Consider the following 288,358-nt stretch of genomic DNA (forward strand, 5'->3'; position numbering starts at 1 on the left):
TCGACTGCTAGTCCTCCTTTCATGCACAATGTTAAGGTCCTAGCTCATGTCCAAGTCACCAAAGCCAGCTAAAAAGTCAATAATCGATACCTAAAACTTGAATTGTACTATTTCTTACTGGCTATTACATCATCTTAGAAGCTTCATCTGTGATCTACTATGGTGCTTTTAGTTTCTCCGCATACCGCAGCACGCGACATAGTTTTGCAGACGATAAGCACAACCGTTTCAGAGAGAAGAGCGGCCAATGTGACGATCTGGCTTTAAGTCGATTCGATAACAAATGAAGAAAACGGACGGATTTCTCAGGTTTTTACTGCATATGAACACTTTTCACATTCTGCCGTGCAACTCGGCTGCTAGTCCTCCTTTCATGCACAATGTTAAGGTCCTAGCTCATGTCCAAGGCACCAAAGCCAGCTAAAAAGTCAATAATCGATACCTAAAACTTGAATTGTACTATTTCTTACTGGCTATTACATCATCTTAGAAGCTTCATCTGTGATCTACTATGGTGCTTTTAGTTTCTCCGCATACCGCAGTACGCGACATAGCTTTGCAGACGATACGTACAACCGTTTCAGAGAGAAGAGCGGCCAATGTGACGATCTGGCTTTAAGTCGATTCGATAGCAAATGACGAAAACGGACGGATTTCTCAGGTTTTTACTACATATGAACACTTTTCACATTCTCTCGTGCAACTCGGCTGCTAGTCCTCCTTTCATGCAGAATCTTAAGGTCCTAGCTCATGTCCAAGGCACCAAAGCCAGCTAAAAGGTCAATATTCATTACCTAAAACTTGAATTGTACTACTTCTTACTGGCTATTACATCATCTTAGGAGCTTCATCTGTGTTCTACTATGGTGATTTTAGTGTCTCCGAATACCGCAGTACGCGACATAGCTTTGCAGACGATACGTACAACCGTTTCAGAGAGAAGAGCGGCCAATGTGACGATCTGGCTTTAAGTCGATTCGATAACAAATGACGAAAACGGACGGATTTCTCAGGTTTTTACTACATATGAACACTTTTCACATTCTCCCGTGCAACTCGGCTGCTAGTCCTCCTTTCATGCAGAATCTTAAGGTCCTAGCTCATGTCCAAGGCACCAAAGCCAGCTAAAAGGTCAATATTCATTACCTAAAACTTGAATTGTACTACTTCTTACTGGCTATTACATCATCTTAGGAGCTTCATCTGTGTTCTACTATGGTGCTTTTAGTGTCTCCGAATACCGCAGTACGCGACATAGCTTTGCAGACGATAAGTACAACCGTTTCAGAGAGCAGAGCGGCGAATGTGATGATCTTGCTTTAAGTCGATTCGATAACAAATGACGAAAACGGACGGATTTCTCAGGTTTTTACTACATATGTACACTTTTCACATTCTCCCGTGCAACTCGGCTGCTAGTCCACCTTTCATGCAGAATCTTAAGGTCCTTGCTCATGTCCAAGGCACCAAAGCCAGCTAAAAGGTCAATATTCAATACCTAAATCTTGAATTGGACTACTTCTTACTGGCTATTGCATCAACTTAGTAGCTTCATCTGTGTTCTACTATGGTGATTTTAGTGTCTCCGCATACCGCAGCACGCGACATAGCTTTGTAGACGATAAGTACAACCGTTTCAGAGAGACGAGCGGCCAATGTGACGATCTGGCTTTAAGTCGATTCGATAACAAATGACGAAAACGGACGGATTTCTCAGGTTTTTATTACATATGAACACTTTTCACATTCTCCCGTGCAACTCGGCTGCTAGTCCTCCTTTCATGCAGAATATTAAGGTCCTAGCTCATGTCCAAGGCACCAAAGCCAGCTAAATATTCAATATTCAGTTCCTAAAACTTGAATTGTACTACTTCTTACTGGCTATTACATCAACTTACAAGCTTCATCTCTGTTCTACTATGGTGCTTTTAGTGTCTCCACATACCGCAGCACGCGACATAGCTTTGCAGAAGATAAGTACAACCGTTTCAGAGAGAAGAGCGGCCAATGTGACGATCTGGCTTTAAGTTGATTCGATAACAAATGAAGAAAATGGACGGATTTCTCAGGTTTTTACAACATGCGAACACTTTTCACATTCTCCCGTGCAACTCTGCTGCCAGTCCTCCATTCACGCAGAATCTCAAGGTCGTAGCTCATGTCCAAGGCACCAAAGCCAGCTAAAAAGTCAATAACCGATACCTAAAACTTGAATTGTACTACTTCTTACTGGCTATTACATCAACTTAGAAGTTTCATCTGTGTTCTACTATGATGATTTTCGTGTCTCCGCATACCACTGCACGTGACATAGCATTGCAGACGATAAGTACAACCGTTTCACGGAGAAGAGTGGCCAATGTGACGATCTGGCATTAAGTTGATTCGATAACAAATGACGAAAACGGACGGATTTCTCAGGTTTTTACTACATATGAACACTTTTCACATTCTCCCGTGCAACTCGGCTGCTAGTCCTCCTCTCATGCAGAATCTTAAGGTCCTAGCTCATGTCCAAGGCACCAAAGCCAGCTAAAAAGTCAGTAACCGATACCTAAAACTTGAATTGTACTACTTCTTACTGGCTATTACATCAACTTAGAAGCTTCATCTGTGTTCTACTATGGTGCTTTTAGTGTCTCCGCATTCCGCAGCACGCGACATAGCTTTGTAGACGATAAGTACAACGGTTTCAGAGAGAAGAGCGGCCAATGTGACGATCTGGCTTTAAGTCGATTCGATAACAAATGAAAAAAACGGACGGATTTCTCAGGTTTTTACTGCATATGAACACTTTTCACATTCTGCCGTGCAACTCGGCTGCTAGTCCTCCTTTCATGCACAATGTTAAGGTCCTAGCTCATGTCCAAGGCATCAAAGAAAGCTAAAAAGTCAATAATCGATACCTAAAACTTGAATTGTACTACTTCTTACTGGCTAATACATCATATTAGAAGCTTCATCTGTGATCTACTATGGGGCTTTTAGTTTCTCCATATACCGCAGCACGCGACATAGTTTTGCAGACGATAAGTACAACCGTTTCAGAGAGAAGAGCGGCCAATGTGACGATCTGGCTTTAAGTCGATTCGATAACAAATGACGAAGACGGACGGATTTCTCAGGTTTTTACTGCATATGAACACTTTTCACATTCTCCCGTGCAACTGGGCTGCTAGTCCTCCTTTTATGCAGAATCTTAAGGTCCTAGCTCATGTCCAAGGTACCGAAGCCAGCTAAAAAGTCAATAATCGATACCTAAATCTTGAATTGGACTACTTCTTACTGGCTATTGCATCAATTTAGTAGCTTCAACTGTGTTCTACTATGGTGATTTTAGTGTCTCCGCATACCGCAGCACGTGACATAGCTTTGCAGACGATAAGTACAAGCACTTCAGAGAGAAGAGCGGCCAATGTGACTATCTGGCTTTCAGTCGATTCGATAACAAATGACGAAAACGGACGAATTTCTCCGGTTTTTACTACATATAAACACTTTTCACATTCTCCCGTGCAACTCGGCTGATACTCCTCCTTTCATGCAGAATCTTAAGGTCCTAGCTCATGTCCAAGGCACTAAAGCCGGCTAAGAAGTCAATAATCGATACCTAAAACTTGAATTGTACTACTTCTTACTGGCTATTACATCAACTTAGAAGTTTCATCTGTGTTCTACTATGGTGCTTTTAGTGTCTCCGCATAGCGCAGCACGCGACATAGCTTTGCAGACGATAAATACAACCGTTTCAGAGAGAAGAGCGGCCAATGTGACGATCTGGCTTTAAGTCGATTCGATAACAAATGACGAAAACGGACGGATTTCTCAGGTTTTTACTACATATGAACACTTTTCACATTCTCCCGTGCAACTCGGCTGCTAGTCCTCCTTTCATGCAGAATCTTAAGGTCCTAGCTCATGTCCAAGGCACCAAAGCCAGCTAAAAGGTCAATATTCATTACCTAAAACTTGAATTGTACTACTTCTTACTGGCTATTACATCATCTTAGGAGCTTCATCTGTGTTCTACTATGGTGCTTTTAGTGTCTCCGAATACCGCAGTACGCGACATACCTTTGCAGACGATAAGTACAACCGTTTCAGAGAGCAGAGCGGCGAATGTGATGATCTTGCTTTAAGTCGATTCGATAACAAATGACGAAAACGGACGGATTTCTCAGGTTTTTACTACATATGTACACTTTTCACATTCTCCCGTGCAACTCGGCTGCTAGTCCACCTTTCATGCAGAATCTTAAGGTCCTTGCTCATGTCCAAGGCACCAAAGCCAGCTAAAAGGTCAATATTCAATACCTAAATCTTGAATTGGACTACTTCTTACTGGCTATTGCATCAACTTAGTAGCTTCATCTGTGTTCTACTATGGTGATTTTAGTGTCTCCGCATACCGCAGCACGCGACATAGCTTTGTAGACGATAAGTACAACCGTTTCAGAGAGACGAGCGGCCAATGTGACGATCTGGCTTTAAGTCGATTCGATAACAAATGACGAAAACGGACGGATTTCTCAGGTTTTTATTACATATGAACACTTTTCACATTCTCCCGTGCAACTCGGCTGCTAGTCCTCCTTTCATGCAGAATATTAAGGTCCTAGCTCATGTCCAAGGCACCAAAGCCAGCTAAATATTCAATATTCAGTTCCTAAAACTTGAATTGTACTACTTCTTACTGGCTATTACATCAACTTACAAGCTTCATCTCTGTTCTACTATGGTGCTTTTAGTGTCTCCACATACCGCAGCACGCGACATAGCTTTGCAGACGATAAGTACAACCGTTTCAGAGAGAAGAGCGGCCAATGTGACGATCTGGCTTTAAGTCGATTCGATAACAAATGAAGAAAATGGACGGATTTCTCAGGTTTTTACTACATGCGAACACTTTTCACATTCTCCCGTGCAACTCTGCTGCCAGTCCTCCATTCACGCAGAATCTCAAGGTCGTAGCTCATGTCCAAGGCACCAAAGCCAGCTAAAAAGTCAATAACCGATACCTAAAACTTGAATTTTACTACTTCTTACTGGCTATTACATCACCTTAGGAGCTTCATCTGTGTTCTACTATGGTGATTTTAGTGTCTCCGAATACCGCAGTACGCGACATAGCTTTGCAGACGATACGTACAACCGTTTCAGAGAGAAGAGCGGCCAATGTGACGATCTGGCTTTAAGTCGATTCGATAGCAAATGACGAAAACGGACGGATTTCTCAGGTTTTTACTACATATGAACACTTTTCAAATTCTCCCGTGCAACTCGACTGCTAGTCCTCCTTTCATGCACAATGTTAAGGTCCTAGCTCATGTCCAAGGCACCAAAGCCAGCTAAAAAGTCAATAATCGATACCTAAAACTTGAATTGTACTATTTCTTACTGGCTATTACATCATCTTAGAAGCTTCATCTGTGATCTACTATGGTGCTTTTAGTTTCTCCGCATACCGCAGCACGCGACATAGTTTTGCAGACGATAAGCACAACCGTTTCAGAGAGAAGAGCGGCCAATGTGACGATCTGGCTTTATGTCGATTCGATAACAAATGAAGAAAACGGACGGATTTCTCAGGTTTTTACTGCATATGAACACTTTTCACATTCTGCCGTGCAACTCGGCTGCTAGTCCTCCTTTCATGCACAATGTTAAGGTCCTAGCTCATGTCCAAGGCACCAAAGCCAGCTAAAAAGTCAATAATCGATACCTAAAACTTGAATTGCACTACTTCTTACTGGCTAATACATCATATTAGAAGCTTCATCTGTGATCTACTATGGTGCTTTTAGTTTCTCCGCATACCGCAGCACGCGACATAGTTTTGCAGACGATAAATACAACCGTTTCAGAGAGAAGAGCGGCCAATGTGACGATCTGGCTTTAAGTCGATTCGATAACAAATGACGAAAACGGACGGATTTCTCAGGTTTTTACTACATATGAACACTTTTCACATTCTCCCGTGCAACTCGGCTGCTAGTCCTCCTTTCATGCAGAATCTTAAGGTCCTAGCTCATGTCCAAGGCACCAAAGCCAGCTAAAAGGTCAATATTCATTACCTAAAACTTGAATTGTACTACTTCTTACTGGCTATTACATCATCTTAGGAGCTTCATCTGTGTTCTACTATGGTGCTTTTAGTGTCTCCGAATACCGCAGTACGCGACATAGCTTTGCAGACGATAAGTACAACCGTTTCAGAGAGCAGAGCGGCGAATGTGATGATCTTGCTTTAAGTCGATTCGATAACAAATGACGAAAACGGACGGATTTCTCAGGTTTTTACTACATGCGAACACTTTTCACATTCTCCCGTGCAACTCTGCTGCCAGTCCTCCATTCACGCAGAATCGCAAGGTCGTAGCTCATGTCCAAGGCACCAAAGCCAGCTAAAAAGTCAATAACCGATACCTAAAACTTGAATTGTACTACTTCTTACTGGCTATTACATCAACTTAGAAGTTTCATCTGTGTTCTACTATGATGATTTTCGTGTCTCCGCATACCACTGCACGTGACATAGCATTGCAGACGATAAGTACAACCGTTTCACGGAGAAGAGTGGCCAATGTGACGATCTGGCATTAAGTTGATTCGATAACAAATGACGAAAACGGACGGATTTCTCAGGTTTTTACTACATATGAACACTTTTCACATTCTCCCGTGCAACTCGGCTGCTAGTCCTCCTCTCATGCAGAATCTTAAGGTCCTAGCTCATGTCCAAGGCACCAAAGCCAGCTAAAAAGTCAGTAACCGATACCTAAAACTTGAATTGTACTACTTCTTACTGGCTATTACATCAACTTAGAAGCTTCATCTGTGTTCTACTATGGTGCTTTTAGTGTCTCCGCATTCCGCAGCACGCGACATATCTTTGTAGACGATAAGTACAACGGTTTCAGAGAGAAGAGCGGCCAATGTGACGATCTGGCTTTAAGTCGATTCGATAACAAATGAAAAAAACGGACGGATTTCTCAGGTTTTTACTGCATATGAACACTTTTCACATTCTGCCGTGCAACTCGGCTGCTAGTCCTCCTTTCATGCACAATGTTAAGGACCTAGCTCATGTCCAAGGCACCAAAGAAAGCTAAAAAGTCAATAATCGATACCTAAAACTTGAATTGTACTACTTCTTACTGGCTAATACATCATATTAGAAGCTTCATCTGTGATCTACTATGGTGCTTTTAGTTTCTCCATATACCGCAGCACGCGACATAGTTTTGCAGACGATAAGTACAACCGTTTCAGAGAGAAGAGCGGCCAATGTGACGATCTGGCTTTAAGTCGATTCGATAACAAATGACGAAGACGGACGGATTTCTCAGGTTTTTACTGCATATGAACACTTTTCACATTCTCCCGTGCAACTGGGCTGCTAGTCCTCCTTTTATGCAGAATCTTAAGGTCATAGCTCATGTCCAAGGTACCGAAGCCAGCTAAAAAGTCAATAATCGATACCTAAATCTTGAATTGGACTACTTCTTACTGGCTATTGCATCAATTTAGTAGCTTCAACTGTGTTCTACTATGGTGATTTTAGTGTCTCCGCATACCGCAGCACGTGACATAGCTTTGCAGACGATAAGTACAAGCAGTTCAGAGAGAAGAGCGGCCAATGTGACTATCTGGCTTTCAGTCGATTCGATAACAAATGACGAAAACGGACGAATTTCTCCGGTTTTTACTACATATAAACACTTTTCACATTCTCCCGTGCAACTCGGCTGATACTCCTCCTTTCATGCAGAATCTTAAGGTCCTAGCTCATGTCCAAGGCACTAAAGCCGGCTAAGAAGTCAATAATCGATACCTAAAACTTGAATTGTACTACTTCTTACTGGCTATTACATCAACTTAGAAGTTTCATCTGTGTTCTACTATGGTGCTTTTAGTTTCTCCGCATAGCGCAGCACGCGACATAGCTTTGCAGACGATAAATACAACCGTTTCAGAGAGAAGAGCGGCCAATGTGACGATCTGGCTTTAAGTCGATTCGATAACAAATGACGAAAACGGACGGATTTCTCAGGTTTTTACTACATATGAACACTTTTCACATTCTCCCGTGCAACTCGGCTGCTAGTCCTCCTTTCATGCAGAATCTTAAGGTCCTAGCTCATGTCCAAGGCACCAAAGCCAGCTAAAAGGTCAATATTCATTACCTAAAACTTGAATTGTACTACTTCTTACTGGCTATTACATCATCTTAGGAGCTTCATCTGTGTTCTACTATGGTGATTTTAGTGTCTCCGAATACCGCAGTACGCGACATAGCTTTGCAGACGATACGTACAACCGTTTCAGAAAGAAGAGCGGCCAATGTGACGATCTGGCTTTAAGTCGATTCGATAGCAAATGACGAAAACGGACGGATTTCTCAGGTTTTCACTACATATGAACACTTTTCAAATTCTCCCGTGCAACTCGACTGCTAGTCCTCCTTTCATGCACAATGTTAAGGTCCTAGCTCATGTCCAAGGCACCAAAGCCAGCTAAAAAGTCAATAATCGATACCTAAAACTTGAATTGTACTATTTCTTACTGGCTATTACATCATCTTAGAAGCTTCATCTGTGATCTACTATGGTGCTTTTAGTTTCTCCGCATACCGCAGCACGCGACATAGTTTTGCAGACGATAAGCACAACCGTTTCAGAGAGAAGAGCGGCCAATGTGACGATCTGGCTTTAAGTCGATTCGATAACAAATGAAGAAAACGGACGGATTTCTCAGGTTTTTACTGCATATGAACACTTTTCACATTCTGCCGTGCAACTCGGCTGCTAGTCCTCCTTTCATGCACAATGTTAAGGTCCTAGCTCATGTCCAAGGCACCAAAGATAGCTAAAAAGTCAATAATCGATACCTAAAACTTGAATTGTACTATTTCTTACTGGCTATTACATCATCTTAGAAGCTTCATCTGTGATCTACTATGGTGCTTTTAGTTTCTCCGCATACCGCAGTACGCGACATAGCTTTGCAGACGATACGTACAACCGTTTCAGAGAGAAGAGCGGCCAATGTGACGATCTGGCTTTAAGTCGATTCGATAGCAAATGACGAAAACGGACGGATTTCTCAGGTTTTTACTACATATGAACACTTTTCACATTCTCTCGTGCAACTCGGCTGCTAGTCCTCCTTTCATGCAGAATCTTAAGGTCCTAGCTCATGTCCAAGGCACCAAAGCCAGCTAAAAGGTCAATATTCATTACCTAAAACTTGAATTGTACTACTTCTTACTGGCTATTACATCATCTTAGGAGCTTCATCTGTGTTCTACTATGGTGATTTTAGTGTCTCCGAATACCGCAGTACGCGACATAGCTTTGCAGACGATACGTACAACCGTTTCAGAGAGAAGAGCGGCCAATGTGACGATCTGGCTTTAAGTCGATTCGATAACAAATGACGAAAACGGACGGATTTCTCAGGTTTTTACTACATATGAACACTTTTCACATTCTCCCGTGCAACTCGGCTGCTAGTCCTCCTTTCATGCAGAATCTTAAGGTCCTAGCTCATGTCCAAGGCACCAAAGCCAGCTAAAAAGTCAGTAACCGATACCTAAAACTTGAATTGTACTACTTCTTACTGGCTATTACATCAACTTAGAAGCTTCATCTGTGTTCTACTATGGTGCTTTTAGTGTCTCCGCATTCCGCAGCACGCGACATAGCTTTGTAGACGATAAGTACAACGGTTTCAGAGAGAAGAGCGGCCAATGTGACGATCTGGCTTTAAGTCGATTCGATAACAAATGAAAAAAACGGACGGATTTCTCAGGTTTTTACTGCATATGAACACTTTTCACATTCTGCCGTGCAACTCGGCTGCTAGTCCTCCTTTCATGCACAATGTTAAGGTCCTAGCTCATGTCCAAGGCATCAAAGAAAGCTAAAAAGTCAATAATCGATACCTAAAACTTGAATTGTACTACTTCTTACTGGCTAATACATCATATTAGAAGCTTCATCTGTGATCTACTATGGTGCTTTTAGTTTCTCCATATACCGCAGCACGCGACATAGTTTTGCAGACGATAAGTACAACCGTTTCAGAGAGAAGAGCGGCCAATGTGACGATCTGGCTTTAAGTCGATTCGATAACAAATGACGAAGACGGACGGATTTCTCAGGTTTTTACTGCATATGAACACTTTTCACATTCTCCCGTGCAACTGGGCTGCTAGTCCTCCTTTTATGCAGAATCTTAAGGTCCTAGCTCATGTCCAAGGTACCGAAGCCAGCTAAAAAGTCAATAATCGATACCTAAATCTTGAATTGGACTACTTCTTACTGGCTATTGCATCAATTTAGTAGCTTCAACTGTGTTCTACTATGGTGATTTTAGTGTCTCCGCATACCGCAGCACGTGACATAGCTTTGCAGACGATAAGTACAAGCAGTTCAGAGAGAAGAGCGGCCAATGTGACTATCTGGCTTTCAGTCGATTCGATAACAAATGACGAAAACGGACGAATTTCTCCGGTTTTTACTACATATAAACACTTTTCACATTCTCCCGTGCAACTCGGCTGATACTCCTCCTTTCATGCAGAATCTTAAGGTCCTAGCTCATGTCCAAGGCACTAAAGCCGGCTAAGAAGTCAATAATCGATACCTAAAACTTGAATTGTACTACTTCTTACTGGCTATTGCATCAACTTAGTAGCTTCATCTGTGTTCTACTATGGTGATTTTAGTGTCTCCGAATACCGCAGTACGCGACATACCTTTGCAGACGATAAGTACAACCGTTTCAGAGAGCAGAGCGGCGAATGTGATGATCTTGCTTTAAGTCGATTCGATAACAAATGACGAAAACGGACGGATTTCTCAGGTTTTTACTACATATGTACACTTTTCACATTCTCCCGTGCAACTCGGCTGCTAGTCCACCTTTCATGCAGAATCTTAAGGTCCTTGCTCATGTCCAAGGCACCAAAGCCAGCTAAAAGGTCAATATTCAATACCTAAATCTTGAATTGGACTACTTCTTACTGGCTATTGCATCAACTTAGTAGCTTCATCTGTGTTCTACTATGGTGATTTTAGTGTCTCCGCATACCGCAGCATGCGACATAGCTTTGTAGACGATAAGTACAACCGTTTCAGAGAGACGAGCGGCCAATGTGACGATCTGGCTTTAAGTCGATTCGATAACAAATGACGAAAACGGACGGATTTCTCAGGTTTTTATTACATATGAACACTTTTCACATTCTCCCGTGCAACTCGGCTGCTAGTCCTCCTTTCATGCAGAATATTAAGGTCCTAGCTCATGTCCAAGGCACCAAAGCCAGCTAAATATTCAATATTCAGTTCCTAAAACTTGAATTGTACTACTTCTTACTGGCTATTACATCAACTTACAAGCTTCATCTCTGTTCTACTATGGTGCTTTTAGTGTCTCCACATACCGCAGCACGCGACATAGCTTTGCAGACGATAAGTACAACCGTTTCAGAGAGAAGAGCGGCCAATGTGACGATCTGGCTTTAAGTCGATTCGATAACAAATGAAGAAAATGGACGGATTTCTCAGGTTTTTACTACATGCGAACACTTTTCACATTCTCCGGTGCAACTCTGCTGCCAGTCCTCCATTCACGCAGAATCTCAAGGTCGTAGCTCATGTCCAAGGCACCAAAGCCAGCTAAAAAGTCAATAACCGATACCTAAAACTTGAATTTTACTACTTCTTACTGGCTATTACATCACCTTAGGAGCTTCATCTGTGTTCTACTATGGTGATTTTAGTGTCTCCGAATACCGCAGTACGCGACATAGCTTTGCAGACGATACGTACAACCGTTTCAGAGAGAAGAGCGGCGAATGTGATGATCTTGCTTTAAGTCGATTCGATAACAAATGACGAAAACGGACGGATTTCTCAGGTTTTTACTACATATGAACACTTTTCACATTCTCCCGTGCAACTCGGCTGCTAGTCCTCCTTTCATGCAGAATCTTAAGGTCCTAGCTCATGTCCAAGGCACCAAAGCCAGCTAAAAGGTCAATATTCATTACCTAAAACTTGAATTGTACTACTTCTTACTGGCTATTACATCATCTTAGGAGCTTCATCTGTGTTCTACTATGGTGCTTTTAGTGTCTCCGAATACCGCAGTACGCGACATAGCTTTGCAGACGATAAGTACAACCGTTTCAGAGAGCAGAGCGGCGAATGTGATGATCTTGCTTTAAGTCGATTCGATAACAAATGACGAAAACGGACGGATTTCTCAGGTTTTTACTACATGCGAACACTTTTCACATTCTCCCGTGCAACTCTGCTGCCAGTCCTCCATTCACGCAGAATCTCAAGGTCGTAGCTCATGTCCAAGGCACCAAAGCCAGCTAAAAAGTCAATAACCGATACCTAAAACTTGAATTGTACTACTTCTTACTGGCTATTACATCAACTTAGAAGTTTCATCTGTGTTCTACTATGATGATTTTCGTGTCTCCGCATACCACTGCACGTGACATAGCATTGCAGACGATAAGTACAACCGTTTCACGGAGAAGAGTGGCCAATGTGACGATCTGGCATTAAGTTGATTCGATAACAAATGACGAAAACGGACGGATTTCTCAGGTTTTTACTACATATGAACACTTTTCACATTCTCCCGTGCAACTCGGCTGCTAGTCCTCCTCTCATGCAGAATCTTAAGGTCCTAGCTCATGTCCAAGGCACCAAAGCCAGCTAAAAAGTCAGTAACCGATACCTAAAACTTGAATTGTACTACTTCTTACTGGCTATTACATCAACTTAGAAGCTTCATCTGTGTTCTACTATGGTGCTTTTAGTGTCTCCGCATTCCGCAGCACGCGACATATCTTTGTAGACGATAAGTACAACGGTTTCAGAGAGAAGAGCGGCCAATGTGACGATCTGGCTTTAAGTCGATTCGATAACAAATGAAAAAAACGGACGGATTTCTCAGGTTTTTACTGCATATGAACACTTTTCACATTCTGCCGTGCAACTCGGCTGCTAGTCCTCCTTTCATGCACAATGTTAAGGACCTAGCTCATGTCCAAGGTACCAAAGAAAGCTAAAAAGTCAATAATCGATACCTAAAACTTGAATTGTACTACTTCTTACTGGCTAATACATCATATTAGAAGCTTCATCTGTGATCTACTATGGTGCTTTTAGTTTCTCCATATACCGCAGCACGCGACATAGTTTTGCAGACGATAAGTACAACCGTTTCAGAGAGAAGAGCGGCCAATGTGACGATCTGGCTTTAAGTCGATTCGATAACAAATGACGAAGACGGACGGATTTCTCAGGTTTTTACTGCATATGAACACTTTTCACATTCTCCCGTGCAACTGGGCTGCTAGTCCTCCTTTTATGCAGAATCTTAAGGTCCTAGCTCATGTCCAAGGTACCGAAGCCAGCTAAAAAGTCAATAATCGATACCTAAATCTTGAATTGGACTACTTCTTACTGGCTATTGCATCAATTTAGTAGCTTCAACTGTGTTCTACTATGGTGATTTTAGTGTCTCCGCATACCGCAGCACGTGACATAGCTTTGCAGACGATAAGTACAAGCAGTTCAGAGAGAAGAGCGGCCAATGTGACTATCTGGCTTTCAGTCGATTCGATAACAAATGACGAAAACGGACGAATTTCTCCGGTTTTTACTACATATAAACACTTTTCACATTCTCCCGTGCAACTCGGCTGATACTCCTCCTTTCATGCAGAATCTTAAGGTTTTAGCTCATGTCCAAGGCACTAAAGCCGGCTAAGAAGTCAATAATCAATACCTAAAACTTGAATTGTACTACTTCTTACTGGCTATTACATCAACTTAGAAGTTTCATCTGTGTTCTACTATGGTGCTTTTAGTTTCTCCGCATAGCGCAGCACGCGACATAGCTTTGCAGACGATAAATACAACCGTTTCAGAGAGAAGAGCGGCCAATGTGACGATCTGGCTTTAAGTCGATTCGATAACAAATGACGAAAACGGACGGATTTCTCAGGTTTTTACTACATATGAACACTTTTCACATTCTCCCGTGCAACTCGGCTGCTAGTCCTCCTTTCATGCAGAATCTTAAGGTCCTAGCTCATGTCCAAGGCACCAAAGCCAGCTAAAAGGTCAATATTCATTACCTAAAACTTGAATTGTACTACTTCTTACTGGCTATTACATCATCTTAGGAGCTTCATCTGTGTTCTACTATGGTGCTTTTAGTGTCTCCGAATACCGCAGTACGCGACATAGCTTTGCAGACGATAAGTACAACCGTTTCAGAGAGCAGAGCGGCGAATGTGATGATCTTGCTTTAAGTCGATTCGATAACAAATGACGAAAACGGACGGATTTCTCAGGTTTTTACTACATATGTACACTTTTCACATTCTCCCGTGCAACTCGGCTGCTAGTCCACCTTTCATGCAGAATCTTAAGGTCCTTGCTCATGTCCAAGGCACCAAAGCCAGCTAAAAGGTCAATATTCAATACCTAAATCTTGATTTGGACTACTTCTTACTGGCTATTGCATCAACTTAGTAGCTTCATCTGTGTTCTACTATGGTGATTTTAGTGTCTCCGCATACCGCAGCACGCGACATAGCTTTGTAGACGATAAGTACAACCGTTTCAGAGAGACGAGCGGCCAATGTGACGATCTGGCTTTAAGTCGATTCGATAACAAATGACGAAAACGGACGGATTTCTCAGGTTTTTATTACATATGAACACTTTTCACATTCTCCCGTGCAACTCGGCTGCTAGTCCTCCTTTCATGCAGAATATTAAGGTCCTAGCTCATGTCCAAGGCACCAAAGCCAGCTAAATATTCAATATTCAGTTCCTAAAACTTGAATTGTACTACTTCTTACTGGCTATTACATCAACTTACAAGCTTCATCTCTGTTCTACTATGGTGCTTTTAGTGTCTCCACATACCGCAGCACGCGACATAGCTTTGCAGACGATAAGTACAACCGTTTCAGAGAGAAGAGCGGCCAATGTGACGATCTGGCTTTAAGTCGATTCGATAACAAATGAAGAAAATGGACGGATTTCTCAGGTTTTTACTACATGCGAACACTTTTCACATTCTCCCGTGCAACTCTGCTGCCAGTCCTCCATTCACGCAGAATCTCAAGGTCGTAGCTCATGTCCAAGGCACCAAAGCCAGCTAAAAAGTCAGTAACCGATACCTAAAACTTGAATTTTACTACTTCTTACTGGCTATTACATCACCTTAGGAGCTTCATCTGTGTTCTACTATGGTGATTTTAGTGTCTCCGAATACCGCAGTACGCGACATAGCTTTGCAGACGATACGTACAACCGTTTCAGAAAGAAGAGCGGCCAATGTGACGATCTGGCTTTAAGTCGATTCGATAGCAAATGACGAAAACGGACGTATTTCTCAGGTTTTTACTACATATGAACACTTTTCAAATTCTCCCGTGCAACTCGACTGCTAGTCCTCCTTTCATGCACAATGTTAAGGTCCTAGCTCATGTCCAAGGCACCAAAGCCAGCTAAAAAGTCAATAATCGATACCTAAAACTTGAATTGTACTATTTCTTACTGGCTATTACTTCATCTTAGAAGCTTCATCTGTGATCTACTATGGTGCTTTTAGTTTCTCCGCATACCGCAGCACGCGACATAGTTTTGCAGACGATAATCACAACCGTTTCAGAGAGAAGAGCGGCCAATGTGACGATCTGGCTTTAAGTCCATTCGATAACAAATGAAGAAAACGGACGGATTTCTCAGGTTTTTACTGCATATGAACACTTTTCACATTCTGCCGTGCAACTCGGCTGCTAGTCCTCCTTTCATGCACAATGTTAAGGTCCTAGCTCATGTCCAAGGCACCAAAGCCAGCTAAAAAGTCAATAATCGATACCTAAAACTTGAATTGTACTACTTCTTACTGGCTAATACATCATATTAGAAGCTTCATCTGTGATCTACTATGGTGCTTTTAGTTTCTCCGCATACCGCAGCACGCGACATAGTTTTGCAGACGATAAGTACAACCGTTTCAGAGAGAAGAGCGGCCAATGTGACGATCTGGCTTTAAGTCGATTCGATAACAAATGACGAAGACGGACGGATTTCTCAGGTTTTTACTGCATATGAACACTTTTCACATTCTCCCGTGCAACTGGGCTGCTAGTCCTCCTTTTATGCAGAATCTTAAGGTCCTAGCTCATGTCCAAGGTACCGAAGCCAGCTAAAAAGTCAATAATCGATACCTAAATCTTGAATTGGACTACTTCTTACTGGCTATTGCATCAATTTAGTAGCTTCACCTGTGTTCTACTATGGTGATTTTAGTGTCTCCGCATACCGCAGCACGTGACATAGCTTTGCAGACGATAAGTACAAGCGTTTCAGAGAGAAGAGCGGCCAACGTGACTATCTGGCTTTCAGTCGATTCGATAACAAATGACGAAAACGGACGAATTTCTCCGGTTTTTACTACATATAAACACTTTTCACATTCTCCCGTGCAACTCGGCTGATACTCCTCCTTTCATGCAGAATCTTAAGGTCCTAGCTCATGTCCAAGGCACTAAAGCCGGCTAAGAAGTCAATAATCGATACCTAAAACTTGAATTGTACTACTTCTTACTGGCTATTACATCAACTTAGAAGTTTCATCTGTGTTCTACTATGGTGCTTTTAGTGTCTCCGCATAGCGCAGCACGCGACATAGCTTTGCAGACGATAAATACAACCGTTTCAGAGAGAAGAGCGGCCAATGTGACGATCTGGCTTTAAGTCGATTCGATAACAAATGACGAAAACGGACGGATTTCTCAGGTTTTTACTACATATGAACACTTTTCACATTCTCCCGTGCAACTCGGCTGCTAGTCCTCCTTTCATGCAGAAACTTAAGGTCCTAGCTCATGTCCAAGGCACCAATGCCAGCTAAAAGGTCAATATTCATTACCTAAAACTTGAATTGTACTACTTCTTACTGGCTATTACATCATCTTAGGAGCTTCATCTGTGTTCTACTATGGTGCTTTTAGTGTCTCCGAATACCGCAGTACGCGACATAGCTTTGCAGACGATAAGTACAACCGTTTCAGAGAGCAGAGCGGCGAATGTGATGATCTTGTTTTAAGTCGATTCGATAACAAATGACGAAAACGGACGGATTTCTCAGGTTTTTACTACATATGTACACTTTTCACATTCTCCCGTGCAACTCGGCTGCTAGTCCACCTTTCATGCAGAATCTTAAGGTCCTTGCTCATGTCCAGGGCACCAAAGCCAGCTAAAAGGTCAATATTCAATACCTAAATCTTGAATTGGACTACTTCTTACTGGCTATTGCATCAACTTAGTAGCTTCATCTGTGTTCTACTATGGTGATTTTAGTGTCTCCGCATACCGCAGCACGCGACATAGCTTTGTAGACGATAAGTACAACCGTTTCAGAGAGACGAGCGGCCAATGTGACGATCTGGCTTTAAGTCGATTCGATAACAAATGACGAAAACGGACGGATTTCTCAGGTTTTTATTACATATGAACACTTTTCACATTCTCCCGTGCAACTCGGCTGCTAGTCCTCCTTTCATGCAGAATATTAAGGTCCTAGCTCATGTCCAAGACACCAAAGCCAGCTAAATATTCAATATTCAGTTCCTAAAACTTGAATTGTACTACTTCTTACTGGCTATTACATCAACTTACAAGCTTCATCTCTGTTCTACTATGGTGCTTTTAGTGTCTCCACATACCGCAGCACGCGACATAGCTTTGCAGAAGATAAGTACAACCGTTTCAGAGAGAAGAGCGGCCAATGTGAAGATCTGGCTTTAAGTCGATTCGATAACAAATGATGAAAACGGACGGATTTCTAAGGTTTTTACTACATATGAACACTTTTCACATTCTCCCGTGCAACTCGGCTGCTAGTCCTCCTTTCATGCAGAATCTTAAGGTCCTAGCTCATGTCCAAGGCACCAAAGACAGCTAAAAAGTCAATAATTGATACCTAAAACTTGAACTGTACTAATTCTTACTGGCTATTGCATCAACTTAGAAGCTTCATCTGTGTTCTACTACGGTGCTTTTAGTTTCTCCGCATACCGCAGCACGCGACATAGTTTTGCAGACGATAAGCACAACCGTTTCAGAGAAAAGAGCGGCCAATGTGACGATCTGGCTTTAAGTCGATTCGATAACAAATGACGAAACCGGACGGATTTCTAAGGTTTTTACTACGTATGAACACTTTTCACATTCTCCCATGCAACTCGGCTGCTAGTCCTCCTTTCATGCAGAATCTTAAGGTCCTAGCTCATGTCCAAGGCACCAAAGCCAGCTAAAAAGTCAATAATCGATACCTAAAACTTGAATTGTACTACTTCTTACTGGCTATTACATCAACTTAGAAGCTTCATCTGTGTTCTACTATGGTGCTTTTAGTGTCTCAGCATACCGCAGCACGCGACATAGCTTTGCAGACGATAAGTATAACCGTTTCAGAGAGAAGAGCGGCCAATGTGACGATCTGGCTTTAAGTCGATTCGATAACAAATGACGAAAACGGACGGATTTCTCAGGTTTTTACTACATATGAGCACTTTTCACATTCTCCCGTGCAACTATGCTGCTAGTCCTCCTTTTATGCAGAATCTTAAAGTACTAGCTCATGTCCAAGACACCAAAGCCAGCTAAAAAGTCAATAATCGATACGTAAAACTTGAATTGGACTACTTCTTACTGGCTATTACATCAACTTAGAAGCTTGATCTGTGTTCTACTATGGTGCTTTTAGTGTCTCAGCATACCGCAGCACGCGACATAGCTTTGCAGACGATAAGTACAACCGTTTCAGAGAGAAGAGCGGCCAATGTGACGATCTGGCTTTAACTCGATTCGATAACAAATGACGAAACCGGACGGATTTCTCAGGTTTTTACTACATATGAACACTTTTCACATTCTCCCGAGCAACGCGGCTGCTAGTCCTCCTTTCATGCAGAATGTTAAGGTCCTAGCTCATGTCCAAGGCACCAAAGCCAGCTAAAAAGTCAATAATCGATACCTATCTTCTTACTGGCTATTACATCAACTTAGAAGCTTCATCTGTGTTCTACTACGGTGCTTTTAGTTTCTCCGCATACCGCAGCACGCGACACAGCTTTGCAGACGATAAGTACAACCGTTTCAGAGAGAAGAGTGGCCAATGTGACGATCTGGCTTTAAGTCAATTCGATAACAAATGACGAAAACGGACGGATTTCTCAGGTTTTTATTACATATGAACACTTTTCACATTCTCCCGTGCAATTCGGCTGCTAGTCCTCCTTTCATGCAGAATGTTAAGCTCCTAGCTCATGTCCAAGGCACTAATGCCAGCTAAAAAGTCAATAATCGATACCTAAAACTTGAATTGTACTACTTCTTACTGGCTATTACATCAAGTTAGAAGCTTCATCTGTGTTCTACTATGGTGCTTTTAGTGTCTCCACATACCGCAGCACGCGACATAGCTTTGTAGACGATAAGTACAACCGTTTCACAGAGAAGAGCGGCCAATGTGACGAACTGGCTTTAAGTCGATTCGATAACAAATGACGAAAACGGACGGATTTCTCAGGTTTTTACTACATAGGAACACTTTTCACATTCTCCCGTGCAACTGGGCTGCTAGTCCTCCTTTTATGCAGAATCTTAAAGTCTTAGCTCATGTCCAAGGCACCAAAGCCAGCTAAAAAGTCAATAAACGATACCTAAATCTTGAATTGGACTACTTCTTACTGACTATTACATCAACTTAGAAGCTTCATCTGTGTTCTACTACGGTGCTTTTAGTTTCTCCGCATATCGCAGCACGCGACATAGTTTTGCAGTCGATAAGCACAACCGTTTCAGAGAGAAGAGCGGCCAATGTGACGATGTGGCTTTAGGTCGATTCGATAACAAATGATGAAAACGGACGGATTTCTCAGGTTTTTACTACATATGAACACTTTTCACATTCTCCCGTGCAACTCGGCTGATAGTCCTCCTTTCATGCAGAATCTTAAGGTCCTTGCTCATGTCTAAGGCACAAAAGCCAGCTAAAAAGTCAATAATCGATACCTAAAACTTGAATTCTACTACTTCTTACTGGCTATTACATCAACTTAGAAGCTTCATCTGTGTTCTACTATGGTGCTTTTAGTGTCTCCACATACCGCAGCACGCGACATAGCTTTGCAGACGATAAGTACAACCGTTTCAGAGAGAAGAGTAGCCAATGTGACGATTTGGCTTTAAGTCGATTCGATAACAAATGACGAAAATGGACGGATTTCTCAGGTTTTTACTACTTATGAAAACTTTTCACAGTCTCCCGTGCAACTCGGCTGCTAGTCCTTTTTTCATGCAGAATGTCAGGGTCCTAGCTCATGTCCAAGGCACCAAAGCCAGCTAAAAAGTAAATAATCGATACCTAAAACTTGAATTGTACTACTTCTTACTGGCTATTACATCAACTTAGAAACTTCATCTGTGTTCTACTATGGTGCTTTTAGTGTCTCAGCATACCGCAGCACGCGACATAGCTTTGCAGACGATAAGTACAACCGTTTCAGAGAGAAGAGCGGCCAATGTGACGATCTGGCTTTAAGTCGATTCGATAACAAATGACGAAAACGGACGGATTTCTCAGGTTTTTACTACATATGAACACTTTTTACATTCTCTCGTGCAACTCGGCTGCTAGTCTTCCTTTCATGCAGAATCTTAAGGTCCTAGCTCATGTCCAAGGTACCGAAGCCAGCTAAAAAGTCAATAATCGATACCTAAAACTTGAATTGTTCTACTTCTTACTGGCTATTGCATCAACTTAGAAGCTTCATCTGTGTTCTACTATGGTGATTTTAGTGTCTCCGCATACCGCAGCACGCGACATAGCTTTGCAGACGATAAGTACAACCGTTTCAGAGAGAAGAGCGGCCAATGTGACGATCTGGCTTTAAGTCGATTCGATAACAAATGACGAAAACGGACGGATTTCTCAGGTTTTTACTACATATGAACACTTTTTACATTTTCTCGTGCAACTCGGCTGCTAGTCCTCCTTTCATGCAGAATCTTAACGTCCTAGCTCATGTCCAAGGTACCGAAGGCAGCTAAAAAGTCAATAATCGACACCTAAAACTTGAATTGTTCTACTTCTTACTGGCTATTGCATCAACTTAGAAGCTTCATCTGTGTTCTACTATGGTGATTTTAGTGTCTCCGCATACCGCAGCACGCGACATAGCTTTGCAGACGATAAGTACAACCGTTTCAGAGAGAAGAGCGGCCAATGTGACGATCTGGCTTTAAGTCGATTCGATAACAAATAACGAAAACGGACGGATTTCTCAGGTTTTTACTACATATGAACACTTTTCACATTCTCCCGTGCAACTCGGCTGCTAGTCCTCCTTTCATGCAGAATCTTAAGGTCCTAGCTCATGTCCAAGGCACCAAAGCCAGCTAAAAATCAATAACCGATACCTAAAACTTGAAATGTACTATTTCTTACTGGCTATTACGTCATCTTAGGAGCTTCATCTGTGTTCTACTATTGTGCTTTTAGTGTCTCCGAATAAAGCAGTACGCGACATAGCTTTGCAGACGATAAGTACAACCGTTTCAGAGAGCAGAGCGGCCAATGTGACGAACTGGCTTTAAGTCGATTCGATAACAAATAACGAAGACGGACGGATTTCTCAGGTTTTTACTACATGTGAACACTTTTCACATTCTCCCGTGCAACTGGGCTGCTAGTCATCCTTTTATGCAGAATCTTTATGTCCTAGCTCATGTCCAAGGCAAAAGCCAGCTAAAAAGTCAGTAATCGATTCCAAAAACTTGAATTGTACAACTTCTTACCGGCTATTACATCAACTTAGATGCTTCATCTGTGTTCTGCTATGGTGATTTTAGTGTCTCCACATACCGCTGCACGCGACATAGCTTTGCAGACGATATGTACAACCGTTTCAGAGAGAAGAGCGGCCAATGTGACGATCGGGCTTTATGTCGATTCAATAACAAATGACGAAAACGGACGGATTTCTCTGGATTTTTCTACATATGAACACTTTTCACATTCTCCCGTGCAACTCGGCTGCTAGTCCTCCTTTCATGCAGAATCTTAAGGTCCTAGCTCATGTCCAAGGCACCAAAGCCAGCTAAAAGGTCAATATTCAATACCTAAAACTTGAATTGTACTACTTCTTACTGGCTATTACATCAACTTAGAAGCTTGTTCTGTGTTCTACTATGGTGCTTTTAGTGTCTCAGCATACCGCAGTACGCGACATAGCTTTGCAGACGATAAGTACAACCGTTTCAGAGAGAAGAGCTGCCAATGTGACGATCTGGCTTGAAGTCGATTCGATAACAAATGACGAAAACGGACGGATTTCTCAGGTTTTTACTACATATGAACACTTTTCACATTCTCCCGTGCAACTCGGCTGCTAGTCCTCCTTTCATGCAGAATCTTAAGGTCCTAGCTCATGTCCAAGGCACCAAAGCCAGCTAAAAAGTCAATAACCGATACCTAAAACTTGAAATGTACTATTTCTTACTGGCTATTACGTCATCTTAGGAGCTTCATCTGTGTTCTACTGTGGTGCATTTAGTGTCTCCGAATACAGCAGTACGCGACATAGCTTTGCAGACGATAAGTACAACCGTTTCAGAGAGAAGAGCGGCCAATGTGACGATCTGACTTTAAGTCGATTCAATAACAAATGACGAAAACGGACGGATGTCTCAGGTTTTTACTACATATGAACACTTTTCACATTCTCCCGTGCAACTCGGCTGCTAGTTCTCCTTTCATGCAGAATCTTAAGGTCCTAGCTCATGTCCAAGGCACCAAAGCCAGCTAAAAAGTCAATAACCGATACCTAAAACTTGAAATGTACTACTTCTTACTGGCTATCACGTCATCTTAGGAGCTTCATCTGTGTTCTACTATGGTGCTTTTAGTGTCTCCGAATAAAGCAGTACGCGACATAGCTTTGCAGACGATAAGTACAACCGTTTCAGAGAGCAGAGCGGCCAATGTGACGAACTGGCTTTAAGTCGATTCGATAACAAATGACGAAGACGGACGGATTTCTCAGGTTTTTACTACATATGAACACTTTTCACATTCTCCCGTGCAACTCGGCTGCTAGTCCTCCTTTCATGCGGAATCTTAAGGTCCTAGCTCATGTCCAAGGCACCAAAGCCAGCTAAAAGGTCAATAATCGATTCCTAAAACTTGAATTGTACTACTTCTTACTGGCTATTACATCAATTTAGATGCTTCATCTGTGTTCTACTATGGTTCTTTTAGTGTCTCAGCATACCGCAGTACGCGACATAGATTTGCAGACGATAAGTACAACCGTTTCAGAGAGAAGAGCGGCCAATGTGACGATCTGGCTTTAAGCCGATTCAATAACAAATGACGAAAACGGACGGATTTCTCAGGTTTTTACTACATATGAACACTTTTTACATCTCTCGTGCAACTCGGATGCTAGTCCTCCTTTCATGCAGAATCTTAAGGTCCTAGCTCATGTCCAAGGTACCGAAGCCAGCTAAAAAGTCAATAATCGATACCTGAAACTTGAATTGTTCTACTTCTTACTGGCCTATTGCATCAACTTAGAAGCTTCATCTGTGTTCTACTATGGTGATTTTAGTGTCTCCGCATACCGCAGCACGCGACATAGCTTTGCAGACGATAAGTACAACCGTTTCAGAGAGAAGAGCGGCCAATGTGACGATCTGGCTTTAAGTCGATTCGATAACAAATGATGAAAACGGACGGATTTCTCAGGTTTTTACTACATATAAACACTTTTTACATTTTCTCGTGCAACTCGGCTGCTAGTCCTCCTTTCATGCAGAATCTTAAGGTCCTAGCTCATGTCCAAGGTACCGAAGCCAGCTAAAAGGTCAATAATCGATACCTAAAACTTGAATTGTTCTACTTCTTACTGGCTATTGCATCAACTTAGAAGCTTCATCTGTGTTCTACTATGGTGATTTTAGTGTCTCCGCATACCGCAGCACGCGACATAGCTTTGCAGACGATAAGTACAACCGTTTCAGAGAGAAGAGCGGCCAATGTGACGATCTGGCTTTAAGTCGATTCGATAACAAATGACGAAAACGGACGGATTTCTCAGGTTTTTACTACATATGAACACTTTTCACATTCTCCCGTGCAACTCGGCTGCTAGTCCTCCTTTCATGCAGAATCTTAACGTCCTAGCTCATGTCCAAGGTACCGAAGGCAGCTAAAAAGTCAATAATCGACACCTAAAACTTGAATTGTTCTACTTCTTACTGGCTATTGCATCAACTTAGAAGCTTCATCTGTGTTCTACTATGGTGATTTTAGTGTCTCCGCATACCGCAGCACGCGACATAGCTTTGCAGACGATAAGTACAACCGTTTCAGAGAGAAGAGCGGCCAATGTGACGATCTGGCTTTCAGTCGATTCGATAACAAATAACGAAAACGGACGGATTTCTCAGGTTTTTACTACATATGAACACTTTTCACATTCTCCCGTGCAACTCGGCTGCTAGTCCTCCTTTCATGCAGAATCTTAAGGTCCTAGCTCATGTCCAAGGCACCAAAGCCAGCTAAAAAGTCAATAACCGATACCTAAAACTTGAAATGTACTATTTCTTACTGGCTATTACGTCATCTTAGGAGCTTCATCTGTGTTCTACTATGGTGCTTTTAGTGTCTCCGAATAAAGCAGTACGCGACATAGCTTTGCAGACGATAAGTACAACCGTTTCAGAGAGCAGAGCGGCCAATGTGACGAACTGGCTTTAAGTCGATTCGATAACAAATAACGAAGACGGACGGATTTCTCAGGTTTTTACTACATGTGAACACTTTTCACATTCTCCCGTGCAACTGGGCTGCTAGTCATCCTTTTATGCAGAATCTTTAAGTCCTAGCTCATGTCCAAGGCAAAAGCCAGCTAAAAAGTCAATAATCGATTCCAAAAACTTGAATTGTACAACTTCTTACCGGCTATTACATCAACTTAGATGCTTCATCTGTGTTCTGCTATGGTGATTTTAGTGTCTCCACATACCGCTGCACGCGACATAGCTTTGCAGACGATATGTACAACCGTTTCAGAGAGAAGAGCGGCCAATGTGACGATCGGGCTTTATGTCGATTCAATAACAAATGACGAAAACGGACGGATTTCTCTGGATTTTTCTACATATGAACACTTTTCACATTCTCCCGTGCAACTCGGCTGCTAGTCCTCCTTTCATGCAGAATCTTAAGGTCCTAGCTCATGTCCAAGGCACCAAAGCCAGCTAAAAGGTCAATATTCAATACCTAAAACTTGAATTGTACTACTTCTTACTGGCTATTACATCAACTTAGAAGCTTGTTCTGTGTTCTACTATGGTGCTTTTAGTGTCTCAGCATACCGCAGTACGCGACATAGCTTTGCAGACGATAAGTACAACCGTTTCAGAGAGAAGAGCTGCCAATGTGACGATCTGGCTTGAAGTCGATTCGATAACAAATGACGAAAACGGACGGATTTCTCAGGTTTTTACTACATATGAACACTTTTCACATTCTCCCGTGCAACTCGGCTGCTAGTCCTCCTTTCATGCAGAATCTTAAGGTCCTAGCTCATGTCCAAGGCACCAAAGCCAGCTAAAAAGTCAATAACCGATACCTAAAACTTGAAATGTACTATTTCTTACTGGCTATTACGTCATCTTAGGAGCTTCATCTGTGTTCTACTGTGGTGCATTTAGTGTCTCCGAATACAGCAGTACGCGACATAGCTTTGCAGACGATAAGTACAACCGTTTCAGAGAGAAGAGCGGCCAATGTGACGATCTGACTTTAAGTCGATTCAATAACAAATGACGAAAACGGACGGATGTCTCAGGTTTTTACTACATATGAACACTTTTCACATTCTCCCGTGCAACTCGGCTGCTAGTTCTCCTTTCATGCAGAATCTTAAGGTCCTAGCTCATGTCCAAGGCACCAAAGCCAGCTAAAAAGTCAATAACCGATACCTAAAACTTGAAATGTACTACTTCTTACTGGCTATTACGTCATCTTAGGAGCTTCATCTGTGTTCTACTATGGTGCTTTTAGTGTCTCCGAATAAAGCAGTACGCGACATAGCTTTGCAGACGATAAGTACAACCGTTTCAGTGAGCAGAGCGGCCAATGTGACGAACTGGCTTTAAGTCGATTCGATAACAAATGACGAAGACGGACGGATTTCTCAGGTTTTTACTACATATGAACACTTTTCACATTCTCCCGTGCAACTCGGCTGCTAGTCCTCCTTTCATGCGGAATCTTAAGGTCCTAGCTCATGTCCAAGGCACCAAAGCCAGCTAAAAGGTCAATAATCGATTCCTAAAACTTGAATTGTACTACTTCTTACTGGCTATTACATCAATTTAGATGCTTCATCTGTGTTCTACTATGGTTCTTTTAGTGTCTCAGCATACCGCAGTACGCGACATAGATTTGCAGACGATAAGTACAACCGTTTCAGAGAGAAGAGCGGCCAATGTGACGATCTGGCTTTAAGCCGATTCAATAACAAATGACGAAAACGGACGGATTTCTCAGGTTTTTACTACATATGAACACTTTTTACATCTCTCGTGCAACTCGGATGCTAGTCCTCCTTTCATGCAGAATCTTAAGGTCCTAGCTCATGTCCAAGGTACCGAAGCCAGCTAAAAAGTCAATAATCGATACCTGAAACTTGAATTGTTCTACTTCTTACTGGCCTATTGCATCAACTTAGAAGCTTCATCTGTGTTCTACTATGGTGATTTTAGTGTCTCCGCATACCGCAGCACGCGACATAGCTTTGCAGACGATAAGTACAACCGTTTCAGAGAGAAGAGCGGCCAATGTGACGATCTGGCTTTAAGTCGATTCGATAACAAATGATGAAAACGGACGGATTTCTCAGGTTTTTACTACATATAAACACTTTTTACATTTTCTCGTGCAACTCGGCTGCTAGTCCTCCTTTCATGCAGAATCTTAAGGTCCTAGCTCATGTCCAAGGTACCGAAGCCAGCTAAAAGGTCAATAATCGATACCTAAAACTTGAATTGTTCTACTTCTTACTGGCTATTGCATCAACTTAGAAGCTTCATCTGTGTTCTACTATGGTGATTTTAGTGTCTCCGCATACCGCAGCACGCGACATAGCTTTGCAGACGATAAGTACAACCGTTTCAGAGAGAAGAGCGGCCAATGTGACGATCTGGCTTTAAGTCGATTCGATAACAAATGACGAAAACGGACGGATTTCTCAGGTTTTTACTACATATGAACACTTTTCACATTCTCCCGTGCAACTCGGCTGCTAGTCCTCCTTTCATGCAGAATCTTAAGGTCCTAGCTCATGTCCAAGGCACCAAAGCCAGCTAAAAAGTCAATAACCGATACCTAAAACTTGAAATGTACTACTTCTTACTGGCTATTACGTCATCTTAGGAGCTTCATCTGTGTTCTACCATGGTTCTTTTAGTGTCTCAGCATACCGCAGTACGCGACATAGAGTTGCAGACGATAAGTACAACGGTTTCAGAGAGCAGAGCGGCCAATGTGACGATCTGACTTTAAGTCGATTCAATAACAAATGACGAAAACGGACGGATGTCTCAGGTGTTTACTACATGTGAACACTTTTCACATTCTCCCGTGCAACTGGGCTGCTAGTCCTCCTTTTACGCAGAATCTTAAAGTGCTAGCTCATGTCCAAGGCACCAAAGCCAGCTAAAAAGTCAATAATCGATACCTAAAACTTGAATTGTTCTACTTCTTACTGGCTATTGCATCAACTTAGAAGCTTCATCTGTGTTCTACTATGGTGATTTTAGTGTCTCCGCATACCGCAGCACGCGACATAGCTTTGCAGACGATAAGTACAACCGTTTCAGAAAGAAGAGCTGCCAATGTGACGATCTGGCTTGAAGTCGATTCGATAACAAATGACGAAAACGGACGGATTTCTCAGGTTTTTACTACATATGAACACTTTTCACATTCTCCCGTGCAACTCGGCTGCTAGTCCTCCTTTCATGCAGAATCTTAAGGTCCTAGCTCATGTCCAAGGCACCAAAGCCAGCTAAAAAGTCAATAACCGATACCTAAAACTTGAAATGTACTACTTCTTACTGGCTATTACGTCATCTTAGGAGCTTCATCTGTGTTCTACTATGGTGCTTTTAGTGTCTCCGAATAAAGCAGTACGCGACATAGCTTTGCAGACGATAAGTACAACCGTTTCAGAGAGCAGAGCGGCCAATGTGACGAACTGGCTTTAAGTCGATTCGATAACAAATGACGAAGACGGACGGATTTCTCAGGTTTTTACTACATATGAACACTTTTCACATTCTCCCGTGCAACTCGGCTGCTAGTCCTCCTTTCATGCGGAATCTTAAGGTCCTAGCTCATGTCCAAGGCACCAAAGCCAGCTAAAAGGTCAATAATCGATTCTTAAAACTTGAATTGTACTACTTCTTACTGGCTATTACATCAATTTAGATGCTTCATCTGTGTTCTACTATGGTTCTTTTAGTGTCTCAGCATACCGCAGTACGCGACATAGATTTGCAGACGATAAGTACAACCGTTTCAGAGAGAAGAGCGGCCAATGTGACGATCTGGCTTTAAGCCGATTCAATAACAAATGACGAAAACGGACGGATTTCTCAGGTTTTTACTACATATGAACACTTTTTACATCTCTCGTGCAACTCGGCTGCTAGTCCTCCTTTCATGCAGAATCTTAAGGTCCTAGCTCATGTCCAAGGTACCGAAGCCAGCTAAAAAGTCAATAATCGATACCTAAAACTTGAATTGTTCTACTTCTTACTGGCTATTGCATCAACTTAGAAGCTTCATCTGTGTTCTACTATGGTGATTTTACTGTCTCCGCATACCGCAGCACGCGACATAGCTTTGCAGACGATAAGTACAACCGTTTCAGAGAGAAGAGCGGCCAATGTGACGATCTGGCTTTAAGACGATTCGATAACAAATGATGAAAACGGACGGATTTCTCAGGTTTTTACTACATATAAACACTTTTTACATTTTCTCGTGCAACTCGGCTGCTAGTCCTCCTTTCATGCAGAAACTTAAGGTCCTAGCTCATGTCCAAGGTACCGAAGCCAGCTAAAAAGTCAATAATCGATACCTAAAACTTGAATTGTTCTACTTCTTACTGGCTATTGCATCAACTTAGAAGCTTCATCTGTGTTCTACTATGGTGATTTTAGTGTCTCCGCATACCGCAGCACGCGACATAGCTTTGCAGACGATAAGTACAACCGTTTCAGAGAGAAGAGCGGCCAATGTGACGATCTGGCTTTAAGTCGATTCGATAACAAATGACGAAAACGGACGGATTTCTCAGGTTTTTACTACATATGAACACTTTTCACATTCTCCCGTGCAACTCGGCTGCTAGTTCTCCATTCATGCAGAATCTTAAGGTCCTAGCCCATGTCCAAGGCACCAAAGCCAGCTAAAAAGTCAATAACCGATACCTAAAACTTGAAATGTACTACTTCTTACTGGCTATTACGTCATCTTAGGAGCTTCATCTGTGTTCTACTATGGTGCTTTTAGTGTCTCCGAATAAAGCAGTACGCGACATAGCATTGCAGACGATAAGTACAACCGTTTCAGAGAGAAGAGCGGCCAATGTGACGAACTGGCTTTAAGTCGATTCGATAACAAATGACGAAGACGGACGGATTTCTCAGGTTTTTACTACATGTGAACACTTTTCACATTCTACCGTGCAACTGGGCTGCTAGTCCTCCTTTTATGCAGAATCTTAAAGTCCTAGCTCATGTCCAAGGCAAAAGCCAGCTAAAAAGTCAATAATCGATTCCTAAAACTTGAATTGTACTACTTCTTACTGGCTATTGCATCAACTTAGAAGCTTCATCTGTGTTCTACTATGGTGATTTTAGTGTCTCCGCATACCGCAGCACGCGACATAGCTTTGCAGACGATAAGTACAACCGTTTCAGAGAGAAGAGCGGCCAATGTGACGATCTGGCTTTAAGTCGATTCGATAACAAATGACGAAAACGGACGGATTTCTCAGGTTTTTACTACATATGAACACTTTTTACATTTTCTCGTGCAACTCGGCTGCTAGTCCTCCTTTCATGCAGAATCTTAACGTCCTAGCTCATGTCCAAGGTACCGAAGGCAGCTAAAAAGTCAATAATCGACACCTTAAACTTGAATTGTTCTACTTCTTACTGGCTATTGCATCAACTTAGAAGCTTCATCTGTGTTCTACTATGGTGATTTTAGTGTCTCCGCATACCGCAGCACGCGACATAGCTTTGCAGACGATAAGTACAACCGTTTCAGAGAGAAGAGCGGCCAATGTGACGATCTGGCTTTAAGTCGATTCGATAACAAATAACGAAAACGGACGGATTTCTCAGGTTTTTACTACATATGAACACTTTTCACATTCTCCCGTGCAACTCGGCTGCTAGTCCTCCTTTCATGCAGAATCTTAAGGTCCTAGCTCATGTCCAAGGCACCAAAGCCAGCTAAAAAGTCAATAACCGATACCTAAAACTTGAAATGTACTATTTCTTACTGGCTATTACGTCATCTTAGGAGCTTTATCTGTGTTCTACTATGGTGCTTTTAGTGTCTCCGAATAAAGCAGTACGCGACATAGCTTTGCAGACGATAAGTACAACCGTTTCAGAGAGCAGAGCGGCCAATGTGACGAACTGGCTTTAAGTCGATTCGATAACAAATAACGAAGACGGACGGATTTCTCAGGTTTTTACTACATGTGAACACTTTTCACATTCTCCCGTGCAACTGGGCTGCTAGTCATCCTTTAATGCAGAATCTTTAAGTCCTAGCTCATGTCCAAGGCAAAAGCCAGCTAAAAAGTCAATAATCGATTCCAAAAACTTGAATTGTACAACTTCTTACCGGCTATTACATCAACTTAGATGCTTCATCTGTGTTCTGCTATGGTGATTTTAGTGTCTCCACATACCGCTGCACGCGACATAGCTTTGCAGACGATATGTACAACCGTTTCAGAGAGAAGAGCGGCCAATGTGACGATCGGGCTTTATGTCGTTTCAATAACAAATGACGAAAACGGACGGATTTCTCTGGATTTTTCTACATATGAACACTTTTCACATTCTCCCGTGCAACTCGGCTGCTAGTCCTCCTTTCATGCAGAATCTTAAGGTCCTAGCTCATGTCCAAGGCACCAAAGCCAGCTAAAAGGTCAATATTCAATACCTAAAACTTGAATTGTACTACTTCTTACTGGCTATTACATCAACTTAGAAGCTTGTTCTGTGTTCTACTATGGTGCTTTTAGTGTCTCAGCATACCGCAGTACGCGACATAGCTTTGCAGACGATAAGTACAACCGTTTCAGAGAGAAGAGCTGCCAATGTGACGATCTGGCTTGAAGTCGATTCGATAACAAATGACGAAAACGGACGGATTTCTCAGGTTTTTACTACATATGAACACTTTTCACATTCTCCCGTGCAACTCGGCTGCTAGTCCTCCTTTCATGCAGAATCTTAAGGTCCTAGCTCATGTCCAAGGCACCAAAGCCAGCTAAAAAGTCAATAACCGATACCTAAAACTTGAAATGTACTATTTCTTACTGGCTATTACGTCATCTTAGGAGCTTCATCTGTGTTCTACTGTGGTGCATTTAGTGTCTCCGAATACAGCAGTACGCGACATAGCTTTGCAGACGATAAGTACAACCGTTTCAGAGAGAAGAGCGGCCAATGTGACGATCTGACTTTAAGTCGATTCAATAACAAATGACGAAAACGGACGGATGTCTCAGGTTTTTACTACATATGAACACTTTTCACATTCTCCCGTGCAACTCGGCTGCTAGTTCTCCTTTCATGCAGAATCTTAAGGTCCTAGCTCATGTCCAAGGCACCAAAGCCAGCTAAAAAGTCAATAACCGATACCTAAAACTTGAAATGTACTACTTCTTACTGGCTATTACGTCATCTTAGGAGCTTCATCTGTGTTCTACTATGGTGCTTTTAGTGTCTCCGAATAAAGCAGTACGCGACATAGCTTTGCAGACGATAAGTACAACCGTTTCAGAGAGCAGAGCGGCCAATGTGACGAACTGGCTTTAAGTCGATTCGATAACAAATGACGAAGACGGACGGATTTCTCAGGTTTTTACTACATATGAACACTTTTCACATTCTCCCGTGCAACTCGGCTGCTAGTCCTCCTTTCATGCGGAATCTTAAGGTCCTAGCTCATGTCCAAGGCACCAAAGCCAGCTAAAAGGTCAATAATCGATTCCTAAAACTTGAATTGTACTACTTCTTACTGGCTATTACATCAATTTAGATGCTTCATCTGTGTTCTACTATGGTTCTTTTAGTGTCTCAGCATACCGCAGTACGCGACATAGATTTGCAGACGATAAGTACAACCGTTTCAGAGAGAAGAGCGGCCAATGTGACGATCTGGCTTTAAGCCGATTCAATAACAAATGACGAAAACGGACGGATTTCTCAGGTTTTTACTACATATGAACACTTTTTACATCTCTCGTGCAACTCGGATGCTAGTCCTCCTTTCATGCAGAATCTTAAGGTCCTAGCTCATGTCCAAGGTACCGAAGCCAGCTAAAAAGTCAATAATCGATACCTGAAACTTGAATTGTTCTACTTCTTACTGGCCTATTGCATCAACTTAGAAGCTTCATCTGTGTTCTACTATGGTGATTTTAGTGTCTCCGCATACCGCAGCACGCGACATAGCTTTGCAGACGATAAGTACAACCGTTTCAGAGAGAAGAGCGGCCAATGTGACGATCTGGCTTTAAGTCGATTGGATAACAAATGATGAAAACGGACGGATTTCTCAGGTTTTTACTACATATAAACACTTTTTACATTTTCTCGTGCAACTCGGCTGCTAGTCCTCCTTTCATGCAGAATCTTAAGGTCCTAGCTCATGTCCAAGGTACCGAAGCCAGCTAAAAGGTCAATAATCGATACCTAAAACTTGAATTGTTCTACTTCTTACTGGCTATTGCATCAACTTAGAAGCTTCATCTGTGTTCTACTATGGTGATTTTAGTGTCTCCGCATACCGCAGCACGCGACATAGCTTTGCAGACGATAAGTACAACCGTTTCAGAGAGAAGAGCGGCCAATGTGACGATCTGGCTTTAAGTCGATTCGATAACAAATGACGAAAACGGACGGATTTCTCAGGTTTTTACTACATATGAACACTTTTCACATTCTCCCGTGCAACTCGGCTGCTAGTCCTCCTTTCATGCAGAATCTTAAGGTCCTAGCTCATGTCCAAGGCACCAAAGCCAGCTAAAAAGTCAATAACCGATACCTAAAACTTGAAATGTACTACTTCTTACTGGCTATTACGTCATCTTAGGAGCTTCATCTGTGTTCTACTATGGTTCTTTTAGTGTCTCAGCATACCGCAGTACGCGACATAGATTTGCAGACGATAAGTACAACCGTTTCAGAGAGCAGAGCGGCCAATGTGACGATCTGACTTTAAGTCGATTCAATAACAAATGACGAAAACGGACGGATGTCTCAGGTGTTTACTACATGTGAACACTTTTCACATTCTCCCGTGCAACTGGGCTGCTAGTCCTCCTTTTACGCAGAATCTTAAAGTGCTAGCTCATGTCCAAGGCACCAAAGCCAGCTAAAAAGTCAATAATCGATACCTAAAACTTGAATTGTTCTACTTCTTACTGGCTATTGCATCAACTTAGAAGCTTCATCTGTGTTCTACTATGGTGATTTTAGTGTCTCCGCATACCGCAGCACGCGACATAGCTTTGCAGACGATAAGTACAACCGTTTCAGAAAGAAGAGCTGCCAATGTGACGATCTGGCTTGAAGTCGATTCGATAACAAATGACGAAAACGGACGGATTTCTCAGGTTTTTACTACATATGAACACTTTTCACATTCTCCCGTGCAACTCGGCTGCTAGTCCTCCTTTCATGCAGAATCTTAAGGTCCTAGCTCATGTCCAAGGCACCAAAGCCAGCTAAAAAGTCAATAACCGATACCTAAAACTTGAAATGTACTACTTCTTACTGGCTATTACGTCATCTTAGGAGCTTCATCTGTGTTCTACTATGGTGCTTTTAGTGTCTCCGAATAAAGCAGTACGCGACATAGCTTTGCAGACGATAAGTACAACCGTTTCAGAGAGCAGAGCGGCCAATGTGACGAACTGGCTTTAAGTCGATTCGATAACAAATGACGAAGACGGACGGATTTCTCAGGTTTTTACTACATATGAACACTTTTCACATTCTCCCGTGCAACTCGGCTGCTAGTCCTCCTTTCATGCGGAATCTTAAGGTCCTAGCTCATGTCCAAGGCACCAAAGCCAGCTAAAAGGTCAATAATCGATTCCTAAAACTTGAATTGTACTACTTCTTACTGGCTATTACATCAATTTAGATGCTTCATCTGTGTTCTACTATGGTTCTTTTAGTGTCTCAGCATACCGCAGTACGCGACATAGATTTGCAGACGATAAGTACAACCGTTTCAGAGAGAAGAGCGGCCAATGTGACGATCTGGCTTTAAGCCGATTCAATAACAAATGACGAAAACGGACGGATTTCTCAGGTTTTTACTACATATGAACACTTTTTACATCTCTCGTGCAACTCGGCTGCTAGTCCTCCTTTCATGCAGAATCTTAAGGTCCTAGCTCATGTCCAAGGTACCGAATCCAGCTAGAAAGTCAATAATCGATAAATAAAACTTGAATTGTTCTACTTCTTACTGGCTATTGCATCAACTTAGAAGCTTCATCTGTGTTCTACTATGGTGATTTTAGTGTCTCCGCATACCGCAGCACGCGACATAGCTTTGCAGACGATAAGTACAACCGTTTCAGAGAGAAGAGCGGCCAATGTGACGATCTGGCTTTAAGACGATTCGATAACAAATGATGAAAACGGACGGATTTCTCAGGTTTTTACTACATATAAACACTTTTTACATTTTCTCGTGCAACGCGGCTGCTAGTCCTCCTTTCATGCAGAAACTTAAGGTCCTAGCTCATGTCCAAGGTACCGAAGCCAGCTAAAAAGTCAATAATCGATACCTAAAACTTGAATTGTTCTACTTCTTACTGGCTATTGCATCAACTTAGAAGCTTCATCTGTGTTCTACTATGGTGATTTTAGTGTCTCCGCATACCGCAGCACGCGACATAGCTTTGCAGACGATAAGTACAACCGTTTCAGAGAGAAGAGCGGCCAATGTGACGATCTGGCTTTAAGTCGATTCGATAACAAATGACGAAAACGGACGGATTTCTCAGGTTTTTACTACATATGAACACTTTTCACATTCTCCCGTGCAACTCGGCTGCTAGTCCTCCTTTCATGCAGAATCTTAAGGTCCTAGCTCATGTCCAAGGCACCAAAGCCAGCTAAAAGGTCAATAATCGATTCCTAAAACTAGATTTTGTACTACTTCTTACTGGCTATTACATCAACTTAGATGCTTCATCTGTGTTCTACTATGGTTCTTTTAGTGTCTCAGCATACCGCAGTACGCGACATAGATTTGCAGACGATAAGTACAACCGTTTCAGAGAGAAGAGCGGCCAATGTGACGATCTGGCTTTAAGTCGATTCGATAACAAATGACGAAAACGGACGGATTTCTCAGGTTTTTACTACATATGAACACTTTTTACATTTTCTCGTGCAACTCGGCTGCTAGTCCTCCTTTCATGCAGAATCTTAAGGTCCTAGCTCATGTCCAAGGTACCGAAGCCAGCTAAAAGGTCAATAATCGATACCTAAAACTTGAATTGTTCTACTTCTTACTGGCTATTGCATCAACTTAGAAGCTTCATCTGTGTTCTACTATGGTGATTTTAGTGTCTCCGCATACCGCAGCACGCGACATAGCTTTGCAGACGATAAGTACAACCGTTTCAGAGAGAAGAGCGGCCAATGTGACGATCTGGCTTTAAGTCGATTCGATAACAAATGACGAAAACGGACGGATTTCTCAGGTTTTTACTACATATGAACACTTTTCACATTCTCCCGTGCAACTCGGCTGCTAGTCCTCCTTTCATGCAGAATCTTAAGGTCCTAGCTCATGTCCAAGGCACCAAAGCCAGCTAAAAAGTCAATAACCGATACCTAAAACTTGAAATGTACTACTTCTTACTGGCTATTACGTCATCTTAGGAGCTTCATCTGTGTTCTACTATGGTTCTTTTAGTGTCTCAGCATACCGCAGTACGCGACATAGATTTGCAGACGATAAGTACAACCGTTTCAGAGAGCAGAGCGGCCAATGTGACGATCTGACTTTAAGTCGATTCAATAACAAATGACGAAAACGGACGGATGTCTCAGGTGTTTACTACATGTGAACACTTTTCACATTCTCCCGTGCAACTGGGCTGCTAGTCCTCCTTTTACGCAGAATCTTAAAGTGCTAGCTCATGTCCAAGGCACCAAAGCCAGCTAAAAAGTCAATAATCGATACCTAAAACTTGAATTGTTCTACTTCTTACTGGCTATTGCATCAACTTAGAAGCTTCATCTGTGTTCTACTATGGTGATTTTAGTGTCTCCGCATACCGCAGCACGCGACATAGCTTTGCAGACGATAAGTACAACCGTTTCAGAAAGAAGAGCTGCCAATGTGACGATCTGGCTTGAAATCGATTCGATAACAAATGACGAAAACGGACGGATTTCTCAGGTTTTTACTACATAAGAACACTTTTCACATTCTCCCGTGCAACTCGGCTGCTAGTCCTCCTTTCATGCAGAATCTTAAGGTCCTAGCTCATGTCCAAGGCACCAAAGCCAGCTAAAAAGTCAATAACCGATACCTAAAACTTGAAATGTACTACTTCTTACTGGCTATTACGTCATCTTAGGAGCTTCATCTGTGTTCTACTATGGTGCTTTTAGTGTCTCCGAATAAAGCAGTACGCGACATAGCTTTGCAGACGATAAGTACAACCGTTTCAGAGAGCAGAGCGGCCAATGTGACGAACTGGCTTTAAGTCGATTCGATAACAAATGACGAAGACGGACGGATTTCTCAGGTTTTTACTACATATGAACACTTTTCACATTCTCCCGTGCAACTCGGCTGCTAGTCCTCCTTTCATGCGGAATCTTAAGGTCCTAGCTCATGTCCAAGGCACCAAAGCCAGCTAAAAGGTCAATAATCGATTCCTAAAACTTGAATTGTACTACTTCTTACTGGCTATTACATCAATTTAGATGCTTCATCTGTGTTCTACTATGGTTCTTTTAGTGTCTCAGCATACCGCAGTACGCGACATAGATTTGCAGACGATAAGTACAACCGTTTCAGAGAGAAGAGCGGCCAATGTGACGATCTGGCTTTAAGCCGATTCAATAACAAATGACGAAAACGGACGGATTTCTCAGGTTTTTACTACATATGAACACTTTTTACATCTCTCGTGCAACTCGGCTGCTAGTCCTCCTTTCATGCAGAATCTTAAGGTCCTAGCTCATGTCCAAGGTACCGAATCCAGCTAGAAAGTCAATAATCGATAAATAAAACTTGAATTGTTCTACTTCTTACTGGCTATTGCATCAACTTAGAAGCTTCATCTGTGTTCTACTATGGTGATTTTAGTGTCTCCGCATACCGCAGCACGCGACATAGCTTTGCAGACGATAAGTACAACCGTTTCAGAGAGAAGAGCGGCCAATGTGACGATCTGGCTTTAAGACGATTCGATAACAAATGATGAAAACGGACGGATTTCTCAGGTTTTTACTACATATAAACACTTTTTACATTTTCTCGTGCAACTCGGCTGCTAGTCCTCCTTTCATGCAGAAACTTAAGGTCCTAGCTCATGTCCAAGGTACCGAAGCCAGCTAAAAAGTCAATAATCGATACCTAAAACTTGAATTGTTCTACTTCTTACTGGCTATTGCATCAACTTAGAAGCTTCATCTGTGTTCTACTATGGTGATTTTAGTGTCTCCGCATACCGCAGCACGCGACATAGCTTTGCAGACGATAAGTACAACCGTTTCAGAGAGAAGAGCGGCCAATGTGACGATCTGGCTTTAAGTCGATTCGATAACAAATGACGAAAACGGACGGATTTCTCAGGTTTTTACTACATATGAACACTTTTCACATTCTCCCGTGCAACTCGGCTGCTAGTTCTCCATTCATGCAGAATCTTAAGGTCCTAGCCCATGTCCAAGGCACCAAAGCCAGCTAAAAAGTCAATAACCGATACCTAAAACTTGAAATGTACTACTTCTTACTGGCTATTACGTCATCTTAGGAGCTTCATCTGTGTTCTACTATGGTGCTTTTAGTGTCTCCGAATAAAGCAGTACGCGACATAGCATTGCAGACGATAAGTACAACCGTTTCAGAGAGAAGAGCGGCCAATGTGACGAACTGGCTTTAAGTCGATTCGATAACAAATGACGAAGACGGACGGATTTCTCAGGTTTTTACTACATGTGAACACTTTTCACATTCTACCGTGCAACTGGGCTGCTAGTCCTCCTTTTATGCAGAATCTTAAAGTCCTAGCTCATGTCCAAGGCAAAAGCCAGCTAAAAAGTCAATAATCGATTCCTAAAACTTGAATTGTACTACTTCTTACTGGCTATTACATCAACTTAGATGCTTCATCTGTTTTCTACTATGGTGATTTTAGTGTCTCCGCATACCGCAGCACGCGACATAGCTTTGCAGACGATAAGTACAACCGTTTCAGAGAGAAGAGCGGCCAATGTGACGATCTGGCTTTAAGTCGATTCGATAACAAATGACGAAAACGGACCGATTTCTCAGGTTTTTACTACATATGAACACTTTTCACATTCTCCCGTGCAACTCGGCTGCTAGTCCTCCTTTCATGCAGAATCTTAAGGTCCTAGCTCATGTCCAAGGCACCAAAGCCAGCTAAAAGGTCAATAATCGATTCCTAAAACTAGATTTTGTACTACTTCTTACTGGCTATTACATCAACTTAGATGCTTCATCTGTGTTCTACTATGGTTCTTTTAGTGTCTCAGCATACCGCAGTACGCGACATAGATTTGCAGACGATAAGTACAACCGTTTCAGAGAGAAGAGCGGCCAATGTGACGATCTGGCTTTAAGTCGATTCGATAACAAATGACGAAAACGGACGGATTTCTCAGGTTTTTACTACATATGAACACTTTTTACATTTTCTCGTGCAACTCGGCTGCTAGTCCTCCTTTCATGCAGAATCTTAAGGTCCTAGCTCATGTCCAAGGTACCGAAGCCAGCTAAAAAGTCAATAATCGATACCTAAAACTTGAATTGTTCTACTTCTTACTGGCTATTGCATCAACTTAGAAGCTTCATCTGTGTTCTACTGTGGTGATTATAGTGTCTCCGCATACCGCAGCACGCGACATAGCTTTGCAGACGATAAGTACAACCGTTTCAGAGAGAAGAGCGGCCAATGTGACGATCTGGCTTTAAGTCGATTCGATAACAAATAACGAAAACGGAAGGATTTCTCAGGTTTTTACTACATATGAACACTTTTCACATTCTCCCGTGCAACTCGGCTGCTAGTCCTCCTTTCATGCAGAATCTTATGGTCCTAGCTCATGTCCAAGGCACCAAAGCCAGCTAAAAAGTCAATAACCGATACCTAAAACTTGAAATGTACTACTTCTTACTGGCTATTACGTCATCTTAGGAGTTTCATCTGTGTTCTACTATGGTGCTTTTAGTGTCTCCGAATAAAGCAGTACGCGACATAGCTTTGCAGACGATAAGTACAACCGTTTCAGAGAGCAGAGCGGCCAATGTGACGAACTGGCTTTAAATCGATTCGATAACAAATGACGAAGACGGACGGATTTCTCAGGTTTTTACTACATGTGAACACTTTTCACATTCTCCCGTGCAACTGGGCTGCTAGTCCTCCTTTTATGCAGAATCTTTAAGTCCTAGCTCATGTCCAAGGCAAAAGCCAGCTAAAAAGTCAATAATCGATTCCAAAAACTTGAATTGTACAACTTCTTACTGGCTATTACATCAACTTAGATGCTTCATCTGTGTTCTGCTATGGTGATTTTAGTGTCTCCACATACCGCTGCACGCGACATAGCTTTGCAGACGATATGTACAACCGTTTCAGAGAGAAGAGCGGCCAATGTGACGATCGGGCTTTATGTCGATTCAATAACAAATGACGAAAACGGACGGATTTCTCTGGATTTTACTACATATGAACACTTTTCACATTCTCCCGTGCAACTCGGCTGCTAGTCCTCCTTTCATGCAGAATCTTATGGTCCTAGCTCATGTCCAAGGCACCAAAGCCAGCTAAAAAGTCAATAACCGATACCTAAAACTTGAAATGTACTACTTCTTACTGGCTATTACGTCATCTTAGGAGTTTCATCTGTGTTCTACTATGGTGCTTTTAGTGTCTCCGAATAAAGCAGTACGCGACATAGCTTTGCAGACGATAAGTACAACCGTTTCAGAGAGCAGAGCGGCCAATGTGACGAACTGGCTTTAAATCGATTCGATAACAAATGACGAAGACGGACGGATTTCTCAGGTTTTTACTACATGTGAACACTTTTCACATTCTCCCGTGCAACTGGGCTGCTAGTCCTCCTTTTATGCAGAATCTTTAAGTCCTAGCTCATGTCCAAGGCAAAAGCCAGCTAAAAAGTCAATAATCGATTCCAAAAACTTGAATTGTACAACTTCTTACTGGCTATTACATCAACTTAGATGCTTCATCTGTGTTCTGCTATGGTGATTTTAGTGTCTCCACATACCGCTGCACGCGACATAGCTTTGCAGACGATATGTACAACCGTTTCAGAGAGAAGAGCGGCCAATGTGACGATCGGGCTTTATGTCGATTCAATAACAAATGACGAAAACGGACGGATTTCTCTGGATTTTACTACATATGAACACTTTTCACATTCTCCCGTGCAACTCGGCTGCTAGTCCTCCTTTTATGCAGAATCTTAAAGTCCTAGCTCATGTCCAAGCCAAAAGCCAGCTAAAAAGTCAATAATCGATTCCTAAAACTTGAATTGTACTACTTCTTACTGGCTATTACTTCAACTTAGATGCTTCATCTGTGTTCTACTGTGGTGATTTTAGTGTCTCCGCATACCGCAGCACGCGACATAGCTTTGCAGACGATAAGTACAACCGTTTCAGAGAGAAAAGCGGCCAATGTGACGATCTGGCTTTAAGTCGATTCGATAACAAATGACGAAAACGGACCGATTTCTCAGGTTTTTACTACATATGAACACTTCTCACATTCTCCCGTGCAACTCGGCTGCTAGTCCTCCTTTCATGCAGAATCTTAAGGTCCTAGCTCATGTCCAAGGCACCAAAGCCAGCTAAAAGGTCAATAATCGATTCCTAAAACTTGAATTGTACTACTTCTTACTGGCTATTACATCAACTTATATGCTTCATCTGTGTTCTACTATGGTTCTTTTAGTGTCTCAGCATACCGCAGTACGCGACATAGATTTGCAGACGATAAGTACAACCGTTTCAGAGAGAAGAGCGGCCAATGTGACGATCTGGCTTTAAGCCGATTCAATAACAAATGACGAAAACGGACGGATGTCTCAGGTTTTTACTACATGTGAACACTTTTCTCATTCTCCCGTGCAACTGGGCTGCTAGTCCTCCTTTTATGCAGAATCTTTAAGTCATAGCTCATGTCCAAGGCACCAAAGCCAGCTAAAAAGTCAATAATCGATATCTAAAACTTGAATTGTACTACTTCTTACTGGCTATTACATCAACTTAGAAGCTTCATCTGTATTCTACTACGGTGCTTTTAGTTTCTCCGCATACCGCAGCACGCGGCATAGTTTTGCACTCGATAAGCACAACCGTTTCAGAGAGAAGAGCGGCCAATGTGACGATGTGGCTTTAAGTCGATTCGATAACAAATGACGAAAACGGACGGATTTCTCAGGTTTTTACTACATATGAACACTTTTCACATTCTCCCGTGCAACTCGGCTGATAGTCCTCCTTTCATGCAGAATCTTAAGGTCCTTGCTCATGTCCAAGGCACGAAAGCCAGCTAGAAAGTCAATAATCGATACCTAAAACTTGAATTCTACTACTTCTTACTGGCTATTACATCAACTTAGAAGCTTCATCTGTGTTCTACTACGGTGCTTTTAGTGTCTCCACATACCGCAGCACGCGACATTGCTTTGCAGACGATAAGTACAACCGTTTCAGAGAGAAGAGCGGCCAATGTGACGATCTGGCTGTAAGTCGATTCGATAAGAAATGACGAAAACCGATTTCTCAGGTTTTTACTACATATGAACACTTTTCACATTCTCCCGTGCAACTGGGCTGCTAGTCCTCCTTTTATGCAGAATCTTAAAGTCCTGGCTCATGTCCAAGGCACGAAAGCCAGCTAAAAAGTCAATAATCGATAACTAAATCTTGAATTGGACTACTTATTACTGGCTATTACATCAACTTAGAAGCTTCATCTGTATTCTACTATGGTGCTTTTCCTGTTTCCGCCTACGGCAACACGCGACATAGCTTTGCAGACGGTAAGCACAACCGTTTCAGAGAGAAGAGCGGCCAATGTGACGATCTGGCTTTATGTCGATTCGATAGCAAATGACGAAAAAGGACGGATTTCTCAGGTTATTACTACATAAGAACACTTCTCACATTCTCCCGTGCAACTCGGCTGCTAGTCTTCCTTTCATGCAGAGTCTTAAGGTCCTAGCTCATGTCCAAGGCACCAAAGCCAGCTAAAAGGTCCATATTCAATACCTAAAACTTGAATTGTACTACTTCTTACTGGCTATTACATCAACTTAGAACCTTGATCTGTGTTCTACTATGGTGCTTTTAGTGTCTCAGCATACCGCAGCACGCGACATAGCTTTGCAGACGATAAGTACAACCGTTTCAGAGAGAAGAGCGGCCAAGTGACGATCTGGCTTTATGTCGATTCGATAACAAATGACGAAAACGGACGGATTTCTAAGGTTTTTACTACATATGAACACTTTTCACATTCTCCCGTGCAAATCGGCTGCTAGTCCTCCTTTCATGCAGAATCTTGAGGTCCTAGCTCATGTCCAAGGCACCAAAGCCAGCTAAAAAGTCAATAATCGATACCTAAAACTTGAATTGTTCTACTTCTTACTGGCTAGTGCATCAACTTAGAAGCTTCATCTGTGTTCTACTATGGTGATTTTAGTGTCTCCGCATACCGCAGCACGCGACATAGCCTTGCAGACGATAAGTACAACCGTTTCAGAGAGAAGAGCGGCCAATGTGACGATCTGGCTTTAAGTCGATTCGATAACAAATGACGAAAATGGACGGATTTCTCAGGTTTTTACTACATATGAACACTTTTCACATTCTCCCGTGCAACTGGGCTGCTAGTCCTCCTTTTATGCAGAATCTTAAAGTCCTAGCTCATGTCCAAGGCACGAAAGCCAGCTAAAAAGTCAATAATCGATACCTAAATCTTGAATTGGACTACTTCTTACTGGCTATTACATCAACGTAGAAGCTTCATCTGTGTTCTACTATGGTGCTTTTACTGTTTCCGCCTACGGCAACACGCGACATAGCTTTGCAGACGATAAGTACAACCGTTTCAGAGAGAAGAGCGGCCAATGTGACGATCTGGCTTTAAGTCGATTCGATAACAAATGACGAAAACGGACGGATTTCACAGGTTTTTACTACATATGAGCACTTTTCACATTCTCCCGTGCAACTCGGTTGCTAGTCCTCTTTTTATGCAGAATCTTAAGGTCCTAGCTCATGTCCAAGGCACCAAAGCCAGCTAAAAAGTCAATAATCGATACCTAAAACTTGAATTGTACTACTTCTTACTGGGTATTACATCAACTTAGAAGCTTCGTCTGTGTTCTACTAAGGTGCTTTTAGTGTCTCCGCATACCGCAGCACGCGACATAGCTTTGCAGACGATAAGTACAACCGTTTCAGTGAGAAGAGCGGCCAATGTGACGACCTGGCTTTAAGTCGATTCGATAACAAATGACGAAAACGGACGGATTTCTCAGGTTTTTACTACATATGAACACTTTTCACATTCTCCCGTGCAACTCGGCTGCTAGTCCTCCTTCATGCAAAATCTTAAGTTCCTAGCTCGTGTCCAAGGCACCAAAGAATGGTAAAAAGTCAATAACCGATACCTAAAACTTGAATTGTACTACTTCTTACTGGCTATTACATCAACTTAGAAGCATCATCTGTGTTCTACTATGGTGCTTTTAGTGTCTCCGCATACCGCAGCACGCGACATAGCTTAGCAGACGATAAGTACAACCGTTTCAGAGAGAAGAGCTGCCAATGTGAAGATCTGGCTTTAAGTCGATTGAATAACAAATGACGAAAACTGACGGATGTCTCAGGTTTTTACAACATGTGAACACTTTTCACATTCTCCTGTGCAGCTGGGCTGCTAGTCCTCCTTTTATGCAGAATCTTAAAGTCCTAGCTCATGTCCAAGGCACCAAAGCCAGCTAAAAAGTCAATAATCGATACCTAAAACTTGAATTGGACTACTTCTTACTGGCTATTACATCAACTTAGAAGCTTCATCTGTGTTCTACTACGGTGCTTTTAGTGTCTCCACATACCGCAGCACGCGACATTGCTTTGCAGACGATAAGTACAACCGTTTCAGAGAGAAGAGCGGCCAATGTGACGATCTGGCTGTAAGTCGATTCGATAAGAAATGACGAAAACCGATTTCTCAGGTTTTTACTACATATGAACACTTTTCACATTCTCCCGTGCAACTGGGCTGCTAGTCCTCCTTTTATGCAGAATCTTAAAGTCCTGGCTCATGTCCAAGGCACGAAAGCCAGCTAAAAAGTCAATAATCGATAACTAAATCTTGAATTGGACTACTTATTACTGGCTATTACATCAACTTAGAAGCTTCATCTGTATTCTACTATGGTGCTTTTCCTGTTTCCGCCTACGGCAACACGCGACATAGCTTTGCAGACGGTAAGCACAACCGTTTCAGAGAGAAGAGCGGCCAATGTGACGATCTGGCTTTATGTCGATTCGATAGCAAATGACGAAAAAGGACGGATTTCTCAGGTTATTACTACATAAGAACACTTCTCACATTCTCCCGTGCAACTCGGCTGCTAGTCTTCCTTTCATGCAGAGTCTTAAGGTCCTAGCTCATGTCCAAGGCACCAAAGCCAGCTAAAAGGTCCATATTCAATACCTAAAACTTGAATTGTACTACTTCTTACTGGCTATTACATCAACTTAGAACCTTGATCTGTGTTCTACTATGGTGCTTTTAGTGTCTCAGCATACCGCAGCACGCGACATAGCTTTGCAGACGATAAGTACAACCGTTTCAGAGAGAAGAGCGGCCAAGTGACGATCTGGCTTTATGTCGATTCGATAACAAATGACGAAAACGGACGGATTTCTAAGGTTTTTACTACATATGAACACTTTTCACATTCTCCCGTGCAAATTGGCTGCTAGTCCTCCTTTCATGCAGAATCTTGAGGTCCTAGCTCATGTCCAAGGCACCAAAGCCAGCTAAAAAGTCAATAATCGATACCTAAAACTTGAATTGTTCTACTTCTTACTGGCTAGTGCATCAACTTAGAAGCTTCATCTGTGTTCTACTATGGTGATTTTAGTGTCTCCGCATACCGCAGCACGCGACATAGCCTTGCAGACGATAAGTACAACCGTTTCAGAGAGAAGAGCGGCCAATGTGACGATCTGGCTTTAAGTCGATTCGATAACAAATGACGAAAATGGACGGATTTCTCAGGTTTTTACTACATATGAACACTTTTCACATTCTCCCGTGCAACTGGGCTGCTAGTCCTCCTTTTAAGCAGAATCTTAAAGTCCTAGCTCATGTCCAAGGCACGAAAGCCAGCTAAAAAGTCAATAATCGATACCTAAATCTTGAATTGGACTACTTCTTACTGGCTATTACATCAACGTAGAAGCTTCATCTGTGTTCTACTATGGTGCTTTTACTGTTTCCGCCTACGGCAACACGCGACATAGCTTTGCAGACGATAAGTACAACCGTTTCAGAGAGAAGAGCGGCCAATGTGACGATCTGGCTTTAAGTCGATTCGATAACAAATGACGAAAACGGACGGATTTCTCAGGTTTTTACTACATATGAGCACTTTTCACATTCTCCCGTGCAACTCGGTTGCTAGTCCTCTTTTTATGCAGAATCTTAAGGTCCTAGCTCATGTCCAAGGCACCAAAGCCAGCTAAAAAGTCAATAATCGATACCTAAAACTTGAATTGTACTACTTCTTACTGGGTATTACATCAACTTAGAAGCTTCGTCTGTGTTCTACTAAGGTGCTTTTAGTGTCTCCGCATACCGCAGCACGCGACATAGCTTTGCAGACGATAAGTACAACCGTTTCAGTGAGAAGAGCGGCCAATGTGACGACCTGGCTTTAAGTCGATTCGATAACAAATGACGAAAACGGACGGATTTCTCAGGTTTTTACTACATATGAACACTTTTCACATTCTCCCGTGCAACTCGGCTGCTAGTCCTCCTTCATGCAAAATCTTAAGTTCCTAGCTCGTGTCCAAGGCACCAAAGAATGGTAAAAAGTCAATAACCGATACCTAAAACTTGAATTGTACTACTTCTTACTGGCTATTACATCAACTTAGAAGCATCATCTGTGTTCTACTATGGTGCTTTTAGTGTCTCCGCATACCGCAGCACGCGACATAGCTTAGCAGACGATAAGTACAACCGTTTCAGAGAGAAGAGCTGCCAATGTGAAGATCTGGCTTTAAGTCGATTGAATAACAAATGACGAAAACTGACGGATGTCTCAGGTTTTTACAACATGTGAACACTTTTCACATTCTCCTGTGCAGCTGGGCTGCTAGTCCTCCTTTTATGCAGAATCTTAAAGTCCTAGCTCATGTCCAAGGCACCAAAGCCAGCTAAAAAGTCAATAATCGATACCTAAAACTTGAATTGGACTACTTCTTACTGGCTATTACATCCACTTAGAAGCTTCATCTGTGTTCTACTACGGTGCTTTTAGTTTCTCCGCATACCGCAGCACGCGACATAGTTTTGCAGACGATAAGCACAACCGTTTCAGAGAGAAGTGCGGCCAATGTGACGATGTGGCTTTAAGTCGATTCGATAACAAATGACGAAAACGGACGGATTTCTCAGGTTTTTACTACATACGAACACTTTTCACATTCTCCCGTGCAACTCGGCTTCTAGTCCACCTTTCATGCAGAATCTTAACGTCCTAGCTCATGTCCAAGGTACCGAAGCCAGCTAAAAAGTCAATAATCGATACCTAAAACTTGAATTGTTCTACTCCTTACTGGCTATTGCATCAACTTAGAAGCTTCATCTGAGTTCTATTATGGTCATTTTAGAGTCTCCGCATACCGCAGCACGCGACATAGCTTTGCAGACGATAAGTACAACCGTTTCAGAGAGAAGAGCGGCCAATGTGACGATCTGGCTTTAAGTCGATTGATAACAAATGACGAAAACGGACGGATGTCTCAGGTTCTTACTACATGTGAACACTTTTGACATTCTCCTGTGCAACTGGGCTGCTAGTCCTCCTTTTATGCAGAATGTTAAAGTCCTAGCTCATTTCCAAGGCACCAAAGCCAGCCAAAAAGTCAATAATCGATACCTAAAACTTGAATTGGACTACTTCTTACTGGCTATTACATCAATTTAGAAGCTTCATCTGTGTTATACTACGATGCTTTTAGTTTCTCCGCATACCGCAGCACGCGACATAGTTTTGCAGACGATAAGCACAACCGTTTCAGAGAGAAGAGCGGCCAATGTGACGATCTGGCTTTAAGTCGATTCCATAACAAATGACGAAAAAGGACGGATTTCTCAGGTTTTTACTACATATGAACACTTTTCACATTCTCCCGTGCAACTCGGCTGCTAGTCCTCCTTTTAGTCAGAATCTTAAGGTCCTAGCTCATGTCCAAGGCACCAAAGCCAGCTAAAAGGTCCATATTCAATACCTATAACTTGAATTGTACTACTTCTTACTGGCTATTACATCAACTTAGAAGCTTGATCTGTGTTCTACTATGGTGCTTTTAGTGTCTCCTCACACCGCAGCACGCGACATAGCTTTGCAGACGATAAGTACAACCGTTTCAGAGAGAAGAGCGGCCAATGTGACGATCTGGCTTTATGTCGATTCGATAACAAATGACGAAAACGGACGGATTTCTCAGGTTTTTACTACATATGAACACTTTTCACATTCTCCCTTGCAACTCGGCTGCTAGTCCTCCTTTCATGCAGAATCTTAAGGTCCTAGCTCATGTCCAAGGCACCAAAGCCAGCTTAAAAGTCAATAATCGATTCCTAAAACTTGAATTGTACTACTTCTTACTGGCTATTACATCAACTTAGATGCTTCATCTGTGTTCTACTATGGTGATTTTAGTGTCTCCACATACCGTTGCACGCGACATAGCTTTGCAGACGATATGTACAACCGTTTCAGAGAGAAGAGCGGCCAATGTGACGATCTGGCTTTAAGTCGATTCGATAACAAATGACGAAAACGGACGGATTTCTCAGGTTTTTACTACATATGAACACTTTTCACATTCTCACGTGCAACTCGGCTGCTAGTCCTCTTTTTATGCAGAATCTTAAGGTCCTAGCTCATGTCCAAGGCACCAAAGCCAGCTAAAAAGTCAATAATCGATACCTAAAACTTGAATTGTACTACTTCTTATTGGCTATTACATCAACTTAGAAGCATCATCTGTGTTCTACTATGGTGCTTTTAGTGTCTCCGCATACCGCAGCACGCGACATAGCTTAGCAGACGATAAGTACAACCGTTTCAGAGAGAAGAGCTGCCAATGTGACGATCTGGCTTTAAGTCGATTGAATAACAAATGACGAAAACTGACGGATGTCTCAGGTTTTTACTACATGTGAACTCTTTTCACATTCTCCTGTGCAACTGGGCTGCTAGTCCTCCTTTTATGCAGAATCTTAGAGTCCTAGCTCATGTCCAAGGCACCAAAGCCAGCTAAAAAGTCAATAATCGATACCTAAAACTTGAATTGGACTACTTCTTACTGGCTATTACATCCACTTAGAAGCTTCATCTGTGTTCTACTACGGTGCTTTTAGTTTCTCCGCATACCGCAGCACGCGACATAGTTTTGCAGACGATAAGCACAACCGTTTCAGAGAGAAGAGCGGCCAATGTGACGATGTGGCTTTAAGTCGATTCGATAACAAATGACGAAAACGGACGGATTTCTCAGGTTTTTACTACATATGAACACATTTCACATTCTCCCGTGCAACTCGGCTTCTAGTCCACCTTTCATGCAGAATCTTAACGTCCTAGCTCATGTCCAAGGTACCGAAGCCAGCTAAAAAGTCAATAATCGATACCTAAAACTTGAATTGTTCTACTTCTTACTGGCTATTGCATCAACTTAGAAGCTTCATCTGAGTTCTATTGTGGTGATTTTAGTGTCTCCGCATACCGCAGCACGCGACGTAGCTTTGCAGACGATAAGTACAACCGTTTCAGAGAAAAGAGCGGCCAATGTGACGATCTGGCTTTAAGTCGATTGATAACAAATGACGAAAACGGACGGATGTCTCAGGTTCTTACTACATGTGAACACTTTTGACATTCTCCTGTGCAACTGGGCTGCTAGTCCTCCTTTTATGCAGAATCTTAAAGTCCTAGCTTATTTCCAAGGCACCAAAGCCAGCTAAAAAGTCAATAATCGATACCTAAAACTTGAATTGGACTACTTCTTACTGGCTATTACATCAATTTAGAAGCTTCATCTGTGTTATACTACGATGCTTTTAGTTTCTCCGCATACCGCAGCACGCGACATAGTTTTGCAGACGATAAGCACAACCGTTTCAGAGAGAAGAGCGGCCAATGTGACGATCTGGCTTTAAGTCGATTCGATAACAAATGACGAAAAAGGTCGGATTTCTCAGGTTTCTACTACATATGAACACTTTTCACATTCTCCCGTGCAACTCGGCTGCTAGTCCTCCTTTTAGTCAGAATCTCAAGGTCCTAGCTCATGTCCAAGGCACCAAAGGCAGCTAAAAGTTCCATATTCATTACCTAAAACTTGAATTGTGCTACTTCTTACTGGCTATTACATCAACTTAGAAGCTTCATCTGTGTTCTACTATGGTGCTTTTAGTGTCTTAGCATACGGCAGCACGCGACATAGGTTTGCAGACGATAAGTACAACCGTTTCAGAGAGAAGAGCGGCCAATGTGACGATCTGGCTTTAAGTCGATTCGATAACAAATGACGAAAACGGACGGATTTCTCATGATTTTACTACATATGAACACTTTTCACATTCTCCCGTGCAACTCGGCTGCTAGTCCTCCTTTCATGCAGAATCTTAAGGTCCTAGCTCATGTCCAAGGCACCAAAGCCAGCTAAAAAGTCAATAATCGATTCCTAAAACTTGAATTGTACTACTTCTTACTGGCTATTACATCAACTTAGATGCTTCATCTGTGTTCTACTATGGTGATTTTAGTGTCTCCACATGCCGCTGCACGCGACATAGCTTTGCAGACGATATGTACAACCGTTTCAGAGAGAAGAGCCGCTTATGTGACCATCTGGCTTTAAGTCGATTCGATAACAAATGACGAAAACGGACGGATTTCTCAGGTTTTTACTACATATGAACAATTTTCACATTCTCCCGTGCAACTCGGCTGCTAGTCCTCCTTTCATGCAGAATGTCAAGGTCCTAGCTCATGTCCAAGGCACCAAAGCCAGTTAAAAAGTCAATAATCGATACGTAAATCTTGAATTGGACTACATTTTACCGGCTATTACGTCAACTTAGAAGCTTCGTCTGTGTTCTACTATGGTGCTTTTCGTGTCTCCACATACCGCAGCATGCGACATAGCTTTGCAGACGATGAGTGCAACCTTTTCATAGAGAAGTGCGGCCAATGTGACGATCTGGTTTTAAGTCGATTCGATAACAAATGACGAAAACGGACGGATTTCTCAGGTTTTTACTACATATGAACACTTTTCACATTCTCCCGTGCAACTCGGCTGCTAGTCCTCCTTTTATGCAAAATCTTAAAGCCCTAGCTCATGTCCAAGACACGAAAGCCAGCTAAAAAGTCAATAATCGATACCTAAATCTTGAATTGGACTACTTATTACTGGCTATTACATCGACTTAGAAGCTTCATCTGTGTTCTACTATGGTGCTTTTACTGTTTCCGCCTACGGCAACACGCGACATAGCTTTGCAGACGATAAGCACAACCGTTTCAGAGAGAAGAGCGGCCAATGTGACGATCTGGCTTTAAGTCGATTCGATAACTAATGACGAAAAAGGACGGATTTCTCAGGTTATTACTACATATGAACACTTTTCACATTCTCCCGTGCAACTCGGCTGCTAGTCCTCCTTTCATGCAGAATCTTAAGGTCCTAGCTCATGTCCAAGGCACCAAAGCCAGCTTAAAAGTCAATAATCGATTCCTAAAACTTGAATTGTACTACTTCTTACTGGCTATTGCATCAACTTAGAAGCTTCATCTGTGTTCTACTATGGTGATTTTAGTGTCTCCGCATACCGCAGCACGCGACACAGCTTTGCAGACGATAAGTACAACCGTTTCAGAGAGAAGAGCGGCCAATGTGACGATCTGGCTTTAAGTCGATTCGATAACAAATGACGAAAACGGACGAATTTCTCAGGTTTTTACTACATATGAACACTTTTCACATTCTCCCGTGCAACTCGGCTGCTAGTCCTCCTTTCATGCAGAATCTTAAAGTCCTAGCTCATGTCCAAGGCACGAAAGCCAGCTGAAAGGTCAATATTCAATACCTAAAACTTGAATTGTACTATTACTTACTGGCTATTACATCGACTTAGAAGCTTGATCTGTGTTCTACTATGGTGCTTTTAGTGTCTCAGCATACCGCAGTACGCGACATAGCTTTGCAGACGATAAGTACAACCGTTTCAGAGAGAAGAGCGGCCAATGTGACGATCTGGCTTTAAGTCGATTCGATAACAAATGACGAAAACGAACGGATTTCTCAGGTTTTTACTACATATGAACACTTTTCACATTCTCCCGTGCAACTCGGCTGCTAGTCCTCGATTCAGGCAGAATCTTAAGGTCCTAGCTCATGTCCAAGGCACCAAAGCCAGCTAAAAAGTCAATAATCAATACCTACAACTTGGATTGTACTACTTCTTACTGGCTATTACATCAACTTACAAGCTTCATCTGTGTTCTACTACGGTGCTTTTAGTTTCTCCGCATACCGCAGCACGCGACACAGTTTTGCAGACGATAAGTACAACCGTTTCAGAGAGAAGAGCGGCCAATGTGACGATCTGGCTTTAAGTCGATTCGATAACAAATGACGAAAACGGACGGATTTCTCAGGTTTTTACTACATATGAACAATTTTCACATTCTCCCGTGGACCTCGGCTGCTAGTCCACCTTTCATGCAGAATCTTAAGGTCCTAGCTCATGTCCAATGCACCAAAGCTAGCTAAAAAGTCAATAATCGATACCTAAAACTTGAATTGTACTACATCTTACTGGCTATTACATCAACTTAGAAGCTTCATCTGTGTTCTACTATGGTGCTTTTCCTGTTTCCGCCTACGGCAACACGCGACATAGCTTTGCAGACGATAAGCACAACCGTTTCAGAGAGAAGAGCGGCCAATGTGACGATCTGGCTTTAAGTCGATTCGATAACAAATGACGAAAAAGGACGGATTTGTCAGGTTATTACTACATATGAACACTTTTCACATTCCCCGTGCAACTCGGCTGCTAGTCCTCCTTTCATGCAGAATCTTAAGGTCCTAGCTCATGTCCAAGGCACCAAAGCAAGCTAAAAGTTCCATATTCAATACCTATAACTTGAATTGTACTACTTCTTACTGGCTATTACATCAACTTAGAAGCTTGATCTGTGTTCTACTATGGTGCTTTCAGTGTCTCCTCACACCGCAGCAGGCGACATAGCTTTGCAGACGATATGTACAACCGTTTCAGAGAGAAGAGCGGCAAATGTGACGATCTGGCTTTAAGTCGATTCGATAACAAATGACGAAAACGGACGAATTTCTCAGGTTTTTACTACATATGAACATTTTTCACATTCTCCCGTTCAACGCGGCTGCTAGTCCTCCTTTCATGCAGAATGTCAAGGTCCTAGCTCATGTCCAAGGCACGAAAGCCAGCTAAAAGATCAATATTCAATACCTAAAACTTGAATTGTACTACTTCTTACTGGCTATTACATCAACTTAGAAGCTTGATCTGTGTTCTACTATGGTGCTTTTAGTGTCTCAGCATACCGCAGTACGCGACATAGCTTTGCAGAAGATAAGTAGAACCGTTTCAGAGAGAAGAGCGGCCAATGTGACGATCTGGCTTTAAGTCGATTCGATAACAAATGACGAAAACGAACGGATTTCTCAGGTTTTTACTACATATGAACACTTTTCACATTCTCCCGTGCAACTCGGCTGCTAGTCCTCCATTCATGCAGAATCTTAAGGTCCTAGCTCATGTCCAAGGCATCAAAGCCAGCTAAAAAGTCAATAATCAATACCTAAAACTTGGATTGTACCACTTCTTACTGGCTATTACATCAACTTACAAGCTTCATCTGTGTTCTACTACGGTGCTTTTAGTTTCTTCGCATACCGCAGCACGCGACACAGTTTTGCAGACGATAAGTACAACCGTTTCAGAGAGAAGAGCGGCCAATGTGACGATCTGGCTTTAAGTCGATTCGATAACAAATGACGAAAATTGACGGATTTCTCAGGTTTTTACTACATATGAACAATTTTCACATTCTCCCGTGGAACTCGGCTGCTAGTCCACCTTTCATGCAGAATCTTAAGGTCCTAGCTCATATCCAATGCACCAAAGCTAGCTAAAAAGTCAATAGTCGATACCTAAAACTTGAATTGTACTACATCTTACTGGATATTACATCAACTTAGAAGCTTCATCTGTGTTCTACTGTGGTGATTTTAGTGTCACCGCATACCGCAGCACGTGACATAGCTTTGCAGACGATAAGTACAACCGTTTCAGAGAGAAGAGCGGCCAATGTGACGATCTGGCTTTAAGTCGATTCGATAACAGATGACGAAAACGGACGGATTTCTCAGGTTTTTACTACATATGAACACTTTTCACATTCTCCCGTGCAACTCGGCCGCTAGTCCTCCTTTCATGCAGAATCTTAAGGTCCTAGCTCATGTCCAAGGCACCAAAGCCAGCTAAAAAGACAATAACCGATACCTAAAACTTGAATTGTACTTCTTCCTACTGGCTATTACATCATCTTAGAAGCTTGATCTGTGTTCAACTATGGTGCTCTTAGTGTCTCCTCACACCGCAGCACGCGACATAGCTTTGCAGACGATAAGTACAACCGTTTCAGAGAGAAGAGCGGCCAATGTGACGATCAGGCTTTATGTCGATTCGATAACAGATGACGAAAACGGACGGATTTCTCAGGTTTTTACTACATATGTACACTTTTCACATTCTCCCGTGCAACTCGGCTGCTAGTCCTCCTTTCATGCAGAATCTTAAGGTCCTAGCTCATGTCCAAGGCACCAAAGCCAGCTTAAAAGTCAATAATCGATTCCTAAAACTTGAATTGTACTACTTCTTACTGGCTATTACATCAACTTAGATTCTTCATCTGTGTTCTACTATGGTGATTTTAGTGTCTCCACATACCGCAGCACGCGACATAGCTTTGCAGACGATAAGTACAACCGTTTCAGAGAGAAGAGCGGCCAATGTGACGACCTGGCTTTAAGTCAATTCGATAACAAATGACGAAAACGAACGGATTTCTCAGGTTTTTACTACATATGAACACTTTTCACATTCTCCCGTGCAACTCGGCTGCTAGTACTCCATTCATGCAGAATCTTAAGGTCCTAGCTCATGTCCAAGGCACCAAAGCCAGCTAAAAAGTCAATAATCAATACCTAAAACTTGAATTGTACTACTTCTTACTGGCTATAGCATCTACTTACAAGCTTCATCTGTGTTCTACTACGGTGCTTTTAGTTTCTCCGCATACCGCAGCACGCGACACAGTTCTGCAGGCGATAAGTACAACCGTTTCAGAGAGAAGAGCGGCAAATGTGACGATCTGGCTTTAAGTCGATTGGATAAATAAATTACGAAAACGGACGGATTTCTCAGGTTTTTACTACATATGAACACTTTTCACATTCTCCCGTGGAACTCGGCTGCTAGTCCACCTTTCATGCAGAATCTTAAGGTCCTAGCTCATGGCCAATGCACCAAAGCTAGCTAAAAAGTCAATAATCGATACCTAAAACTTGGATTGTACTACATCTTACTGGATATTACATCAACTTAGAAGCTTCATCTGTGTTCTACTGTGGTGATTTTAGTGTCACCTCATACCGCAGCACGTGACATAGCTTTGCAGACGATAAGTATACCGTTTCAGAGAGAAGAGCGGCCAATGTGACGATCTGGCTTTAAGTCGATTCGATAACAGATGACGAAAACGGACGGATTTCTCAGGTTTTTACTACATATGAACACTTTTCACATTCTCCCGTGCAACTCGGCTGCTAGTCCTCCTTTCATGCAGAATCTTAAGGTCCTAGCTCATGTCCAAGGCACCAAAGCCAGCTAAAAAGACATTAACCGATACCTAAAACTTGTATTGTACTTCTTCTTACTGGCTATTACATCATCTTAGAAGCTTCATCTGTGTTCTACTATGGTGCTTTTAGTGTCTCAGCATACCGCAGTAGGCGACATAGCTTTGCAGACGATAAGTACAACCGTTTCAGAGAGAAGAGCGGCCAATGTGACGATCTGGCTTTAAGTCGATTCGATAACAAATGACGAAAACGAACGGATTTCTCAGGTTTTTACTACATATGAGCACTTTTCACATTCTCCCGTGCAACTCGGCTGCTAGTCCTCCATTCATGCAGAATCTTAAGGTCCTAGCTCATGTCCAAGGCACCAAAGCCAGCTTAAAAGTCAATAATCGATTCCTAAATCTTGAATTGTACTACTTCTTACTGGCTATTACATCAACTTAGATGCTTCATCTGTGTTCTACTATGGTGATTTTAGTGTCTCCACATACCGCTGCACGCGACATAGCTTTGCAGACGATATGTACAACCGTTTCAGAGAGAAGAGCGGCCAATGTGACGATCTGGCTTTAAGTCGATTCGATAACAAATGACGAAAACGGACGGATTTCTCAGGTTTTTACTACATATGAACACTTTTCACATTCTCACGTGCAACTCGGCTGCTAGTCCTCCTTTCATGCAGAATCTTAAGGTCCTAGCTCATGTCCAAGGTACCGAATCCAGCTAAAAAGTCAATAATCGATACTTAAAACTTGAATTGTTCTACTTCTTACTGGCTATTGCATCAACCTAGAAGCTTGATCTGTGTTCTACTATGGTGATTTTAGTGTCTCCGCATACCGCAGCACGCAACATAGCTTTGCAGACGATAAGTACAACCGTTTCAGAGAGAAGAGCGGCCAATGTGACGATCTGGCTTTAAGTCGATTCGATAACAAATGACGAAAACGAACGGATTTCTTGGGTTTTTACTACATATGAACACATTTCACACTCTCCCGTGCAACTCGGCTGCTAGTCCTCCATTCATGCAGAATCTTAAGGTCCTAGCTCATGTCCAAGGCACCAAAGCCAGCTAAAAAGTCAATAATCAATACCTAAAACTTGAATTGTACTACTTCTTACTGGCTATAGCTTCTACTTACAAGCTTCATCTGTGTTCTACTACGGTGCTTTTAGTTTCTCCGCATACCGCAGCACGCGACACAGTTTTGCAGACGATAAGTACAACCGTTTCAGAGAGAAGAGCGGCCAATGTGACGATCTGGCTTTAAGTCGATTCGATAACAGATGACGAAAACGGACGGATTTCTCAGGTTTTTACTACATATGAACACTTTTCACATTCTCCCGTGCAACTGGGCTGCTAGTCCTCCTTTCATGCAGAATCTTAAGGTCCTAGCTCATGTCCAAGGCACCAAAGCCAGCTAAAAAGGCAATAACCGATACCTAAAACTTGAATTGTACTAGTTCTTACTGGCTATTACATAATCTTAGAAGCTTCATCTGTGTTCTACTATGGTGCTTTTAGTGTCTCCGAATACCGCAGTACGCGACATAGCTTTGCAGACGATAAGTACAACCGTTTCAGAGAGAAGAGCGGCCAATGTGACGATCTGGCTTTAAGTCGATTCGATAACAAATGACGAAAACTGACGGATTTCTCAGGTTTTTACTACATATGAACACTTTTCACATTCTCCCGTTCAACTGGGCTGCTAGCCCTCCTTTTATGCAGAATTTTTAAGTCCTAGCTCATGTCCAAGGCACGAAAGCCAGCTAAAAAGTCAATAATCGATACCTAAATCTTGAATTGGACTACTTCTTACTGGCTATTACATCAACTTAGAAGCTTCGTCTGTGTTCTACTATGGTTCTTTTCCTGTTTCCGCCTACGGCAACACGCGACATAGCTTTGCAGACGATAAGCACAACCGTTTCAGAGAGAAGAGCGGCCAATGTGTCGATCTGGCTTTAAGTCGATTCGATAACAAATGACGAAAACGGACGGATTTCTCAGGTTATTACTACATATGAACACTTTTCACATTCTCCCGTGCAACTCGGCTGCTAGTCCTCCATTCATGCAGAATCTTAAGGTCCTAGCTCACGTCCAAGGCACCAAAGCCAGCTAAAAAGTCAATAATCAATACCTAAAACTTGAATTGTACTACTTCTTACTGGCTATTACATCAACTTACAAGCTTCATCTGTGTTCTACTACGGTGCCTTTAGTTTCTCCGCATACCGCAGCACGCGACACAGTTTTGCAGACGATAAGTACAACCGTTTCAGAGAGAAGAGCGGAAAATGTGACGATCTGGCTTTAAGTCGATTCGATAACAAATGACGAAAACGGACGGATTTCTCAGGTTTTTACTACATATGAACACTTTTCACATTCTCCCGTGCAACTCGGCTGCTAGTCCTCCTTTCATGCAGAATCTTAACGTCCTAGCTCATGTCCAAGGCACCAAAGCCAGCTAAAAAGACAACAACCGATACCTAAAACTTGAATTGTACTTCTTCTTACTGGCTATTACATCATCTTAGAAGCTTCATCTGTGTTCAACTATGGTGCTTTTAGTGTCTCCGAATACCGTAGTACGCGACATAGCTTTGCAGACGATAAGCACAACCGTTTCAGAGAGAAGAGCGGCCAATGTGACGATCTGGCTTTAAGTCGATTCGATAACAAATGACGAAAATGACGGATTTCTCAGGTTATTACTACATATTAACACTTTTCACATTCTCCCGTGCAACTCGGCTGCTAGTCCTCCTTTCATGCAGAATCTTAAGGTCCTAGCTCATGTCCAAGGCACCAAAGCCAGCTAAAAAGACAATAACCGATACCTAAAACTTGTATTGTACTTCTTCTTACTGGCTATTACATCATCTTAGAAGCTTGATCTGTGTTCTACTATGGTGCTTTTAGTGTCTCCTCACACCGCAGCACGCGACATAGCTTTGCAGACGATAAGTACAACCGTTTCAGAGAGAAGAGCGGCCAATGTGACGATCTGGCTTTATGTCGATTCGATAACAAATGACGAAAACGGACGGATTTCTCAGGTTTTTACTACATATGAACACTTTTCACATTCTCCCGTGCAACTCGGCTGCTAGTCCTCCTTTCATGCAGAATCTTAAGGTCCTAGCTCATGTCCAAGGCACCAAATCCAGCTTAAAAGTCAATAATCGATTCCTAAAACTTGAATTGTACTACTTCTTACTGGCTATTACATCAACTTAGATGCTTCATCTGTGTTCTACTATGGTGATTTTAGTGTCTCCACATACCGCTGCACGCGACATAGCTTTGCAGACGATATGTACAACCGTTTCAGAGAGAAGAGCGGCCAATGTGACGATCTGGCTTTAAGTCGATTCGATAACAAATGACGAAAACGGACGGATATCTCAGGTTTTTACTACATATGAACACTTTTCACATTCTCACGTGCAACTCGGCTGCTAGTCCTCCTTTCATGCAGAATCTTAAGGTCCTAGCTCATGTCCAAGGTACCGAATCCAGCTAGAAAGTCAATAATCGATACCTAAAACTTGAATTGTTCTACTTCTTACTGGCTATTGCATCAACTTAGAAGCTTCATCTGTGTTCTACTATGGTGATTTTAGTGTCTCCGCATACCGCAGCACGCGACATAGCTTTGCAGACGATAAGTACAACCGTTTCAGAGAGAAGAGCGGCCAATGTGACGATCTGGCTTTAAGTCGATTCGATAACAAATGACGAAAACGGACGAATTTCTCAGGTTTTTACTACATATGAACACTTTTCACATTCTCCCGTGCAACTCGGCTGCTAGTCCTCCTTTCATGCAGAATGTCAAGGTCCTAGCTCATGGCCAAGGCACCAAAGCCAGTTAAAAAGTCAATAATCGATACCTAAAACTTGAATTGTACTACTTCTTACTGGCTATTAGATCAACTTAGAAGCTTCGTCTGTGTTCTACTATGGTGCTTTTAGTGTCTCCGCATACCGCAGCACACGACATAGCTTTGCAGACGATAAGTACAACCGCTTCAGAGAGAAGAGCGGCCAATGTGACGATCTGGCTTTAAGTCGATTCGATAACAAATGACGAAAACGGACGGATTTCTCAGGTTTTTACTACATATGAACACTTTTCACATTCTCCCGTGCAACTCGGCTGCTAGTCCTCCATTCATGCAGAATCTTAAGGTCCTAGCTCATGTCCAAGGCACCAAAGCCAGCTAAAAAGTCAATAATCAATACCTAAAACTTGAATTGTACTACTTCTTACTGGCTATTACATCTACTTACAAGCTTCATCTGTGTTCTACTACGGTGCATTTAGTTTCTCCGCATACCGCAGCACGCGACACAGTTTTGCAGACGATAAGTACAACCGTTTCAGAGAGAAGAGCGGCCAATGTGACGATCTGGCTTTAAGTCGATTCGATAACAAATGACGAAAACGGACGGATTTCTCAGGTTTTTACTACATATGAACAATTTTCACATTCTCCCGTGGAACTCGGCTGCTAGTCCACCTTTCATGCAGAATCTTAAGGTCCTAGCTCATGTCCAATGCACCAAAGCTAGCTAAAAAGTCAATAATCGATACCTAAAACTTGAATTGTACTTCTTCTTACTGGCTATTACATCATCTTAGAAGCTTCATCTGTGTTCTACTATGGTGATTTTAGTGTCTCCGCATACCGCAGCACGCGACATAGCTCTGCAGACGATAAGTACAACCGTTTCAGAGAGAAGAGCGGCCAATGTGACGATCTGGCTTTAAGTCGATTCGATAACAAACGAAGAAAACGGACGGATTTCTCAGGTTTTTAGTACATATGAACACTTTTCACATTCTCCCGTGCAACTCGGCTGCTAGTCGTCCTTTCATGCAGAATCTTAAAGTCCTAGCACATGTCCAAGGCACCAAAGCCAGCTAAAAAGTCAATAACCGATACCTAAAACTTGAATTGTACTACTTCTTACTGGCTATTACATCATCTTAGGAGTTTCATCTGTGTTCTACTATGATGCTTTTAGTTACTCCGAATACCGCAATACGCGACATAGCTTTGCAGACGATAAGTACAACCGTTTCAGAGAGAAGAGCGGCCAATGTGACGATCTGGCTTTAAGTCGATTCGATAACAAATGACGAAAACGGACGGATTTCTCAGGTTTTTACTACATATGAACACTTTTCACATTCTCACGTGCAACTCGGCTGCTAGTCCACCTTTCATGCAGAATCTTAAGGTCCTAGCTCATGTCCAATGCACCAAAGCTAGCTAAAAAGTCAATAATCGATACCTAAAACTTGAATTGTACTACATCTTACTGGATATTACATCAACTTAGAAGCTTCATCTGTGTTCTACTGTGGTGATTTTAGTGTCACCGCATACCGCAGCACGTGACATAGCTTTGCAGACGATAAGTATACCGTTTCAGAGAGAAGAGCGGCCAATGTGACGATCTGGCTTTAAGTCGATTCGATAACAAATGACGAAAACGGACGGATTTCTCAGGTTTTTACTACATATGAACACTTTTCACATTCTCCCGTGCAACTGGGCTGCTAGTCCTCCTTTCATGCAGAATCTTAAGGTCCTAGCTCATGTCCAAGGCACCAAAGCCAGCTAAAAAGACAATAACCGATACCTAAAACTTGAATTGTACTTCTTCTTACTGGCTATTACATCATCTTAGAAGCTTCATCTGTGTTCTACTATGGTGCTTTTAGTGTCTCCGAATACCGCAGTACGCGACATAGCTTTGCAGACGATAAGTACAACCGTTTCAGAGAGAAGAGCGGCCAATGTGACGATCTGGCTTTAAGTCGATTCGATAACAAATGACGAAAACGGACGGATTTCTCAGGTTTTTACTACATATGAACACTTTTCACATTCTCCCGTTCAACTGGGCTGCTAGTCCTCCTTTTACGCAGAATTTTTAAGTCCTAGCTCATGTCCAAGGCACGAAAGCCAGCTAAAAAGTCAATAATCGATACCTAAATCTTGAATTGGACTACTTCTTACTGGCTATTACATCAACTTAGAAGCTTCGTCTGTGTTCTACTATGGTTCTTTTCCTGTTTCCGCCTACGGCAACACGCGACATAGCTTTGCAGACGATAAGCACAACCGTTTCAGAGAGAAGAGCGGCCAATGTGACGATCTGGCTTTAAGTCGATTCGATAACAAATGACGAAAAAGGACGGATTTCTCAGGTTATTACTACATATGAACACTTTTCACATTCTCCCGTGCAACTCGGCTGCTAGTCCTCCATTCATGCAGAATCTTAAGGTCCTAGCTCATGTCCAAGGCACCAAAGCCAGCTAAAAAGTCAATAATCAATACCTAAAACTTGAATTGTACTACTTCTTACTGGCTATTACATCAACTTACAAGCTTCATCTGTGTTCTACTACGGTGCCTTTAGTTTCTCCGCATACCGCAGCACACGACACAGTTTTGCAGACGATAAGTACAACCGTTTCAGAGAGAAGAGCGGAAAATGTGACGATCTGGCTTTAAGTCGATTCGATAACAAATGACGAAAACGGACGGATTTCTCAGGTTTTTACTACATATGAACACTTTTCACATTCTCCCGTGCAACTCGGCTGCTAGTCCTCCTTTCATGCAGAATCTTAAGGTCCTAGCTCATGTCCAAGGCACCAAAGCCAGCTAAAAAGACAATAACCGATACCTAAAACTTGAATTGTACTTCTTCTTACTGGCTATTACATCATCTTAGAAGCTTCATCTGTGTTCTACTATGGTGCTTTTAGTGTCTCCGAATACCGCAGTACGCGACATAGCTTTGCAGACGATAAACACAACCGTTCAGAGAGAAGAGCGGCCAATGTGACGATCTGGCTTTAAGTCGATTCGATAACAAATGACGAAAATGACGGATTTCTCAGGTTATTACTACATATTAACACTTTTCACATTCTCCAGTGCAACTCGGCTGCTAGTCCTCCTTTCATGCAGAATCTTAAGGTCCTAGCTCATGTCCAAGGCACCAAAGCCAGCTAAAAAGACAATAACCGATACCTAAAACTTGTATTGTACTTCTTCTTACTGGCTATTACATCATCTTAGAAGCTTGATCTGTGTTCTACTATGGTGCTTTTAGTGTCTCCTCACACCGCAGCACGCGACATAGCTTTGCAGACGATAAGTACAACCGTTTCAGAGAGAAGAGCGGCCAATGTGACGATCTGGCTTTATGTCGATTCGATAACAAATGACGAAAACGGACGGATTTCTCAGGTTTTTACTACATATGAACACTTTTCACATTCTCCCGTGCAACTCGGCTGCTAGTCCTCCTTTCATGCAGAATCTTAAGGTCCTAGCTCATGTCCAAGGCACCAAATCCAGCTTAAAAGTCAATAATCGATTCCTAAAACTTGAATTGTACTACTTCTTACTGGCTATTACATCAACTTAGATGCTTCATCTGTGTTCTACTATGGTGATTTTAGTGTCTCCACATACCGCTGCACGCGACATAGCTTTGCAGACGATATGTACAACCGTTTCAGAGAGAAGAGCGGCCAATGTGACGATCTGGCTTTAAGTCGATTCGATAACAAATGACGAAAACGGACGGATATCTCAGGTTTTTACTACATATGAACACTTTTCACATTCTCACGTGCAACTCGGCTGCTAGTCCTCCTTTCATGCAAAATCTTAAGGTCCTAGCTCATGTCCAAGGTACCGAATCCAGCTAAAAAGTCAATAATCGATACCTAAAACTTGAATTGTTCTACTTCTTACTGGCTATTGCATCAACTTAGAAGCTTCGTCTGTGTTCTAGTATGGTGATTTTAGTGTCTCCGCATACCGCAGCACGCGACATAGCTTTGCAGACGATAAGTACAACCGTTTCAGAGAGAAGAGCGGCCAATGTGACGATCTGGCTTTAAGTCGATTCGATAACAAATGACGAAAACGGACGAATTTCTCAGGTTTTTACTACATATGAACACTTTTCATATTCTCCCGTGCAACTCGGCTGCTAGTCCTCCTTTCATGCAGAATGTCAAGGTCCTAGCTCATGGCCAAGGCACCAAAGCCAGTTAAAAAGTCAATAATCGATACCTAAAACTTGAATTGTACTACTTCTTACTGGCTATTAGATCAACTTAGAAGCTTCGTCTGTGTTCTACTATGGTGCTTTTAGTGTCTCCGCATACCGCAGCACGCGACATAGCTTTGCAGACGATAAGTACAACCGCTTCAGAGAGAAGTGCGGCAAATGTGACGATCTGGCTTTAAGTCGATTCGATAACAAATGACGAAAACGAACGGATTTCTCAGGTTTTTACTACATATGAACACTTTTCACATTCTCCCGTGCAACTAAACTGCTAGTCCTCCATTCATGCAGAATCTTAAGGTCCTAGCTCATGTCCAAGGCACCAAAGCCAGCTAAAAAGTCAATAATCAATACCTAAAACTTGAATTGTACTACTTCTTACTGGCTATTACATCTACTTACAAGCTTCATCTGTGTTCTACTACGGTGCTTTTAGTTTCTCCGCATACCGTAGCACGCGACACAGTTTTGCAGACGATAAGTACAACCGTTTCAGAGAGAAGAGCGGCCAATGTGACGATCTGGCTTTAAGTCGATTCGATAACAAATGACGAAAACGGACGGACCTCTCAGGTTTTTACTACATATGAACAATTTTCACATTCTCCCGTGGAACTAGGCTGCTAGTCCACCTTTCATGCAGAATCTTAAGGTCCTACCTCATGTCCAATGCACCAAAGCTAGCTAAAAAGTCAATAATCGATACCTAAAACTTGAATTGTACTTCTTCTTACTGGCTATTACATCATCATAGAAGCTTCATCTGTGTTCTACTATGGTGCTTTTAGTGTCTCCGAATACCGCAGTACGCGACATAGCTTTGCAGACGATAAGTACAACCGTTTCAGAGAGAAGAGCGGCCAATGTGACGATCTGGCTTTAAGTCGATTCGATAACAAATGACGAAAACGGACGGATTTCTCAGGTTTTTACTACATGTGAACACTTTTCACATCCTCCCGTTCTACTGGGCTGCTAGTCCTCCTTTTATGCAGAATTTTTAAGTCCTAGCTCATGTCCAAGGCAAGAAAGCCAGCTAAAAAGTCTATAATCGATACCTAAATCTTGAATTGGACTACTTCTTACTGGCTATTACATCAACTTAGAAGCTTCGTCTGTGTTCTACTATGGTGCTTTTCCTGTTTCCGCCTACGGCAACACGCGACATAGCTTTGCAGACGATAAGCACAACCGTTTCAGAGAGAAGAGCGGCCAATGTGACGATCTGGCTTTAAGTCGATTCGATAACAAATGACGAAAAAGGACGGATTTCTCAGGTTATTACTACATATGAACACTTTTCACATTCTCCCGTGCAACTCGGCTGCTAGTCGTCCTTTCATGCAGAATCTTAAAGTCCTAGCACATGTCCAAGGCACCAAAGCCAGCTAAAAAGTCAATAACCGATACCTAAAACTTGAATTGTACTACTTCTTACTGGCTATTACATCATCTTAGGAGTTTCATCTGTGTTCTACTATGATGCTTTTAGTTACTCCGAATACCGCAATACGCGACATAGCTTTGCAGACGATAAGTACAACCGTTTCAGAGAGAAGAGCGGCCAATGTGACGATCTGGCTTTAAGTCGATTCGATAACAAATGACGAAAACGGACGGATTTCTCAGGTTTTTACTACATATGAACACTTTTCACATTCTCACGTGCAACTCGGCTGCTAGTCCACCTTTCATGCAGAATCTTAAGGTCCTAGCTCATGTCCAATGCACCAAAGCTAGCTAAAAAGTCAATAATCGATACCTAAAACTTGAATTGTACTACATCTTACTGGATATTACATCAACTTAGAAGCTTCATCTGTGTTCTACTGTGGTGATTTTAGTGTCACCGCATACCGCAGCACGTGACATAGCTTTGCAGACGATAAGTATACCGTTTCAGAGAGAAGAGCGGCCAATGTGACGATCTGGCTTTAAGTCGATTCGATAACAAATGACGAAAACGGACGGATTTCTCAGGTTTTTACTACATATGAACACTTTTCACATTCTCCCGTGCAACTGGGCTGCTAGTCCTCCTTTCATGCAGAATCTTAAGGTCCTAGCTCATGTCCAAGGCACCAAAGCCAGCTAAAAAGACAATAACCGATACCTAAAACTTGAATTGTACTTCTTCTTACTGGCTATTACATCATCTTAGAAGCTTCATCTGTGTTCTACTATGGTGCTTTTAGTGTCTCCGAATACCGCAGTACGCGACATAGCTTTGCAGACGATAAGTACAACCGTTTCAGAGAGAAGAGCGGCCAATGTGACGATCTGGCTTTAAGTCGATTCGATAACAAATGACGAAAACGGACGGATTTCTCAGGTTTTTACTACATATGAACACTTTTCACATTCTCCCGTTCAACTGGGCTGCTAGTCCTCCTTTTATGCAGAATTTTTAAGTCCTAGCTCATGTCCAAGGCACGAAAGCCAGCTAAAAAGTCAATAATCGATACCTAAATCTTGAATTGGACTACTTCTTACTGGCTATTACATCAACTTAGAAGCTTCGTCTGTGTTCTACTATGGTTCTTTTCCTGTTTCCGCCTACGGCAACACGCGACATAGCTTTGCAGACGATAAGCACAACCGTTTCAGAGAGAAGAGCGGCCAATGTGACGATCTGGCTTTAAGTCGATTCGATAACAAATGACGAAAAAGGACGGATTTCTCAGGTTATTACTACATATTAACACTTTTCACATTCTCCAGTGCAACTCGGCTGCTAGTCCTCCTTTCATGCAGAATCTTAAGGTCCTAGCTCATGTCCAAGGCACCAAAGCCAGCTAAAAAGACAATAACCGATACCTAAAACTTGTATTGTACTTCTTCTTACTGGCTTTTACATCATCTTAGAAGCTTGATCTGTGTTCTACTATGGTGCTTTTAGTGTCTCCTCACACCGCAGCACGCGACATAGCTTTGCAGACGATAAGTACAACCGTTTCAGAGAGAAGAGCGGCCAATGTGACGATCTGGCTTTATGTCGATTAGATAACAAATGACGAAAACGGACGGATTTCTCAGGTTTTTACTACATATGAACACTTTTCACATTCTCCCGTGCAACTCGGCTGCTAGTCCTCCTTTCATGCAGAATCTTAAGGTCCTAGCTCATGTCCAAGGCACCAAATCCAGCTTAAAAGTCAATAATCGATTCCTAAAACTTGAATTGTACTACTTCTTACTGGCTATTACATCAACTTAGATGCTTCATCTGTGTTCTACTATGGTGATTTTAGTGTCTCCACATACCGCTGCACGCGACATAGCTTTGCAGACGATATGTACAACCGTTTCAGAGAGAAGAGCGGCCAATGTGACGATCTGGCTTTAAGTCGATTCGATAACAAATGACGAAAACGGACGGATATCTCAGGTTTTTACTACATATGAACACTTTTCACATTCTCACGTGCAACTCGGCTGCTAGTCCTCCTTTCATGCAAAATCTTAAGGTCCTAGCTCATGTCCAAGGTACCGAATCCAGCTAAAAAGTCAATAATCGATACCTAAAACTTGAATTGTTCTACTTCTTACTGGCTATTGCATCAACTTAGAAGCTTCGTCTGTGTTCTAGTATGGTGATTTTAGTGTCTCCGCATACCGCAGCACGCGACATAGCTTTGCAGACGATAAGTACAACCGTTTCAGAGAGAAGAGCGGCCAATGTGACGATCTGGCTTTAAGTCGATTCGATAACAAATGACGAAAACGGACGAATTTCTCAGGTTTTTACTACATATGAACACTTTTCATATTCTCCCGTGCAACTCGGCTGCTAGTCCTCCTTTCATGCAGAATGTCAAGGTCCTAGCTCATGGCCAAGGCACCAAAGCTAGCTAAAAAGTCAATAATCGATACCTAAAACTTGAATTGTACTTCTTCTTACTGGCTATTACATCATCATAGAAGCTTCATCTGTGTTCTACTATGGTGCTTTTAGTGTCTCCGAATACCGCAGTACGCGACATAGCTTTGCAGACGATAAGTACAACCGTTTCAGAGAGAAGAGCGGCCAATGTGACGATCTGGCTTTAAGTCGATTCGATAACAAATGACGAAAACGGACGGATTTCTCAGGTTTTTACTACATGTGAACACTTTTCACATCCTCCCGTTCTACTGGGCTGCTAGTCCTCCTTTTATGCAGAATTTTTAAGTCCTAGCTCATGTCCAAGGCAAGAAAGCCAGCTAAAAAGTCTATAATCGATACCTAAATCTTGAATTGGACTACTTCTTACTGGCTATTACATCAACTTAGAAGCTTCGTCTGTGTTCTACTATGGTGCTTTTCCTGTTTCCGCCTACGGCAACACGCGACATAGCTTTGCAGACGATAAGCACAACCGTTTCAGAGAGAAGAGCGGCCAATGTGACGATCTGGCTTTAAGTCGATTCGATAACAAATGACGAAAAAGGACGGATTTCTCAGGTTATTACTACATATGAACACTTTTCACATTCTCCCGTGCAACTCGGCTGCTAGTCCTCCTTTCATGCAGAATCTTAAAGTCCTAGCTCATGTCCAAAGCACCAAAGCCAGCTAAAAGGTCCATATTCAATACCTAAAACTTGAATTGTTCTACTTCTTACTGGCTATTGCATCAACTTAGAAGCTTCATCTGTGTTCTACTATGGTGATTTTAGTGTCTCCGCATACCGCAGCACGCGACATAGCTCTGCAGACGATAAGTACAACCGTTTCAGAGAGAAGAGCGGCCAATGTGACGATCTGGCTTTAAGTCGATTCGATAACAAATGAAGAAAACGGACGGATTTCTCAGGTTTTTAGTACATATGAACACTTTTCACATTCTCCCGTGCAACTCGGCTGCTAGTCGTCCTTTCATGCAGAATCTTAAAGTCCTAGCACATGTCCAAGGCACCAAAGCCAGCTAAAAAGTCAATAACCGATACCTAAAACTTGAATTGTAGTACTTCTTACTGGCTATTACATCATCTTAGGAGTTTCATCTGTGTTCTACTATGGTGCTTTTAGTTACTCCGAATACCGCAATACGCGACATAGCTTTGCAGACGATAAGTGCAACCGTTTCAGAGAGAAGTGCGGCCAATGTGACGATCTGGCTTTAAGTCGATTCGATAACAAATGACGAAAACGAACGGATTTCTCAGGTTTTTACTACATATGAACACTTTTCACATTCTCCCGTGCAACTTGGCTGCTAGTCCACCTTTCATGCAGAATCTTAAGGTCCAAGCTCATGTCCAAGGCACCAAAGCCAGCTAAAAAGTCAATAATCAATACCTAAAACTTGAATTGTACTACTTCTTACTGGCTATTACATCAACTTAGAAGCTTCATCTGCGTTCTACTGTGGTGCTTTTAGTTTCTCCGCATACCGCAGCACGCGACATAGTTTTGCAGTCGATAAGTACAACCGTTTCAGAGAGAAGGGCGGCCAATGTGACGATCTGGCTTTAAGTCGATTCGATAACAAATGACGAAAAAGGACGGATTTCTCATTTTATTACTACATATGAACACTTTTCACATTCTCCCGTGCAACTCGGCTGCTAGTCCTCCTTTCATGCAGAATCTTAAGGTCCTAACTCATGTCCAAGGCACCAAAGCCATCTTAAAAGTCAATAATCGATTCCTAAAACTTGAATTGTACTACTTCTTACTGGCTATTACATCAACTTAGATGCTTCATCTGTGTTCTACTATGGTGATTTTAGTGTCTCCACATACCGCTGCACGCGACATAGCTTTGCAGACGATATGTACAACCGTTTCAGAGAGAAGAGCGGCCAATGTGACGATCTGTCTTTAAGTCGATTCGATAACAAATGACGAAAACGGACGGATTACTCAGGTTTTTACTACATATGAACACATTTCACATTCTCCCGCGCAACTCGGCTGCTAGTCCTCCTTTCATGCAGAATCTTAAAGTCCTAGCTCATGTCCAAGGCACCAATGCCAGCTAAAAAGTCAATAATCGATTCCTAAAACTTGAATTGTACTACTTCTTACTGGCTATTACATCAACTTAGATGCTTCATCTGTGTTCTACTATGGTGATTTTAGTGTCTCCACATACCGCTGCACGCGACATAGCTTTGCAGACGATATGTACAAACGTTTCAGAGAGAAGAGCGGCCAATGTGACCATCTGGCTTTAAGTAGATTCGATAACAAATGACGAAAACGGACGGATTTCTCAGGTTTTTACTACATATGAACACTTTTCACATTCTGACGTGCAACTCGGCTGCTAGTCCTCCTTTCATGCAGAATCTTAAGGTCCTAGCTCATGTCCAAGGTACCGAAGCCAGCTAAAAAGACAATAATCGATACCTAAAACTTGAATTGTTCTACTTCTTACTGGCTATTGCATCAACGAAGAAGCTTCATCTGTGTTCTAATATGGTGATTTTAGTGTCTCCGCATACCGCAGCACGCGACATAGCTTTGCAGACGATAAGTACAACCGTTTCAGAGAGAAGAGCGGCCAATGTGACGATCTGGCTTTAAGTCGATTCGATAACAAATTACGAAAACGGACGGATTTCTCAGGTTTTTACTACATATGAACACTTTTCACATTCTCCCGTGCAACTCGGCTGCTAGTCCTCCTTTCATGCAGAATGTCAAGGTCTTAGCTCATGGCCAAGGCACCAAAGCCAGTTAAAAAGTCAATAATCGATACCTAAAACTTGAATTGTACTACTTCTTACTGGCTATTACATCAACTTAGAAGCTTCGTCTGTGTTCTACTATGGTGCTTTTCCTGTTTCCGCCTACGGCAACACGTGACATAGCTTTGCAGGCGATAAGTACAACCGTTTCAGAGAGAAGAGCGGCCAATGTGACGATCTGGCTTTAAGTCGATTCGATAACAAATGACGAAAACGAACGGATTTCTCAGGTTTTTACTACATATGAACACTTTTCACATTCTCCCGTGCAACTCGGCTGCTAATCCTCCTTTCATGCAGAATCGTAAGGTCCTAGCTCATGTCCAAGGCACCAAAGCCAGCTAAAAAGACAATAATCGATACCTAAAACTTGAATTGTACTACTTCTTACTGGCTATTACATCAACTTAGAAGCTTCATCTGTGTTCTACTACGGTGCTTTTAGTTTCTCCACATACCGCAGCAGGCGACATAGTTTTGCAGACGATAAGTACAACCGTTTCAGAGAGAAGAGCGGCCAATGTGACGATGTGGCTTTAAGACGATTCGATAACAAATGACGAAAACGGACGGATTTCTCAGGTTTTTACTACATATGAACACTTTTCACATTCTCCCGTGGAACTCGGCTGCTAGTCCACCTTTCATGCAGAATCTTAAGGTCCTAGCTCATGTCCAATGCACCAAAGCCAGCTAAAAAGTCAATAATCGATACCTAAAACTTGAATTGTACTACTTCTTACTGGCTATTACATCAACTTAGAAACTTCGTCTGTGTTCTACTATGGTGCTTTTAGTGTCTCCACATAGCGCAGCACGCGACATAGCTTGCAGACGATAAGTACAACCGTTTCAGAGAGAAGAGCAGCCAATGTGACGATCTGGCTTTACGTCGATTCGATAACAAATGACGAAAACGGACGGATTTCTCAGGTTTTTACTACATATGACCAGTTTTCACATTCTCCCGTGCAACTCGGCTGCTAGTCCTCCTTTCATGCAGAATCTTAAGGTCCTAGCTCATGTCCAAGGCACCAAAGCCAGCTAAAAAGTCAATAATCAATACCTAAAACTTGAATTGTACTACTTCTTACTGGCTATTACATCAACTTAGAAGCTTCATCTGTGTTCTACTACGGTGCTTTTAGTTTCTCCGCATACCGCAGCACGCGACATAGATTTGCAGACCATAAGTACAACCATTTCAGAGAAAAGAGCGGCCAATGTGACGATCTGTCTTTAAGTCGATTCGATAACAAATGACGAAAACGGACGGATTACTCAGGTTTTTACTACATATGAACACTTTTCACATTCTGCCGTGCAACTCGGCTGCTAGTCCTCCTTTCATGCAGAATCTTAAAGTCCTAGCTCATGTCCAAGGCACCAAAGCCAGCTAAAAAATCAATAATCGATTCCTAAAACTTGAATTGTACTACTTCTTACTGGCTATTGCACCAACTTAGAAGCTTCACCTGTGTTCTACTATGGTGATTTTAGTGTCTCCGCATACCGCAGCACGCGACATAGCTTTGCAGACGATAAGTACAACCGTTTCAGAGAGAAGAGCGCCCAATGTGACGATCTGGCTTTAAGTCGATTCGATAACAAATGACGAAAACGGACGGAATTCTCAGGTTTTTACTACATATGAACACTTTTCACATTCTCCCGTGCAACTCGGCTGCTAGTCCTCCTTTCATGCAGAATCTTAAGGTCCTAGCTCATGTCCAAGGCACCAAAGCCAGCTAAAAAGTCAATAATCGATACGTAAAACTTGAATTGTACTACTTCTTACTGGCTATTACATCAACTTAGAAGATTCATCTGTGTTCTACTACGGTGCTTTTAGTTTCTCCGCATACCGCAGCACGCGACATAGTTTTGCAGACGATAAGTACAACCGTTTCAGAGAGAAGAGCGGCCAATGTGACGATCTGGCTTTACGTCGATTCGATAACAAATGACGAAAACGAACGGATTTCTCAGGTTTTTACTACATATGACCACTTTTCACATTCTCCCGTGCAACTCGGCTGCTAGTCCTATTTTCATGCAGAATCTTAAGGTCCTAGCTCATGTCCAAGGCACCAAAGCCAGCTAAAAAGTCAATAATCAATAAATAAAACTTGAAATGTACTACTTCTTACTGGCTATTACATCAACTTAGAAGCTTCATCTGTGTTCTACTACGGTGCTTTTAGTTTCTCCGCATACCGCAGCACGCAACATAGTTTTGCAGACGATAAGTACAACCATTTCAGAGAGAAGAGCTGCCAATGTGACGATCTGGCTTTAAGTCGATTCGATAACAAATGACGAGAAAGGACGGATTTCTCAGGTTATTACTACATATGAACACTTTTCACATTCTCCCGTGCAACTCGGTTGCTAGTCCTCCTATTATGCAGAATCTTAAAGTCCTAGCTCATGTCCAAGGCACCAAAGCCAGCTAAAAAGTCAATAATCGATACCTAAAACTTGCATTGGACTACTTCTTACTGGCTATTACATCAACTTAGAATCTTCATCTGTGTTCTACTGTGGTGATTTTAGTGTCTCCGCATACCGCAGCACGTGACATAGCTTTGCAGACGATAAGTACAACCGTTTCAGAGAGAAGAGCGGAAATGTGACGATCTGTCTTTAAGTCGATTAGGTAACAAATGACGAAAACGGATGGATTTCTAAGGTTTTTACTACATATGAACACTTTTCACATTCTCCCGTGCAACTCGGCTGCTACTCCTCCTTTCATGAAGAATGTTAAGGTCCTAGCTCATGTCCAAGGGACCAAAGCCAGCTAAAAAGTCAATAATCGATACCTTAAACTTGAATTGTACTACTTCTTACTGGGTATTACATCAACTTAGAAGCTTCATCTGTGTTCTACTATGGTGCTTTTAGTGTCTCCGCATACCGCAGCACGCGACATAGCTTTGCAGACGATAAGTACATCCGTTTCAAAGAGATGAGCGGCCAATGTGACGATCTGGCTTTAAGTCGATTCGATAACAAATGACGAAAACGGACGGATTTCTAAGGTTTTTACTACATATGAACACTTTTCACATTCTCCCGCGCAACTCGGTTGCAAGTCCTCCTTTCATGCAGAATCTTAAGGTCCTAGCTCATGTCCAAGGCACCAAAGCCAGCTAAAAAGTCAATAATTGATACCTAAAACTTGAATTGTACTACTTCTTACTGGATATTACATCAACTTAGAAGCTTCATCTGTGTTCTACTGTGGTGATTTTAGTGTCTCCGCCTACCGCAGCACGTGACATAGCTTTGCAGACGATAAGTACAACCGTTTCAGAGAGAAGAGCGGCCAATGTGACGATCTGCCTTTAAGTCGATTCGATAACAAATGACGAAAACGGACGGATTTCTCAGGTTTTTACTACATTTGAACAGTTTTCACATTCTCCCGTGCAACTCGGCTGCTAGTCCACATTTCATGCAGAATATTAAGGTCCTAGCTCATATCCAATGCACCAAAGCCAGGTAAAAAGTCAATAATCGATACCTAAAACTTGAATTGTACTACTACTTACTGGATATTACATCAACTTAGAAGCTTCATCTGTGTTCTACTGTAGTGATTTTAGTGTCTCCGCATACCGCAGCACGTGACATAGCTTTGCAGACGATAAGTACAACCGTTTCAGAGAGAAGAGCGGCCAATGTGACCATCAGGCTTTAAGTCGATTCGATAACAAATGACGAAAACGGACGGATTTCTCAGGTTTTTACTACATATGAACACTTTTCTCATTCTCCCGTGCAACTCGGCTGCTAGTCCTCCTTTCATGAAGAATGTTAAGGTCCTAGCTCATGTCCAAGGGACCAAAGCCAGCTAAAAAGTCAATAATCGATACCTTAAACTTGAATTGTACTACTTCTTACTGGGTATTACATCAACTTAGAAGCTTCATCTGTGTTCTACTATGGTGCTTTTAGTGTCTTCCCATACCGCAGCACGCGACATAGCTTTGCAGACGATAAGTACAACCGTTTCAGAGAGAAGAGCGGCCAATGTGACGATCTGGCTTTAAGTCGATTCGATAACAAATGACGAAAACGGACGGATTTCTCAGGTTTTTACTACATATGAACACTTTTCACATTCTCCCGTGCAACTGGGCTGCTAGTCCTCCTTTTATGCAGAATCTTAAAGTCCTAGCTCATGTCCAAGGCACGAAAGCCAGCTAAAAAGTCAATAATCGATACCTAAATCTTGAATTGGACTACTTCTTACTGGCTATTACATCAACTTAGAAGATTCATCTGTGTTCTACTATGGTGCTTTTCCTGTTTCCGCCTACGGCAACACGCGACATAGCTTTGCAGACTATAAGCACAACCGTTTCAGAGAGAAGAGCGGCCAATGTGACGATCTGGCTTTAAGTCGATTCGATAACAAATGACGAAAAAGGACGGATTTCTCATTTTATTACTACATATGAACACTTTTCACTTTCTCCCGTGCAACTCGACAGCTAGTCCTCCTTTCATGCAGAATCTTAAGGTCCTAGCTCATGTCCAAGGCACCAAAGCCAGCTAAAAGGTCCATATTCAATACCTAAAACTTGAATTGTACTACTTCTTACTGGCTATTACATCAACTTAGAAGCTTGATCTGTGGTCTACTACGGTGCTTTTAGTGTCTCAGCATGCCGCAGCACGCGACATAGCTTTGCAGACGATAAGTACAACCGTTTCAGAGAGAAGAGCGGCCAATGTGACGATCTGTCTTTAAGTCGATTCGATAACAAATGACGAAAACGGACGGATTTCTAAGGTTTCTACTACATATGAACACTTTTCACATTCTCCCGTGGAACTCGGCTGCTAGTCCACCTTTCATGCAGAATCTTAAGGTCCTAGCTCATGTCCAATGCACCAAAGCCAGCTGAAAAGTCAATAATCGATAGCTAAAACTTGAATTGTACTACTTCTTACTTAATATTACATCATCTTAGAAGCTTCATCTGTGCTCTACTGCGGTGATTTTAGTGTCACCACATACCGCAGCACGCGACATAGCTTTGCCGACGATAAGTACAACCGTTTCAGTGAGAAGAGCGGCCAATGTGACGCTCTGGCTTTAAGTCAATTCGATAACAAATGACGAAAACGGACGGATTTCTCAGGTTTTTACTACATATGACCACTTTTCACATTCTCCCGTGCAACTCGGCTGCTAGTCCTATTTTCATGCAGAATCTTAAGGTCCTAGCTCATGTCCAAGGCACCAAAGCCAGCTAAAAAGTCAATAATCAATAAATAAAACTTGAAATGTACTACTTCTTACTGGCTATTACATCAACTTAGAAGCTTCATCTGTGTTCTACTACGGTGCTTTTAGTTTCTCCGCATACCGCAGCACGCAACATAGTTTTGCAGACGATAAGTACAACCATTTCAGAGAGAAGAGCTGCCAATGTGACGATCTGGCTTTAAGTCGATTCGATAACAAATGACGAGAAAGGACGGATTTCTCAGGTTATTACTACATATGAACACTTTTCACATTCTCCCGTGCAACTCGGTTGCTAGTCCTCCTATTATGCAGAATCTTAAAGTCCTAGCTCATGTCCAAGGCACCAAAGCCAGCTAAAAAGTCAATAATCGATACCTAAAACTTGCATTGGACTACTTCTTACTGGCTATTACATCAACTTAGAATCTTCATCTGTGTTCTACTGTGGTGATTTTAGTGTCTCCGCATACCGCAGCACGTGACATAGCTTTGCAGACGATAAGTACAACCGTTTCAGAGAGAAGAGCGGAAATGTGACGATCTGTCTTTAAGTCGATTAGGTAACAAATGACGAAAACGGATGGATTTCTAAGGTTTTTACTACATATGAACACTTTTCACATTCTCCCGTGCAACTCGGCTGCTACTCCTCCTTTCATGAAGAATGTTAAGGTCCTAGCTCATGTCCAAGGGACCAAAGCCAGCTAAAAAGTCAATAATCGATACCTTAAACTTGAATTGTACTACTTCTTACTGGGTATTACATCAACTTAGAAGCTTCATCTGTGTTCTACTATGGTGCTTTTAGTGTCTCCGCATACCGCAGCACGCGACATAGCTTTGCAGACGATAAGTACATCCGTTTCAAAGAGATGAGCGGCCAATGTGACGATCTGGCTTTAAGTCGATTCGATAACAAATGACGAAAACGGACGGATTTCTAAGGTTTTTACTACATATGAACACTTTTCACATTCTCCCGCGCAACTCGGTTGCAAGTCCTCCTTTCATGCAGAATCTTAAGGTCCTAGCTCATGTCCAAGGCACCAAAGCCAGCTAAAAAGTCAATAATTGATACCTAAAACTTGAATTGTACTACTTCTTACTGGATATTACATCAACTTAGAAGCTTCATCTGTGTTCTACTGTGGTGATTTTAGTGTCTCCGCCTACCGCAGCACGTGACATAGCTTTGCAGACGATAAGTACAACCGTTTCAGAGAGAAGAGCGGCCAATGTGACGATCTGCCTTTAAGTCGATTCGATAACAAATGACGAAAACGGACGGATTTCTCAGGTTTTTACTACATTTGAACAGTTTTCACATTCTCCCGTGCAACTCGGCTGCTAGTCCACATTTCATGCAGAATATTAAGGTCCTAGCTCATATCCAATGCACCAAAGCCAGGTAAAAAGTCAATAATCGATACCTAAAACTTGAATTGTACTACTACTTACTGGATATTACATCAACTTAGAAGCTTCATCTGTGTTCTACTGTAGTGATTTTAGTGTCTCCGCATACCGCAGCACGTGACATAGCTTTGCAGACGATAAGTACAACCGTTTCAGAGAGAAGAGCGGCCAATGTGACCATCAGGCTTTAAGTCGATTCGATAACAAATGACGAAAACGGACGGATTTCTCAGGTTTTTACTACATATGAACACTTTTCTCATTCTCCCGTGCAACTCGGCTGCTAGTCCTCCTTTCATGAAGAATGTTAAGGTCCTAGCTCATGTCCAAGGGACCAAAGCCAGCTAAAAAGTCAATAATCGATACCTTAAACTTGAATTGTACTACTTCTTACTGGGTATTACATCAACTTAGAAGCTTCATCTGTGTTCTACTATGGTGCTTTTAGTGTCTTCCCATACCGCAGCACGCGACATAGCTTTGCAGACGATAAGTACAACCGTTTCAGAGAGAAGAGCGGCCAATGTGACGATCTGGCTTTAAGTCGATTCGATAACAAATGACGAAAACGGACGGATTTCTCAGGTTTTTACTACATATGAACACTTTTCACATTCTCCCGTGCAACTGGGCTGCTAGTCCTCCTTTTATGCAGAATCTTAAAGTCCTAGCTCATGTCCAAGGCACGAAAGCCAGCTAAAAAGTCAATAATCGATACCTAAATCTTGAATTGGACTACTTCTTACTGGCTATTACATCAACTTAGAAGATTCATCTGTGTTCTACTATGGTGCTTTTCCTGTTTCCGCCTACGGCAACACGCGACATAGCTTTGCAGACTATAAGCACAACCGTTTCAGAGAGAAGAGCGGCCAATGTGACGATCTGGCTTTAAGTCGATTCGATAACAAATGACGAAAAAGGACGGATTTCTCATTTTATTACTACATATGAACACTTTTCACTTTCTCCCGTGCAACTCGACAGCTAGTCCTCCTTTCATGCAGAATCTTAAGGTCCTAGCTCATGTCCAAGGCACCAAAGCCAGCTAAAAGGTCCATATTCAATACCTAAAACTTGAATTGTACTACTTCTTACTGGCTATTACATCAACTTAGAAGCTTGATCTGTGGTCTACTACGGTGCTTTTAGTGTCTCAGCATGCCGCAGCACGCGACATAGCTTTGCAGACGATAAGTACAACCGTTTCAGAGAGAAGAGCGGCCAATGTGACGATCTGTCTTTAAGTCGATTCGATAACAAATGACGAAAACGGACGGATTTCTAAGGTTTCTACTACATATGAACACTTTTCACATTCTCCCGTGGAACTCGGCTGCTAGTCCACCTTTCATGCAGAATCTTAAGGTCCTAGCTCATGTCCAATGCACCAAAGCCAGCTGAAAAGTCAATAATCGATAGCTAAAACTTGAATTGTACTACTTCTTACTTAATATTACATCATCTTAGAAGCTTCATCTGTGCTCTACTGCGGTGATTTTAGTGTCACCACATACCGCAGCACGCGACATAGCTTTGCCGACGATAAGTACAACCGTTTCAGTGAGAAGAGCGGCCAATGTGACGCTCTGGCTTTAAGTCAATTCGATAACAAATGACGAAAACGGACGGATTTCTCAGGTTTTTACTACATATGAACATTTTTCACATTCTCCCGTGCAGCTCGGCTGCTAGTCCTCCTTTCATGCAGAATCTTGAGGTCCTAGCTCATGTCCAAGGCACAAAAGCCAGCTAAAAGGTCAATATTCAATACCTAAAACTTGAATTGTACTACATCTTACTGGCTATTACATCAACTTCGAAGCTTCATCTGTGTTCTACTATGATGATTTTAGTGTGTCAGCATACCGCAGCACGTGACATAGCTTTGCAGACGATAAGTACAACCGTTTCAGAGAGAAGAGCGGCCAATGTGACGATCTGGCTTTAAGTCGATTCGATAACAAATGACGAAAAAGGACGGATTTCTCAGGTTATTACTACATATGAACACTTTTCACATTCTCCCGTGCAACTCGGCTGCTAGTCCGCATTTCATGCAGAATATTAAGGTCCTAGCTCATGTCCAAGGCACCAAAGCCAGCTAAAAAGTCAATATTCGATACCTAAAACTTGAATTGTACTACTTCTTATTGGGTATTACATCATCTTAGAAGCTTCATCTGTGTTCTATTAAGGTCCTTTTAGTGTTTCCACATACCGCAGCACGCGACATAGCTTTGCCGACGATAAGTACAACCGTTTCAGTGAGAAGAGCGGCCAATGTGACGCTCTGGCTTTAAGTCAATTCGATAACAAATGACGAAAACGGACGGATTTCTCAGGTTTTTACTACATATGAACACTTTTCACATTCTCCCGTGCAGCTCGGCTGCTAGTCCTCCTCTCATGCAGAATCTTAAGGTCCTAGCTCATGTCCAAGGCACCAAAGCCAGCTAAAAAGTCAATAATCAATACCTAAAACTTGAATTGTACTACTTCTTACTGGCTATTACATCTACTTACAAGCTTCTTCTGTGTTCTACTACGGTGCTTTTAGTTTCTCCGCATACCGCAGCACGCGACACAGTTTTGCAGACGATAAGTACTACCCTTTCAGAGAGAAGAGCGGCCAATGTGACGATCTGGCTTTAAGTCGATTCGATAATAAATGACGAAAACGGACGGATTTCTCAGGTTTTTACTACATATGCACACTTTTCACTTTCTCCCGTGCAACGCGGCTGCTAATCCTCCTTTCATGCAAAATCTCAAGTTCCTAGCTCATGTCCAAGGCACCAAAGGAGGGTAAAAAGTCAATAATCGATACCTAAAACTTGAATTGTTCGACTTCTTACTGGCTATTACATCAACTTAAAAGCTTCATCTGCGTTCTACTATGGTGCTTTTAGTGTCTCCGCATACCGCAGCACGCGTCATAGCTTTGCCGACGATAAATGTAACCGTTTCAGACAGAAGAGCGGCCAATGTGACGATCTGGCCTTAAGTCGATTCGATAACAAATGACGAAAACGGACGGATTTCTCAGGTTTTTACTACATATGAACACTTTTCACATGCTCCCGTGCAACTCGGCTGCTAGTCCTCCTTTCATGCAAAACGTTAAGGTCCTAGCCCATGTCCAAGGCACCAAAGCCAGCTAAAAAGTCAATAATCGATAACTAAAACTTGAATTGTACTACTTCATACTGGCTATTACATCAGCCTAGAAGCTTCATCTGTGTTCTACTATGGTGCTTTTTGAGCCTCTGCAAACCCCAGCACGCGACATAGCTTTGCAGACGATAAGTACAACCGTTTCAGAGAGAAGAGCGGCCAATGTGACGATGTGGCTTTAAGTCGATTCGATAACAAATGACGAAAACGGACGGATTTCTCAGGTTTTTACTACATATGAACACTTTCCACATTCTCCCGTGCAACGCGGCTGCTAGTCCCAATTTCATGCAAATTCATGAGTCTCTAGCTCATGTCCAAGGCCCAAAGCCAGCTAAAAAGTCAATAATCCATAACTAAAACTTGAATTGTACTACTTCTTACTGGCAATTACATCAACTTCGAAGCTTCATCTGTGTGCTACAATGGTACTTCTAGTGTCTCCGCATACCGCAGCACGCGACATAGCTTTGCAGACGATAAGTACAACCGTTTCAGAGAGAAGAGCGGCCAATGTGACCATCAGGCTTTAAGTCGATTCGATAACAAATGACGAAAACGGACGGATTTCTCAGGTTTTTACTACATATGAACACTTTTCACATTCTCCCGTGCAGCTCGGCTGCTAGTCCTCCTTTCATGCAGAATCTTGATGTCCTAGCTCATGTCCAAGGCACAAAAGCCAGCTAAAAGGTCAATATTCAATACCTAAAACTTGAATTGTACTACTTTTTACTGGCTATTACATCAACTTCGAAGCTTCATCTGTGTTCTACTATGGTGATTTTAGTGTGTCAGCATACCGCAGCACGTGACATAGCTTTGCAGACGATAAGTACAACCGTTTCAGAGAGAAGAGCGGCCAATGTGACGATGTGGCTTTAAGTCGATTCGATAACAAATGACGAAAACGGACGGATTTCTCAGGGTTTTACTACATGTGAACACTTTTCACATTCTCCCGTGCAACGCGGCTGCTAATCCTCCTTTCATGCAATATCTCAAGTTCCTAGCTCATGTCCAAGGCACCAAAGGAGGGTAAAAAGTCAATAATCGATACCTAAAACTTGAATTGTACCACTTCTTACTGGCTATTACATCAACTTAGAAGCTTCATCTGTGTTATACTATGGTGCTTTTAGTGTCTCCGGATACCGCAACACGCGACATAGCTTTGCAGACGATAAATGTAACCGTTTCAGACAGAACAGCGGCCAATGTGACAATCTGGCTTTAAATCGATTCGACAACATATGCCGAAAGCGTACGGATTTCTCAGGTTTTTACTACATATGAACACTTTTCACATTCTCCCGTGCAGCTCGGCTGCTAGTCCTCCTTTCATGCTAAATCTTAAGTTCCTAGGTCATGTCGAAAGCACCAAAGAAGGGTAAAAACTCAATAATCGATACCTAAAACTTGAATTGTACTACATCTTACTGCTTATTACATCAACTTAGAATCTTCATCTGTGTTATACTATGGTGTTTTTAGTGTCTCCGCATAACGCAGCACGCGACATAGCTTTGCAGACGATAAATGTAACCGTTTCAGAGAGTAGAGCGGCCAATGTGGCGATCTGGCTTTAAGCCGATTCGATAACAAATTACGAAAACGGACGGATTTCTCAGGTTTTTACTACATATGAACACTTTTCACATTCTCCCGTTTTACTCTGCTGCTAGTCCTACTTTCATGCAAAATCTTATTTTGCTAACTCATGTCCAAGGCACCAAAGAAGGTTAAAAACTCAATAATCGATACCTAAAACTTGAATCGTGCTATTTCTTACTGCCTGTTACATCAACATAGAGGCTTCATCTGTGTTCTACTACGGTGCTTTTGGTGTCTCCGCATACCGCAGCACGCGACATAGCTTTGCAGACGATAAGTACAACCGTTTCAGAGAGAAGAGCGGCCAATGTGACGATCTGGTTTTAAGTCGATTCGATAACAAATGACGAAAACGGACGAATTTCCCAGGTTTTTACTACATATGAACACTTTTGACATTCTTCCGTGCAACTCGGCTGCTAGTCCTCCTTTCATGCAGAAACTTAAAGTCCGAGTTCATGTCCAAGGCACCAAAGCCAGCTAAAAAGTCAATAATCGATACCTAAAACTTGAATTGTACTACTTCTTACTGGCTATTACATCAACTTAGAAGCTTCATCTGTGTTCTACTATGGTGCTTTTAGTGTCGCCGCATACCGCAGCACGCGACATTGCTTTGCAGACTATAAGTACTACCGTTTCAGAGAGAAGAGCGGCCAATGTGACGATCTGGCTTTAAGTCGATTCGATAACAAATGATGAAAACGGAAGGATTTCTCAGGTTTTTACTACATATGAACACTTTTCACATTCTCCCGTGCAACGCGGCTGCTAGTCCTCCTTTCATGCAATATTCTTAGTTCATAGCTAATGTCCGAAGCACCAAAGAAGGGTAAAAAGTCAATAATCGATACCTAAAACTTGAATTGTACTACTTCTTACTGGCTATTACATCAACTTAGAAGCTTAATCTGTGTTCTACTATGGTGCTTTTAGTGTCTCCGCAGCACGCGACATAGCTTTGCAGACGATAAGGACAACCGTTTCAGAAAGAAGAGCGGCCAATGTGACGATCTGGCTTTAAGTCGATTCGATAACAAATGACGAACACGGACGGATTTCTCAGGTTTTTACTACATATGAACACTTTCCACATTCTCCCGTGCAACGCGGCTGCTAGTCCTCCTTTCATGCAAATTCTTGAGTCTCTAGCTCATGTCCAAGGCACCAAAGCCAGCTAAAAAGTCAATAATCCATAACTAAAACTTGAATTGTACTACTTCTTACTGGCAATTACATCAACTTAGAAGCTTCATCTGAGTTCTACTATGGTACTTCTATTGTCTCCGCATACCGCAACACGCGACATAGCTTTGCAAACGATAAGAACAACCGATTCAGAGAGACGACCGGCCAATGTGACGATTTGGCTTTAAGTCGATTCGATAACAAATGACGAAAACGGACGGATTTCTCAGGGTTTTACTACATATGAACACTTTTCACATTCTCCGGTGCAAATCGGCTGTTAGTCCTCCTTTCATGCAAAACGTTAAGGTCCTAGCCCATGTCCAAGTCACCAAAGCCAGCTAAAAAGTCAATAATCGATAACTAAAACTTGAATTGTACTACTTCATACTGGCTATTACATCAACCTAGAAGCTTCATCTGTGTTCTACTATGGTGCTTTTTGAGTCTCTGCAAACCGCAGCACGTGACATAGCTTTGCAGACGATATGTACAACCGTTTCAGAGGGAAGAGCGGCCAATGTGACGATCTGGCTCTAAGTCGATTCGATAACAAATGACGAAAACGGGCGGATTTCTCAGGTTTTTACTACATATGAACACTTTTCACATTCTCCCGGGCAACGCGGCTGCTAGTCCTCCTTTCATGAGAAATCTTAAGTTCCTAGCTCATGTCCAAGGCACCAAAGAAGGGTAAAAAGTCAATAATCCATAACTAAAACTTGAGTTGTACTACTTCTTACTGGCTATTACATCAACTTAGAAACTTCGTCTGTGTTCTACTATGGTGCTTTTAGTGTCTCCACATAGCGCAGCACGCGACATAGCTTGCAGACGATAAGTACAACCGTTTCAGAGAGAAGAGCGGCCAATGTGACGATCTGGCTTTACGTCGATTCGATAACAAATGACGAAAACGGACGGATTTCTCAGGTTTTTACTACATATGACCAGTTTTCACATTCTCCCGTGCAACTCGGCTGCTAGTCCTCCTTTCATGCAAAACGTTAAGGTCATAGCTCATGTCCAAGTCATCAAAGCCAGCTAAAAAGTCAATAATCCATAACTAAAACTTAAATTGTACTTCTTCTTACTGGCTATTACATCAACTTGGAAGCTTATTCTGTGTTCTGCTATGGTGCTTCTAGTGTCTCCGCATACCACAGCACGCGACATAGCTTTGCAGACGATAAGTACAACCGTTTCAGAGAGTAGAGCGGCCAATGTGACGATCTGGCTTTAAGTCGATCCGATAACAAATGACGAAAACGGACGGATTTCTCAGGTTTTTACTACATATGAAGAATTTTCACATTCTCCCGTGTAACGCAGCTGCTAGTCCTCCTTTCATGCAAAATCTTAAGTTCCTAGCTCATGTCCAAGGCAACAAAGAAGGGTAAAAAGTCAATAATCGATACCTAAAACTTGAATTGTACTACTTCTCACTGGCTATTACATGAACTTAGAAGCTTCATCTGTGTTCTACTATGGTGCTTCTAGTGTCTCCGCATACCGCAGCACGCGACATAGCTTTGCAGACGAAAAGAACAACCGTTTCAGACAGAAGAGCATCCAATGTGACGATCTGGCTTTAAGTAGATTCGATAACAAATGACGAAAACGGACGGATTTCTCAGGTTTTTACTACATATGAACACTTTTCACATTCTCCCGTGCAACGCGGCTGCTAGTCCTCCTTTCATGCAATATTTTTAGTTCATAGCTAATGACCGAAGCACCAAAGAAGGGTAAAAAGTCAATAATCGATACCTAAAACTTGAATTGTACTACTTCTTACTGGCTATTACATCAACTTAGAAGCTTAATCTGTGTTCTACTATGGTGCTTTTAGTGTCTCCGCATACCGCAGCACGCGACATAGCTTTGCAGACGATAAGGACAACCGTTTCAGAAAGAAGAGCGGCCAATGTGACGATCTGGCTTAAGTCGATTCGATAACAAATGACGAACACGGACGGATTTCTCAGGTTTTTACTACATATGAACACTTTTCACACTCTCCCGTGCAACTCGGCTGCTAGTCCTCCTTTCATGACAATGTTAAGGTCCTAGCTCATGTCCAAGGCACCAAAGCCAGCTCAAAAGTCAATAATCGATCACTTAATCTTGAATTGTACTATTTCTTACTGGCTATTACATCAACCTAGAAGCTTCATCTGTGTTCTACTAAGGTGCTTTTAGTGTCTCCGCATACCGCAGCACGCGACATAGCTTTGCAGACGATAAGTACAACCGTTTCAGAGGGAAGAGCGGCATATGTGACGAACTGGCTATAAGTCGATTCGATAACAAATGACGAAAACGGACGGATTTCTCAGTTTTTTACTACATGTGAACACTTTTCACATTCTCCCGTGAAACTCGGCTGCTAGTCCTCCTTTCATGCAAATTGGTAAGGTCCTAGATCATGTCCAAGGCACCAAAGCCAGCTAAAAGGTCAATAATCGATAACTAAAACTTGAATTGTACTACTTCTTACTGGCTATTACATCTACCTAGAAGCTTCATCTGTGTTCTACTATGGTGCGTTTAGTGTCTCCGCATACAGCATCACGCGACATAGCTTTGCAGACGATAAGTACAACCGTTTCAGAGAGAAGAGCGGCCAATGTGACGATGTGGCTTTAAGTCGATTCGATAACAAATGACGAAAACGGACGGATTTCTCAGGTTTTTACTACATATGAACACTTTTCACATTCTCCCGAGCAACGCGGCTGCTAGTCCTACTTTCATGCAAAATCTTAAGTTCCTAGGTCATGTCCAAGGCACAAAAGAAGAGTAAATAGTCAATAATCCATACCTAAAACTTGAATTGTACTACTTCTTACTGGCTATTACATCAACTTAGAATTTTCATCTGTGTTCTATTATGGTGCTTTTAGTGTCTCCGCATACCGCAGCACGCGATATAGCTTTGCAGACGAAAAGAACAACCGTTTCAGACAGAAGAGCATCCAATGTGACGATCTGGCTTTAAGTAGATTCGATAACAAATGACGAAAACGGACGGATTTCTCAGGTTTTTACTACATATGAACACTTTTCACATTCTCCCGTGCAACGCGGCTGCTAGTCCTCCTTTCATGCAATATTTTTAGTTCATAGCTAATGACCGAAGCACCAAAGAAGGGTAAAAAGTCAATAATCGATACCTAAAACTTGAATTGTACTACTTCTTACTGGCTATTACATCAACTTAGAAGCTTAATCTGTGTTCTACTATGGTGCTTTTAGTGTCTCCGCATACCGCAGCACGCGACATAGCTTTGCAGACGATAAGGACAACCGTTTCAGAAAGAAGAGCGGCCAATGTGACTATCTGGCTTAAGTCGATTCGATAACAAATGACGAACACGGACGGATTTCTCAGGTTTTTACTACATATGAACACTTTCCACATTCTCCCGTGCAACGCGGCTGCTAGTCCTCCTTTCATGCAAATTCTTGAGTTTCTAGCTCATGTCCAAGGCACCAAAGCCAGCTAAAAAGTCAATAATCCATAACTAAAACTTGAATTGTACTACTTCTTACTGGCAATTACATCAACTTAGAAGCTTCATCTGAGTACTACTATGGTACTTCTACTGTCTCCGCATACCGCAACACGCGACATAGCTTTGCAGACGATAAGAACAACCGATTCAGAGAGACGACCGGCCAATGTGACGATCTGGCTTTAAGTCGATTCGATAACAAATGACGAAAACGGACGGATTTCTCAGGGTTTTACTACATATGAACACTTTTCACATTCTCCCGTGCAACGCGGCTGCTAATCCTCCTTTCATGCAATACCTCAAGTTCCTAGCTCATGTCCAAGGCACCAAAGGAGGGTAAAAAGTCAATAATCGATACCTAAAACTTGAATTGTACCACTTCTTACTGGCTATTACATCAACTTAGAAGCTTCATCTGCGTTCTACTATGGTGCTTTTAGTGTCTCCGCATACCGCAGCACGCGACATAGCTTTGAAGACGATAAATGTAACCGTTTCAGACAGAAGAGCGGCCAATGTGACAATCTGACTTTAAGTAAATTCGATAACAAATGACAAACACGGACGGATTTCTCAGGTTTTTACTACGTATGAACACTTCTCACGTTCTTCCGTGCAACGCGGCTGCTAGTCCTTCCTTTATGCAAAATCTGAAGTTCCTAGCTCATGTCCAAGGCACCATAGAAGGGTAAAAAGTCAATAATCGATACCTAAAACTTGAATTATACTACTTCTTATTGGCTAGTACACCAATTTAGAAGCTTCATCTGTGTTATACTATGGTGCTTTTAGTGTCTCCGGATACCGCAACACGCGACATAGCTTTGCAGACGATAAATGTAACCGTTTCAGACAGAACAGCGGCCAATGTGACAATCTGGCTTTAAATCGATTCGACAACAAATGTCGAAAGCGTACGGATTTCTCAGGTTTTTACTACATATGAACACTTTTCACACTCTCCCGTGCAGCTCGGCTGCTAGTCCTCCTTTCACGCAAAATCTTAAGTTCCTAGGTCATGTCGAAAGCACCAAAGAAGGGTAAAAACTCAATAATCGATACCTAAAACTTGAATTGTACTACATCTTACTGCTCATTACATCAACTTAGAATCTTCATCTGTGTTATACTATGGTGTATTTAGTGTCTCCGCATAACGCAGCACGCGACATAGCTTTGCAGACGATAAATGTAACCGTTTCAGAGAGAAGAGCGGCCAATGTGGCGATCTGGCTTTAAGCCGATTCGATAACAAATTACGAAAACGGACGGATTTCTCAGGTTTTTACTACATATGAACACTTTTCACATTCTCCCGTTTAACTCTGCTGCTAGTCCTACTTTCATGCAAAATCTTAATTTCCTAACTCATGTCCAAGGCACCAAAGAAGGTTAAAAACTCAATAATCGATACCTAAAACTTGAATCGTACTATTTCTTACTGGCTGTTACATCAACTTAGAGGCTTCGTCTGTGTTCTACTACGGTGCTTTTGGTGTCTCCGCATACCGCAGCACGCGACATAGCTTTGCAGACGATAAGTACAACCGTTTCAGAGAGAAGAGCGGCCAATGTGACGATCTGGTTTTAAGTCGATTCGATAACAAATGACGAAAACGGACGAATTTCCCAGGTTTTTACTACATATGAACACTTTTGACATTCTTCCGTGCAACTCGGCTGCTAGTCGTCCTTTCATGCAGAATCTTAAAGTCCGAGTTCATGTCCAAGGCACCCTAAGCCAGCTAAAAAGTCAATAATCGATACCTAAAACTTGAATTGTACTACTTCTTACTGGCTATTACATCAACTTAGAAGCTTCATCTGTGTTCTACTATGGTGCTTTTAGTGTCGCCGCATACCGCAGCACGCGACATTGCTTTGCAGACTATAAGTACTACCGTTTCAGAGAGAAGAGCGGCCAATGTGACGATCTGGCTTTAAGTCGATTCGATAATAAATGACGAAAACGGACGGATTTCTCAGGTTTTACTACATATCAACACTTTTCACATTCTCCCGTGCAACGCGGCTGCTAATCCTCCTTTCATGCAAAATCTCAAGTTCCTAGCTCATGTCCAAGGCACCAAAGAAGGGTAAAAAGTCAATAATCGATACCTAAAACTTGAATTGTTCGACTTCTTACTGGCTATTACATCAACTTAAAAGCTTCATCTGCGTTCTACTATGGTGCTTTTAGTGTCTCCGCATACCGCAGCACGCGACTTAGCTTTGCAGACTTTAAATGTAACCGTATCAGACAGAACAGCGGCCATTGTGACGATCTGGCTTTAAGTCGATTCGACAACAAATGACGAAGACGGACGGATTTCTCAGGTTTTTACTACATATGAACACTTTTCACATTCTCCCGTGAAACTCGGCTGCTACTCCTCCTTTCATGCTTAATCTTAAGGTCCTAGCTCATGTCCAAGGCAGCAAAGAAGAGTAAAAAGTCAATAATCGATACCTAAAACTTGAATTGTACTACTTCTTACTGGCTATTACATCAACATAGAAGCTTCATCTGTGTTATACTATGGTGCTTTTAGTGTCTCCGCATACCGCAGCACGCGACATAGCTTTGCAGACAATAAAAATAACAGTTTCTGAGAGAAGAGCGGCCAATGTGACAATCTGGCTTTAATTCGATTCGATAACAAATGACGAAAACGGACCGATTTTTCAGGTTTTTACTACATATGAACACTTTTCACATTCTCCCGTACCACGCGGCTGCTAGTCCTCCTTTCATGCAAAATCTTAAGTTCCTTGTTCATGTCCCAGGCACCAAAGAAGTGTAAATAGTCAATAATCGATACCTAAAACTTGAATTGTACTACTTCTTACTGGCTATTACATCAACTTATATGCTTCATCTGTGTTATACTATGGTGCTTTTGGTGTCTCCGCATACCGCAGCACGCGACATAGCTTTGCAGACGATAAGGACAACCGTTTCAGAAAGAAGAGCGGCCAATGTGACGATCTGGCTTTAAGTCGATTCGATAACAAATGACGAACACGGACGGATTTCTCAGGTTTTTACTACATATGAACACTTTCCACATTCTCCCGTGCAACGCGGCTGCTAGTCCTCCTTTCATGCAAATTCTTGAGTTGCTAGCTCATGTCCAAGGCACCAAAGCCAGCTAAAAAGTCAATAATCCATAACTAAAACTTGAATTGTACTACTTCTTACTGGCAATTACATCAACTTAGAAGCTTCATCTGAGTTCAACTATGGTACTTCCACTGTCTCCGCATACCGCAACACGCGACATAGCTTTGCAGACGATAAGAACAACCGATTCAGAGAGACGACCGGCCAATGTGACGATCTGGCTTTAAGTCGATTCGATAACAAATGACGAAAACGGACGGATTTCTCAGGGTTTTACTACATATGAACACTTTTCACATTCTCCCGTGCAACTCGGCTGTTAGTCCTCCTTTCATGCAAAACGTTAAGGTCCTAGCCCATGTCCAAGGCACCAAAGCCAGCTAAAAAGTCAATAATCGATAACTAAAACTTGAATTGTACTACTTCATACTGGCTATTACATCAACCTAGAAGCTTCATCTGTGTTCTACTATGGTGCTTTTTGAGTCTCTGCAAACCGCAGCACGTGACATAGCTTTGCAGACGATATGTACAACCGTTTCAGAGGGAAGAGCGGCCAATGTGACGATCTGGCTCTAAGTTGATTCGATAACAAATGACGAAAACGGGCGGATTTCTCAGGTTTTTACTACATATGAACACTTTTCACATTCTCCCGGGCAACGCGGCTGCTAGTCCTCCTTTCATTAGAAATCTTAAGTTCCTAGCTCATGTCCAAGGCACCAAAGAAGGGTAAAAAGTCAATAATCCATAACTAAAACTTGAGTTGTACTACTTCTTACTGGCTATTACATCAATTTAGAAGCTTCATCTGTGTTCTGCTATGGTGCTTTTAGTGTCTCCGCATACCGCAGCACGCGACATAGCTTTGCAGACGATAAGTACAACCGTTTCAGAGGGAAGAGCGGCCAATGTGACGATCTGGCTCTAAGTCGATTCGATAACAAATGACGAAAACGGGCGGATTTCTCAGGTTTTTACTACATATAAACACTTTTCACATTCTCCCGTGCAACTCGGCTGCTAGTCCTCCTTTCATGCAAAACGTTAAGGTCATAGCTCATGTCCAAGTCATCAAAGCCAGCTAAAAAGTCAATAATCCATAACTAAAACTTAAATTGTACTTCTTCTTACTGGCTATTACATCAACTTAGAAGCTTATTCTGTGTTCTGCTATGGTGCTTCTAGTGTCTCCGCATACCACAGCACGCGACATAGCTTTGCAGACGATAAGTACAACCGTTTCAGAGAGTAGAGCGGCCAATGTGACGATCTTGCTTTAAGTCGATCCGATAACAAATGACGAAAACGGACGGATTTCTCAGGTTTTTACTACATATGAAGTATTTTCACATTCTCCCGTGTAACGCAGCTGCTAGTCGTCCTTTCATGCATAATCTTAAGTTCCTAGGTCATGTCCAAGGCAACAAAGAAGGGTAAAAAGTCAATAATCGATACCTAAAACTTGAATTGTACTACTTCTCACTGGCTATTACATGAACTTAGAAGCTTCATCTGTGTTCTACTATGGTGCTTCTAGTGTCTCCGCATACCGCAGCACGCGACATAGCTTTGCAGACGATAAGTACAACCGTTTCAGAGGGAAGAGCGGCAAATGAGACGATCTGGCTATAAGTCGATTCGATAACAAATGACGAAAACGGACGGATTTCTCAGGTTTTTACTACATGTGAACACTTTTCACATTCTCCCGTGCAACTCGGCTGCTAGTCCTCCTTTCATGCAAATTGGTAAGGTCCTAGATCATGTCCAAGGCACCAAAGCCAGCTAAAAGGTCAATAATCGAAAACTAAAACTTGAATTGTACTACTTCTTACTGGCTATTACAGCAACTTAGAAGCTTCATCTGAGTTCTACTATGGTACTTCTACTGTCTCCGCATACCTCAACACGCGACATAGCTTTGCAGACGATAAGAACAACCGATTCAGAGAGACGACCGGCCAATGTGACGATCTGGCTTTAAGTCGATTCGATAACAAATGACGAAAACGGACGGATTTCTCAGGGTTTTACTACATATGAACACTTTTCACATTCTCCCGTGCAACTCGGCTGTTAGTCCTCCTTTCATGCAAAACGTTAAGGTCCTAGCCCATGTCCAAGGCACCAAAGCCAGCTAAAAAGTCAATAATCGATAACTAGAACTTGAATTGTACTACTTCTTACTGGCTATTACATCATCCTAGAAGCCTAATCTGTGTTCTACTATGGTGCTTTTTGAGCCTCTGCAAACCGCAGCACGTGACATAGCTTTGCAGACGATATGTACAACCGTTTCAGAGGGAAGAGCGGCCAATGTGACGATCTGGCTCTAAGTCGATTCGATAACAAATGACGAAAACAGGCGGATTTCTCAGGTTTTTACTACATATAAACACTTTTCACATTCTCCCGTGCAACTCGGCTGCTAGTCCTCCTTTCATGCAAAACGTTAAGGTCATAGCTCATGTCCAAGTCATCAAAGCCAGCTAAAAATTCAATATTCCATAACTAAAACTTAAATTGTACTTCTTCTTACTGGCTATTACATCAACTTAGAAGCTTAATCTGTGTTCTATAATGGAGCTTTTAGTGTCTCCGCATACCGCAGCACGCGATATAGCTTTGCAGACGAAAAGAACAACCGTTTCAGACAGAAGAGCATCCAATGTGACGATCTGGCTTTAAGTCGATCCGATAACAAATGACGAAAACGGACGGATTTCACAGGTTTTTACTACATATGAACACTTTTCACATTCTCCCGTGCAACGCGGTTGCTAGTCCTCCGTTCATGCAAAATCTTAAGTTCCTAGCTAATGTCCAAGGCACCAAAGAAACCTAAAAAGTCAATAATCGATACCTAAAACATGAATTGAGCTACTTCTTACTGGCTATTACATCAACTTAGAAGCTTCATCTGTGATCTACTATGGTGCTTTTAGTGTCTCCACATACCGCAGCACGCGACATAGCTTTGGAGACGGTAAATGTAACCGTTTCAGACAGAAGAGCGGCAAATGTGACGATCTGGCTATAAGGCGATTCGATAACAAATGACGAAAACGGACGGATTTCTCAGGTTTGTACTACATATGAACACTTTTCACATTCTCCCGTGCAACTCGGCTGCTAGTCCTCCTTTCATGCAAAATATTAAGGCCCTAGCTCATGTCCATTGCACCAAAGACAGCTAAAAAGTCAATAATCGATAAATAAAACTTGAATTGTACTACTTCTTACTTGCTATTACATCAACTTAGAAGCTTCATCTGAGTTCTACTATGGTGATTTTAGTGTCTCCGCATACCGCAGCACGCGACATAGCTTTGCAGTCGATAAGTACAACCGTTTCAGAGAGAAGAGCGGCCAATGTGACGATCTGGCTTTAAGTCGATTCGATAACAAATGACGAAAACGGACGGATTTCTCAGGTTTGTACTACATATGAACACTTTTCACATTCTTCCGTGCAACTCGGCTGCTAGTCCTCCTTTCATGCAAAATATTAATTTCCTAGTTCATGTCCAAGGCACCAAAGAAGGGTAAAAAGTCAATTATCCATAACTAAAACTTGAGTTGTACTTCTTCTTACTGGCTATTACATCAACTTAGAAGCTTCATCTGTGTTCTATTATGGTGCTTTTAGTGTCTCCGTATACCGCAGCACGCGACATAGGCTGGCAGAGGAAGAGAACAACCGTTTCAGACAGAAGAGCATCCAATGTGACGATCTGGCTTTAAGTAGATTCGTTAACGAATGACGAAAACGGGCGAATTTCTCAGGTTTTTACTACGTATGAACACTTTTCACATTCTCCCGTGCAACGCGGCTGCTAGTCCTCCTTTCATGCAAAATCCTGAGTTCCTAGCTCATGTCCAAGGCACCAAAGAAAGCTAAAAAGTCAATAATCGATACCTAAAACATGAATTGTACTACTTCTTACTGGCTATTACATCAACTTAGAAGCTTCATCTGTGTTCTACTATGGTGCTTTTAGTGTCTCCACATACCGCAGCACGCGAAATAGCTTTGGAGACTGTAAATGTAACCTTTTCAGACAGAAGAGCGGCAAATGTGACGATCTGGCTATAAGTCGATTCGATAACAAAAGACGAAAACGGACGGATTTCTCAGGTTTTTACTACATGTGAACACTTTTCACATTCTCCCGTGCAACTCGGCTGCTAGTCCTCCCTTCATGCAAATTGTTAAGGTCCTAGATCATGTCCAAGGCACCAAAACCAGCTAAAAGGTCAATAATCGATAACAAAAACTTGAATTGTACTACATCTTACTGGCTATTTCATCAACTTAGAAGCTTCATCTGTGTTCTACTATGGTGCTTTTAGTGTCTCCGCATACCGCAGCTCGCGACATAGCTTTGCAGACGATAAGCACAACCGTTTCAGAGAGAAGAGCGGCCAATATGACGATCTGGCTTTAAGTCGATACGACAAGAAATGACGAAAACGGACGGATTTCTCAGGTTTTTACTACATATGAACACATTTCACATTCTCCCGTGCAACTCGGCTGCTAGTCCTCCTTTCATGGACAACGTTAAGGTCCTAGCTCATGTCCAAGGCACCAAAGAAGGGTAAAAAGTCAATAATCGATAACTAAAACTTGAATTGTACGACTTCTTACTGGCTATTACATCAACCTAGAAGCTTCATCTGTGTTCTACTATGGTGCTTTTAGTGTCTCCGCATACAGCATCACGCGACATAGCTTTGCAGACGATAAGTACAACCGTTTCAGAGAGAAGAGCGGCCAATGTGACGATGTGGCTTTAAGTCGATTCAATAACAAATGACGAAAACGGACGGATTTCTCAGGTTTTTACTACATATGAACACATTTCACATTCTCCCGGGCAACGCGGCTGCTAGTCCTCCTTTCATGCAAAATCTTAAGTTCCTACCTCATGTCCAAGGCACCAAAGAAGGGTAAAAAGTCAATAATCAGTAACTAAAACTTCAGTTGTACTACTTCTTACTGGCTATTATATCAACTTAGAAGCTTCATCTGTGTTCTACTATGGTGCTTTTCGTGTCTCCGCATACCGCAGCACGCGACATAGCTTTGCAGACGATAAGTACAACCGTTTCAGAGAGAAGAGCGGGCAATGTGACGATCTGGCTTTAAGTCGATTCGATAACAAATGACGAAAAAGGACGGATTTCTCAGGTTTTTACTACATATGAACACTTTTCACATTCTCCCGTGCAACTCGGCTGCTAGTCCTCCTTTCATGCAAAATGTTAAGGTCCTAGATCATGTCAAAGGCACCAAAGCCAGCTAAAAGGTCAATAATCGATAACTAAAACTTGAATTGTACTACTTCTTACTGGCTATTACATCAACCTAGAAGCTTCATCTGTGTTCTACTATGGTGCGTTTAGTGTCTCCGCATACAGCAACACGCGACATAGCTTTGCAGACGATAAGTACAACCGTTTCAGAGAGAAGAGCGGCCAATGTGACGATGTGGCTTTAAGTCGATTCGATAACAAATGACGAAAACGGACGGATTTCTCAGGTTTTTACTACATATGAACACTTTTCACATTCTCCCGAGCAACGCGGCTGCTAGTCCTCCTTTCATGCAAAATCTAAAGTTCCTAGGGCATGTCCAAGGCACAAAAGAAGAGTAAATAGTCAATAATCCATACCTAAAACTTGAATTGTACTACTTCTTACTTGCTATTACATCAACTTAGAAGCTTCATCTGTGTTCTACTATGGTGCTTTTAGTGTCTCCGCATACCGCAGCACGCGACATAGCTTTGCAGACGATAAGTACAACCGTTTCAGAGAGAAGAGCGGCCAATGTGACGATCTGGCTTTAAGTCGATTCGATAACAAATGACGAAAACGGACGGATTTCACAGGTTTTTACTACATATAAACACTTTTCACATTCTCCCGTGCAACTCGGCTGCTAGTCCTCCTTTCATGCAAAACGTTAAGGTCATAGCTCATGTCCAAGGCATCAAAGCCAGCTAAAAAGTCAATAATCAATAACTAAAACTTGAATTTTAAAACTTCTTACTGGCTATTACATCAACTTAGAACCTTCATCTGTGCTCTACAGTGGTGCTTTTAGTGTCTCCGCATACCGCAGCACGCGACATAGCTTTGCAGACGATAAGTACAACCGTTTCAGAGAGAAGAGCGGGCAATGTGACGATCTGGCTTTAAGTCGATTCGATAACAAATGACGAAAACGGACGGATTTCTCAGGTTTGTACTACATATGAACACTTTTCACATTCTTCCGTGCAACTCGGCTGCTAGTCTTCCTTTCATGCAAAATATTAAGTTCCTAGCTCATGTCCAACGCACCAAAGAAGGGTAAAAAGTCAATTATCCTTAACTAAAACTTGAGTTGTACTACTTCTTACTGGCTATTACATCAACTTAGAAGCTTCATCTGTGTTCTATTATGGTGCTTTTAGTGTCTCCGTATACCGCAGCACGCGACATAGGTTTGCAGAGGAAAAGAACAACCGTTTCAGACAGAATAGCATCCAATGTGACGATCTGGCTTTAAGTAGATTCGTTAACAAATGACGAAAACAGGCGAATTTTTCAGGTTTTTACTACATATGAACACTTTTCACATTCTCCCGTGCAACGCGGCTGCTAGTCCTCCTTTCATGCAAAATCTTAAGTTCCTAGCTCATGTCCAAGGCACCAAAGAAAGCTAAAAAGTCAATAATCGATACCTAAAACATGAAGTGTACTACTTCTTACTGGCTATTACATCAACTTAGAAGCTTCATCTGTGTTCTACTATGGTGCTTTCAGTGTCTCCACATACCGCAGCACGCGAAATAGCTTTGGAGACGGTAAATGTAACCGTTTCAGACAGAAGAGCGCCAAATGTGACGATCTGGCTATAAGTCGATTCGATAACAAATGACGAAAACGGACGGATTTCTCAGGTTTTTACTACATGTGAACACTTTTCACATTCTCCCGTGCAACTAGGCTGCTAGTCCTCCTTTCATGCAAAATCTTAAGTTCCTAGATCATGTCCAAGGCACCAAAACCAGCTAAAAGGTCAATAATCGATAACTAAAACTTGAATTGTACTACTTTCGTACTGGCTATTACATCAACCTAGAAGCTTCATCTGTGTTCTACTATGGTGCTTTTAGTGTCTCCGCATACAGCATCACGCGACATTGCTTTGCAGACGATAAGTACAACCGTTTCAGAGAGAAGAGCGGCCAATGTGACGATGTGGCTTTAAGTCGATTCAATAACAAATGACGAAAACGGACGGATTTCTCAGGTTTTTACTACATATGAACACATTTCACATTCTCCCGGGCAACGCGGCTGTTAGTCCTCCTTTCATGAGAAATCTTAAGTTCCTAGCTCATGTCCAAGGCACCAAAGAAGGGTAAAAAGTCAATAATCCATAACTAAAACTTGAGTTATACTGCTTCTTACTGGCTATTACATCAACTTAGAAGCTTCATCTGTGTTCTAGTATGGTGCTTTTAGTGTCTCCACATACCGCAGTACGCGACATAGCTCTGCAGACGATAAGTACAGCCATTTAAGAGGGAAGAGCGGCCAATGTGACGATCTGGCTCTAAGTCGATTCGATAACAAATGACGAAAACGGGCGAATTTCTCAAGTTTTTACTACATATGAACACTTTTCACATTCTCCCGTGCAACTCGGCTGCTAGTCCTCCTTTCATGCAAAATGTTAAGGTCCTAGCTCATGTCCATTGCACCAAAGACAGCTAAAAAGTCAATAGTCGATAAATAAAACTTGAATTGTACTACTTCTTACTGGCTATTACATCAACTTAGAAGCTTCATCTGTGTTCTACTATGGTGCTTTTCGTGTCTCCGCATACCGCAGCACGCGACATAGCTTTGCAGACGATAAGTACAACCGTTTCAGGGAGAAGAGCGGGCAATGTGACGATCTGGCTTTAAGTCGATTCGATAACAAATGACGAAAACGGACGGATTTCTCAGGTTTTTACTACATATGAACACTTTTCACATTCTCCCGTGCAACGCGGCTGCTAGTCCTCCTTTCATGCACAATGTTAAGTTCCTAGCTCATGTCCAAGGCACCAAACCCAGCTAAAAAGTCAATAATCGATACCTAAAACATTAATTGTACAACTTCTTACTGGCTATTTCATCAACTTAGAAGCTTCATCTGTGTTCTACTATGGTGATTTTAGTGTCTCCACATACCGCAGCACGGGACATAGCTTTGGAGACGGTAAATGTAACCGTTTCAGACAGAAGAGCGGCAAATGTGACGATCTGGCTATAAGTCGATTCGATAACAAATGACGAAAACGGACGGATTTCTCAGGTTTTTACTACATGTGAACACTTTTCACATTCTCCCGTACAACACGGCTGCTAGTCCTCCTTTCATGCAAATTGTTAAGGTCCTACAACATGTCCAAGGCACCAAAGCCAGCTAAAAGGTCAATAATCGATAACTAAAACTTGAATTGTACTACTTCTTACTGGCTATTACATCAACTTAGAAGCTTCATCTGTGTTCTATTATGGTGCTTTTAGTGTCTCCGCATACCGCAGCACGCGATATAGCTTTGCAGACGAAAAGAACCACCGTTTCAGACAGAAGAGCATCCAATGTGACGATCTGGCTTTAAGTCGATTCGATAACAAATGACGAAAACGGACGGATTTCTCAGGTTTGTACTACATATGAACACTTCACATTCTTCCGTGCAACTCGGCTGCTAGTCTTCCTTTCATGCAAAATATTAAGTTCCTAGCTCATGTCCAAGGCACCAAAGAAGGGTAAAAAGTCAATAATCGATAACTAAAACTTGAATTGTACGACTTCTTACTGGCTATTACATCAACCTAGAAGCTTCATCTGTGTTCTACTATGGTGCTTTTAGTGTCTCCGCATACAGCATCACGCGACATAGCTTTGCAGACGATAAGTACAACCGTTTCAGAGAGAAGAGCGGCCAATGTGACGATGTGGCTTTAAGTCGATTCAATAACAAATGACGAAAACGGACGGATTTCTCAGGTTTTTACTACATATGAACACATTTCACATTCTCCCGGGCAACGCGGCTGCTAGTCCTCCTTTCATGCAAAATCTTAAGTTCCTACCTCATGTCCAAGGCACCAAAGAAGGGTAAAAAGTCAATAATCAGTAACTAAAACTTCAGTTGTACTACTTCTTACTGGCTATTATATCAACTTAGAAGCTTCATCTGTGTTCTACTATGGTGCTTTTCGTGTCTCCGCATACCGCAGCACGCGACATAGCTTTGCAGACGATAAGTACAACCGTTTCAGAGAGAAGAGCGGGCAATGTGACGATCTGGCTTTAAGTCGATTCGATAACAAATGACGAAAAAGGACGGATTTCTCAGGTTTTTACTACATATGAACACTTTTCACATTCTCCCGTGCAACTCGGCTGCTAGTCCTCCTTTCATGCAAAATGTTAATGTCCTAGATCATGTCAAAGGCACCAAAGCCAGCTAAAAGGTCAATAATCGATAACTAAAACTTGAATTGTACTACTTCTTACTGGCTATTACATCAACCTAGAAGCTTCATCTGTGTTCTACTATGGTGCGTTTAGTGTCTCCGCATACAGCAACACGCGACATAGCTTTGCAGACGATAAGTACAACCGTTTCAGAGAGAAGAGCGGCCAATGTGACGATGTGGCTTTAAGTCGATTCGATAACAAATGACGAAAACGGACGGATTTCTCAGGTTTTTACTACATATGAACACTTTTCACATTCTCCCGAGCAACGCGGCTGCTAGTCCTCCTTTCATGCAAAATCTAAAGTTCCTAGGGCATGTCCAAGGCACAAAAGAAGAGTAAATAGTCAATAATCCATACCTAAAACTTGAATTGTACTACTTCTTACTTGCTATTACATCAACTTAGAAGCTTCATCTGTGTTCTACTATGGTGCTTTTAGTGTCTCCGCATACCGCAGCACGCGACATAGCTTTGCAGACGATAAGTACAACCGTTTCAGAGAGAAGAGCGGCCAATGTGACGATCTGGCTTTAAGTCGATTCGATAACAAATGACGAAAACGGACGGATTTCACAGGTTTTTACTACATATAAACACTTTTCACATTCTCCCGTGCAACTCGGCTGCTAGTCCTCCTTTCATGCAAAACGTTAAGGTCATAGCTCATGTCCAAGGCATCAAAGCCAGCTAAAAAGTCAATAATCAATAACTAAAACTTGAATTTTACATCTTCTTACTGGCTATTACATCAACTTAGAACCTTCATCTGTGCTCTACAGTGGTGCTTTTAGTGTCTCCGCATACCGCAGCACGCGACATAGCTTTGCAGACGATAAGTACAACCGTTTCAGAGAGAAGAGCGGGCAATGTGACGATCTGGCTTTAAGTCGATTCGATAACAAATGACGAAAACGGACGGATTTCTCAGGTTTGTACTACATATGAACACTTTTCACATTCTTCCGTGCAACTCGGCTGCTAGTCTTCCTTTCATGCAAAATATTAAGTTCCTAGCTCATGTCCAAGGCACCAAAGAAGGGTAAAAAGTCAATTATCCTTAACTAAAACTTGAGTTGTACTACTTCTTACTGGCTATTACATCAACTTAGAAGCTTCATCTGTGTTCTATTATGGTGCTTTTAGTGTCTCCGTATACCGCAGCACGCGACATAGGTTTGCAGAGGAAAAGAACAACCGTTTCAGACAGAATAGCATCCAATGTGACGATCTGGCTTTAAGTAGATTCGTTAACAAATGACGAAAACAGGCGAATTTTTCAGGTTTTTACTACATATGAACACTTTTCACATTCTCCCGTGCAACGCGGCTGCTAGTCCTCCTTTCATGCAAAATCTTAAGTTCCTAGCTCATGTCCAAGGCACCAAAGAAAGCTAAAAAGTCAATAATCGATACCTAAAACATGAATTGTACTACTTCTTACTGGCTATTACATCAACTTAGAAGCTTCATCTGTGTTCTACTATGGTGCTTTCAGTGTCTCCACATACCGCAGCACGCGAAATAGCTTTGGAGACGGTAAATGTAACCGTTTCAGACAGAAGAGCGCCAAATGTGACGATCTGGCTATAAGTCGATTCGATAACAAATGACGAAAACGGACGGATTTCTCAGGTTTTTACTACATGTGAACACTTTTCACATTCTCCCGTGCAACTAGGCTGCTAGTCCTCCTTTCATGCAAAATCTTAAGTTCCTAGATCATGTCCAAGGCACCAAAACCAGCTAAAAGGTCAATAATCGATAACTAAAACTTGAATTGTACTACTTTCGTACTGGCTATTACATCAACCTAGAAGCTTCATCTGTGTTCTACTATGGTGCTTTTAGTGTCTCCGCATACAGCATCACGCGACATTGCTTTGCAGACGATAAGTACAACCGTTTCAGAGAGAAGAGCGGCCAATGTGACGATGTGGCTTTAAGTCGATTCAATAACAAATGACGAAAACGGACGGATTTCTCAGGATTTTACTACATATGAACACATTTCACATTCTCCCGGGCAACGCGGCTGTTAGTCCTCCTTTCATGAGAAATCTTAAGTTCCTAGCTCATGTCCAAGGCACCAAAGAAGGGTAAAAAGTCAATAATCCATAACTAAAACTTGAGTTATACTGCTTCTTACTGGCTATTACATCAACTTAGAAGCTTCATCTGTGTTCTAGTATGGTGCTTTTAGTGTCTCCACATACCGCAGCACGCGACATAGCTCTGCAGACGATAAGTACAGCCATTTAAGAGGGAAGAGCGGCCAATGTGACGATCTGGCTCTAAGTCGATTCGATAACAAATGACGAAAACGGGCGAATTTCTCAAGTTTTTACTACATATGAACACTTTTCACATTCTCCCGTGCAACTCGGCTGCTAGTCCTCCTTTCATGCAAAATGTTAAGGTCCTAGCTCATGTCCATTGCACCAAAGACAGCTAAAAAGTCAATAGTCGATAAATAAAACTTGAATTGTACTACTTCTTACTGGCTATTACATCAACTTAGAAGCTTCATCTGTGTTCTACTATGGTGCTTTTCGTGTCTCCGCATACCGCAGCACGCGACATAGCTTTGCAGACGATAAGTACAACCGTTTCAGGGAGAAGAGCGGGCAATGTGACGATCTGGCTTTAAGTCGATTCGATAACAAATGACGAAAACGGACGGATTTCTCAGGTTTTTACTACATATGAACACTTTTCACATTCTCCCGTGCAACGCGGCTGCTAGTCCTCCTTTCATGCACAATGTTAAGTTCCTAGCTCATGTCCAAGGCACCAAACCCAGCTAAAAAGTCAATAATCGATACCTAAAACATTAATTGTACAACTTCTTACTGGCTATTTCATCAACTTAGAAGCTTCATCTGTGTTCTACTATGGTGATTTTAGTGTCTCCACATACCGCAGCACGCGACATAGCTTTGGAGACGGTAAATGTAACCGTTTCAGACAGAAGAGCGGCAAATGTGACGATCTGGCTATAAGTCGATTCGATAACAAATGACGAAAACGGACGGATTTCTCAGGTTTTTACTACATGTGAACACTTTTCACATTCTCCCGTACAACACGGCTGCTAGTCCTCCTTTCATGCAAATTGTTAAGGTCCTACAACATGTCCAAGGCACCAAAGCCAGCTAAAAGGTCAATAATCGATAACTAAAACTTGAATTGTACTACTTCTTACTGGCTATTACATCAACTTAGAAGCTTCATCTGTGTTCTATTATGGTGCTTTTAGTGTCTCCGCATACCGCAGCACGCGATATAGCTTTGCAGACGAAAAGAACCACCGTTTCAGACAGAAGAGCATCCAATGTGACGATCAGGCTTTAAGTAGATTCGATAACAAATGACGAAAACGGACGGATTTCTCAGGTTTTTACTACATATGAACACTTTTCACATTCTCCCGTGCAAGGCGGCTGCTAGTCCTCCTTTCATACAAAATCTTAAGTTCCTAGCTCATGTCCAAGGCACCAAAGAAGGGTAAAAAGTCAATTATCCATAACTAAAACTTGAGTTGTACTTCTTCTTACTGGCTATTACATCAACTTAGAACCTTCATCTGTGTTCTACTATGGTGCTTTTAGTGTCTCCGCATACCGCAGCACGCGACATAGCTTTGCAGACGATAAGTACAACCGTTTCAGAGAGATGAGCGGCCAATGTGACGATCTTTCTTTAAGTCGATTCGGTAACAAATGACGAACACGGACGGATTTCTCAGGTTTTTACTACATATGAACACTTTTCACATTCTCCCGGGCAACGCGGCTGCTAGTCCTCCTTTCATGCACAATGTTAAGTTCCTAGCTCATGTCCAAGGCACCAAAGCCAGCTAAAAAGTCAATAATCGATACCTAAAACATTAATTGTACAACCTCTTACTGGCTATTTCATCAACTTAGAAGCTTCATCTGTGTTCTACTATGGTGATTTTAGTGTCTCCACATACCGCAGCACGCGACATAGCTTTGGAGACGGTAAATGTAACCGTTTCAGACAGAAGAGCGGCAAATGTGACGATCTGGCTATAAGTCGATTCGATAACAAATGACGAAAACGGACGGATTTCTCAGGTTTTTACTACATATGAACACATTTCACATTCTCCCGTGCAACTCGGCTGCTAGTCCTCCTTTCATGGACAACGTTAAGGTCCTAGCTCATGTCCAAGGCACCAAAGAAGGGTAAAAAGTCAATAATCGATAACTAAAACTTGAATTGTACTACTTCTTACTGGCTATTACATCAACCTAGAAGCTTCATCTGTGTTCTACTATGGTGCTTTTAGTGTCTCCGCATACAGCATCACGCGACATAGCTTTGCAAACGATAAGTACAACCGTTTCAGAGAGAAGAGCGGCCAATGTGACGATGTGGCTTTAAGTCGATTCGATAACAAATGACGAAAACGGACGGATTTCTAAGGTTTTTACTACATATGAACACTTTTCACATTCTCCCGAGCAACGCGGCTGCTAGTCCTCCTTTCATGCAAAATCTTAAGTTCCTAGGTCATGTCCAAGGCACAAAAGAAGAGTAAATAGTCAATAATCCATACCTAAAACTTGAATTGTACTACTTCTTACTGGCTATTACATCAACTTAGAAGCTTCATCTGTGTTCTATTATGATGCTTTTAGTGTCTCCGCATACCGCAGCACGCGATATAGCTTTTCAGGCGAAAAGAACAACCGTTTCAGACAGAAGAGCATCCAATGTGACGATCTGGCTTTAAGTAGATTCGATAACAAATGACGAAAACGGACAGATTTCTCAGGTTTTTACTACATATGAACACTTTTCACATTCTCCCGTGCAACGCGGCTGCTAGTCCTCCTTTCATGCAAAATCTTAATTTCCTAGCTCATGTCCAAGGCACCAAAGAAGGGTAAAAAGTCAATTATCCATAACTAAAACTTGAGTTGTACTACTTCTTACTGGCTATTACATCAACTTAGAACCTTCATCTGTGTTCTACTATGGTACTTTTAGCGTCTCCGCATACCGCAGCACGCGACATAGCTTTGCAGACGATAAGTACAACCGTTTCAGAGAGAAGAACGGGCAATGTGACGATCTGGCTTTAAGTCGATTCGATAACAAATGACGAAAACGGACGGATTTCTCAGGTTGTACTACATATGAACACTTTTCACATTCTCCCGTGCAACTCGGCTGCTAGTCCTCCTTTCATGCAAAATATTAAGGTCCTAGCTCATGTCCATTGCACCAAAGACAGCTAAAAAGTCAATAAACGATGAATAAAACTTGAATTGTACTACTTCTTACTTGCTATTACATCAACTTAGAAGCTTCATCTGTGTTCCACTATGGTGCTTTTAGTGTTTCCGCATACCGCAGCACGCGACATAGCTTTGCAGACGATAAGTACAACCGTTTCAGAGAGAAGAGCGGCCAATATGACGATCTGGCTTTAAGTCGATTCGATAACAAATGACGAACACGGACGGATTTCTCAGGCTTTTACTACATATGAACACTTTTCACATTCTCCCGTGCAACGCGGCTGCTAGTCCTCCTTTCATGCAAAATGTTAAGGTCCTAGCTCATGTCCATTGCATCAATGACAGCTAAAAAGTCAATAGTCGATAAATAAAACTTGAATTGTACTACTTCTTACTGGCTATGACATCAACTTAGAAGCTTCATCTGTGTTCTACTATGGTGCTTTTAGTGTCTCCGTATAATGCAGCACGCGACATAGGTTTGCAGACGAAAAGAACAACCGTTTCAGACAGAAGAGCATCCAATGTGACGATCTGGCTTTAAGTAGATTCGTTAACAAATGACGAACACGGAGGGATTTCTCAGGTTTTTACTACATATGAACGCTTTTCACATTCTCCCGTGCAACGCGGCTGCTAGTCCTCCTTTCATGCAAAATCTTAATTTCCTAGCTCATGTCCAAAGCACCAAAGAAAGCTAAAAAGTCAATAATCGATATCTAAAACATGAATTGTACTACTTCTTACTGGCTATTACATCAACTTAGAACCTTCATCTGTGTTCTACTATGGTGCTTTTAGTGTCTCCACCTACCGCAGCACGCGACATAGCTTTGGAGACGGTAAATGTAACCGTTTCAGACAGAAGAGCGGCAAATGTGACGATCTGGCTATAAGTCGATTCGATAACAAATGACGAAAACGGACGGATTTCTCAGGTTTTTACTACATGTGATCATTTTTCACATTCTCCCGTGCAACTCGGCTGCTAGTCCTCCTTTCATGCAAATTGTTAAGGTCCTAGATCATGTCCAAGGCACCAAAGCCAGCTAAAAGGTCAATAATCGATAACTAAAACTGGAATTGGACAACTTCTTACTGGCTATTACATCAACTTAGAAGCTTCATCTGTGTTCTACTATGGTGCTTTTAGTGTCTCCGCATACCGCAAGCACGCGACATAGCTTTGCAGACGATAAGCACAACCGTTTCAGAGAGAAGAGCGGCCAATATGACGATCTGGCTTTAAGTCGATACGATAACAAATGATGAAAACGGACGGATTTCTCAGGTTTTTACTACATATGAACACATTTCACATTCTCCCGAGCAACTCGGCTGCTAGTCCTCCTTTCATGGACAACGTTCAGGTCCTAGCTCATGTCCAAGGCACCAAAGAAGGGTAAAAAGTCAATAATCGATAACTAAAACTTGAATTGTACTACTTCTTACTTGCTATTACATCAACCTAGAAGCTTCATCTGTGTTCTACTATGGTGCTTATAGTGTCTCCGCATGCAGCATCACGCGACATAGCTTTGCAGACGATAAGTACAACCGTTTCAGAGAGAAGAGCGGCCAATGTGACGATGTGGCTTTCAGTCGATTCAATAACAAATGACGAAAACGGACGGATTTCTCAGGTTTTTACTACATATGAACACTTTTCACATTCTCCCGAGCAACGCGGCTGCTAGTCCTCCTTTCATGCAAAATCTTAAGTTCCTAGGTCATGTCCAAGGCACAAAAGAAGAGTAAATAGTCAATAATCCATACCTAAAGCTTGAATTGTACTACTCCTTACTGGCTATTACATCAACTTAGAAGCTTCATCTGTGTTCTATTATGGTGCTTTTAGTGTCTCCACATACCGCAGCACGCGACATAGCTCTGCAGACGATGAGTACAGCCATTTCAGAGGGAAGAGCGGCCAATGTGACGATCTGGCTCTAAGTCGATTCGATAACAAATGACGAAAACGGGAGAATTTCTCAAGTTTTTACTACATATGAACACTTTTCACATTCTCCCGTGCAACTCGGCTGCTAGTCCTCCTTTCATGCAAAATGTTAATGTCCTAGCTCATGTCCATTGCACCAAAGACAGCTAAAAAGTCAATAGTCGATAAATAAAACTTGAATTGTACTACTTTTTACTGGCTGTTACATCAACTTAGAAGCTTCATCTGTATTCTACTATAGTGCTTTTAGTTTCTCCGCATACCGCAGCACGCGACATAGCTTTGCAGACGATAAGTACAACTGTTTCAGAGAGAAGAACGGCCAATGTGACGATCTGGCTTTAAGTCGATTCGATAACAAATGACGAACACGGACGGATTTCTCAGGTTTTTACTACATATGAACAGTTTTCACATTGTCCCGTGCAACGCGGCAGCTAGTCCTCCTTTCATGCAAAATCTTAAGTTCCTATCTCATCTCGAAGGCAACAAAGAAGAGTAAAAAGTCAATAATAGATACCTAAAACTTGAATTGAACTACTTCTTACTGGCTATTACATCAACTTAGAAGCTTCATCTGTGTTCTACTATGGTGCTTTTAGTGTCTCCGCATACCGCAGCATGCGACATAGCTTTGCAGACGATAAATGTAACCGTTTCAGACAGAAGAGCGCCCAATGTGACAATCTGCCTTTAAGTCGATTCGACAACAAATGAGGAACACGGACGGATTTCTCAGGTTTTTACTACATATGAACAATTTTAACATTCTCCCGGGCAACGCGACTGCTAGTCCCCCTTTCATGCAAAATCTTAAGTTCCTAGCTCATGTCCAACGCACCAAAGAAGCGTACAAAGTAAATAATCCATATCTAAAACTTGAATTGTACTACTTCTTACTGGCCATTACATCAACTTAGAAACTTCATCTGTGTTCTACTATGGTGCTTTTAGTGTCTCCACATACCGCAGCCAGCGACATAGCTTTGCAGACGATAAATGTAACCGTTTCAGACAGAAGAACGCCCAATGTGACAATCTGCCTTTAAGTCGATTCGATAACAAATGAAGAAAACGGACGGATTTCTCAGGTTTTTACTACATATGAACACTTTTCACATTCTCCCGTGCAACGCGGCTGCTAGTCCTCCTATCATGCAAAACGTTAAGGTCCTAGCTAATGTCCAAGGCATCAAAGCCAGCTAAATAGTCAATAATCGATAAATAAGACTTGAATTGTACTACTTCTTACCGGCTATTACATCAACTTAGAAGCTTCATCTGTGTTCTACTATGGTGCTTTTAGTGTCTCCGCATACCGCAGCACACGACATAGCTTTGCAGACGATAAGTACAACCGTTTCAGAGAGAAGAGCGGCCAATGTGACGATCTGGCTTGAAGTCGATTCGATAACAAACGACGAAAACGGGCGTATTTCTCAGGTTTTTACTACATATGAACACTTTTAACTTTCTCCCGTGCAACGCGGCTGCTAGTCCTCCTTTCATGCAAAATGGTAAGGACCTAGCTCATTTCCAAGGCACCAAAGCCAGCTAAAAAGTCAATAATCGATAACTAAAACTTGAATTGTACTACTTCTTACTGGCTATTACATCAACTTAGAAGTTTCATCTGTGTTCTACTATGGTGCTTCTAGTGTCTCCGCATACCGCAGCATGCGACATAGCTTTGCACACGATAAATGTAACCGTTTCAGACAGAAGAGCGCCCAATGTGCAATTTGCCTTTCAGTCGATTCGATAACAAATGACGAAAACGGACGGATTTTTCAGGTTTTTACTACATATGAACACTTTTCACATTCTCACGTGCTACGCAGCTGCTAGTCCTCCTTTCATGCAAAATATTAAGTTCCTAGCTCATGTCCAAGGCAACAAAGAAAGGTAAAAAGTCAATAATAGATACCTAAAACTTGAATTGTACTACTTCTTACTGGCTATTACATCGACTTAGGAGCTTCATCTGTGTTCTGCTATGGTGCTTTTAGTGTCTCCGCATACCGCAGCACGCGACATAGCTTTGCAGACGATAAGTACAGCCGTTTCAGAGAAAAGAGCGGCCAATATGACTATTTGGCTTTAGGTCGATTCGATAACAAATGACGAAAACGGACGGATTTCTCAGGTTTTTACTACATATGAACACTTTTCACATTCTCCCGTGCACGCGGCTGCTAGTCCTCCTATCATGCATAATCTTGTTCCTAGCTCATGTCCAAGGCACCAAAGAAGGGTAAAAAAACAACAATCGATACATAAAACTTAAATTGTACTACTTCTTACTGGCTATTACATCGACTTAGGAGCTTCAACTGTGTTCTGCTATGGTGCTTGTAGTGTCTCCGCATACCGCAGCACGCGACATAGCTTTGCAGACGATAAGTACAACCGTTCCAGAGAGAAGAGCGGCCTATGTGACAATCTGGCTTTAAGTCGATTCGATAACAAATGACGAAAACGGACGGATTTCTAGGGTTTCTACTACATATAAACACTTTTCTCATTCTCCCGTGCAACGCGGCTGCTAGTCGTCCTTTCATGCAAAATCTTAAGTTCCTAGCTCATGTCCAACGCACCAAAGAAGGCTAAATAGTCAATAATCGATACCTAAAACTTGAATTGTACTACTTCTTACTGGCTATTACATCAACTTAGAAGCTTCATCTGTGTTCTACTATGGTGCTTCTAGTGTCTCCACATACCGCAACACGCGACATAACTTTGCAGACTATAAGTACATCCGATTCAGAGAGAGGAGCGGCCTATACGACGATCTGGCTTTAAGTCGATTCGATAACAAATGACGAAAATGGTCGGAATTCTTAGGTTTTTACTACATATAAACACTTTTCACATTCTCCCGTGCAACGCGGCTGCTAGTCCTCCTTTCATACAAAATATTAAGTTCCTAGCTCATGTCGAAGGCAATAAAGAAGGGTAAAAAGTCAATAATAGATACCTAAAACTTGAATTGAACTACTTCTTACTGGCTATTACATCAACTTAGAAGCATCATCTGTGTTCTACTATGGTGCTTCTAGTGCCTCCGCATACCGCAGCATGCGACATAGCTTTGCAGACGATAAATGTAACCGTTTCAGACAGAAGAGCGCCCAATGTGACAATCTGCCATTAAGTCGATTCGATAACAAATAACGAAAACGGACGGATTTCTCAGGTTTTTACTATATATGAACACTTTTCACATTCTCCCGTGCAAAGCGGCTGCTAGTCCTCCTATCATGCATAATCTTAAGTTCCTGGCTCATGTCCAAGGCACCAAAGAAGGGTAAAAAGTCAACAATCGATACCTAAAACTTGAATTGTACTACTTCTTACTGGCTATTACATCGACTTAGGAGCTTCATCTGTGTTCTGCTATGGTGCTTTTAGTGTCTCCACATACCGCAGCACGCGACATAGCTTTGCAGACGATAAGTACAACCGTTTCAGAGAGAAGAGCGGCCAATGTGGCGATCTGGCTTTAAGTCGATTCGATAATAAATGACGAAAACGGGCGGATATCTCGGGTTTTTACTACATATGAACACTTTTAACATTCTCCCGTGCAACGCGGCTGCTAGTCCTCCTTTCATGCAAAATGTTAAGGTCCTAGCTCATTTCCAAAGAACCAAAGCCAGCTAAAAAGTCAATAATCGATAACTTAAACTTGAATTGTACTACTTCTTAATGGCTATTACATCTTCTTAGTGGCTTCATCTGTGTTCTACTATGGTGCTTTTAGTGTCTCAGCATACCGCAGCGCGAGACATAGCTTTGCAGACGATAAGTACAACCGTTTCAGAGAGAAGAGCGGCCAATGTGACGATCTGGCTTTAAGTCGATTCTATAACAAAAGACGAACATGGACGGATATTTCAGGTTTTTACTACATATGAACACTTTTCACATTCTCCCGTGCAACGCGGCTTCTAGTCCACCTTTCATGCAAAATCTTAAGTTCCTAGCTCATGTCCAAGGCACCAAAGAAGGGTAAAAATTCAATAATCCATAAATAAAACTTGAATTGTACTACTTCTTACTGGCCAGTACATCAACTTAGAAACTTCATCTGTGTTCTACTATGGTGCTTTTAGTGTCTCCGCATACTCCAGCACGCGACATAGCTTTGCAGACGATAAGTACAACCGTTTCGGAGAGAAGAGCGGCCAATGTGACGATCTGGCTTGAAGTCGATTCGATAATAAATGACGAAACGGACGGATTTCTCGGGTTTTTTCCTACATATGAACACTTTTCACATTCTCCCGTGCAACTCGGCTGCTAGTCCTCCTTTCATGCAAAACGTTAAGGTCCTAGCTAATGTCCAAGGCATCAAAGCCAGCTAAAAAGTCAATAACCGATAAATAAGACTTGAATTGTACTACTTCTTACTGGCTGTTGCATCAACTTAGAAGCTTCATCTGTGTTCTACTATGGTGCTTTTAGTGCCTCAGCATACCGCAGCACGCGACATAGCTTTGCAGACGATAAGTACAACCGTTTCAGAGAGACGAGTGGCCAATGTGACGATGTGGCTTTAAGTCGATTCGATAACAAATGACGAAAACGGACGGAATTCTTAGGTTTTTACTACATATAAACACTTTTCACATTCTTCGTGCAACGCGGCTGCTAGTCCTGCTATCATGCATAATCTTAAGTTCCTAGCTCATGTCCAATGCACCAACGAAGGGTAAAAAGTCAACAATCGATACCTAAAACTTGAATTGTACTACTTCTTACTGGCTATTACATCGACTTAGGAGCTTCATCTGTGCTCTGCTATGGTGCTTTTAGTGTCTCCGCATACCGCAGCACGCGACATAGCTTTGCAGACGATAAGTAGAATCGTTTCAGAGAGAAGAGCGCCCAATGTGACGATCTGGCTTTAAGTCGATTTGATAACAAAAGACGAACATGGACGGATATCTCAGGTTTTTACTACATATCAACACTTTTCACATTCTCCGGTGCAACGCGGCTTCTAGTCCTCCTTTCATGCAAAATCTTAAGTTCGTAGATAATATCCAATTCACCAAGAAGCGTAAAAAGTCAATAATCCATAACTAAGACTTGAATTGTACAACTTCTTACTGGCTATTACATCAATTTTGCAGCTTCATCTGTGTTCTACTATGGTGCTTTTAGTGTCTCCGCATACCGCAGCACGCGACATAGCTTTACAAACGATAAGTACAACCGTTTCAGAGAGAAGAGCGGCCAATGTGACGATCTGGCTTGAAGTCGATTCGATAACAAATGACGAAAACGGGCGGATTTCTCAGGTTTGTACTACATATGAACACTTTTAACATTCTCCCGTGCAACGCGGCTGCTAGTCCTCCTTTCATGCAAAATGTTAAGGTCCTAGCTCATTTCCAAGGCACCAAAGCCAGCTAAATAGTCAATAATCGATAACTTGAACTTGAATTGTACTACTTCTTACTGGCTATTGCATCTACTTAGAAGCTTCATCTGTGTTCTACTGTGTGCTTTTAGTGTCTCCGCATACCGCAGCACGCGACATAGCTTTGCAGACGATAAGTACAACCGTTTCAGAGAGAAGAGCGGCCAATGTGACGATCTGGTTTTAAGTCGATTCGATAACAAAAGACGAACATGGACGGATATCTCAGGTTTTTACTACATATGAACACTTTTCACATTCTCCCATGCAACTCGGCTGCTAGTCCTTTCATGCAAAACATTAAGGTTCTAGCTAATGTCCAAGGCATCAAAGCCAGCTAAAAAGTCAATAATCGATAAATAAGACTTGAATTGTACTACTTCCTGCTGGCTATTACATCGACTTAGGAGCTTCATCTGTGTTCTACTATGGTGCTTCTAGTGTCTCCGCATACCGCAAAACGCGACATAGCTTTGTAGACGATAAATATAACAGTTTCAGACAGAAGAGCGGGCAATGTGACAATCTGGCTAAAAGTCGATTCGATAAAAAATGACGAAAACGGACGGATTTCTCAGGTTTTTTACTACATATAAACACTTTTCACATTCTCCCGTGTAACTCGGCTGTTAGTCCTCCTTTCATGCAAAATCTTTAGTTCCTAGCTCATGTCCAAGGCACCTAAGAAGGGTAAATAGTCAATAATCGATACCTAAAACTTGAATTGTACTACTTCTTACTGGCTATTACATCAACTTAGAAGTTTCATCTGTGTTCTACTATGGTGCTTTTAGTGTCTCAGCATACCGCAGCACGCGACATAGCTTTGCAGACGATAAGTACAACCGTTTCAGAGAGAAGAGTGGCCAATGTGACGATGTGGCTTTAAGTCGATTCGATAACAAATGACGAAAACGTACGGATTTCTCAGGTTTTTACTACAAATGAACACTTTTAACATTCTCCCGTGCAACGCGGCTGCTATTCCTCCTTTAATGCAAAATGTTAAGGTCCTAGCTCATGTCCAAGGCACCAAAGAAGGGTAAAAAGTCAATAATAGATACCTAAAACTTGTATTGAACTACTTCTTACTGGCTATTACATCAACATAGAAGCTTCATCTGTGTTCTACTATGGTGCTTCTAGTGTCTCCGCATACCGCAGCACGCGACATATCTTTGCAGACGATAAGTACAACCGTTTCAGAGAGAAGAGCGGCCAATGTGACGATCTGGCTTGAAGTCGATTCGATAACAAATGACGAAAACGGGCGGATTCTCAGGTTTTTACCTCATATGAACACTTTTAACATTCTCCCGTGCAACGCGGCTGCTAGTCCTCCTTTCATGCAAAATGTTAAGTTCCTAGCTCATTTCCAAGGCACCAAAGCCAGCTAAAAAGTCAATAATCGATAACTAAAACTTGAATTGTACTACTTCTTACTGGCTATTACATCAACTTAGAAGCTTCATCTGTGTTCTTCTACGGTGCTTTTAGTGTCTCCGCACACCGCAACACGCGACATAGCTTTGCAGACGATAAGTACAACCGTTTCAGAGAGAAGAGCGGCCAATGTGACGATCTGGCTTTAAGTCGATTCGATAACGAATGACGAACACGGACGGATTTCTCAGGTTTCTACTACATATAAACAGTTTTCACATTCTCCCGTGCAACGCGGCTGCTAGTCCTCCTATCATGCATAATCTTAAGTTCCTAGCTCATGTCCAAGGCACCAAAGTAGGGTAAAAAGTCAACAATCGATACCTAAAACTTGAATTGTACTACTTCTTACTGGCTATTACATCGACTTAGGAGCTTCATCTGTGTTCTGCTATGGTGCTTTTAGTGTCTCCGGATACCGCAGCACGCGATATAGCTTTGCAGACGATAAGTACAATCGTTTCAGAGAGAAGAGCGGCCAATGTGACGATCTCGCTTTAAGTCGATCCGGAAAACAAAAGACGAAAATGTACGGAAAGCTCAGGTTTTTACTACATATCAACACTTTTCACATTCTCCGGTGCAACGCGGCTTCTAGTCCTCCTTTCATGCAAAATCTTAAGTTCCTAGATCATATCCAATGCACCAAAAAAGGGTAAAAAGTCAATAATCCATAACTAAGACTTGAATTGTACTACTTCTTATTGGCTATTACATCAACTTTGAAGCTTCATCTGTGTTCTACTACGGTGCTTTTAGTGTCTCCGCATACCGCAGCACGCGACATAGCTTTGCAGACGATAAGTACAACCGTTTCAGAGAGAAGAGCGGCCAATGTGACGATGTTTCTTTAAGTCGATTCGATAACAAATGACGAAAACGGACGGAATTCTCAGGTTTTTACTACATATAAACACTTTTCACATTCTCCCGTGCAACGCGGCTGCTAGTCCTCCTTTCATGCATAACCTTAAGTTCCTAGCTCATGTCCAAGGCAGCAAAGAAGGGTAAAAAAACAACAATCGATACCTAAAACTTAAAATTGTACTACTTCTTACTGGCTATTACATCGACTTGTGAGCTTCAACTGTGTTCTGCTATGATGCTTTTAGTGTCTCCGCATACCGCAGCACGCGACATAGCTTTGCAGACGATAAGTTCAACCGTTTCAGAGAGAAGAGCGGCCAATGTGTCGATCTGGCTTTAAGTCGATTCGGTAACAAAAGACGAACATGGACGGATAGCTCAGGTTTTTACTACATATGAACACTTTTCACATTCTCCCGTGCAACGCGGCCACTAGTCCTCCTTTCATGCAAAATCTTAAGTTCCTAGCTCATGTCGAAGGCAACAAAGAAGGGTAAAAAGTCAATAATAGATACCTAAAACTTGAATTGAACTACTTCTTACTGGCTATTACATCAACATAGAAGCTTCATCTGTGTTCAACTATGGTGCTTCTAGTGTCTCCGCATACCACAGCACGCGACATAGCTTTGCAGACGATAAGTACAACCGTTTCAGAGAGAAGAGCGGCCAATGTGACGATCTGGCTTGAAGTCGATTCGATAACAAATGACGAAAACGGACGGATTTCTCAGGTTTTTACTACATATGAACACTTTTAACATTCTCCCGTGCAACGCGGCTGCTAGTCCTCCTTTCATGCAAAATGTTAAGTTCCTAGCTCAAGTCGAAGGCACCAAAGAAATGTAAGAAGTCATCAATCGATATCTACAACTTGAATTGTACTACGTCTTACTGGCTATTACATCGACTTAGGAGCTTCATCTGTGTTCTGCTATGGTGCTTTTAGTGTCTCCACATACCGCAGCACGCGACATAGCTTTGCAGACGATAAGTACAACCGTTTCAGAGAGATGAGCGGCCAATGTGACGATCTGGCTTTAAGTCGATTCGATATCAAATGACGAAAACGGACTTATATCTCAGGTTTTTATTACATATGAACACTTTTCACATTCTCCCGTGCAACTCGGTTGCTAGTCCTCCTTTCATGCAGAATCTTAAGGTCCTAGCTCATGTCCAAGTCACCAAAACCAGCTAAAAAGTCTATAATCGATACCTAAATTTGAATCGGACTACTTCTTACTGGCTATTACATCAACTTAGAAGCTTCATCTGTGTTCTACTACGGTGCTTTTAGTGTCTCCGCATACCGCAACACGCGACATAGCTTTGCAGACGATAAATGTAACCGTTTCAGACAGAAGAGCACCGAATGTGACAATCTGGCTTGAAGTCGATTCGATAACAAATGACGAAAACGGGCGGATTTCTCAGGTTTTTACTACATATGAACACTTTTAACATTCTCCCGTGCAACGCGGCTGCTAGTCCTCCTTTCATGCAAAATGTTAAATACCTAGCTCATTTCCAAGGCACCAAAGCCAGCTAAAAAGTCAATAATCGATAACTAAAACTTGAATTGTACTACTTCTTACTGGCTATTACATCAACTTAGAAGCTTCATCTGTGTTCTACTGTGGTGCTTTTAGTGTCTCCGCATACCGCAACACGCGACATAGCTTTGCAGACGACAAGTACAACCGTTTCAGAGAGAAGAGCGCCCAATGTGACGATCTGGCTTTAAGTCGATTCGATAACGAATGACGAACACGGACGGATTTCTCAGGTTTTTACTACATATGAACACTTTTCACATTCTCAAGTGCAACGCGGCCGCTAGTCCTCCTTTCATGCAAAATCTTAAGTTCGTAGCTCATGTCGAAGGCAACAAAGAAGGGTAAAAAGTCAATAATAGATACCTAAAACTTGAATTGAACTACTTCTTACTGGCTATTACATCAACTTAGAAGCTTCATCTGTGTTCTACTATGGTGCTTCTAGTGTCTCCGCAAACCGCAGCATGCGACATAGCTTTGCAGACGATAAATGTAACCGTTTCAGACAGAAGAGCGAACAACGTGACAATCTGCCTTTAAGTCGATTCGATAACAAATGACGAAAACGGACGGATTTCTCAGGTTTTTACTACATATGAACACTTCTCACATTCTCCCGTGCAACGCGGCTGCTAGTCCTCCTATCATGCATAATGTTAAGTTCCTAGCTCATGTCCAAGGCACCAAAGAAGGGTAAAAAGTCTATAATCCATAACTAAAACTTTAATTGTACAACTTCTTATTGGCTATTACATCAACTTAGAAACTTCATCTGTGTTGTAGTATGTTGCTTTTAGTGTCTCCGCATACCGCAGCACGCGACATAGCTTTGCAGACGATAAGTACAACCGTTTCAAAGTGACGAGCGGCTAAGTTGAAGATCTGGCTTTAAGTCGATTCGATAACAAATGACGAACGCGGACGGATTTCTCAGGTTTTTACTACATATGAACACTTTTCACATTCTCCCGTGCAACTCGGCTGCTAGTCCTCCTTTCATGCAAAACGTTAAGGTCCTAGCTAATGTCCAAGGCATCGAAGCCAGCTAAAAAGTCAATAATCGATAAATAAGACTAGAATTGTACTACTTCTTACTGGCTATTACATCAACTTAGAAGCTTCATCTGTGTTCTACTATGGTGCTTCTAGTGTCTCCGCATACCGCAGCACGCGACATAGCTTTGCAGACGATAAAGTTAACCGTTTCTGACAGAAGAGCGGCCAATGTGACAATCTGGCTTTAAGGCGATTCATTAACAAATGACGAAAACGGACGGATTTTTCTGGTTTTTACTACATATGAACACTTTTCACATTCTCCCGGGCAACGCAGCAGATAGTCCACCTTTCATGCAAAATCTTAAGTTCCTAGCTCATGTCCAAGGCAACAAAGAAGGGTAAAAAGTCAATAATCGATACCTAAAACTTGAATTGTACTACTTCTTACTGGCTATTACATCAACTTAAAAGCTTCATCTGTGTTCTACTATGGTGCTTCTAGTGTCTCCGCATACCGCAGCACGCGACATTGCTTTGTAGACGATAAATGTAGCCGTTTCAGACAGAAGAGCGGCCAATGTGACAATCTGGCTTTAAGTGAGATTCGATAACAAATGCCGAAAACGGACGGATTACTCAGGTTTTTACTACATATGAACACTTTTCATATTCTCTCGGGCAACGCGGCTGCTAGTCCTTCTTTCATGAAAATTCTTAAGTTCCTAGCTCATGTCAAAGGCACCAAAGAAGTGTAAAAAGTCAATAATCCATAACTAAAACTTGAGTTGTACTACTTCATACTGGCTATTATATCAACTTAGAACCTTCATCTGTGTTCTACTATGGTGCTTTTAGTGTCTCCGCATACCGCAGCACGCGACATAGCTTTATAGACGATAAGTACAACCGTTTCAGAGAGAAGAGCGGCCAATGTGACGATCAGGCTTTAAGTTGATTCGATAACAAATGACGAACACGGACGGATTTCTCAGGTTTTTACTACATATGAACAGTTTTCACATTCTCACGTGCAACGCGGCTGCTAGTGCTCCTTTCATGCAAAATCTTAAGTTCCTAGCTCATGTCCAAGCACCAAAGAAGTTTGAAAAGTCAGTAATCCATAACTAAAACTTGAATTGTACTACTACTACTTACTGGCTACTACATCAATTTAGAAGCTTCATCTGTGTTGTACTATGGCGTTTTTAGTGTCTCCGCATACCGCAGCACGCGACATCGCTTTGCAGACGATAAGTACAACCGTTTCAGAGTGACGAGCGGCCAATGTGAAGATCTGGCTTTAAGTCGATTCGATAACAAATGACGAACACGGACGGATTTCTCAGGTCTTTACTACATATGAACACTTTTCACATTCTCAAGTGCAACTCGGCTGCTAGTCCTCCTTTCATGCAAAACGTTAAGGTCCTAGCTAATGTTCAAGGCATCAAAGCTAGTTAAAAAGTCAATAAACGATAAATAAGACTTGAATTGTACTACTTCTTACTGGCTATTTCAGCAACTTAGAAGCTTCATCTGTGTTCTACTATGGTGCTTTTAGTGTCTCAGCATACCGCAGCACGCGACATAGCTTTGCAGACGATAAGTACAACCGTTTCAGAGAGAAGAGTGGCCAATGTGACGATGTGGCTTTAAGTCGATTCGATAACAAATGACGAAAACGGACGGAATTCTCAGGTTTTTACTACATATAAACACTTTTCACATTCTCCCGTGCAACGCGGCTGCTAGTCCTCCTTTCATGCATAACCTTAAGTTCCTAGCTCATGTCCAAGGCAGCAAAGAAGGGTAAAAAAACAACAATCGATACCTAAAACTTAAAATTGTACTACTTCTTACTGGCTATTACATCGACTTGTGAGCTTCAACTGTGTTCTGCTATGATGCTTATAGTGTCTCCGCATACCGCAGCACGCGACATAGCTTTGCAGACGATAAGTACAACCGTTTCAGAGAGATGAGCGGCCAATGTGACGATCTGGCTTTAAGTCGATTCGGTAACAAAAGACGAACATGGACGGATAGCTCAGGTTTTTACTACATATGAACACTTTTCACATTCTCCCGTGCAACGCGGCCACTAGTCCTTCTTTCATGCAAAATCTTAAGTTCCTAGCTCATGTCGAAGGCAACAAAGAAGGGTAAAAAGTCAATAATAGATACCTAAAACTTGAATTGAACTACTTCTTACTGGCTATTACATCAACATAGAAGCTTCATCTGTGTTCTACTATGGTGCTTCTAGTGTCTCCGCACACCACAGCATGCGACATAGCTTTGCAGACGATAAGTACAACCGTTTCAGAGAGATGAGCGGCCAATGTGACGATCTGGCTTTAAGTCGATTCGATAACAAATGACGAAAACGGACGGAATTCTCAGGTTTTTACTACATATAAACACTTTTCACATTCTCCCGTGCAACGCGGCTGCTAGTCCTCCTTTCATGCATAACCTTAAGTTCCTAGCTCATGTCCAAGGCAGCAAAGAAGGGTAAAAAAACAACAATCGATACCTAAAACTTAAAATTGTACGACTTCTTACTGGCTATTACATCGACTTGTGATATTCAACTGTGTTCTGCTATGATGCTTTTAGTGTCTCCGCATACCGCAGCACGCGACATAGCTTTGCAGACGATAAGTACAACCGTTTCAGAGAGATGAGCGGCCAATGTGACGATCTGGCTTTAAGTCGATTCGGTAACAAAAGACGAACATGGACGGATAGCTCAGGTTTTTACTACATATGAACACTTTTCACATTCTCCCGTGCAACGCGGCCACTAGTCCTTCTTTCATGCAAAATCTTAAGTTCCTAGCTCATGTCGAAGGCAACAAAGAAGGGTAAAAAGTCAATAATAGATACCTAAAACTTGAATTGAACTACTTCTTACTGGCTATTACATCAACATAGAAGCTTCATCTGTGTTCTACTATGGTGCTTCTAGTGTCTCCGCATACCACAGCATGCGACATAGCTTTGCAGACGATAAGTACAACCGTTTCAGAGAGAAGAGCGGCCAATGTGATGATCTGGCTTGAAGTCGATTCGATAACAAATGACGAAAACGGACGGATTTCTCAGGTTTTTACTACATATGAACACTTTTAACATTCTCCCGTGCAACGCGGCTGCTAGTCCTCCTTTCATGCTGAATCTTAAGGTCCTAGCTCATGTCCAAGTCACCAAAGCCAGCTAAAAAGTCAATAATCGATACCTAAATTTGAATTGTACTACTTCTTACTGGCTATTACATCAACTTAGAAGCTTCATCTGTGTTCTACTACGGCGCTTTTAGTGTCTCCGCATACCGCATCACGCGACATAGCTTTGCAGACGATAAATGTAACCGTTTCAGACAGAAGAGCGCCGAATGTGACAATCTGGCTTGAAGTCGATTCGATAACAAATGACGAAAACGGACGGATTACTCAGGTTTTTACTACATATGAACACTTTTCATATTCTCTCGGGCAACGCGGCTGCTAGTCCTTCTTTCATGCAAATTCTTAAGTTCCTAGCTCATGTCAAAGGCACCAAAGAAGTGTAAAAAGTCAATAATCCATAACTAAAACTTGAGTTGTACTACTTCATACTGGCTATTATATCAACTTAGAACCTTCATCTGTGTTGTACTATGGCGTTTTTAGTGTCTCCGCATACCGCAGCACGCGACATAGCTTTGCAGACGATAAGTACAACCGTTTCAGAGAGAAGAGCGGCCAATGTGACAATCTGGCTTTAAGTCGATTCGATAACAAATGCCGAAAACGGACGGATTTCTCAGGTTTTTACTACATATGAACACTTTTCATATTCTCTCGGGCAACGCGGCTGCTAGTCCTTCTTTCATGCAAATTCTTAAGTTCCTAGCTCATGTCCAAGGCACCAAAGAAGGGTAAAAAGTCAATAATCTATAACTAAAACTTGAATTGTACTACTTCTTACTGGCCATTACATCAGCTTAGAGACTTCATCTGTGGTCTACTATGGTGCTTTTAGTGACTCCGCATACCGCAGCACGCGACATCGCTTTGCAGACGATAAGTACAACCGTTTCAGAGTGACGAGCGGCCAATGTGAAGATCTGGCTTTAAGTCGATTCGATAACAAATGACGAACACGGACGGATTTCTCAGGTCTTTACTACATATGAACACTTTTCACATTCTCAAGTGCAACTCGGCTGCTAGTCCTCCTTTCATGCAAAACGTTAAGGTCCTAGCTAATGTTCAAGGCATCAAAGCTAGCTAAAAAGTCAATAAACGATAAATAAGACTTGAATTGTACTACTTCTTACTGGCTATTTCATCAACTTAGAAGCTTCATCTGTGTTCTACTATGGTGCTTTTAGTGTCTCAGCATACCGCAGCACGCGACATAGCTTTGCAGACGATAAGTACAACCGTTTCAGAGAGAAAAGTGGCCAATGTGACGATCTGGCTTTAAGTCGATTCGGTAACAAAAGACGAACATGGACGGATAGCTCAGGTTTTTACTACATATGAACACTTTTCACATTCTCCCGTGCAACGCGGCCACTAGTCCTCCTTTCATGCAAAATCTTAAGTTCCTAGCTCATGTCGAAGGCAACAAAGAAGGGTAAAAAGTCAATAATAGATACCTAAAACTTGAATTGAACTACTTCTTACTGGCTATTACATCAACATAGAAGCTTCATCTGTGTTCTACTATGGTGCTTCTAGTGTCTCCGCATACCACAGCACGCGACATAGCTTTGCAGACGATAAGTACAACCGTTTCAGAGAGAAGAGCGGCCAATGTGACGATCTGGCTTTAAGTCGATTCGATAACAAATGACGAAAACGGACGGATTTCTCAGGTTTTTACTACATATGAACACTTTTAACATTCTCCCGTGCAACGCGGCCGCTAGTCCTCCTTTCATGCAAAATGTTAAGTTCCTAGCTCAAGTCGAAGGCACCAAAGAAATGTAAAAAGTCAACAATCGATATCTACAACTTGAATTGTACTACTTCTTACTGGCTATTACATCGACTTAGGAGCTTCATCTGTGTTCTGCTATGGTGCTTTTGGTGTCTCCACATACCGCAGCACGCGACATAGCTTTGCAGACGATAAGTACAACCGTTTCAGAGAGATGAGCGGCCAATGTGACGATCTGGCTTTAAGTCGATTCGATAACAAATGACGAAAACGGACTTATATCTCAGGTTTTTATTACATATGAACACTTTTCACATTCTCCCGTGCAACTCGGTTGCTAGTCCTCCTTTCATGCTGAATCTTAAGGTCCTAGCTCATGTCCAAGTCACCAAAGCCAGCTAAAAAGTCAATAATCGATACCTAAATTTGAATTGGACTACTTCTTACTGGCTATTACATCAACTTAGAAGCTTCATCTGTGTTCTACTACGGCGCTTTTAGTGTCTCCGCATACCGCAACACGCGACATAGCTTTGCAGACGATAAATGTAACCGTTTCAGACAGAAGAGCGCCGAATGTGACAATCTGGCTTGAAGTCGATTCGATAACAAATGACGAAAACGGGCGGATTTCTCAGGTTTTTACTACATATGAACACTTTTAACATTCTCCCGTGCAACGCGGCTGCTAGTCCTCCTTTCATGCAAAATGTTAAATACCTAGCTCATTTCCAAGGCACCAAAGCCAGCTAAAAAGTCAATAATCGATAACTAAAACTTGAATTGTACTACTTCTTACTGGCTATTACATCAACTTAGAAGCTTCATCTGTGTTCTACTGTGGTGCTTTTAGTGTCTCCGCATACCGCAACACGCGACATAGCTTTGCAGACGACAAGTACAACCGTTTCAGAGAGAAGAGCGCCCAATGTGACGATCTGGCTTTAAGTCGATTCGATAACGAATGACGAACACGGACGGATTTCTCAGGTTTTTACTACATATGAACACTTTTCACATTATCAAGTGCAACGCGGCCGCTAGTCCTACTTTCATGCAAAATCTTAAGTTCGTAGCTCATGTCGAAGGCAACAAAGAAGGGTAAAAAGTCAATAATAGATACCTAAAACTTGAATTGAACTACTTCTTACTGGCTATTACATCAACTTAGAAGCTTCATCTGTGTTCTACTATGGTGCTTCTTGTGTCTCCGCAAACCGCAGCATGCGACATAGCTTTGAAGACGATAAATGTAACCGTTTCAGACAGAAGAGCGAACAATGAGACAATCTGCCTTTAAGTCGATTCGATAACAAATGACGAAAGCGGACGGATTACTCAGGTTTTTACTACATATGAACACTTCTCACATTCTCCCGTGCAACGCGGCTGCTAGTCCTCCTATCATGCATAATGTTAAGTTCCTAGCTCATGTCCAAGGCACCAAAGCCAGCTAAAAAGTCAATAATCGATAACTTAAACTTGAATTGTACTACATCTTACTGGCTATTACATCTACTTAGAAGCTTCATCTGTGTTCTACTGTGGTGCTTTTAGTGTCTCCGCATACCGCAGCACGCGACATAGCTTTGCAGACGATAAGTACAACCGTTTCAGAGTGAAGAGCGGCCAATGTGAAGATCTGGCTTTAAGTCGATTCGATAACAAATGACGAACACGGACGGATTACTCAGGTTTTTACTACATATGAACACTTTTCATATTCTCTCGGGCAACGCGGCTGCTAGTCCTTGTTTCATGCAAAATTTTAAGATCCTAGCTCATGTCCAAGGCACCAAAGAAGGGTCAAAAGTCAATAATACATAACTAAAACTTGAATAGTACTACTACTTACTGGCTACTACATCAATTTAGAAGCTTCATCTGTGTTCTACTATGGTGTTTTTAGTGTCTCCGCATACCGCAGCACGCGACATAGCTTTGCAGACGATAAGTACAGCCGTTTCAGAGAGAAGAGCGGCCAATGTGACGATCTGGCTTTAAGTCGATTCGATAACAAATGACGAAGACCGGCGGATTTCTAAGGTTTTTAATACATATGAACACTTTTCACATTCTCCCGTGCAACGCGGCTGCTAGCCCTCCTTTCATGCAACATGTTAAGTTCCTAGCTCAAGTCCAAGGCACCAAAGCCAGCTAAAATGTCAATAATCGATAACTAAAACTTGAATTGTACTACTTCTTACACGCTATTACATCTTCTTAGAAGCTTCATCTGTGTTCTACTATGGTGCTTTTAGTGTCTCCGCATACCGCAACACCCGAAATAGCTTTGCAGACGATAAGTGCAACCGTTTCAGAGAGAAGAGCGGCCAATGTGACGATCTGGCTTTAATTCGATTCCATAGCAAATGACGAAAACGGACGGATTTCTCAGGTTTTTACTACATATGAACACTTTTCACATTCTCCCATGCAACGCGGCCGCTAGTCCTCCTTTCATGCAAAATCTTAAGTTCCTAGCTCATGTCCAGGGCACCAAAGAAGGTTAAAAACTCAATAATCCATAACTAAAACTTTAATTGTACTACTTCTTACTGGCTATTACATCAACTTAGAAGCTTCATCTTTGTTCTACTATGGTGCTTCTAGTGTCTCCGCATACCGCAGCACGCGACATAGCTTTGCAGACGATAAAGTTAACCGTTTCTGACAGAAGAGCGGCCAATGTGACAATCTGGCTTTAAGTCGATTCATTAACAAATGACGAAAACGGACGGATTACTCAGGTTTTTACTACATATGAACAGTTTTCACATTCTCACGTGCAACGCGGCTGCTAGTGCTCCTTTCATGCAAAATCTTAAGTTCCTAGCTCATGTCCAAGCACCAAAGAAGTTTGAAAAGTCAATAATCCATAACTAAAACTTGAATTGTACTACTACTACTTACTGGCTACTACATCAATTTAGAAGCTTCATCTGTGTTGTACTATGGCGTTTTTAGTGTCTCCGCATACCGCAGCACGCGACATAGCTTTGCAGACGATAAGTACAGCCGTTTCAGAGAGAAGAGCGGCCAATGTGACGATCTGGCTTTAATTCGATTCGATAACAAATGACGAAAACCGGCGGATTTCTCAGGTTTTTACTACATATGAACACTTTTAACATTCTCCCGTGCAACGCGGCTGCTGTTCCTCTTTTCACGCAAAATTTTAAGGTCCTAGCTCATGTCCAAGGCACCAAAGTCAGCTAAAAGGTCAATAATCGATAACTAAAACTTGAATTGTACTACTTCTTACTGGCTATTACATCAACTTAGAAGCTTCATCTGTGTTCTACTATGGTGCTTTTAGTGTCTCCGCATACCGCAGCACGCGACATAGCTTTGTAGACGATAAATGTAGCCGTTTCAGACAGAAGAGCGGCCAATGTGACAATCTGGCTTTGAGTCGATTCGATAACAAATGACGAAAACGGACGGATTTCTCAGGTTTTTACTACATATGAACACTTTTCACATTCTCCCGGGCAACGCGGCTGCTAGTCCTCCTTTCATGCAAAATCTTAAGTTCTTAGCTCATGTCCAAGGCACCAAAGAACTGTAAAAAGTCAATAATCCATAACCAAAACTTGAATTGTACTACTTCTTACTGGCTATTACATCAACTTAGAAGCTTCATCTGTGTTCTACTATGGTGTTTTTAGTGTCTCCGCATACCGCAACACGCGACATAGCTTTGCAGACGATAAGTACATTCGTTTCAGACAGAAGAGCGGCCAATGTGACGATCTGGCTTTAAGTCGTTTCCATAGCAAATGACGAAAACGGACGGATTACTCAGGTTTTTACTACATATGAACACTTTTCATATTCTCTCGGGCAACGCGGCTGCTAGTCCTTCTTTCATGCAAATTCTTAAGTTCCTAGCTCATGTCCAAGGCACCAAAGAAGGGTAAAAAGTCAGTAATCCATATCTAAAACTTGAGTTGTACTACTTCTTACTAGCTATTATATCAACTTAGAACCTTCATCTGTGTTCTACTATGGTGCTTTTAGTGTCTCCGCATACCGCAGCACGCGACATAGCTTTGCAGACGATAAGTACAACTGTTTCAGAGAGAAGAGCGGCCAATGTGACGATCTGGCTTTAAGTCGATTCGATAGCAAACGACGAAAACGGACGGATTTCTCAGGTTTTTACTACATATGAACACTTTTAACATTCTCCCGTGCAACGCGGCTGCTATTCCTCCTATCATGCAAAATGTTAAGGACCTAGCTCATGTCCAAGTCACCAAAGCCAGTTAAAAAGTCAATAATCGATAACTTAAACTTGAATTGTACTACATCTTACTGGCTATTACATCTACTTAGAAGCTTCATCTGTGTTCTACTGTGGTGCTTTTAGTGTCTCCGCATACCGCAGCACGCGACATAGCTTTGCAGACGATAAGTACAACCGTTTCAGAGTGAAGAGCGGCCAATGTGAAGATCTGGCTTTAAGTCGATTCGATAACAAATGACGAACACGGACGGATTACTCAGGTTTTTACTACATATGAACACTTTTCATATTCTCTCGGGCAACGCGGCTGCTAGTCCTTGTTTCATGCAAAATTTTAAGATCCTAGCTCATGTCCAAGGCACCAAAGAAGGGTCAAAAGTCAATAATACATAACTAAAACTTGAATAGTACTACTACTTACTGGCTACTACATCAATTTAGAAGCTTCATCTGTGTTCTACTATGGTGTTTTTAGTGTCTCCGCATACCGCAGCACGCGACATAGCTTTGCAGACGATAAGTACAGCCGTTTCAGAGAGAAGAGCGGCCAATGTGACGATCTGGCTTTAAGTCGATTCGATAACAAATGACGAAGACCGGCGGATTTCTAAGGTTTTTAATACATATGAACACTTTTCACATTCTCCCGTGCAACGCGGCTGCTAGCCCTCCTTTCATGCAACATGTTAAGTTCCTAGCTCAAGTCCAAGGCACCAAAGCCAGCTAAAATGTCAATAATCGATAACTAAAACTTGAATTGTACTACTTCTTACACGCTATTACATCTTCTTAGAAGCTTCATCTGTGTTCTACTATGGTGCTTTTAGTGTCTCCGCATACCGCAACACCCGAAATAGCTTTGCAGACGATAAGTGCAACCGTTTCAGAGAGAAGAGCGGCCAATGTGACGATCTGGCTTTAATTCGATTCCATAGCAAATGACGAAAACGGACGGATTTCTCAGGTTTTTACTACATATGAACACTTTTCACATTCTCCCATGCAACGCGGCCGCTAGTCCTCCTTTCATGCAAAATCTTAAGTTCCTAGCTCATGTCCAGGGCACCAAAGAAGGTTAAAAACTCAATAATCCATAACTAAAACTTTAATTGTACTACTTCTTACTGGCTATTACATCAACTTAGAAGCTTCATCTTTGTTCTACTATGGTGCTTCTAGTGTCTCCGCATACCGCAGCACGCGACATAGCTTTGCAGACGATAAAGTTAACCGTTTCTGACAGAAGAGCGGCCAATGTGACAATCTGGCTTTAAGTCGATTCATTAACAAATGACGAAAACGGACGGATTACTCAGGTTTTTACTACATATGAACAGTTTTCACATTCTCACGTGCAACGCGGCTGCTAGTGCTCCTTTCATGCAAAATCTTAAGTTCCTAGCTCATGTCCAAGCACCAAAGAAGTTTGAAAAGTCAATAATCCATAACTAAAACTTGAATTGTACTACTACTACTTACTGGCTACTACATCAATTTAGAAGCTTCATCTGTGTTGTACTATGGCGTTTTTAGTGTCTCCGCATACCGCAGCACGCGACATAGCTTTGCAGACGATAAGTACAGCCGTTTCAGAGAGAAGAGCGGCCAATGTGACGATCTGGCTTTAATTCGATTCGATAACAAATGACGAAAACCGGCGGATTTCTCAGGTTTTTACTACATATGAACACTTTTAACATTCTCCCGTGCAACGCGGCTGCTGTTCCTCTTTTCACGCAAAATTTTAAGGTCCTAGCTCATGTCCAAGGCACCAAAGTCAGCTAAAAGGTCAATAATCGATAACTAAAACTTGAATTGTACTACTTCTTACTGGCTATTACATCAACTTAGAAGCTTCATCTGTGTTCTACTATGGTGCTTTTAGTGTCTCCGCATACCGCAGCACGCGACATAGCTTTGTAGACGATAAATGTAGCCGTTTCAGACAGAAGAGCGGCCAATGTGACAATCTGGCTTTGAGTCGATTCGATAACAAATGACGAAAACGGACGGATTTCTCAGGTTTTTACTACATATGAACACTTTTCACATTCTCCCGGGCAACGCGGCTGCTAGTCCTCCTTTCATGCAAAATCTTAAGTTCTTAGCTCATGTCCAAGGCACCAAAGAACTGTAAAAAGTCAATAATCCATAACCAAAACTTGAATTGTACTACTTCTTACTGGCTATTACATCAACTTAGAAGCTTCATCTGTGTTCTACTATGGTGTTTTTAGTGTCTCCGCATACCGCAACACGCGACATAGCTTTGCAGACGATAAGTACATTCGTTTCAGACAGAAGAGCGGCCAATGTGACGATCTGGCTTTAAGTCGTTTCCATAGCAAATGACGAAAACGGACGGATTACTCAGGTTTTTACTACATATGAACACTTTTCATATTCTCTCGGGCAACGCGGCTGCTAGTCCTTCTTTCATGCAAATTCTTAAGTTCCTAGCTCATGTCCAAGGCACCAAAGAAGGGTAAAAAGTCAGTAATCCATATCTAAAACTTGAGTTGTACTACTTCTTACTAGCTATTATATCAACTTAGAACCTTCATCTGTGTTCTACTATGGTGCTTTTAGTGTCTCCGCATACCGCAGCACGCGACATAGCTTTGCAGACGATAAGTACAACTGTTTCAGAGAGAAGAGCGGCCAATGTGACGATCTGGCTTTAAGTCGATTCGATAGCAAACGACGAAAACGGACGGATTTCTCAGGTTTTTACTACATATGAACACTTTTAACATTCTCCCGTGCAACGCGGCTGCTATTCCTCCTATCATGCAAAATGTTAAGGACCTAGCTCATGTCCAAGTCACCAAAGCCAGTTAAAAAGTCAATAATCGATAACTAAAACTTGAATTGTACTACTACTTACTGGCTATTAAATCAACTTAGAAGCTTCATCTGTGTTCTACTATGGTGCTTTTAGTGTCTCCGCATATCGCAACACGCGACATAGCTTTGCAGACGATAAGTACAACCGATTCAGAGAGAAGAGCGGCCAATGTGACGATCTGGCTTTAAGTCGATTCGATAACAAATGACGAACACGGACGGATTTCTCAGGTTTTTACTACATATGAACAGTTTTCACATTCTCACGTGCAACGCAGCTGCTAGTCCTCCTTTCATGCTAAATCTTAAGTTCCTAGCTCATGTCCAAGCACCAAAGAAGGTTGAAAAGTCAATAATCCATAACTAAAACTTGAATTGTACTACTACTACTTACTGGCTACTACATCAATTTAGAAGCTTCATCTGTGTTGTACTATGGCGTTTTTAGTGTCTCCGCATACCGCAGCACGCGACATAGCTTTGCAGACGATAAGTACAGCCGTTTCAGAGAGAAGAGCGGCCAATGTGACGATCTGGCTTTAAGTCGATTCGATAACAAATGACGAAAACCGGCGGATTTCTCAGGTTTTTACTACATATGAACACTTTTAACATTCTCCCGTGCAACGCGGCTGCTGTTCCTCTTTTCATGCAAAATGTTAAGGTCCTAGCTCATGTCCAAGGCACCAAAGTCAGCTAAAAAGTCAATAATCGATAACTAAAACTTGAATTGTACTACTTCTTACTGGCTATTACATCAACTTAGAAGCTTCATCTGTGTTCTACTATGGTGCTTTTAGTGTCTCCGCATACCGCAGCACGCGACATAGCTTTGCAGACGATAAGTACAACTGTTTCAGAGAGAAGAGCTGCCAATGTGACGATCTGGCTTTAAGTCGATTCGATAGCAAACGACGAAAACAGACGGATTTCTCAGGTTTTTACTACATATGAACACTCTTCATATTCTCTCGGGCAACGCGGCTGCTAGTCCTCTTTTCATGCAAAATCTTAAGTTCCTAACTCATGCCCAAGTACCAAAGAAGGGTAAAAAGTAAATAATCCATAACTAAAACTTGAATTGTACTACTACTTACTGGCTATTACATCTATTTAGAAACTAAATCTGTGTTCTACTATGGTGTTTTTAGTGTCTCCGCATACCGCAGCACGCGACATAGCTTTGCATACGATAAGTACAGCCGTTTCAGAGAGAAGAGCGGTAAATGTGACGATCTGGCTTTAATTCGATTCTATAACAAATGACGAAAACCGGCGGATTTCTCAGGTTTTTACTACATATGAACACTTTTAACATTCTCCCGTGCAACGCGGCTGCTATTCCTCCTTTCATGGAAAATGTTAAGGTCCTAGCTCATGTCCAAGGCACCAAAGCCAGCTAAAAAGTCAATAATCGATAACTAAAACTTGAATTGTACTACTTCTTACTGGCTATTACATCAACTTAGAAGCTTCATCTGTGGTCTACTATGGGGCAGCTAAAATGTCAATAATCGATAACTAAAACTTGAATTGTACTACTTCTTACTGGCTATTACATCAACTTAGAAGCTTCATCTGTGTTCTACTATGGGGCTTTTAGTGTCTCCGCATACCGCAACACGCGACATAGCTTTGCAGACGATAAGTACAACCGTTTCAGAGAGAAAAGAAGTCAATGTGACGATCTGGCTTTAAGTCGATTCGATAACAAATGACGAACACAGACGGATTTCTCAGGTTTTTACTACATATGAACACTTTTCACATTCTCCCGTGCAACTCGGCCGCTAGTCATCCTTTCATGCAAAACGTTAAGGTCCTAGCTAATGTCCAAGGCATCAAAGCAAGCTAAAAAGTCAATAATCGATAAATAAGACTTGAATTGTATTACTTCTTACCGGCTATTACATCAACTTAGAAGGTTCATCTGTGTTCTACTATGGTGCTTTTAGTGTCTCCGCATACCGCAGAACGCGACATAGCTTTGAAGACGATAAGTACAACCGTTTCAGAGAGAAAAGAAGTCAATGTGACGATCTGGCTTTAAGTCGATTCGATAACAAATGACGAACACAGACGGATTTCTCAGGTTTTTACTACATACGAACACTTTTCACATTCTCCCGTGCAACGCGGCCGCTAGTCCTCCTTTCATGCAAAATCTTAAGTACCTAGCTCATGTCGAAGGCAACAAAGATGGGTAAAAAGTCAATAATAGATACCTAAAACTTGAATTGAACTACTTCTTACTGGCTATTACATCAACTTAGAAGTTTCATCTGTGTTCTACTATGGTGCTTTTAGTGTCTCCACATACCGCAGCACGCGACATAGCTTTGCAGACGATAAATGTAACCGTTTCAGACAGAAGAGCGCCCAATGTGACAATCTGGCTTTAAGTCGATTCGAAAACAAATGACGAAAACGGACGGATTTCTCAGGTTTTTACTACATATGAACACCTTTCACATTGTCCCGTGCAACGCGGCTGCTAGTCCTCCTATCATGCAAAACGTTAAGGTCCTAGCAAATGTCCAAGGCATCAAAGCCAGCTAAATAGTCAATAATCGATAAATAAGACTTGAATTGTACTACTTCTTACCGGCTATTACATCAACTTAGAAGCTTCACCTGTGTTCTACTATGGTGCTTTTAGTGTCTCCGCATACCGCAGCACGCGACATAGCTTTGCAGACGATAAGTACAACCGTTTCAGAGAGAAGAGCGGCCAATGTGACGATCTGGCTTGAAGTCGATTCGATAACAAATGAGGAAAACGGGCGGATTTCTCAGGTTTTTACTACATATGAACACTTTTAACTTTCTCCCGTGCAACGCGTCTGCTAGTCCTCCTTTCATGCAAAATATTAAGGACCTTGCTCATTTCCAAGGCACCAAAGACAGCTAAAAAGTCAATAATCGATAACTAAAACTTGAATTGTACCACTTCTTACTGGCTATTACATCAACTTAGAAGTTTCATCTGTGTTCTACTATGGTGCTTCTAGTGTCTCCGCATACCGAAGCATGCGACATAGCTTTGCAGACGATAAATGTAACCGTTTCAGACAGAAGAGCGCCCAATGTGACAATGTGCCTTTAAGTCGATTCGATAACAAATGACGAAATCGGACGGATTTCTCAGGTTTTTACTACATATGAACACTTTTCACATTCTCACGTGCTACGCAGCTGCTAGTCCTCCTTTCATGCAAAATCTCAAGTTCCTAGCTCATGTCCAATGCAACAAAGAAGGGTAAAAAGTCAATAATCGATACCTAAAACTTGAATTGTACTACTTCTTACTGGCTATTACATCAACTTAGAAGCTTCATCTGTGTTCTACTATGGTGCTTCTAGTGTCTCCGCATACCGCAGCATGCGACATAGCTTTGCAGACGATAAATGTAACCGTTTCAGAGAGAAGAGCGGCCAATGTGACGATCTGGCTTTATGTCGATTCGATAACAAATGACGAACACGGACGGATTTCTTAGGTTTTTACTACATATGAACACTTTTCACATTCTCACGTGCAACGCGGCTGCTAGTCCTCCTTTCATGCAAAATATTAAGTTCCTAGCTCATGTCCAAGGCAACAAAGAAGGGTAAAAAGTCAATAATCGATACCTAAAACTTGAATTGTACTACTTCTTACTGGCTATTACATCAACTTAGAAGCTTCATCTGTGTTCTACTATGGTGCTTCTAGTGTCTCCGCATACCGCAGCACAAGACATAGCGTTGCAGACGATAAGTACAACCGTTTCAGAGAGAAGAGCGGCCAATGTGACGATCTGGCTTTAAGTCGATTCGATAACAAATGACTAAAACGGGCGGATTTCTCAGGTTTTTACTACATATGAATACTTTTAACTTTCTCCCGTGCAACGCGGCTGCTAGTCCTCCTTTCATGCAAAATATTATGGACCTAGCTCATTTCCTAGGCACCAAAGCCAGCTAAAAAGTCAATAATCGATAACTAAAACTTGAATTGTACTACTTCTTACTGGCTATTACATCAACTTAGAAGCTTCATCTGTGTTCTACTATGGTGCTTCTAGTGTCTCCGCATACCGCAGCATGCGACATAGCTTTGCAGACGATAAATGTAACCGTTTCAGAGAGAAGAGCGGCCAATGTGACGATCTGGCTTTATGTCGATTCGAAAACAAATGACGAACACGGACGGATTTCTTAGGTTTTTACTACATATGAACACTTTTCACATTCTCACGTGCAACGCGGCTGCTAGTCCTCCTTTCATGCAAAATATTAAGTTCCTAGCTCATGTCCAAGGCAACAAAGAAGGGTAAAAAGTCAATAATCGATACCTAAAACTTGAATTGTACTACTTATTACTGGCTATTACATCAACTTAGAAGCTTCATCTGTGTTCAACTATGGTGCTTCTAGTGTCGCCGCATACCGCAGCACGCGACATAGCTTTGCAGACGATAAGTACAACCGTTTCAGAGAGAAGAGCGGCCAATGTGACGATCTGGCTTTAAGTCGATTCGATAACAAATGACGAAAACGGGCGGATTTCTCAGGTTTTTACTACATATGAACACTTTTAACTTTCTCCCGTGCAACGTGGCTGCTAGTCCTCCTTTCATGCAAAAGGTTAAGGACCTAGCTCATTTCCAAGGCACCAAAGCCAGCTAAAAAGTCAATAATCGATAACTAAAACTTGAATTGTACTACTTCTTACTGGCTATTACATCAACTTAGAAGTTTCATCTGTGTTCTACTATGGTGCTTCTAGTGTCTCCGCATACCGCAGCATGCGACATAGCTTTGCAGACGATAAATGTAACCGTTTCAGACAGAAGAGCGCCCAATGTGACAATCTGCCTTTAAGTCGATTCGATAACAAATGACGAAAACGGACGGATTTCTCAGGTTTTTACTACATATGAACACTTTCCACATTCTCACGTGCTACGCAGCTGCTAGTCCTCCTTTCATGCAAAATATTAATTTCCTAGCTCATGTCCAAGGCAACAAAGAAGGGTAAAAAGTCAATAATAGATACCTAAAACTTTAATTGTACTACTTCTTACTGGCTATTACATCAACTTAGAAGCTTCATCTGTGTTCTACTATGGTGCTTCTAGTGTCTCCGCATACCGCAGCACGCCACATAGCTTTGCAGACGATAAATACAACCGTTTCAGAGAGAAGAGCGGCCAATGTGACGATCTGGCTTTAAGTCGATTCGATAACAAATGACGAACATGGACGGATTTCTTAGGTTTTTACTACATATGAACACTTTTCACATTCTCCCGTGCAAAGCGGCTGCTAGTCCTCCTTTCATGCAAAACGTTAAGGTCCTAGCTAATGTCCAAGTCATCAAAGCTACCTAAATAGTCAATAGTCGATAAATAAGACTTGAATTGTACTACTACTTACCGGCTATTACATCAACTTAGAAGCTTCATCTGTGTTCTACTATGGTGCTCTTAGTGTCTCCGCATACCGCAGCACGCGACATAGCTTTGCAGACGATAAGTACAACCGTTTCAAAGAGAAGAGTGGCCAATGTGACGATGTGGCTTTAAGTCGATTCGATAACAAATGACGAAAACGGACCGATTTCTCAGGTTTTTACTACATATGAACACTTTTCACATTCTCCCGTGCAACGCCGCTGCTAGTCTTCCTTTCATGCAAAATCTCAAGTTCCTAGCTCATGTCCAATGCAACAAAGAAGGGTAAAAAGTCAATAATCGATACCTAAAACTTGAATTGTACTACTTCTTACTGGCTATTACATCAACTTAGAAGCTTCATCTGTGTTCTACTATGGTGCTTCTAGTGTCTCCGCATACCGCAGCATGCGACATAGCTTTGCAGACGATAAATGTAACCGTTTCAGAGAGAAGAGCGGCCAATGTGACGATCTGGCTTTATGTCGATTCGATAACAAATGACGAACACGGACGGATTTCTTAGGTTTTTACTACATATGAACACTTTTCACATTCTCACGTGCAACGCGGATGCTAGTCCTCCTTTCATGCAAAATATTAAGTTCCTAGCTCATGTCCAAGGCAACAAAGAAGGGTAAAAAGTCAATAATCGATACCTAAAACTTGAATTGTACTACTTCTTACTGGCTATTACATCAACTTAGAAGCTTCATCTGTGTTCTACTATGGTGCTTCTTGTGTCTCCGCATACCGCAGCACGCGACATAGCTTTGCAGACGATAAGTACAACCGTTTCAGAGAGAAGGGCGGCCAATGTGACGATCTGGCTTTAAGTCGATTCGATAACAAATGACTAAAACGGGCGGATTTCTCAGGTTTTTACTACATATGAACACTTTTAACTTTCTCCCGTGCAACGCGGCTGCTAGTCCTCCTTTCATGCAAAATGTTAAGGACCTAGCTCATTTCCAAGGCACCAAAGCCAGCTAAAAAGTCAATAATCGATAACTAAAAGTTGAATTGTACTACTTCTTACTGGCTATTACATCAACTTAGAAGTTTCATCTGTGTTCTACTATGGTGCTTCTAGTGTCTCCGCATACCGCAGCTTGCGACATAGCTTTGCAGACGATAAATGTAACCGTTTCAGACAGAAGAGCGCCCAATGTGACAATCTGCCTTTAAGTCGATTCGATAACAAATGACGAAAACGGACGGATTTCTCAGGTTTTTACTACATATGAACACTTTTCACATTCTCACGTGCTACGCAGCTGCTAGTCCTCCTTTCATGCAAAATATTAAGTTCCTAGCTCATGTCCAAGGCAACAAAGAAGGGTAAAAAGTCAATAATAGATACCTATAACTTTAATTGTACTACTTCTTACTAGCTATTACATCAACTTAGAAGCTTCATCTGTGTTCTACTATGGTGCTTCTAGTGTCTCCAAATACCGCAGCACGCGACATAGCTTTGCAGACGATAAGTACAACCGTTTCAGAGAGAAGAGCGGCCAATGTGACGATCTGGCTTTAAGTCGATTCGATAACAAATGACTAAAACGGGCGGATTTCTCAGGTTTTTACTACATATGAACACTTTTAACTTTCTCCCGTGCAACGCGGCTGCTAGCCCTCCTTTCATGCAAATGTTAAAGTCCTAGCTCATGTCCAAGGCACCAAAGCCAGCTAAAAAGTCAATAATCGATAAATAAAACTTGAATTGTACCACATCTTACTGGCTATTACATCAACTTAGAAGCTTCATCTGTGTTCTACTATGGTGCTTTTAGTGTCTCCGCATACCGCAACAAGCGACATAGCTTTGCAGACGATAAGTACAACCGTTTCAGAGGGAAGAGCGGCCAATGTGACGATCTGGCTTTAAGTCGATTCCATAACAAATGACGAAAACGGACGGATTTCACAGGTTTTTACTACATATGAACACTTTTATCATTCTCCCGTGAAACGCGGCCGTTATTCCTCCTTTCATGCAAAATCTTAAGTTCCTAGCCCATGTCGAAGGCAACAAAGAAGGGTAAAAAGTCAATAATAGATACCTAAAACTTGAATTGAACTACTTCTTACTGGCTATTACATCAACTTAGAAGCTTCATCTGTGTTCTACTATGGTGCTTCTAGTGTCTCCGCATAGCGCAGCACGCGAAATAGCTTTGCAGACGATAAATGTAACCGTTTCAGAGAGAAGAGCGGCCAATGTGACGATCTGGCTTTAAGTCGATTCGATAACAAATGACGAACACGGACGGATTTCTTAGGTTTTTACTACATATGAACACTTTTCACATTCTCCCGTGCAAAGCGGCTGCTAGTCCTCCTTTCATGCAAAACGTTAAGGTCCTAGCTAATGTCCAAGTCATCAAAGCCACCTAAATAGTCAATAGTCGATAAATAAGACTTGAATTGTACTACTACTTACCGGCTATTACATCAACTTAGAAGCTTCATCTGTGTTCTACTATGGTGCTCTTAGTGTCTCCGCATACCGCAGCACGCGACATAGCTTTGCAGACGATAAGTACAACCGTTTCAAAGAGAAGAGTGGCCAATGTGACGATGTGGCTTTAAGTCGATTCGATAACAAATGACGAAAACGGACCGATTTCTCAGGATTTTACTACATATGAACACTTTTCACATTCTCCCGTGCAACGCCGCTGCTAGTCTTCCTTTCATGCAAAATCTCAAGTTCCTAGCTCATGTCCAATGCAACAAAGAAGGGTAAAAAGTCATTAATCGATACCTAAAACTTGAATTGTACTACTTCTTACTGGCTATTACATCAACTTAGAAGCTTCATCTGTGTTCTACTATGGTGCTTCTAGTGTCTCCGCATACCACAGCATGCGACATAGCTTTGCAGACGATAAATGTAACCGTTTCAGAGAGAAGAGCGGCCAATGTGACGATCTGGCTTTATGTCGATTCGATAACAAATGACGAACACGGACGGATTTCTTAGGTTTTTACTACATATGAACCCTTTTCACATTCTCACGTGCAACGTGGCTCCTAGTCCTCCTTTCATGCAAAATATTAAGTTCCTAGCTCATGTCTGAGGCAACAAAGAAGGGTAAAAAGTCAATAATCGATACCTAAAACTTGAATTGTACTACTTCTTACTGGCTATTACATCAACTTAGAAGCTTCATCTGTGTTCTACTATGGTGCTTCTAGTGTCTCCGCATACCGCAGCACGCGACATAGCTTTGCAGACGATAAGTACAACCGTTTCAGAGAGAAGAGCGGCCAATGTGACGATCTGGCTTTAAGTCGATTCGATAACAAATGACTAAAACGGGCGGATTTCTCAGGTTTTTACTACATAGTAACACTTTTCACATTGTCACGTGCTACGCAGCTGCTAGTCCTCCTTTCATGCAAAATATTAAGTTCCAAGCTCATGTCCAAGGCAACAAAGAAGGGTAAAAAGTCAATAATAGATACCTAAAACATTAATTGTACTACTTTTTACTGGCTATTACATCAACTTAGAAGCTTCATCTGTGTTCTACTATGGTGCTTCTAGTGTCTCTGCATACCGCAGCACGCGACATAGCTTTGCAGACGATAAGTACAACCGTTTCAGAGAGAAGAGCGGCCAATGTGACGATCTGGCTTTAAGTCGATTCGATAACAAATGACGAACACGGACGGATTTCTTAGGTTTTTACTACATATGAACACTTTTCACATTCTCCCGTGCAAAGCGGCTGCTAGTCCTCCTTTCATGCAAAACGTTAAGGTCCTAGCTAATGTCCAAGTCATCAAAGCCACCTAAATAGTCAATAGTCGATAAATAAGACTTGAATTGTACTACTACTTACCGGCTATTACATCAACTTAGAAGCTTCATCTGTGTTCTACTATGGTGCTCTTAGTGTCTCAGCATACCGCAGCACGCGACATAGCTTTGCAGACGATAAGTACAACCGTTTCAAAGAGAAGAGTGGCCAATGTGACGATGTGGCTTTAAGTCGATTCGATAACAAATGACGAAAACGGACCAATTTCTCAGGTTTTTACTACATATGAACACTTTTCACATTCTCCCGTGCAACGCCGCTGCTAGTCTTCCTTTCATGCAAAATCTCAAGTTCCTAGCTCATGTCCAATGCAACAAAGAAGGGTAAAAAGTCAATAATCGATACCTAAAACTTGAATTGTACTACTTCTTACTGGCTATTACATCAACTTAGAAGCTTCATCTGTGTTCTACTATGGTGCTTCTAGTGTCTCCGCATACCGCAGCACGCGACATAGCTTTGCAGACGATAAGTACAACCGTTTCAGAGAGAAGAGCGGCCAATGTGACGATCTGGCTTTAAGTCGATTCGATAACAAATGACTAAAACGGGCGGATTTCTCAGGTTTTTACTACATATGAACACTTTTCACATTCTCCCGTGCAAAGCGGCTTCTAGTCCTCCTTCCATGCAAAATCTTAAGTTCCTAGCTCATATCCAAGCATCAAAGAAGGGTAAAAAGTCAATAATCCATAACTAAAACTTGAATTATTCTACTACTTACTGGCTATTACATCAATTTAGAAGCTTCATCTGTGTTCTACTATGGTGCTTTTAGTGTCTCCGCATACCGCAACACGCGACATAGCTTTGCAGACGATAAGTACAACCGTTTCAGAGAGAAGAGCGGCCAATGTGACGATCTGGCTTTAAGTCGATTCGATAACAAATGACGAACACAGACGGATTTCTCAGGTTTTTACTACATATGAACTCTTTTCACATTCTCCCGTGCAACGCGGCCGCTAGTCCTCCTTTCATGCAAAATCTTAAGTTCCTAGCTCATGATTAAGGCACCAAAGAAGGGTAAAAAAAACAACAATCGATACATAAAACTTAAATTGTACTACTTCTTACTGGCTATTACATCGACTTAGGAGCTTCAACTGTGTTCTGCTATGGTGCTTGTAGTGTCTCCGCATACCGCAGCACGCGACATAGCTTTGCAGATGATAAGTATAACCGTTCCAGAGAGAAGAGGGGCCTATGTGACGATGTGGCTTGAAGTCGACTCGATAACAAATGACGAAAACGGTCGGATTTCTAGGGTTTCTACTACATATAAACACTTTTCACATTCTCCCGTGCAACGCGGCTGCTACTCCTCCTTTCATGCAAAATCTTAAGTTCCTAGCTCATGTCCAAGGCACTAAAGAAGGGTAAATAGTCAATAATCGATACCTAAAACTTGAATTGTACTACTTCTTACTGGCTATTACATCAACTTAGAAGCTTCATCTGTGTTCTACTATGGTGCTTTTAGTGTCCCCGCATACCGCAGCAAGCGACATAGCTTTGCATACGATAAGGACAACCGTTTCAGAGAGAAGAGCCGCCAATGTGACGATCTGGCTTGAAGTCGATTCGATAACAAATGACGAAAACGGACGGATTACTAAGGTTTTTACTACATATGAACACTTTTAACATTCTCCCATGCAACGCGGCTGCTATTCCTCCTTTCATGCAAAATGTTAAGGTCCTAGCTCATGTCCAACGCAGCAAAGCCAGCTAAAAAGTCAATAATCGAGAACTAAAACTTGAATTGTACTACTTCTTACTGGCTATTACATCAACTTAGAAGCTTCATCTGTGTTCTACTATGGTGCTTTTAGTGTCTCCGCATACCGCAACACGCGACATAACTTTGCAGACGATAAGTACATCCGATTCAGAGAGAAGGGCGGCCAATATGACGATCTGGCTTTAAGTCGATTCGATAACAAATGACGAACACGGACGGATTTCTCATGTTTTTAGTACATAAGAACACTTTTCACATTCTCCCGTGCAACGCGGCCGCTAGTCCTCCTTTCATGCAAAATCTTAAGTTCCTAGCTCATGTCGAAGGCAACAAAGAAGGGTAAAAAGTCAATAATAGATACCTAAAACTTGAATTGAACTACTTCTTACTGGCTATTACATCAACTTAGAAGCATCATCTGTGTTCTACTATGGTGCTTCTAGTGCCTCCGCATACCGCAGCATGCGACATAGCTTTGCAGACGTTAAATGTAACCGTTTCAGACAGAAGAGCGCCCAATGTGACAATCTGCCATTAAGTCGATTCGATAACAAATAACGAAAACGGACGGATTTCTCAGGTTTTTACTACATATGAACACTTTTCACATTCTCCCGTGCAAAGCGGCTGCTAGTCCTCCTATCATGCATAATCTTAAATTCCTAGCTCATGTCCAAGGCACCAAAGAAGGGTAAAAAGTCAACAATCGATACCTAAAACTTGAATTGTACTACTTCTTACTGGCTATTACATCAACTTAGAAGCTTCATCTGTGTTCTGCTATGGTGCTTTTAGTGTCTCCACATACCGCAGCACGCGACATAGTTTTGCAGACGATAAGTACAACCGTTTCAGAGAGAAGAGCGGCCAATGTGGCGATCTGGCTTTAAGTCGATTCTATAACAAAAGACGAACATGGACGGATATCTCAGGTTTTTACTACATATGAACACTTTTCACATTCTCCCGTGCAACGCGGCTTCTAGTCCTCCTTTCATGCAAAATGTTAAGGTCCTAGCTCATTTCCAAAGAACCAAAGCCAGCTAAAAAGTCAATAATCGATAACTTAAACTTGAATTGTACTACTTCTTAATGGCTAATACATCTTCTTAGTAGCTTCATCTGTGTTCTACTATGGTGCTTTTAGTGTCTCAGCATACCGCAGCACGAGACATAGCTTTGCAGACGATAAGTACAACCGTTTCAGAGAGAAGAGCGGCCAATGTGACGATCTGGCTTTAAGTCGATTCTATAACAAAAGACGAACATGGACGGGTATCCAGGTTTTTACTACATATGAACACTTTTCACATTCCCCCGTGCAACGCGGCTTCTAGTCCACCTTTCATGCAAAATCTTAAGTTCCTAGCTCATGTACAAGGCACCAAAGAAAGGTAAAAAGTCAATAATCCATAAATAAAACTTGAATTGTACTACTTGTTACTGGCCAGTACATCAATTTAGAAACTTCATCTGTGTTCTACTATGGTGCTTTTAGTGTCTCCGCATACCCCAGCACGCGACATAGCTTTGCAGACGATAAGTACAACCGTTTCAGAGAGAAGAGCGTCCAATGTGACGATCTGGCTTGAAGTCGATTCGATAATAAATGACAAAAACGGACGGATTTCTCGGGTTTTTACTACATATCAACACTTTTCACATTCTCCGGTGCAACGCGGCTTCTAGTCCTCCTTTCATGCAAAATCTTAAGTTCCTAGATCATATCCAAGGCACCGAAGAAGGGTAAAATGTCAATAATCCATAACTAAGACTTGAATTGTACTACTTCTTATTGGCTATTACATCAACTTTGAAGCTTCATCTGTGTTCTACTACGGTGCTTTTAGTGTCACCGCATACCGCAGCACGCGACATAGCTTTGCAGACGATAAGTACAACGGTTTCAGAGAGAAGAGCGGCAAATGTGACGATCTGGCTTTAAGTCGATTCGATAACAAATGACGCAAACGGACGGATTTCTCAGGTTTTTACTACATATGAACACTTTTCACATTCTCCCGTGCAACTCGGCTGCTAGTCTTCCTTTCATGCAAAATCTCAAGTTCCTAGCTCATGTCCAATGCAACAAAGAAGGGTAAAAAGTCAATAATCGATACCTAAAACTTGAATTGTACTACTTCTTACTGGCTATTACATCAACTTAGAAGCTTCATCTGTGTTCTACTATGGTGCTTCTAGTGTCTCCGCATACCGCAGCACGCGACATAGCTTTGCAGACGATAAGTACAACCGTTTCAGAGAGAAGAGCGGCCAATGTGACGATCTGGCTTTAAGTCGATTCGATAACAAATGACTAAAACGGGCGGATTTCTCAGGTTTTTACTACATATGAACACTTTTAACTTTCTCCCGTGCAACGCGGCTGCTAGTCCTCCTTTAATGCAAAATGTTAAGGACCTAGCTAATTTCCAAGGCACCAAAGCCAGCTAAAAAGTCAATAATCGATAACTAAAAGTTGAATTGTACTACTTCTTACTGGCTATTACATCAACTTAGAAGTTTCATCTGTGTTCTACTATGGTGCTTCTAGTGTCTCCGCATACCGCAGCTTGCGACATAGCTTTGCAGACGATAAGTACAACCGTTTCAGAGAGAAGAGCGGCCAATGTGACAATCTGGCTTTAAGTCGATTCGATAACAAATGACGAACACGGACGGATTTCTTAGGTTTTTACTACATATGAACACTTTTCACATTCTCCCGTGCAACGCGGCTGCTAGTCCTCCTTTCATGCAAAACGTTAAGGTCCTAGCTAATGTCCAAGTCATCAAAGCCAGCTAAATAGTCAATAGTCGATAAATAAGACTTGAATTTTACTACTACTTACCGGCTATTACATCAACTTAGAAGCTTCATCTGTGTTCTACTATGGTGCTCTTAGTGTCTCCGCATACCGCAGCACGCGACATAGCTTTGCAGACGATAAGTACAACAGTTTCAAAGAGAAGAGTGGCCAATGTGACGATGTGGCTTTAAGTCGATTCGATAACAAATGACGAACACGGACGGATTTCTTAGGTTTTTACTAATTATGAACAGTTTTCACATTCTCCCGCGCAACGCGGCTTCTAGTCCTCCTTCCATGCAAAATCTTAAGTTCCTAGCTCATATCCAAGCATCAAAGAAGGGTAAAAAGTCAATAATCCATAACTAAAACTTGAATTATTCTACTACTTACTGGCTATTACATCAATTTAGAAGCTTCATCTGTGTTCTACTATGGTGCTTTTAGTGTCTCCGCATACCGCAACACGCGACATAGCTTTGCAGACGATAAGTACAACCGTTTCAGAGAGAAGAGCGGCCAATGTGACGATCTGGCTTTAAGTCGATTCGATAACAAATGACGAACACAGACGGATTTCTCAGGTTTTTACTACATATGAACTCTTTTCACATTCTCCCGTGCAACGCGGCCGCTAGTCCTCCTTTCATGCAAAATCTTAAGTTCCTAGCTCATGATTAAGGCACCAAAGAAGGGTAAAAAAACAACAATCGATACATAAAACTTAAATTGTACTACTTCTTACTGGCTATTACATCGACTTAGGAGCTTCAACTGTGTTCTGCTATGGTGCTTGTAGTGTCTCCGCATACCGCAGCACGCGACATAGCTTTGCAGATGATAAGTATAACCGTTCCAGAGAGAAGAGGGGCCTATGTGACGATCTGGCTTGAAGTCGATTCGATAACAAATGACGAAAACGGTCGGATTTCTAGGGTTTCTACTACATATAAACACTTTTCACATTCTCCCGTGCAACGCGGCTGCTACTCCTCCTTTCATGCAAAATCTTAAGTTCCTAGCTCATGTCCAAGGCACTAAAGAAGGGTAAATAGTCAATAATCGATACCTAAAACTTGAATTGTACTACTTCTTACTGGCTATTACATCAACTTAGAAGCTTCATCAGTGTTCTACTATGGTGCTTTTAGTGTCCCCGCATACCGCAGCAAGCGACATAGCTTTGCATACGATAAGGACAACCGTTTCAGAGAGAAGAGCCGCCAATGTGACGATCTGGCTTGAAGTCGATTCGATAACAAATGACGAAAACGGACGGATTACTAAGGTTTTTACTACATATGAACACTTTTAACATTCTCCCATGCAACGCGGCTGCTATTCCTCCTTTCATGCAAAATGTTAAGGTCCTAGCTCATGTCCAACGCAGCAAAGCCAGCTAAAAAGTCAATAATCGAGAACTAAAACTTGAATTGTACTACTTCTTACTGGCTATTACATCAACTTAGAAGCTTCATCTGTGTTCTACTATGGTGCTTTTAGTGTCTCCGCATACCGCAACACGCGACATAACTTTGCAGACGATAAGTACATCCGATTCAGAGAGAAGGGCGGCCAATATGACGATCTGGCTTTAAGTCGATTCGATAACAAATGACGAACACGGACGGATTTCTCAGGTTTTTAGTACATAAGAACACTTTTCACATTCTCCCGTGCAACGCGGCCGCTAGTCCTCCTTTCATGCAAAATCTTAAGTTCCTAGCTCATGTCGAAGGCAACAAAGAAGGGTAAAAAGTCAATAATAGATACCTAAAACTTGAATTGAACTACTTCTTACTGGCTATTACATCAACTTAGAAGCTTCATCTGTGTTCTACTATGGTGCTTCTAGTGCCTCCGCATACCGCAGCATGCGACATAGCTTTGCAGACGTTAAATGTAACCGTTTCAGACAGAAGAGCGCCCAATGTGACAATCTGCCATTAAGTCGATTCGATAACAAATAACGAAAACGGACGGATTTCTCAGGTTTTTACTACATATGAACACTTTTCACATTCTCCCGTGCAAAGCGGCTGCTAGTCCTCCTATCATGCATAATCTTAAATTCCTAGCTCATGTCCAAGGCACCAAAGAAGGGTAAAAAGTCAACAATCGATACCTAAAACTTGAATTGTACTACTTCTTACTGGCTATTACATCAACTTAGAAGCTTCATCTGTGTTCTGCTATGGTGCTTTTAGTGTCTCCACATACCGCAGCACGCGACATAGTTTTGCAGACGATAAGTACAACCGTTTCAGAGAGAAGAGCGGCCAATGTGGCGATCTGGCTTTAAGTCGATTCTATAACAAAAGACGAACATGGACGGATATCTCAGGTTTTTACTACATATGAACACTTTTCACATTCTCCCGTGCAACGCGGCTTCTAGTCCTCCTTTCATGCAAAATGTTAAGGTCCTAGCTCATTTCCAAAGAACCAAAGCCAGCTAAAAAGTCAATAATCGATAACTTAAACTTGAATTGTACTACTTCTTAATGGCTAATACATCTTCTTAGTAGCTTCATCTGTGTTCTACTATGGTGCTTTTAGTTTCTCAGCATACCGCAGCACGAGACATAGCTTTGCAGACGATAAGTACAACCGTTTCAGAGAGAAGAGCGGCCAATGTGACGATCTGGCTTTAAGTCGATTCTATAACAAAAGACGAACATGGACGGGTATCCAGGTTTTTACTACATATGAACACTTTTCACATTCCCCCGTGCAACGCGGCTTCTAGTCCACCTTTCATGCAAAATCTTAAGTTCCTAGCTCATGTACAAGGCACCAAAGAAAGGTAAAAAGTCAATAATCCATAAATAAAACTTGAATTGTACTACTTGTTACTGGCCAGTACATCAACTTAGAAATTTCATCTGTGTTCTACTATGGTGCTTTTAGTGTCTCCGCATACCCCAGCACGCGACATAGCTTTGCAGACGATAAGTACAACCGTTTCAGAGAGAAGAGCGTCCAATGTGACGATCTGGCTTGAAGTCGATTCGATAATAAATGACAAAAACGGACGGATTTCTCGGGTTTTTACTACATATCAACACTTTTCACATTCTCCGGTGCAACGCGGCTTCTAGTCCTCCTTTCATGCAAAATCTTAAGTTCCTAGATCATATCCAAGGCACCGAAGAAGGGTAAAATGTCAATAATCCATAACTAAGACTTGAATTGTACTACTTCTTATTGGCTATTACATCAACTTTGAAGCTTCATCTGTGTTCTACTACGGTGCTTTTAGTGTCACCGCATACCGCAGCACGCGACATAGCTTTGCAGACGATAAGTACAACGGTTTCAGAGAGAAGAGCGGCAAATGTGACGATCTGGCTTTAAGTCGATTCGATAACAAATGACGCAAACGGACGGATTTCTCAGGTTTTTACTACATATGAACACTTTTCACATTCTCCCGTGCAACTCGGCTGCTAGTCCTCCTTTCATGTAGAATCTTAAGGTACTAGATCATGTCCAAGGCACCAAAGCCAGCTAAAAAGTCAATAATCAATATCTAAAACTTGAATTGTACTGCTTCTTACTGGCTATTACATTAACTTAGAAGCTTCATCTGTGTTGTACTATGGTGCTTTTAGTGTCTCCGTATATCGCAGCACGCGACATAGCTTTGCAGACGATAAGTACAACGGTTTCAGAGAGAAGAGCGCCAAATGTGACGATCTGGCTTTAAGTCGATTCGATAACAAATGACGAACACGGACGGATTTCTCAGGTTTTTACTACATATGAACACTTTTTATATTCTCTCGGGCAACGCTGCTGCTAGTCCTTCTTTCATGCAAAATCTTAAGTTCCTAGCTCATGTCCAAGGCACCAAAGAAGGGTAAATAGTCAAAAATCCATAACTAAAACTTGAGTTGTACTACTTCTTACTGGCTATTACATCAACTTAGAACCTTCATCTGTGTTCTACTATGGTGCTTTTAGTAACTCCGCATACCGCAGCACGCGACATAGCTTTGCAGACGATAAGTACAACCGTTTCATAGAGAAGAGTGACCAATGTGACGAAGTGGCTTTAAGTCGATTCGATAACAAATGACGAAAACGGTCGGAATTCTTAGGTTTTTACTACATATAAACACTTTTCACATTCTCCCGTGCAACGCGGCTGCTAGTCCTCCTATCATGCATAATCTTAAGTTCCTAGCTCCTGTCAAAGGCACCAAAGAAGGGTAAAAAGTCAACAATCGATACCTAAAACTTGAATTGTACTACTTCTTACTGGCTATTACATCGACTTAGGAGCTTCATCTGTGTTCTACTACGGTATTTTTAGTGTCTCCGCATACCGCAGCACGCGACATAGCTTTGCAGACGATAAGTACAACCGTTTCAGAGAGAAGAGCGGCCAATGTGGCGATCTGGCTTTAAGTCGATTCTATAACAAAAGACGAACATGGACGGATATCTCAGGTTTTTACTACATATGAACACTTTTCACATTCTCCCGTGGAACGCGGCTTCTAGTCCTCCTTTCATGCAAAATGTTAAGGTGCTAGCTCATTTCCAAAGAACCAAAGCCAGCTAAAAAGTCAATAATCGATAACTTAAACTTGAATTGTACTACTTCTTAATGGCTAATACATCTTCTTAGTAGCTTCATCTGTGTTCTACTATGGTGCTTTTAGTGTCTCATCATACCGCAGCACGAGACATAGCTTTGCAGACGATAAGTACAACCGTTTCAGAGAGAAGAGCGGCCAATTCGACGATCTGGCTTTAAGTCGATTCTATGACAAAAGACGAACATGGACGGATATCCAGGTTTTTACTACATATGAACACTTTTCACATTCTCCCGTGCAACGCGGCTTCTAGTCCACCTTTCATGCAAAATCTTAAGTTCCTAGCTCATGTCCAAGGCACCAAAGAAGGGTAAAAAGTCAATAATCCATAAATAAAACTTGAATTGTACTACTTCTTACTGGCCAGTACATCAACTTAGAAACTTCATCTGTGTTCTACTATGGTGCTTTTAGTGTCTCCGCATACCCCAGCACGCGACATAGCTTTGCAGACGATAAGTACAACCGTTTCAGAGAGACGAGTGGCCAATGTGACGATGTGGCTTTAAGTCGATTCGATAACAAATGACGAAAACGGACGGAATTCTTAGGTTTTTACCACATATAAACACTTTTCACATTCTCCCGTGCAACGCGGCTGCTAGTCCTCCTTTCATGCATAATCTTAAGTTCCTAGCTCATGTCCAAGGCACCAAAGAAGGGTAAAAAGTCAACAATCGATACCTAAAACTTGAATTGTATACTTCTTACTGGCTATTACATCGACTTAGGAGCTTCATCTGTGTTCTGCTATGGTGCTTTTAGTGTCTCCGGATACCGCAGCACGCGATATAGCTTTGCAGACGATAAGTACAATCGTTTCAGAGGGAAGAGCGGCCAATGTGACGATCTGGCTTTAAGTCGATTCGATAGCAAATGACGAACACGGATGGATTTCTCAGGTTTTTACTACATATGAACACTTTTTATATTCTCTCGGGCAACGCTGCTGCTAGTCCTTCTTTCATGCAAAATCTTAAGTTCCTAGCTCATGTCCAAGGCACCAAAGAAGGGTAAAAAGTCAAAAATCCATAACTAAAACTTGAGTTGTACTACTTCTTACTGGCTATTACATCAACTTAGAACTTTCATCTGTGTTCTACTATGGTGCTTTTTGTGTGTCAGCATACCGCAGCACGCGACATAGCTTTGCAGACGATAAGTATAACCGTTTCATAGAGAAGAGTGGCCAATGTGACGATGTGGCTTTAAGTCGATTCGATAACAAATGACGAAAACGGTCGGAATTCTTAGGTTTTTACTACATATAAACACTTTTTACATTCTCCCGTGCAACGCGGCTGCTAGTCCTCCTATCATGCATATTCTTAAGTTCCTAGCTCATGTCAAAGGCACCAAAGAAGGGTAAAAAGTCAACAATCGATACCTAAAACTTGAATTGTACTACTTCTTACTGGCTATTACATCGACTTAGGAGCTTCATCTGTGTTCTACTACGGTATTTTTAGTGTCTCCGCATACCGCAGCACGCGACATAGCTTTGCAGACGATAAGTACAACCGTTTCAGAGAGAAGAGCGGCCAATGTGACGATCTGGCTTGAAGTCGATTCGATAACAAATGACGAAAACGGGTGGATTTCTCAGGTTTGTACTACATATGAACACTTTTAACATTCTCCCGTGCAACGCGGCTGCTAGTCCTCCTTTCATGCAAAATGTTAAGGTCCTACCTCATTTCCAAGGCACCAAAGCAAGCTAAAAAGTCAATAATCGATAACTTAAACTTGAATTGTACTACTTCTTACTGGCTATTACATCTACTTAGAAGCTTCATCTGTGTTCTACTGTGTGCTTTTAGTGTCTCCGCATCCTGCAGCACGCGACATAGCTTTGCAGACGATAAGTTCAACCGTTTCAGAGAGAAGAGCGGCCAATGTGTCGATCTGGCTTTAAGTCGATTCGATAACAAAAGACGAACATGGTCGGATATCTCAGGTTTTTACTACATATGAACACTTTTCACATTCTCCCGTGCAACGCGGCTTCTAGTCCTCCTTTCATGCAAAATCTTAAGTTCCTAGATCATATCCAAGGCACCAAAGACAGCTAAAAAGTCAATAATCGCTAAATAAAACTTGAATTGTACTACTTCATACTGGCTATTTCATCAACTTAGAAGCTTTATCTGTGTTCTACTATGGTGCTTTTAGTGTCTCCGCATACCGCAGCAAGCGACATAGCTTTGCAGACGATAAGTTCAACCGTTTCAGAGAGAAGAGCGGCCAATGTGACGATGTGGCTTTAAGTCGATTCGATAACAAATGACGAAAACGGACGGATTTCTCAGGTTTTTACTACATATAAACACTTTTCACATCCTCCCGTGTAACTCGGCTGCTAGTCCTATTTTCATGCAAAATCTTAAGTGCCTAGCTCATGTCCAAGGCACCAAAGAAGGGTAAAAAGTCAATAATCTATAACTAAAACTTGAATTGTACGACTTCTTACTGGCCATTACATCAGCTTGAGACTTCATCTGTGGTCTACTATGGTGCATTTAGTGACTCCGCATACCGCAGCACGCGACATAGCTTTGCAGACGATAAGTACAACCGTTTCAGAGAGAAGAGTGGCCAATGTGACGATGTGGCTTTAAGTCGATTCGACAACAAATGACGAAAACGGACGGATTTCTCAGGTTTTTACTACATATAAACACTTTTCGCATTCTCCCGTGCAACGCGGCTGCTAGTCCTCCTTTCATGCAAAATCTTAAGTTCATAGCTCATGTCCAAGGCAACAAAGAAGGGTAAAAAGTCAATAATCGATACCTAAAACTTGAATTGTACTACTTCTTACTGGCTATTACATCAACTTAGAAGCTTCATCTATGTTCTACTATGGTGCTTTTAGTGTCTCCGCATACCGCAGCACGAGACATAGCTTTGCAGACGATAAGTACAACCGTTTCAGAGAGAAGAGCGGCCAATGTGACGATCTGGCTTTAAGTCGATTCGATAACGAATGACGAACACGGACGGATTTCTCAGGTTTTTACAACATATGAACACTTTTCACATTCTCAAGTGCAACGCGGCCGCTAGTCCTCCTTTCATGCAATATCTTAAATTCCTAGCCCATGTCGAAGCCAACAAAGAAGCGTAAAAAGTCAATAATAGATACCTAAAACTTGAATTGAACTACTTCTTACTGGTTATTACATCAACTTAGAAGCTTCATCTGTGTTCTACTATGGTGCTTCTAGTGTCTCCACATACCGCAGCATGCGACGTAGCTTTGCAGACGATAAATGTAACTGTTTCAGACAGAAGAGCGCCCAATGTGACAATCTGCCTTTAAGTCGATTCGATAACAAATGACGAAAACGGACGGATTTCTCAGGTTTGTACTACATATGAACACTTTTCACATTCTCCCGTGCAACGCGGCCGCTAGTCCTCATTTCATGCAAAATCTTAAGTTCCTAGCTCCAGTCGAAGGCACCAAAGAAATGTAAAAAGTCAACAATCGATATCGAAAACTTGAATTGTACTACTTCTTACTGGCTATTACATCGACGTAGGAGCTTCATCTGTGTTCTGCTATGGTGCTTTTACTGTCTCCGCATACCGCAGCACGCGACATAGCTTTGCAGACGATAAGTACAACCGTTTCAAAGAGATGAGCGGCCAATGTGACGATCTGGCTTTAAGTCGATTAGATAACAAAAGACGAACATGGACGGATATCTCAGGTTTTTACTACATATGAACACTTTTCACATTCTCCCGTTCAACGCGGCCGTTAGTCCTCATTTCATGCAAAATCTCAAGTTCCTAGCTCATGTCGAAGGCAACAAAGAAGGGTAAAAAAACAACAATCGATACCTAAAAACTTGAATTGAACTACTTCTTACTGGCTATTACATCAACTTAGAAGCTTCATCTGTGTTCTACTATGGAGCTTGTAGTGTCTCCGCATACCGCAACATGCGACATATCTTTGCAGTCGATAAATGTAACCGTTTCAGACAGAAGAGCGCCCAATGTGACAATCTGCCTTTAAGTCGATTCGATAACAAATGACGAAAACGGACGGATTTCTCAGGTTTCTACTACATATGAACACTTTTCACATTCTCCCATTCAACGCGGCCGCTAGTCCTCATTTCATGCAAAATCTTAAGTTCCTAGCTCATGTCGAAGGCAACAAAGAAGGGTAAAAAAAAAAACAATCGATACCTAAAACTTAAAATTGTACTACAACTTACTTTCTATTACATCGACTTAGGAGCTTCAACTGTGTTCTGCTATGGTGCTTTTAGTGTCTCCGCATACCGCAGCACGCGACATAGCTTTGCAGACGATAAGTACAACCGTTTCAGAGAGAAGAGTGGTCAATGTGACGATGTGGCTTTAAGTCGATTCGATAACAAATGACGAAAACGGTCGGATTTCTCAGGTTTTTACTACATATAAACACTTTTCACAGTCTCCCGTGTAACTCGGCTGCTAGTCCTCCTTTCATGCAAAATTTTAAGTTCCTAGCTCATGTCCAATGCAACAAAGAAAGATAAAAAGTCAATAATCTATAACTAAAACTTGAATTGTACTACTTCTTACTGGCCATTACATCAACTTAGAAACTTCATCTGTGTTCTACTATGGCGCTTTTAGGGACTCCGCATACCGCAGCACGCGACGTAGCTTTGCAGACGATAAGTACAACCGTTTCAGAGTGACGAGCGGCCAATGTGAAGATCTGGCTTTAAGTCGATTCGATAACAAATGACGAACACGGACGGATTTCTGAGGTTTTTACTACATATGAACACTTTTCACATTCTCCCATGCAACTCGGCTGCTAGTCCTTTCATGCAAAACATTAAGGTTCTAGCTAATGTCCAAGGCATCAAAGCCAGCTAAAAAGTCAAAAATCGATAAATAAGACTTGAATTGTACTAATTCCTACTGGCTATTACATCGACTTAGGAGCTTCATCTGTGTTCTACTATGGTGCTTCTAGTGTCTCCGCATACCGCAAAACGCGACATAGCTTTGTAGACGATAAATATAACCGTTTCAGAGAGAAGAGCGGCCAATGTGACAATTTGGCTTTAAGTCGATTCGATAAAAAATGACGAAAACGAACGGATTTCTCAGGTTTTTACTACATATAAACACTTTTCACATTCTCCCGTGTAACTCGGCTGCTAGTCCTCCTTTCATGCAAAATCTTAAGTTCCTAGCTCATGTCCAAGGCACCAAAGAAGGGTAAATAGTCAATAATCGATACCTAAAACTTGAATTGTACTACTTCTTACTGGCTATTACATCAACTTAGAAGCTTCGTCTGAGTTCTACTATGGTGCTTTTAGTGTCTCCGCATACCGCAGCACGCGACATAGCTTTGCAGACGATAAGTACAACCGGTTCAGAGAGAAGAGTGGCCAATGTGACGATCTGGCTTTAAGTCGATTCGATAGCAAATGACGAACACGGATGGATTTCTCAGGTTTTTACTACATATGAACAATTTTTATATTCTCTCGGGCAACGCTGCTGCTAGTCCTTCTTTCATGCAAAATCTTAAGTTCCTAGCTCATGTCCAAGGCACCAAAGAAGGGTAAATAGTCAAAAATCCATAACTAAAACTTGAATTGTACTACTTCTTACTGGCTATTACATCAACTTAGAACCTTCATCTGTGTTCTACTATGGTGCTTTTAGTAACTCCGCATACCGCAGCACGCGACATAGCTTTGCAGACGATAAGTACAACCGTATCAGAGTGACGAGCGGCCAATGTGAAGATCTGGCTTTAAGTCGATTCGATAACAAATGACGAACACGGACGGATTTCTCAGGTTTTTACTACATATGATCACTTTTCACATTCTCCCGTGCAACGCGGCTGCTAGACCTCCTTTCATGCAAAACGTTAAGGTCCTAGCTAATGTCCAAGGCATCAAAGCCAGCTAAAAAGTCAATAATCGATAAATAAGACTTGAATTGTACTACTTCTTACTGGCTATTTCATCAACTTAGAAGCTTCATCTGTGTTCTACTATGGTGCTTTTAGTGTCTCAGCATACCGCAGCACGCGACATAGCTTTGCAGACGATAAGTACAACCGTTTCAGAGAGAAGAGTGCCCAATGTGACGATGTGGCTTTAAGTCGATTCGATAACAAATGACGAAAACGGACGGATTTCTCAGGTTTTTACTACATATGAACACTTTTAACATTCTCCCGTGCAACGCGGCTGTTATTCCTCCTTTAATGCAAAGTGTTAAGGTCCTAGCTCATGTTCAAGGCACCAAAGAAGGTAAAAAGTCAATAATAGATACCTAAAACTTGAATTGAACTACTTCTTACTGGCTATTACATCAACATAGAAGCTTCATCTGTGTTCTACTATGGTGCTTCTAGTGTCTCCGCATACCGCAGCACGCGACATAGCTTTGCAGACGATAAGTACACCCGTTTCAGAGAGAAGAGCGCCCAATGTGACGATCTGGCTTTAAGTCGATTCGATAGCAAATGACGAACACGGATGGATTTCTCAGGTTTTTACTACATATGAACACTTTTCATATTCTCTCGGGCAACGTTATTGCTAGTCCTCCTTTCATGCAAAATCTTAAGTTCCTAGCTCATGTCCAATTCACCAAAGAAGGGTAAATTGTCAAAAATCCATAACTAAAACTTGGGTTGTACTACTTCTTACTGGCTATTACATCAAGTTAGAACCTTCATCCGTGTTCTACTATGGTGCTTTTTGTGTCTCAGCATACCGCAGCACGCGACATAGCTTTGCAGACGATAAGTACAACCGTTTCATAGAGAAGAGTGGCCAATGTGACGGTGTGGCTTTAAGTCGATCGATAACAAATGACGAAAACGGTCGGAATTCTTAGGTTTTTACTACATATAAACACTTTTCACATTCTCCCGTGCAACGCGGCTGCTAGTCCTCCTATCATGCATAATCTTAAGTTCCTAGCTCATGTCAAAGGCACCAAAGAAGGGTAAAAAGTCAACAATCGATACCTAAAACTTGAATTGTACTACTTCTTACTGGCTATTACATCGACTTAGGAGCTTCATCTGTGTTCTACTACGGTATTTTTAGTGTCTCCGCATACCGCAGCACGCGACATAGCTTTGCAGACGATAAGTACAACCGTTTCAGAGAGAAGAGCGGCCAATGTGACGATGTGGCTTTAAGTCGATTCGATAACAAATGACGAAAACGGACGGATTTCTCAGGTTTTTACTACATATAAACACTTTTCACATTCTCCCGTGTAACTCGGCTGCTAGTCCTATTTTCATGCAAAATCTTAAGTGCCTAGCTCATGTCCAAGGCACCAAAGAAGGGTAAAAAGTCAATAATCTATAACTAAAACTTGAATTGTACTACATCTTACTGGCCATTACATCAACTTAGAGACTTCATCTGTGGTCTACTATGGTGCTTTTAGTGACTCCGCATACCGCAGCACGCGACATCGCTTTGCAGACGATAAGTACAACCGTTTCAGAGTGACGAGCGGCCAATGTGAAGATCTGGCTTTAAGTCGATTCGATAACAAATGACGAACACGGACGGATTTCTCAGGTCTTTACTACATATGAACACTTTTCACATTCTCAAGTGCAACTCGGCTGCTAGTCCTCCTTTCATGCAAAACGTTAAGGTCCTAGCTAATGTCCAAGGCATCAAAGCCAGCTAAAAGTCAATAATCGATAAATAAGACTTGAATTGTACTACTTCTTACTGGCTATTTCATCGACTTAGAAGCTTCATCTGTGTTCTACTATGGTGCTTTTAGTGTCTCAGCATACCGCAGCACGCGACATAGCTTTGCAGACGATAAGTACAACCGTTTCAGAGAGAAGAGTGGCCAATGTGACGATGTGGCTTTAAGTCGATTCGACAACAAATGACGAAAACGGACGGATTTCTCAGGTTTTTACTACATATAAACACTTTTCACATTCTCCCGTGCAACGCGGCTGCTAGTCCTCCTTTCATGCAAAATCTTAAGTTCATAGCTCATGTCCAAGGCAACAAAGAAGGGTAAAAAGTCAATAATCGATACCTAAAACTTGAATTGTACTACTTCTTACTGGCTATTACATCAACTTAGAAGCTTCATCTGTGTTCTACTATGGTGCTTTTAGTGTCTCCGCATACCGCAGCACGAGACATAGCTTTGCAGACGATAAGTACAACCGTTTCAGAAAGAAGAGCGGCCAATGTGACGATCTGGCTTCTAGTCGATTCGATAACAAATGACGAAAACGGACGGAATTCTCAGGTTTTTACTACAAGTGAACACTTTTGACACTATCCCGTGCAACGCGGCTGGTAGTACTACTATCATGCATAACCTTAAGTTCCTAGCTCATGTCCAAGGCACCAAAGAAGGGTAAAAAAACAACAATCGATACCTAAAACTTAAAATTGTACAACTTCTTACTGGCTATTACATCGACTTAGGAGCTTCAACTGTGTTCTGCTATGGTGCTTTTAGTGTCTCCGCAGACCGCAGCACGCGACATAGCTTTGCAGACGATAAGTACAACCGTTTCAGAGAGAAGAGCGGCCAATGTGACGATGTGGCTTTAAGTCGATTCGATAACAAAAGACGAACATGGACGGATAGCTCAGGTTTTTACTACATATGAACACTTTTCACATTCTCCCGTGCAACGCGGCCACTAGTCCTCCTTTCATGCAAAATCTTAAGTTCCTAGCTCATGTCGAAGGCAACAAAGAAGGGTAAAAAGTCAATAATAGATACCTAAAACTTGAATTGAACTACTTCTTACTGGCTATTACATCAACATAGAAGCTTCATCTGTGTTCTACAATGGTGCTTCTAGTGTCTCCGCATACCGCAGCACGCGACATAGCTTTGCAGACGATAAGTACAACCGTTTCAGAGAGAAGAGCGGCCAATGTGACGATCTGGCTTGAAGTCGATACGATAACAAATGACGAAAACGGGCGGATTTCTCAGGTTTTTACTACATATGAACACTTTTAACATTCTCCCGTGCAACGCGGCTGCTAGTTCTCCTTTCATGCAAAATGTTAAGTTTCTAGCTCATTTCCAAGGCACCAAAGCCAGCTAAAAAGTCAATAATCGATAACTAAAACTTGAATTGTACTACTTCTTAGTGGCTATTACATCAACTTAGAAGCTTCATCTGTGTTCTACTATGGTGCTTCTAGTGTCTCCACATACCGCAGCATGCGACATAGCTTTGCAGACGATAAATGTAACTGTTTCAGACAGAAGAGCGCCCAATGTGACAAACTGCCTTTAAGTCGATTCGATAACAAATGACGAAAACGGACGGATTTCTCAGCTTTGTACTACATATGAACACTTTTCACATTCTCCCGTGCAACGCGGCCGCTAGTCCTCATTTCATGCAAAATCTTAAGTTCCTAGCTCAAGTCGAAGGCACCAAAGAAATGTAAAAAGTCAACAATCGATATCAAAAACTTGAATTGTACTACTTCTTACTGGCTATTACATCGACGTAGGAGCTTCATCTGTGTTCTGCTATGGTGCTTTTAGTGTCTACGCATACCGCAGCACGCGACATAGCTTTGCAGACGATAAGTACAACCGTTTCAGAGAGATGAGCGGCCAATGTGACGATCTGGATTTAAGTCGATTAGATAACAAAAGACGAACATGGACGGATATCTTAGGTTTTTACTACATATGAACAATTTTCACATTCTCCCGTTCAACGCGGCCGTTAGTCCACATTTCATGCAAAATCTCAAGTTACTAGCTCATGTCGAAGGCAATAAAGAAGGGTAAAAAAACAACAATCGATACCTAAAAACTTGAATTGAACTACTTCTTACTGGCTATTACATCAACTTAGAATCTTCATCTGTGTTCTACTATGGAGCTTGTAGTGTCTCCGCATACCGCAGCATGCGACATAGCTTTGCAGTCGATAAATGTAACCGTTTCAGACAGAAGAGCGCCCAATGTGACAATCTGCCTTTAAGTCGATTCGATAACAAATGACGAAAACGGACGGATTTCTCAGGTTTTTACTACATATGAACACTTTTCACATTCTCCCATTCAACGCGGCCGCTAGTCCTCATTTCATGCAAAATCTTAAGTTCCTAGCTCATGTCGAGGGCAACAAAGAAGGGTAAAAAAAAACAATCGATACCTAAAACTTAAAATTGTACTACAACTTACTTTCTATTACATCGACTTAGGAGCTTCAACTGTGTTCTGCTATGGTGCTTTTAGTGTCTCCGCATACCGCAGCACGCTACATAGCTTTGCAGACGATGAGTACAACCGTTTCAGAGAGATGAGCGGCCAATGTGACGATCTAGCTTTAAGTCGATTAGATAACAAAAGACGAACATGGACGGATATCTCAGGTTTTTACTACATATGAACACTTTTCACATTCTCCCGTGCAACGCGGCTGCTATTCCTCCATTCATGCAAAATGTTAAGTTCCTAGCTCATTTCCAAGGCACCAAAGCCAGCTAAAAAGTCAATAATCGATAACTAAAACTTGAATTGTACTACTTCTTACTGGCTATTACATCAACTTAGAAGCTCCATCTGTGTTCTACTACGGTGCTTTTAGTGTCTCCGCATACCGCAACACGCGACATAGCTTTGCAGACGGTAAGTACAACCGTTTCAGACAGAAGAGCGCCCAATGTGACAATCTGCCTTTAAGTCGGTTCGATAACAAATGACGAAATCGGACGGATTTCTCAGGTTTTTACTACATAAGAACACTTTTAACATTCTCCCGTGCAACGCGGCTGCTAGTCCTGCTTTCATGCAAAATGTTAAGTTCCTAGCTCATTTCCAAGGCACCAAAGCCAGCTAAAAAGTCAATAATCGATAACTAAAACTTGAATTGTACTACTTCTTACTGGCTATTACATCAACTTAGAGGCTTCATCTGTGTTCTACTGTGTGCTTTTAGTGTCTCCGCATCCTGCAGCACGCGACATAGCTTTGCAGACGATAAGTTCAACCGTTTCAGAGAGAAGAGCGGCCAATGTGACGATCTGGCTTTAAGTCGATTCGATAAAAAATGACGAAAACGGACGGATTTCTCAGGTTTTTACTACATATAAACACTTTTCACATTCTCCCGTGTAACTCGGCTGCTAGTCCTCCTTTCATACAAAATCTTAAGTTCCTAGCTCATGTCCAAGGCACCAAAGAAGGGTAAAAAGTCAATAATCGATACCTAAAACTTGAATTGTACTACTTCTTACTGGCTATTACATCAACTTAGAAGCTTCATCTGAGTTCTACTATGGTGCTTTTAGTGTCTCCGCATACCGCAGCACGCGACATAGCTTTGCAGACGATAAGTACAACCGGTTCAGAGAGAAGAGTGGACAATGTGACGATCTGGCTTTAAGTCGATTCGATAGCAAATGACGAACACGGATGGATTTCTCAGGTTTTTACTACATATGAACACTTTTTATATTCTCTCGGGCAACGCTGCTGCTAGTCCTTCTTTCATGCAAAATCTTAAGTTCCTAGCTCATGTCGAAGGCAACAAAGAAGGGTAAAAAGTCAATAATAGATACCTAAAACTTGAATTGAACCTCTTCTTACTGGCTATTATATCAACATAGAAGCTTCATCTGTGTTCTACAATGGTGCTTCTAGTGTCTCCGCATACCGCAGCACGCGACATAGCTTTGCAGACGATAAGTACAACCGTTTCAGAGAGCAGAGCGGCCAATGTGACGATCTGGCTTGAAGTCGATTCGATAACAAATGACAAAAACGGGCGGATTTCACAGGTTTTTACTACATATGAACACTTTTAACATTCTCCCGTGCAACGCGGCTGCTAGTCCTCCTTTCATGCAAAATGTTAAGTTCCTAACTCATTTCCAAGGCACCAAAGCCAGCTAAAAAGTCAATAATCGATAACTAAAACTTGAATTGTACTACTTCTTACTGGCTATTACATCAACTTAGAAGCTTCATCTGTGTTCTACTACGGTGCTTTTAGTGTCTCCGCATACCGCAACACGCGACATAGCTTTGCAGACGATAAGTACAACCGTTTCAGAGAGAAGAGCGGCCAATGTGACGATCTGGCTTTAAGTCGATTCGATAACGAATGACGAACACGGACGGATTTCTCAGGTTTCTGCTACATATAAACAGTTTTCACATTCTCCCGTGCAACGCGCCTGCTAGTCCTCATTTCATGCAAAATCTTAAGTTCCTAGCTCATGTCCAAGGCACCAAAGAAGGGTAAATAGTCAATAATCGATACCTAAAACTTGAATTGTACTACTTCTTACTGGCTATTACATCAACGTAGAAGCTTCATCTGTGTTCTACTATGGTGCTTTTAGTGTCTTCGCTTACCGCAGCACGCGACATAGCTTTGCAGACGATAAGTACAACCGTATCAGAGAGAAGAGTGGCCAATGTGACGATCTGGCTTTAAGTCGATTCGATAACAAATGACGAAAACGGTCGGAATTCATAGGTTCTTACTACATATAAACACTTTTTACATTCTCCCGTGCAACGCGGCTGCTAGTCCTCCTATCATGCATAATCTTAAGTTCCTAGCTCATGTCCAAGGCACCAAAGAACGATAAAAAGTCAACAATCGATACCTAAAACTTGAATTGTACTACTTCTTACTGGCTATTACATCGACTTAGGAGCTTCATCTGTGTTCTACTACGGTATTTATAGTGTTTCCTTATACCGCAGCACGTGACATAGCTTTGCAGACGATAAGTACACCCGTTTCAGAGAGAAGAGCGGCCAATGTGACGATGTGGCTTTAAGTCGATTCGATAACAAATGACGAAAACAGACGGATTTCTCAGGTTTTTACTACATATAAACACTTTTCACATTCTCCCGTGTAACTCGGCTGCTAGTCCTATTTTCATGCAAAATCTTAAGTGCCTAGCTCATGTCCAAGGCACCAAAGAAGGGTAAAAAGTCAATAATCTATAACTAAAACTTGAATTGTACTACTTCTTACTGGCTATTACATCAACTTAGAAGCTTCATCTGAGTTCTACTATGGTGCTTTTAGTGTCTCCGCATACCGCAGCACGCGACATAGCTTTGCAGACGATAAGTACAACCGGTTCAGAGAGAAGAGTGGCCAATGTGACGATCTGGCTTTAAGTCGATTCGATAGCAAATGACGAACACGGATGGATTTCTCAGGTTTTTACTACATATGAACACTTTTTATATTCTCTCGGGCAACGCTGCTGCTAGTCCTTCTTTCATGCAAAATCTTAAGTTCCTAGCTCATGTCCAAGGCACCAAAGAAGGGTAAATAGTCAAAAATCCATAACTAAAACTTGAGTTGTACTACTTCTTACTGGCCATTACATCAACTTAGAGACTTCATCTGTGGTCTACTATGGTGCTTTTAGTGACTCCGCATACCGCAGCACGCGACATCGCTTTGCAGACGATAAGTACAACCGTTTCAGAGTGACGAGCGGCCAATGTGAAGATCTGGCTTTAAGTCGATTCGATAACAAATGACGAACACGGACGGATTTCTCAGGTCTTTACTACATATGAACACTTTTCACATTCTCAAGTGCAACTCGGCTGCTAGTCCTCCTTTCATGCAAAACGTTAATGTCCTAGCTAATGTCCAAGGCATCAAAGCCAGCTAAAAAGTCAATAATCGATAAATAAGACTTGAATTGTACTACTTCTTACTGGCTGTTTCATCAACTTAGAAGCTTCATCTGTGTTCTACTATGGTGCTTTTAGTGTCTCAGCATACCGCAGCACGCGACATAGCTTTGCAGACGATAAGTACAACCGTTTCAGAGAGAAGAGTGGCCAATGTGACGATGTGGCTTTAAGTCGATTCGATAACAAATGACGAAAACGGACGGATTTCTCAGGTTTTTACTACATACAAACACTTTTCACATTCTCCCGTGCAACGCGGCTGCTAGTCCTCGTTTCATGCAAAATCTTAAGTTCCTAGCTCATGTCCAAGGCACCAAAGAAGGGTAAAAAAACAACAATCGATACCTAAAACTTAAAATTGTACTACTTCTTACTGGCTATTACATCGACTTAGGAACTTCAACTGTGTTCTGCTATGGTGCTTTTAGTGTCTCCGCAGACCGCAGCACGCGACATAGCTTTGCAGACGATAAGTACAACCGTTTCAGAGAGAAGAGCGGCCAATGTGACGATGTGGCTTTAAGTCGATTCGATAACAAAAGACGAACATGGACGGATAGCTCAGGTTTTTACTACATATGGACACTTTTCACATTCTCCCGTGCAACGCGGCCACTAGTCCTCCTTTCATGCAAAATCTTAAGTTCCTAGCTCATGTCGAAGGCAACAAAGAAGGGTAAAAAGTCAATAATAGATACCTAAAACTTGAATTGAACCTCTTCTTACTGGCTATTATATCAACATAGAAGCTTCATCTGTGTTCTACAATGGTGCTTCTAGTGTCTCCGCATACCGCAGCACGCGACATAGCTTTGCAGACGATAAGTACAACCGTTTCAGAGAGAAGAGCGGCCAATGTGACGATCTGGCTTGAAGTCGATTCGATAACAAATGACGAAAACGGGCGGATTTCTCAGGTTTTTACTACATATGAACACTTTTAACATTCTCCCGTGCAACGCGGCTGCTAGTCCTCCTTTCATGCAAAATGTTAAGTTCCTAGCTCATTTCCAAGGCACCAAAGCCAGCTAAAAAGTCAATAATCGATAACTAAAACTTGAATTGTACTACTTCTTACTGGCTATTACATCAACTTATAAGCTTCATCTGTGTTCTACTACGGTGCTTTTAGTGTCTCCGCATACCGCAACACGCGACATAGCTTTGCAGACGATAAGTACAACCGTTTCAGAGAGAAGAGCGGCCAATGTGACGATCTGGCTTTAAGTCGATTCGATAACGAATGACGAACACGGACGGATTTCTCTGGTTTTTACAACATATGAACACTTTTCACATTCTCAAGTGCAACGCGGCCGCTAGTCCTCCTTTCATGCAATATCTTAAGTTCCTAGCCCATGTCGAAGGCAACAAAGAAGCGTAAAAAGTCAATAATAGATACCTAAAACTTGAATTGAACTACTTCTTACTGGCTATTACATCAACTTAGAAGCTTCATCTGTGTTCTACTATGAAGCTTCTAGTGTCTCCACATACCGCAGCATGCGACATAGCTTTGCAGACGATAAATGTAACTGTTTCAGACAGAAGAGCGCCCAATGTGACAATCTGCCTTTAAGTCGATTCGATAACAAATGACGAAAACGGACGGATTTCTCAGGTTTGTACTACATATGAACACTTTTCACATTCTCCCGTGCAACGCGGCCGCTAGTCCTCATTTCATGCAAAATCTTAAGTTCCTAGCTCAAGTCGAAGGCACCAAAGAAATGTAAAAAGTCAACAATCGATACCTAAAAACTTGAATTGAACTACTTCTTACTGGCTATTACATCAACTTAGAAGCTTCATCTGTGTTCTACCATGGAGCTTCTAGTGTCTCCGCATACCGCAGCATGCGACATAGCTTTGCAGTCGATAAATGTAACCCTTTTCAGACAGAAGAGCGCCCAATGTGACAATCTGCCTTTAAATCGATTCGATAACAAATGACGAAAATGGACGGATTTCTCAGGTTTTTACTACATATGAACACTTTTCACATTCTCCCATTCAACGCGGCCGCTAGTCCTCATTTCATGCAAAATCTTAAGTTCCTAGCTCATGTCGAAGGCAACAAAGAAGGGTAAAAAAAACAATCGTTACCTAAAACTTAAAATTGTACTACAACTTACTTTCTATTACATCGACTTAGGAGCTTCAACTGTGTTCTGCTATGGTGCTTTTAGTGTCTCCGCATACCGCAGCACGCGACATAGCTTTGCAGACGATAAGTACAACCGTTTCAGAGAGATGAGCGGCCTATGTGACGATCTGGCTTTAAGTCGATTAGATAACAAAAGACGAACATGGACGGATATCTCAGGTTTTTACTACATATGAACACTTTTCACATTCTCCCGTGCAACGCGGCTGCTAGTCCTCCATTCATGCAAAATGTTAAGTTCCTAGCTCATTTCCAAGGCACCAAAGCCAGCTAAAAAGTCAATAATCGATAACTAAAACTTGAATTGTACTACTTCTTACTGGCTATTACATCAACTTAGAAGCTTCATCTGTGTTCTACCATGGAGCTTCTAGTGTCTCCGCATACCGCAGCATGCGACATAGCTTTGCAGTCGATAAATGTAACCCTTTTCAGACAGAAGAGCGCCCAATGTGACAATCTGCCTTTAAATCGATTCGATAACGAATGACGAACACGGACGGATTTCTCAGGTTTTTACTACATATGAACACTTTTCATATTCTCAAGTGCAACGCGGCCGCTAGTCCTCCTTTATGCAAAATCTTAAGTTCGTAGCTCATGTCGAAGGCAACAAAGTAGGGTAAAAAGTCAATAATAGATACCTAAAACTTGAATTGAACTACTTCTTACTGGCTATTACATCAACTTAGAAGCTTCATCTGTGTTCTACTATGGTGCTTTTAGTGTCTCAGCATACCGCAGCACGCGACATAGCTTTGCAGACGATAAGTACAACTGTTTCAGAGAGAAGAGTGGCCAATGTGACGATGTAGCTTTAAGTCGATTCGATAACAAATGACGAAAACGAACGGATTTCTCAGGTTTTTACTACATATAAACACTTTTCACATTCTCCCGAGCAACGCGGCTGCTAGTCCTCCTTTCATGCAAAATCTTAAGTTCATAGCTCATGTCCAAGGCAACAAAGAAGGGTAAAAAGTCAATAATCGATACCTAAAACTTGAATTGTACTACTTCTTACTGGCTATTACATCAACTTAGAAGCTTCATCTGTGTTCTACTACGGTGCTTTTGGTGTCTCCGCATACCGCAACACGCGACATAGCTTTGCAGACGATAAGTACAACGGTTTCAGAGAGAAGAGCGGCCAATGTGACGATCTGCCTTTAAGTCGCTTCGATAACGAATGACGAACACGGACGGATTTCATAGGTTTTTACTACATATGAACATTTTTAACATTCTCCCGTGCAACGCGGCTGCTAGTCCTCCTTTCATGCAAAATGTTAAGTTCCTAGCTCAATTACAAGGCACCAAAGCCAGCTAAAAAGTCAATAATCGATAACTAAAACTTGAATTGTACTACTTCTTACTGGCTATTACATCAACTTAGAAGCTTCATCTGTGTTCTACTACGGTGCCTTTAGTGTCTCCGCATACCGCAACACGCGACATAGCTTTGCAGACCGTAAGTACAAGCGTTTCAGAGAGAAGAGCGGCCAATGTGACGATCTGGCTTTAAGTCGCTTCGATAACGAATGACGAACACGGACGGATTTCATAGGTTTTTACTACATATGAACATTTTTAACATTCTCCCGTGCAACGCGGCTGCTAGTCCTCCTTTCATGCAAAATGTTAAGTTCCTAGCTCAATTACAAGGCACCAAAGCCAGCTAAAAAGTCAATAATCGATAACTAAAACTTGAATTGTACTACTTCTTACTGGCTATTACATCAACTTAGAAGCTTCATCTGTGTTCTACTACGGTGCCTTTAGTGTCTCCGCATACCGCAACACGCGACATAGCTTTGCAGACCGTAAGTACAAGCGTTTCAGAGAGAAGAGCGGCCAATGTGACGATCTGGCTTTAAGTCGATTCGATAACGAATGACGAACACGGACGGATTTCTCAGGTTTTTACTACATATGAACACTTTTCATATTCTCAAGTGCAACGCGGCCGCTAGTCCTCCTTTATGCAAAATCTTAAGTTCGTAGCTCATGTCGAAGGCAACAAAGAAGGGTAGAAAGTCAATAATAGATACCTAAAACTTGAATTGAACTACTTCTTACTGGCTATTACATCAACTTAGAAGCTTCATCTGTGTTCTACTATGGAGCTTCTAGTGTCTCCACATACCGCAGCATGCGACATAGCTTTGCAGACGATAAATGTAACTGTTTCAGACATAAGAGCGCCCAATGTGACAATCTGCCTTTAAGTCGATTCGATAACAAATGACGAAAACGGACGGATTTCTCAGGTTTTTACTACATATGAACACTTTTCACATTCTCCCATTCAACGCGGCCGCTAGTCCTCATTTCATGCAAAATCTTAAGTTCCTAGCTCATGTCGAAGGCAACAAAGAAGGGTAAAAAAAACAATCGATACCTAAAACTTAAAATTGTACTACAACTTACTTTCTATTACATCGACTTAGGAGCTTCAACTGTGTTCTGCTATGGTGCTTTTAGTGTCTCCGCATACCGCAGCACGCGACATAGCTTTGCAGACGATAAGTACAACCGTTTCAGAGAGATGAGCGGCCAATGTGACGATCTGGCTTTAAGTCGATTAGATAACAAAAGACGAACATGGACGGATATCTCAGGTTTTTACTACATATGAACACTTTTCACATTCTCCCGTGCAACGCGGCTGCTAGTCCTCCATTCATGCAAAATGTTAAGTTCCTAGCTCATTTCCAAGGCACCAAAGCCAGCTAAAAAGTCAATAATCGATAACTAAAACTTGAATTGTACTACTTCTTACTGGCTATTACATCAACTTAGAAGCTTCATCTGTGTTCTACTACGGTGCTTTTAGTGTCTCCGCATACCGCAACACGCGACATAGCTTTGCAGACGACAAGTACAACCGTTTCAGAGAGAAGAGCGCCCAATGTGACGATCTGGCTTTAAGTCGATTCGATAACGAATGACGAACACGGACGGATTTCTCAGGTTTTTACTACATATGAACACTTTTCATATTCTCAAGTGCAACGCGGCCGCTAGTCCTCCTTTATGCAAAACCTTAAGTTCGTAGCTCATGTCGAAGGCAACAAAGAAGGGTAAAAAGTCAATAACAGATACCTAAAACTTGAATTGAACTACTTCTTACTGGCTATTACATCAACTTAGAAGCTTCATCTGTGTTCTACTATGGTGCTTTTAGTGTCTCTGCATACCGCAGCACGCGACATAGCTTTGCAGACGATAAGTACAACTGTTTCAGAGAGAAGAGTGGCCAATGTGACGATGAGGCTTTAAGTCGATTCGATAACAAATGACGAAAACGAACGGATTTCTCAGGTTTTTACTACATATAAACACTTTTCACATTCTCCCGAGCAACGCGGCTGCTAGTCCTCCTTTCATGCAAAATCTTAAGTTCATAGCTCATGTCCAAGGCAACAAAGAAGGGTAAAAAGTCAATAATCGATACCTAAAACTTGAATTGTACTACTTCTTACTGGCTATTACATCAACTTAGAAGCTTCATCTGTGTTTTACTACGGTGCTTTTAGTGTCTCCGCATACCGCAACACGCGACATAGCTTTGCAGACGATAAGTACAACCGTTTCAGAGAGAAGAGCGGCCAATGTGACGATCTGGCTTTAAGTCGATTCGATAACGAATGACGAACACGGACGGATTTCTCAGGTTTTTACTACATATGAACACTTTTCATATTCTCAAGTGCAACGCGGCCGCTAGTCCTCCTTTATGCAAAATCTTAAGTTCGTAGCTCATGTCGAAGGCAACAAAGAAGGGTAAAAAGTCAATAATAGATACCTAAAACTTGAATTGAACTACTTCTTACTGGCTATTACATCAACTTAGAAGCTTCATCTGTGTTCTACTATGGAGCTTCTAGTGTCTCCACATACCGCAGCATGCGACATAGCTTTGCAGACGATAAATGTAACTGTTTCAGACAGAAGAGCGCCCAATGTGACAATCTGCCTCTAAGTCGATTCGATAACAAATGACGAAAACGGACGGATTTCTCAGGTTTTTACTACATATGAACACTTTTCACATTCTCCCATTCAACGCGGCCGCTAGTCCTCATTTCATGCAAAATCTTAAGTTCCTAGCTCATGTCGAAGGCAACAAAGAAGGGTAAAAAAAACAATCGATACCTAAAACTTAAAATTGTACTACAACTTACTTTCTATTACATCGACTTAGGAGCTTCATCTGTGTTCCGCTATGGTGCTTTTAGTGTCTCCGCATACCGCAGCACGCGACATAGCTTTGCAGACGATAAGTACAACCGTTTCAGAGAGATGAGCGGCCAATGTGACGATCTGGCTTTAAGTCGATTAGATAACAAAAGACGAACATGGACGGATATCTCAGGTTTTTACTACATATGAACACTTTTCACATTCTCCCGTGCAACGCGGCTGCTAGTCCTCCATTCATGCAAAATGTTAAGTTCCTAGCTCATTTCCAAGGCACCAAAGCCAGCTAAAAAGTCAATAATCGATAACTAAAACTTGAATTGTACTACTTCTTACTGGCTATTACATCAACTTAGAAGCTTCATCTGTGTTCTACTACGGTGCTTTTAGTGTCTCCGCATACCGCAACACGCGACATAGCTTTGCAGACGATAAGTACAACCGTTTCAGAGAGAAGAGCGGCCAATGTGACGATCTGGCTTTAAGTCGATTCGATAACGAATGACGAACACGGACGGATTTCTTAGGTTTTTACTACATATGAACACTTTTCACATTCTCAAGTGCAACGCGGCCGCTACTCCTCCTTTCATGCAATATCTTAAGTTCCTAGCCCATGTCGAAGGCAACAAAGAAGGGTAAAAAGTCAATAATAGATACCTAAAACTTGAAATGAACTACTTCTTACTGGCTATTACATCAAATTAGAAGTTTCATCTGTGTTCTACTATGGTGCTTCTAGTGTCTCCACATACCACAGCATGCGACATAGCTTTGCAGACGATAAATGTAACTGTTTCAGACAGAAGAGCGCCCAATGTGACAATCTGCCTTTAAGTCGATTCGATAACAAATGACGAAAACGGACGGATTTCTCAGGTTTTTACTACATATGAACACTTTTCACATTCTCCTGTGCAACGCGGCCGCTGGTCCTCATTTCATGCAAAATCTTAAGTTCCTAACTCAAGTCGAAGGCACCAAAAAAATGTAAAAAGTCAACAATCGATATCTAAAACTTGAATTGTACTACTTCTTACTGGCTATTACATCGACTTAGGAGCTTCATCTGTGTTCTGCTATGGTGCTTTTAGTGCCTCCGCATACCGCAGCACGCGACATAGCTTTGCAGACGATAAGTACAACGGTTTCAGAGAGAAGAGCGGCCAATGTGACGATCTGGCTTTAAGTCGCTTCGATAACGAATGACGAACACGGACGGATTTCATAGGTTTTTACTACATATGAACATTTTTAACATTCTCCCGTGCAACGCGGCTGCTAGTCCTCCTTTCATGCAAAATGTTAAGTTCCTAGCTCAATTACAAGGCACCAAGGCCAGCTAAAAAGTCAATAATCGATAACTAAAACTTGAATTGTACTACTTCTTACTGGCTATTACATCAACTTAGAAGCTTCATCTGTGTTCTACTACGGTGCCTTTAGTGTCTCCGCATACCGCAACACGCGACATAGCTTTGCAGATCGTAAGTACAAGCGTTTCAGAGAGAAGAGCGGCCAATGTGACGATCTGGCTTTAAGTCGATTCGATAACGAATGACGAACACGGACGGATTTCTCAGGTTTTTACTACATATGAACACTTTTCATATTCTCAAGTGCAACGCGGCCGCTAGTCCTCCTTTATGCAAAATCTTAAGTTCGTAGCTCATGTCGAAGGCAACAAAGAAGGGTAGAAAGTCAATAATAGATACCTAAAACTTGAATTGAACTACTTCTTACTGGCTATTACATCAACTTAGAAGCTTCATCTGTGTTCTACTATGGAGCTTCTAGTGTCTCCACATACCGCAGCATGCGACATAGCTTTGCAGACGATAAATGTAACTGTTTCAGACAGAAGAGCGCCCAATGTGACAATCTGCCTTTAAGTCGATTCGATAACAAATGACGAAAACGGACGGATTTCTCAGGTTTTTACTACATATGAACACTTTTCACATTCTCCCATTCAACGCGGCCGCTAGTCCTCATTTCATGCAAAATCTTAAGTTCCTAGCTCATGTCGAAGGCAACAAAGAAGGGTAAAAAAAACAATCGATACCTAAAACTTAAAATTGTACTACAACTTACTTTCTATTACATCGACTTAGGAGCTTCAACTGTGTTCTGCTATGGTGCTTTTAGTGTCTCCGCATACCGCAGCACGCGACATAGCTTTGCAGACGATAAGTACAACCGTTTCAGAGAGATGAGCGGCCAATGTGACGATCTGGCTTTAAGTCGATTAGATAACAAAAGACGAACATGGACGGATATCTCAGGTTTTTACTACATATGAACACTTTTCACATTCTCCCGTGCAACGCGGCTGCTAGTCCTCCATTCATGCAAAATGTTAAGTTCCTAGCTCATTTCCAAGGCACCAAAGCCAGCTAAAAAGTCAATAATCGATAACTAAAACTTGAATTGTACTACTTCTTACTGGCTATTACATCAACTTAGAAGCTTCATCTGTGTTCTACTACGGTGCTTTTAGTGTCTCCGCATACCGCAACACGCGACATAGCTTTGCAGACGACAAGTACAACCGTTTCAGAGAGAAGAGCGCCCAATGTGACGATCTGGCTTTAAGTCGATTCGATAACGAATGACGAACACGGACGGATTTCTCAGGTTTTTACTACATATGAACACTTTTCATATTCTCAAGTGCAACGCGGCCGCTAGTCCTCCTTTATGCAAAACCTTAAGTTCGTAGCTCATGTCGAAGGCAACAAAGAAGGGTAAAAAGTCAATAACAGATACCTAAAACTTGAATTGAACTACTTCTTACTGGCTATTACATCAACTTAGAAGCTTCATCTGTGTTCTACTATGGTGCTTTTAGTGTCTCTGCATACCGCAGCACGCGACATAGCTTTGCAGACGATAAGTACAACTGTTTCAGAGAGAAGAGTGGCCAATGTGACGATGAGGCTTTAAGTCGATTCGATAACAAATGACGAAAACGAACGGATTTCTCAGGTTTTTACTACATATAAACACTTTTCACATTCTCCCGAGCAACGCGGCTGCTAGTCCTCCTTTCATGCAAAATCTTAAGTTCATAGCTCATGTCCAAGGCAACAAAGAAGGGTAAAAAGTCAATAATCGATACCTAAAACTTGAATTGTACTACTTCTTACTGGCTATTACATCAACTTAGAAGCTTCATCTGTGTTTTACTACGGTGCTTTTAGTGTCTCCGCATACCGCAACACGCGACATAGCTTTGCAGACGATAAGTACAACCGTTTCAGAGAGAAGAGCGGCCAATGTGACGATCTGGCTTTAAGTCGATTCGATAACGAATGACGAACACGGACGGATTTCTCAGGTTTTTACTACATATGAACACTTTTCATATTCTCAAGTGCAACGCGGCCGCTAGTCCTCCTTTATGCAAAATCTTAAGTTCGTAGCTCATGTCGAAGGCAACAAAGAAGGGTAAAAAGTCAATAATAGATACCTAAAACTTGAATTGAACTACTTCTTACTGGCTATTACATCAACTTAGAAGCTTCATCTGTGTTCTACTATGGAGCTTCTAGTGTCTCCACATACCGCAGCATGCGACATAGCTTTGCAGACGATAAATGTAACTGTTTCAGACAGAAGAGCGCCCAATGTGACAATCTGCCTCTAAGTCGATTCGATAACAAATGACGAAAACGGACGGATTTCTCAGGTTTTTACTACATATGAACACTTTTCACATTCTCCCATTCAACGCGGCCGCTAGTCCTCATTTCATGCAAAATCTTAAGTTCCTAGCTCATGTCGAAGGCAACAAAGAAGGGTAAAAAAAACAATCGATACCTAAAACTTAAAATTGTACTACAACTTACTTTCTATTACATCGACTTAGGAGCTTCATCTGTGTTCCGCTATGGTGCTTTTAGTGTCTCCGCATACCGCAGCACGCGACATAGCTTTGCAGACGATAAGTACAACCGTTTCAGAGAGATGAGCGGCCAATGTGACGATCTGGCTTTAAGTCGATTAGATAACAAAAGACGAACATGGACGGATATCTCAGGTTTTTACTACATATGAACACTTTTCACATTCTCCCGTGCAACGCGGCTGCTAGTCCTCCATTCATGCAAAATGTTAAGTTCCTAGCTCATTTCCAAGGCACCAAAGCCAGCTAAAAAGTCAATAATCGATAACTAAAACTTGAATTGTACTACTTCTTACTGGCTATTACATCAACTTAGAAGCTTCATCTGTGTTCTACTACGGTGCTTTTAGTGTCTCCGCATACCGCAACACGCGACATAGCTTTGCAGACGATAAGTACAACCGTTTCAGAGAGAAGAGCGGCCAATGTGACGATCTGGCTTTAAGTCGATTCGATAACGAATGACGAACACGGACGGATTTCTTAGGTTTTTACTACATATGAACACTTTTCACATTCTCAAGTGCAACGCGGCCGCTACTCCTCCTTTCATGCAATATCTTAAGTTCCTAGCCCATGTCGAAGGCAACAAAGAAGGGTAAAAAGTCAATAATAGATACCTAAAACTTGAAATGAACTACTTCTTACTGGCTATTACATCAAATTAGAAGTTTCATCTGTGTTCTACTATGGTGCTTCTAGTGTCTCCACATACCACAGCATGCGACATAGCTTTGCAGACGATAAATGTAACTGTTTCAGACAGAAGAGCGCCCAATGTGACAATCTGCCTTTAAGTCGATTCGATAACAAATGACGAAAACGGACGGATTTCTCAGGTTTTTACTACATATGAACACTTTTCACATTCTCCTGTGCAACGCGGCCGCTGGTCCTCATTTCATGCAAAATCTTAAGTTCCTAACTCAAGTCGAAGGCACCAAAAAAATGTAAAAAGTCAACAATCGATATCTAAAACTTGAATTGTACTACTTCTTACTGGCTATTACATCGACTTAGGAGCTTCATCTGTGTTCTGCTATGGTGCTTTTAGTGCCTCCGCATACCGCAGCACGCGACATAGCTTTGCAGACGATAAGTACAACGGTTTCAGAGAGAAGAGCGGCCAATGTGACGATCTGGCTTTAAGTCGCTTCGATAACGAATGACGAACACGGACGGATTTCATAGGTTTTTACTACATATGAACATTTTTAACATTCTCCCGTGCAACGCGGCTGCTAGTCCTCCTTTCATGCAAAATGTTAAGTTCCTAGCTCAATTACAAGGCACCAAGGCCAGCTAAAAAGTCAATAATCGATAACTAAAACTTGAATTGTACTACTTCTTACTGGCTATTACATCAACTTAGAAGCTTCATCTGTGTTCTACTACGGTGCCTTTAGTGTCTCCGCATACCGCAACACGCGACATAGCTTTGCAGATCGTAAGTACAAGCGTTTCAGAGAGAAGAGCGGCCAATGTGACGATCTGGCTTTAAGTCGATTCGATAACGAATGACGAACACGGACGGATTTCTCAGGTTTTTACTACATATGAACACTTTTCATATTCTCAAGTGCAACGCGGCCGCTAGTCCTCCTTTATGCAAAATCTTAAGTTCGTAGCTCATGTCGAAGGCAACAAAGAAGGGTAGAAAGTCAATAATAGATACCTAAAACTTGAATTGAACTACTTCTTACTGGCTATTACATCAACTTAGAAGCTTCATCTGTGTTCTACTATGGAGCTTCTAGTGTCTCCACATACCGCAGCATGCGACATAGCTTTGCAGACGATAAATGTAACTGTTTCAGACAGAAGAGCGCCCAATGTGACAATCTGCCTTTAAGTCGATTCGATAACAAATGACGAAAACGGACGGATTTCTCAGGTTTTTACTACATATGAACACTTTTCACATTCTCCCATTCAACGCGGCCGCTAGTCCTCATTTCATGCAAAATCTTAAGTTCCTAGCTCATGTCGAAGGCAACAAAGAAGGGTAAAAAAAACAATCGATACCTAAAACTTAAAATTGTACTACAACTTACTTTCTATTACATCGACTTAGGAGCTTCAACTGTGTTCTGCTATGGTGCTTTTAGTGTCTCCGCATACCGCAGCACGCGACATAGCTTTGCAGACGATAAGTACAACCGTTTCAGAGAGATGAGCGGCCAATGTGACGATCTGGCTTTAAGTCGATTAGATAACAAAAGACGAACATGGACGGATATCTCAGGTTTTTACTACATATGAACACTTTTCACATTCTCCCGTGCAACGCGGCTGCTAGTCCTCCATTCATGCAAAATGTTAAGTTCCTAGCTCATTTCCAAGGCACCAAAGCCAGCTAAAAAGTCAATAATCGATAACTAAAACTTGAATTGTACTACTTCTTACTGGCTATTACATCAACTTAGAAGCTTCATCTGTGTTCTACTACGGTGCTTTTAGTGTCTCCGCATACCGCAACACGCGACATAGCTTTGCAGACGACAAGTACAACCGTTTCAGAGAGAAGAGCGCCCAATGTGACGATCTGGCTTTAAGTCGATTCGATAACGAATGACGAACACGGACGGATTTCTCAGGTTTTTACTACATATGAACACTTTTCATATTCTCAAGTGCAACGCGGCCGCTAGTCCTCCTTTATGCAAAATCTTAAGTTCGTAGCTCATGTCGAAGGCAACAAAGAAGGGTAAAAAGTCAATAATAGATACCTAAAACTTGAATTGAACTACTTCTTACTGGCTATTACATCAACTTAGAAGCTTCATCTGTGTTCTACTATGGTGCTTTTAGTGTCTCTGCATACCGCAGCACGCGACATAGCTTTGCAGACGATAAGTACAACTGTTTCAGAGAGAAGAGTGGCCAATGTGACGATGAGGCTTTAAGTCGATTCGATAACAAATGACGAAAACGAACGGATTTCTCAGGTTTTTACTACATATAAACACTTTTCACATTCTCCCGAGCAACGCGGCTGCTAGTCCTCCTTTCATGCAAAATCTTAAGTTCATAGCTCATGTCCAAGGCAACAAAGAAGGGTAAAAAGTCAATAATCGATACCTAAAACTTGAATTGTACTACTTCTTACTGGCTATTACATCAACTTAGAAGCTTCATCTGTGTTTTACTACGGTGCTTTTAGTGTCTCCGCATACCGCAACACGCGACATAGCTTTGCAGACGATAAGTACAACCGTTTCAGAGAGAAGAGCGGCCAATGTGACGATCTGGCTTTAAGTCGATTCGATAACGAATGACGAACACGGACGGATTTCTCAGGTTTTTACTACATATGAACACTTTTCATATTCTCAAGTGCAACGCGGCCGCTAGTCCTCCTTTATGCAAAATCTTAAGTTCGTAGCTCATGTCGAAGGCAACAAAGAAGGGAAAAAGTCAATAATAGATACCTAAAACTTGAATTGAACTACTTCTTACTGGCTATTACATCAACTTAGAAGCTTCATCTGTGTTCTACTATGGAGCTTCTAGTGTCTCCACATACCGCAGCATGCGACATAGCTTTGCAGACGATAAATGTAACTGTTTCAGACAGAAGAGCGCCCAATGTGACAATCTGCCTCTAAGTCGATTCGATAACAAATGACGAAAACGGACGGATTTCTCAGGTTTTTACTACATATGAACACTTTTCACATTCTCCCATTCAACGCGGCCGCTAGTCCTCATTTCATGCAAAATCTTAAGTTCCTAGCTCATGTCGAAGGCAACAAAGAAGGGTAAAAAAAACAATCGATACCTAAAACTTAAAATTGTACTACAACTTACTTTCTATTACATCGACTTAGGAGCTTCAACTGTGTTCCGCTATGGTGCTTTTAGTGTCTCCGCATACCGCAGCACGCGACATAGCTTTGCAGACGATAAGTACAACCGTTTCAGAGAGATGAGCGGCCAATGTGACGATCTGGCTTTAAGTCGATTAGATAACAAAAGACGAACATGGACGGATATCTCAGGTTTTTACTACATATGAACACTTTTCACATTCTCCCGTGCAACGCGGCTGCTAGTCCTCCATTCATGCAAAATGTTAAGTTCCTAGCTCATTTCCAAGGCACCAAAGCCAGCTAAAAAGTCAATAATCGATAACTAAAACTTGAATTGTACTACTTCTTACTGGCTATTACATCAACTTAGAAGCTTCATCTGTGTTCTACTACGGTGCTTTTAGTGTCTCCGCATACCGCAACACGCGACATAGCTTTGCAGACGACAAGTACAACCGTTTCAGAGAGAAGAGCGCCCAATGTGACGATCTGGCTTTAAGTCGATTCGATAACGAATGACGAACACGGACGGATTTCTCAGGTTTTTACTACATATGAACACTTTTCATATTCTCAAGTGCAACGCGGCCGCTAGTCCTCCTTTATGCAAAATCTTAAGTTCGTAGCTCATGTCGAAGGCAACAAAGAAGGGTAAAAAGTCAATAATAGATACCTAAAACTTGAATTGAACTACTTCTTACTGGCTATTACATCAACTTAGAAGCTTCATCTGTGTTCTACTATGGTGCTTTTAGTGTCTCTGCATACCGCAGCACGCGACATAGCTTTGCAGACGATAAGTACAACTGTTTCAGAGAGAAGAGTGGCCAATGTGACGATGAGGCTTTAAGTCGATTCGATAACAAATGACGAAAACGAACGGATTTCTCAGGTTTTTACTACATATAAACACTTTTCACATTCTCCCGAGCAACGCGGCTGCTAGTCCTCCTTTCATGCAAAATCTTAAGTTCATAGCTCATGTCCAAGGCAACAAAGAAGGGTAAAAAGTCAATAATCGATACCTAAAACTTGAATTGTACTACTTCTTACTGGCTATTACATCAACTTAGAAGCTTCATCTGTGTTTTACTACGGTGCTTTTAGTGTCTCCGCATACCGCAACACGCGACATAGCTTTGCAGACGATAAGTACAACCGTTTCAGAGAGAAGAGCGGCCAATGTGACGATCTGGCTTTAAGTCGATTCGACAACGAATAACGAACACGGACGGATTTCTCAGGTTTTTACTACATATGAACACTTTTCACATTCTCAAGTGCAACGCGGCCGCTAGTCCTCCTTTCATGCAATATCTTAAGTTCCTAGCCCATGTCGAAGGCAACAAAGAAGGGTAAAAAGTCAATAATAGATACCTAAAACTTGAAATGAACTACCTCTTACTGGCTATTACATCAAATTAGAAGCTTCATCTGTGTTCTACTATGGTGCTTCTAGTGTCTCCACATACCACAGCACGCGACATAGCTTTGCAGACGATAAGTACAACTGTTTCAGAGAGAAGAGTGGCCAATGTGACGATGAGGCTTTAAGTCGATTCGATAACAAATGACGAAAACGAACGGATTTCTCAGGTTTTTACTACATATAAACACTTTTCACATTCTCCCGAGCAACGCGGCTGCTAGTCCTCCTTTCATGCAAAATCTTAAGTTCATAGCTCATGTCCAAGGCAACAAAGAAGGGTAAAAAGTCAATAATCGATACCTAAAACTTGAATTGTACTACTTCTTACTGGCTATTACATCAACTTAGAAGCTTCATCTGTGTTTTACTACGGTGCTTTTAGTGTCTCCGCATACCGCAACACGCGACATAGCTTTGCAGACGATAAGTACAACCGTTTCAGAGAGAAGAGCGGCCAATGTGACGATCTGGCTTTAAGTCGATTCGATAACGAATGACGAACACGGACGGATTTCTCAGGTTTTTACTACATATGAACACTTTTCATATTCTCAAGTGCAACGCGGCCGCTAGTCCTCCTTTATGCAAAATCTTAAGTTCGTAGCTCATGTCGAAGGCAACAAAGAAGGGTAAAAAGTCAATAATAGATACCTAAAACTTGAATTGAACTACTTCTTACTGGCTATTACATCAACTTAGAAGCTTCATCTGTGTTCTACTATGGAGCTTCTAGTGTCTCCACATACCGCAGCATGCGACATAGCTTTGCAGACGATAAATGTAACTGTTTCAGACAGAAGAGCGCCCAATGTGACAATCTGCCTCTAAGTCGATTCGATAACAAATGACGAAAACGGACGGATTTCTCAGGTTTTTACTACATATGAACACTTTTCACATTCTCCCATTCAACGCGGCCGCTAGTCCTCATTTCATGCAAAATCTTAAGTTCCTAGCTCATGTCGAAGGCAACAAAGAAGGGTAAAAAAAACAATCGATACCTAAAACTTAAAATTGTACTACAACTTACTTTCTATTACATCGACTTAGGAGCTTCATCTGTGTTCCGCTATGGTGCTTTTAGTGTCTCCGCATACCGCAGCACGCGACATAGCTTTGCAGACGATAAGTACAACCGTTTCAGAGAGATGAGCGGCCAATGTGACGATCTGGCTTTAAGTCGATTAGATAACAAAAGACGAACATGGACGGATATCTCAGGTTTTTACTACATATGAACACTTTTCACATTCTCCCGTGCAACGCGGCTGCTAGTCCTCCATTCATGCAAAATGTTAAGTTCCTAGCTCATTTCCAAGGCACCAAAGCCAGCTAAAAAGTCAATAATCGATAACTAAAACTTGAATTGTACTACTTCTTACTGGCTATTACATCAACTTAGAAGCTTCATCTGTGTTCTACTACGGTGCTTTTAGTGTCTCCGCATACCGCAACACGCGACATAGCTTTGCAGACGATAAGTACAACCGTTTCAGAGAGAAGAGCGGCCAATGTGACGATCTGGCTTTAAGTCGATTCGATAACGAATGACGAACACGGACGGATTTCTTAGGTTTTTACTACATATGAACACTTTTCACATTCTCAAGTGCAACGCGGCCGCTACTCCTCCTTTCATGCAATATCTTAAGTTCCTAGCCCATGTCGAAGGCAACAAAGAAGGGTAAAAAGTCAATAATAGATACCTAAAACTTGAAATGAACTACTTCTTACTGGCTATTACATCAAATTAGAAGTTTCATCTGTGTTCTACTATGGTGCTTCTAGTGTCTCCACATACCACAGCATGCGACATAGCTTTGCAGACGATAAATGTAACTGTTTCAGACAGAAGAGCGCCCAATGTGACAATCTGCCTTTAAGTCGATTCGATAACAAATGACGAAAACGGACGGATTTCTCAGGTTTTTACTACATATGAACACTTTTCACATTCTCCTGTGCAACGCGGCCGCTGGTCCTCATTTCATGCAAAATCTTAAGTTCCTAACTCAAGTCGAAGGCACCAAAAAAATGTAAAAAGTCAACAATCGATATCTAAAACTTGAATTGTACTACTTCTTACTGGCTATTACATCGACTTAGGAGCTTCATCTGTGTTCTGCTATGGTGCTTTTAGTGCCTCCGCATACCGCAGCACGCGACATAGCTTTGCAGACGATAAGTACAACGGTTTCAGAGAGAAGAGCGGCCAATGTGACGATCTGGCTTTAAGTCGCTTCGATAACGAATGACGAACACGGACGGATTTCATAGGTTTTTACTACATATGAACATTTTTAACATTCTCCCGTGCAACGCGGCTGCTAGTCCTCCTTTCATGCAAAATGTTAAGTTCCTAGCTCAATTACAAGGCACCAAGGCCAGCTAAAAAGTCAATAATCGATAACTAAAACTTGAATTGTACTACTTCTTACTGGCTATTACATCAACTTAGAAGCTTCATCTGTGTTCTACTACGGTGCCTTTAGTGTCTCCGCATACCGCAACACGCGACATAGCTTTGCAGATCGTAAGTACAAGCGTTTCAGAGAGAAGAGCGGCCAATGTGACGATCTGGCTTTAAGTCGATTCGATAACGAATGACGAACACGGACGGATTTCTCAGGTTTTTACTACATATGAACACTTTTCATATTCTCAAGTGCAACGCGGCCGCTAGTCCTCCTTTATGCAAAATCTTAAGTTCGTAGCTCATGTCGAAGGCAACAAAGAAGGGTAGAAAGTCAATAATAGATACCTAAAACTTGAATTGAACTACTTCTTACTGGCTATTACATCAACTTAGAAGCTTCATCTGTGTTCTACTATGGAGCTTCTAGTGTCTCCACATACCGCAGCATGCGACATAGCTTTGCAGACGATAAATGTAACTGTTTCAGACAGAAGAGCGCCCAATGTGACAATCTGCCTTTAAGTCGATTCGATAACAAATGACGAAAACGGACGGATTTCTCAGGTTTTTACTACATATGAACACTTTTCACATTCTCCCATTCAACGCGGCCGCTAGTCCTCATTTCATGCAAAATCTTAAGTTCCTAGCTCATGTCGAAGGCAACAAAGAAGGGTAAAAAAAACAATCGATACCTAAAACTTAAAATTGTACTACAACTTACTTTCTATTACATCGACTTAGGAGCTTCAACTGTGTTCTGCTATGGTGCTTTTAGTGTCTCCGCATACCGCAGCACGCGACATAGCTTTGCAGACGATAAGTACAACCGTTTCAGAGAGATGAGCGGCCAATGTGACGATCTGGCTTTAAGTCGATTAGATAACAAAAGACGAACATGGACGGATATCTCAGGTTTTTACTACATATGAACACTTTTCACATTCTCCCGTGCAACGCGGCTGCTAGTCCTCCATTCATGCAAAATGTTAAGTTCCTAGCTCATTTCCAAGGCACCAAAGCCAGCTAAAAAGTCAATAATCGATAACTAAAACTTGAATTGTACTACTTCTTACTGGCTATTACATCAACTTAGAAGCTTCATCTGTGTTCTACTACGGTGCTTTTAGTGTCTCCGCATACCGCAACACGCGACATAGCTTTGCAGACGACAAGTACAACCGTTTCAGAGAGAAGAGCGCCCAATGTGACGATCTGGCTTTAAGTCGATTCGATAACGAATGACGAACACGGACGGATTTCTCAGGTTTTTACTACATATGAACACTTTTCATATTCTCAAGTGCAACGCGGCCGCTAGTCCTCCTTTATGCAAAATCTTAAGTTCGTAGCTCATGTCGAAGGCAACAAAGAAGGGTAAAAAGTCAATAATAGATACCTAAAACTTGAATTGAACTACTTCTTACTGGCTATTACATCAACTTAGAAGCTTCATCTGTGTTCTACTATGGTGCTTTTAGTGTCTCTGCATACCGCAGCACGCGACATAGCTTTGCAGACGATAAGTACAACTGTTTCAGAGAGAAGAGTGGCCAATGTGACGATGAGGCTTTAAGTCGATTCGATAACAAATGACGAAAACGAACGGATTTCTCAGGTTTTTACTACATATAAACACTTTTCACATTCTCCCGAGCAACGCGGCTGCTAGTCCTCCTTTCATGCAAAATCTTAAGTTCATAGCTCATGTCCAAGGCAACAAAGAAGGGTAAAAAGTCAATAATCGATACCTAAAACTTGAATTGTACTACTTCTTACTGGCTATTACATCAACTTAGAAGCTTCATCTGTGTTTTACTACGGTGCTTTTAGTGTCTCCGCATACCGCAACACGCGACATAGCTTTGCAGACGATAAGTACAACCGTTTCAGAGAGAAGAGCGGCCAATGTGACGATCTGGCTTTAAGTCGATTCGATAACGAATGACGAACACGGACGGATTTCTCAGGTTTTTACTACATATGAACACTTTTCATATTCTCAAGTGCAACGCGGCCGCTAGTCCTCCTTTATGCAAAATCTTAAGTTCGTAGCTCATGTCGAAGGCAACAAAGAAGGGTAAAAAGTCAATAATAGATACCTAAAACTTGAATTGAACTACTTCTTACTGGCTATTACATCAACTTAGAAGCTTCATCTGTGTTCTACTATGGAGCTTCTAGTGTCTCCACATACCGCAGCATGCGACATAGCTTTGCAGACGATAAATGTAACTGTTTCAGACAGAAGAGCGCCCAATGTGACAATCTGCCTCTAAGTCGATTCGATAACAAATGACGAAAACGGACGGATTTCTCAGGTTTTTACTACATATGAACACTTTTCACATTCTCCCATTCAACGCGGCCGCTAGTCCTCATTTCATGCAAAATCTTAAGTTCCTAGCTCATGTCGAAGGCAACAAAGAAGGGTAAAAAAAACAATCGATACCTAAAACTTAAAATTGTACTACAACTTACTTTCTATTACATCGACTTAGGAGCTTCAACTGTGTTCCGCTATGGTGCTTTTAGTGTCTCCGCATACCGCAGCACGCGACATAGCTTTGCAGACGATAAGTACAACCGTTTCAGAGAGATGAGCGGCCAATGTGACGATCTGGCTTTAAGTCGATTAGATAACAAAAGACGAACATGGACGGATATCTCAGGTTTTTACTACATATGAACACTTTTCACATTCTCCCGTGCAACGCGGCTGCTAGTCCTCCATTCATGCAAAATGTTAAGTTCCTAGCTCATTTCCAAGGCACCAAAGCCAGCTAAAAAGTCAATAATCGATAACTAAAACTTGAATTGTACTACTTCTTACTGGCTATTACATCAACTTAGAAGCTTCATCTGTGTTCTACTACGGTGCTTTTAGTGTCTCCGCATACCGCAACACGCGACATAGCTTTGCAGACGACAAGTACAACCGTTTCAGAGAGAAGAGCGCCCAATGTGACGATCTGGCTTTAAGTCGATTCGATAACGAATGACGAACACGGACGGATTTCTCAGGTTTTTACTACATATGAACACTTTTCATATTCTCAAGTGCAACGCGGCCGCTAGTCCTCCTTTATGCAAAATCTTAAGTTCGTAGCTCATGTCGAAGGCAACAAAGAAGGGTAAAAAGTCAATAATAGATACCTAAAACTTGAATTGAACTACTTCTTACTGGCTATTACATCAACTTAGAAGCTTCATCTGTGTTCTACTATGGTGCTTTTAGTGTCTCTGCATACCGCAGCACGCGACATAGCTTTGCAGACGATAAGTACAACTGTTTCAGAGAGAAGAGTGGCCAATGTGACGATGAGGCTTTAAGTCGATTCGATAACAAATGACGAAAACGAACGGATTTCTCAGGTTTTTACTACATATAAACACTTTTCACATTCTCCCGAGCAACGCGGCTGCTAGTCCTCCTTTCATGCAAAATCTTAAGTTCATAGCTCATGTCCAAGGCAACAAAGAAGGGTAAAAAGTCAATAATCGATACCTAAAACTTGAATTGTACTAATTCTTACTGGCTATTACATCAACTTAGAAGCTTCATCTGTGTTTTACTACGGTGCTTTTAGTGTCTCCGCATACCGCAACACGCGACATAGCTTTGCAGACGATAAGTACAACCGTTTCAGAGAGAAGAGCGGCCAATGTGACGATCTGGCTTTAAGTCGATTCGACAACGAATAACGAACACGGACGGATTTCTCAGGTTTTTACTACATATGAACACTTTTCACATTCTCAAGTGCAACGCGGCCGCTAGTCCTCCTTTCATGCAATATCTTAAGTTCCTAGCCCATGTCGAAGGCAACAAAGAAGGGTAAAAAGTCAATAATAGATACCTAAAACTTGAAATGAACTACCTCTTACTGGCTATTACATCAAATTAGAAGCTTCATCTGTGTTCTACTATGGTGCTTCTAGTGTCTCCACATACCACAGCACGCGACATAGCTTTGCAGACGATAAGTACAACTGTTTCAGAGAGAAGAGTGGCCAATGTGACGATGAGGCTTTAAGTCGATTCGATAACAAATGACGAAAACGAACGGATTTCTCAGGTTTTTACTACATATAAACACTTTTCACGTTCTCCCGTTCAACGCGGCCGCTAGACCTCATTTCATGCAAAATCTAAAGTTCCTAGCTCATGTCGAAGGCAACAAAGAAGGGTAAAAAAAACAATCGATACCTAAAACTTAAAATTGTACTACTTCTTACTTTCTATTACATCGACTTAGGAGCTTCAACTGTGTTCTGCTATGGTGCTTTTAGTGTCTCCGCATACCGCAGCACGCGACATAGCTTTGCAGACGATAAGTACAACCGTTTCAGAGAGATGAGCGGCCAATGTGACGATCTGGCTTTAAGTCGATTAGATAACAAAAGACAAACATGGACGGATATCTCAGGTTTTTACTACATATTAACACTTTTCACATTCTCCCGTGCAACGCGGCTGCTAGTCCTGCTTTCATGCAAAATGTTAAGTTCCTAGTTCATGTCCAAGGCACCAAAGAAGGGTAAAAAGTCAATAATCCATAACTAAAATTTGAATTGTACTACTTCTTACTGGCTATTACATCAACTTAGAACCTTCATCTGTGTTCTACTATGGTGCTTTTAGTGTGTCCGCATACCGTAGCACGCGACAAAGCTTTGCAGACCATAAGTACAGCCGTTTCAGAGAGAAGAGCGGCCAATGTGACGATCTGCCTTTAAGTCGATTCGATAACAAATGACGAAAACGGACGGATTTCTCAGGTTTTTACTATATATGAACACTTTTCACATTCCCCCGTGCAACTCCGCTCCTGGTCCTCCTTTCATCCAGAACGTTAAGGTCCTAGCTCATGTCCAACGCACCAAACCAGCTAAAAAGTCAATAATCGATATCTAAAACTTGAATTGCACTACTTCTTACTGGCTATTACATCAACTTAGAAGCTTCATCTGTGTTCTACTATGGTGCTTCCAGTGTCTCCGCATACCGCAGCACGCGACACAGCTTTGCAGACGATAAAGTTAACCGTTTCTGACAGAAGAGCGGCCAATGTGACAATCTGGCTTTAAGTCGATTCGATAACAAATGACGAAAACGGACGGATTTTTCTGGTTTTTACTACATATGAACACTTTTCACATTCTCCTGGGCAACGCAGCAGATAGTCCTCCTATCATGCAAACTCTTAAGTTCCTAGCTCATGTCCAAGGCAACAAAGAAGGGTAAAAAGTCAATAATCGATACCTTAAACGTGAATTGTACTACTTCTTACTGGCTATTACATCAACTTAAAAGCTTCATCTGTGTTCTACTATGGTGCTTCTAGTGTCTCCGCATACCGCAGCACGCGACATAGCTTTATAGACGATAAATGTAGCCGTTTCAGACAGAAGAGCGGCCAATGTGACAATCTGGCTTTAAGTCGATTCGATAACAAATGACGAAAACGGACGGATGTCTCAGGTTTTTACTACATATGAACACTTTTCACATTCTCCCGGGCAACGCGGCTGCTAGTCCTCCTTTCATGCAAAATCTTAAGTTCTTAGCTCATGTCCAAGGCACCAAAGAACTGTAAAAAGTCAATAATCGATACCTAAAACTTGAATTGTACTACTTCTTACTGGCTATTACATCAACTTAGAAGCTTCATCTGTGTTCTACTATGGTGCTTTTAGTGTCTCCGCATACCGCAACACGCGACATAGCTTTGCAGACGATAAGTACAACCGTTTCAGAGAGAAGAGCGGCCAATGTGACGATGAGGCTTTAAGTCGATTCGATAACAAATGACGAAAACGAACGGATTTCTCAGGTTTTTACTACATATAAACACTTTTCACATTCTCCCGAGCAACGCGGCTGCTAGTCCTCCTTTCATGCAAAATCTTAAGTTCATAGCTCATGTCCAAGGCAACAAAGAAGGGTAAAAAGTCAATAATCGATACCTAAAACTTGAATTGTACTACTTCTTACTGGCTATTACATCAACTTAGAAGCTTCATCTGTGTTTTACTACGGTGCTTTTAGTGTCTCCGCATACCGCAACACGCGACATAGCTTTGCAGACGATAAGTACAACCGTTTCAGAGAGAAGAGCGGCCAATGTGACGATCTGGCTTTAAGTCGATTCGATAACGAATAACGAACACGGACGGATTTCTCAGGTTTTTACTACATATGAACACTTTTCACATTCTCAAGTGCAACGCGGCCGCTAGTCCTCCTTTCATGCAATATCTTAAGTTCCTAGCCCATGTCGAAGGCAACAAAGAAGGGTAAAAAGTCAATAATAGATACCTAAAACTTGAAATGAACTACCTCTTACTGGCTATTACATCAAATTAGAAGCTTCATCTGTGTTCTACTATGGTGCTTTTAGTGTCTCCGCATACCGCAACACGCGACATAGCTTTGCAGACGATAAGTGCAACCGTTTCAGAGAGATGAGCGGCAAATGTGACGATCTGGCCTTAAGTCGATTCCATAGCAAATGACGAAAACGGACGGATTTCTCAGGTTTTTACTACATATGAACACTTTTCATATTCTCTCGGGCAACGCGGCTGCTAGTCCTCCTTTCATGCAAAATCTTAAGTTCCTAGTTCATGTCCAAGGCACCAAAGAAGGGTAAAAAGTCAATAATCCATAACTAAAATTTGAATTGTACTACTTCTTACTGGCTATTACATCAACTTAGAACCTTCATCTGTGTTCTACTATGGTGCTTTTAGTGTGTCCGCATACCGTAGCACGCGACAAAGCTTTGCAGACCATAAGTACAGCCGTTTCAGAGAGAAGAGCGGCCAATGTGACGATCTGGCTTTAAGTCGATTCGATAACAAATGACGAACACGGACGGATATCTCAGATTTTTACTATATATGAACACTTTTCACATTCTCCCGTGCAACGCGGCCGCTAGTCCTCCTTTCATGCAAAATCTTAAGTTCCTAGATCATGTCCAGGGCATCAAAGAAGGTTAAAAACTCAATAATCCATAATTAAAACTTTAATTGTACTACTTCTTACTGGCTATTACATCAACTTAGAAGCTTCATCTTTGTTCTACTATGGTGCTTCTAGTGTCTCCGCATACCGCAGCATGCGACATAGCTTTGCAGACGATAAATGTAACCGTTTCAGACAGAAGAGCGCCCAATGTGACGATCTGCCTTTAAGTCGATTCGATAACAAATGACGAAAACGGACGGATTTCTCAGGTTTTTACTATATATGAACACTTTTCACATTCCCCCGTGCAACTCCGCTCCTGGTCCTCCTTTCATCCAGAACGTTAAGGTCCTAGCTCATGTCCAACGCACCAAACCAGCTAAAAAGTCAATAATCGATATCTAAAACTTGAATTGCACTACTTCTTACTGGCTATTACATCAACTTAGAAGCTTCATCTGTGTTCTACTATGGTGCTTCCAGTGTCTCCGCATACCGCAGCACGCGACACAGCTTTGCAGACGATAAAGTTAACCGTTTCTGACAGAAGAGCGGCCAATGTGACAATCTGGCTTTAAGTCGATTCATTAACATATGACGAAAACGGACGGATTTTTCTGGTTTTTACTACATATGAACACTTTTCACATTCTCCTGGGCAACGCAGCAGATAGTCCTCCTATCATGCAAACTCTTAAGTTCCTAGCTCATGTCCAAGGCAACAAAGAAGGGTAAAAAGTCAATAATCGATACCTTAAACGTGAATTGTACTACTTCTTACTGGCTATTACATCAACTTAAAAGCTTCATCTGTGTTCTACTATGGTGCTTCTAGTGTCTCCGCATACCGCAGCACGCGACATAGCTTTATTGACGATAAATGTAGCCGTTTCAGACAGAAGAGCGGCCAATGTGACAATCTGGCTTTAAGTCGATTCGATAACAAATGACGAAAACGGACGGATGTCTCAGGTTTTTACTACATATGAACACTTTTCACATTCTCCCGGGCAACGCGGCTGCTAGTCCTCCTTTCATGCATAATCTTAAGTTCTTAGCTCATGTCCAAGGCACCAAAGAACTGTAAAAAGTCAATAATCGATACCTAAAACTTGAATTGTACTACTTCTTACTGGCTATTACATCAACTTAGAAGCTTCATCTGTGTTCTACTATGGTGCTTTTAGTGTCTCCGCATACCGCAACACGCGACATAGCTTTGCAGACGATAAGTACAACCGTTTCAGAGAGAAGAGCGGCCAATGTGACGATCTGGCTTTAAGTCGATTCCATAGCAAATGACGAAAACGGACGGATTTCTCAGGTTTTTACTACATATGAACACTTTTCATATTCTCTCGGGCAACGCGGCTGCTAATCCTTCTTTCATGCAAATTCTTAAGTTCCTAGCTCATGTCCAAGGCACCAAAGAAGGGTAAAAAGTCAATAATTCATAACTAAAACTTGAGTTGTACTACTTCTTACTGGCTATTATATCAACTTAGAACCTTCATCTGTGTTCTACTATGGTGCTTTTAGTGTCTCCGCATATCGCAACACGCGACATAGCTTTGCAGTCAATAAGTACAACCGATTCAGAGAGAAGAGCGGCCAATGTGACGATCTGGCTTTAAGTCGATTCGATAACAAATGACGAACACGGACGGATTTCTCAGGTTTTTACTACATATGAACAGTTTTCACATTCTCACGTGCAACGCGGCTGCTAGTCCTCCTTTCATGAAAAATCTTAAGTTCCTAGCTCATGTCCAAGCACCAAAGAAGGTTGGAAAGTCAATAATCCATAACTAAAACTTGAATTGTACTACTACTTACTGGCTACTACATCAATTTAGAAGCTTCATCTGTGGTCTACTATGGAGCAGCTAAAAAGTCAGTAATCGATAACTAAAACTTCAATTGTACTACTTCTTACTGGCTATTACATCAACTTAGAAGCTTCATCTTTGTTCTACTATGGTGCTTCTAGTGTCTCCGCATGCCGCAGCATGCGACATGGCTTTGCAGACGATAAATGTAACCGTTTTAGACAGAAGAGCGCCCAATGTGACAATCTGCCTTTAAGTCGATTCGATAACAAATGACGAAAACGGGCGGATTTCTCAGGGTTTTACTACATATGAACACTTTTAACATTCGCCCGTGCAACGCGGCTGCTATTCCTCTTTTCATGCAAAATGTTAAGGTCCTAGCTCATGTCCAAGGCACCAAAGCCAGCTAAAAAGTCAATAATCGATAACTAAAACTTGAATTGTACTACGTCTTACAGGCTATTACATCTTCTTAGGAGCTTCATCTGTGTTCTACTATGGTGCTTTTAGTGTCTCCGCATACCGCAACACGCGACATAGCTTTGCAGACGATAAGTGCAACCGTTTCAGAGAGAAGAGCGGCCAATGTGACGATTTGGCTTTAAGTCGATTCCATAGCAAATGACGAAAACGGACGGATTTCTCAGGTTTTTACTACATATGAACACTCTTCATATTCTCTCGGGCAACGCGGCTGCTAGTCCTCCTTTCATGCAAAATCTTAAGTTCCTAGCTCATGTCCAAGGCACCAAAGAAGGGTAAAAAGTCAATAATCCATAACTAAAACTTGAATTGTACTACTTCTTACTGGCTATTACATCAACTTAGAACCTTCATCTGTGTTCTACTGTGGTGCTTTTAGTGTGTCCGCATACCGTAGCACGCGACAAAGCTTTGCAGACCGTAAGTACAGCCGTTTCAGAGAGAAGAGCGGCCAATGTGGCGATCTGGCTTTAAGTCGATTCGATAACAAATGACGAACACGGACGGATATCTCAGATTTTTACTATATATGAACACTTTTCACATTCTCCCGTGCAACGCGGCCGCTAGTCCTCCTTTCATGCAAAATCTTAAGTTCCTAGCTCATGCCCAGGGCACCAAAGAAGGTTAAAAACTCAATAATCCATAACTAAAACTTTAATTGTACTACTTCTTACTGGCTATTACATCAACTTAGAAGCTTCATCTGTGTTCTACTATGGTGCTTTTAGTGTCTCCGCATATCGCAACACGCGACATAGCTTTGCAGTCAATAAGTACAACCGATTCAGAGAGAAGAGCGGCCAATGTGACGATCTGGCTTTAAGTCGATTCGATAACAAATGACGAACACGGACGGATTTCTCAGGTTTTTACTACATATGAACAGTTTTCACATTCTCACGTCCAACGCGGCCGCTAGTCCTCCTTTCATGCAAAATATTAAGTTCCTTGGTCATGGCCTGATACCCTCCCTGCCCTTTTATGTGATGACGTTGCTATGGCGGACCTTGTGTTGAGTTTTATTCGGGCAGGGGGTTTTTATCTTATGATTTGAGTGTTTGTCCTTTTATTTCCTGTATTGACTTGGGCCTTTGGCCTGTGGTCTTAACTGTGGGTTTTAATGTCATTTAGTGGTTGGCTTTTCCTTATTTTCATGGTCGGCCAACCACCTTCACACTCGGTGCGATTTTAGTTCCGTTTGTCTGGTCTTTGTCTGCCTTTCTTGTATTGTGTCGTCCCTTGTCTCAGTTCTCCGTTTTTAACGACTGACAGTTTTTATTTCGTGTGATTTTATCGTGGAACAAGGGACCGATGACCTTAGCAGTCTGGTCCCTTCAATCCCACACCCAACCAACCAATCCTAGCGCATGTCGAAGGCAACAAAGAAGGGTAAAAATTCAATAATAGATACCTAAAACTTGAATTGAACTACTTCTTACTGGCTATTACATCAACTTAGAAGCTTCATCTTTGTTCTACTATGGTGCTTCTAGAGTCTCCGCATACCGCAGCATGCGACATGGCTTTGCAGAGAATAAATATAACCGTTTCACACAGAAGAGCGCCCAATTTGACAATCTGCCTTTAAGTCGATTCGATAACAAATGACGAAAACGGGCGGATTTCTCAGGTTTTTACTACATATGAACACTTTTAACATTCTACCGTGCAACGCGGCTGCACTTCCTCTTTTCGTGCAAAATGTTAAGGTCCTAGCTCATGTCCAAGGCACCAAAGTCAGCTAAAAAGTCAATAATCGATAACTAAAACTTGAGTTGTACTACTTCTTACTGGCTATTACATCTATTTAGAAACTTCATCTGTGTTCTACTATGGTGTTTTTAGTGTCTCCGCATACCGCAGCACACGACATAGCTTTGCATACGATAGGTACAGCCGTTTCAGAGAGAAGAGCGGTAAATGTGACGATCTGGCTTTAATTCGATTCGATAACAAGTGACGAAAACGGGAGGATTTCTCAGGTTTTTACTACATATGCACACTTTTAACATTCTCCCGTGCAACGCGGCTGCTATTCCTCCTATCATGCAAAATGTTAAGGACCTAGCTCATGTCCAAGGCACCAAAGCCAGTTAAAAAGTCAATAATCGATAACTAAAACTTGAATTGTACTACTACTTACTGGCTATTAAATCAACTTAGAAGCTTCATCTGTGTTCTACTATGGTGCTTTTAGTGTCTCCGCATATCGCAACACGCGACGTAGCTTTGCAGACGATAAGTACAACCGATTCAGAGAGAAGAGCGGCCAATGTGACGATCTGGCTTTAAGTCGATTTGATAACAAATGACGAACACGGACGGATTTCTCAGGTTTTTACTACATATGAACAGTTTTCACATTCTCACGTCCAACGCGGCTGCTAGTCCTCCTTTCATGCAAAATCTTAAGTTCCTAGCTCATGTCCAAGCACCAAAGAAGGTTGAAAAGTCAATAATCCATAACTAAAACTTGAATTGTACTACTACTTACTGGCTACTACAACAATTTAGAAGCTTCATCTGTGTTCTACTATGGCGTTTTTAGTGTCTCCGCATACCGCAGCACGCGACATAGCTTTGCAGACGATAAGTACAGCCGTTTCAGAGAGAAGAGCGGCCAATGTGACGATCTGGCTTTAAGTCGATTCGATAACAAATGACGAAAACCGGCGGATTTCTCAGGTTTTTACTACATATGAACACTTTTAACATTCTCCCGTGCAACGCGGCTGCTGTTCCTCTTTTCATGCAAAATGTTAAGCTCCTAGCTCATGTCCAAGGCACCAAAGTCAGCTAAAAAGTCAACAATCGATAACTAAAACTTGAATTGTACTACTTCTTACTGGCTATTACATCAACTTAGAAGCTTCATCTGTGTTCTACTAGGGTGCTTTTAGTGTCTCCGCATACCGCAGCACGCGACATAGCTTTGTAGACGATAAATGTAGCCGTTTCAGACAGAAGAGCGGCCAATGTGACAATCTGGCTTTAAGTCGATTCGATAACAAATGACGAAAACGGACAGATTTCTCAGGTTTTTACTACATATGAACACTTTTCACATTCTCCCGGGCAACGCGGCTGCTAGTCCTCCTTTCATGCAAAATCTTAAGTTCTTAGCTTATGTCCAAGGCACCAAAGAACTGTAAAAAGTCAATAATCCGTAACTAAAACTTGAATTGTACTACTTCTTACTGGCTATTACATCAACTTAGAAGCTTCATCTGTGTTCTGCTATGGTGCTTTTAGTGTCTCCGCATACCGCAACACGCGACATAGCTTTGCAGACGATAAGTACAACCGTTTCAGAGAGAAGAGCGGCCAATGTGACGATCTGGCTTTAAGTCGATTCCATAGCAAATGACGAAAACGGACGGATTTCTCAGGTTTTTACTACATATGAACACTTTTCATATTCTCTCGGGCAACGCGGCTGCTAGTCCTTCTTTCATGCAAATTCTTAAGTTCCTAGCTCATGTCCAAGGCACCAAAGAAGGGTAAAAAGTCAATAATCCGTATCTAAAACTTGAGTTGTACTACTTCTTACTGGCTATTATATCAACTTAGAACCTTCATCTGTGTTCTACTATGGTGCTTTTAGTGTCTCCGCATATCGCAGCACGCGACATAGCTTTGTAGACGATAAATGTAGCCGTTTCAGACAGAAGAGCGGCCAATGTGACAATCTGGCTTTAAGTCGATTCGATAACAAATGACGAAAACGGACGGATTTCTCAGGTTTTTACTACATATGAACACTTTTCACATTCTCCCGGGCAACGCGGCTGCTAGTCCTCCTTTCATGCAAAATCTTCAGTTCTTAGCTCATGTCCAAGGCACCAAAGAACTGTAAAAAGTCAATAATCCATAACTAAAACTTGAATTGTACTACTTCTTACTGGCTATTACATCAACTTAGAAGCTTCATCTGTGTTCTACTATGGTGCTTTTAGTGTCTCCGCATACCGCAGCACGCGACATAGCTTTGCAGACGATAAGTACAACTGTTTCAGAGAGAAGAGCTGTTAATGTGACGATCTGGCTTTACGTCGATTCGATAGCCAACGACGAAAACGGACGGATTTCTCAGGTTTTTACTACATATGAACACTCTTCTTATTCTCTCGGGCAACGCGGCTGCTAGTCCTCTTTTCATGCAAAATCTTAAGTTCCTAACTCATGTCCAAGCACCAAAGAAAGGTAAAAAGTAAATAATCTATAACTAAAACTTGAATTGTACTACTACTTACTGGCTATTACATCTATTTAGAAACTTCATCTGTGATCTACTATGGTGTTTTTAGTGTCTCCGCATACCGCAGCACACGACATAGCTTTGCATACGATAGGTACAGCCGTTTCAGAGAGAAGAGCGGTAAATGTGACGATCTGGCTTTAATTCGATTCGATAACAAATGACGAAAACGGGAGGATTTCTCAGGTTTTTACTACATATGCACACTTTTAACATTCTCCCGTGCAACGCGGCTGCTATTCCTCCTATCATGCAAAATGTTAAGGACCTAGCTCATGTCCAAGGCACCAAAGCCAGTTAAAAAGTCAATAATCGATAACTAAAACTTGAATTGTACTACTACTTACTGGCTATTAAATCAACTTAGAGGCTTCATCTGTGTTCTACTATGGTGCTTTTAGTGTCTCCGCATACCGCAGCACGCGACATAGCTTTGTAGACGATAAATGTAGCCGTTTCAGACAGAAGAGCGGCCAATGTGACAATCTGGCTTTAAGTCGATTCGATAACAAATGACGAAAACGGACAGATTTCTCAGGTTTTTACTACATATGAACACTTTTCACATTCTCCCGGGCAACGCGGCTGCTAGTCCTCCTTTCATGCAAAATCTTAAGTTCTTAGCTCATGTCCAAGGCACCAAAGAACTGTAAAAAGTCAATAATCCGTAACTAAAACTTGAATTGTACTACTTCTTACTGGCTATTACATCAACTTAGAAGCTTCATCTGTGTTCTGCTATGGTGCTTTTAGTGTCTCCGCATACCGCAACACGCGACATAGCTTTGCAGACGATAAGTACAACCGTTTCAGAGAGAAGAGCGGCCAATGTGACGATCTGGCTTTAAGTCGATTCCATAGCAAATGACGAAAACGGACGGATTTCTCAGGTTTTTACTACATATGAACACTTTTCATATTCTCTCGGGCAACGCGGCTGCTAGTCCTTCTTTCATGCAAATTCTTAAGATCCTAGCTCATGTCCAAGGCACCAAAGAAGGGTAAAAAGTCAATAATCCGTATCTAAAACTTGAGTTGTACTACTTCTTACTGGCTATTATATCAACTTAGAACCTTCATCTGTGTTCTACTATGGTGCTTTTAGTGTCTCCGCATACCGCAGCACGCGACATAGCTTTGTAGACGATAAATGTAGCCGTTTCAGACAGAAGAGCGGCCAATGTGACAATCTGGCTTTAAGTCGATTCGATAACAAATGACGAAAACGGACGGATTTCTCAGGTTTTTACTACATATGAACACTTTTCACATTCTCCCGGGCAACGCGGCTGCTAGTCCTCCTTTCATGCAAAATCTTAAGTTCTTAGCTCATGTCCAAGGCACCAAAGAACTGTAGAAAGTCAATAATCCATAACTAAAACTTGAATTGTACTACTTCTTACTGGCTATTACATCAACTTAGAAGCTTCATCTGTGTTCTACTATGGTGCTTTTAGTGTCTCCGCATACCGCAGCACGTGACATAGCTTTGCAGACGATAAGTACAACTGTTTCAGAGAGAAGAGCGGTTAATGTGACGATCTGGCTTTACGTCGATTCGATAGCCAACGACGAAAACGGACGGATTTCTCAGGTTTTTACTACATATGAACACTCTTCATATTCTCTCGGGCAACGCGGCTGCTAGTCCTCTTTTCATGCAAAATCTTAAGTTCCTAACTCATGTCCAAGCACCAAAGAAGGGTAAAAAGTAAATAATCCATAACTAAAACTTGAATTGTACTACTACTTACTGGCTATTACATCTATTTAGAAACTTCATCTGTGATCTACTATGGTGTTTTTAGTGTCTCCGCATACCGCAGCACACGACATAGCTTTGCATACGATAGGTACAGCCGTTTCAGAGAGAAGAGCGGTAAATGTGACGATCTGGCTTTAATTCGATTCGATAACAAATGACGAAAACGGGAGGATTTCTCAGGTTTTTACTACGTATGCACACTTTTAACATTCTCCCGTGCAACGCGGCTGCTATTCCTCCTATCATGCAAAATGTTAAGGACCTAGCTCATGTCCAAGGCACCAAAGCCAGTTAAAAAGTCAATAATCGATAACTAAAACTTGAATTGTACTACTACTTACTGGCTATTAAATCAACTTAGAAGCTTCATCTGTATTCTACTATGGTGCTTTTAGTGTCTCCGCATATCGCAACACGTGACGTAGCTTTGCAGACGATAAGTACAACCGATTCAGAGAGAAGAGCGGCCAAAGTGACGATCTGGCTTTAAGTCGATTCGATAACAAATGACGGAAACTGGCGGATTTCTCAGGTTTTTACTACATATGAACACTTTTAACATTCTCCCGTGCAACGCGGCTGCTATTCCTCTTTTCATGCAAAATGTTAAGCTCCTAGCTCATGTCCAAGGCACCAAAGTCAGCTAAAAAGTCAATAATCGATAACTAAAACTTGAATTCTACTACTTCTTACTGGCTATTACATCAACTTAGAAGCTTCATCTGTGTTCTACTATGGTGCTTTTAGTGTCTCCGCATACCGCAGCACGCGACATAGCTTTGTAGATGATAAATGTAGCCGTTTCAGACAGAAGAGCGGCCAATGTGACAATCTGGCTTTAAGTCGATTCGATAACAAATGACGAAAACGGACAGATTTCTCAGGTTTTTACTACATGTGAAAACTTTTCATATTCTCTCGGGCAACGCTGCTGCTAGTCCTTCTTTCATGCAAAATCTTAAGTTCCTAGCTCATGTCCAAGGCACCAAAGAAGGGTAAATAGTCAAAAATCCATAACTAAAACTTGAGTTTTACTACTTCTTACTGGCTATTACATCAACTTAGAACCGTCATCTGTGTTCTACTATGGTGCTTTTAGTAACTCCGCATACCGCAGCACGCGACATAGCTTTGCAGACGATAAGTACAACCGTTTCAGAGAGAAGAGCGGCCAATGTGACGATCTGGCTTGAAGTCGATTCGATAACAAATGACGAAAACGGGCGGATTTCTCAGGTTTTTACTACATATGAACACTTTTAACATTCTCCCGTGCAACGCGGCTGCTATTCCTCTTTTCATGCAAAATGTTAAGCTCCTAGCTCATGTCCAAGGCACCAAAGTCAGCTAAAAAGTCAATAATCGATAACTAAAACTTGAATTCTACTACTTCTTACTGGCTATTACATCAACTTAGAAGCTTCATCTGTGTTCTGCTATGGTGCTTTTAGTGTCTCCGCATACCGCAACACGCGACATAGCTTTGCAGACGATAAGTACAAACGTTTCAGAGAGAAGAGCGGCCAATGTGACGATCTGGCTTTAAGTCGATTCCATAGCAAATGACGAAAACGGACGGATTTCTCAGGTTTTTACTACATGTGAAAACTTTTCATATTCTCTCGGGCAACGCGGCTGCTAGTCCTTCTTTCATGCAAATTCTTAAGTTCCTAGCTCATGTCCAAGGCACCAAAGAAGGGTAAAAAGTCAATAATCCGTATCTAAAACTTGAGTTGTACTACTTCTTACTGGCTATTATATCAACTTAGAACCTTCATCTGTGTTCTACTATGGTGCTTTTAGTGTCTCCGCATACCGCAGCACGCGACATAGCTTTGCAGACGATAAGTACATGTGTTTCAGAGAGAAGAGCGGCCAATGTGACGATCTGGCTTTATGTCGATTCGATAGCAAACGACGAAAACGGACGGATTTCTCAGGTTTTTACTACATATGAACACTCTTCATATTCTCTCGGGCAACGCCGCTGCTAGTCCTCTTTTCATGCAAAATCTTAAGTTCCTAACTCATGTCCAAGCACCAAAGAAGGGTAAAAAGTAAATAATCCATAACTAAAACTTGAATTGTACTACTACTTACTGGCTATTACATCTATTTAGAAACTTCATCTGTGTTCTACTATGGTGTTTTTAGTGTCTCCGCATACCGCAGCACGCGACATAGCTTTCAATACGATAAGTACAGCCGTATCAGAGAGAAGAGCGGTAAATACGACGATCTGGCTTTAATTCGATTCGATAACAAATGACGAAAACGGGCGGATTTCTCAGGTTTTTACTACATATGCACACTTTTAACATTCTCCCGTGCAACGCGGCTGCTATTCCTCCTATCATGCAAAATGTTAAGGACCTAGCTCATGTCCAAGGCACCAAAGCCAGTTAAAAAGTCAATAATCGATAACTAAAACTTGAATTGTACTACTACTTACTGGCTATTAAATCAACTTAGAAGCTTCATCTGTGTTCTACTATGGTGCTTTTAGTGTCTCCGCATATCGCAATACGCGACATGGCTTAGCAGACGATAAGTACAACCGATTCAGAGAGAAGAGCGGCCAATGTGACAATCTGGCTTTAAGTCGATTCGATAACAAATGTCGAAGACGGACGGATTTCTCAGGTTTTTACTACATATGAACAGTTTTCACATTCTCACGTGCAACGCGGCTGCTAGTCCTCCTTTCATGCAAAATCTTAATTTCCTAGCTCAAGTCCAAGCACCAAAGAAGGTTGAAAAGTCAATAATCCATAACTAAAACTTGAATTGTACTACTACTTACTGGCTACTACATCAATTTAGAAGCTTCATCTGTGTTCTACTATGGCGTTTTTAGTGTCTCCGCATACCGCAGCACGCGACATAGGCTTGCAGACGATAAGTACAGCCGTTTCAGAGAGAAGAGCGGCCAATGTGACGATCTGGCTTTAAGTCGATTCGATAACAAATGACGAAAACCGGCGGATTTCTCAGGTTTTTACTACATATAAACACTTTTAACATTCTCCCGTGCAACGCGGCTGCAATTCCTCCTTTCATGCAAAATGTCAAGGTCCTAGCTCATGTCCAAGGCACCAAAGCCAGCTAAAAAGTCAATAATCGATAACTAAAACTTGAATTGTACTACTTCTTACTGGCTATTACATCAACTTAGAAGCTTCATCTGTGGTCTACTATGGGGCAGCTAAAAAGTCAATAATCGATAACTAAAACTTGAATTGTACTTCTTCTTACTGGCTATTACATCAACTTAGAAGCTTCATCTGTGTTCTACTATGGGGCTTTTAGTGTCTCCGCATACCGCAACACGCGACATAACTTTGCAGACGATAAATACAACCGTTCCAGAGAGAAGAGCTGCCAATGTGACGATCTGGCTTTAAGGCGATTCGATAACAAATGACGAACACGGACGGATTTCTCAGGATTTTACTACATATGAACACTTTTCACATTCTCCCGTGCAACGCGGCCGCTAGTCCTCCTTTCATGCAAAATCTTAAGTTCCTTGCTCATGGCCTGATACCCTCCCTGCCCTTTTATGTGATGACGTTGCTATGGCGGACCTCGTGTTGAGTTTTATTCGGGCAGGGGGTTTTTATCGTATGATTTGAGTGTTTGTCCTTTTATTTCCTGTATTGACTTGGGCCTTTGGCCTGTGGTTTTATCTGTGGGTTTTAATGTCATTTGGTGGTTGGCTTTTCCTTATTTTCATGGTCGGCCAACCACCTTTACACTCGGTGCGATTTTAGTTCCGTTTGTCTGGTCTTTGTCTGCCTTTCTTGTATTGTGTCGTCCCTTGTCTCAGTTCTCCGTTTTTAACGACTGACAGTTTTTATTTCGTGTGATTTTATCGTGGAACAAGGGACCGATGACCTTAGCAGTCTGGTCCCTTCAATCCCACACCCAACCAACCAATCCTAGCTCATGTCGAAGGCAACAAAGAAGGGTAAAAATTCAATAATAGATACCTAAAACTTGAATTGAACTACTTCTTACTGGCTATTACATCATCTTAGAAGCTTCATCTGTGTTCTACTATGGTGCTTTTAGTGTCTCCGCATACCGCAACACGCGACATAGCTTTGCAGACGATAAGTACAACCGTTTCAGAGAGAAGAGCGGCCAATGAGACGATCTGGCGTTAAGTCGATTCCATAGCAAATGACGAAAACGGACGGATTTCTCAGGTTTTTACTACATATGAACACTTTTCATTTTCTCTCGGGCAACGGCGCTGCTAGTCCTTCTTTCATGCAAATTCTTAAGTTCCTAGCTCATGTCCAAGGCACCAAAGAGGGGTAAAAAGTCAATAATCCATAACTAAAACTTGAGTTGTACTACTTCTTACTCGCTATTATATCAACTTAGAACCTTCATCTGTGTTCTACTATGGTGCTCTTAGTGTCTCCGCATACCGCAGCACGCGACATAGCATTGCAGACGATAAGTACAACCGATTCAGAGAGACCAGCGGCCAATGTGACGATCTGGCTTTAAGTCGATTCGATAAGAAATGACGAACACGGACGGATTTCTCAGGTTTTTACTACTTATGAACAGTTTTCACATTCTCCCGTGCCACGCGGCTGCTAGTCCTCCTTTCATGCAAAATCTTAAGTTCCTAGCTCATGTCCAAGCACCAAAGAAGGTTGAAAAGTCAATAATCCATAACTAAAACTTGAATTGTACTACTACTTACTGGCTACTACATCAATTTAGAAGCTTCATCTGTGTTCTACTATGGTGTTTTTAGTGTCTCTGCATACCACAGCACGCGACATAGCTTTGCAGACGATAAGTACAGCCGTTTCAGAGAGAAGAGCGGCCAATGTGACGATCTGGCTTTAAGTCGATTCGATAACAAATGACGAAAACGGACAGATTTCTCAGGTTTTTACTACATATGAACACTTCTAACATCCTCCCATGCAACGCGGCTGCTAGTCCTCCTTTCATGCAAAACTTTAAGGTCCTAGATCATTTCCAAGGCACCAAACCCAGCTAAAAAGTCAATAATCGATAGCTAAAACTTGAATTTTACTACTTCTTACTGGCTATTACATCTACTTAGAAGCTTCATCTGTGTTCTACTATGGTGCTTTTAGTGTCTCCGCATAAAGCAGCATGCGACATAGCTTTGCAGACACTAAGTACATCAGTTTCAGAGAGAAGAGCGGCCAATGTGACGATCTGGCTTTAAGTCGATTCGATTACAAATGACGAAAGCGGACGGATTTCTCAGGTTTTTACTATATATGAACACTTTTCACATTCTCCCGTGCAACTCCGCTGCTGGTCCTCCATTCATGCAGAACGTTTAGGTCCTAGCTCATGTCCAACGCACCAAACCAGCTAAAAAGTCAATAATCGATATCTAAAACTTGAATTGTACTACTTCTTACTGGCTATTATATCAACTTAGAACCTTCATCTGTGTTCTACTATGGTGCTTCTAGTGTCTCCGCATACCGCAGCACGCGACATAGCATTGCAGACGGTAAGTACAACCGATTCAGAGAGAAGAGCGGCCAATGTGACGATCTGGCTTTAAGTCGATTCGATAACAAATGACGAAAACCGGCGGATTTCTCATGTTTTTACTACATATGAACACTTTTAACATTCTCCCGTGCAACGCGGCTGCTATTCCTCCTTTCATGCAAAATGTTAAGGACCTAGCTCATGTCCAAGGCACCAAAGCCAGCTAAAAAGTCAATAATCGATAACTAAAACTTGAATTGTACTACTTCTTACTGGCTATTACATCAACTTAGAAGCTTCATCTGTGGTCTACTATGGGGCAGCTAAAAAGTCAATAATCGATAACTAAAACTTGAATTGTACTTCTTCTTACTGGCTATTACATCAACTTAGAAGCTTCATCTGTGTTCTACTATGGGGCTTTTAGTGTCTCCGCATACCGCAACACGCGACATAACTTTGCAGACGATAAATACAACCGTTCCAGAGAGAAGAGCTGCCAATGTGACGATCTGGCTTTAAGGCGATTCGATAACAAATGACGAACACGGACGGATTTCTCAGGATTTTACTACATATGAACACTTTTCACATTCTCCCGTGCAACGCGGCCGCTAGTCCTCCTTTCATGCAAAATCTTAAGTTCCTTGCTCATGGCCTGATACCCTCCCTGCCCTTTTATGTGATGACGTTGCTATGGCGGACCTCGTGTTGAGTTTTATTCGGGCAGGGGGTTTTTATCGTATGATTTGAGTGTTTGTCCTTTTATTTCCTGTATTGACTTGGGCCTTTGGCCTGTGGTTTTATCTGTGGGTTTTAATGTCATTTGGTGGTTGGCTTTTCCTTATTTTCATGGTCGGCCAACCACCTTTACACTCGGTGCGATTTTAGTTCCGTTTGTCTGGTCTTTGTCTGCCTTTCTTGTATTGTGTCGTCCCTTGTCTCAGTTCTCCGTTTTTAACGACTGACAGTTTTTATTTCGTGTGATTTTATCGTGGAACAAGGGACCGATGACCTTAGCAGTCTGGTCCCTTCAATCCCACACCCAACCAACCAATCCTAGCTCATGTCGAAGGCAACAAAGAAGGGTAAAAATTCAATAATAGATACCTAAAACTTGAATTGAACTACTTCTTACTGGCTATTACATCATCTTAGAAGCTTCATCTGTGTTCTACTATGGTGCTTTTAGTGTCTCCGCATACCGCAACACGCGACATAGCTTTGCAGACGATAAGTACAACCGTTTCAGAGAGAAGAGCGGCCAATGAGACGATCTGGCGTTAAGTCGATTCCATAGCAAATGACGAAAACGGACGGATTTCTCAGGTTTTTACTACATATGAACACTTTTCATTTTCTCTCGGGCAACGGCGCTGCTAGTCCTTCTTTCATGCAAATTCTTAAGTTCCTAGCTCATGTCCAAGGCACCAAAGAGGGGTAAAAAGTCAATAATCCATAACTAAAACTTGAGTTGTACTACTTCTTACTCGCTATTATATCAACTTAGAACCTTCATCTGTGTTCTACTATGGTGCTTTTAGTGTCTCCGCATACCGCAGCACGCGACATAGCATTGCAGACGATAAGTACAACCGATTCAGAGAGACCAGCGGCCAATGTGACGATCTGGCTTTAAGTCGATTCGATAAGAAATGACGAACACGGACGGATTTCTCAGGTTTTTACTACTTATGAACAGTTTTCACATTCTCCCGTGCCACGCGGCTGCTAGTCCTCCTTTCATGCAAAATCTTAAGTTCCTAGCTCATGTCCAAGCACCAAAGAATGTTGAAAAGTCAATAATCCATAACTAAAACTTGAATTGTACTACTACTTACTGGCTACTACATCAATTTAGAAGCTTCATCTGTGTTCTACTATGGTGTTTTTAGTGTCTCTGCATACCGCAGCACGCGACATAGCTTTGCAGACGATAAGTACAGCCGTTTCAGAGAGAAGAGCGGCCAATGTGACGATCTGGCTTTAAGTCGATTCGATAACAAATGACGAAAACGGACAGATTTCTCAGGTTTTTACTACATATGATCACTTCTAACATCCTCCCATGCAACGCGGCTGCTAGTCCTCCTTTCATGCAAAACTTTAAGGTCCTAGATCATTTCCAAGGCACCAAACCCAGCTAAAAAGTCAATAATCGATAGCTAAAACTTGAATTTTACTACTTCTTACTGGCTATTACATCTACTTAGAAGCTTCATCTGTGTTCTACTATGGTGCTTTTAGTGTCTCCGCATAAAGCAGCATGCGACATAGCTTTGCAGACACTAAGTACATCAGTTTCAGAGAGAAGAGCGGCCAATGTGACGATCTGGCTTTAAGTCGATTCGATTACAAATGACGAAAGCGGACGGATTTCTCAGGTTTTTACTATATATGAACACTTTTCACATTCTCCCGTGCAACTCCGCTGCTGGTCCTCCATTCATGCAGAACGTTTAGGTCCTAGCTCATGTCCAACGCACCAAACCAGCTAAAAAGTCAATAATCGATATCTAAAACTTGAATTGTACTACTTCTTACTGGCTATTATATCAACTTAGAACCTTCATCTGTGTTCTACTATGGTGCTTCTAGTGTCTCCGCATACCGCAGCACGCGACATAGCATTGCAGACGGTAAGTACAACCGATTCAGAGAGAAGAGCGGCCAATGTGACGATCTGGCTTTAAGTCGATTCGATAACAAATGACGAAAACCGGCGGATTTCTCATGTTTTTACTACATATGAACACTTTTAACATTCTCCCGTGCAACGCGGCTGCTATTCCTCCTTTCATGCAAAATGTTAAGGTCCTAGCTCATGTCCAAGGCACCAAAGCCAGCTAAAAAGTCAATAATCGATAACTAAAACTTGAATTGTACTACTTCTTACTGGCTATTACATTAACTTAGAAGCATCATCTATGTTCTACTATGGGGCTTTTAGTGTCTCCGCATACCGCAACACGCGACATACCTTTGCAGACGATAAGTACAACCGTTTCAGAGAGAAGAGCGGCCAATGTGGCGATCTGGCTTTAAGTCGATTCGATAACAAATGACGAACACGGACGGATTTCTCAGGTTTTTACTACATATGAACACTTTTCACATTCTCCCGTGCAACGCGGCTGCTAGTCCTCCTTTCATGCAAAATCTTAAGTTCCTAGCTATTGTTGAAGGCAACAATGAAGGGTAAAAAATTCAATAATAGATACCTAAAACTTGAATTGAACTACTTCTTACTGGCTATTACATCAAATTAGAAGCTTCATCTTTGTTCTACTAAGGTGTTTCTAGTGTATCCGCAAACCGCAGCATGCGACATGGCTTTGCAGAGGATAAATGTAACCGTTTCAGACAGAAGAGCGCCCAATGTGACAATCTGCCTTTAAGTCGATTCGATAACAAATGACGAAAACGGACGGATTTCTCAGGGTTTTTCTACATATGAACACTTTTCACATTCTCCCGTGCCACGCTGCTGCTATTCCTCCTTTCATGCAAAATGTTAAGGTCCTAGCTCATGTCCAAGGCACCAAAGCCAGCTAAAAAGTCAATAATCGATAACTAAAACTTGAACTGTACTACTTCTTACTGGCTATTACATCAACTTAGAAGGTTCATCTGTGTTCTACTATGGTGTTTTTAGTGTCTCCGCATACCGCAGCACGCGACGTAGCTTTGCAGACGATAAGTACAGCCGTTTAAGAGAGAAGAGTGGCCAATGTGACGATCTGGCTTTAAGTCGATTCGATAACAAATGACGAAAACCGGCGGATTTCTCAGGTTTTTACTACATATGAACACTTTTCACATTCTCCCGTGCCACGCTGCTGCTATTCCTCCTTTCATGCAAAATGTTAAGGTCCTAGCTCATGTCCAAGGCACCATAGCCAGCTAAAAAGTCAATAATCGATAACTAAAAATTGAACTGTACTACTTCTTATTGGCTATTACATCAACTTAGAAGCTTCATCTGGGTTCTACTATGGCGCTTTTAGTGTCTCCGCATACCACAACACGCGACATAGCTTTGCAGACGATAAGTACAACCGTTTCAGAGAGAAGAGCGGCCAATTAGACGATCTGGCTTTAAGTCGATTCGATAACAAATGACGAACACGGACGGATTTCTCAGGTTTTTACTACATATGAACAGTTTTCACATTCTCCCGTGCAACGCGGCAGCTAGTCCTCCTTTCATGCAAAATCTTAAGTTCCTAGCTCATGTCGAAGGCAACAAAGAAGGGTAAAAATTCAATAATAGATACCTAAAACTTGAATTGAACTACTTCTTACTGGCTATTACATCAACTTAGAAGCTTCATCTTTGTTCTACTATGGTGCTTCTAGTGTCTCCGCATACCGCAACATGCGACATGGCTTTGCAGAGGATAAATGTAACCGTTTCAAACAGAAGAACGGCCAATGTGACAATCTGGCTTTAAGTCGATTCGATAACTAATGACGAAAACGGGCGGATTTCTCAGGTTTTTACTACATATGAACACTTTTCATATACTCTCGGGCAACGCGGCTGCTAGTCCTCCTTTCATGCAAAATCTTAAGTTCCTAGCTCATGTCCAAGGCACCAAAGAAGGGTAAAAAGTCATTAATCCATAACTAAAACTTGAGTTGTACTACTACTTACTGGCTATTACATCAACTTAGAAGCTTCATCTGTGTTCTACTACGGTGCTTTTAGTGTCTCCGCATACCGCAGCACGCGACATAGCTTTGCAGACGATAAGTACTGCCGTTTCAGAGAGAAGAGCGGCCAATGTGACGATCTGGCTTTAAGTCGATTCGATAACAAATGACGAACACGGACGGTTTTCTCAGGTTTTTACTACATATGAACACTTTTCACATTCTCCCGTGCAACGCAGCAGCTAGTCCTAGTTTCATGCAAAATCTTAAGTTCCTAGCCCATTTCCAAGGCACCAAACCAGCTAAAAAGTCAATAATCGATAAATAAAACTTGCATTGTACTACTTCTTACTGGCTATTACATCAACTTAGAAGCTTCATCTGTGTTCTACTACGGTGCTTTTAGTGTCTCCGCATACCGCAGCACGCGACATAGCTTTGCAGACGATAAGTTCAACCGTTTCAGAGAGAAAAGTGGCCAATGTGACGATCTGGCTTTAAGTCGATTCGATAACAAATGACGAATACGGACGGATTTCTCAGGTTTTTACTACATATGAACACTTTTCACATTCTCCCGGGCAACGCGGCTGCTAGTCCTCCTTTCATGCTAAATCTTAAGTTCCTAGCTCGTGTCCAAGGCACAAAGAGCTGTAAAAAGTCATAATCCATAACTAACACTTGAATTGTACTACTTCTTACTGGCTATTACATCAACTTATAAGCTTCATATGTATTCTACTATAGTGCTTTTAGTGTCTCCGCATACCGCAGCACGCGACATAGCTTTGCAGACGATAAGTACAACCGATTCAGAGAGAAGAGCGGCCAATGTGACGATCTGGCTTTAAGTCGATTCGATAACAAATGACGAACACGGACGGATTTCTCAGGTTTTTACTACTTATGAACAGTTTTCACATTCTCCCGTGCCACGCGGCTGCTAGTCCTCCTTTCATGCAAAATTTTAAGTTCCTAGCTCATGTCCAAGCACCAAAGAAGTTTGAAAGGTCAATAATCCATAATTAAAACTTGAATTGTACTACTACTTACTGGCTACTACATCAATTTAGAAGCTTCATCTGTATTCTACTATGGTGTTTTTAGTGTCTCCGCATACCGCAGCACGCGACATAGTTTTGCAGACGATAAGTACAGCCGTTTCAGAGAGAAGAGCGGCCAATATGACGATCTGGCTTTAAGTCGATTCGATAACAAATGACGAAAATCGGAAGATTTCTCAGGTTTTTACTACATATGAACACTTTTAACGTTCTCCCGTGCAACGCGGCTGCTATTCCTCCTTTCATGCAAAATGTTAAGGTCCTAGCTCATGTCCAAGGCACCAAAGCCAGCTAAAAAGTCAATAATCGATAACTAAAACTTGAACTGCACTACTTCTTACTGGCTATTACATCAACTTAGAAGCTTCATCTGTGTTCTGCTATGGGGCTTTTAGTGTCTCCGCATACCGCAACACGCGACATAGCTTTGCAGACGATAAGTACAACCGTTTCAGAGAGAAGAGCGGCCAATGTGACGATCTGGCTTTAAGTCTATTCGATAACAAATGACGAACACGGACGGATTTCTCAGGTTTTTACTACATAGGAACAGTTTTCACATTCTCCCGTGCAACGAGGCCGCTAGTCCTCCTTTCATGCAAAATCTTAAGTTCCTAGCTCATGTCGAAGGCAACAAAGAAGGGTAAAAATTCAATAATAGATACCTAAAACTTGAATTGAACTACTTCTTACTGGCTATTACATCAACTTAGAAGCTTCATCTTTGTTCTACTATGGTGCTTCCAGTGTCTCCGCATACCGCAACATGCGACATGGCTTTGCAGAGGATAAATGTAACCGTTTCAGACAGAAGAGCTCCCAATGTGACAATCTGAGTTTAAGTCGATTCCATAACAAATGACGAAAACGGGCGGATTTCTCAGGTTTTTACTACATATGAACACTTTTAACATTCTCCCGTGCAACGCGGCTGCTATTCCTCATTTCGTGCAAAATGTTAAGGTCATAGCTCACATCCAAGGCACCAAAGCCAGCTAAAAAGTTAATAATCGATAACTAAAACTTGAGTTGTACTACTACTTACTGGCTATTATATCAACTTAGAACCTTCATCTGTGTTCTACTATGGTGCTTTTAGTGTCTCCGCATACCGCAGCACGCGACATAGCTTTGCAGACGATATGTACAACCGTTTCAGAGAGAAGAGCGGCCAATGTGACGATCTGGCTTTAAGTCGATTCGATGGCAAACGACGAAAACGGACGGATTTCTCAGGTTTTTACTACATATGAACACTTTTCATACTCTCTCGGGCAACGCGGCTGCTAGTCCTCTTTTCATGCAAAATCTTAAGTTCCTAACTCATGTCCAAGGCACCAAAGAATGGTAAAAGTCAACAATCCATAACTAAAACTTAAGTTGTACTACTTCTTACTGGCTATTACATCAACTTAGAAGCTTCATCTGTGTTCTACTATGGTGCTTTTAGTGTCTCCGCATACCGCAGCACGCGACATAGCTTTGCAGACGATAAGTACAGCCGTTTCAGAGAGAAGAGCGGCCATTGTGACGATCTAGCTTTAAGTCGATTCGATAACAAATGACGAACACGGACGGATTTCTCAGGTTTTTACTACATATGAACACTTTCCAAATTCTCCCGTGCAACGCAGCAGCTAGTCCTCCTTTCATGCAAAATCTTAAGTTCCTAGCTCATGTCCAAGGCACCAAAGAAGGGTAAAATGTCAATAATCCATAACTAAAACTTGAGTTGTACTACTTCTTACTGGCTATTATATCAACTTAGAACCTTCAGCTGTGTTCTACTATGGTGCTTTTAGTGTCTCCACATACCGAAGCACGCGACATAGCTTTGCAGACGATAAGTACAACCGTTTCAGAGAGAAGAGCGGCCAAAGTGACGATCTGGTTTTAAGTCGATTCGATAACAAATGACGAAAACGGACGGATTTTTAGGTTTTTACTACATATGAACACTTTTCATATTCTCTCGGGCAACGCGGCTGCTAGTCCTCCTTTCATGCAAAATCTTCAGTTCCTAGCTCATGTCCAAGGCACCAAAGAAGGGTAAAAAGTCAATAATCCATAACTAAAACAAGAATTGTACTACTTCTTACTGGCTATTACATCAACTTAGAAGCTTCATCAGTGTTCAACTATGGTGCTTTTAGTGTCTCAGCATACCGCAACACGCGACATAGCTTTGCAGACGATAAGTACAACCGTTTCAGAGAGAAGAGCGGCCAAAGTGACGATCTGGCTTTAAGTCGGTTCCATAGCAAATGACGAAAACGGACGGATTTCTCAGGTTTTTACTACATATGAACACTTTTCATATTCTCTCGGGCAACGCGGCTGCTAGTCATCCTTTCATGCAAATTCTTAAGTTCCTAGCTCATGTCCAAGGCACCAAAGGAGGGTAAAAAGTCATTAATCCATAACTATAACTTGAGTTGTACTACTACTTACTGGCTATTATATCAAGTTAGAAGCTTCACCTGTGTTCTACTATGGTGCTTATAGTGTCTCCGCATAAAGCAGCACGCGACATAGCATTGCAGACGATAAGTACAACCGTTTCAGAGAGAAGAGCGGTCAATGTTACAATCTGGCTTTAAGACGATTCGATAGCAAACGACGAAAACGGACGGATTTCTCAGGGTTTTACTACATATGAACACTTTTCATATTCTCTCGGGCAACGCGGCTGCTAGTCCTCTTTTCATGCAAAATCTTAAGTTCCTAACACATGTCCAAGGCACCAAAGCCAGCTAAAAAGTCAATAATCGATAACTAAAACTTGAACTGTACTACTTCTTACTGGCTATTACATGAACTTAGAAGCTTCATCTGTGTTCTACAATGGTGTTTTTAGTGTGTCCGCATACCGCAGCACGCGACGTAGCTTTGCAGACGATAAGTACAGCAGTTTCAGAGAGAAGAGCGGCCAATGTGACGATCTGGCTTTAAGTCGATTCGATAACAAATGACGAAAACCGGCGGATTTCTCAGGTTTTTACTACATATGAACATTTTTAACATTCTCCCGTGCAACGCTGCTGCTATTTCTCTTTTCATGCAAAATGTTAAGGTCCTAGCTCATGTCCAAGGCACCAAAGCCAGCTAAAAAGTCAATAATCGATAACTAAAACTTGAACTGTACTACTTCTTACTGGCTATTACATGAACTTAGAAGCTTCATCTGTGTTCTACAATGGTGTTTTTAGTGTCTCCGCATACCGCAACACGCGACATAGCTTTGCAGACGATAAGTACAACCGTTTCAGAGGGAAGAGCGGCCAAAGTGACGATCTGGCTTTAAGTCGATTCCATAGCAAATGACGAAAACGGACGGATTTCTCAGGTTTTTACTACATATGAACACTTTTCATATTCTCTCGGGCACCGCGGCTGCTAGTCATCCTTTCATGCAAAATCTTAAGTTCCTAGCTCATGTCCAAGGCACCAAAGAAGGGTAAAAAGTCATTAATCCATAACTAAAACTTGAGTTGTACTACTACTTACTGGCTATTATATCAACTTAGAAGATTCACCTGTGTTCTACTATGGTGCTTTTAGTGTCTCCGCATAAAGCAGCACGCGACATAGCATTGCAGACGATAAGTACAACCGTTTCAGAGAGAAGAGCGGCCAATGTGACAATCTGGCTTTAAGTCGATTCGATAGCAAACGACAAAAACGGACGGATTTCTCAGGTTTTTACTACATATGAACACTTTTCATATTCTCTCGGGCAACGCGGCTGCTAGTCCTCTTTTCATGCAAAATCTTAAGTTCCTAACACATGTCCAAGGCACCAAAGCCAGCTAAAAAGTCAATAATCGATAAATAAAACTTGTATTGTACTACTTCTTACTGGCTATTACATCAACTTAGAAGCTTCATCTGTGTTCTACTATGGGGCTTTTAGTGTCTCCGCATACCGCAACACGCGACATAGCATTGCAGACGATAAGTACAACCGTTTCTGACAGAAGAGCGGCTAATGTGACGATCTGGCTTTAAGTCGATTCGATAACAAATGACGAACACGGACGGATTTCTCAGGTTTTTACTACATATGAACACTTTTCATATTCTCTCGGGCAACGCGGCTGCTAGTCCTCTTTTCATGCAAAATCTTAAGTTCCTAACTCATGTCCAAGGCACCAAAGAATGGTAAAAGTCAACAATCCATAACTAAAACTTAAGTTGTACTACTTCTTACTGGCTATTACATCAACTTAGAAACTTCATCTGTGTTCTACTATGGTGCTTTTAGTGTCTCCGCATACCGCAGCACGCGACATAGCTTTGCAGACGATAAGTACAGCCGTTTCAGAGAGAAGAGCGGCCATTGTGACGATCTAGCTTTAAGTCGATTCGATAACAAATGACGAACACGGACGGATTTCTCAGGTTTTTACTACATATGAACACTTTCCAAATTCTCCCGTGCAACGCAGCAGCTAGTCCTCCTTTCATGCAAAATCTTAAGTTCCTAGCTCATGTCCAAGGCACCAAAGAAGGGTAAAAAGTCAATAATCCACAACTAAAACTTGAGTTGTACTACTTCTTACTGGCTATTATATCAACTTAGAACCTTCAGCTGTGTTCTACTATGGTGCTTTTAGTGTCTCCACATACCGAAGCACGCGACATAGCTTTGCAGACGATAAGTACAACCGTTTCAGAGAGAAGAGCGGCCAAAGTGACGATCTGGTTTTAAGTCGATTCGATAACAAATGACGAAAACGGACGGATTTTTAGGTTTTTACTACATATGAACACTTTTCATATTCTCTCGGGCAACGCGGCTGCTAGTCCTCCTTTCATGCAAAATCTTCAGTTCCTAGCTCATGTCCAAGGCACCAAAGAAGGGTAAAAAGTCAATAATCCATAACTAAAACAAGAATTGTACTACTTCTTACTGGCTATTACATCAACTTAGAAGCTTCATCAGTGTTCAACTATGGTGCTTTTAGTGTCTCAGCATACCGCAACACGCGACATAGCTTTGCAGACGATAAGTACAACCGTTTCAGAGAGAAGAGCGGCCAAAGTGACGATCTGGCTTTAAGTCGGTTCCATAGCAAATGACGAAAACGGACGGATTTCTCAGGTTTTTACTACATATGAACACTTTTCATATTCTCTCGGGCAACGCGGCTGCTAGTCATCCTTTCATGCAAATTCTTAAGTTCCTAGCTCATGTCCAAGGCACCAAAGGAGGGTAAAAAGTCATTAATCCATAACTATAACTTGAGTTGTACTACTACTTACTGGCTATTATATCAAGTTAGAAGCTTCACCTGTGTTCTACTATGGTGCTTTTAGTGTCTCCGCATTAAGCAGCACGCGACATAGCATTGCAGACGATAAGTACAACCGTTTCAGAGAGAAGAGCGGTCAATGTGACAATCTGGCTTTAAGACGATTCGATAGCAAACGACGAAAACGGACGGATTTCTCAGGGTTTTACTACATATGAACACTTTTCATATTCTCTCGGGCAACGCGGCTGCTAGTCCTCTTTTCATGCAAAATCTTAAGTTCCTAACACATGTCCAAGGCACCAAAGCCAGCTAAAAAGTCAATAATCGATAACTAAAACTTGAACTGTACTACTTCTTACTGGCTATTACATGAACTTAGAAGCTTCATCTGTGTTCTACAATGGTGTTTTTAGTGTGTCCGCATACCGCAGCACGCGACGTAGCTTTGCAGACGATAAGTACAGCAGTTTCAGAGAGAAGAGCGGCCAATGTGACGATCTGGCTTTAAGTCGATTCGATAACAAATGACGAAAACCGGCGGATTTCTCAGGTTTTTACTACATATGAACATTTTTAACATTCTCCCGTGCAACGCTGCTGCTATTTCTCTTTTCATGCAAAATGTTAAGGTCCTAGCTCATGTCCAAGGCACCAAAGCCAGCTAAAAAGTCAATAATCGATAACTAAAACTTGAATTGTACTACTTCTTACTGGCTTTTACATCAACTTAGAAGTTTCATCTGTGTTCTACTATGGTGCTTTTAGTGTCTCCGCATACCGCAACACGCGACATAGCTTTGCAGACGATAAGTACAACCGTTTCAGAGAGAAGAGCGGCCAAAGTGACGATCTGGCTTTAAGTCGATTCCATAGCAAATGACGAAAACGGACGGATTTCTCAGGTTTTTACTACATATGAACACTTTTCATATTCTCTCGGGCACCGCGGCTGCTAGTCATCCTTTCATGCAAAATCTTAAGTTCCTAGCTCATGTCCAAGGCACCAAAGAAGGGTAAAAAGTCATTAATCCATAACTAAAACTTGAGTTGTACTACTACTTACTGGCTATTATATCAACTTAGAAGATTCACCTGTGTTCTACTATGGTGCTTTTAGTGTCTCCGCATAAAGCAGCACGCGACATAGCATTGCAGACGATAAGTACAACCGTTTCAGAGAGAAGAGCGGCCAATGTGACAATCTGGCTTTAAGTCGATTCGATAGCAAACGACAAAAACGGACGGATTTCTCAGGTTTTTACTACATATGAACACTTTTCATATTCTCTCGGGCAACGCGGCTGCTAGTCCTCTTTTCATGCAAAATCTTAAGTTCCTAACACATGTCCAAGGCACCAAAGCCAGCTAAAAAGTCAATAATCGATAAATAAAACTTGTATTGTACTACTTCTTACTGGCTATTACATCAACTTAGAAGCTTCATCTGTGTTCTACTATGGGGCTTTTAGTGTCTCCGCATACCGCAACACGCGACATAGCATTGCAGACGATAAGTACAACCGTTTCTGAGAGAAGAGCGGCTAATGTGACGATCTGGCTTTAAGTCGATTCGATAACAAATGACGAACACGGACGGATTTCTCAGGTTTTTACTACATATGAACACTTTTCATATTCTCTCGGGCAACGCGGCTGCTAGTCCTCTTTTCATGCAAAATCTTAAGTTCCTAACACATGTCCAAGGCACCAAAGCCAGCTAAAAAGTCAATAATCGATAACTAAAACTTGAACTGTACTACTTCTTACTGGCTATTACATGAACTTAGAAGCTTCATCTGTGTTCTACAATGGTGTTTTTAGTGTCTCCGCATACCGCAGCACGCGACGTAGCTTTGCAGACGATAAGTACAGCCGTTTCAGAGAGAAGAGCGGCCAATGTGGCGATCTGGCTTTAAGTCGATTCGATAACAAATGACGAAAACCGGCGGATTTCTCAGGTTTTTACTACATATGAACACTTTTAACATTCTCCCGTGCAACGCCGCTGCTATTCCTCCTTTCATGCAAAATGTTAAGGTTCTAGCTCATGTCCAAGGCACCAAAGCCAGCTAAAAAGTCAATAATCGATAACTAAAACTTGAATTGTACTACTTCTTATTGGCTATTACATCAACTTAGAAGCTTCATCTGTGTTCTACTATGGGGCTTTTAGTGTCTCCGCATACTGCAAACCGCGACATAGCTTTGCAGACGATAAGTACAACCGTTTCAGAGAGAAGAGCGGCCAATGTGACGATCTGGCTTTAAGTCGATTCGATAACGAATGACGAACACGGACGGATTTTTCAGGTTTTTACTACATAGGAACACTTTTCACATTCTCCCGTGCAACGCGGCCGCTAGTCCTCCTTTCATGCAAAATCTTAAGTTCCTAGCTCATGTCGAAGGCAACAAAGAAGGGTAAAAATTCAATAATAGATACCTAAAACTTGAATTGAACTACTTCTTACTGGCTATTACATCAACTTAGAAGCTTCATCTTTGTTCTACTATGGTGCATCTAGAGTCTCCGCATACCACAACACGCGACATAGCTTTGCAGACGATAAGTACAACCGTTTCAGAGAGAAGAGCGGCCAAAGTGACGATCTGGCTTTAAGTCGATTCCATAGCAAATGACGAAAACGGACGGATTTCTCAGGTTTTTACTACATATGAACACTTTTAACATTCTCCCGTGCAACGCTGCTGCTATTCCTCTTTTCATGCAAAATGTTAAGGTCCTAGCTCATGTCCAAGGCACCAAAGCCAGCTAAAAAGTCAATAATCGATAACTAAAACTTGAATTGTACTACTTCTTACTGGCTATTACATCAACTTAGAAGTTTCATCTGTGTTCTACTATGGTGCTTTTAGTGTCTCCGCATACCGCAACACGCGACATAGCTTTGCAGACGATAAGTACAACCGTTTCAGAGAGAAGAGCGGCCAAAGTGACGATCTGGCTTTAAGTCGATTCCATAGCAAATGACGAAAACGGACGGATTTCTCAGGTTTTTACTACATACGAACACTTTTCATATTCTCTCGGGCAACGCGGCTGCTAGTCATCCTTTCATGCAAAATCTTAAGTTCCTAGCTCATGTCCAAGGCACCAAAGAAGGGTAAAAAGTCATTAATCCATAACTAAAACTTGAGTTGTACTACTACTTACTGGCTATTATATCAACTTAGAAGCTTCACCTGTGTTCTACTATGGTGCTTTTAGTGTCTCCGCATAAAGCAGCACGCGACATAGCATTGCAGACGATAAGTACAACCGTTTCAGAGAGAAGTGCGGTCAATGTGACAATCTGGCTTTAAGACGATTCGATAGCAAACGACGAAAACGGACGGATTTCTCAGGGTTTTACTACATATGAACACTTTTCATATTCTCTCGGGCAACGCGGCTGCTAGTCCTCTTTTCATGCAAAATCTTAAGTTCCTAGCTCATGTCCAAGGCACCAAAGAAGGGTAAAAAGTCATTAATCCATAACTAAAACTTGAGTTGTACTACTACTTACTGGCTATTATATCAACTTAGAAGATTCACCTGTGTTCTACTATGGTGCTTTTAGTGTCTCCGCATAAAGCAGCACGCGACATAGCATTGCAGACGATAAGTACAACCGTTTCAGAGAGAAGAGCGGCCAATGTGACAATCTGGCTTTAAGTCGATTCGATAGCAAACGACAAAAACGGACGGATTTCTCAGGTTTTTACTACATATGAACACTTTTCATATTCTCTCGGGCAACGCGGCTGCTAGTCCTCTTTTCATGCAAAATCTTAAGTTCCTAACACATGTCCAAGGCACCAAAGCCAGCTAAAAAGTCAATAATCGATAAATAAAACTTGTATTGTACTACTTCTTACTGGCTATTACATCAACTTAGAAGCTTCATCTGTGTTCTACTATGGGGCTTTTAGTGTCTCCGCATACCGCAACACGCGACATAGCATTGCAGACGATAAGTACAACCGTTTCTGAGAGAAGAGCGGCTAATGTGACGATCTGGCTTTAAGTCGATTCGATAACAAATGACGAACACGGACGGATTTCTCAGGTTTTTACTACATATGAACACTTTTCATATTCTCTCGGGCAACGCGGCTGCTAGTCCTCTTTTCATGCAAAATCTTAAGTTCCTAACACATGTCCAAGGCACCAAAGCCAGCTAAAAAGTCAATAATCGATAACTAAAACTTGAACTGTACTACTTCTTACTGGCTATTACATGAACTTAGAAGCTTCATCTGTGTTCTACAATGGTGTTTTTAGTGTCTCCGCATACCGCAGCACGCGACGTAGCTTTGCAGACGATAAGTACAGCCGTTTCAGAGAGAAGAGCGGCCAATGTGGCGATCTGGCTTTAAGTCGATTCGATAACAAATGACGAAAACCGGCGGATTTCTCAGGTTTTTACTACATATGAACACTTTTAACATTCTCCCGTGCAACGCCGCTGCTATTCCTCCTTTCATGCAAAATGTTAAGGTTCTAGCTCATGTCCAAGGCACCAAAGCCAGCTAAAAAGTCAATAATCGATAACTAAAACTTGAATTGTACTACTTCTTATTGGCTATTACATCAACTTAGAAGCTTCATCTGTGTTCTACTATGGGGCTTTTAGTGTCTCCGCATACTGCAAACCGCGACATAGCTTTGCAGACGATAAGTACAACCGTTTCAGAGAGAAGAGCGGCCAATGTGACGATCTGGCTTTAAGTCGATTCGATAACGAATGACGAACACGGACGGATTTTTCAGGTTTTTACTACATAGGAACACTTTTCACATTCTCCCGTGCAACGCGGCCGCTAGTCCTCCTTTCATGCAAAATCTTAAGTTCCTAGCTCATGTCGAAGGCAACAAAGAAGGGTAAAAATTCAATAATAGATACCTAAAACTTGAATTGAACTACTTCTTACTGGCTATTACATCAACTTAGAAGCTTCATCTTCGTTCTACTATGGTGCATCTAGAGTCTCCGCATACCACAACACGCGACATAGCTTTGCAGACGATAAGTACAACCGTTTCAGAGAGAAGAGCGGCCAAAGTGACGATCTGGCTTTAAGTCGATTCCATAGCAAATGACGAAAACGGACGGATTTCTCAGGTTTTTACTACATATGCACACTTTTAACATTCTCCCGTGCAACGCTGCTGCTATTCCTCTTTTCATGCAAAATGTTAAGGTCCTAGCTCATGTCCAAGGCACCAAAGCCAGCTAAAAAGTCAATAATCGATAACTAAAACTTGAATTGTACTACTTCTTACTGGCTATTACATCAACTTAGAAGTTTCATCTGTGTTCTACTATGGTGCTTTTAGTGTCTCCGCATACCGCAACACGCGACATAGCTTTGCAGACGATAAGTACAACCGTTTCAGAGAGAAGAGCGGCCAAAGTGACGATCTGGCTTTAAGTCGATTCCATAGCAAATGACGAAAACGGACGGATTTCTCAGGTTTTTACTACATACGAACACTTTTCATATTCTCTCGGGCAACGCGGCTGCTAGTCATCCTTTCATGCAAAATCTTAAGTTCCTAGCTCATGTCCAAGGCACCAAAGAAGGGTAAAAAGTCATTAATCCATAACTAAAACTTGAGTTGTACTACTACTTACTGGCTATTATATCAACTTAGAAGCTTCACCTGTGTTCTACTATGGTGCTTTTAGTGTCTCCGCATAAAGCAGCACGCGACATAGCATTGCAGACGATAAGTACAACCGTTTCAGAGAGAAGTGCGGTCAATGTGACAATCTGGCTTTAAGACGATTCGATAGCAAACGACGAAAACGGACGGATTTCTCAGGGTTTTACTACATATGAACACTTTTCATATTCTCTCGGGCAACGCGGCTGCTAGTCCTCTTTTCATGCAAAATCTTAAGTTCCTAACACATGTCCAAGGCACCAAAGCCAGCTAAAAAGTCAATAATCGATAACTAAAACTTGAACTGTACTACTTCTTACTGGCTATTACATGAACTTAGAAGCTTCATCTGTGTTCTACAATGGTGTTTTTAGTGTGTCCGCATACCGCAGCACGCGACGTAGCTTTGCAGACGATAAGTACAGCAGTTTCAGAGAGAAGAGCGGCCAATGTGACGATCTGGCTTTAAGTCGATTCGATAACAAATGACGAAAACCGGCGGATTTCTCAGGTTTTTACTACATATGAACATTTTTAACATTCTCCCGTGCAACGCCGCTGCTATACCTCTTTCATGCAAAATGTTAAGGTTCTAGCTCATGTCCAAGGCACCAAAGCCAGCTAAAAAGTCAATAATCGATAACTAAAACTTGAACTGTACTACTTCTTAATGGCTATTACATCAACTTAGAAGCTTCATCTGTGTTCTACTATGGGGCTTTTAGTGTCTCCACATACCGCAACACGCGACATAGTTTTGCAGACGATAAGTACAACCGTTTCAGAGAGAAGAGCGGCCAAAGTGACGATCTGGCTTTAAGTCGATTCCATAGCAAATGACGAAAACGGACGGATTTCTCAGGTTTTTACTACATATGAACACTTTTAACATTCTCCCGTGCAACGCTGCTGCTATACCTCTTTCATGCAAAATGTTAAGGTTCTAGCTCATGTCCAAGGCACCAAAGCCAGCTAAAAAGTCAATAATCGATAACTAAAACTTGAACTGTACTACTTCTTAATGGCTATTACATCAACTTAGAAGCTTCATCTGTGTTCTACTATGGGGCTTTTAGTGTCTCCACATACCGCAACACGCGACATAGTTTTGCAGACGATAAGTACAACCGTTTCAGAGAGAAGAGCGGCCAAAGTGACGATCTGGCTTTAAGTCGATTCCATAGCAAATGACGAAAACGGACGGATTTCTCAGGTTTTTACTACATATGAACACTTTTCATATTCTCTCGGGCACCGCGGCTGCTAGTCATCCTTTCATGCAAAATCTTAAGTTCCTAGCTCATGTCCAAGGCACCAAAGAAGGGTAAAAAGTCATTAATCCATAACTAAAACTTGAGTTGTACTACTACTTACTGGCTATTATATCAACTTAGAAGATTCACCTGTGTTCTACTATGGTGCTTTTAGTGTCTCCGCATAAAGCAGCACGCGACATAGCATTGCAGACGATAAGTACAACCGTTTCAGAGAGAAGAGCGGCCAATGTGACAATCTGGCTTTAAGTCGATTCGATAGCAAACGACGAAAACGGACGGATTTCTCAGGTTTTTACTACATATGAACACTTTTCATATTCTCTCGGGCAACGCGGCTGCTAGTCCTCTTTTCATGCAAAATCTTAAGTTCCTAACACATGTCCAAGGCACCAAAGCCAGCTAAAAAGTCAATAATCGATAAATAAAACTTGTATTGTACTACTTCTTACTGGCTATTACATCAACTTAGAAGCTTCATCTGTGTTCTACTATGGGGCTTTTAGTGTCTCCGCATACCGCAACACGCGACATAGCATTGCAGACGATAAGTACAACCGTTTCTGAGAGAAGAGCGGCTAATGTGACGATCTGGCTTTAAGTCGATTCGATAACAAATGACGAACACGGACGGATTTCTCAGGTTTTTACTACATATGAACACTTTTCATATTCTCTCGGGCAACGCGGCTGCTAGTCCTCTTTTCATGCAAAATCTTAAGTTCCTAACACATGTCCAAGGCACCAAAGCCAGCTAAAAAGTCAATAATCGATAACTAAAACTTGAACTGTACTACTTCTTACTGGCTATTACATGAACTTAGAAGCTTCATCTGTGTTCTACAATGGTGTTTTTAGTGTCTCCGCATACCGCAGCACGCGACGTAGCTTTGCAGACGATAAGTACAGCCGTTTCAGAGAGAAGAGCGGCCAATGTGGCGATCTGGCTTTAAGTCGATTCGATAACAAATGACGAAAACCGGCGGATTTCTCAGGTTTTTACTACATATGAACACTTTTAACATTCTCCCGTGCAACGCCGCTGCTATTCCTCCTTTCATGCAAAATGTTAAGTTCCTAGCTCGTGTCCAAGGCACAATGAACTGTAAAAAGTCAATAATCGATAACTAAAACTTGAACTGCACTACTTCTTACTGGCTATTACATCAACTTAGAAGCTTCATCTGTGTTCTACTATGGGCCTTTTAGTGTCTCCGCATACCGCAACACGCGACATAGCATTGCAGACGATAAGTACAACCGTTTCAGAGAGAAGAGCGGCCAATGTGACGATCTTGCTTTAAGTCGATTCGATAACAAATGACGAACACGGACGGATTTCTCAGGTTTTTACTACATATGAACAGTTTTCACATTCTCCCGTGCAACGCGGCCGCTAGTCCTCCTTTCATGCAAAATCTTAAGTTAATAGCTCATGTCGAAGGCAACAAAGAAGGGTAAAAATTAAATAATAGATACCTAAAACTTGCATTGAACTACTTCTTACTGGCTATTACATCAACTTAGAAGCTTCATCTTTGTTCTACTATGGTGCTTCTAGTGTCTCCGCATACCGCAACATGCGACATGGCTTTGCAGAGGATAAATGTAACCGTTTCAGACAGAAGAGCTCCCAATGTGACAATCTGAGTTTAAGTCGATTCCATAACAAATGACGAAAGCGGGCAGATTTCTCAGGTTTTTACTACATATGAACACTTTTAACATTCTCCCGTGCAACGCGGCTGCTGTTCCTCTTTTCGTGCAAAATGTTAAGGTCCTAGCTCATGTCCAAGGCACCAAAGCCAGCTAAAAAGTCAATAATCGATAACTAAAACTTGAATTGTACTACTACTTACTGTCTATTACATCAATTTAGAAGCTTCATCTGTGTTCTACTATGGTGCTTTTAGTGTCTCCGCATACCGCAACACGCCACATAGCTTTGCAGACGATAAGTACAACCGTTTCAGAGAGAAGAGCGGCCAATGTGACGATCTGGATTTAAGTCGATTCCATAGCAAATGACGAAAACGGACGGATTTCTCAGGTTTTTACTACATATGATCACTTTTCATATTCTCTCGGGCAACGCGGCTGCTAGTCCTCCTTTCATGCAAAATCTTAAGTTCCTAGCTCATGTCCAAGGCACCAAAGAAGGGTAAAAAGTCATGAATCCATAACTAAAACTTGAGTTGTACTACTACTTACTGGCTATTATATCAACTTAGAACCTTCATCTGTGTTCTACCAAGGTGCTTTTAGTGTCTCCGCATACCGCAGCACGCGACATAGCTTTGCAGACGATATGTACAACCGTTTCAGAGAGAAGAGCGGCCAATGTGACGATCTAGCTTTAATTCGATTCGATAACAAATGAGGAACACGGACGGATTTCTCAGGTTTTTACTACATATGAACACTTTCCACATTCTCCCGTGCAACGCAGCAGCTAGTCCTCCTTTCATGCAAAATCTTAAGTTCCTAGCTCATGTCCAAGGCACCAAAGAAGGGTAAAAAGTCAATAATCCATAACTAAAACTTGAGTTGTAGTACTTCTTACTGGCTATTATATCAACTTAGAACCTTCATCTGTGTTCTACTATGGTGCTTTTAGTGTCTCCACATACCGAAGCACGCGACATAGCTTTGCAGACGATAAGTACAACCGTTTCAGAGAGAAGAGCGGCCAATGTGACGATCTGGCTTTAAGTCTATTCGATAACAAATGACGAAAACCGGCGGATTTCTCATGTTTTTACTACATATGAACACTTTTAACATTCTCCCGTGCAACGCGGCTGCTATTCCTCCTTTCATGCAAAATGTTAAGGTTCTAGCTCATGTCCAAGGCACCAAAGCCAGCTAAAACGTCAATAATCGATAACTAAAACTTGAACTGTACTACTTCTTATTGGCTATTACATCAACTTAGAAGCTTCATCTGTGTTCTACTATGGGGCTTTTAGTGTCTCCGCATACCGCAGCACGCGACATAGCTTTGCAGACGATAAGTACAACCGATTCAGAGAGAAGAGCGGCCAATGTGACGATCTGGCTTTAAGTCGATTCGATAACAAATGACGGAAACGGACGGATTTCTCAGGTTTTTACTACATATGAACAGTTTTCACATTCTCCCGTGCCACGCGGCTGCTACTCCTGCTTTCATGCAAAATCTTAAGTTCCTAGCTCATGTCCAAGCACCAAAGAAGTTTGAAAAGTCAATAATCCATAACTAAAACTTGAATTGTACTACTACTTACTGGCTACTACATCAATTTAGAAGCTTCATCTGTGTTCTACTATGGTGTTTTTAGTGTCTCCGCATACCGCAGCACGCGACATAGTTTGGCAGACGATAAGTACAGCCGTTTCAGAGAGAAGAGCGGCCAATATGACGATCTGGCTTTAAGTCGATTCGATAACAAATGACGAAAACCGGAAGATTTCTCAGGTTTTTACTACATATGAACCCTTTTAACATTCTCCCGTGCAACGCGGCTGCTATTCCTCCTTTCATGCAAAATGTTAAGGTCCTAGCTCATGTCCAAGGCACCAAAGCCAGCTAAAAAGTCAATAATCGATAACTAAAACTGGAACTGCACTACTTTTTACTGGCTATTACATCAACTTAGAAGCTTCATCTGTGTTCTACTATGGGGCTTTTAGTGTCTCCGCATACCGCAACACGCGACATAGCTTTGCAGACGATAAGTACAACCGTTTCCGAGAGAAGAGCGGCCAATGTGACGATCTGGCTTTAAGTCGATTCGATAACAAATGACGAAAACGGGCGTATTTCTCAGGTTTTTCCTGCATATGAACACTTTTCACATTCTCCCGTACAACGCGGCTGCTAGTCCCCCTTTCATGCAAAAAATTAAGTTCCTAGCTCATGTCCAAGGCACCAAAAAAGGGTAAAAAGTCACTAATCGATACCTAAAACTTGAATAGTACTACTTCTTACTGGCTATTACACCTTCTTAAAAGCTTCATCTTTGTTCTACTATGGTGCTTCTAGTGTCTCCGCATACCGCAGCACGCGAAATAGCTTTGTAGACTATAAATGTCACCGTTTCAGACAGAAGAGCGGCCAATGTGACAATCTGGCTTTAAGTCGATTCGATAACAAATGACGAAAACGGACGGATTTCTCAGGTTTTTACTACATATGAACACTTTTCACATTCTCCCGTGCAACGCCGCTGCTAGTCGTCCTTTCATGCAAAATCTTAAGTTCCTAGCTCATGTCCAAGGCACCAAAGAAGGGTAAAATGTCAATAATCCGTAACTAAAACTTGAATTGTACTACTTCTTACTGGTTATTACATCAATTTTGAAGCTTCATCTGTGTTCTACTATGGTGCTTTTAGTGTCTCCGCATACCGCAGCACGCGACATAGCTTTGCCGACGATAAGTACAACCGTTTCAGAGGTAAGAGCGGCCAATGTGACGATCTGGCTTTAAGTCGATTCGATAACAAATGACGAAAACGGACGGATTTCTCAGGTTTTTACTACATATGAACACTTTTCACATTCTCCCGTGCAACGCCGGTGCTAGTCGTCCTTTCATGCAAAATCTTAAGTTCCTAGCTCATCTCCAAGGCACCAAAGAAGGGTGTAAAGTCAATAATCCGTAACTAATACTTGAATTGTACTACTTCTTACTGGCTATTACATCAATTTTGAAGCTTCATCTGTGTTCTACTATGGTGCTTTTAGTGTCTCCGCATACCGCTGCACGCGACATAGCTTTGCATACGATAAGTACAACCGTTTCAGAGAGAAGAGCGGCCAATGTGACGATCTGGCTTTAAGTCGATTCGATAACAAATGACGAAAACGGGCGTATTTCTCAGGTTTTTCCTGCATATGAACACTTTTCACATTCTCCCGTACAACGCGGCTACTAGTCCCCCTTTCATGCAAAAAATTAAGTTCCTAGCTCATGTCCAAGGCACCAAAAAGGGTAAAAAGTCAATAATCGATACCTAAAACTTGAATTGTACTACTTCTTACTGGCTATTACACCTTCTTAGAAGCTTCATCTTTGTTCTACTATGGTGCTTTTATTGTCTCCGCATACCGCAGCACGCGACATAGCTTTGCAGACGATAAGTACAACCGTTTCAATGAGAAGAGCGGCCAATGTGACGATCTGGCTTTAAGTCGATCCGGTAACAAATTACGAACACGGACGGATTTCTCAGGTTTTTACTACATATGAACACTTTTCACATTCTCCCGTGCAACGCCGCTGCTAGTCGTCCTTTCATGCAAAATCTTAAGTTCCTAGCTCATGTGTAAGGCACCAAAGAAGGGTAAAAGGTCAATAATCCGTAACTAAAACTTGAATTGTACTACTTCTTACTGGCTATTACATCAATTTGGAAGCTTAATCTGTGTTTTACTATGGTGCTTTTAGTGTCTCCGCATACCGCAGCACGCGACATAGCTTTGCATACGATAAGTACACCCGTTTCAGAGAGAAGAGCGGCCAATGTGACGATCTGGCTTTAAGTCGATTCGATAACAAATGACGAAAACTAAAGGATTTCTCAGGTTTTTACTACATATAAACACTTTTCACATTCTCCCGTGCAACGCCGCTGCTAGTCGTCCTTGCATGCAAAATCTTAAGTTCCTAGCTCATGTCCAAGGCACCAAAGAAGGGTAAAATGTCAATAATCCGTAACTAAAACTTGAATTGTACTACTTCTTACTGGCTATTACATCAATTTTGAAGCTTCATCTGTGTTCTACTATGGTGCTTTTAGTGTCTCCGCATACCGCAGCACGCGACATAGCTTTGCAGACACTAAGTACAACCGTCTCAGAGAGAAAAGCGGCCATTGTGACGATCTAGCTTTAAGTCGATTCGATAACAAATGACGAAAACGGACGGATTTCTCAGGCTTTTACTACATATGAACAGTTTTCACATTCTCCCGTGCAACGCGGCTGCTAGTCCTCCTTTCATGCAAAATCTTAAGTTCCTAGCTCATGTCCAGGGCACCAAAGAAGGTTAAAAACTCTATAATCCATAACTAAAACTTTAATTGTACTACTTCTTACTGGCTATTACATCAATATTGAAGCTTCATCTGTGTTCTACTATGGTGCTTTTAGTGTCTCGCATACCGCAGCACGCGACATAGCTTTTCAGACGATAAGTACAACCGTTTCAGAGAGAAGAGCGGCCAATGTGACGATCTATCTCTAAGTCGATGCGATAACAAATGACGAAAACGGGTGTATTTCTCAGGTTTTTACTACATATGAACACTTTTAACATTCTCCCGTGCAACGCGGCTGCTAGTCCTCTTTTCATGCAGAATCTTAAGGTCCTAGCTCATTTCCAAGACACCAAAGCCAGCTAAAAAGTCAATAATCGTTGACTAAAACTTGAATTGTACTACATTTTACTATCTATTACATCTACTTAGAAGCTTCATCTGTGTTCTACTATGGTGCTTTTAGTGTCTCCGCATACCGCAGCACGCGACATAGCTTTTCAGACGATAAGTACAACCGTTTCAGAGAGAAGAGCGGCCAATATGACGATCTGGCTGTAACTTGATGCGATAACAAGTGACGAAAACGGGCTTATTTCTCAGGTTTTTCCTACATATGAACACTTTTCACATTCTCCCGTATAACGCGGCTGCTAGTCCCCCTTTCATGCAAAAAATTAAGTTCCTAGCTCATGTCCAAGGCAACAAAGAAGGGTAAAAAGTCAATAATCGATACCTAAAACGTGAATTGTACTACTTCTTACTGGCTATTACATCAACTTAGAAGCTTCATCTGTGTTCTACTATGGTGCTTTTAGTGTCTCCGCATACCGCAACACGCGACATAGCTTTGCAGGCGATAAGTACAACCGTTTCAGAGAGAAGAGCGGCCAATGTGACGATCTGGCTTTAAGTCGATTCGATAACAAATGACGAAAACGTTCGTATTTCTCAGGTTTTTCCTGCATATGAACACTTTTCACATTCTCCCGTACAACGCGGCTGCTAGTCCCCCTTTCATGCAAAAAATTAAGTTCCTAGCTCATGTCCAAGGCACCAAAAAAGGGTAAAAAGTCAATAATCGATACCTAAAACTTGAGTTTTACTACTTCTTACTGGCTATTACACCTTCTTAGAAGCTTCATCTTTGTTCTACTATGGTGCTTTTATTGTCTCCGCATACCGCAGCACGCGACATAACTTTGCAGACGATAAGTACACCCGTTTCAGAGAGAAGAGCGGCCAATGTGACGATCTGGCTTTAAGTCGATTCGATAACAAATGACGAAAACTAACGGATTTCTCAGGTTTTTACTACATATGAACACTTTTCACATTCTCTCGTGCAACGCGGCTGCTAGTCCTCCTTTCATGCCAAATTTTAAGTTCCTAGCTCATGTGTAAGGCACCAAAGAAGATTAAAAAGTCAATAATCCGTAACTAAAACTTGAATTGTACTACTTCTTACTGGCTATTACATCAATTTGGAAGCTTAATCTGTGTTTTACTATGGTGCTTTTAGTGTCTCCGCATACCGCAGCACGCGACATAGCTTTGCATACGATAAGTACACCCGTTTCAGAGAGAAGAGCGGCCAATGTGCCGATCAGGCTTTAAGTCGATTCGATAACAAATGACGAAAACTAACGGATTTCTCAGGTTTTTACTACATATGAACACTTTTCACATTCTCTCGTGCAACGCGGCTGCTAGTCCTCCTTTCATGCCAAATTTTAAGTTCCTAGCTCATGTCCAAGGCACCAAAGAAGCGTAAAAAGTCAATAATCGATACCTAAAACTTGAATTGTACTACTTCTTACTGGCTATTACATCAACTTAGAAGCTTCATCTGTGTTCCACTATGGTGCTTTTAGTGTCTCCGCATACCGCAACACACGACATAACTTTGCAGACGATAAGTACAACCGTTTCAGAGATAAGAGCGTCCAATGTGACGATCTGGCTTTAAGTCGATTCGATAACAAATGATGAAAACGGGCGGATTTCTCATGTTTTTACCACATATGAACACTATTCACTTTCTCCCGTGCAACTCAGCTGCTAGTCCTCTTTTCATGCAAAACGTTAAGGTCCTAGCTCATGTCCAAGGCACCAAAGCCAGCTAAAAAGTCAATAATCGATAACTAAAACTTGAATTGTACTACTGCTTACTGGCCATTACATCAAATTAGAAGCTTCATCTGTGTTCTACTATGGTGCTTCTAGTGTCTCCACATACCGCAGCACGCGAAATAGCTTTGTAGACTATAAATGTCACCGTTTCAGACAGAAGAGCGGCCAATGTGACAATCTGGCTTTAAGTCGATTCGATAACAAATGACGAAAACGGACGGATTTCTCAGGTTTTTACTACATATGAACACTTTTCACATTCTCCCGTGCAACGCCGCTGCTAGTCGTCCTTTCATGCAAAATCTTAAGTTCCTAGCTCATGTCCAAGGCACCAAAGAAGGGTAAAATGTCAATAATCCGTAACTAAAACTTGAATTGTACTACTTCTTACTGGCTATTACATCAATTTTGAAGCTTCATCTGTGTTCTACTATGGTGCTTTTAGTGTCTCCGCATACCGCAGCACGCGACATAGCTTTGCAGACACTAAGTACAACCATCTCAGAGAGAAGAGCGGCCATTGTGACGATCTGGCTTTAAGTCGATTCGATAACAAATGACGAAAACGGACGGATTTCTCAGGCTTTTACTACATATGCACAGTTTTCACATTCTCCCGTGCAACGCGGCTGCTAGTCCTCCTTTCATGCAAAATCTTAAGTTCCTAGCTCATGTCCAGGGCACCAAAGAAGGTTAAAAACTCTATAATCCATAACTAAAACTTTAATTGTACTACTTCTTACGGGCTATTACATCAATATTGAAGCTTCATCTGTGTTCTACTATGGTGCTTTTAGTGTCTCGCATACCGCAGCACGCGACATAGCTTTTCAGACGATAAGTACAACCGTTTCAGAGAGAAGAGCGGCCAATGTGACGATCTATCTTTAAGTCGATGCGATAACAAATGACGAAAACGGGTGTATTTCTCAGGTTTTTACTACATATGAACACTTTTAACATTCTCCCATGCAACGCGGCTGCTAGTCCTCTTTTCATGCAAAATCTTAAGGTCCTAGCTCATTTCCAAGACACCAAAGCCAGCTAAAAAGTCAATAATCGTTGACTGAAACTTGAATTGTACTACTTTTTACTATCTATTACATCTACTTAGAAGCTTCATCTGTGTTCTACTATGGTGCTTTTAGTGTCTCCGCATACCGCAGCACGCGACATAGCTTTGCAGACACTAAGTACAACGGTCTCAGAGAGAAGAGCGGCCAATGTGACGATCTGGCTTTAAGTCGATTCGATAACAAATGACGAAAACGGACGGATTTCTCAGGCTTTTACTACATATGAACAGTTTTCACATTCTCCCGTGCAACACGGCTGCTAGTCCTCCTTTCATGCAAAATCTTAAGTTCCTAGCTCATGTCCAGGGCACCAAAGAAGGTTAAAAACTCAATAATCCATAACTAAAACTTTAATTGTACTACTTCTTACTGGCTATTACATCAATATTGAAGCTTCATCTGTGTTCTACTATGGTGCTTTTAGTGTCTCGCATATCGCAGCACGCGACATAGCTTTTCAGACGATAAGTACAACCGTTTGAGAGAGAAGAGCGGCCAATGTGACGATCTGGCTTTAAGTCGATGCAATAACAAATGACGAAAACGGGCGTATTTCTCAGGTTTTTCCTACATATGAACACTTTTCACATTCTCCCGTATAACGCGGCTGCTAGTCCCCCTTTCATGCAAAAAATTAAGTTCCTAGCTCATGTCCAAGGCACCAAAGAAGGGTAAAAAGTCAATAATCGATACCTAAAACTTGAATTGTACTACTTCTTACTGGCTATTACACCTTCTTAGAAGCTTCATCATTGTTCTACTATGGTGCTTTTAGTGTCTCCGCATACCGCAGCACGCGACATAGCTTTGCAGACGATAAGTACAACCGTTTCAGAGAGAAGAGCGGCCAATGTGACGATCTGGCTTTGAGTCGATTCGATAACAAATGACGAACGTGGACGGATTTCTCAGGTTTTTCTACATATGAACACTTTTCACATTCTCCGGTGCAACGCGGCTGCTAGTCCTCCATTCATGCCAAATCTTAAGTACCTAGCTCATGTCCAGGGCACTAAAGAAGGTAAAAAACTCAATAATCCATAACTAAAACTTGAATTGTACTACTTCTTACTGGCTATTACATCAATATAGAAGCTTCATCTGTGTTCTACTATGGTGCTTTTAGTGTCTCGCATACCGCAGCACGCGACATAGCTTTTCAGACGATAAGTACAACCGTTTCAGAGAGAAGAGCGGCCAATATGACGTCCTGGCTGTAAGTTGATGCGATAACAAGTGACGAAAACGGGCATATTTCTCAGGTTTTTCCTACATATGAACACTTTTCACATTCTCCCGTATAACGCGGCTGCTAGTCCCCCTTTCATGCAAAAAATTAAGTTCCTAGCTCATGTCCAAGGCAACAAAGAAGGGTAAAAAGTCAATAATCGATACCTAAAACTTGAATTGTACTACTTCATACTGGCTATTACATCAACTTAGAAGCTTCATCTGTGTTCTACTATGGTGCTTTCAGTGTCTCCGCATACCGCAACACGCGATATTGCTTTGCAGGCGATAAGTACAACCGTTTCATGGAGAAGAGCGTCCAATGTGACGATCTGGCTTTAAGTCGATTCGATAACAAATGACGAACGTGGACGGATTTCTCAGGTTTTTCTACATATGAACACTTTTCACATTCTCCGGTGCAACGCGGCTGCTAGTCCTCCATTCATGCCAAATCTTAAGTTCCTAGCTCATGTCCAGGGCACTAAAGAAGGTTAAAAACTCAATAATCCATAACTAAAACTTGAATTGTACTACTTCATACTGGCTATTACATCAATATTGAAGCTTCATCTGTGTTCTACTATGGTGCTTTTAGTGTCTCGCATACCGCAGCACGCGACATAGCTTTTCAGACGATAAGTACAACCGTTTCAGAGAGAAGAGCGGCCAATATGACGATCTGGCTTTAAGTCGATTCGATAACAAATGACGAAAACTAACGGATTTCTCACGTTTTTACTACATATGAACACTTTTCACATTCTCTCGTGCAACGCGGCTGCTAGTCCTCCTTACATGCAAAATCTTAAGTTCCTAGCTCATGTCCAAGGCAACAAAGAAGGGTAAAACGTCAATAATCGATACCTAAAACTTGAATTGTACTACTTCTAACTGGCTATTACATCAACTTAGAAGCTTCATCTGTGTTCTACTATGGTGCTTTCAGTGTCTCCGCATACCGCAACACGCGATATTGCTTTGCAGGCGATAAGTACAACCGTTTCATAGAGAAGAGCGTCCAATGTTACGATCTGGCTTTAAGTCGATTCGATAACAAATGACGAACGTGGACGGATTTCTCAGGTTTTTCTACATATGAACACTTTTCACATTCTCCGGTGCAACGCGGCTGCTAGTCCTCCATTCATGCCAAATCTTAAGTTCCTAGCTCATGTCCAGGGCACTAAAGAAGGTTAAAAACTCAATAATCCATAAATAAAACTTGAATTGTACTACTTCATACTGGCTATTACATCAATATAGAAGCTTCATCTGTGTTTTACTATGGTGCTTTTAGTGTCTCGCATACCGCAGCACGCGACATAGCTTTTCAGACGAAAAGTACAACCGTTTCAGAGAGAAGAGCGGCCAATATGACGATCTGGCTGTAAGTTGATGCGATAACAAGTGACGAAAACGGGCATATTTCTCAGGTTTTTCCTACATATGAACACTTTTCACATTCTCCCGTATAACGCGGCTGCTAGTCCCCCTTTCATGCAAAAAATTAAGTTCCTAGCTCATGTCCAAGGCACCAAAGAAGGGTAAAAAGTCAATAATCGATACCTAAAACTTGAATTGTACTACTTCTTACTGGCTATTACACCTTCTTAGAAGCTTCATCTTTGTTCTACTATGGTGCTTTTAGTGTCTCCGCATACCGCAGCACGCGACATAGCTTTGCAGACGATAAGTACAACCGTATCAGAGAGAAGAGTGGCCAATGTGACGATCTGGCTTTAAGTCGATTCGATAACAAATGACGAAAACTAACGGATTTCTCAGGTTTTTACTACATATGAACACTTTTCACATTCTCTCGTGCAACGCGGCTGCTAGTCCTCCTTTCATGCCAAATTTTAAGTTTCTAGCTCATGTCCAAGGCACCAAAGAAGCGTAAAAAGTTAATAATTGATACCTAAAACTTGAATTGTACTACTTCTTACTGGCTATTACATCAACTTAGAAGCTTCGTCTGTGTTCTACTATGGTGCTTTTAGTGTCTCCGCATACCGCAACACACGACATAGCTTTGCAGACGATAAGTACAACTGTTTCAGAGAGAAGAGCGTCCAATGTGACGATCTGGCTTTAAGTCGATTCGATAACAAATGATGAAAACGGGCGGATTTCTCAGGTTTTTACTACATATGAACACTATTCACTTACTCCCGTGCAACTCGGCTGCTAGTCCTCTTTTCATTCAAAAGGTTAAGGTCCTAGCTCATGTCCAAGGCACCAAAGCCAGCTAAAAAGTCAATAATCGATAACTAAAACTTGAATTGTACTACTTCTTACTGGCCATTACATCAAATTAGAAGCTTCATCTGTGTTCTACTATGGTGCTTCTAGTGTCTCCGCATACCGCAGCACGCGAAATAGCTTTGTATACTATAAATGTCACCGTTTCAGACAGAAGAGCGGCCAATGTGACAATCTGGCTTTAAGTCGATTCGATAACAAATGACGAAAACGGACGGATTTCTCAGGTTTTTTCTACATATGAACACTTTTCACATTCTCCCGTGCAACGCCGCTGCTAGTCGTCCTTTCATGCAAATTCTTAAGTTCCTAGCTCATGTCCAAGGCACCAAAGAAGGGTAAAATGTCAATAATCCGTAACTAAAACTTGAATTTTACTACTTCTTACTGGCTATTACATCAATTTTGAAGCTTCATCTGTGTTCTACTATGTTGCTTTTAGTGTCTCCGCATACCGCAGCACGCGACATAGCTTTGCAGACACTAAGTACAACCGTCTCAGAGAGAAGAGCTGCCAATGTGGCGATCTGGCTTTAAGTCGATTTGATAACAAATGACGAAAACGGACGGATTTCTCAGGTTTTTACTACATATGAACACGTTTCACATTCTCCCGTGCAGCGCGGCTGCTAGTCCTACTTTCATGCAAAATCTTAAGTTCCTAGCTCATGTCCAAGGCACCAAAGAAAGCTAAAAAGTCAATAATCGATACCTAAAACATGTATTGTACTACTTCCTACTGGCTATTACATCAACTTAGAAGCTTCATCTGTGTTCTACTATGGTGCTTTTAGTGTCTCCACATACCGCAGCACGCGACATAGCTTTTGAGACGGTAAATGTAACCGTTTCAGACAGAAGAGCGGCCAATGTGAAGATCTGGCTTTAAGTCGATTCAATAACAAATGACGAACACGGACGTATTTCTCATGTTTTTACTACATATGAACACTTTTCACATTCTGCCGTGCAACTCGGCTGCTAGTCCTCCTTTCATGCAAAACGTTAAGGTCCTAGCTCATGTCCAAGGCATCAAAGCCAGCTAAAAAGTCAATAATCGATAACTAAAACTTGAATTGTACTACTTCTTACTGGCTATTACATCAACTTATAGGCTTCATCTATGTTCTACTATGGTGCTTTTAGTGTCTCCGCATACCGCAACACGCGACATAGCTTTGCAGATGATAAGTACAACCGTTTCAGAGAGAAGAGCGGCCAATGTGACGATCTGGCTTTAAGTCGATTCGATAACAAATGACGAAAACGGACGGATTTCTCAGGCTTTTACTACATATGAACAGTTTTCACATTCTCCCGTGCAACGCGGCTGCTAGTCCTTCTTTCATGCCAAACCTTAAGTTCCTAGCTCATGTCCAAGGCATCAAGGAAGGGTAAAAAGTCAATAATCCATAACTAAAACTTGAATTGTACTACTCCTTACTGGCTATTACATCAACTTAGAACCTTCATCTGTGTTCTACTATGGTGCTTTTAGTGTCTCCGCATACCGCAGCACGCGACATAGCTTTGCAGACGATAAGTACAACCGTTTCAGAGAGATGAGCGGCCAATGTGAAGATCTTGCTTTAAGTCGATTCGATAACAAATGACGAAAACGGACGGATTTCTCAGGCTTTTACTACATATGAACAGTTTTCACATTCTCCCGTGCAACGCGGCAGCTGGTCCTCCTTTCATGCAAAATCTTAAGTTCCTAGCTCATGTCCAGGGCACAAAAGAAGGTTAAAAAGTCAATAATCCATAACTAAAACTTGAATTGTACTACTTCTTACTGGCTATTACATCAGTTTAGAAGCTTCATCTGTGTTCTACTATGGTGCTTCAAGTGTCTCCGCATACCGCAGCACGCGACATAGCTTTGCAGACGATAGATGTAACCGTTTCAGACATAAGAGCGGCCAATGTGACAACCTGGCATTAAGTCGATTCGATAACAAATGACGGAAACGGACGGATTTTACAGGTTTTTACTACATATGAACACTTTTCACATTCTCCCGTGCAACGCGGTTGCTAGTCCTCCTTCTATGCAAAATCTTAAGTTCCTAGCTCATGTCCAAGGCACCAAAGAAGGGTAAAAAGTCAATAATCGATTCCTAAAACTCGAATTGTACTACTTCATACTGGCTATTACACCTTCTTAGAAGCTTCATCTGTGTTCTACTATGGTACTTTTAGTTTCTCCGCATACCGCAGCACGCGACGTAGCTTTGCAGAAGATAAGTACAACCGTTTCAGAGAGAAGAGCGGCTAACGTGACGATCTGGCTTTAAGTCGATTCCATAACAAATGACGAACATGGACGGATTTCTCAGGTTTTTACTACATATGAACACTTTTCACATTCTCCCGTGCAACGCGGCTGCTAGTCCTTCTTTCATGCCAAACCTTAAGTTCCTAGCTCATGTCCAAGGCACCAAGGAAGGGTAAAAAGTCAATAATCCATAACTAAAACTTGAATTGTACTACTCATTACTGGCTATTTCATCAACTTAGAAGCTTCATCTGTGTTTTACTATGGTGCTTTTAGTGTCTCCGCATACCGCAGCACGCGACATAGCTTTGCAGACGATAAGTACAACCGTTTCAGAGAGATGAGCGGCCAATGTGAAGATCTTGCTTTAAGTCGATTCGATAACAAATGACGAAAACGGACGGATTTCTCAGGCTTTTACTACATATGAACAGTTTTCACATTCTCCCGTGCAACGCGGCAGCTGGTCCTCCTTTCATGCAAAATCTTAAGTTCCTAGCTCATGTCCAGGGCACAAAAGAAGGTTAAAAAGTCAATAATCCATAACTAAAACTTGAATTGTACTACTTCTTACTGGCTATTACATCAGTTTAGAAGCTTCATCTGTGTTCTACTATGGTGCTTCAAGTGTCTCCGCATACCGCAGCACGCGACATAGCTTTGCAGACGATAGATGTAACCGTTTCAGACATAAGAGCGGCCAATGTGACAACCTGGCATTAAGTCGATTCGATAACAAATGACGGAAACGGACGGATTTTACAGGTTTTTACTACATATGAACACTTTTCACATTCTCCCGTGCAACGCGGTTGCTAGTCCTCCTTCTATGCAAAATCTTAAGTTCCTAGCTCATGTCCAAGGCACCAAAGAAGGGTAAAAAGTCAATAATCGATTCCTAAAACTCGAATTGTACTACTTCATACTGGCTATTACACCTTCTTAGAAGCTTCATCTGTGTTCTACTATGGTACTTTTAGTTTCTCCGCATACCGCAGCACGCGACGTAGCTTTGCAGAAGATAAGTACAACCGTTTCAGAGAGAAGAGCGGCCAATGTGACGATCTGGCTTTAAGTCGATTCGATAACAAATGACGAAAACGGACGGATTTCTCAGGCTTTTACTACATATGAACACTTTTAACATTCTCCCGTGCAACGCTGCTGCTATTCCTCTTTTCATGCAAAATGTTAAGGTCCTAGCTCATGTCCAAGGCACCAAAGCCAGCTAAAAAGTCAATAATCGATAACTAAAACTTGAATTTTACTACTTCTTACTGGCTATTACATCAACTTAGAAGCTTCATCTGTGTTCTACTATGGTGCTTTTAGTGTCTCAGCATACCGCAGCACGCGACATAGCTTTGCAGACGATAAATGTAACCGTTTCAGACATAAGAGCGGCCAATGTGACACCCTGGCATTAAGTCGATTCGATAACAAAAGACGGAAACGGACGGATTTCTCAGGTTTTTACTACATATGAACACTTTTCACATTCTCCCGTGCAACGCGGTTGCTAGTCCTCCTTCTATGCAAAATCTTAAGTTCCTAGCCCATGTCCAAGGCACCAAAGAAGGGTAAAAAGTCAATAATCGATACCTAAAACTCGAATTGTACTACTTCTTACTGGCTATTACACCTTCTTAGAAGCTTCATCTGTGTTCTACTATGGTGCTTTTAGTGTCTCCGCATACCGCAACACGCGACATAGCTTTGCTGACGATAAGTACAACCGTTTCAGAGAGAAGAGCGGCCAATGTGACGATCTGGCTTTAAGTCGATTCTATAGCAAATGACGAATACGGACGGATTTCTCAGGTTTTTACTACATATGAACACTATTCATATTCTCTCGGGCAACGCGACTGCTAGTCCTCGTTTCATGCAAAATCTTAGGTTCCTAGCTCATGTCCAAGGCACCAAAGAGGGGTAAAAAGTCAATAATCCATATCTAAAACTTGAGTTGTACTACTTCTTACTGGCTATTGTATCAACTTAGAACCTTCATCTGTGTTCTACTGTGGTGCTTTTGGTGTCTCCGCATACCGCAGCACGCGACATAGCTTTGCAGACGATAAGTACAACCGTTTCAGAGAGAAGAGCGGCCAAAAGTGACGATCTGGCTTTAAGTCGATTCGATAACAAATGACGAACACGGACGGATTTCTCAGGTTTTTAGTACATAAGAACACTTTTCACATTCTCTCGTGCAACGCGGCTGCTAGTCCTCCTTACATGCAAAATCTTAAGTTCCTAGCTCATGTCCAAGGCAACAAAGAAGGGTAAAACGTCAATAATCGATACCTAAAACTTGAATTGTACTACTTCTTACTGGCTATTACATCAACTTAGAAGCTTCATCTGTGTTCTACTATGGTGCTTTCAGTGTCTCCGCATACCGCAAAACGCGATATTGCTTTGCAGGCGATAAGTACAACCGTTTCATAGAGAAGAGCGTCCAATGTTACGATCTGGCTTTAAGTCGATTCGATAACAAATGACGAACGTGGACGGATTTCTCAGGTTTTTCTACATATGAACACTTTTCACATTCTCCGGTGCAACGCGGCTGCTAGACCTCCATTTATGCCAAATCTTAAGTTCCTAGCTCATGTCCAGGGCACTAAAGAAGGTTAAAAACTCAATAATCCATAACTAAAGCTTGAATTGTACTACTTCATACTGGCTATTACATCAATATAGAAGCTTCATCTGTGTTTTACTATGGTGCTTTTAGTGTCTCGCATACCGCAGCACGCGACATAGCTTTTCAGACGAAAAGTACAACCGTTTCAGAGAGAAGAGCGGCCAATATGACGATCTGGCTGTAAGTTGATGCGATAACAAGTGACGAAAACGGGCATATTTCTCAGGTTTTTCCTACATATGAACACTTTTCACATTCTCCCGTATAACGCGGCTGCTAGTCCCCCTTTCATGCAAAAAATTAAGTTCCTAGCTCATGTCCAAGGCACCAAAGAAGGGTAAAAAGTCAATAATCGATACCTAAAACTTGAATTGTACTACTTCTAACTGGCTATTACACCTTCTTAGAAGCTTCATCTTTGTTCTACTATGGTGCTTTTAGTGTCTCCCCATACCGCAGCACGCGACATAGCTTTGCAGACGATAAGTACAACCGTATCAGAGAGAATAGTGGCCAATGTGACGATCTGGCTTTAAGTCGATTCGATAACAAATGACGAAAACTAAAGGATTTCTCAGGTTTTTACTACATATGAACACTTTTCACATTCTCTCGTGCAACGCGGCTGCTAGTCCTCCTTTCATGCCAAATTTTAAGTTTCTAGCTCATGTCCAAGGCACCAAAGAAGCGTAAAAAGTTAATAATTGATACCTAAAACTTGAATTGTACTACTTCTTACTGGCTATTACATCAACTTAGAAGCTTCGTCTGTGTTCTACTATGGTGCTTTTAGTGTCTCCGCATACCGCAACACACGACATAGCTTTGCAGACGATAAGTACAACTGTTTCAGAGAGAAGAGCGTCCAATGTGACGATCTGGCTTTAAGTCGATTCGATAACAAATGATGAAAACGGGCGGATTTCTCAGGTTTTTACTACATATGAACACTATTCACTTACTCCCGTGCAACTCGGCTGCTAGTCCTCTTTTCATTCAAAACGTTAAGGTCCTAGCTCATGTCCAAGGCACCAAAGCCAGCTAAAAAGTCAATAATCGATAACTAAAACTTGAATTGTACTACTTCTTACTGGCCATTACATCAAATTAGAAGCTTCATCTGTGTTCTACTATGGTGCTTCTAGTGTCTCCGCATACCGCAGCACGCGAAGTAGCTTTGTAGACTATAAATGTCACCGTTTCAGACAGAAGAGCGGCCAATGTGACAATCTGGCTTTAAGTCGATTCGATAACAAATGACGAAAACGGACGGATTTCTCAGGTTTTTTCTACATATGAACACTTTTCACATTCTCCCGTGCAACGCCGCTGCTAGTCGTCCTTTCATGCAAATTCTTAAGTTCCTAGCTCATGTCCAAGGCACCAAAGAAGGGTAAAATGTCAATAATCCGTAACTAAAACTTGAATATTACTACTTCTTACTGGCTATTACATCAATTTTGAAGCTTCATCTGTGTTCTACTATGTTGCTTTTAGTGTCTCCGCATACCGCAGCACGCGACATAGCTTTGCAGACACTAAGTACAACCGTCTCAGAGAGAAGAGCTGCCAATGTGGCGATCTGGCTTTAAGCCGATTTGATAACAAATGACGAAAACGGACGGATTTCTCAGGTTTTTACTACATATGAACACGTTTCACATTCTCCCGTGCAGCGCGGCTGCTAGTCCTACTTTCATGCAAAATCTTAAGTTCCTAGCTCATGTCCAAGGCACCAAAGAAAGCTAAAAAGTCAATAATCGATACCTAAAACATGTATTGTACTACTTCCTACTGGCTATTACATCAACTTAGAAGCTTCATCTGTGTTCTACTATGGTGCTTTTAGTGTCTCCACATACCGCAGCACGCGACATAGCTTTTGAGACGGTAAATGTAACCGTTTCAGACAGAAGAGCGGCCAATGTGAAGATCTGGCTTTAAGTCGATTCAATAACAAATGACGAACACGGACGTATTTCTCATGTTTTTACTACATATGAACACTTTTCACATTCTGCCGTGCAACTCGGCTGCTAGTCCTCCTTTCATGCAAAACGTTAAGGTCCTAGCTCATGTCCAAGGCATCAAAGCCAGCTAAAAAGTCAATAATCGATAACTAAAACTTGAATTGTACTACTTCTTACTGGCTATTACATCAACTTATAGGCTTCATCTATGTTCTACTATGGTGCTTTTAGTGTCTCCGCATACCGCAACACGCGACATAGCTTTGCAGATGATAAGTACAACCGTTTCAGAGAGAAGAGCGGCCAATGTGACGATCTGGCTTTAAGTCGTTTCGATAACAAATGCCGAACATGGACGGATTTCTCAGGTTTTTACTACATATGAACACTTTTCACATTCTCCCGTGCAACGCGGCTGCTAGTCCTCCTTTGACTCCAAATCTTAAGTTCCTAGGTCATGTCCAAGGCACCAAAGAAGGGAAAAAGTCAATAATCCATAACTAAAACAAGAATTGTACTACTTCTTACTGGCTATTACATCAACTTAGAAGCTTCATCTGTGTTCTACTATGGTGCTTTTAGTGTCTCCGCATACCGCAGCACGCGACATAGCTTTGCAGACGATAAGTACAACCGTTTCAGAGAGACGAGCGGCCAATGTGAAGATCTGGCTTTAAGTCGATTCGATAACAAATGACGAACATGGACGGATTTCTCAGGTTTTTACTACATATGAACACTTTTCACATTCTCCCGTGCAACTCGGCTGCTAGTTCCCCTTTCATGCAAAACGTTAAGGTCCTAGCTCATGTCCAAGGCACCAAACCAGCTAAAAAGGCAATAATCGATAAATAAAACTTGAATTGTACTACTCCTTACTGGCTATTACATCAACTTAGAAGCTTCATCTGTGTTCTACTATGGTGCTTTTAGTGTCTCTGCATACCGCAGCACGCGACACAGCTTTGCAGACGATAAGTACAACCGTTTCAGAGAGAAGGGCGGCCAATGTGACGATCTGGCTTTAAGTCGATTCGATAGCAAATGACGAATACGGACGGATTTCTCAGGTTTTTACTACATATGAACACTATTCATATTCTCTCGGGCAACGCGACTGCTAGTCCTCCTTTCATGCAAAATCTTAAGTTCCTAGCTCATGTCCAAGGCACCAAAGAAGGGTAAAAAGTCAATAATCGATAACTAAAACTTGAATTGTACTACTTCTTACTGGCTATTATATCAATTTTGAAGCTTCATCTGTGTTCTACTATGGTTCTTTTAGTGTCTCCGCATACCGCAACACGCGACATAGCTTTGCAGTCGATAAGTACAACCGTTTCAGAGAGAAGAGCGTCCATTGTGACGATCTGGCTTTAAGTCGATTCAATAACAAATGACGAACGTGGACGGATTTCTCAGGTTTTTACTACATATGAACACTATTCACATTCTCCCGTGCAACGCGGCTGCTAGTCCTTCTTTCATGCCAAACCTTAAGTTCCTAGCTCATGTCCAAGGCACCAAGGAAGGGTAAAAAGTCAATAATCCATAACTAAAACTTGAATTGTACTACTCATTACTGGCTATTTCATCAACTTAGAAGCTTCATCTGTGTTTTACTATGGTGCTTTTAGTGTCTCCGCATACCGCAGCACGCGACATAGCTTTGCAGACGATAAGTACAACCGTTTCAGAGATAAGAGTGGCCAATGTGATGATCTGGCTTTAAGTCGATTCGATAACAAATGACGAAAACGGACGGATTTCTCAGGCTTTTACTACATATGAACAGTTTTCACATTCTCCCGTGCAACGCGGCAGCTAGTCCCCCTTTCATGCAAAAAATTAAGTTCCTAGCTCGTGTCCAAGGCACCAAATAAGGGTATAAAGTCAATAATCGATACCTAAAACTTGAATTGTACTACTTCTTACTGGCTATTACACCTTCTTAGAAGCTTCATCTTTCTTCTACTATGGTGCTTTTAGTGTCTCCGCATACCGCAGCACGCGACATAGCTTTGCAGACGATAAGTACAACCGTTTCAAAGAGAAGAGCGGCCAATGTGACGATCTGGCTTTAAGTCGATTCGATAACAACTGACGAAAACGGGCGGATTTCTCAGGTTTTTACTACACATGAAAACTTTTAACATACTCCCATGCAACGCGGCTGCTTGTCCTCCTTTCATGCAAAATGTTAAGGTCCTAGCTCATGCCCAAGGCACCAAAGAAGGGTAAAAATTCAATAATCCATAACTTAAACTTGAGTTGTACTAATTCTTACTGGCAATTACATCAACTTAAGAAGCTTCATCTGTGTTCTACTATGGTGCTTTTAGTGTCTCCGCATACCGCAACACGTGACATAGCTTTGCAGACGATAAGTACAACCGTTCCAGACAGAAGAGCAGCCAATGTGACGATCTGGCTTTAGGTCGATTCGATAACAAACGACGAAAAAGGACGGATTTCTCAGGTTTTTACTACATATAAACACTTTTCACATTCTCCCGTGCAACGCGGCTGCTAGTCCTCCTTTCATGCAAAATATTAAGTTCCTAGCTCATGTCCAAGGCACCAAAGATGGGTAAAAAGTCAATAATCCATAACTAAAACTTAAATTGTACTACTTCTTACTGGCTATTACATCAACTTACAAGATTCATTTGTGTTCTACTATGGTGCTTTTAGTGTCTCCGCATACCGCAGCACGCGACATAGCTTTGTAGGCAATAAGTACAACCGTTTCAGAGAGAAGTGCCGCCAATGTGACGATCTGGCTTTAAGTCGATTCGATAACAAATGATGAAAACGGACAGATTTCTTAGGTTTTTACTACATATGAAAGCTTTTCACATTCTCCCGTGCAACTCGGCTGCTAGTCCTCCTTTCATACAAAGTGTTAAGGTCCTAGCTCATGTCCAAGGCACCAAAGCCAGCTAAAAAGTCAAAAATCGATAACTAAAACTTGAATTGTACTACTTCTTACTGGCTATTACATCAACTTCCAAGATTCATCTGTGTTCTACTATGGTGCTTTTAGTGTCTCCGCATACCGCAGCACGTGACATAGCTTTGCAGATGATAAGTACAACCGTTTCAGAGAGAAGAGCGGCCAATGTGACGATCTGGCTTTAAGTCGTTTCGATAACAAATGCCGAACATGGACGGATTTCTCAGGTTTTTACTACATATGAACACTTTTCACATTCTCCCGTGCAACGCGGCTGCTAGTCCTCCTTTGATTCCAAATCTTAAGTTCCTAGGTCATGTCCAAGGCACCAAAGAAGGGAAAAAGTCAATAATCCATAACTAAAACAAGAATTGTACTACTTCTTACTGGCTATTACATCAACTTAGAAGCTTCATCTGTGTTCTACTATGGTGCTTTTAGTGTCTCCGCATACCGCAGCACGCGACATAGCTTTGCAGACGATAAGTACAACCGTTTCAGAGAGACGAGCGGCCAATGTGAAGATCTGGCTTTAAGTCGATTCGATAACAAATGACGAACATGGACGGATTTTTCAGGTTTTTACTACATATGAACACTTTTCACATTCTCCCGTGCAACTCGGCTGCTAGTCCTCCTTTCATGCAAAACGTTAAGGTCCTAGCTCATGTCCAAGGCACCAAACCAGCTAAAAAGGCAATAATCGATAAATAAAACTTGAATTGTACTACTCCTTACTGGCTATTACATCAACTTAGAAGCTTCATCTGTGTTCTACTATGGTGCTTTTAGTGTCTCTGCATACCGCAGCACGCGACACAGCTTTGCAGACGATAAGTACAACCGTTTCAGAGAGAAGGGCGGCCAATGTGACGATCTGGCTTTAAGTCGATTCGATAGCAAATGACGAATACGGACGGATTTCTCAGGTTTTTACTACATATGAACACTATTCATATTCTCTCGGGCAACGCGACTGCTAGTCCTCCTTTCATGCAAAATCTTAAGTTCCTAGCTCATGTCCAAGGCACCAAAGAAGGGTAAAAAGTCAATAATCGATAACTAGAACTTGAATTGTACTACTTCTTACTGGCTATTATATCAATTTTGAAGCTTCATCTGTGTTCTACTATGGTTCTTTTAGTGTCTCCGCATACCGCAACACGCGACATAGCTTTGCAGTCGATAAGTACAACCGTTTCAGAGAGAAGAGCGTCCATTGTGACGATCTGGCTTTAAGTCGATTCAATAACAAATGACGAACGTGGACGGATTTCTCAGGTTTTTACTACCTATGAACACTATTCACATTCTCCCGTGCAACGCGGCTGCTAGTCCTTCTTTCATGCCAAACCTTAAGTTCCTAGCTCGTGTCCAAGGCACCAAATAAGGGTATAAAGTCAATAATCGATACCTAAAACTTGAATTGTACTACTTCTTACTGGCTATTACACCTTCTTAGAAGCTTCATCTTTCTTCTACTATGGTGCTTTTAGTGTCTCCGCATACCGCAGCACGCGACATAGCTTTGCAGACGATAAGTACAACCGTTTCAAAGAGAAGAGCGGCCAATGTGACGATCTGGCTTTAAGTCGATTCGATAACAACTGACGAAAACGGGCGGATTTCTCAGGTTTTTACTACACATGAAAACTTTTAACATACTCCCATGCAACGCGGCTGCTTGTCCTCCTTTCATGCAAAATGTTAAGGTCCTAGCTCATGTCCAAGGCACCAAAGAAAGCTAAAAAGTCAATAATCGATACCTAAAACATGAATTGTACTACTTCCTACTGGCTATTACATCAACTTAGAAACTTCATCTGTGTTCTACTATGGTGCTTTTAGTGTCTCTACATACCGCAGCACGCGACATAGCTTTGGAGACGGTAAACGTAACCGTTTCAGACAGAAGAGCGGCCAATGTGAAGATCTGGCTTTAAGTTGATTCAATAACAAATGACGAACACGGACGGATTTCTCAGGTTTTTACTACATATGAACACTTTTCACATTCTCCCGTGCAACTCGGCTGCTAGTCCTCCTTTCATGCAAATTGTTAAGGTCCTAGCTCATATCCAAGGCATCAAAGCCAGCTAAGAAGTCAATAATCGATAAGTAAAACTTGAATTGTACTACTTCTTACTGGCTATTACATCAACTTATAAGCTTCATCTATGTTCTACTATGGTGCTTTTAGTGTCTCCGCATACCGCAGCACGTGACATAGCTTTGCAGATGATAAGTACAACCGTTTCAGAGAGAAGAGCGGCCAATGTGACGATCTGGCTTTAAGTCGTTTCGATAACAAATGCCGAACATGGACGGATTTCTCAGGTTTTTACTACATATGAACACTTTTCACATTCTCCCGTGCAACTCGGCTGCTAGTCCTCCTTTCATGCAAAACGTTAAGGTCCTAGCTCATGTCCAAGGCATCAAAGCCAGCTAAATAATCAATAATCGATAACTAAAACTTGAATTGTACTACTTCTTACTGGCTATTACATCAACTTATAAGCTTCATCTATGTTCTACTATGGTGCTTTTAGTGTCTCCGCATACCGCAGCACGCGACATAGCTTTGCAGACACTAAGTACAACCGTCTCAGAGAGAAGAGCTGCCAATGTGGCGATCTGGCTTTAAGTCGATTTGATAACAAATGACGAAAACGGACGGATTTCTCAGGTTTTTACTACATATGAACACGTTTCACATTCTCCCGTGCAGCGCGGCTGCTAGTCCTACTTTCATGCAAAATCTTAAGTTCCTAGCTCATGTCCAAGGCACCAAAGAAAGCTAAAAAGTCAATAATCGATACCTAAAACATGTATTGTACTACTTCCTACTGGCTATTACATCAACTTAGAAGCTTCATCTGTGTTCTACTATGGTGCTTTTAGTGTCTCCACATACCGCAGCACGCGACATAGCTTTTGAGACGGTAAATGTAACCGTTTCAGACAGAAGAGCGGCCAATGTGAAGATCTGGCTTTAAGTCGATTCAATAACAAATGACGAACACGGACGTATTTCTCATGTTTTTACTACATATGAACACTTTTCACATTCTGCCGTGCAACTCGGCTGCTAGTCCTCCTTTCATGCAAAACGTTAAGGTCCTAGCTCATGTCCAAGGCATCAAAGCCAGCTAAAAAGTCAATGATCGATAACTAAAACTTGAATTGTACTACTTCTTACTGGCTATTACATCAACTTATAGGCTTCATCTATGTTCTACTATGGTGCTTTTAGTGTCTCCGCATACCGCAACACGCGACATAGCTTTGCAGATGATAAGTACAACCGTTTCAGAGAGAAGAGCGGCCAATGTGACGATCTGGCTTTAAGTCGTTTCGATAACAAATGCCGAACATGGACGGATTTCTCAGGTTTTTACTACATATGAACACTTTTCACATTCTCCCGTGCAACGCGGCTGCTAGTCCTCCTTTGACTCCAAATCTTAAGTTCCTAGGTCATGTCCAAGGCACCAAAGAAGGGAAAAAGTCAATAATCCATAACTAAAACAAGAATTGTACTACTTCTTACTGGCTATTACATCAACTTAGAAGCTTCATCTGTGTTCTACTATGGTGCTTTTAGTGTCTCCGCATACCGCAGCACGCGACATAGCTTTGCAGACGATAAGTACAACCGTTTCAGAGAGACGAGCGGCCAATGTGAAGATCTGGCTTTAAGTCGATTCGATAACAAATGACGAACATGGACGGATTTCTCAGGTTTTTACTACATATGAACACTTTTCACATTCTCCCGTGCAACTCGGCTGCTAGTTCTCCTTTCATGCAAAACGTTAAGGTCCTAGCTCATGTCCAAGGCACCAAACCAGCTAAAAAGGCAATAATCGATAAATAAAACTTGAATTGTACTACTCCTTACTGGCTATTACATCAACTTAGAAGCTTCATCTGTGTTCTACTATGGTGCTTTTAGTGTCTCTGCATACCGCAGCACGCGACACAGCTTTGCAGACGATAAGTACAACCGTTTCAGAGAGAAGGGCGGCCAATGTGACGATCTGGCTTTAAGTCGATTCGATAGCAAATGACGAATACGGACGGATTTCTCAGGTTTTTACTACATATGAACACTATTCATATTCTCTCGGGCAACGCGACTGCTAGTCCTCCTTTCATGCAAAATCTTAAGTTCCTAGCTCATGTCCAAGGCACCAAAGAAGGGTAAAAAGTCAATAATCGATAACTAAAACTTGAATTGTACTACTTCTTACTGGCTATTATATCAATTTTGAAGCTTCATCTGTGTTCTACTATGGTTCTTTTAGTGTCTCCGCGTACCGCAACACGCGACATAGCTTTGCAGTCGATAAGTACAACCGTTTCAGAGAGAAGAGCGTCCATTGTGACGATCTGGCTTTAAGTCGATTCAATAACAAATGACGAACGTGGACGGATTTCTCAGGTTTTTACTACATATGAACACTATTCACATTCTGCCGTGCAACGCGGCTGCTAGTCCTTCTTTCATGCCAAACCTTAAGTTCCTAGCTCATGTCCAAGGCACCAAGGAAGGGTAAAAATTCAATAATCCATAACTAAAACTTGAATTGTACTACTCATTACTGGCTATTTCATCAACTTAGAAGCTTCATCTGTGTTTTACTATGGTGCTTTTAGTGTCTCCGCATACCACAGCACGCGACATAGCTTTGCAGACGATAAGTACAACCGTTTCAGAGAGAAGAGTGGCCAATGTGATGATCTGGCTTTAAGTCGATTCGATAACAAATGACGAAAACGGACGGATTTCTCAGGCTTTTACTACATATGAACAGTTTTCACATTCTCCCGTGCAACGCGGCAGCTAGTCCCCCTTTCATGCAAAAAATTAAGTTCCTAGCTCGTGTCCAAGGCACCAAATAAGGGTATAAAGTCAATAATCGATACCTAAAACTTGAATTGTACTACCTCTTACTGGCTATTACACCTTCTTAGAAGCTTCATCTTTCTTCTACTATGGTGCTTTTAGTGTCTCCGCATACCGCAGCACGCGACATAGCTTTGCAGACGATAAGTACAACCGTTTCAAAGAGAAGAGCGGCCAATGTGACGATCTGGCTTTAAGTCGATTCGATAACAACTGACGAAAACGGGCGGATTTCTCAGGTTTTTACTACACATGAAAACTTTTAACATACTCCCATGCAACGCGGCTGCTTGTCCTCCTTTCATGCAAAATGTTAAGGTCCTAGCTCATGCCCAAGGCACCAAAGAAGGGTAAAAATTCAATAATCCATAACTTAAACTTGAGTTGTACTAATTCTTACTGGCAATTACATCAACTTAAGAAGCTTCATCTGTGTTCTACTATGGTGCTTTTAGTGTCTCCGCATACCGCAACACGTGACATAGCTTTGCAGACGATAAGTACAACCGTTCCAGACAGAAGAGCAGCCAATGTGACGATCTGGCTTTAGGTCGATTCGATAACAAACGACGAAAAAGGACGGATTTCTCAGGTTTTTACTACATATAAACACTTTTCACATTCTCCCGTGCAACGCGGCTGCTAGTCCTCCTTTCATGCAAAATATTAAGTTCCTAGCTCATGTCCAAGGCACCAAAGATGGGTAAAAAGTCAATAATCCATAACTAAAACTTAAATTGTACTACTTCTTACTGGCTATTACATCAACTTACAAGATTCATTTGTGTTCTACTATGGTGCTTTTAGTGTCTCCGCATACCGCAGCACGCGACATAGCTTTGTAGGCAATAAGTACAACCGTTTCAGAGAGAAGTGCCGCCAATGTGACGATCTGGCTTTAAGTCGATTCGATAACAAATGATGAAAACGGACAGATTTCTTAGGTTTTTACTACATATGAAAGCTTTTCACATTCTCCCGTGCAACTCGGCTGCTAGTCCTCCTTTCATACAAAGTGTTAAGGTCCTAGCTCATGTCCAAGGCACCAAAGCCAGCTAAAAAGTCAAAAATCGATAACTAAAACTTGAATTGTACTACTTCTTACTGGCTATTACATCAACTTCCAAGATTCATCTGTGTTCTACTATGGTGCTTTTAGTGTCTCCGCATACCGCAGCACGTGACATAGCTTTGCAGATGATAAGTACAACCGTTTCAGAGAGAAGAGCGGCCAATGTGACGATCTGGCTTTAAGTCGTTTCGATAACAAATGCCGAACATGGACGGATTTCTCAGGTTTTTACTACATATGAACACTTTTCACATTCTCCCGTGCAACGCGGCTGCTAGTCCTCCTTTGATTCCAAATCTTAAGTTCCTAGGTCATGTCCAAGGCACCAAAGAAGGGAAAAAGTCAATAATCCATAACTAAAACAAGAATTGTACTACTTCTTGCTGGCTATTACATCAACTTAGAAGCTTCATCTGTGTTCTACTATGGTGCTTTTAGTGTCTCCGCATACCGCAGCACGCGACATAGCTTTGCAGACGATAAGTACAACCGTTTCAGAGAGACGAGCGGCCAATGTGAAGATCTGGCTTTAAGTCGATTCGATAACAAATGACGAACATGGACGGATTTTTCAGGTTTTTACTACATATGAACACTTTTCACATTCTCCCGTGCAACTCGGCTGCTAGTCCTCCTTTCATGCAAAACGTTAAGGTCCTAGCTCATGTCCAAGGCACCAAACCAGCTAAAAAGGCAATAATCGATAAATAAAACTTGAATTGTACTACTCCTTACTGGCTATTACATCAACTTAGAAGCTTCATCTGTGTTCTACTATGGTGCTTTTAGTGTCTCTGCATACCGCAGCACGCGACACAGCTTTGCAGACGATAAGTACAACCGTTTCAGAGAGAAGGGCGGCCAATGTGACGATCTGGCTTTAAGTCGATTCGATAGCAAATGACGAATACGGACGGAATTCTCAGGTTTTTACTACATATGAACACTATTCATATTCTCTCGGGCAACGCGACTGCTAGTCCTCCTTTCATGCAAAATCTTAAGTTCCTAGCTCATGTCCAAGGCACCAAAGAAGGGTAAAAAGTCAATAATCGATAACTAGAACTTGAATTGTACTACTTCTTACTGGCTATTATTTCAATTTTGAAGCTTCATCTGTGTTCTACTATGGTTCTTTTAGTGTCTCCGCATACCGCAACACGCGACATAGCTTTGCAGTCGATAAGTACAACCGTTTCAGAGAGAAGAGCGTCCATTGTGACGATCTGGCTTTAAGTCGATTCAATAACAAATGACGAACGTGGACGGATTTCTCAGGTTTTTACTACCTATGAACACTATTCACATTCTCCCGTGCAACGCGGCTGCTAGTCCTTCTTTCATGCCAAACCTTAAGTTCCTAGCTCGTGTCCAAGGCACCAAATAAGGGTATAAAGTCAATAATCGATACCTAAAACTTGAATTGTACTACTTCTTACTGGCTATTACACCTTCTTAGAAGCTTCATCTTTCTTCTACTATGGTGCTTTTAGTGTCTCCGCATACCGCAGCACGCGACATAGCTTTGCAGACGATAAGTACAACCGTTTCAAAGAGAAGAGCGGCCAATGTGACGATCTGGCTTTAAGTCGATTCGATAACAACTGACGAAAACGGGCGGATTTCTCAGGTTTTTACTACACATGAAAACTTTTAACATACTCCCATGCAACGCGGCTGCTTGTCCTCCTTTCATGCAAAATGTTAAGGTCCTAGCTCATGTCCAAGGCACCAAAGAAAGCTAAAAAGTCAATAATCGATACCTAAAACATGAATTGTACTACTTCCTACTGGCTATTACATCAACTTAGAAACTTCATCTGTGTTCTACTATGGTGCTTTTAGTGTCTCTACATACCGCAGCACGCGACATAGCTTTGGAGACGGTAAACGTAACCGTTTCAGACAGAAGAGCGGCCAATGTGAAGATCTGGCTTTAAGTTGATTCAATAACAAATGACGAACACGGACGGATTTCTCAGGTTTTTAGTACATATGAACACTTTTCACATTCTCCCGTGCAACTCGGCTGCTAGTCCTCCTTTCATGCAAATTGTTAAGGTCCTAGCTCATATCCAAGGCATCAAAGCCAGCTAAGAAGTCAATAATCGATAAGTAAAACTTGAATTGTACTACTTCTTACTGGCTATTACATCAACTTATAAGCTTCATCTATGTTCTACTATGGTGCTTTTAGTGTCTCCGCATACCGCAGCACGTGACATAGCTTTGCAGATGATAAGTACAACCGTTTCAGAGAGAAGAGCGGCCAATGTGACGATCTGGCTTTAAGTCGTTTCGATAACAAATGCCGAACATGGACGGATTTCTCAGGTTTTTACTACATATGAACACTTTTCACATTCTCCCGTGCAACTCGGCTGCTAGTCCTCCTTTCATGCAAAACGTTAAGGTCCTAGCTCATGTCCAAGGCATCAAAGCCAGCTAAATAATCAATAATCGATAACTAAAACTTGAATTGTACTACTTCTTACTGGCTATTACATCAACTTATAAGCTTCATCTATGTTCTACTATGGTGCTTTTAGTGTCTCCGCATACCGCAGCACGCGACATAGCTTTGCAGATGATAAGTACAACCGTTTCAGAGAGCAGAGCGGCCAATGTGACGATCTGGCTTTAAGTCGATTCGATAACAAATGACGGAAACGGACGGATTTCTCAGGCTTTTACTACATATGAACAGTTTTCACATTCTCCCGTGCAACGCGGCAGCTGGTCCTCCTTTTCATGCAAAATCTTAAGTTCCTAGTTCATGTACAGGGCACCAAAGAAGGTTAAAAAAGTCAATAATCCTTAACTAAAACTTGAATTGTACTACTTCTTACTGGCTATTACATCAGTTTAGAAGCTTCATCTGTGTTCTACTATGGTGCTTCAAGTGTCTCCGGATACCGCAGCACGCGACATAGCTTTGCAGACGATAAATGTAACCGTTTCAGACATAAGAGCGGCCAATGTGACAACCTGGCTTTAAGTCGATTCGATAACAAATGACGGAAACGGACGGATTTCTCAGGTTTTTACTACATATGAACACTTTTCACATTCTCCCGTGCAACGCGGCTGCTAGTCCTCTTTCTATGCAAAATCTTAAGTTCCTAGCTCATGTCCAAGGCACCAAAGAAGGGTAAAAAGTCAATAATCGATACCTAAAACTTGAATTGTACTACTTCTTACTGGCTATTACACCTTCTTAGAAGCTTCATCTGTGTTCTACTATGGTACTTTTAGTTTCTCCGCATACCGCAGCACGCGACGTAGCTTTGCAGAAGATAAGTACAACCGTTTCAAGAGAAGAGCGGCTAATGTGACGATCTGGCTTTAAGTCGATTCCATAACAAATGGCGAACATGGACGGATTTCTCAGTTTTTTACTAGATATAAACACTTTTCACATTCTCCCGTGCAACGCGTCTGCTAGTCCTTCTTTCATTCCAAACCTTAAGTTCCTAGCTCATGTCCAAGGCACCAAGGAAGGGTAAAAAGTCAATAATCCATAACTAAAACTTGAATTGTACTACTCCTTACTGGCTATTTCATCAACTTAGAAGCTTCATCTGTGTTTTACTATGATGCTTTTAGTGTCTCCGCATACCGCAACACGCGACATAGCTTTGCTGACGATAAGTACAACCGTTTCAGAGAGAAGAGCGGCCAATGTGACGATCTGGCTTTAAGTCGATTCTATAGCAAATGACGAATACGGACGGATTTCTCAGGTTTTTACTACATATGAACACTATTCATATTCTCTCGGGCAACGCGACTGCTAGTCCTCGTTTCATGCAAAATCTTAAGTTCCTAGCTCATGTCCAAGGCACCAAAGAGGGGTAAAAAGTCAATAATCCATAACTAAAACTTGAGTTGTACTACTTCTTACTGGCTATTGTATCAACTTAGAACCTTCATCAGTGTTCTACTGTGGTGCTTTTGGTGTCTCCGCATACCGCAGCACGCGACATAGCTTTGCAGACGATAAGTACAACCGTTTCAGAGAGAAGAGCGGCTAAAAGTGACGATCTGGCTTTAAGTCGATTCGATAACAAATGACGAAAACGGACGGATTTCTCAGGTTTTTACTACATATGAACACTTTTCATATTCTCTCGGGCAACGCGGCTGCTAGTCCTCCTTTCATGCAAAATCTTAAGTTCCTAGCACATGTCCTAGGCACCAAAGAAGGGTAAAAAATCAATAATCCATAACTAAAACTTGAGTTGTACTACTTCTTACAGGCTATTACATCAACTTAGAACCTTCATCTGTGTTCCACTATGGTGCTTTTAGTGTCTCCGAATACCGCAGCACGCGACATAGCTTTGCAGACGATAAGTACAACCGTTTCAGAGAGAAGAGCGGCCAATGTTACGATCTGGCTTTAAGTCGATTCGATAACAACTGACGAAAACGGGCGGATTTCAAGGATTTTACCACATATGAACACTTTTAACATACTCCCATGCAACGCGGTTGCTAGTCCTCCTTTCATGCAAAATGTTAAGGTCCTAGCTCATGCCCAAGGCACCAAAGAAGGGTAAAAAGTCAATAATCCATAACTAAAACTTGAGTTGTACTAATTCTTACTGGCAATTACATCAACTTAAGAAGCTTCATCTGTGTTCTACTATGGTGCTTTTAGTGTCTCCGCATACCGCAACACGCGACATAGCTTTGCAGACGATAAGTACAACCGTTTCAGAGAGAAGAGCTGCCATTGTGGCGATCTGGCTTTAAGTCGATTTGATAACAAATGACGAAAAAGGACGGATTTCTGAGGTTTTTACTACATATGAACACGTTTCACATTCTCCCGTGCGACGCGGCTGCTAGTCCTCCTTTCACGCAAAATATTAAGTTCCTATCTCATGTCCAAGGCACCAAAGAAAGCTAGAAAGTCAATAATCGATACCTAAAACATGAATTGTACTACTTCCTACTGGCTATTACATCAACTTAGAAGCTTCATCTGTGTTCTACTATGGTGCTTTTAGTGTCTCTACATACCGCAGCACGCGACATAGCTTTGGAGACGGTAAACGTAACCGTTTCAGACAGAAGAGCGGCCAGTGTGAAGATCTGGCTTTAAGTCGATTCAATAACAAATGACGAACACGGACGGATTTCTCAGGTTTTTACTACATATGAACACTTTTCACATTCTCCCGTGCAACTCGGCTGCTAGTCCTCCTTTCATGCAAAACGTTAAGGTCCTAGCTCATGTCCAAGGCATCAAAGCCAGCTAAAATGTCAATAATCGATAACTAAAACTTGAATTGTACTACTTCTTACTGGCTATTACATCAACTTATAAGCTTCATCTATGTTCTACTATGGTGCTTTTAGTGTCTCTGCATACCGCAGCACGCGACACAGCTTTGCAGACGATAAGTACAACCGTTTCAGAGAGAAGGGCGGCCAATGTGACGATCTGGCTTTAAGTCGATTCGATAGCAAATGACGAATACGGACGGATTTCTCAGGTTTTTACTACATATGAACACTATTCATATTCTCTCGGGCAACGCGACTGCTAGTCCTCCTTTCATGCAAAATCTTAAGTTCCTAGCTCATGTCCAAGGCACCAAAGAAGGGTAAAAAGTCAATAATCGATAACTAAAACTTGAATTGTACTACTTCTTACTGGCTATTATATCAATTTTGAAGCTTCATCTGTGTTCTTCTATGGTTCTCTTAGTGTCTCCGCATACCGCAACACGCGACATAGCTTTGCAGTCGATAAGTACAACCGTTTCAGAGAGAAGAGCGTCCATTGTGACGATCTGGCTTTAAGTCGATTCGATAACAAATGACGAACGTGGACGGATTTCTCAGGTTTTTACTACATATGAACACTATTCACATTCTCCCGTGCACCTCGGCTGCTAGTCCTCCTTTCATGCAAAATGTTAAGGCCCTAGCTCATGTCCAAGGCACCAAAGCCAGCTAAAAAGTCAATAATCTATAACTAAACTTGAATTGTACTACATCTTACTGGCTATTACATCAACTTAGAAGCTTCATCTGTGTTCTACTATGGTGCTTCTAGTGTCTCCGCATACCACAGCACATGACATAGCTTTGCAGACGATAAATGTAAACGTTTCAGACAGAAGAGCGGCCAATGTGACAATCTCGCTGTAAGTCGATTCGATAACAAATGACGAATACGGACGGATTTCTCAGGTTTTTACTACATATGAACACTTTTCACACTCTCCCGCGCATCGCGGCTGCTAGTCCTCCTTTCATGCAAAATCTTAAGTTCCTAGCTCATGTCGAAGGCAACAAAGAAAGGTAAAAAGTCAATAATCGACTCCTAAAACTTGAATTGTACTACTTCATACTGGCTATTACATCAACTTAGATCTTCATCTGTGTTCTACTATGGTGCTTCTAGTGTCTCCGCATACCGCAGCACGCGACATAGCTTTGCAGACGATAAATGTAACCGTTTCAGACAGAAGAGCGGCCAATGTGACGATCTGGCTTTAAGTCGATTCGATAACAAATGACGAAAACGGACGGATTTCTCAGGTTTTTACTACATATGAACACTTATCACATTCTCCCATTAACGCGGCTGCTAGTCCTCCTATCACGCAAAACCATAAGTTCCTAGCTCATGTCCAAGGCACCAAGGAAGGGTAAAAAGTCAACAATCCATAACTAAAACTTGAATTGTACTACTTCTTACTGGCTATTACATCAATTTAGAAGCATCATCTGTGTTCTACTATGGTGCTTTTAGTGTCTCGCATACCGCAGCACGCGACATAGCTTTGCAGACGATAAGTACAACCATTTCAGAGAGAAGAGCGGCCAATGTGACGATATGGCTTTAAGTCGATTCGATAACCAATGACGATAACGGGCGGATTTGTCAGCTTTTTACTACATATGAACACTATTCACATTCTCCCGTGCAACTCGGCTGCTAGTCCTCCTTTCATGCAAAACGTTAAGGTCCTAGCTCATGTCCAAGGCACCAAAGCCAGCTATAAAGTCAATAATCGATAGCTAAAACTAGAATTGTACTACTTCTTACTGGCTATTACATCAACTTAGAAGCTTCTTCTGTGTCCTACTATGGTGCTTCTAGTGTCTCCGCATACCGCAGCACGCGAAGTAGCTTTGTAGACGATAAATGTAACCGTTTCAGACAGAAGAGCGGCCAAAGTGTCAATCAGGCATTAAGTCGATTCGATAAAAAATGACGAAACGGACGGATTTCTCAGGTTTTCACTACATATGAACACTTTTCACTTTCTCCCGTGCAACGCGGCTGCTAGTCCTCCTTTAATGCAAAATCTTTAGTTCCTAGCTCATATCCAAGGCACCAAAGAAGGGTAAAAAGTCAATAATCGATACCTAAAACTTGAGTTGTACTACTTCTTACTGGCTATTACATCAACTTAGAACCTTCATCTGTGTTCCACTATGGTGCTTTTAGTGTCTCCGAATACCGCAGCACGCGACATAGCTTTGCAGACGATAAGTACAACCGTTTCAGAGAGAAGAGCGGCCAATGTTACGATCTGGCTTTAAGTCGATTCGATAACAACTGACGAAAACGGGCGGATTTCAAGGATTTTACCACATATGAACACTTTTACCATACTCCCATGCAACGCGGTTGCTAGTCCTCCTTTCATGCAAAATGTTAAGGTCCTAGCTCATGCCCAAGGCACCAAAGAAGGGTAAAAAGTCAATAATCCATAACTAAAACTTGAGTTGTACTAATTCTTACTGGCAATTACATCAACTTAAGAAGCTTCATCTGTGTTCTACTATGGTGCTTTTAGTGTCTCCGCATACCGCAACACGCGACATAGCTTTGCAGACGATAAGTACAATCGTTTCAGAGAGAAGAGCTGCCATTGTGGTTATCTGGCTTTAAGTCGATTTGATAACAAATGACGAAAAAGGACCGATTTCTCAGGTTTTTACTACATATGAACACGTTTCACATTCTCCCGTGCGACGCGGCTGCTAGTCCTCCTTTCACGCAAAATATTAAGTTCCTATCTCATGTCCAAGGCACCAAAGAAAGCTAGAAAGTCAATAATCGATACCTAAAACATGAATTGTACTACTTCCTACTGGCTATTACATCAACTTAGAAGCTTCATCTGTGTTCTACTATGGTGCTTTTAGTGTCTCTACATACCGCAGCACGCGACATAGCTTTGGAGACGGTAAACGTAACCGTTTCAGACAGAAGAGCGGCCAGTGTGAAGATCTGGCTTTAAGTCGATTCAATAACAAATGACGAACACGGACGGATTTCTCAGGTTTTTACTACATATGAACACTTTTCACATTCTCCCGTGCAACTCGGCTGCTAGTCCTCCTTTCATGCAAAACGTTAAGGTCCTAGCTCATGTCCAAGGCATCAAAGCCAGCTAAAATGTCAATAATCGATAACTAAAACTTGAATTGTACTACTTCTTACTGGCTATTACATCAACTTATAAGCTTCATCTATGTTCTACTATGGTGCTTTTAGTGTCTCCGCATACCGCAGCACGTGACATAGCTTTGCAGATGATAAGTACAACCGTTTCAGAGAGAAGAACGGCCAATGTGACGATCTGGCTTTAAGTCGTTTCGATAACAAATGCCGAACATGGACGGATTTCTCAGGTTTTTACTACATATGAACACTTTTCACATTCTCCCGTGCAACGCGGCTGCTAGTCCTCCTTTGATTCCAAATCTTAAGTTCCTAGGTCATGTCCAAGGCACCAAAGAAGGGAAAAAGTCAATAATCCATAACTAAAACTTGAGTTGTACTAATTCTTACTGGCAATTACATCAACTTAAGAAGCTTCATCTGTGTTCTACTATGGTCCTTTTAGTGTCTCCGCATACCGCAGCACGCGACACAGCTTTGCAGACGATAAGTACAACCGTTTCAGAGAGAAGGGCTGCCAATGTGACGATCGGGCTTTAAGTCGATTCGATAGCAAATGACGAATACGGACGGATTTCTCAGGTTTTTACTACATATGAACACTATTCATATTCTCTCGGGCAACGCGACTGCTAGTCCTCCTTTCATGCAAAATCTTAAGTTCCTAGCTCATGTCCAAGGCACCAAAGAAGGGTAAAAAGTCAATAATCGATAACTAAAACTTGAATTGTACTACTTCTTACTGGCTATTATATCAATTTTGAAGCTTCATCTGTGTTCTACTATGGTTCTTTTAGTGTCTCCGCATACCGCAACACGCGACATAGCTTTGCATTCGATAAGTACAACCGTTTCAGAGAGAAGAGCGTCCATTGTGACGATCTGGCTTTAAGTCGATTCGATAACAAATGACGAACGTGGACGGATTTCTCAGGTTTTTACTACATATGAACACTATTCACATTCTCCCGTGCACCTCGGCTGCTAGTCCTCCTTTCATGCAAAATGTTAAGGTCCTAGCTCATGTCCAAGGCACCAAAGCCAGCTAAAAAGTCAATAATCTATAACTAAACTTGAATTGTACTACTTCTTACTGGCTATTACATCAACTTAGAAGCTTCATCTGTGTTCTACTATGGTGCTTCTAGTGTCTCCGCATACCACAGCACATGACATAGCTTTGCAGACGATAAATGTAAACGTTTCAGACAGAAGAGCGGCCAATGTGACAATCTCGCTGTAAGTCGATTCGATAACAAATGACGAAAACGGACGGATTTCTCAGGTTTTTACCACATATGAACACTTTTACCATACTCCCATGCAACGCGGTTGCTAGTCCTCCTTTCATGCAAAATGTTAAGGTCCTAGCTCATGCCCAAGGCACCAAAGAAGGGTAAAAAGTCAATAATCCATAACTAAAATTTGAGTTGTACTAATTCTTACTGGCAATTACATCAACTTAAGAAGCTTCATCTGTGTTCTACTATGGTGCTTTTAGTGTCTCCGCATACCGCAACACGCGACATAGCTTTGCAGACGATAAGTACAACCGTTTCAGAGAGAAGAGCTGCCATTGTGGCGATCTGGCTTTAAGTCGATTTGATAACAAATGACGAAAAAGGACGGATTTCTCAGGTTTTTACTACATATGAACACGTTTCACATTCTCCCGTGCGACGCGGCTGCTAGTCCTCCTTTCACGCAAAATATTAAGTTCCTATCTCATGTCCAAGGCACCAAAGAAAGCTAGAAAGTCAATAATCGATACCTAAAACATGAATTGTACTACTTCCTACTGGCTATTACATCAACTTAGAAGCTTCATCTGTGTTCTACTATGGTGCTTTTAGTGTCTCTGCATACCGCAGCACGCGACATAGCTTTGGAGACGGTAAACGTAACCGTTTCAGACAGAAGAGCGGCCAGTGTGAAGATCTGGCTTTAAGTCGATTCAATAACAAATGACGAACACGGACGGATTTCTCAGGTTTTTACTACATATGAACACTTTTCACATTCTCCCGTGCAACGCGGCTGCTAGTCCTCCTTTGATTCCAAATCTTAAGTTCCTAGGTCATGTCCAAGGCACCAAAGAAGGGAAAAAGTCAATAATCCATAACTAAAACAAGAATTGTACTACTTCTTACTGGCTATTACATCAACTTAGAAGCTTCATCTGTGTTCTACTATGGTCCTTTTAGTGTCTCCGCATACCGCAGCACGCGACACAGCTTTGCAGACGATAAGTACAACCGTTTCAGAGAGAAGGGCGGCCAATGTGACGATCTGGCTTTAAGTCGATTCGATAGCAAATGACGAATACGGACGGATTTCTCAGGTTTTTACTACATATGAACACTATTCATATTCTCTCGGGCAACGCGACTGCTAGTCCTCCTTTCATGCAAAATCTTAAGTTCCTAGCTCATGTCCAAGGCACCAAAGAAGGGTAAAAAGTCAATAATCGATAACTAAAACTTGAATTGTACTACTTCTTACTGGCTATTACATCAACTTAGAAGCATCATCTGTGTTCTACTATGGTGCTTTTAGTGTCTCCACATACCGCAGCACACGTCATAGCTTTGCAGACGATAAGTACAACCGTTTCAGAGAGAAGAGCTGCCATTGTGGCGATCTGGCTTTAAGTCGATTTGATAACAAATGACGAAAAAGGACGGATTTCTCAGGTTTTTACTACATATGAACACGTTTCACATTCTCCCGTGCGACGCGGCTGCTAGTCCTCCTTTCACGCAAAATATTAAGTTCCTATCTCATGTCCAAGGCACCAAAGAAAGCTAGAAAGTCAATAATCGATACCTAAAACATGAATTGTACTACTTCCTACTGGCTATTACATCAACTTAGAAGCTTCATCTGTGTTCTACTATGGTGCTTTTAGTGTCTCTACATACCGCAGCACGCGACATAGCTTTGGAGACGGTAAACGTAACCGTTTCAGACAGAAGAGCGGCCAGTGTGAAGATCTGGCTTTAAGTCGATTCAATAACAAATGACGAACACGGACGGATTTCTCAGGTTTTTACTACATATGAACACTTTTCACATTCTCCCGTGCAACTCGGCTGCTAGTCCTCCTTTCATGCAAAACGTTAAGGTCCTAGCTCATGTCCAAGGCATCAAAGCCAGCTAAAATGTCAATAATCGATAACTAAAACTTGAATTGTACTACTTCTTACTGGCTATTACATCAACTTATAAGCTTCATCTATGTTCTACTATGGTGCTTTTAGTGTCTCCGCATACCGCAGCACGTGACATAGCTTTGCAGATGATAAGTACAACCGTTTCAGAGAGAAGAGCGGCCAATGTGACGATCTGGCTTTAAGTCGTTTCGATAACAAATGCCGAACATGGACGGATTTCTCAGGTTTTTACTACATATGAACACTTTTCACATTCTCCCGTGCAACGCGGCTGCTAGTCCTCCTTTGATTCCAAATCTTAAGTTCCTAGGTCATGTCCAAGGCACCAAAGAAGGGAAAAAGTCAATAATCCATAACTAAAACAAGAATTGTACTACTTCTTACTGGCTATTACATCAACTTAGAAGCTTCATCTGTGTTCTACTATGATCCTTTTAGTGTCTCCGCATACCGCAGCACGCGACACAGCTTTGCAGACGATAAGTACAACCGTTTCAGAGAGAAGGGCGGCCAATGTGACGATCTGGCTTTAAGTCGATTCGATAGCAAATGACGAATACGGACGGATTTCTCAGGTTTTTACTACATATGAACACTATTCATATTCTCTCGGGCAACGCGACTGCTAGTCCTCCTTTCATGCAAAATCTTAAGTTCCTAGCTCATGTCCAAGGCACCAAAGAAGGGTAAAAAGTCAATAATCGATAACTAAAACTTGAATTGTACTACTTCTTACTGGCTATTATATCAATTTTGAAGCTTCATCTGTGTTCTACTATGGTTCTTTTAGTGTCTCCGCATACCACAACACGCGACATAGCTTTGCAGTCGATAAGTACAACCGTTTCAGAGAGAAGAGCGTCCATTGTGACGATCTGGCTTTAAGTCGATTCGATAACAAATGACGAACGTGGACGGATTTCTCAGGTTTTTACTACATATGAACACTATTCACATTCTCCCGTGCACCTCGGCTGCTAGTCCTCCTTTCATGCAAAATGTTAAGGTCCTAGCTCATGTCCAAGGCACCAAAGCCAGCTAAAAAGTCAATAATCTATAACTAAACTTGAATTGTACTACTTCTTACTGGCTATTACATCAACTTAGAAGCTTCATCTGTGTTCTACTATGGTGCTTCTAGTGTCTCCGCATACCACAGCACATGACATAGCTTTGCAGACGATAAATGTAAACGTTTCAGACAGAAGAGCGGCCAATGTGACAATCTCGCTGTAAGTCGATTCGATAACAAATGACGAAAACGGACGGATTTCTCAGGTTTTTACTACATATGAACACTTTTCACAATCTCCCGGGCATCGCGGCTGCTAGTCCTCCTTTCATGCAAAATCTTAAGTTCCTAGCTCATGTCGAAGGCAACAAAGAAGGGTAAAAAGTCAATAATCGACTCCTAAAACTTGAATTGTACTACTTCATACTGGCTATTACATCAACTTAGATCTTCATCTGTGTTCTACTATGGTGCTTCTAGTGTCTCCGCATACCGCAGCACGCGACATAGCTTTGCAGACGATAAATGTAACCGTTTCAGACAGAAGAGCGGCCAATGTGACGATCTGGCTTTAAGTCGATTCGATAACAAATGACGAAAACGGACGGATTTCTCAGGTTTTTACTACATATGAACACTTATCACATTCTCCCATTAACGCGGCTGCTAGTCCTCCTATCACGCAAAACCATAAGTTCCTAGCTCATGTCCAAGGCACCAAGGAAGGGTAAAAAGTCAACAATCCATAACTAAAACTTGAATTGTAATACTTCTTACTGGCTATTACATCAATTTAGAAGCATCATCTGTGTTCTACTATGGTGCTTTTAGTGTGTCGCATACCGCAGCACGCGACATAGCTTTGCAGACGATAAGTACAACCGTTTCAGAGAGAAGAGCGGCCAATGTGACGATATGGCTTTAAGTCGATTCGATAACCAATGACGATAACGGGCGGATTTGTCAGCTTTTTATTACATATGGACACTATTCACATTCTCCCGTGCAACTCGGCTGCTAGTCCTCCTTTCATGCAAAACGTTAAGGTCCTAGCTCATGTCCAAGGCACCAAAGCCGGCTATAAAGTCAATAATCGATAGCTAAAACTAGAATTGTACTACTTCTTACTGGCTATTACATCAACTTAGAAGCTTCTTCTGTGTCCTACTATGGTGCTTCTAGTGTCTCCGCATACCGCAGCACGCGAAGTAGCTTTGTAGACGATAAATGTAACCGTTTCAGACAGAAGAGCGGCAAATGTGTCAATCAGGCATTAAGTCGATTCGATAAAAAATGACGAAACGGACGGATTTCTCAGGTTTTCACTACATATGAACACTTTTCACTTTCTCAAGTGCAACGCGGCTGCTAGTCCTCCTTTAATGCAAAATCTTTAGTTCCTAGCTCATATCCAAGGCACCAAAGAAGGGTAAAAAGTCAATAATCGATACCTAAAACTTGAATTGTACTACTTCTTACTGGCTATTACACCTTCTTAGAAGCTTCATCTGTGTTCTACTATGGGGCTTCTCGTGTCTCCCCATACCGCAGCACGCGACATTGCTTTGCAGACGATAAGTACAACCGTTTCAGAGAGAAGAGCGGCCAATGTGACGATCTGGCTTTAAGTCGATGCGATAACAAATGACGATCATGGACGGATTTCTCAGGTTTTTACTACATATGAACACTTTTCACATTCTCCCGTGCAACGCGGCTGCTAGTCCTCCTTTGATTCCAAATCTTAAGTTCCTAGGTCATGTCCAAGGCACCAAAGAAGGGTAAAAAGTCAATAACCCATAACTAAAACAAGAATTGTTCTACTTCTTACTGGCTATTACATCAACTTAGAAGCTACATCTGTGTTCTACTATGGTGCTTTTAGTGTCTCCGCATACCGCAGCACGCGACATAGCTTGGCAGACGATAAGTACAACCGTTTCAGAGAGACGAGCGGCCAATGTGAAGATCTGGCATTAAGTCGATTCAATAACAAATGACGAACACGGACGGATTTCTCAGGTTTTAACTACATATGAACACTTTTCACATTCTCCCGTGCAACTCGGCTGCTAGTCCTCCATTCAGCAAAACGTTAAGGTCCTAGCTCATGTCCAAGGCATCAAAGCCAGCTAAAAAGCAATAATCGATAACTAAAACTTGAATTGTACTACTTCTTACTGGCTATTACATCAACTTATAAGCTCCATCTATGTTCTACTACGGTGCTTTTAGTGTCTCCGCATACCGCAGCACGCGACATAGCTTTGCAGACGATAATTACAACCGTTTCAGAGAGAAGAGCGGCCAATGTGACGATCTGGCTTTAAGTCGATTCGATAACAAATGACGAAAACGGACGGATTTCTCAGGCTTTTATTACATATGAACAGTTTTCAGATTCTCCCGTGCAACGCGGCAGCTGGTCCTCCTTTCATGCAAAATCTTAAGTTCCTAGCTCATGTCCAGGGCACCAAAGAAAGTTAAAAAGTTAATAATCCATAAATAAAACTTGAATTGTACTACATCTTACTGGCTATTACATCAGTTTAGAAGGTATATCTGTGTTCTACTATGGTGCTTTTAGTGTCTCTACATACCGCAGCACGCGACATAGCTTTGGAGATGGTAAACGTAACCGTTTCAGACAGAAGAGCGGCCAATGTGACAATCTGGCTGTAAGTCGATTCGATAACAAATGACGAAAACGGACGAATTTCTCAGGTTTTTACTACATATGAACAGTTTTCACATTCTCCCGCGCATCGCGGCTGCTAGTCCTCCATTCATGCAAAATCTTAAGTTCCTAGCTCATGTCCAAGGCACCGAACCAGCTAAAAAGTCAATAATCGATAAATAAAACTTGAATTGTACTACTTCTTACTGGCTATTACATCAACTTAGAAGCTTCATCTGTGTTCCACTATGGTGCTTTTAGTGTCTTCGAATACCGCAGCACGGGACATAGCTTTGCAGACTATAAGTACTACCGTTTCAGAGAGAAGAGCGGCCAATGTGACGATCTGGCTTTAAGTCGATGCGATAACAAATGACGAACATGGACGGATTTCTCAGGTTTTTACTACATATGAACACTTTTCACATTCTCCCGGGCAACGCGGCTGCTAGTCCTCCTTTCATGCCAAATCGTAAGTTCCTAGCTCATGTCCAAGGCACCAAGAAGTGTAAAAAGTCAATAATCCATAACTAAAACTAGAATTGTACTACTTCTTACTGGCTATTACATCAACTTAGAAGCTTCATCTGTGTTCTACTATGGTGCTTTTAGTGTCTCGCATACCGCAGCACGCGACATAGCTTTGCAGACGATAAGTACAACCGTTTCAGAGAGAAGAGCGGCCAATGTGACGATACGGCTTTAAGTCGATTCGATAACCAATGACGATAACGGGCGGATTTGTCAGCTTTTTGCTACATATGAACACTATTCACATTCTCCCGTGCAACTCGGCTGCTAGTCCTCCTTTCATGCAAAACGTTAAGGTCCTAGCTCATGTCCAAGGCACCAAAGCCAGCTAAAAAGTCAATAATCGATAGCTACAACTTGAATTGTACTACTTCTTACAGGCTATTACATCAACTTAGAAGCTTCATCTGTGTCCTACTATGGTGCTTCTAGTGTCTCCGCATACCGCAGCACGCGAAATAGCTTTGTAGACGATAAATGTAACCGTTTCAGACAGAAGAGCGGTCAATGTGACAATCTGGCTTTAAGTCGATTCGATAATAAATGACGAAAACGGACGGATTTCTCAGGTTTTCACTACATATGAACACTTTTCACATTCTCCCGTGCAACGCGGCTGCTAGTCCTCCTTTCATGCAAAATCTTAAGTTCCTAGCTCATGTCCAAGGCACCAAAGAAGGGTAAAAAGTCAATAATCGATACCTAAAACTTGAATTGTACTACTTCTTACTGGCTATTACACCTTCTTAGAAGCTTCATCTGTGTTCTACTATGGTGCTTCTAGTGTCTCCGCATACCGCAGCACGCGACATTGCTTTGCAGACGATAAGTACAACTTTTTCAGAGAGAAGAGCGGCCAATGTGACGATCTGGCTTTAAGTCGATTCGATAACAAATGACGCAAACGGACTGATTTCTCAGGTTTTTACTACATATGAACACTTTCCACATTCTCCCGTGGAACGCGGCCGCTAGTCCTCCTTTCACGCAAAATCATAAGTTCCTAGCTCATGTCCAAGGCAACAAAGAAGGGTAAAAAGTCAACAATCGATACCTAAAACTTGAATTGTACTACTTCTTACTGGCTATTACATCAACTTAGGAGCTTCATCTGTGTTCTACTATGGTGCTTTTAGTGTCTCCGCATACCGAAGCACGCGACATAGCGTTGCAGGCGATAAGTACAACCGTTTCAGAGAGAAGAGCGGCCAATGTGACGATCTGGCTTTAAGTCGATGCGATAACAAACGACGAACATGGACGGATTTCTCAGGTTTTTACTACATATGAACACTTTTCACATTCTCCCAGGCAACGCGGCTGCTAGTCCTCCTTTCATGCCAAATCTTAAGTTCCTAGCTCATGTCCAAGGCACCAAGGAAGGGTACATCTACATGACTACTCTGCAGTTCACATTTAAGTGCTTGGCAGAGGGTTCATCGAACCACAATCATACTATCTCTCTACTATTCCACTCCCGAACAGCGAGCGGGAAAAACGAACACCTAAACCTTTCTGTTCGAGCTCTGATTTCTCTTATTTTATTTTGATGATCATTCCTACCTATGTAGGTTGGGCTCAACAAAATATTTTCGCATTCGGAAGAGAAAGTTGGTGACTGAAATTTCGTAAGAAGGTCTCGCCGCGACGAAAAACGTCTATGCTGTAATGACTTCCATCCCAACTCGCTTACCATATCTGCCATACTCTCTCCCCTATAACGCGATAATACAAAACGAGCTGCCCTTTTTTTGCACCCTTTCGATGTCCTCCGTCAATCCCACCTGGTAAGGATCCCACACCGCACAGCAATATTCTAACAGAGGACGAACGAGTGTAGTGTAAGCTGTCTCTTTAGTTGACTTGTTGCATCTGCTAAGTGTCCTGCCAATGAAACGCAACCTTTGGCTCGCATTCCCGACAATATTACCTATGTGGTCCTTCCAACAGAAGTTGTTCGTAATTTTAACACCCAAGTACTTAGTTGAATTGACAGCCTTGAGAATTGTACTATTTATCGAGTAATCTAATTCCAACGGATTTCTTTTGGAACTCATGTGGATCATCTCACACTTTTCGTTATTTAGCGTCAACTGCCACCTGACACACCATACAGCAATCTTTTCTAAATTGCTTTGCAGCTGATACTGGTCTTCGGATGACCTTACTAGACGGTAAATTACAGCATCATCTGCGAACAATCTAAGAGAACTGCTCAGATTGTCACCCAGGTCATTTATATAGATCAGGAACAGTAGAGGTCCCAGGACGCTTCCCTGGGGAACACCTGATATCACTTCAGTTTTACTCGATGATTTGCCGTCTATTACTACGAACTGCGACCTTCCTGACAGGAAATCACGAATCCAGTCGCACAACTGAGACGATACCCCATAGCTCCGAAGCTTGATTAGAAGTCGCTTGTGAGGAACGGTGTCAAAAGCTTTCCGGAAATCTAGAAATACGGAATCAACTTGAGATTCCCTGTCGATAGCGGCCATTACTTCGTGCGAATAAAGAGCTAGCTGCGTCGCACAAGAGCGATGTTTTCTGAAGCCATGCTGATTACGTGTCAATAGATCGTTCCCTTCGAGGTGGTTCATAATGTTTGAATACAGTATATGCTCCAAAACCCTACTGCAAACCGACGTCAATGATATAGGTCTGTAGTTAAATGGATTACTCCTACTACCCTTCTTAAACACTGGTGCGACCTGCGCAATTTTCCAATCTGTAGGTACAGATCTATCGGTGAGCGAGCGGTTGTATATGAGTGCTAAGTAGGGAGCTATAGTATCAGCGTAATCTGAAAGGAACCTAATCGGTATACAATCTGGACCTGAAGACTTGCCCGTATTAAGCGATTTGAGTAGCTTCGCAACCCCTAAGGTATCTACTTCTAAGAAACTCATGCTAGCAGATGTTCGTGTTTCAAATTCTGGAATATTCCATTCGTCTTCCCTGGTGAAGGAATTTCGGAAAACTGCGTTCAATAACTCCGATTTAGCGGCACAGTCGTCGATAACAGTACCATCGGCACTGCGCAGCGAAGGTATTGACTGCGTCTTGCTGCTTGTGTATTTTACATACGACCAGAATTTCTTCGGATTTTCTACCAAATTTCGAGACAATGTTTCGTTGTGGAACCTATTAAAGGCATCTCGCATCGAAGTACGTGCCAAATTTCGCGCGTCTGTAAATTTTAGCCCATCTTCGGGATTTCGCGTTCTTCTGAACTTCGCATGCTTTTTCCGTTGCCTCTGCAACAGCGTTCGGACCTTTTTTGTGTACCACGGGGGATCCGTTCCATCTCTTACCATCTCTCAATTGCTGCTGCTACTATACCTTTGAATTTGAGCCACATCTCGTCTACATTCGCATAGTCAGTTCGGAAGGAATGGAAATTGTCTTTTAGGAAGGCTTCTAGTGGCACTTTATCCGCTTTTTTAAATAAAATTATTTTGCGTTTGTTTCTGATGGGTTTGGAAGAAATGGTATTGAGCCTAGCTACAATGACCTTGTGATCACTAATCCCTTTATCAGTCATGATGCTCTCTATCAGCTCTGGATTGTTTGTGGCCAAGAGGTCAAGTGTGTTTTCGCAACCATTTACAATTCGCGTGGGTTCGTGGACTAACTGTTCGAAATAATTTTCGGAGAATGCATTTAGGACAATCTCGGAAGACGTTTTCTGCCTACCACCAGTTTTGAACAAGTATTTTTGCCAACATACCGAGGGTAGGTTGAAGTTCCCACCAACTATAACCGTATGAGTGGGGTATTTATTTGTTACGAGACTCAAACTTTCTCTGAACTGTTCCGCAACTGTATCATCGGAGTCTGGGGGTCGGTAGAAGGAGCCAATTATTAACTTAATTCGGCTGTTAAGTATAACCTAGACCCACACCAATTCGCACGGAGTATCTACTTCGACTTCACTACAAGATAAACCACTACTGACAGACACAAACACTCCACCACCAATTCTGCCTAATCTATCTTTCCTGAACACCGTCTGAGACTTCGTAAAAATTTCTGCAGAACTTATTTCAGGCTTTAGCCAGCTTTCTGTACCTATAACGATATCAGCTTCTGTGCTTTATATTAGCACTTGAAGCTCAGGGACTTTTCCAGCGCAACTACAACAATTTACAACTATAATTCCGACTGTTCCTTGATCCAAGCACGTCCTGTAATTGCCAAGCACCCTTTGACATTGCAGCCCATCCCGCACTTTCCCGAGGCCTTCTAACCTAAAAAACCGCCCAGTCCACGCCACACAGCCTCCGCTACCCGTGTAGCCGCCAGCTGAGTGTAGTGAACTCCTGACCTATTCAGCGGAACCCGAAACCCCACCACCCTATGGCGCAAGTCAAGGAATCTGCAGCCAATACGGTCGCAAAACCGTCTGAGCCTCTGATTCAGACCCTCCACCCGGCTCTGCACCAAAAGTCCGCAGTCGGTTCTGTCAACGATGCTGCAGATGGTGAGCTCTGCCTTCATCTTGCAAGCAAGACCGGCAGCCTTCACCAAATCAGATAGCCGCTGGAATCCAGAGAGAATTTCCTCAGATCCAAAGCGACACACGTCATTAGTGCCGACATGTGCCACCACCTGCAGCTGGCTGCACCCTGTGCTCTTCATGGCATCCGGAAGGACCCTTTCCACATCAGGAATGACTCCTCCCGGAATGCACACGGAGTGCACACTGGATTTCTTCCCCTTCTTAGCCGCCGTATCCCTAAGGGGCCCCATTACGCGCCTAACATTGGAGCTCCCAACTACCAGTAAGCCCACCCTCTGCGATCGCCCGGACCTTGAAGGCTGAGAATGATCCTCTGAAACAGGGCAGGCAGCTGCATCTGGCTCAGCCAGAGACAGTGCCTGAAACCTGTTTGTCAGACGCGCCGGGGAGGCTTTCTGATCAGCCTCCGGGGACGCCTTTCGCTGCCTGCCACGCCTTGGAACGACCTCCCAATCAACCACAGGCGAGGGCTCAGCCCCACTGCGGGCAGCAACCGGGGCAACCACAGCGGCAGACCGATCTGGGGCCAGACGGGACGAGGTTGACATCCCCGTGATACCCGAGTCCGGCTCCCCACAGTGGTGCCCATTGGCAACAGCCTCAAGCTGCGCGACCGAAGTCAGCGCCGTTTGCAGCTGTGAGCGAAGGGATGCCAAGTCAGCCCTCATCCGAACACAGCAATCGCAGTCCCTGTCCATAACTAAAACTTGAATTGTACTACTTCTTACTGGCTATTACATCAATTTAGAAGCTTCATCTGTGTTCTACTATGGTGCTTTTAGTGTCTCGCATACCGCAGCACGCGACATAGCTTTGCAGACGATAAGTATAACCATTTCAGAGAGACGAGCGGCCAATGTGAAGATCTGGCTTTAAGTCGACTCAATAACAAATGACGAACACGGACGGATTTATCAGGTTTTTACTACATATGAACAGTTTTCACATTCTCCCGCGCATCGCGGCTGCTAGTCCTCCTTTCATGCAAAATCTTAAGTTCCTAGCTCATGTCCAAGGCACCAAAGAAGGGTGAAAAGTCAATAATCGATACCTAAAACTTGAATTGTACTACTTCTTACTGGCTATTACACCTTCTTAGAAGCTTCATCTGTGTTCTACTATGGTCCTTTTAGTGTCTTCGAATACCGCAGCACGCGACATAGCTTTGCAGACGATAAGTACAACCGTTTCAAAGAGGCGAGCGGCCATGTGACGATCTGGCTTTAAGTCGATTCCATAACAAATGACGAACACGGACGGATTTCTCAGGTTTTTACTACATATGAACACTTTTCACATTCTCCCGTGCAACTCGGCTGCTAGTCCTCCTTTCATGCAGAATCCTAAGGTCCTAGCTCATGTCCAAGGCACCAAACCAGCTAAAAAGTCAATAATCGATAAATAAAACTTGAATTGTACTACTTCTTACTGGCTATTACATCAACTTAGAAATTTCATCTGTGTTCTACTATGGTGCATTTAGTGTCTCCGCATACCACAGCACGCGACACAGCTTTGCAGACGATAAGTACACAGCTGCAAACGGCGCTGACTTCGGTCGCGCAGCTTGAGGCTGTTGCCAATGGGCACCACTGTGGGGAGCCGGACTCGGGTATCACGGGGATGTCAACCTCGTCCCGTCTGGCCCCAGATCGGTCTGCCTCTGTGGTTGCCCCGGTTGCTGCCCGCAGTGGGGCTGAGCCCTCGCCTGTGGTTGATTGGGAGGTCGTTCCAAGGCGTGGCAGGCAGCGAAAGGCGTCCCCGGAGGCTGATCAGAAAGCCTCCCCGGCGCGTCTGACAAACAGGTTTCAGGCACTGTCTCTGGCTGAGCCAGATGCAGCTGCCTGCCCTGTTTCAGAGGATCATTTTCAGCCTTCACGGTCCGGGCGATCGCAGAGGGTGGGCTTACTGGTAGTTGGGAGCTCCAATGTTAGGCGCGTAATGGGGCCCCTTAGGGATACGGCGGCTAAGAAGGGGAAGAAATCCAGTGTGCACTCCGTGTGCATTCCGGGAGGAGTCATTCCTGATGTGGAAAGGGTCCTTCCGGATGCCATGAAGAGCACAGGGTGCAGCCAGCTGCAGGTGGTGGCACATGTCGGCACTAATGACGTGTGTCGCTTTGGATCTGAGGAAATTCTCTCTGGATTCCAGCGGCTATCTGATTTGGTGAAGGCTGCCGGTCTTGCTTGCGAGATGAAGGCAGAGCTCACCATCTGCAGCATCGTTGACAGAACCGACTGCGGACTTTTGGTGCAGAGCCGGGTGGAGGGTCTGAATCAGAGGCTCAGACGGTTTTGCGACCGTATTGGCTGCAGATTCCTTGACTTGCGCCATAGGGTGGTGGGGTTTCGGGTTCCGCTGAATAGGTCAGGAGTTCACTACACTCAGCTGGCGGCTACACGGGTAGCGGAGGCTGTGTGGCGTGGACTGGGCGGTTTTTTAGGTTAGAAGGCCTCGGGAAAGTGCGGGATGGGCTGCAATGTCAAAGGGTGCTTGGCAATTACAGGACGTGCTTGGATCAAGGAACAGTCGGAATTATAGTTGTAAATTGTTGTAGTTGCGCTGGAAAAGTCCCTGAGCTTCAAGCGCTAATAGAAAGCACAGAAGCTGATATCGTTATAGGTACAGAAAGCTGGCTAAAGCCTGAAATAAGTTCTGCAGAAATTTTTACGAAGTCTCAGACGGTGTTCAGGAAAGATAGATTAGGCAGAATTGGTGGTGGAGTGTTTGTGTCTGTCAGTAGTGGTTTATCTTGTAGTGAAGTCGAAGTAGATACTCCGTGCGAATTGGTGTGGGTGGAGGTTATACTTAACAGCCGAATTAAGTTAATAATTGGCTCCTTCTACCGACCCCCAGACTCCGATGATACAGTTGCGGAACAGTTCAGAGAAAGTTTGAGTCTCGTAACAAATAAATACCCCACTCATACGGTTATAGTTGGTGGGGACTTCAACCTACCCTCGGTATGTTGGCAAAATACTTGTTCAAAACTGGTGGTAGGCAGAAAACGTCTTCCGAGATTGTCCTAAATGCATTCTCCGAAAATTATTTCGAACAGTTAGTCCACGAACCCACGCGAATTGTAAATGGTTGCGAAAACACACTTGACCTCTTGGCCACAAACAATCCAGAGCTGATAGAGAGCATCATGACTGATACAGGGATTAGTGATCACAAGGTCATTGTAGCTAGGCTCAATACCATTTCTTCCAAACCCATCAGAAACAAACGCAAAATAATTTTATTTAAAAAAGCGGATAAAGTGCCACTAGAAGCCTTCCTAAAAGACAATTTCCATTCCTTCCGAACTGACTATGCGAATGTAGACGAGATGTGGCTCAAATTCAAAGATATAGTAGCAGCAGCAATTGAGAGATTCATACCTCATAAATTGGTAAGAGATGGAACGGATCCCCCGTGGTACACAAAAAAGGTCCGAACGCTGTTGCAGAGGCAACGGAAAAAGCATGCGAAGTTCAGAAGAACGCGAAATCCCGAAGATGGGCTAAAATTTACAGACGCGCGAAATTTGGCACGTACTTCGATGCGAGATGCCTTTAATAGGTTCCACAACGAAACATTGTCTCGAAATTTGGTAGAAAATCCGAAGAAATTCTGGTCGTATGTAAAATACACAAGCAGCAAGACGCAGTCAATACCTTCGCTGCGCAGTGCCGATGGTACTGTTATCGACGACTGTGCCGCTAAATCGGAGTTATTGAACGCAGTTTTCCGAAATTCCTTCACCAGGGAAGACGAATGGAATATTCCAGAATTTGTAACACGAACATCTGCTAGCATGAGTTTCTTAGAAGTAGATACCTTAGGGGTTGCGAAGCAACTCAAATTGCTTAATACGGGCAAGTCTTCAGGTCCAGATTGTATACCGATTAGGTTCCTTTCAGATTACGCTGATACTATAGCTCCCTACTTAGCACTCATATACAACCGCTCGCTCACCGATAGATCTGTACCTACAGATTGGAAAATTGCGCAGGTCGCACCAGTGTTTAAGAAGGGTACTAGGAGTAATCCATTTAACTACAGACCTATATCATTGACGTCGGTTTGCAGTAGGGTTTTGGAGCATATACTGTATTAAACATTATGAACCACCTCGAAGGGAACGATCTATTGATACGTAATCAGCATGGCTTCAGAAAACATCGCTCTTGTGCAACGCAGCTAGCTCTTTATTCGCACGAAGTAATGGCCGCTATCGACAGGGAATCTCAAGTTGATTCCGTATTTCTAGATTTCCGGAAAGCTTTTCACACCGTTCCTCACTAGCGACTTCTAATCAAGCTGCGGAGCTATGGGGTATCGTCTCAGTTGTGCGACTGGATTCGTGATTTCCTGCCAGGAAGGTCGCAGTTCGTAGTAATAGACGGCAAACCATCGAGTAAAACTGAAGTGATATAAGGTGTTCCCCAGGGAAGCGTCCTGGGACCTCTACTGTTCCTGATCTATATAAATGACCTGGGTGACAATCTGAGCAGTTCTCTTAGATTGTTCGCAGATGATGCTGTAATTTACCGTCTAGTAAGGTCATCCGAAGACCAGTATCAGCTGCAAAGCAATTTAGAAAAGATTGCTGTATGGTGTGTCAGGTGGCAGTTGACGCTAAATAACGAAAAGTGTGAGATGATCCACATGAGTTCCAAAAGAAATCCGTTGGAATTAGATTACTCGATAAATAGTACAATTCTCAAGGCTGTCAATTCAACTAAGTACCTGGGTGTTAAAATTACGAACAACTTCTGTTGGAAGGACCACATAGGTAATATTGTCGGGAAGGCGAGCCAAAGGTTGCGTTTCATTGGCAGGACACTTAGCAGATGCAACAAGTCAACTAAAGAGACAGCTTACACTACACTCGTTCGTCCTCTGTTAGAATATTGCTGCGCGGTGTGGGATCCTTACCAGGTGGGATTGACGGAGGACATCGAAAGGGTGCAAAAAAGGGCAGCTCGTTTTGTATTATCGCGTTATAGGGGAGAGAGTGTGGCAGATATGGTAAGCGAGTTGGGATGGAAGTCATTACAGCATAGACGTTTTTCGTCGCGGCGAGACCTTCTTACGAAATTTCAGTCACCAACTTTCTCTTCCGAATGCGAAAATATTTTGTTGAGCCCAATCTACATAGGTAGGAATGATCATCAAAATAAAATAAGAGAAATCAGAGCTCGAACAGAAAGGTTTAGGTGTTCGTTTTTCCCGCTCGCTGTTCGGGAGTGGAATAGTAGAGAGAAAGTATGATTGTGGTTCGATGAACCCTCTGCCAAGCACTTAAATGTGAACTGCAGAGTAGTCATGTAGATGTACCCTTCCTTGGTGCCTTGGACATGAGCTAGGAACTTAAGATTTGGCATGAAAGGAGGAATAGCAGCCGCGTTGCCCGGGAGAATGTGAAAAGTGTTCATATGTAGTAAAAACCTGAGAAATCCGTCCGTGTTCTTCATTTGTTATCGAAACGACTTAAAGCCAGATCGTCACATTGGCTGCTCTTCTCTCTGAAACGGTTGTACTTATCGTCTGCAAAGCTATGTCGCGTGCTGCGGTATGCGGAGACACTAAAAGCACCATAGTAGAACACAGATGAAGCTCCTAAGTTGATGTAATAGCCAGAAAGAAGTAGTACAATTCAAGTTTTAGGTATCGATTGTTGACTTTTTACCCTTCTTTGTTGCCTTGGATATGAGCTAGGAACTTATGATTTTTCGTTATAGGAGGACTAGAAGCCGCGTTCCACGGGAGAATGTGAAAAGTGTTCATATGTAGTAAAAACCCGAGAGATCCCTCCGTTTTAGTCATTTGTTATCGAATCGACTTAAAGCCAGATCGTCACATTGGCCGCTCTTCTCTCTGAAAAAGTTGTACTTATCGTGTGCAAAGCAATGTCGCGTGCTTCGGTATGCGGAGACACTATAAGCACCATAGTAGAACACAGATGAAGCTTCTAAGTTGATGTAATAGCCAGTATGAAGTAGTAGAATTCAAGTTTTAGGAGTCGATTATTGACTTTTTACCCTTCTTTGTTGCCTTCGACATGAGCTAGGAACTTAAGATTTTGCATGAAAGGAGGACTAGCAGCCTGTCCATAACTAAAACTTGAATTGTACTACTTCTTACTGGCTATTACATCAATTTAGAAGCTTCATCTGTGTTCTACTATGGTGCTTTTAGTGTTTCGCATACCGCAGCACGCGACATAGCTTTGCAGACGATAAGTACAACCGTTTCAGAGAGAAGAGCGGCTAATGTGACAATCTGGCTTTAAGTCGATTCGATAACAAATGACGAAAACGGACGGATTTCTCAGGTTTTTACTACATATGAACAGTTTTCACATTCTCCCGTGCAACTCGGCTGCTGGTCCTCTTTTCATGCAAAATGCTAAGGTCCTAGCTCATGTCCAAGGCACCAAAGCCAGCTAAAAAGTCAATAATCCATAACTAAAACTTGAATTGTACTACTTCTTACTGGCTATTACATCAACTTAGAAGCTTCATCTGTATTCTACTATGGTGCTTTTAGTGTCTCCGCATACCGCAGCACGCGACATAGCTTTGCAGACGATAAATGTAACCGTTTCAGACAGAAGAGCGGCCAATGTGACGATCTCTCTTTAAGTCGATTCGATAATAAATGACGCAAACGGAAGGATTTCTGAGGTTTTTACTACATATGAACACTTTCTACATTCTCCCGTGGAACGCGGCTGCTAGTCCTCCTATCACGCAAAATCATAAGTTCCTAGCTCATGTCCAAGGCAACCAAGAAGGGTAAAAAGTCAACAATCGATACCTAAAACTTGAATTGTACTACTTCTTACTGGCTATTACATCAACTTAGGAGCTTCATCTGTGTTCTACTATGGTGCTTTTAGTGTCTCCGCATACCGCAGCACGCGACATAGCTTTGCAGACGATAAGTACAACCGTTTCAGAGAGAAGAGTGGACAATGTGACGATCTGGCTTTAAGTCGATTCGATAACAAATGACGAAAACGGACGGATTTTTCAGGTTTCTACTACATATGAACAGTTTTCACATTCTCCCGTGCAACTCGGCTGCTGGTCCTCTTTCATGCAAAATGCTAAGGTCCTAGCTCATGTCCAAGGCAACAAAGCCAGCTAAAAAGTCAATAATCCATAACTAAAACTTGAATTGTACTACTTCTTACTGGCTATTACATCAACTTAGAAGCTTCATCTGTATTCTACTATGGTGCTTTTAGTGTCTCCGCATACCGCAGCACACGACATAGCTTTGCAGACGATAAGTACAACCGTTTCAGAGAGAAGAGTGGCCAATGTGACGATCTGGCTTTAAGTCGATTCGATAACAAATGACGAAAACTGACGGATTTCTCTTGTTTTTACTACATATGAACACTTTTCACATTCTCCCGTGCAACGTAGCAGCTAGTCGTCCTTTCATGCAAAATCTTAAATTCCTAGCACATGTCCAAGGCAACAAAGAAGGGTAAAAAGTCAATAATCGATACCTAAAGCTTGAATTGTACTACTTCTTACTGGCTATTACATCAACTTCGAAGCTTCATCTGTGTTCTACTATGGTGCTTTTAGTGTCTCCGCATACCGCAGCACGCGAAATAGCTTTGCAGACGATAAGTACAACCGTTTCAGAGAGGCGAGCGGCCAATATGAAGATCTGGCTTTAAGTCGATTCGATAACAAATGACGAACACGGACGGATTTCTCAGATTTTTACTACATATGAACACTTTTCACATTCTCCCGTGCAACTCGGCTGCTGGTCCTCTTTCATGCAAAATGCTAAGGTCCTAGCTCATGTCCAAGGCACCAAAGCCAGCTAAAAAGTCAATAATCCATAACTAAAACTTGAATTGTACTACTTCTTACTGGCTATTACATCAACTTCGAAGCTTCATCTGTGTTCTACTATGGTGCTTTTAGTGTCTCCGCATACCGCAGCACGCGAAATAGCTTTGCAGACGATAAGTACAACCGTTTCAGAGAGGCGAGCGGCCAATGTGACGATCTGGCTTTAAGTCGATTCGATAACAAATGACGAAAACTGACGGATTTCTCAGGTTTTTACTACATATGAACACTTTTCACATTCTCCCGTGCAACTCGGCTGCTAGATCTCCTTTCATGCAAAACGTTAAGGTCCTAGCTCATATCCAAGGCATCAATGCCAGCTAAAAAGTCAATAATCGATAAATAAAACTTCAATTGTACTACGTCTTACTTGCTATTACATCAACTTAGAATCTTCATCTATGTTCTACTATGGTGATTTTAGTGTCTCCGCATACCGCAGCACGCGACATAGCTTTGCAGACGATAAATGTAACCGTTTCAGACTGAAGTGCGGCCAATGTGACGATCAGGCTTTAAGTCGATTCGATAACAAATGACGAAGACGGGCGGATTTCTCAGGTTTTTACTACATATGAACACTTTTCACATTCTCCCGTGGAACGTGGCTGCTAGTCCTCCTATCATGCAAAATCTTTAGTTCCTAGCTCATGTCCAAGGCACCAAAGATTGGTAAAAAAGTCAATAATCCATAACTAAAACTTGAATTGTACTACTTCTTACTGGCTATTACATCAACTTAGAAGCTTCATCTATGTTCTGCTATGGTGCTTTTAGTGTCTCCGCATACCGCAGCATGCGACATAGCTTTGAAGACGATAAATGTAACCGTTTCAGACTGAAGTGCGTCCAATGTGACGATCTGGCTTCAAGTCGATTCGATAACAAATGACGAAAACGGACGGATTTCTCAGGTTTTTGCTACATGTGAACACTTCTCACATTCTCCCGTGGAACGCGGCTGCTAGTCCTCCTATCATGCAAAATCATAAGTTCCTAGCTCACGTCCGAGGAACCAAGGAAGGATGAAAAGACACTAATCCATAACTAAAACTTGACTTGTACTACCCCTTACTGGCTATTTCATCAACTTAGAAGCTTCATCTGTATTCTACTATGGTGCTTTTAGTGTCTCCGCATACCGCAGCACACGACATAGCTTTGCAGACGATAAGTACAACCGTTTCAGAGAGAAGAGTGGCCAATGTGACGATCTGGCTTTAAGTCGATTCGATAACAAATGACGAAAACTGACGGATTTCTCAGGTTTTTACTACATATGAACACTTTTCACATTCTCCCGAGCAACTCGGCTGCTAGATCTCCTTTCATGCAAAACGTTAAGGTCCTAGCTCATATCCAAGGCATCAATACCAGCTAAAAAGTCAATAATCGATAAATAAAACTTCAATTGTACTACGTCTTACTTGCTATTACATCAACTTAGAAGCTTCATCTGTGTTCTACTATAGTGTCTTTAATGGCTCCGCATACCGCAGCACGCGACATAGCATTGCAGACGATAAGTACAACCGTTTTAGAGAGAAGAGCGGCCAATGTGACGATCTGGCTTTAAGTCGATTCGATAACAAATGACTAAAACGGGCGAATTTTCAGGTTTTTACTACATATGAACAGTTTTCACATTCTCCCGTGCAACTCGGCTGCTAGTCCTCCTTTCATGCAAAAAATTAAGTTCCTAGCTCATGTCCAAGGCACCAAAGAAGGGTAAAAAGTCAATAACCGATACCTGAAACTTCAATCGTACTACTTCTTACTGGCTATTACACCTTCTTAGAAGCTTCATCTTTGTTCTACTATGGTGCTTTTAGTGTCTCCGCATACCGCAGCACGCGACATAGCTTTGCAGACGATAAGTACAACCATTTCAGAGAGAAGAGCGGCCAATGTGACGATATGGCTTTAAGTCGATTCGATAACAAATGACGAACACGGACGGATTTCTCAGGTTTTTACTACATATGAACACTTTTCACATTCTCTCGTGCAACGCGGCTGCTAGTCCTCCTTTCATGCAGAATCTTAAGTTCCTAGCTCTTGACCAAGGCACCAAAGCCAGCAAAAAAGGCAATAATCCATAGCTAAAACATCAATTGTACCCCTTCGTACTGACTATCAGATCAACTTAAAAGTTTCATCTGTGTTCTACTAAGGTGCTTTTAGTGTCTCCTCATACCGCAGCACGCGACATAGCTTTGCAGACGATAAGTACAACCATTTCAGAGAGAAGAGCGGCCAATGTGACGATATGGCTTTAAGTCGATTCGATAACAAATGACGAACACGGACGGATTTCTCAGGTTTTTACTACATATGAACACTTTTCACATTCTCCCGTGGAACGCGGCTGCTAGTCCTCCAATCATGCAAAATCTTTAGTTCCTAGCTCATGTCCAAGGCACCAAAGATTGGTAAAAAAGTCAATAATCCATAACTAAAACTTGAATTGTACTACTTCTTACTGGCTATTACATCAACTTAGAAGCTTCATCTATGTTCTGCTATGGTGCTTTTAGTGTCTCCGCATACCGCAGCATGCGACATAGCTTTGAAGACGATAAATGTAACCGTTTCAGACTGAAGTGCGTCCAATGTGACGATCTGGCTTCAAGTCGATTCGATAACAAATGACGAAAACGGACGGATTTCTCAGGTTTTTGCTACATGTGAACACTTCTCACATTCTCCCGTGGAACGCGGCTGCTAGTCCTCCTATCATGCAAAATCATAAGCTCCTAGCTCACGTCCGAGGAACCAAGGAAGGATAAAAAAACACTAATCCATAACTAAAACTTGACTTGTACTACCCCTTACTGGCTATTTCATCAACTTAGAAGCTTCATCTGTGTTCTACTATGGTGCTTTTAGTGTTTCCGCACACCGCAGCACGCGACATAGCTTTGCAGACGATAAGTACAACCATTTCAGAAGGAAGAGCGGCCAATGTGACGATCTGGCTTTAAGTCGATGCGATAACAAATGGCGAACATGGACGGATTTCTCAGGTTTTTACTACATATGAACACTTCTCACATTCTCCCGTGGAACGCGGCTGCTAGTCCTATCATGCAAAATCATAAATTCCTAGCTCATGTCCAAGGCAACAAAGAAGGGTAGAAAGTCAACAATCGATACCTAAAACTTGAATTGTACTACTTCTTACTCGCTACTACATCAACTTAGAAGCTTCATCTGTGTTCTACTATGGTGCTTTTAATGTCTCCGCATACCGCAGCGCGCGACACAGCTTTGCAGACGATAAGTACAACCGTTTCAGAGAGGCGAGCGGCCAATGTGATGATCTGGCTTTAAGTCGATTCGATAACAAATGACGAACACGGACGGATTTCTCAGATTTTTACTACATATGAACACTTTTCACATTCTCCCGTGCAACTCGGCTGCTAGCCCTCCTTTCATGCAAAACGTTAAGGTCCTAGCTCATGTCCAAGGCATCAAAGCCAGCTATAAAAGTCAATAATCGATAAATAAAACTTCAATTGTACTACTTCTTACTGGCTATTACATCAACTTAGAAGCTTCATCTGTGTTCTACTATAGTGTTTTTAATGTCTCCGCATACCGCAGTACGCGACATAGCATTGCAGACGATAAGTACAACCGTTTTAGAGAGAAGAGCGGCCAATGTGACGATCTGGCTTTAAGTCGATTCGATAACAAATGACGAAAACGGGCGGATATCTCAGGTTTTTACTACATATGAACAGTTTTCACATTCTCCCGTGCAACTCGGCTGCTAATCCTCCTTTCATGCAAAAAATTATGTTACTAGCTCATGTCCAAGGCACCAAAGAAGGTTAAAAAGTCAATAACCGATACCTGAAACTTCAATCGTACTACTTCTTACTGGCTATTACACCTTCTTAGAAGCTTCATCTGTGTTCTACTATGGTGCTTTTAGTGTCTCCGCATACCGCAGCACGCGACATAGCTTTGCAGACGATAAGTACAACCATTTCAGAGAGAAGAGCGGCCAATGGTACGATATGGCTTTAAGTCGATTCGATAACAAATGACGAACACGGACGGATTTCTCAGGTTTTTACTACATATGAACACTTCTCACATTCTCCAGTGGAACGCAGCTGCTAGTCCTATCATGTAAAATCATAAATTCCTAGCTCATGTCCAAGGCAACAAAAAAGGGTAAAAAGTCAACAATCGATACCTAAAACTTGAATTGTACTACTTCTTACTGGCTATTACATCAACTTAGAAGCTTCATCTATGTTCTACTATGGTGCTTTTAGTGTCTCCGCATACCGCAGCACGCGACATAGCTTTGCAGACGATAAATGTAACCGTTTCAGACTGAAGTGCGGCCAATGTGACGATCAGGCTTTAAGTCGATTCGATAACAAATGACGAAGACGGGCGGATTTCTCAGGTTTTTACCACATATGAACACTTTTCACTTTCTCCTGGGCAACGCGGCTGCTAGTCCACCTTTCATGCAAAATCTTAAGTTCCTAGCTCATGTCCAAGGCACCAAAGAATGGTAAAAAAGTAAATAATCCATAACTAAAACTTGAATTGTACTTCTTCTTACTGGCTATTACATCAACTTAGAAGCTTCATCTATGTTCTACTATGGTGCTTTTAGTGTCTCCGCATACCGCAGCATGCGACATAGCTTTAAGACGATAAATGTAACCGTTTCAGACTGAAGTGCGGCCAATGTGACGATCTGGCTTCAAGTCGATTCGATAACAAATGACGAAAACGGACGGATTTCTCAGGTTTTTGCTACATATAAACACTTCTCACATTCTCCCGTGGAACGCGGCTGCTAGTCCTCCTATCATGCAAAATCATAAGTTCCTAGCTCATGTCCAAGGCACCAAGGAAGGGTAAAAAGTCAATAATCCATAACTAAAACTTGACTTGTACTACTCCTTACTGGCTATTTCATCAACTTAGAAGCTTCATCTATGTTCTACTATGGTGCTTTTAGTGTTTCCGCATACCGCAGCACGACGTAGCTTTGCAGACGATAAGTACAACCGTTTCAGAGAGAAGAGTGGCCAATGTGACGATATGGCTTTAAGTCGATTCGATAAAAAATGACGAAAACGGACGGATTTCTCAGTTTTTTAGTCCATATGAACACTTTTCACATTCTCCCGTGGTACGTGGCTGCTAGTCCTCCTTTCATGCAAAATCTTAAGTTCCTAGCTCATGTCCAAGGCACCAAGGAAGGGTAAAAAGTCAATAATCCATAACTAAAACTTGACTTGTACCACCCCTTACTGGCTATTTCATCAACTTAGACAACTTAGAAGCTTCATCTGTGTTCTACTACGGTGCTTTTAGTGTTTCCGCATACCGCAGCACGCGACATAACTTTGCAGACGATAAGTACAACCGTTTCAGAGGGAAGAGCGGCCAATGTGACGATCTGGCTTTAAGTCGATGCGATAACAAATGACGAACATGAACGGATTTCTCAGGTTTTTACTACATATGAACACTTTTCACATTCTCCCGGGCAACGCGGCTGCTAGTCCTCCTTTCATGCCAAATCTTAAGTTCCTACCTCATGTCCACGGCACCAAAGATTGGTAAAAAAGTCAATAATCCATAACTAAAACTTGAATTGTACTACCTCTTACTGGCTATACATCAATTTAGAAGCTTCATCTGTGTTCTACTATGGTGCTTTTAGTGTCTCGCATACCGCAGCACGCGACATAGCTTTGCAGACGATAAGTACAACTTTTTCAGACAGAAGAGCGGCCAATGTGAAGATCTGGCTTTAAGTCGATTCGATAACAAATGACGAACACGGACTGATTTCTCAGATTTTTACTACATATGAACACTTCTCACATTCTCCCGTGCAACTCGGCTGCTAGTCCTCCTTTCATGCAAAACGTTAAGGTCCTAGCTAATGTCCAAGGCATGAAAGCCAGCTAAAAAGTCAATAATCGATAAATAAAACTTCAATTGTACTACTTCTTACTGGCTATTACACCTTCTTAGAAGCTTCATCTGTGTCCTACTATGGTGCTTTTAGTGTCTCCGCATACCGCAGCACGCGACATAGCTTTGCAGACGATAAGTACCACCATTTCAGAGAGAAGAGCGGCCAATGTGACGATCTGGCTTTAAGTCGATTCGATAACAAATGACGAAAACGGGCGGATTTCTCAGGTTTTTACTACATAAGAACAGTTTTCACATTCTCCCGTGCAACGCGGCTGCTAGTCCTCCTTTCATGCAGAATCTTAAGTTCCTAGATCTTGTCCAAGGCACCAAAGCCAGCTAAAAAGGCAATAATCCATAGCTAAAACATCAATTCTACTTCTTCTTACTGACTATTACATCAACTTAAAAGCTTCATCTGTGTTCTACTATGGTGCTTTTAGTGTCTCCTCATACCGCAGCACGCGACATAGCTTTGCAGACGATAAGTACAACCATTTCAGGGAAAAGAGCGGCGAATGTGACGATCTGGCTTTAAGTCGATTCGATAACAAATGACGAACACGGACGGATTTCTCAGGTTTTTACTACATATGAACACTTTTCACATTCTCCCGTGCAACGCGGCTGCTAGTCCTCCTTTCATGCAAAATCTTTAGTTCCTAGCTCATGTCCAAGGCCCCAAAGACTGGTAAAAAAGTCAATAATCCATAACTAAAACTTGAATTGTACTACTTCTTACTGGCTATTACATCAACTTAGAAGCTTCATCTATGTTCTGCTATGGTGCTTTTAGTGTCTCCGCATACCGCAGCATGCGACATAGCTTTGAAGACGATAAATGTAACCGTTTCAGACTGAAGTGCGTCCAATGTGACGATCTGGCATCAAGTCGATTCGATAACAAATGACGAAAACGGGCGGATATCTCAGGTTTTTACTACATATGAACAGTTTTCACATTCTCCCGTGCAACTCGGCTGCTAATCCTCCTTTCATGCAAAAAATTATGTTACTAGCTCATGTCCAAGGCACCAAAGAAGGTTAAAAAGTCAATAACCGATACCTGAAACTTCAATCGTACTACTTCTTACTGGCTATTACACCTTCTTAGAAGCTTCATCTGTGTTCTACTATGGTGCTTTTAGTGTCTCCGCATACCGCAGCACGCGACATAGCTTTGCAGACGATAAGTACAACCATTTCAGAGAGAAGAGCGGCCAATGGTACGATATGGCTTTAAGTCGATTCGATAACAAATGACGAACACGGACGGATTTCTCAGGTTTTTACTACATATGAACACTTCTCACATTCTCCCGTGGAACGCGGCTGCTAGTCCTATCATGTAAAATCATAAATTCCTAGCTCATGTCCAAGGCAACAAAGAAGGGTGAAAAGTCAACAATCGATACCTAAAACTTGAATTGTACTACTTCTTACTGGCTATTACATCAACTTAGAAGCTTCATCTATGTTCTACTATGGTGCTTTTAGTGTCTCCACATACGGCAGCACGCGACATAGCTTTGCAGACGATAAGTACCACCATTTCAGAGAGAAGAGCGGCCAATGTGACGATCTGGCTTTAAGTCGATTCGATAACAAATGACGAAAACGGGCGGATTTCTCAGGTTTTTACTACATATGAACAGTTTTCACATTCTCCCGTGCAAAGCGGCTGCTAGTCCTCCTTTCATGCAGAATCTTAAGGTCCTAGATCTTGTCAAAGGCACCAAAGCCAGCTAAAAAGGCAATAATCCATAGTTAAAACATCAATTGTACTCCTTCTTACTGACTATTACATCAACTTAAAAGCTTCATCTGTGTTCTACTATGGTGCTTTTAGTGTCTCCTCATACCGCAGCACGCGACATAGCTTTGCAGACGATAAGTACAACCATTTCAGGGAAAAGAGCGGCGAATGTGACGATCTGGCTTTAAGTCGATTCGATAACAAATGACGAACACGGACGGATTTCTCAGGTTTTTACTACATATGAACACTTTTCACATTCTCCCGTGCAACGCGGCTGCTAGTCCTCCTTTCATGCAAAATCTTTAGTTCCTAGCTCATGTCCAAGGCCCCAAAGATTGGTAAAAAAGTCAATAATCCATAACTAAAACTTGAATTGTACTACGTCTTACTGGCTATTACATCAACTTAGAAGCTTCATCTATGTTCTGCTATGGTGCTTTTAGTGTCTCCGCATACCGCAGCATGCGACATAGCTTTGAAGACGATAAATGTAACCGTTTCAGACTGAAGTGCGTCCAATGTGACGATCTGGCATCAAGTCGATTCGATAACAAATGACGAAAACGGACGGATTTCTCAGGTTTTTGCTACATGTGAACACTTCTCACATTCTCCCGTGGAACGCGGCTGCTAGTCCTCCTATCATGCAAAATCATAAGTTCCTAGCTCACGTCCAAGGAACCAAGGAAGGATAAAAAGACACTAATCCATAACTAAAACTTGACTTGTACCACCCCTTACTGGCTATTTCATCAACTTAGAAGCTTCATCTGTGTTCTACTATGGTGCTTTTAGTGTTTCCGCACACCGCAGCACGCGACATAGCTTTGCAGACGATAAGTACAACCGTTTCAGAAGGAAGAGCGGCCAATGTGACGATCTGGCTTTAAGTCGATGCGATAACAAATGGCGAACATGGACGGATTTCTCAGGTTTTTACTACATATGAACACTTCTCACATTCTCCCGTGGAACGCGACTGCTAGTCCTATCATGCAAAATCATAAATTCCTAGCTCATGTCCAAGGCAACAAAGAAGGGTAGAAAGTCAACAATCGATACCTAAAACTTGAATTGTACTACTTCTTACTGGCTACTACATCAACTTAGAAGCTTCATCTGTGTTCTACTATGGTGCTTTTAGTGTCTCCGCATACCGCAGCACGCGACACAGCATTGCAGACGATAAGTACAACGGTTTCAGAGAGGCGAGCGGCCAATGTGATGATCTGGCTTTAAGTCGATTCGATAACAAATGACGAACACGGACGGATTTCTCAGATTTTTACTACATATGAACACCTTTCACATTCTCCCGTGCAACTCGGCTTCTAGTCCTCCTTTCATGCAAAACGTTAAGGTCCTAGCTCATGTCCAAGGCATCAAAGCCAGCTATAAAAGTCAATAATCGATAAATAAAACTTCAATTGTACTACTTCTTACTGGCTATTACATCAACTTAGAAGCTTCATCTGTGTTCTACTATAGTGTTTTTAATGTCTCCGCATACCGCAGTACGCGACATAGCATTGCAGACGATAAGTACAACCGTTTTAGAGAGAAGAGCGGCCAATGTGACGATCTGGCTTTAAGTCGATTCCATAACAAATGACGAAAACGGGCGGATATCTCAGGTTTTTACTACATATGAACAGTTTTCACATTCTCCCGTGCAACTCGGCTGCTAATCCTCCTTTCATGCAAAAAATTATGTTACTAGCTCATGTCCAAGGCACCAAAGAAGGTTAAAAAGTCAATAACCGATACCTGAAACTTCAATCGTACTACTTCTTACTGGCTATTACACCTTCTTAGAAGCTTCATCTGTGTTCTACTATGGTGCTTTTAGTGTCTCCGCATACTGCAGCACGCGACATAGCTTTGCAGACGATAAGTACAACCATTTCAGAGAGAAGAGCGGCCAATGGTACGATATGGCTTTAAGTCGATTCGATAACAAATGACGAACACGGACGGATTTCTCAGGTTTTTACTACATATGAACACTTCTCACATTCTCCCGTGGAACGCGGCTGCTAGTCCTATCATGTAAAATCATAAATTCCTAGCTCATGTCCAAGGCAACAAAGAAGGGTAAAAAGTCAACAATCGATACCTAAAACTTGAATTGTACTACTTCTTACTGGCTATTACATCAACTTAGAAGCTTCATCTATGTTCTACTATGGTGCTTTTAGTGTCTCCGCATACCGCAGCACGCGACATAGCTTTGCAGACGATAAATGTAACCGTTTCAGACTGAAGTGCGGCCAATGTGACGATCAGGCTTTAAGTCGATTCGATAACAAATGACGAAGACGGGCGGATTTCTCAGGTTTTTACCACATATGAACACTTTTCACTTTCTCCCGGGCAACGCGGCTGCTAGTCCACCTTTCATGCAAAATCTTAAGTTCCTAGCTCATGTCCAAGGCACCAAAGAATGGTAAAAAAGTAAATAATCCATAACTAAAACTTGAATTGTACTTCTTCTTACTGGCTATTACATCAACTTAGAAGCTTCATCTATGTTCTACTATGGTGCTTTTAGTGTCTCCGCATACCGCAGCATGCGACATAGCTTTAAGACGATAAATGTTACCGTTTCAGACTGAAGTGCGGCCAATGTGACGATCTGGCTTCAAGTCGATTCGATAACAAATGACGAAAACGGACGGATTTCTCAGGTATTTGCTACATATAAACACTTCTCACATTCTCCCGTGGAACGCGGCTGCTAGTCCTCCTATCATGCAAAATCATAAGTTCCTAGCTCATGTCCAAGGCACCAAGGAAGGGTAAAAAGTCTATAATCCATAACTAAAACTTGACTTGTACTACTCCTTACTGGCTATTTCATCAACTTAGAAGCTTCATCTATGTTCTACTATGGTGCTTTTAGTGTTTCCGCATACCGCAGCACGCGACGTAGCTTTGCAGACGATAAGTACAACCGTTTCCGAGAGAAGAGCGGCCAATGTGACGATATGACTTTAAGTGGATTCGATAAAAAATGACGAAAACGGACGGATTTCTCAGTTTTTTAGTCCATATGAACACTTTTCACATTCTCCCGTGGAACGCGGCTGCTTGTCCTCCTTTCATGCAAAATCTTAAGTTCCTAGCTCATGTCCAAGGCACCAAAGAAGGGTAAAAAGTCAATAATCGAAACTTAAAACTAGAATTGTACTACTTCTTACTGGCTATTACACCTTCTTAGAAGCTTCATCTGTGTTCTACTATGGTGCTTTTAGTGTCTCCGCATACCGCAGCACGCGACAGAGCTTTGCAGACGATAAGTACAACCGTTTCAGAGAGAAGAGTGGACAATGTGACGATCTGGCTTTAAGTCGATTCGATAACAAATGACGAAAACGGACGGATTTTTCAGGTTTCTACTACATATGAACACTTTTCACATTCTCAAGTGCAACGCGGCTGCTAGTCGTCCTTTCATGCAAAATGTTAAGGTCCTAGATCATGTCCAAGGCACCAAAGCCAGCTAAAAAGTCAATAATCCATAACTAAAACTTGAATTGTACTACTTCTTACTGGCTATTACATCAACTTAGAAGCTTTATCTGTATTCTACTATGGTGCTTTTAGTGTCTCCGCATACCGCAGCACTCGACATAGCTTTGCAGACGATAAATGTAACCGTTTCAGACTGAAGTGCGGCCTATGTGATGATCTGGCTTTAAGTCGATTCGATAACAAATGACTAAGACCGGCAGATTTCTCTTGTTTTTACTACATATGAACACTTTTCACTTTCTCCCGTGCAACGCGGCTGCTAGTCCGGCTTTCATGCAAAATCTTAAGTTCCTAGCTCATGTCCAAGGCACCAAAGTATGGTAAAATAGTCAATAATCCATAACTAAAACTTGAATTGTACTACTTCTTACTGGCTATTACATCAACTTAGAAGCTTCATCTATGTTCTACTATGGTGCTTTTAATGTCTCCGCATACCGCAGCACGCGACATAGCTTTGCAGACGATAAATGTAACCGTTTCAGACTGAAGTGCGGCCAATGTGACGATCTGGCTTTAAGTCGATTCGATAACAAATGAAGAAAACGGACGGATTTCTCAGGTTTTTACTACATATGAATACTTTTCACATTCTCAAGTGCAACGCGGCTGCTAGTCGTCCTTTCATGCAAAAAATTAAGTTCCTAGCTCATGTCCAAGGCACCAAAGAAGGGTAAGAAGTTGTTAGGACGCATATTCTACTTACTTTGTGAGAACGTTTTCTCTTTTGCTGTACGATCCATGCACCTAATAGATTACGACGCCATATTCGTTTATACAATATGATAGTGTTCATGTGATGTGTTACGACTGTGAAAGTATCCTGTGACCACTGGAGGTACTTTATCTTACTTGATGTATATTTACTGCTAGATACAAGTTCAATTTTTGTCAAAACAGACCAAGTTCTGAAACACTGTTTTGTTTTCTCCACTAGACAGTGTCACAACTTCCTCCAAAGAAATCGTAACACAACACAAACACACAAATGCCATATTAACTGATGTATATCCACCTGATGATGGCGGTTTAAACCTTGGAAACGATAAGTAACTTAGAAGAAAAAAACCTGCGTCGTGAAAACAAATAAACAGTGACTGGTAACAGTAAACTTATTGTTTCATTTAAGGTAAAAAGTCAATAATCGATACCTAAAACTTGAACTGTACTACATCTTACTGGCTATTACATCAACTTAGAAGCTTCATCTGTGTTCTACTATGGTGCTTTTAGTGTCTCCGCATACCGCATCACGCGACATAGCTTTGCAGACGATAATTACAACCGTTTCAGAGAGAAGAGCGGCCAATGTGACGATCTGGCTTTAAGTCGATTCGATAACAAATGACGAAAACGGACGGAATTCTCAGGTTTTTACTACATATGAACACTTTTCACATTCTCCCATGCAACTCAGCTGCTAGTCCTCCTTTCGTGCAGAATCTTAATGTCCTAGCTCATGTCCAAGGCACCAAAGCCAGCTAAAAAGTCAATAATCGTTACCTAAAACTTGAATTGTACTACTTCTTACTGGCTATTTCATCGACTAAGAAGCTTCATCTATGTTCTACTATGGTGCTTTTAGTCTCTCCGCATACCGCAGCACGCGACATAGCTTTGCAGACGATAAATGTAACCGTTTCAGCCTGAAGTGCGGCCAATGTGAGGATCTGGCTTCAAGTCGATTCGACAACAAATGACGAAAACGGACGGAATTCTCAGGTTTTTACTACATATGAACACTTTTCACATTCTCCCGTGCAACGCGGCTGCTAACCCTCCTTTCATGCAAAATCTTAAGGTTCTACCTAATGTCCAGGGCACCAAAGAAGGTTAAAAAGTCAATAATCGATAACTAAAACTTGAATTGTATTATTTCTTACTGGCTATTACATCAACTTAGAAGCTTCATCTGTGTTCTACTATGGTGCTTTTAATGTCTCCGATTACCGCAGCACGCGACATAGCTTTGCAGACGATAAGTACAACCGTTTCAGGAGAAGAGCGGCCAATATCACGATCTGCCTTTAAGTCGATTCGATAACAAAAGACGAAAACGGACGGATTTCTCAGGTTTTTACTACATATGAACACTTTTCACATTCTCCCGTGCAACGCGGCTGCTAGTCCTCCTTTCGTGCAGAATCTTAAAGTCCTAGCTAATGTCCAAGTAACCAAAGCCAGCTAAAAAGTCAATAATCAATACCTGCATACCGCAGCACGCGACATAGCTTTGCAGACGATAAGTACAAACTTTTCAGAGAGAAGAGCGGCCAATGTGACGATCTGGTTTTTAGT

This window comes from Schistocerca gregaria, unplaced genomic scaffold (assembly GCF_023897955.1).
Source record: "Schistocerca gregaria isolate iqSchGreg1 unplaced genomic scaffold, iqSchGreg1.2 ptg000273l, whole genome shotgun sequence".
NCBI lineage: Eukaryota > Metazoa > Arthropoda > Insecta > Orthoptera > Acrididae > Schistocerca > Schistocerca gregaria.